The sequence below is a fragment of the Bufo bufo genome, chromosome 6 (assembly GCF_905171765.1).
Source record: "Bufo bufo chromosome 6, aBufBuf1.1, whole genome shotgun sequence".
NCBI classification, from domain to species: domain Eukaryota; kingdom Metazoa; phylum Chordata; class Amphibia; order Anura; family Bufonidae; genus Bufo; species Bufo bufo.
This window is the reverse complement of record NC_053394.1, coordinates 109,251,151-109,511,381: the sequence shown is the minus strand read 5'-3', so window position 1 is coordinate 109,511,381 and position 260,231 is coordinate 109,251,151. Positions and strand designations below refer to the sequence as shown.

General features: G+C 45.4%; 3 protein-coding genes across 5 annotated transcripts; 1 reads left to right on the top strand and 2 right to left on the bottom strand.

Annotated features, from left to right (window-relative positions):
• Positions 1–27,076: 27,076 nt before the first annotated feature.
• On the bottom strand, positions 27,077–29,773 carry LOC121003282 (transcription factor Adf-1-like). 2 transcript variants are annotated; one of them, XM_040434997.1, is made up of 4 exons: positions 28,916–29,773; positions 28,138–28,679; positions 27,570–27,732; positions 27,077–27,489 (listed from the first exon to the last, which is right to left on the bottom strand). In XM_040434997.1, exons 2-4 carry the CDS (start codon positions 28,325–28,327, stop codon positions 27,132–27,134), a joined length of 711 nt encoding a protein of 236 aa, XP_040290931.1. In that variant the 5' UTR covers positions 28,328–28,679; positions 28,916–29,773; the 3' UTR covers positions 27,077–27,131. The 2 variants fall into 2 exon arrangements, with proteins under 2 accessions (XP_040290931.1, XP_040290930.1); XM_040434996.1 differs by having other exon boundaries at positions 28,138–29,773.
• A 136-nt stretch (positions 29,774–29,909) lies between these two features.
• On the top strand, positions 29,910–56,865 carry ADRM1 (ADRM1 26S proteasome ubiquitin receptor). 2 transcript variants are annotated; one of them, XM_040434995.1, is made up of 10 exons: positions 29,910–29,982; positions 41,147–41,357; positions 41,654–41,770; positions 44,368–44,491; positions 47,502–47,588; positions 48,173–48,254; positions 48,348–48,580; positions 49,462–49,619; positions 56,358–56,460; positions 56,670–56,865. In XM_040434995.1, the coding sequence occupies exons 2-10, from the start codon at positions 41,148–41,150 to the stop codon at positions 56,768–56,770; spliced, it is 1,215 nt and encodes a 404-aa protein (XP_040290929.1). In that variant the 5' UTR covers positions 29,910–29,982; position 41,147; the 3' UTR covers positions 56,771–56,865. The 2 variants fall into 2 exon arrangements, with proteins under 2 accessions (XP_040290929.1, XP_040290928.1); XM_040434994.1 differs by having other exon boundaries at positions 49,459–49,619.
• A 1,376-nt stretch (positions 56,866–58,241) lies between these two features.
• Positions 58,242–184,049, bottom strand: LAMA5 (laminin subunit alpha 5). Its single transcript, XM_040438838.1, has 80 exons — positions 183,717–184,049; positions 179,421–179,573; positions 132,866–132,983; positions 129,796–129,914; positions 129,521–129,691; positions 127,083–127,180; positions 125,093–125,208; positions 124,592–124,710; positions 124,397–124,487; positions 123,080–123,214; positions 122,448–122,507; positions 120,654–120,794; positions 120,330–120,467; positions 119,968–120,102; positions 118,882–119,016; positions 116,484–116,621; positions 116,244–116,296; positions 114,011–114,110; positions 113,873–113,922; positions 112,168–112,273; positions 111,681–111,780; positions 109,986–110,142; positions 107,298–107,436; positions 105,586–105,728; positions 105,395–105,501; positions 104,325–104,478; positions 104,089–104,249; positions 103,905–104,013; positions 103,724–103,821; positions 103,473–103,641; positions 103,243–103,369; positions 102,993–103,132; positions 102,792–102,907; positions 102,242–102,450; positions 101,571–101,775; positions 99,424–99,568; positions 98,743–98,883; positions 98,500–98,661; positions 97,447–97,551; positions 97,272–97,355; positions 96,927–97,157; positions 95,469–95,579; positions 95,255–95,382; positions 95,087–95,167; positions 93,908–94,122; positions 93,605–93,705; positions 93,040–93,220; positions 92,715–92,858; positions 91,685–91,836; positions 91,492–91,602; positions 91,212–91,323; positions 90,325–90,498; positions 89,948–90,144; positions 89,730–89,846; positions 89,494–89,648; positions 89,259–89,400; positions 89,000–89,102; positions 88,210–88,323; positions 79,245–79,424; positions 78,849–78,991; positions 78,401–78,586; positions 77,892–78,028; positions 77,336–77,489; positions 76,722–76,855; positions 76,234–76,393; positions 73,974–74,102; positions 73,727–73,881; positions 73,378–73,510; positions 73,146–73,289; positions 72,931–73,061; positions 72,585–72,752; positions 71,828–71,966; positions 71,579–71,730; positions 71,140–71,329; positions 70,687–70,839; positions 70,406–70,562; positions 70,113–70,243; positions 69,939–70,032; positions 69,725–69,844; positions 58,242–58,744 (listed from the first exon to the last, which is right to left on the bottom strand). Exons 1-80 carry the CDS (start codon positions 183,987–183,989, stop codon positions 58,602–58,604), a joined length of 11,022 nt encoding a protein of 3,673 aa, XP_040294772.1. The 5' UTR covers positions 183,990–184,049; the 3' UTR covers positions 58,242–58,601.
• Between the last annotated feature and the right edge of the window lie 76,182 nt (positions 184,050–260,231).

Genomic DNA, 260,231 nt, shown 5'->3' with positions numbered 1-260,231 from the left:
ATACTGCATCTAAAGTTTATGCACCTATACTGGATCGACACAAAATTGATGGGCTGCTCTCTCACTTTAGGCCAAACTTGCTTTGAAAAAGCCCAGGAAGACCGCCAGATGCATTCAGTTCTCCGTCAGGCTTCCCGATGATTATGCTAAGAAACTTTGCAAGGATTGTATTGCCAAGTTGGTGAGAGAAGAACAACCCTCAATTATGCAGGAATTTAGAGCTATGATTCAGGAAGAAGTTAAATCTTCTCTAGCCTCCCTCCATGAGGACACCCTGGGGGCTCGCCCACCCAAACGTCCCAGAATGGCGGACATCTCCTCAGACTCCGAGGATTTGGAGGGCGAGGCCTCATCTTCCAAAAAAGAGGACGACGAGTACCCCCTATCAGAGGGCGAAATCGTCGAGGACTCAAGAAAATTCTTCACTCCTAGCGAAATGAGTGACCTTTTAAAAGCAGTCAGGGATACAGTGGGGGTGGAGGACATCCAGCGACCCCACTCACTTCAGGAAGAAATGTTTGGGGGATTGAAGGTCAAACATTCCCATGTATTCCCCATAAATTAAAATATTAAAGAGATGGTGATGGATGAATGGGCCCATCCAGAAAAGAAACTAGGTATTTCCAAGGAATTCAGGAACCGCCTTGTAGTTGACCCGTCAGACTCTAGGATCTTTGACGAGGTTCCCAGAATTGACATCCAGGTGGCCAAAGTTAATAAAAAAAAAACTCTCTACCATTCGTGGACTCCTGTCAGTTAAAGGACACCATGGAGAGGAAGGCGGACAGTCTATTAAAAAAATCCTGGCAGGCAGCTATGTTCAGTGTTAAGACCAACATAGCCGCTACTTCAGTCGCCAGGTCTATGTACCTGTGGCTGAATGAGTTAGAAAATCATCTAGTCAACAAGATGTCCAGGGAACAAATGCTAGACTCTATTCCCTTGTTAAAATCCGCCACGGGGTTCTTGGCAGATGCCTCCGCTTAGACAATTAGATTCTCGGCCAAGGACGTGGCTTTGTCCAATGCTGCCCGGAGGGCACTTTGGATGAAATCTTGGTCAGGCGACATCACTTCCAAAATGAAGCTGTGCTCTATAGCCTTCTCGGGCGAATACGTGTTCGGTCCTGTATTGGACAAGATCCTCGAGAAGGCTACTGATAAAAAGAAAGGGTTCCCTGAAGAGAAAACCCTAAAGTTAGATCCGGACATTGGAATTATCCAAGAGGGGGGAAAGGTAGAGGGTACCTCCTTAATCCCCAGAACAAGGGCGGCGAGAGACAGTGACACCAGGATAGGGGGAAACTATCCCAATTTTTTGCCCAGTGGCATCAGACTTCTCCCAACCCATGGGCACAAAACCTTATCAAGAACGGCTACAGGATAGAGTTATCTTCCCCCCCCCCCCCCCCCCTCCGAATGTATTTCTGGTATCTCACCACTCTTCCCCATTTCAGCAAAACCAAATTTGGAAGGAGGTCCAGAATCTTCTGGACTTAGGAGTAGTGGTTCCTGTTCCCGAGCTTCAACAGGGGCAGGAATTCTACTCCAACCTTTTCTTAGTAAAAAAGCCGGGGGGTTCCTTTCGCATGATTATAAACCTCAAAAGGTTAAACAGATTCGTAGTTTACAAAAGGTTCAAGATGGAATCCCTAAACTCTACCATTCCTTTAATTCAGAAAGACTCGTTCCTTTGCACCATCAACCTGAAGGATGCATATTATCATGTTCCTATTCATATCCAGTCTCAGAGGCCCCGTACTTGCCCAAGAGGAGCTGGTTCTCGATCCTAACCAACCTCTCCTCACAGGAAGCATTCATTCTCCCAAAGAGGAAAGATATCCTGATCCAGGGGCCGGTTCTCCATCCACATCCGTAAATCTTCAACCTCTCGGCTTGGATCCTGAGTCTGACCTTCTGAGACGCAGAGGTCTCTCAGAGGGAGTGATATCTACCTTGAAGGCCAGCAGAAAGAAAGTGACTAACTCCATCTATTTAAAAATCTGGAGAAGATTCTGCACCTGGTCAGGTGAAGAAGCCCAGACCAGGCTAAACCAAATCTACAGAAGATCCTGGACTTCCTGCAAAAAGGACTAGAGTCGGGGTTAAGTCCATCTACTCTTAGAGTCCAGGTCTCAGCGCTTAGCGCTTTTTTCGATTCTGAATTAGCCAGCCATAGATGGATCCAAATATTCCTGAGGTTTGCAGCCAGACTAAGACCATCTCTCAAATCAAGGGTGCCTACCTGGGACTTAAACATTGTCCTTTAGGGGACTCACAGGTCCGCCTTATGAACCCCTGAACTCGGGTTCCCTAAAGCACCTTTCTCAGAAGGTGGCTTTTCTTGTAGCTATAACATCAGCAAAAAGACTGTGCGAGATCCAGGCATCGTCAATAAGACAACTATACCTCACAATCCAGGAAGATCGAATTACCTTGAGGCTAGACCCGGGATTTTTACCAAAAGTTGTAACAGACTTTCATAGGAACCAGGAGATCGTTCTTCCCTCTTTTTGCGAGAATCCTACAAATTCTGGGGAGGAAAGATTCCATACCCTGGATGTCAAACGAACAGTACTAAAATACCTAGAAGTCACTAAGGACCTAAGAAGGGTGGACAATTTACTAGTACTCTTCAGTGGTAAAAATAAAGGGAAGGCCGCTTCCCAATCTACCATTGCCCGATGGGTAAAACAGGCTATTATAGACTGCTAGAAGATCGAAGGCATCCGTGTCCAGACGTCATTCGGGCTCACTCTACGAGAGCCATATCTGCCTCATTCGCTGAAAAGGCAGGAGCTTCCCTAGATCAGATATGCCGGGCCGCAACCTGGTCCAGTGTAAACACTTTTTCATTAAACATTATAGACTTGACTTATCCAGGTCTTCCGACCTGGCCTTTGGTCGCAAGGTTGCCCCACCCTAAAACGTATATAATCTGTTATGTCTCTCTGGGCCGTCATGGTGGTGAAGTGGAAAGACTGAATTGGACTTACCGGTAATTCATTATCCACGAATCCACCATGACGGCATGATATCCCACCCAATAAATTATTATACGGACTTGGTATGAGTTAATACCAAAAAAAAAAACTTTGAGTTGTTTCACTTCTTAACCGGTGGTTGTGGCACTATAATCTGGAACTTACTGGTGAAAGGTTAAAAGGACCCCTCCCACCACCAATCTCTGTTCCTGCCCCTACAGAGGTCAGTGGTCAATCTCTCTGGGCCGTCATGGTGGATTAGTGAAAAATGAATTACCGGTAAGTCTAATTCCGGCTTTTTTTGCGGACCGCAAAACGCATACGGTCTTGTGCATGCAGCCTTAGGGGAAAATTGGCTTCTACCTCAGTTGTTTTTTTTTTGCCTTTGCCTTTTGCAGATCGCTCATGGCTCCGTTTATTTCTCTGGGTCTGCAAATAAAATAGACAGCTCGTTCGTGTGTCCATCCCGCAGATTATAGAACATGTCCTATTCTTGTCCATTTTTGCAGACAAAGGTGTCTGGATTTTGCGGATATGGCCTAAGACCTTATGCACCATGACAGTGTTAGGACTTTGAATGCAGTCATAATATTGCTTAGGAAGAATAACCCTGTAATTTGGCGCTGTATAGAGCCTTCAGGACTCTGTTGAGCTCTGCCATGTGCATGAGGTCTATTGTCTGAGCTCCCATAATGCACTGCTTCTTGTAACTGCAAACCTGCAACATTCTAAAACCTAGCTTTGGATGTGAGCAGAGAACAACATGTAAATGAAGTATACTTGGTTGCACAAGGTTTTTTGTTTGTTTGTTGTTCAAAGAGGGGGGTGATAATACTTTTTTTTCCTAAACTGATGCACTATATCACAAAATCATCCCTGTCGTGCAGCCCAATAGTTCAATATATTAAAAACAAAAATGTTTTGTAGCTTTTAGATATTAAGGTGTAGATCCTCTGCCCATGTTGTTGTGTTCATTGTACCATTGCATCCTGTCTGACCACCGATCACCAGCTACTGTGAAACACGTCCTCCCTTCGCTCCACTCCAGTTTGAGATCATAATAAACAATGCGTTGTGCATCGATTGTCATTTGCATCTAATTTATTGTGTCTCCTGCCCAAATTGTGCCCAGTTACATTCATACAAAGGCATTGGGAACTGTCAGGCACATTCATCAGATTACTGTACAGTTCCCACTACTCAGATCACTAGGGAAAGCCCTGTGCGGGCACTGAATCATCAAGGAATGCTGGGAGATTTCGGCTCTGAAGCCTCTGAATTGGCTACATCACACTCCCGCTATGCAAAATGTCACTGTGGTGTGCAGAGACTGACTGCTGTAGTAACATGATGTCATTATAGATAGCCTATCATTATGCTGTGTCTTAAACAAGGAATGGCCTCATGCACAAGACCGTGCTGTTTTTTGCGGTCCCATTGAAATTAATGGTTCCGCATTTTGGCGGCTCGGATGTGGACCCAAACAACGGTCATGTGCATGAGGCTTATTGTGTTCTGATCCATCACATAAAATTCAGATTAATAAAACATTGAACTTAAGGCTGTAATGTAACTAAGTACGAAAAAAGTCAAAGGGGTGAATACTTTTGCAAGGCAATGTAGCTCCAACCACAAAAAAAAAATCTATAAATCAGCACAGAATGTTGGGCCTAATAACAAAAATATGGGATGGAGATTCACTTTCAGTTTCTCAAGAAACTCTCTCAGCTGTTTAATAGGGTACAAGACACCCCCAAACAGTTCTAATGACCTTCTTAGACCATAGATGGATACATCTGCCCAATTATTTTTAAGCTTTGCATGTTATCTTCTACACCCCCCTCCCAAATGGAGACATCAAAGCTTTTCTTACGTATCTTGAGAGCTTTGGAGACATTTAAAGATTTCCTGCAATTTTTTGATTATTTCATATTCAGTTCCATAAAAAGTGAAATATGCACTTGATGAATTCAGAGCTCAAGGCTCTATGTAAGAGCTTCTCTTCCAAAATCATTTTCTTGTAATGCTCCTCTAGTTCCATTGTTCCGTTACTTATTCATAAGAAAGGTTCTCTGAAGATTTTAGACCATTCATTGCTTTGTGGGGGAAAACAATTTGGGCAGCATAAAAGGGCATTATTTTCACAGGATTGTCTTCATATTCATACATTGCTTTGCAAAATACAGTCCCACTTATCTGACTGTGATATACATAGAACTAAAAGGGGTAAAGTAAGTGAACCCCAATCTGTGTTAACTCGCTGAACATCTTCCAGAGGCATGTCCCTTGTTGTGACTTTGGATCTCTTTGTACTTGCCTAAGGTGGCCTTCTTATTAGGTTATTGAATTTGGCTATTTGGATTTTTTTTCTATTTACTGACATGGGCCACTGAGGTCAGTTGATAAAACCTAGATTCCCATGGTGGTCCCATTCATCTCACAGTAGAGTTAAGGTCAGGATCCTCTGCCATCAACACCAACTGAGGTAAATTTGGTGAAGAAAAGTTCAAAAAGTTGAAATCTTTACATTGAATAAGTTGATGCTTGGTGATCTCAGGCTTCTATGTGGCTGCTAGGCATCAAATGAACAATTCTTATGTTGATGTTGACTCCAGAAGTACAGTCGTGGCCAAAAGTTTTGAGTGACACAAATATTAGTTTTCACAAAGTTTGCTGCTAAACTGCTTTTAGATCTTTGTTTCAGTTGTTTCTGTGATGTAGTGAAATCTAATTACACGCACTTCATACGATTCAAAGGCTTTTATCGACAATTACATGACATTGATGCAAAGAGTCAGTATTTGCAGTGTTGGCCCTTCTTTTTCAGGACCTCTGCAATTCGAATGGGCATGCTCTCAATCAACTTCTGGGCCAATTCCTGACTGATAGCAACTAGAGTTGAGCGAACACCTGGATGTTCGGGTTCGAGAAGTTCGGCCGAACTTCCCGGAAATGTTCGGGTTCGGGATCCGAACCCGACCCGAACTTCGTCCCGAACCCGAACCCCAACCCCATTGAAGTCAATGGGGACCCGAACTTTTGGGCACTAAAAAGGCTGTAAAACAGCCCAGGAAAGAGCTAGAGGGCTGCAAAAGGCAGCAACATGTAGGTAAATCCCCTGCAAACAAATGTGGATAGGGAAATGAATTAAAATAAAAATTAAAAAAATAAAAATTTACCAATATCAATTGGATTGAGGTCCCATAGCAGAGAATCTGGCTTCACGTCAGCAGAGAATCAGTCTCTTCATGCCATAGCAAAGAATCTGGCTTCATGTCAGCAGAGAATCAGTCTCTTCATGCCATAGCAGAGAATCTGGCTTCATGTCAGCGCAGAATCAGGCTTCACATCACCCACCACTGGAACAGGCCACTGTCACATATTTAGGCCCCGGCACCCAGACAGAGGAGAGAGGTCCCGTAACAGAGAATCTGGCCTTATGTCAGCACAGAATCTGTCTTCATGTCATAGCAGAGAATCAGGCTTCACGTCACCCACCACTGGAACAGGCTACTGTCACACATTTAGGCCCCGGCACCCAGGCAGAGGAGAGAGGTCCCATAACAGAGAATCTGGCCTTATGTCAGCACAGAATCTGTCTTCATGTCATAGCAGAGAATCAGGCTTCACGTCACCCACCACTGGAACAGGCCACTGTCACATATTTAGGCCCAGGCACCCAGGCAGAGGAGAGAGGTCCCGTAACAGAGAATCTGGCCTAATGTCAGCGCAGAATCAGTCTTCATGTCATAGCAGAGAATCAGGCATCACGTCACCCACCACTGGAACAGGCCACTGTCACACATTTAGGCCCCGGCACCCAGACAGAGGAGAGGTTCATTCAACTTTGGGTTGCCCCGCAATATAATGGTAAAATGAAAATAAAAATAGTATTGAATGAGGAAGTGCCCTGGAGTAGAATAATATATTGTTAAGGGGAGGTAGTTAATATCTAATCTGCACAAGGGATGGACAGGTCCTGTGGGATCCATGCCTGGTTCATTTTTATGAACGTCAGCTTGTCCACATTGGCTGTAGACAGGCGGCTGCGTTTGTCTGTAATGACGCCCCCTGCCGTGCTGAATACACGTTCAGACAAAACGCTGGCCGCCGGGCAGGCCAGCACCTCCAAGGCATAAAAGGCTAGCTCTGGCCACGTGGACAACTTAGAGACCCAGAAGTTGAATGGGGCCGAACCATCAGTCAGTACGTGGAGGGGTGTGCACAGGTACTGTTCCACCATGTTAGTGAAATGTTGCCTCCTGCTAACACGTTCCGTATCAGGTGGTGGTGCTTCATCCTCATCCTCCTCCACCTCCTCCTCATCCTCGTCCTCCTCATCCTCCAGTAGTGGGCCCTGTCTGGCCACATTTGTACCTGGCCTCTGGTGTTGCAAAAAACCTCCCTCTGAGTCACTTCGAAGAGACTGGCCTGAAAGTGCTAAAAATGACCCCTCTTCCTCCTGGGCCACCTCCTCTTCCATCATCGCCCTAAGTGTTTTCCTAAGGAGACATAGAAGTGGTATTGTAACGCTGATAACGGCGTCATCGCCACTGGCCATGTTGGTGGAGTACTCGAAACAGCGCAACAGGTCTCGCATGGAGGCCCAGTCATTGGTGGTGAAGTGGTGCTGTTACGCAGTGCGACTGACCCGTGCGTGCAGCAGCTGAAACTCCACTATGGCCTGCTGCTGCTCGCACAGTCTGTCCAGCATGTGCAAGGTGGAGTTCCACCTGGTAGGCACATCGCATATGAGGCGGTGAGCAGGAAGGCCGAAGTTACGCAGTAGCGCAGACAGGCGTGCAGCAGCAGGGTGTGAACGCCGGAAGCGCGAACAGATGGCCCGCACTTTATGCAGCAGCTCTGACATGTTGGGGTAGTTGCGAATGAACTTCTGCACCACCAAATTCAGCACATGCGCCAGGCAAGGGATGTGCGTCAAACCGGCTAGTCCCAGAGCTGCAATGAGATTTCGCCCATTATCGCACACCACCAGGCCGGGCTTGAGGCTCACCGGCAGCAACCACTCGTCGGTCTGTTGTTCTATACCCAGCCACAACTCCTGTGCGGTGTGGGGCCTGTCCCCCAAACATATGAGTTTCAGAACGGCCTGCTGACGTTTACCCCGGGCTGTGCTGAAGTTGGTGGTGAAGGTGTGTGGCTGACTGGATGAGCAGGTGGAAGAAGAGGAGGAGGAAGCTGAGTAGGAGGAGGAGGAGACAGGAGGCAAAGAATGTTGCCCTGCGATCCTTGGCGGCGGAAGGACATGCGCCAAACAGCTCTCCGCCTGGGGCCAAGCCGCCACTACATTTACCCAGTGTGCAGTTAGGGAGATATAGCGTCCCTGGCCGTGCTTACTGGTCCACGTATCTGTGGTTAGGTGGACCTTGCCACAGATGGCGTTGCGCAGTGCACACTTGATTTTATCGGACACTTGGTTGTGCAGGGAAGGCACGGCTCTCTTGGAGAAGTAGTGGCGGCTGGGAACAACATACTGTTGGACAGCAAGCGACATGAGCTGTTTGAAGCTGTGTGTGTCCACCAGCCTAAATGACAGCATTTCATAGGCCAGTAGTTTAGAAATGCTGGCATTCAGGGCCAGGGATCGAGGGTGGCTAGGTGGGAATTTACGCTTTCTCTCAAATGTTTGTGAGATGGAGAGCTGAACGCTGCCGTGTGACATGGTTGAGATGCTTGGTGACGCAGGTGGTGGTGTTGGTGGTACATCCCATGTTTGCTGGGCGGCAGGTGCCAACGTTCCTCCAGAGGCGGAGGAAGAGGCCGAGGCGGCGGCAGCAGCAGAAGAGGCCGAGGCGGCAGCAGCAGAAGAGGTAGCAGGGGAAGCCTGAGTGACTTCCTTGTTTTTAAGGTGTTTACTCCACTGCAGTTCATGCTTTGCATGCAGGTGCCTGGTCATGCAGGTTGTGCTAAGGTTCAGAACGTTAATGCCTCGCTTCAGGCTCTGATGGCACAGCGTGCAAACCACTCGGGTCTTGTCGTCAGCACATTGTTTGAAGAAGTGCCATGCCAGGGAACTCCTTGAAGCTGCCTTTGGGGTGCTCGGTCCCAGATGGCGGCGGTCAGTAGCAGGCGGAGTCTCTTGGCGGCGGGTGTTCTGATTTTGCCCACTGCTCCCTCTTTTGCTACGCTGTTGGCTCGGTCTCACCACTGCCTCTTCCTCCGAACTGTGAAAGTCAGTGGCACGACCTCATCGTCCCCTGCATCGTCTTCCACCCAGTCTTGATCCCTGACCTCCTGTTCAGTCTGCACACTGCAGAAAGACGCAGCAGTTGGCACCTGTGTTTCGTCATCATCAGAGACGTGCTGAGGTGGTATTCCCATGTCCTCATCATCATGAAAAATAAGTGGTTGTGCGTTAGTGCATTCTATCTCTTCCACCCCTGGGGAAGGGCTAGGTGGATGCCCTTGGGAAACCCTGGCAGCAGAGTCTTCAAACAGCATAAGAGACTGCTGCATAACTTGAGGCTCAGACAGTTTCCCTGATATGCATGGGGGTGATGTGACAGACCGATGGGCTTGGTTTTCATGCGCCATCTGTGCGCTTTCTGCAGAAGACTGGGTGGGAGATAATGTGAACGTGCTGGATCCACTGTCGGCCACCCAATTGACTAATGCCTGTACCTGCTCAGGCCTTACCATCCTTAGAACGGCATTGGGCCCCACCAAATATCGCTGTAAATTCTGCTGGCTACTGGGACCTGAGGTAGTTGGTTCACTAGGACGTGTGGCTGTGGCAGAACGGCCACGTCCTCTCCCAGCACCAGAGGGTCCACTAACACCACCACGACCATGTCCACGTCCGCGTCCCTTATTAGATGTTTTCCTCATTGTTCCCGTTCACCACAATTTTGAGAATGGCAAATTTGGGAATAGTTTTTCAACCCAGAACAAAAACTGTGCTTTTACGGTCACTACAAATAACTTGACCAGCTCAAACAGTACAGATTTGGTTGAATAGAAATGTCAGGTCTATTTTTTAGGCGCTGGGTGACAGGCTCAACTTGCCCCTGATGTAGTATATGGCCAAAAATTAACCACACTGTTGATGGTTAAATGCACTTGGGTGACACAGGCTCAGCCTGCACCTGATGTAGTATATGGCCAAAAAATAACCACACTGTTGATGGTTAAATGCACTTGGGTGACACAGGCTCAGCCTGCACCTGATGTAGTATATGGCCAAAAAATAACCAGACTGTTGATGGTTAAATGCACTTCGGTGACACAGGCTCAGCCTGCAGCTGATGTAGGATATAGCAAAAAATAACCACACTATTGATGGTTAAAAGCACTTGGTGGTAGCTTGTGCTGGCGCACCACAAGCCACAAAATGGCCGCCGATCACCCCAGAAAAAAGTGATCTAAAAACGCTCTGGGCAGCCTAAAAAAAGTGAGCAAGTCGATATTAGCACTTCAATGATCCACAGCTGGAGATCGATCACTGAATTAAGTCTTTTGGAGGAGTTAATCTGCCTAATCTCGCCCTAACGTCGCAGCAGCAACATCTCCCTATGCTTGAATCAGCAGAGTGACGTGCAGCGCTACGTGGCCCAAGCTTATATAGAGGCTGGGTCACATGCTGCACTGGCCAATCACAGCCATGCCAATAGTAGGCAAGGCTGTGATGGCCTCTTGGGGCAAGTAGTATGACGCTTGTTGATTGGCTGCTTTGCAGCCTTTCAAAAAGCGCCAAGAAAGCGGCGAACCCCGAACCCGGACTTTTACGAAAATGTTCGGGTCCGTGTCATGGACACCCCAAAATTCGGTACGAACCCGAACTATACAGTTCGGGTTCGCTCATCCCTAATAGCAACCCATTCTTTCATAATCACTTCTTGGAGTTTGTCAGAATTAGTGGGTTTTTGTTTGTCCACCCGCCTCTTGAGGATTGACCACAAGTTCTCAATGGGATTAAGATCTGGGGAGTTTCTAGGCCATGGACCCAAAATGTCAACGTTTTGGTCCCCGAGCCACTTAGTTATCACTTTTGCCTTATGGCACGGTGCTCCATTGTGCTGGAAAATGCATTGTTCTTCACCAAACTGTTGTTGGATTGTTGGAAGAAGTTGCTGTTGGAGGGTGTTTTGGTACCATTCTTTATTCATGGCTGTGTTTTGGGGCAAAATTGTGAGTGAGCCCACTCCCTTGGATGAGAAGCAACCCCACACATGAATGGTCTCAGGATGCTTTACTGTTGGCATGATACAGGATTGATGGTAGCAGTCACCTTTTCTTCTCCGGACAAGCCTTTTTTCCAGATGCCCCAAACAATCGGAAAGAGGCTTCATTGGAGAATATGACTTTGCCCCAGTCCTCAGCAGTCCATTCACCATACTTTCTGCAGAAGATCAGTCTGTCCCTGATGTTTTTTTGGGAGAGAAGTGGCCTCTTTGCTGCCCTTCTTGACACCAGGCCATCTTCCAAAAGTCTTCGCCTCATTGTGCGTGCAGATGCGCTCACACCTGCCTGCTGCCATTCCTGAGCAAGCTCTGCACTGGTGGCACTCCGATCCCGCAGCTGAATCCTCTTTAGGAGACGATCCTGGCGCTTGCTGGACTTTCTTGGACGCCCTGAAGCCTTCTTAACAAGAATTGAACCTCTTTCCTTGAAGTTCTTGATGATCCTATAAATTGTTGATTAAGGTGTAATCTTAGTAGCCACAATATCCTTGCCTGTGAAGCCATTTTTATGCAACGCAATTATGGCTGCACGCGTTTCTTTGCAGGTCACCATGGTTAACAATGGAAGAACAATGATTTCAAGCATTACCCTCCTTTTAACATGTCAAGTCTGCCATTTTAACCCAATCAGCCTGACATAATGATCTCCAGCCTTGTGCTCGTCAACATTCTCACCTGAGTTAACAAGACGATTACTGAAATGATCTCAGCAGGTCCTTTAATGACAGCAATGAAATGCAGTGGAAAGGTTTTTTTGGGATTAAGTTAATTTTCATGGCAAAGAAGGACTATGCAATTCATCTGATCACTCTTCATAACATTCTGGAGTATATGCAAATTGCTATTATAAAAACTTAAGCAGCAACTTTTCCAATATTTATCTAATTCTCAAATCTTTTGGCCACGACTGTACATGCTTGGTAACCACAGGCCTCCAGGCTTGTACTTGGCTATAGCCACCCAATTAGAGAAGCTTTGGATGTTCAGTTCTTGTGCTGCTGTTGCAACCAGAACTTTGTTGTGTTTTGAGAGGGCAGGTAGGTTCTACACAGTACAGAATTTGGTGGTCCGATCCCTAAAGTTGCGATGTTGAGCTGTTGTTTAACCCCTTTAGGACACAGCCTTATTTCACCTTAAGGACCAGGCCATTTTTTGCAAATCTGACCAGTGTCACTTTAAGTGGTGATAACTTTAAAACGCTTTGACTTATCCAGGCCATTCTGAGATTGTTTTTTCGGCACATATTGTACTTCATGACACTGGTAAAATGAAGTCAAAATTATATATTTTTTATTTATAAAAAAAATACCAAATTTACCAAAAATCGGTAAAAAATTGCAAATTTCCAAGTTTCAATTTCTCTACTTCTATAATACATAGTAATACCTCCAAAATAGTTATTACTTTACATTCCCCATATGTCTACTTCATGTTTGGATCAATTTTGGAATATTATATTTTTTGGGGATGTTACAAGGCTTAGAAGTTTAGAAGCAAATCTCAAAAACCCAATTTTAAGGGACCAGTTCAGCTCTGAAGTCACTTTACGAGGCTTAATGTCACGGCTGTATGTGAGCAACAATAGTATACACAGTAAAAGAGCTACTGACCGGACCCAAACTAGGGAGGGTAAAGGGTGACCCCTGTCAGACCCTCAAAGCTCTCCCTATTCTGCTAAAGCACATGCCCGGATCCAAATGGCGGAACGAGGCATGCCCACATGCCTAAGACTGATGACCACTGTAACCCCTACAATAGTGGAAGGGCACGGCCACCGGTGCCCTACTCAGTATATGGAGGGAACCGTGGCCACCTCAGATCTAGTCAGAAAATAATCAGGTACACAACAATGTCTGTACACTTAGCTGAAGGTGTTGCAGCCGCAGAGAAGACGGATACAAGGACAGCTGGCAATATCCGGAGTGCTTGCTGCAGCAGAACACAGGTCCAGTGAACTGATAGCTACAAGTGAAGATACTAAAGCAAGAGCTACAACTGAAATGAGAACTATAATCTACGCCCTACAATAGGAGGAGGGGTGATATAAAGAGAGGGAAATCAAACGCATGAGGAACAGCTGGGAGGAAGGAAACCAAAAGTAAACAGAGCAGTGAGAACTCCTCCCAGCTCTAGTAGTGACATCATCACAGGGGTGGAGAAACAGAGCTGTGAGAACGTCCCAAAGCTCTGGTAGTGAAAGTACCCCCCCCCCCCCTCTATGGGTGGACTCCGGACACCCAGGACCCACCTTCTCAGGATGAGCCCTATGAAATGCCCTGATGAGGCGAGTGGCTTTAATGTCCGACACCGGAACCCACATCCTCTCCTCAGGACCATAACCCTTCCAATGAACGAGGTACTGAAGAGAACCGCGGACAATGCGAGAGTCCACAATTCTGGAAACCTCAAACTCCAGATTGCCATCAACCAAAATCGGAGGAGGAGGCAAAGAGGAGGGTACCGTGGGCTGGACATATGGTTTTAAGAGAGATCTGTGAAATACATTATGTATCTTCCAAACCCGTGGAAGATCAAGACGGAAGGCAACAGGATTGATGACTGACAAGATTTTATAAGGCCCAATAATCTTGGGACCCAATTTTCAGGAGGGAACCTTCAGTTTAATATTTCTTGTAGACAACCACACCAGATCACCCACACTCAGGTCCGGACCAGGCACACGTCTCTTATCAGCCACACGCCTATACCTCTCACTCATCTTTTTAAGATTACTCTGAATCTTTTGCCAAATGGTAGACAAAGACGAGGAAAATCCCTCCTCCTCAGGTAAACCAGAAAGAGCCCCTCCCGAGAATGTCCCAAACTGCGGATGGAACCCATATGCACCAAAGAATGGTGACTTATCAGAAGATTCCTGACGACGGTTGTTCAGAGCAAACTCAGCAAGAGGGAGAAATGAACACCAATCCTCCTGGTTCTCTGCCACAAAACAGCGCAAATATGTCTCCAGATTCTGATTGAGGCGCTCAGTCTGACCATTCGACTGCGGGTGAAAAGCAGAAGAGAAGGACAGCCGAACCCCCAGGCGAGAACAGAAAGCCTTCCAGAACCTGGACACAAACTGCGTGCCTCTATCGGAAACAATATCAGAGGGAATGCCGTGCAATTTAACAATATGGTCGACAAAAGCTTGCGCCAACGTTTTAGCATTGGGTAAACCAGGGAAAGGTACGAAATGAGCCATCTTGCTAAAACGGTCCACCACCACCAGGATCACCGACTTCCCCGAGGAACGAGGAAGATCCGTGATAAAGTCCATGGACAGGTGTGTCCAAGGACGGGAAGGTATGGGTAACGGGAGAAGGGAACCTGAAGGCCATGAACGAGGGACCTTAGCGCGAGCGCACGTCTCACAAGCAGCCACAAAACCCTCCACCGACTTACGAAGAGCCGGCCACCAAAATCTCCGAGCAATGAGATCTACCGTGGCTCTACTCCCGGGGTGACCAGCAAGAACCGTATCATGATGCTCCTTAAAGAGTTTGTGACATAGCTCAGGAGGCACGAACAACTTCCCAGAAGGACAACGGGCAGGTGCCTCAGTCTGGGCAGCCTGGACCTCGGCCTCCAAATCGGAATATAGAGCAGAAACAACTACCCCCTCCGCCAAAATGGGACCCGGGTCCTCGGAGTTTCCTCCTCCCGGAAAACAGCGAGAGAGAGCATCAGCCTTGACATTTTTTATCCCAGGTCGGAATGTAACAACAAAATTGAATCTGGAGAAGAACAGAGACCATCTGGCCTGTCTCGGATTCATACGCCTGGCCGACTCCAAGTATGCCAGATTCGTATGGTTGGTAAAAACGGTGATAGGGTGCCTGGCCCCCTCCAACCAATGGCGCCCTTCCTCGAAAGCCAACTTGATGGCCAACAACTCCCTATCTCCCACATCATAGTTTCTCTCTGCCGGGGAGAGTTTTTTTAGAGAAAAAGGCACAGGGTCGCCATTTGGCAGGAGAAGGGCCCTGGGACAAAACCGCACCCACACCCACCTCGGAAGCATCCACCTCAACAATAAAAGGTAAGGAAACATCGGATGCACCAAGACGGGAGCAGACGCAAAACTCTCTTTAATCTTAGAAAAGGCTGCAAGCGCCTCCTCCGACCAAGAGGAAAAATCCGCCCCCTTTTTTGTCATGTCAGTAAGGGGTTTGACAACAGAGGAATAATTCAAAATGAACTTTCTGTAATAGTTCGCAAAACCCAGAAAGCGCATCAATGCCTTCTGATTCTCAGGAAGCTCCCACTCAAGTACAGCACGGACCTTCTCCGGATCCATGCGAAAACCAGAAGCAGAGAGGAGAAAACCCAGAAATTGAATCTCCGATACCATAAAAAGACATTTCTCCAGCTTGGCGTACAATTTATTTTCCCGCAGAATCTGCAGAACCTGAAAAAGATGATCCTGATGGGTCTGAACATCAGGGGAAAAAATCAAAATATCATCAAGATACACCAATACAAATTTCCCCATTAAATGGTAGAAAATACTATTAACAAAATGCTGAAAGACGGCCGGAGCATTAATCAGGCCGAAAGGCATAACGAGATTCTCGAAATGCCCGTTAGGGGTATTAAAGGCCGTTTTCCATTCATCCCCCTCTCTGACCCTGACCAGGTTGTACGCGCCTCTCAAATCCAATTTGGAAAACACCTTGGCCCCAACAATTTGGTTGAAGAGGTCCGGGATCAGAGGAAGGGGATAGGGATCGCGAATCGTGATACGGTTCAGCTCCCTAAAATCTAGGCAAGGTCTCAGAGAGCCATCTTTTTTTTTAACAAAAAAAAAAAAACGCGGCCACAGGTGACTTTGAGGGACGAATATGCCCCTTCTCGAGACTCTCGGAGATATAAGTTCGCATTGCGATTCTTTCCGGTTGCGAGAGATTGTAGAGGCGTGCTTTTGGCAGCTTGGCGCCGGGAATGAGGTTAATGGGACAGTCAAACTCCCGGTGAGGAGGTAGCTCCTGAACACCGCTCTCGGAAAACACGTCCGAGAAATCAGAGAGAAATGATGGCACAGCTCCAGCAGACACCTCTGCAAAAGTCGCTGTGAGACAATTCTCTCTACAAAAGTCACTCCACTCATTTATTTGCCTTCCTTGCCAATCAATAGTGGGGTTATGTCTAGTGAGCCAGGGTAACCCCAAAACTAGAGGAGAAGGCAATCCATTGAGGACAAAACAAGATATATCCTCCACATGAGTGTCACCTACAGCTAGCCGGATATTGTGAACAATGCCCTTCAGAGATCTCTGTGAGAGTGGAGCAGAGTCAATAGCAAAAACAGGTATATCCTTTTCTAATGTGCAAACCTGAAAACCATGGATGGCTACAAATTGAGTGTCAATAAGATACACGGCCGCTCCACTATCGACAAAAATCTCACAAGAAATGACTTTGCTCTCTAGCGCCACCCTGGCAGACAGGAGAAAACGGGAACTGCAGGTCAGAGAAAAAGCATCAATTCCTACATCAACTTTGCCCAAAGTAGCAGATGAAGCAGAATTTGATGATTTACCTTTTGAGGTTTTTCTCTTATTATCGCTCTTAGTACAGTTCAAGAATCTCCTAGAGGGACAAACATTTGCCAAATGACCTATGCCCCCACAACAAAAACACACCATACTCTGAGGACTAAATCCTCTTTTATCAGGGGCAAGTCGACCTAGCTGCATGGGCTCCTCCTCAGAGGGGAGCGAGACAGGATGAGGCCCCTGCACACTGAATGAGTCCGCACCACTGCCCCTAGACTGACAATGGCTGGACAGAGAGGTCTCGTTTCTTTCTCTTAGACGCCTGTCAAGGCGTACCGCCAATGACATGGCAGACTCTAAGGACGTTGGTCTCTCATGGAAAGCAAACGCATCTTTCAATCTCTCTGAGAGACCATGACAGAACTGACTCCGGAGTGCAGCATCATTCCAACCCGAATCAGCTGCCCATCTCCGAAATTCAGAACAATAAAGCTCCGCAGACAGTTTGTTCTGGCATAAAACACGTAAGTTAGATTCGGCCAGAGCAACACGATCCGGGTCATCATAAATCTGCCCCAGGGCCACAAAAAATCTTTCCACGGATCGAAGGGAGGGATCCCCTGATGGCAGCGAAAAAGCCCAAGTCTGAGCATTACCCCTGAGCAGGGAGATGACAATCCTCACCCTCTGCTCCTCCTTACCAGAGAAGTGGGGACACAAGCAAAAATGGAGTTTGCATGCCTCTCCGAAGCGAACAAAATTCTCACTGCCCCCGGAGAACGTTTCCGGAAGTGAGACCTTTGGCTCGCAACAGACTCCATGAGCCGGAGCAGAGCCCAATGCTTGAAGCTGAGTCATAGATTGACGGAGATCCGCTACTTCCAAAGAAAGACCCTGCATGCGGTCAACCAGGCCAGAAAGCGGATCCATGTCAAAAAAGGACGGTTTTGGTGGATTATAATGTCACGGCTGTATGTGAGCAACAATAGTATACACAGTAAAAGAGCTACTGACCGGACCCAAACTAGGGAGGGTAAAGGGTGACCCCTGTCAGACCCTCAAAGCTCTCCCTATTCTGCTAAAGCACATGCCCGGATCCAAATGGCGGAACGAGGCATGCCCACGTGCCTAAGACTGATGACCACTGTAACCCCTACAATAGTGGAAGGGGCACGGCCACCGGTGCCCTACTCAGTATATGGAGGGAACCGTGGCCACCTCAGATCCAGTCAGAAAATAATCAGGTACACAACAATGTCTGTACACTTAGCTGAAGGTGTTGCAGCCGCAGAGAAGACGGATCCAAGGACAGCTGGCAATATCCGGAGTGCTTGCTGCAGCAGAACACAGGTCCAGTGAACTGATAGCTACAAGTGAAGATACTAAAGCAAGAGCTACAACTGAAATGAGAACTATAATCCACGCCCTACAATAGGAGGAGGGGTGATATAAAGAGAGGGAAATCAAACGCATGAGAAACAGCTGGGAGGAAGGAAACCAAAAGTAAACAGAGCAGTGAGAACTCCTCCCAGCTCTAGTAGTGACATCATCACAGGGGTGGAGAAACAGAGCTGTGAGAACGTCCCAAAGCTCTGGTAGTGACACTTACATAATAGAAACCACCCAAAAATGACCCCACTCTAGAAACTACACCCCTCAAGGTATTCAAAACTGATTTTACAAACGTCGTTAAACCTTTAGGTGTTCCACAAGAATTAATGGAAAATAGAGATATAATTAAAAAATTTTACTTTTTTGGCAGATTTTCCATTTTAATATTTTTTTTCAAGTTACAAAGCAAGGGTTAACAGCCAAACAAAACTCAATATTTATGGCCCTGATTCTGTAGTTTACAGAAACACCCCATATGTGGTTGTAAACTACTGTACGGGCACACAGCAGGGCGCAGAATGAAAGGAATGCCATACGGTTTTTGGAAGGCAGATTTTGCTGGACTGTTTTTTTTTTTACACCATGTCCCATTTGAAGCCGCCCTGATGCACCCCTAGAGTAGAAACTCCAAAAAAGTGACCCCATTTTAGAAACTACGGGATAGGGTGGAAGTTTTGTTGGTACTAGTTTAGGGTACATATGATTTTTGGTTGCTCTATATTACACTTTTTGTGAGGCAAGGTAACAAGAAATAGCTGTTTTGGCACAGTTTTTATTTTTTGTTATTTACAACATTCATCTGACAGGTTAGATCATGTGGTATTTTTATAGACCAGGTTGTCACGGACGCGGCAATATCTAATATGTATACTTTTTTTTTTTTATTTATGTAAGTTTTACACAATGATTTCTTTTTTGAAACAAAAAAAATCATGTTTTAGTGTTTCCATAGTCTGAGAGCCATAATTTTTTCAGTTTTTGGGCAATTACCTTGGGTAGGGTATGATTTTTGCGTGATGAGATGACGGTTTGATTGGCACTATTTTGGGGTGCGTGTGAATTTTTGATCGCTTGCTATTACACTTTTTGTGATATAAGGTGACAAAAAATGGCCTTTTTTTTACACCGTTTTTATTTTTATTTTTTTACAGTATTCACCTAAAGGGTTAGGTCATGTGATATTGTTATAGAGCAAGTTATTACGGACGCTGTGATACCTAATATGTATACTTTTTTTTATTTATGTAAGTTTTACACAACAGCTTTTTTTAAAACAAAAAAAATTATGTTTTAGTGTCTCCATATTCTGAGCAATAGTTTATTTTTTGGGCGATTGTCTCAGGTTGGGACTCATTTTTTGCGGGATGAGGTGGCTGTTAGATTGGTACTATTTTGGTGGGCAAACGCCTTTTTGATCGCTTGCTATTGTACTTTTTGTGATGTAAGGTGACAAAAAAATGGTTTATTTAGCACAGTTTTTATTTTTTACAGTGTTCATCTGAGGAGTTAGGTCTTGGGATATGTTTATAGAGCCGGTCGATACGGACGCGGCGATAACTAATATATGTATACTTTTTTTTCCCCCCTATTTTTCTTTTATTTACTTTATTTGGGGAAAATGAAGTTTTTGTTTATTTTTACTTGAAACTTTTAATTTTTTGGGGGGAAAACTTTATTTTACTTTTTTTCACTTTATTTTTTGTCCCAGTTTGGGACTTTAACTTTTGGGGGTCTAATCCCTTTACAATGCATTCCAATACTTCTGTATTGGAATGCATTGACTGTATGAGTAATACAGTGAGTATTACTCATACAGCTTCTGGCCTGTGAGATCCAGGGGGCTGGATCTCACAGGAAGGCAGCGCAGATGCCTAAGGAAGGCATCGCGCTGCCTTCCATGCCATCGGGTCCCCCCTACAGCCGCATGGGGACCTGATGGCACTGCCTGATCACCGCCACAACCACAGGTAAAAGCCGCAAACCGCAGGTCTGAATTGACCTGCGGTTTGCGCCGATTGCCGACACGGGGGGGGGGGGTCACGGGACCCCTCCGCGCATTTAGCCAAGGTGCCTGCTCAATGATTTCAGCAGGCACCAGGTTCCGATCACTACCCGCCGTACCGGTACGTCATGTGTCCTGAAGAGGTTAAGGGCATCTGTCAGCAGATTTGTAGCTTTGAAACTGGCTGACCTGTTGCATGTGCACTTGGCAGCGGAAGTCAACTGCGTTGGTCCCATATTCATATGTGTCTACATTGCTTAGAAATTACGTTTTAATATTTGCAAATGAGCCTCTATGTGCAAAGGGGGTGTTGCCATTACACTAAGAAGCTGAGCTCTTTCTGCAACTGCCGCCCCCTCTCCACTTTGATTGCAGTTGGCCTCATTGGCAAATCTTAGCACAGGTCCTACTCTTGTTCGTATTTGTGGATGAGAATAGCCCTTTTTGTTGATGAGGGAGGGAGATACACAGAATGCACATGGAAAGTATCTGTTGTGCACGGACTGAAAATCAAATACGGCCACGTTCTGTATGTTCCCATTTCACAGGGTCTTCCAACAATGGGAAAACCCAGTGAAGTTTCGATAAAAATCTTGGAAAAAATTGGACACTGGGTAACAGTAGAATTTTTTTTTATTATTATTAATTCTCTTTATTAATATATCAAAACCGATTACAGTAGACAATAAATTTGAGTAAACACTCCACATAGTTAACTTTTTTTTCCCCCTTATCCCTATTCCCCCAACCCAACCCCCCTGCCCCCCCCCCCCCCCAAGAAAAGGGGGCAGAGACAGGGGGGAGGGGAGAGAAAGAAAGGAGAGGAAAAGGGGGGGGGGAATTTATAAATTATTACAATCAGTCAGATCTTCCAACTGCCCCATATCTTAATCCACTTCTCATCCACATCTCTCTGCCTATACAGAATCTGTTCGTAGTTTTTTTACCTTGTTAACTAGATTTATCCAGGTGTTTAATTCTGGAGTATGCCGAGCAAACCAGGTCCGGCTAACCAAGATTCTAGCTAACAGCAATATCCTACCTAGAAGAATCTTTTGATACTTATGGTTACTTATTGTAGAACACTCATTAAGCAAAAACACTTGAGGTTCAAAGGATATTCGTATTTTAAGTTTGTAAATAAGAAAGTTATTGATATTATTCCAATATTTTCTAAGTTCTGAGCAGGTCCAGATCATATGGAGGTAGTCCGCACCTAAGGTATCGCATCTAGGGCACTTGGATGTATCTCTTAGCCCACATTTATTTAGCCATATAGGGGTAACATATAGTCTATGGCAGATATTAAAGTGTACTAGAACATGGTTAAAGTTCTGGGATAGTGAGCCTAAATTAGCAAAAATATTCCCCCACCCTTCTAATTGTATATTCAGACAATCCAACTCCCAGGCTCTTTGTCCTGGTGACTGTGTGTCACAAAACCGTGCCTTAAGTAGTAGTTTATATATAGTTGAAATCTTGAATCTGAAAGGTGTCCTCCCTATCCAATCATTTAAAAAAAGATGAACTATCTATTTCCAACACTAATTTATCATCCAGACTAGATAATGCTGAACGCAGCTGGAAATACCTAAACCATGAAAGGTTTTCTACATTATGTGATAACTCTGTGAATGACTTAATCTCTCTATCCTTAAAGGGAACCTGTCACCGGTATTTTGGGTATAGAGCTGAGGACATGGGTTGCTAGCACATCCGCAATACCCAGTCCCCATAGCTCTGTGTGCTTTTATTGTGTATAAAAACCGATTTGATACATATGCAAATTAATATAAAAGAGTCATATATTACTTGTGTGACCAGAGAAGTCATATTTTCAAGCTCTTACTCATCTCAGGTTAATTTGCATATGTATCAAAACGGTTTTTATACACAATAAAAGCACATGGGGACTGGGTATTGCGGATGTGCTAGCGGCGATCTAGCAATGCATGTCCTCAGCTCTATACCCAAAATCCCGGTGACAGGTTCCCTTTAACTACTTGTGAAATGTAAAAAATCCTATTCTTTTGCCGAAATGTGTCTGCTGCTATACCATTTAACATCTGTAGGTGCCACATCTGTAGGTGCCACATCTCTTTGTGCCAAAGAGGCGTGAATGTGAGTGAGCCCTTTACTTTCAGCCATGTTCTAGTAGTGGCCCACACTTTCAAAACTGATGTTATAGTCTCTCTATGACCCCACTCTTGACTTAACTTGACTACTCAACAGCCCGGATTCCAAAAGGGTAAATATATTATTATGTGAATATCTCCCTACTACGCTCCCTAGAAATACACTATTTTCCGATTCATAACACATCAGTAGCTGGGCAGCAATAAAGTAGCCTTTAAGATAGGGGAGATTTAAACCCCCCATATTCCAGTGGTTTGTATACATATTCCAATTTTAACCGGACTCCTTTTCTTCCCCACACTAAATCATTAATTATTCTTTCCATGAGTTTAAAATAGTTATCTTCTATCCAGGTAGGTGTATTCCTGAGCACATACAGAAATTGTGGTAGTATCACCATTTTAACCAATGAAACTCGGTCAGCTCTGGATAGAGGAAGTCTCAACCAGATCCCTATTTTTGCTCTAGTTTTCGTTATTAATGGGATCAAATTAAGTTTTTGTGGCAAAATTTTCAACCCTGGGTGATTATAATCAAGTCCAAGTATTGAAAAGTGTCGATGATGTCCAATTGAGTTACAAGAACCTCCTTCTGGAGTAGCGGGTCTATTGGCATCAAACTGGTCTTAAGTGATTTAACCATTTGGATGACTCTGGGGAGAGTTGTTTCCGTGTGGTCTATAAAAAAAAGAACATCATCCGCATATAGCGAAATACGGTCTTGCACTCCTAATATTCCAGAGGCTGCAGAGCTAGGGGCTCAATGTAGATGTCAAATAACAATGGGGATAGTGGGCAACCCTGGCGCGTACCTCTATTTAGATCAAAACTAGTGGTCAAGATCCCGTTAAGACTCAGTTTTGCCGTAGGGGATCTATATAATAATTTAAGGATATTTATAAATCTTTCCCCAAAGCCCATCCTTGTCAAAATCCTCCAGAGGAAGCGCCACTCCACCCTGTCAAAGGCCTTAGAGGCATCCAATGACAGGATGAAGCGGGCAGTCCCCCCAGGGGCCTGTATGTTGGCAAAGAGCCGATGCAGATTGTGATGCGTGCCCTTATTTTGAATAAAGCCATTTTGCATTTTGATCTGGGTGGACAATGGAGGAAATAACCCTAGAGAGTCTTGTGGCCAAAATCCTTGTGAGGAGCTTTACATCTGCATTAAGCAGTGAGATCGGTCTATACGATCCCAAATCTTCGGGGTCCTTATCTTTTTTGGGATTAATGTTATTACGGCTTCCATCATTGAGTCTGGCAGTTTCCCATCCTCCACCGATTCAGCAAAGACCCCTAACAGTCTAGGGAGAATAAACTCCTTATATTTGCTATAAAATTCATATGGGAGTCCGTCTGAACCGGGGTTGGAATTCCCTGAACATTATTTAATTGCCCCCTCAAGTTCCTGAATCGAGAACTCTACCTCAAGAGTTTTCTTTTGGGCCAGAGTAATAGTTGGAAACACAATACCATCGAGGTAAGAATCCATCATTTCATCGGTAATCTTAGTTTCAGCTTTATAGAGATCTGAAAAGTAGTCCAAAAAGGTCTTCTCTACAGAGCCTTGTCCACTAACCATCCTGCCGTTAGCCAGCCGGACATTATCTATATATCTTTTGGATTCTTGACTCAAGATCACTCTAGATAAAGGTTTCCCAGGTCGCCCTGACTCTGTAAAATATTTCTGCCCCTTTAAAGAATAGACTCTGTTGGGCCTTGTCCAGCAGGAAGTTAGAGTATGCTTGTGTGGTCTTTTGCATATTTTCCCTATTCTCCTCCGTCTTATTTGTATAGAAGGATTGCGTAGCAGAGGCTGCTAGTTCTTCTAAGTTTTTCTGTTTTTTTCCGTACTCCTTTCTGAGGTTCGCTATATTACTGACCATTATTCCCCTCATAGGCCTTAAAAGTGTCCCATACCACCTGAATTTTTACTGAGCCATAATTATTATCCCAAAATCGGTCAATTTCATTTTGTATTATTTCATGTCTCTTTATTACTGATAGCCAATACGGGTTTAATCTGAAAGGGGGTCTCACTATGTATTTCTCCTGGGTCAGAGTTCAAGGAGTAGAGGTAGATGGTCCGAGAATGACCTTGTCTCATACTTCATTCGTTTTACGAATCTCACATATTTTCTATTCATCAAGGCAAGGTCTATTCTGGACATAGATTTACCTGATTTGCTAATGCATGAATAAGCCCTTTTCCCATGACCTAAATATCCCCAAAGATCTTCAAACCCGGCTTCAGAACAGAACCATGCCAAGGGGGACCCCTGAGCAGGAGTATCTCCCTTGACCCCCGTAGAAACCCTATCCAATACAGGATTAATAACACAATTGAAATCACCAATAATCAATGTTGGACACTCTGGCCATTTATCCATAAATGATAGCAGAGAGTTGAGAACTGTAAAGGAAAATGGCGGTGGAATATAAAAGGCCAAGATACATATCTTCCCCATCAATCTGCAGTATAGATAAACAAATCTCCCTTTCTGGTCGACCGAGGTAACAGTAGAATTTCAGAGAGAAGTATAAGAGTAGAACAGAATTTCAGAGAGAAGTATATTACAAAGTTGTTTTTTTATTCATCTTCTCGACTATTCCCACTGACGAATACTACAAACAGCCTAAAGTTGTTGAAAGATTTCAAGCAAAGGAGACAAAGGAATCTATTCCAAAGTAAAAAATATACAAACATACAAGTCTCTTCGATTATTTATATAGTGCTTTCATATACCATGGCACAGTACACTTCAGTTCTTGTCCCCAGTGGGGCTCGTATATTGATTTTCCACTGGATGCTTGTACAATGGAGATTTTTAGTGTTTGACTTGCATACAGTTCATCTGATGGTTGGTGTGTTTCTCCAAAAAGGGTCTGCTATCATCCCCTGGGAGACAGTGGCACTCCAACCCCCCTCCTTGCGCTGTATCTGGTATTACAGTGATTTCCATATCTAGGGCTGAGCTGCAATACCAGACAAGAGTTGCACTGTTTTGAACAAGACATTTTTTCCAGCAATAACCACTTTAAAGGGGTTATCCAAGAGTGAATAACCCACACCGGTGGCCTTCCGGATTGCTCCACGCCATCTTCGCATCTCCCCTGCCTGCAGAGACACGTGATGCAAGTGGGCAGCGCAGCAGCCTGCTATTGGCTATAACCCCTCTGTCGACAATTTTTATTTTATTTTATGCACTTATATGCTATATTCCACAGCGCTTTACACACAATAGCATCACACTGTCCCCAATGGGGCTCACAATCTAAGTTCCCTATCACTATATCTTTGGAGTGTGGAAGGAAACCAGAGTACCTGAGGAAACCCACGCAAACACGGGGCGAATATAGAAACTCCATGCAGCTGTTGTCCCTGGTCGGATTCGAACCCAGGACCCCAGTGCTAACCACTGAGCAACCTGCTGCCCACTGTTGATTTCTGCAGGCAGTGGAGATGCTAAGATGTCAACACGTTCTTTTCTTATGTTTTGAGATATTATGGGTCCTCTCATCAATATTTTTCTCTCTAAAGTCAGTTTACAGACCCTTTTAAAATATACTTTTTTATTATTTATACTTAAAACAAATGCCCCTTAGTGGTGGCTTGATGTCATACATAGAGTACAGGCCTCCAACCGGCTACTCTTATTGTATGATAGCATCCGCCACAGTTATGACATACAGACAATACAGACTTAGACAGTGTATAATGTGAATTGGAAGGTAGATGGTTGGTGTAGGAAATCTTTCTCTAGTACACACTCTTTTTAACCTTTGCCCAGGGGTCGCCCCTGATGGTGGGGTTCCCTGTCCGCGTACCTTCCCTCCTTTCCCTATAACACCCTACCAGTGATAGTGTAGTGTAAACAAATAACATATATACGATACTGCCACAACATAGATAATTGTTGTACAAAGCAATAGTTGGAGGCCTGTACTCTATGTATGACATCAAGCCACCACTAAGGGGCATTTATTTTAATTATAAATAATAAAAAGTATATTTTAAAGGGTCTGTAAACTGACTTTAGAGAGAAAAATAGAGATGCTAAGATGGCATGGAGCGATCCGGGAGTTGGGGTCCAGATAAGTATTGTCAATATGGCGGATCTGGGCATTGTGGGTGTGGGGGTATGAAATCGTGGATAACCCAATTAAGGGCAATAAACAGCTCAGACTCTGCTGTGTTAATGGAATTTTTCTGTACGTATATACTCCACCTAAACTTGTCGCAGATAATTGAATAATTCAGACAAGCATTGCAAAAAAAATCATCCATTTTTTTAATGGACTTGAAAAGGTTGGTTCTTCGCAATAATTGGATCACAGTAGTGGATTCTGCCGTTTTCTCTATACAGACAGATGGGCATTTTTCACATGGACAATTCAGAAACTTTTGGGTACACCGACCTGAGTCTGTCAGACTAAATACTTGTGCACCCTGCTGTTGGGTCACTGCTTAGCAAACATGGTTTGTGGGAGACAACACTGGATTTCCACCATCGTCCAGGTTTGCCCTTGTAACTCTTAATGTATTCATTTGACCTTGACTGCCAGGAAGAGGAAGACACCGCTCTGCTGGAGAGTAGACCAGAAGTGAGAATTCAATTAGACAAGGGAGCCGTTCAGGACCGGCAGTAGACATGTCATGATTTTGCCAGTCTGTCTCTTTAAGGTTTAGGATGGGAGTACCTCTTAAAGGGCTTGTTCATATTTGCCTACTTTCAACCACATGGGTAAACTCTAGGGTATGTCCTACAGAAGTATGAAGAGGATATCGCAATGAATCCCACCATAACGATGCCAACCTGTCAGGACATTCATCTCCAGTCTGTAGTGAATTGAGGCAGCTGCCAATAAGTGTGTGAAACAGGTTTATTGTCTACATATTTGCCCGAGGTGAGGACACGGTCTATTCCATCAGGGGTGTTGAAACCGAGGGCTGCATGTAAGTTTTCACGAGCTGCAAAATGTCTATTTGTAAATCAATCTTCTTCTCCTCAGGGACTTTCTTCAAGTAGGGGAGCAGCGACTGGACGAACAAGTAATCTTCATCCTTCTCGTTGTCATTCTTCTTCTTTAGAGAATCAACCATCCCAATAATTTGGCTTTCAAAGTCCCCAAAGCCACTTCCCCCTGACTTACTCCTCTTGGTGCGTGGAGGTTCAGGGATCTGTGACACACGTTCTGGCAATGGACTCTGTGGGGGTTCCGAGTCGCTGCCCTCAGATTTAGGACTTTCCTGAGTGTCCGAAGTTTTTCCAGATGTTCTAAAAAATTTTAAAAAATAATTCAATTACTTCTAGAGTTTTGGAAAGTGGAATTTGGCAAACTGGTGGAGGTTACTCACGATCTCCGCATCAAAGTAGATTCCAAGAAGGTTAGCTGGTCGTAGAACATGTATCGTTTCCGTTTTGAAGGCGATGATCCGTTCCTTGCTTCCTTCTTCTGCAGATGTAGCTCCCTTCGGAAACAGTCCTTCAAGGACCTCCACCGAGTTTGGATTTCTTTAGCTGTTATAATGAAACATATTGACGTGCATTACAGAAACAAAGGCAAAACATTCAGGTACGATAGACAATCCAAGGATCTAGAGTCTACACCCATGTCTTAGAGGACACCACTTTTGTGGTTATGGAGTTGCAAACTAGCAGCAATTTTTAGGACTGGGACCTTTGGAACATTGATACAATGGGGGGGGGGGGGTCATCTTGTTTTACCATGCAGTAGACCAAACAACTTAGTGCAAAGAAGAAGGATTTTCTACACTGGATACAATTGCAACATCCCTTCCCTACAATTATTTATTTTTTGGAAGGGGGGGGGGGGGTTGTATTATCTGAATCTGCCACACATTGCTGTGTATAAATGGAGGTGATGTTTCCAGCTATCAGCCTTCTATTATCCAGATGTTTTACCCTTGCAGCTTTTCTCCAGTTGACTACTCTCCTCCCAGCCTGGTACAAGAATGGCGCAGATCTCATCCCAGCATTGCTGCTTTTTGCTGCGGTCGCTGTAGGTGTCCTCCTGCTGGTCGTACACGGCCGGACGCTTCTTAACCTCGCTGATGAGGAGGTCTGTGTCCACAATGAGCCGAGACGACTTCATTTCTAGGCCGATGCTACAACCAGCAACTCTGTCACTGACGCTTGTGGCTGGGTGTGAAGCTAATATGGGATGTTATGGTCTAGCCAGTGATGCTGTTATCTGATGTCACCTGGGCTATGACACTAATATGGGATACGTCTCACCCGGCTAATGCTCCTATAATGGGATGTTGCAGTATTGTCAATGATGCTCTTATGGGGTGTTTTCTGGCTGGTTACACTATTATGGGATGGTACTGTACAGTCGGTGACGTTATCCGTTTTTTTTTTTTGTCTCAACGGTGACACTATCAATGGATGTTTCTGTCTGGTCACTGATGCTATTATCGGATATTGCAGTCTAGTCAATGACGCTATTACCGGATGTTGTGGTCTGGTCATGGACGCTATTACCGGATGTTGTGGTCTGGTCATGGACGCTATTACCGGATGTTGTGGTCTGGTCATGGACGCTATTACCGGATGTTGTGGTCTGGTCATGGACGCTATTACCGGATGTTGTGGTCTGGTCATGGACGCTATTATCAGATGCCACGGTCTAGTCACTGATGCTATTATGGGATGTTGCAGTCTGGTTAGGCACAGACACCATTATCGGATGTCGCGGTCTGGTCACTGACGCAATTATCGGATGTTGCTGTCTGGTCACTGACGCTATTATCGGATGTTGCGGTCTGGTCACTGACGCAATTATCGGATGTTGCTGTCTGGTCACTGACGCTATTATTAAATGTTGCAGTCTGGTCACTGACACTATTATCGGATGTTGCGGTCTGGTCACTGACGCAATTATCGGATGTTGCGGTCTGGTCACTGACGCAATTATCGGATGTCGCGGTCTGGTCACTGACGCAATTATCGGATGTTGCGGTCTGGTCACTGGCGCAATTATCGGATGTTGCAGTCTGGTCACTGGCGCAATTATCGGATGTCGCGGTCTGGTCACTGAGGCAATTATCGGATGTCGCGGTCTGGTCACTGACGCAATTATCGGATGTCGCGGTCTGGTCACTGACGCAATTATCGGATGTCGCGGTCTGGTCACTGACGCAATTATCGGATGTCGCGGTCTGGTCACTGACGCAATTATCGGATGTCGCGGTCTGGTCACTGACACAATTATCGGATGTCGCGGTCTTAGTCCTACACTACTGTCGTACGTTGATGCTTGCAGTGTGACACTTGTGGCTGGGGGGGCCCTACAGTCACTGTATGAGAGCCTGTGTCTAGTCCTCCCCCTTATTTGCCTTCTATGGCTTACAACTAAGATGATAGAACAGGCCAAGACCCCCACCCAAAAATGTGGCAATAAGAAGGAAACATAATTGTGGAAGAATCCTGCTGGTCATGCATGTATTCTAATCGCTATTTTAAGGTCACACCCGGCCCAGTGTCTGTATCCCCCTGTACAGCCTTCTGTCCATCGCTCTGTCCACCCTGCTTTCAGTGACACAGCAAACACACAGCGCATTTTTCGCCCTATACTAAAATGGCCGCCACTGACTGGCACGGGAATTCACCAATCAGGAGACGAGTTGTAGATGTTGCAGCTATCGAGATAGTTGGCCGACCAATGGAAGGGCGGCAGGAGGCGGTATGAGTGACGTCAGAGCGGCCTTCAGCAGCGTCTGTGGAGAAGGGTGTACGGAGAGTCAGGTAATGGGAAGCCGGGGACATGGGGTTCTCCTGGCCGTGCTCTGCCGGGGGTCCGGGTGTGTGTGGTACATGTATGGTATCTGTGTAGATGATAACAGCCGGTATATAACCTGCTCTGCCGGGGGTCTGTCCTATCATTGGGAAGTGAATCCCACATCTGCTTCCCTGCAGTCTCTGGCTGTGATCCTGAGGTTTGTGTCCTGGAACTTTGCAATGGTGAATACCGGCTGTAGCCCAGGATCCGTATAGGAGGGGGCTCCGCTCACAGGTGTCGGGGGCTCCGCTCACAGGTGTCGGGGGCTCAGTCATAGATTGTGCCCTACACAGAGCGCAGACTGTGGAGCCCTGGTCTTCCGGAAGCGGACCCTGTTCTAGGTCAGGGGGTCACGGTTGGGATCCACTAGATAACAGAAATTGATGTTTTTGTTTTCTGACTCAATAATGGACAGAAGACAACCCAGATGTGACCTTCATGTATGTGCAGTGTTACTGGAGCAGCAGAATAGTGAGTGCAGCTCTAGAGTGTAAGGGCTCTTTCACACTTGTGGTGTTCTTGTCCGGCATAGAGTTCCGTCGTCGGGGCTCTATGCCGGAAGAATCCTGATCAGGATTATCCCAATGCATTCTGAATGGAGAGAAATCCGTTCAGGATGCATCAGGATGCCTTCAGTTCCGGAACGGAACGTTTTTTGGCCGGAGAAAATACCGCTGCATGCTGCGCTTTTTGCTCCGGTCAAAAATCCTGAACACTTGCCGCAAGGCCGGATCCGGAATTAATGCCCATTGAAAGGCATTGATCCGGATCCGGCCTTAAGCTAAACGTCGTTTCGGCGCATTGCCGGATCCGACGTTCAGCTTTTTCTGAATGGTTACCATGGCTGCCGGGACGCTAAAGTCCTGTTTGCCATGGTAAAGTGTAGTGGGGAGCGGGGGAGCAGCATACTTACCGTCCGTGCGGCTCCCCGGGTGCTCCAGAGTGACGTCAGAGCGCCCCACACGCATGGATGACGTGTCGCATGGATCACGTCATCCATGTGCATGGGGCGCTCTGACGTCATTCTGAAGCACCCGGGAGCTGCACGGACAGTAAGTATACTGATCCGTCTTCAAATGCTTTCAGTTCACTTGCGTTTTTCCGGATCCGGCGTGTAATTCCGGCAAATGGAGTACATGCCGGATCCGGACAACGCAAGTGTGAAAGAGGCCTTACGCAGGTTGTAGGAGCAGAACGCCAGAAATGACACATAACTGAGTGGAGCCCAGGGTTAAAGGGTTTGGGCTTCTTGGGGAGTCTGGCATTTTACCAGATGAAAAAAATAAAATATAATATATATATATCTCTTCAATTTTGACCCAGAATGGCTCTGATGTAACCGTAACTTGTCATATACACAGTGACTCCCAGGGCGCACTGTACAGCTACGTGGAAATGTTGTCTCACCCCCTCAATTCTGCAGCCTGTGTGTATGGACACTGTATGTAACTCTGCAGGCGGTGGGAACTGAGGGCTCACCAGGGGGTTCTCCTGTGCGCCAGTTTGAGCCTGGTGACTCAACCAGCAGAATAGTGAGTGCAGCTCTGGAGTATAATACAGGATGTATTTCCAGATCGGTACAAGTTAAGTAATGTATGAACATAGTGACTCCACCAGCAGAATAGTGAGTGCTGCTCCGTATGCATTTAAATACACCCCCTTCTCTGTGTTTAAATCTGAAAATTTGTGATCTACAGTATGGCTTGAGAAAGGCTTGGTATAAGCCAAAAGGGTTGTCTTGTTTCATGTGTGGAACTGGAATAAACTTGCAAAAAGAGAAGACTCTGGTCATGATCTTCTTTATTCCACCAGCAGTATAGTGAGTTCAGCTCTGGAGTATAATACAGGATGTAGTTCAGGATCAGTAATGTATGTACACAGTGACCCCACCAGCAGAATAGCAATGAAAGATGGTAGTCACAGCAGCATATCCAGTGCGTCCTTTATTGGAAGCCTTGAGTGCACACACACAGTACGACGTTTCGGCCGCGCAGTAGCCTTTGTCAAGTATACAAAAGGTAGAAACTGTCCATGTTAAGTACAGATATGTGACCTCTCCCACCACATGTTGGAGCTAATCATTAAAAAGCTCAGTGCAATTAGAAACCGCCTCTTCAGTAATCAGGCCGTCTGATACATATAATGAAATAAATCTGTACCCGAAACACATAAACATCGTCCAATAACGCTAGACATATTCCCATCCATCTCGGCGTCTGGCCAATCGCAGTGCACATGTCCATGACGTTATCGCGCTATCGCCGTGATGCGTAGCCGTCAGTCACGTGCATAATGTGTCATCGCGTCACATGATGATCACTTGTTGGGCGCAAGGTCCTTTGCACACATGAAAGTACAACCAACTGGAAGGTCCTATCAACAGACCTAACTGTTCGGCCTGTGTGTGTCAATGGGGACAAAATCATGTCTCCCACACAGACAACCACACAGGGGCAAAGCAATATATCCACTTTATCTAGATAGATATTCCATGAGGTCGAACAGATATAGAGCATGGCCATTTAAAATTTGATGGATATGGGGGAAAAAAGGGTTTCTGTCACCCCAATAAACCGTTTTTTTTTTTTTTTTTTTTCTTCTTTACTAATATTCCCTATAGTGCGATCTCATGATACATAAGCAAATTAATCATTTTGGTTCAGTAGAATTTGCTAAAAATCGATTTTTAAAATATGCTAATTACCTTGCTACCAGCAAGTAGGGCGGCTACTTGCTGGTAGCAGCCGCATCCTCCGATGGTAATGACGCCCCCTCGGCATGCTGATTGACAGGGCCAGGGAAGGGAATTGTTCTCTGCTGGCTCTGTTAGAATTTGAAATCTCGCGCCTGCGCCGTACCTGTCTTCAATCGGCGCAGGCGCACTGAGAGGCGGCTGCTCTCTCGACCGCTCCATCCTCAATGCGCCTGCGTCGATGACGTCATCAAGTACACCCGGAAGAGATTTATTATTAATAATCGTTGGTGGTATAGTGTTAATAACTGTCATTTTTATAAAATTATTTATTCCCATTTCGTTATTGGTTTTTGTGGCAGCATGCTTATTATGTACATACTTACCTGATTCGAGCATCCAGCGACGTCACCACACTCTCCGCCTCCTTCCAGCGATGCCGGCGTCTTCTCTTCCCGGTGTACTTGATGACGTCATCGGCGCATTGAGGATGGAGCGGTCGAGCGAGCGGCCGCCTCTCAGTGCGCCTGCGCCGATTGAAGACGGGTACGGCGCAGGCGCGAGATTTCAAATTCTAACAGCGCCAGCAGAGAACGATTCCCTTCCCTGGCCCTGTCAATCAGCATGCCGAGGGGGCGTCATTACCATCGGAGGATGCGGCTGCTACCAGCAAGTAGCCGCCCTACTTGCTGGTAGCAAGGTAATTAGCATATTTTAAAAATCGATTTTTAGCAAATTCTACTGAACCAAAATGATTAATTTGCTTATGTATCATGAGATCGCACTATAGGGAATATTAGTAAAGAAAAAAAAAAAAACGGTTTAATGGGGTGACAGAAACCCTTTAAATCCAACGGAACCGGACGAAACAATGTATCAGATACACAACACAGATATATATTGTGAATAGACATGTGAACTTAGTGATCAAAACAAAATGATGTAAATAAGGGCTCTTTCACACTTGTGTTGTTGGGTTCCGGCATAGAGTTCCGTCGTCGGGGCTCTATGCCGGAAGAATCCTGATCAGGATTATCCTAATGCATTCTGAATGGAGTGAAATCCGTTCAGGATGCATCAGGATGTCTTCAGTTCAGGACCGGAACTTTTTTTGGCCGGAGAAAATACCGCAGCATGCTGCGCTTTTTGCTCCGGTCAAAAATCCTGAACACTTGCCGCAAGGCCGGATCCGGAATTAATGCCCATTGAAAGGCATTAATCCGGATCCGGCCTTAAGCTAAACGTAGTTTCGGCGCATTACCGGATCCGACATTTAGCTTTTTCTGAATGGTTACCATGGCTGCCAGGACGCTATAGTCCTGTTTGCCATGGTAAAGTGTAGTGGGGAGCGGGGGAGCAGTATACTTATAGTCCGTGCGGTTCCCGGGGCGCTTCAGAGTGACATCAGGGCGCCCCACGCTCATGGATGACGTGTCGCATGGATCACGTCATCCATGCGCATGGGGCGCTCTGACGTCATTCTGGAGCGCCCCGGGAGCCGCACGGACAGTAAGTATACTGATCCCCCGCTCCCCACTACTACTATGGCAACCAGGACTGTAATAGCGTCCTGGCTGCCATAGTAACACTGAACGCATTTTGAAGACGGATCAGTCTTCAAATGCTTTCAGTTCACTTGCGGTGTTACGGATCCGGCGGGCACTTCCGGCAAATGGAGTACATGACGGATCCGGACAACGCAAGTGTGAAAGAGGCCTAAACCATAATCTACCATTAAAACCATTGTCTATACTGAGTCAGACATGAATAGAACACTACCTATCTACATTGTTTACATTAAATTCAATGTTGAGTCCCTGGGGTTGTAGCGATTGTAATGTAAAGATCCATTTCAGCTCTTTTTGTCCTCTACATGCGCTCCCTATCACCACCCCTCTTGGGGACGTCAACCGAGTCAATGACCCTAAATCTCAATTGGCTGACAGTATCCACAGTCAACAAAATGCTTAGCCACCGGTTTGTCCACCATTTTTTTTCCTAATGGTGCTTTTGTGTTTGTTAATACGCTCCCTAATTTCCATGGTTGTTTCTCCCACATAGCATTTTGTTGACTGGACACTGTCAGCCAATTGAGATTTAGGGTCATTGACTCTGTTGACGTCCACAAGAGGGGTGGTGATAGGGAGCGCATGTAGAGGACAAAAAGAGCTGAAATGGATCTTTACATTACAATCGCTACAACCCCAGGGACTCAACATTGAATTTAATGTAAACAATGTAGATAGATAGGTAGTGTTCTATTCATGTCTGACTCAGTATAGACAATGGTTTTAATGGTAGATTATGGTTTATTTACATCATTTTGTTTTGATCACTAAGTTCACATGTCAATTCACAATATATATCTGTGTTGTGTATCTGATACATTGTTTCGTCCGGTTCCGTTGGATTTAAGCCTTTTTTTCCCATATCCATCAAATTTTAAATGGCCATGCCCTATATCTGTTCGACCTCATGGAATATCCATCTAGATAAAGTGGATATATTGCTTTGCCCCTGTGTGGTTGTCTGTGTGTGAGACATGATCTTGTCCCCATTGACATTGCTATTTATTATCCGCAGATCTTGCTCCTTTATTTTTGCTCAACCCCACTGGACAGCGTTCTGATCTGGGACTACATCTTAAATGTCTTTCCCCCCCCCCCGATACGGGGAATCTCCCCCCTCACCAGCGCAATCGGAGAACCACGATATCCACAAGGCTGTCGGCGTGTCACGGTGACCAGAGAAAATACCCAGCACTGCCGTATTCTAAACTGGTCACTTTATTGGAAGAAAAAACACTCCAGCAATAAGACATAACCTTCTTGACACATTTTGGGCACCCAGGCCATTTGTCAAAAGAATGGCATGATCATGATTTAACTCCAGTTTTTCATGATCATGCCATTCTTTTGACAAAAATGGTCTGGGTGCCCAAAACGCATCAAGAAGGTTGTTGTTTTTCCATTGCTTGATTTTTCTCTTTCAATAAAGTGACCAGTTTGGAATACGGCAATGCTGGTTTTTTGTCACTAGCATCAGGACAGTGCTGCAGAGGAGATGGGTGGTCTCTGCCCCATTGGACCCTGGCTGCCAATTGGCTAACATGGGCCTATATCTGGTGAACAGGGGGCCTACAGGTAAAAGGACATGGCTGGAGTCGGGTAACGTGTGACAATTGCCTCAGGTATACTGGGGAACGAGCCTCGTGTGGACCTGTTAGCTGAACCCTTGTTTAGCCCACATCTCTCCCGATACCCATCCCACATACATATGGGTGAGAGCGCAGAGACTTCCCAGGTGCAGGCTTATGTCCTGAGATATCTACTATCCGGGGAATGTTAGGGAGACCGTATAAAGAATTTAGACATGGGGTCAGAAACCTCCAGCCGTTCTGAAACTACAACTCCCAGAATGCTCCATTCACTTCTATGGGAGTTAGAACAGCAGCCGAGCATGTATACATGCTGGGAGTTGTGGTTTCACAGCAGCTGGAGTGCCGATGGTTGCTGATCCCTGCATTAGATTGTCAGCCAGTCCTGTTTTAATAGTCGCGTTTGGCCAATATACATTTAATGAGTACGGCCATCTTTAGTAAGGAGGATCCACTTTTGCCCCCGACGTGGCCCCCGTTCTCACTTCCATACGTTGCACAGACTCTTTATAAAGGTCCAGGCCTTGGATTCTGATGAAAGCTCCTCATCCATTCATGTGTGGAACCTAGTAAATGAAGCGTGTAATGGAAGGCGCAGTCACTGAAAATAATATCTAGAAAGACCGTTGCAATACCAACAACAAAATCACTGAGGGCAACTTCTTAGAACTTCACTTTTATTAAATATCCAATAAAACAGGTCCCAACAGGACCAATATACTCCCAGTACAACGACCACAGAGCAATCAATTGGGGACGGCCAGAGGCAAATCTGGGTAGCATCAATGAGAGATCAATACTCTCCCTAGGGCAACCCCAATCAAAATCTGCTCAGCCCAGAGATGCACCTTGATGGTAGGAGGACCCTGTCCACACGCAGCCCTATCACTTATCTGATACCTCCCTTCTATGCCGTGCTGTTATCTCCGCTGGGATGGATTTTGTGTTCCACACCTGCTCTGGGTGGAGCGCACGGCCATGTTTGGAGGAGTCCCATTATGTGACCGTGGTGTATTTTTGTTGCGTCCCCCTGGCGTGGTATCGCGGGATCCGTGAGTGTAGGTTCTCTGCTGGTGGAATGCACTGCCATGTCTGGGACGGTTGCGGGGGGATGTCACGTGACCGCTGTGTGTTCCCGCCGCGGTTTTGTGGTTTGTGCTGAGGCTGCGCTGTTGTGTGCGCTGACATTATACTTGGCTATTTAGCCTGGAGCTTTGGACAGATTACCTACATTGGGGAGGAAGAGTGTTTTGAAAAAAGAGGGGGGAGATAAAGGATTCCACCCAAAGGGACGCATACCCGGGTCACCTGACCGGGATGGGCAGTCCCGAAGTATGTGTATGCTGAGTTATATCGGGCATTTCTGTTCATTCTTGGTACTTTATTGTCCCCTGACGAACCTTGTGCATTACAAGGGGAAACGCGTCAGGACTGTGTATGGGATTGTGTCTCTTGTACCAAATTGGGATTCTCGATTTAATGTGCGTTTCAGATAAGTGATAGGCTCAGTTCACACCTGAGCGTTCTGAAAGGAGCGCTCTGTATGCGCGATTGTACGGGCGTTTACAAGCGCGCATACAGAGACAAGTGTGCACACAGTGTCGCGCGTTCCCGAAAGTCTATGTACGGGAACGCGCGACAAGCGCCCAAAAAAACGCTCCTGTACTTGTGTGAGCGTCGGGCGTTTTACAGCGCGATCGTACGCGCTGTTAAACGCCCAGGTGAGAACCATTCCCATAGGGAAGCATTGGTTTCTCCTTGTTGAGCGTTTTACAGCGCGTAGGAACGCGCTGTAAAACGCTCAGGTGTGAACTGAGCCATAGGGCTGCGTGTGGACAGGGTACTCCTACCATCAAGGTGTATCTCTGGGCTGAGCAGATTTTGATTGGGGTTACCCTAGGGAGAGTATTGATCTCTTATTGATGCTACCCAGATTTGCCTCTGGCCGTCCCCAATTGATTGCTCTGTGGTCGTCGTACTGGGAGTATATTGGTCCTGTTGGGACCTGTTTTATTGGATATTTAATAAAAGTGAAGTTCTAAGAAGTTGCCCTCAGTGATTTTGTTGTTGGTATTGCAACTGTCTTTCTAGATATTATTTTCAGTGACTGTTTGTTTGTTTTTCTATGGCGGGATTTCTGTCGGGTACATTGTTTACGGAGGAACTTATTAAGGAAGCACAAGATATTTTTTCAGATAAGGAGTTACCTGGTTTATCAAATTCACTAAATTGTAAACTTGCATTTATTGACCTGTATGAGGAATATAAAAAGAACATAAAATCCTGGTGGGAGATCAGATCTCTAGAAAGTTATTTGGAGCATAAAATGATTCCTAGGGGATTACGTGTACCCATCTTTCCAGCAGAACGTATGCGATCACCAGGACTGCTGGTAAGGCGGGAACAAGAACTCCCGAATAGTTCACTTAGATTAATGAATTTACTGCTTGAAGAGGAAAGTTGTTGTGTTTTTTTTTTTTTTTGTTTAGTTTTTTTAGGTCCTCTGAGAAATTGAGGGGCTTGATTGACTTGGCTGTGACGTTTAAGACTGACCCTGATTTTAATAGGAGGGAATCTTCATTGCTGACTGCAGTAGAGAGATTCCAGGGCCGGATTAAGGAATGAAAGCACAGGCAGTTCCACAAGGACCTCAAGGAATTCAGAGAGAATAGGGCATATCAAGCAGAACGCAAACCATCTCCTCTCTCTGAGACTGACCCTTCTTCCTCTGAACGGAATTCTCAGATCTTGAGTCCAATTCTAGAGGCCGAACGAATTATAGACTGGGTCAAAGGGGAGGACGGTATAATAACAGGAGATGGCCAAGATCAAGCGGCCGGAGGGGGAAAGGGGGCGAGTCTTCATCGCCTTCATTCTTGCCCTCCTCTTCAGCCCCTACTCAAGTACCCGGGGAGATTTTGTAGCCAAAGGCAACTCCTACCAATTACGGGATCGAACCAAGGTGGGAAAGGGTTAGAGGACAAAGATCAACTACAAATAATGAATCTTTCTTCCCGTGTACTTAGCAAGGCTGAATATAATCTGCTTAAAAAGGGACTCGTTTGTACCTATAACAAAGTTTGACCCCTTTATTTGGGTCAAGGAGATTGAAATGGCATAAGTTTATGAAATATAATAACAGGCTTACTTGTGAGCAACTTGGCCTACAGGAGAATGAATTTGCGGATCTGGAGATATTCCTGGGTCTGCTTGATGAAGGCACACATGAACCAGGACGTGGACCATTTACGGATCTATGTCCTAAGAGTACTAAATTACCGCCTCCCATGAACTATGATCATGTAGATATTTTTTTTTTACGGATGGTGATTGAGGATATAAAAAAATTGCCCATGTCCTCAACTCATTTCTGTAATTTATCTGGTTTTGAGATTGAGGCCCTTCTAAGTCTAGAAAGAGATGCATCAATAGTCATCAAACCAGCTAAGGGGGAACCTTGTAGTTATGGGGTGCACCCAATACAGACAGTTGTGTGAACGTTTGTTGAGTGATCAGGAATGTTATCGTATTGTCATCAGATCCCACCGACATCATTCTTGATGACTGCCTTACCAAGGGTGTCATCAGTGAGGTTGAATATCGTTTTCTCAAGCCGAGTACACTCAAACAGCCACGTTTTATGGACTACCAAAAGTCCACAAGGGTTTATCCCCTTTAAAGAGTCGCCCAATTGTGTCTGGTGTAGATTGAACTTCTCAGAATAGTGGTATTTATATTGACCATGTTCTGAAGAGTTTTGAATCAGCCCTTCCATCTTACACCAGAGACACGATGGACTTCCTAAGAAAGACTGAGACTATTAATGTAGAACCAGCATGCTCCCTGGCGAGCATAGGTGTAGAATATTTGTGTAGTTCTATTCCTCACTCTAAGGGTCCATTCACACGTCCGTAAGTGTTTTGCGGATCCGCAAAACACGGACACCTGCAATGTGCGATCCGCAATTTGCGGATCCGCACGTCACAGACACTATAATAGAAAATGCCTTTTCTGGTCCGCAATTGCGGACAAGAATAGGACATGTTCTATTTTTTTCAGGAACGAAATTGCGGATCCCGAAAAAACGGATGCGGATCCAGGAGATGTGGATTTGCATCCGTTCCAGCCCCATCGAAAGTGAATGGGTCCGCAAATTGCGGAACGAATGCGGACCCAAATTACGGACGTGTGAATGGACCCTAAAGGATTGATGGCGGTGGAAGAATTCCTAAAAACAAGGACAGTCTGACTCTTTGTACTGACTCTTCTGGAATTAGTTTTAACACCTTATTTTTTCTTATTTGATTTGTGGTTCTTCCATCCGCTTAGGGGGACCGCAATGGGGAGCCCCTGTGCTCTGACCTATGCTAATCTCCTCCTGGGCTGGTGGGAGGACAAGGTGGTCTTTCCAGACATGCAGGCTTGGTGGTGTGACAAGATTGTCTTCTGGACACGTTATATTGACTATGTATTCTTTAATATGGAATGGTGACTCTCTGACTAATTTAAATTATTTGTGAGGGAACTGAATATAAATGAGCTTGGTCTGGCATTCACTTTTGAGTTCCATCCAGATGCGTTAAAATTTCTGGAAAATCCACATGTACTGTGCCCCGCGTGCATAAACCTGCCGGTGGCCATGTCCTCTCTGCCTTCCATACATTTCAATGGGCGCAGCGCTGAGGATAGTGGAGTGGCAGCTTAAATGGGTTGTCTCATCTCACAATGGGGGCATATCGCTAGGAGAAGGGAGCCTCAAAATCGAATATATCGTGGAGGCCGCAGTGCGCATGAGCAGCCACCTTCCATTCATTTCCTATGGGCTGCCGAAAATAGCCGAGCACTGGTTCGGCTATCTCCGTCGGGCCCATAGAAGTGAATGGGAGCGGAGGCCGGTCATGCGCGGCATGCTCCCCTTTACTTCTATGGGGAGAGAGCTTGGTGGTGGCCGGACCGGAGTTCTCCAGCCACCACTTTGCGGTGCTCCGTTCCCAGTATAAGTGCGGGACCCAGCGGTGGTACCTGCACCTATAAGACAATGAGGGCACATCCTAGTGATATGCCCCTATTGTCTGAGATGAGACTACCCCTTTAAAGCCGTGGCCGCGCTGAGAAAGGATATGTCCCTTCTTGGCGCGGCCACAGTCTCTCCTGCTGCTCCCTATAGTTATTGGCTCTCCACCTTTCTCTTTTCTTGAGGCACATCTGACGCTGCTGTTCAGCTTTGCCCCCTTTGACTGTTTCCACCTGACATTTAGTGACCTTTTTCTTCTTCTTTCAGAATGTCTTCAGGAGCTTTGTTCCCAAGCCTGGTACCCGGCTCCCGGGGCTCCTCCAGCAAATATTTGGTGGAGTTCCGAGCTGGTAAGATGACGCTGAAGGGCAGTACCGTTACTCCAGACAAGAGAAAAGGACAAGTTTACATCCAGCAAACTGACGACTCCCTGATCCACTTCTGCTGGAAGGACAGGACATCTGGAAATGTGGATGATGTGAGTCTTGGCTTGGGAGCGACTCGTGCCGTCTTTTATCTAAACTTTTATTTTTATTGTGTTAAAGGTGTTTTTAGAGATCAGGTGAAGGAGCTTTTATCCTGCGGCAATTAAGGCTGACACTGTAACGGGAAAGGCGATTTTTCTGGAGGAGCCATGCTGCGCCCAGCTGGTGCTTATTTAACCAGACTGCATTGTGTTGTGGCCAATACGTCCTTTCTGCTTCCCTCAACAAGCTGTGATATTGACACTTACAAAGTGCACGACTCACTCCTCCATTCTTGTTTCTTTTGCAGGATCTGATTATATTCCCAGACGATTGCGAGTTTAAGAGGGTGGCCCAGTGCACCACTGGCCGCGTCTACGTGCTGAAGTTCAAAGCTGGCTCGAAGAGACTGTTCTTCTGGATGCAGGTCAGCCACAAATTTGCTTTTGTTTTTTTGTGTGTGAAACCACTTTTCTAACCATTTTCAATATTTCAGCTTGCAAGCACTGAATGGAAATATATTTGGAAGATATTACATCTTTAAGGGTGTTTTCTGAGACTTATACTAAAGACCTAGCCTAGTCTGACACCCAGGACCCCCCGCAGATCAGCTGTTTGAGAAGGCACCAGAGCTTGCAGTAGCACCGCGGCCCTCTCTCGGCTCACCAAGCACAGCACCATCCATTTTATGGCGGCTGTGTTTGCTATCGCAACTCAGCCACATTCACTTCAATGGGGCTGACCTGCGCCTAGGCCATGTGACTAATGAATATGATGTCACATGGCCTAGGCCAAGGGGGAGAAGGCCGCGGCACTACTGTGAGCACTGGTGCCTTTTCAAACAGCTGATCAGCGGGGGTCCTGAGTGTTGGACCCCCACCAATCAGATACTGAGGTCATCATTAAAAAAAACTGAAAAAACCCTTTAAGTTCATGTTCACACAGTTGATTATCCACATGGATCTCAGTGTGTATGGCACAATGAAATTTGTGGGAAAGCTGCATGTATCCGGTCTCCCATTGTTCCTCATTGGGGATTAACACTTGCCGTTCATACGGCTGCGGTCTTGGCGCAATACACAAACTGCAGTAAGTGTATACTGGTGTAGTAGCGGTTAGCTTCCTGCCATGGAAAATATACACGTAGGACCTTTTCACCATGTGGACATACCACAATAGATCTCCTCGCTTGGGGTTTGCCTCAGTTATTTGTGCTGATAGTTTGTCACAATAGAAAAATGTTATTTACCTGACAGAATTAGTTTAGTTGCACTGGAGTGAGATTCACCAAATTTATTAAGGAGCATGTGTTTATGGATTTTGGCACATCTCGGGAGGTCCATGCGCCAGCAACTGAAATCTACGCCAAGTAGGAGCTGGCTTAGATTTCAGGTGTAACTTGCATCAGATTGCGTAAGTAATGTTAAAGGGGTTGTCTGGTTACTGATATTGCTGACATGTCCTTAGGATAGGTGAAAAATATCAGATCGGCAGGGGTCCAACTCCTGGCACCACTCCTGGATCAGCTGTTCGAAGGTTTACCTGCTGTGAGTCAGCATTGCAGTGGAGAGCAGTGTAATTACAGCTCATTCGTCCTGTTCAGGACAGGAGTGTAATTACAAGAACTCCTTATCGTTCACGTGCACTCTCTTCAAACAGCTGATCAGCAGAGGTGAGCGGGAGTTGGACCCCCGCTGATCTGGTATTGCGTTTCCCCCATTCCCTAGACTAGATACAGTTGTAGAAAATGCATGCCTGGGAGAAGTATTGGGGTAGGAAAGTTTTCTGCCTCTGTTTATAAGTAAGAATATTTCCAGTTAGTGACAGCAAGCAGAGATTGTGAAATTGGTGGCAAATTGAATTGTAACATATGGTTGCAGAATTTATAATGTGATTTTTGCTTTTATTTAGGCTCCATTCACACGTCCGCAAATGGGTCCGGATCCATTCCACAATTTTGCGGAACGGGTGCGGACCCATTCATTCTCTATGGGGACAGAATGGATGTCGACAGCACACAGTGTGCTATCTGCATTTGCGGAGCGCGGCCCCGATCTTCTGGTCCTCAGTTCCGCAAAAGATAGAACATGTCCTATACTTGTCCGCAGCTGCGGATAAGAATAGGCATTTCTATAGGGGGTGCCGGCCGGGTCTGTTACAGATCCGCAATTTGCGGGTCTGCAACACACCATGGACGTGTGAATGGACCCTTTATAGAAGTAAAAAAAGCAGAGTAAATCCTGACAGGACTCCTAGGAAAGACGGTGAGAGTCCAGAGTACCCCCACCCACACACAGTTGATGCAGTGTTATCTGTCAATCACTGCACGCGGGTGGGGTTATCAGGACCCTCCCCTAATCGGGGGCATTTATGGTGAACAGAGTTGAACTGACCTTTCAGGAAGTTATCCCCCGTCTTGTAGAAGTACCTATTCTATAATATGGGAATCTCTGAAAATGGGTAGATCTCAGTACACTGTATTATAGCTCCACAAGGCCCTCGATTGATACAAAGAAGATTTTGTCAGGAAGGAGAAATAAAGTCCTCCTTTTACATTGCCCACTCCTTTTGAATCAGCTTCTGACTTTAGCATCAAAAATTTACGAAAGTAAGTTTCACCCTGCTGTTCCAGGCTCTGGCGGACAGTTGAATACCATTGGAGCAATTGAATACCCAAGCATGTAATTTACAGTGTATATACTATAGTCCATATTCCTGCATCCTACTGCTAACCAGTGGAAAGCAATTCAGATTCAAGGTTTACCTATAATAATACACAGTGGTAATAACACGGATATGAATATACTGGAGTACAAAGTGAGGATCTTATTGTGCAGAGAAAATCTATGAATATGTAATGACAACGGTAATAGAGAATTTCACATCCCAGCATCTGAGTAATAAGTCCACAAATGATGGAAAAATATCAGCCTCCCAGGCTGTGCTGTCATCACTTCTGCTCCTGTTCAATGGGTAATAAATGTTCCCATGATATAATTGATTTTCTCATTTGTTTATCATCAGGAACCCAAGACTGACAAAGACGAAGAATACTGCCGCAAAGTCAACGAGTATCTCAACAACCCTCCTATGCCGGGAGCATTAGGCGGCAGTGGCAGTGGTGGACATGAGCTGTCTGCACTGGGAGGTGAATGCTTCTGCTGTCTTATTTTAAAGGACATCTGTCAGCAGATTTGTACGCATCTACGCTCCAGACTAAAAAAATAAAATATCAAGGAGCCATCAGCTCCTAACCTGAAAAATTTAGGAGCCAAATAAAATTTTTAGTCGCCAAATTTAAAATGCATATAATTACGGTATAACTTTAGAAAAAAAAACATGTCTTGCATAGGGTTGTCACGATACAAAGATTTTGATTCGATTTCGATACCATGCGAAAAAGACTCCAAAAAAGCCATTTACATTCCGCATTTTATGGAACCTCCGTCCCATAATAGAACAGTCCCATGCTTTTTTTTTTTTTTTTCTGTTAGGGTGCCACATAGGAGATATTTTTAAATATTTAAATAGTTCGCACTTTTTGGGGCGTGGAGATATGTAATGTTTTTCTTATTTTTTTTTTTACTTACTAACTATTAGCAACCTGGGATCTTTTCATCCCTTGTCCTATTCACCCTGATGGAGCTCTATTAGGGTGAATGACTTCACACTCTCCCTGCTGCTCCCTGTGCATAGTACACACTGCAGCAGGGAGATTACCATGGCAGCCAGGGCTTAGTAGCCTCCTGGCTGCCATGGTAACCGATCGGAGCCCCGCAATTGCACTGCTGGGGCTCCGATCAGAAACTGCCACCAATGAATATAACAATGGGGGAGGGGGGCGCCTATGGCCACTGCGCCACCAGTGATTATACTTTTTAATACTTGGGTTGGGGGCACTGCACCACCAATGAATATAATTACATTAAAGTGAATATAGTTTATGCCTGAATACAAATGCAGGCTGTGGGTGCTGGCCATATCCCATACCCGGCTTCTATGACTGCGTGCGGCGATCCTCTGCAATTAACCCCTCAGGTGCCGCAGTGTAGTCCAGGTCTTAAAAATAAGTTTGCATAATGCCTATGCTTCTTTTTACAATCATAACTGTGAAGGAACATTTGTGTTGGGCTTCCCGTATTATTCCCTCTCAGCTGCATAGCTAGATGCACTACTTTCCACTATGTTTGTTTTATTTTAGGGAGGTCAGAAAGCTGGTAAGGAGGAATAAATCACACTTACAGAAAGGCAGTTTTATCAGGCTCAGGCTCTCGGCTACCTCTGACCCCCCCACTTCCTCTGAGCCATCTTGCCTGACAATAGGCAGTGGATTGCAACTTGGGTGGAAGTGAGACTCTGACTTCACAGTGGCTATTACTTCACAGCTTTTTTTTTTAGGTGGATGCAGGCAGATTTAAATTTTTTTTAAATTAAGGCTACTTTCACACTCGCGTTTGGTGCGGATCCATCATGGTTCTGCACGGACGGATCCGTTCAGTAATAACAATCTACATCCGTTTAGAACGGATCCGTTTGTATTATCTTTAACATAGCCAAGACGGCTCTGTCTTGAACACCATTGAAAGTCAATGGAGGACGGATCCATTTTTATTGTTACAGATTGTCAGTGAAAACGGATCAGTCCTCATTGACTGATCTGTTTGGCTCAGTTTCATCAGACGGACACCAAAACGCTGCGGAATGGAGACCGAACTGATGCATTCTAACCGGATCCTTTTCCATTCAGAATGCATTCGAATGCAAACTGATCCGTTTTGGACCGCTTGTGAGAGCCCTGAACGGATCTCAAACTGAAAGCCAAAACGCGAGTGTGACAGTAGACTGAGATTTAGAAATTTGCTAGTTCCACCATTTTCTATTAAATGAAAGTACAGCGCGACTCTTTAGGGTACTTTCACACTTGCGGCAGAGGATTCCAGCAGGCAGTTCTGCCTGCCGGATCAGTCAATACGGACTCAAACTGATGGCATTTGTCAGACGGATCAGGATCCTGATCCGTATGATAAATGCATTGAAATGCCAGATCCGTTTCTCCGGTGTCATCTGGAAAAACGGATCCAGCATTTATTTTTTTTCTGAGCATGCGCATACCGCAATGCCGGATTCATTTTGCTGGAACACTCGGGGCCGGATACGGCATTGATGCATGTCGATGGGAAAAAATGCTGATTCCGGCAAGTGTTCCGGAATTTTGGACTGAGATAAAACCGCAGCATGCTGCGGTATTATCTCCGTCCTGAAAAGGCAAAGACTGAACTGAAGACATCCTGATGCATCTTGAACGGATTTCTCTCCATTCAGAATGCATTAGGATAAAACTGATCAGTTCTTTTCCAGGATAGAGCCCCTAGGACGGAACTCAATGCCGGAAAAGAATAACGCTAGTGTGAAATACCCTTAGGTGGCCATATCCATAAGATTAAAGCCTGCTGGAATGGCAGATTTCAGCCATTCCGGCCAACTGTTTGAGAAACAGCCGATCACTTGCCATTGTGTTAAACCACCAGGGAGTCTGGTTTTTATCTTAAAAACAAAAACAAAAAACGGACTCCATGGTTGTGCAGTTTAGTTGGTGGGATCGTTCGTACGAATAATCCCAAGGACAACTGATCGATGCGGCCGATCGTTATCTCAAGTGCATGGCCAGCTTTTGAGCCTAGCTCCTCTGCAGGCAAGGCAGGCACATAGGGGCGCCTTTATTAGTGTTGTAAGAACCAGTCTTTACAAAGGATCTTCCTGCTACATTTGGCACAGTACTATACATCGTGTCTGTATTGCTGATAATTCAGAATAAATTTGACATGACCATTGTGAGCACTGTTGTTCTATCAATTGCTTTTATACATGACACAGAACACAATCACAATGTTTCCTTTGATAAATGTGCCCACAGCATCCTGCACATGAATGTGCTTTCTCTCTAAAAATCAGCCAGGGAAATGCTATTTGTATGCTGTGCACCCCCTGCCTAATTTCCATTAGGGCTAGTGGTCTGTGAAAGTGACAGATGATGTTAACAGTTGTAACAACAGTAAAGACAGGAGGTAGAATAGGAAACCTAAAAAAACCTTATTGTGTGCAGGATGGCGGCACTGTCGGCATAAATGTAAAACAGTTTGTGCCTTTACTCCCATTAGGAGAAGGAGGCCTGCAAAGTCTACTCGGAAACATGAGTCACAATCAACTAATGCAGCTGATTGGACCAACTGGACTGGGGGGACTCGGTAAGTTTCCATCACATGATGGTATTCCTGTTATCCATCATTTTAAACAACTTAGTTGACTTCTCAAGTTTTATGCGCAGTGCTATTTAAAAGGGCTTTCCAGGATTTTATAACTGACCTATCCTCTGAATAGGTCATTAGTATCTGATTAGTGGGGGGTCTGACACCCAGGACCCCTGCCGATCATCTTTTGGAGAAGGCACCAGCGCTTCTGTGAGCGCCGCGGCTTTCTCTGTGCTCACAAAGTACAGCTCTGTCCTGGTATCACACTGCCCCATTCACTTCTATGAACCTAAACTGCGCCTAGGCCAATTGACCAATGAACATGTCACTGACCTAGTGAAAGCAGAGAGAAGGCCGTGGCACTACTGCGAGTGCCGCTGCCTTCTCAAACAGCTGATCAGCGGGGGTCCTGGGTGTTTGACTCCCCGCTGATCAGATATTGATGACCTATCCTGAGGCTAGATCATCAGTAGAAAGTCTCGGAAAACCCCTTTAAGCAGAGTGTAATCCACACCTCTTCAGCAGTAAGGTGAGTTAATGTCAGTGAGTAAGGCAATGAATTGATATGTGATACCTTTCAGGTGGTCTTGGTGCTCTGACTGGTCCAGGTCTGGCTAGTTTGTTAGGCAGTGGAGGACCTACAACAAGCAGCTCCTCATCCAGGTAACATTAAAGTTTCAGCCCTCTCCTTCAAGGTTGAGTGTAGTACGTAAGATTGAACTACTCATGGCAGTAATTGTTTTATTTTTTTATTAGCTCCCGGAGCCAATCAGCAGCAGTTACCCCATCCTCCACTTCGTCTTCCACCCGAACCACCACCACAACTTCAGCTGCTCCAGTGTCGGTGCCTGCTGCAACCCCCAGCCCTGCAGTGAGCTCCAGCAATGGGGCCAGTGCGGCCACAAGCCCCACACAACCCATTCAGCTAAGCGACCTGCAGAATATTCTGGCGACTATGAATGTGCCTGCCAGCGCAGAAGGTGGACAAGGTAACTGGGTATTTCCAAAAAGCTAAACTATTCCAGTAAGAACTAGAGCTCCATATCCACTGCTAGGTGTCTATTAGCTTGCAGCCACAAAGCTTTGAGTACAAAGCATGGCAAATGAATTTCCACATAAAGCAAATGACTAATTTAAGCCACAGTTAAAAGCACTTAGTTTTTGTTTTTTTTCACACAGTACAGTCAATTTAGTTTTTTTATTTGCAGTCATGGGATTGCACAAATTGCTGGGAAAGAACAGTTGCATGACTTTGTATGAATAAACCCACTCACACATTCATCAACATGCCACAGTCCATTGGTGGCACCTACCTACACTTCTGTTAGTTGCTTTGCTACAGTACAGCTTCCTTGCAAGGCATCGGTATTCTTCTTGGAGGAGTAGAGCGCATGATATAAAGTAGATGTATAGGTAATTACAGTGGGGTTATGCCAACATACTTCATCATGATCATTTGCCTGAACCTACATGCCAGACTAATCTGTTTTGGCTAGTTTCGCTGCCCAGTACAAGTAATTTTTTAAGCTCCAATTAATGAACAGTAGTACAGATGGTTACGAGATGACATTTGGTGTAGGGGCTGGCAGCCGCTGCCTGCTAATCTTTCTGGAGTTCAGTGACTTTCACTAGGACATGGCAGTTGTGACTTGCCAAGTGTCCTGCAGGCTGACTAGTTACTACTTGCGAGGCTAGCATGCTAGGTAATTATATGTGAAAATGGAGTTTGGATATTCTAGAGCTTACAACACTGTAATCCAGCTATTCATGCACAGTGATTATTGCTCACTGCTGGTATTGGATTTCATTTAAAGAATTTGAGAACAACGGAATATAAATCTGAAACATGACCATGTGTGTCTATCAGCAGTGGATCTGGCCAGCGTCCTCACACCTGAAATCATGGCTCCCATTCTGGCAAATGCTGATGTTCAGGAGCGCTTAATGCCGTATCTGCCATCAGGAGAGTCCTTGCCACAGACTGCAGAGGAAATTCAGAATACACTTACCTCTCCTCAGTTCCAGCAGGTACGTAGACTTACACAGCATTTTATTGTCCATATTACACCTGCAACATCCTGACTGCCCATGGCTCCAGTGAACCAAGCTTATATCACCATAGAACCCCATAAGTTTGGTCACTTCAGCCATAGTTTTCCGGGTTTTGCGGTTCTAATACACATATGCAAGTGTGACTGCGGCCTCACATTGTTTTATCCGCGTATATAGGTCATTTCTAAACAGGCTAAAAGATGAAGCCTGAGCTCTCAACATATTGTAATCCGGTGAAGTTCTCATATCCGGGCGGCATATTATCAGCGGGGTCTGGATACTGAGTCTCCTGCCACTTGCTAAAATGAAGGGGCTTCCACTTGCCAGCTACTAGATTTTCTCTGCTTCATTCAGTAATGGCAATGATAGGCCATAGACTGGAATGCGTTCCAATAGACCATCCTAGTACCTCCAAGGTTCTTGCGGTTAGTTAGATCTTAACGTACAGATTGTAACCTGAGAACTTGTGACATATCACTGAACTACATGTATTTACTGTAGAAATTATAACACTGCTAATCCTTTAAGTACTTGAGCTAACTTTTAAAGGGGTTGTCCAAGTTTTTTTTATTTTTAATTGGCAGAGCAGGAGCCTATATAAAGTAAAGGAAAAAAACATTTTATTCACACTTTAAACGTCTCCTTCCCCCCCCCCCCAATTCCAGCACCTCCACTCTGTTCCCCTGTGGTCTTGCAGTGATCATGTGCCATTCATCATTAGCTTGATCACTGAGGCCAGTATTTTGCAGCAGCGATCATGTGAAAGAAGAATGTAATATTGTCAGTGCCGGACATTTATCCTTTAATTTTATAAATGTTCCTGTTCTTTGCCAATCTTTTTAAAAATCTCAGACCACCCCTTAGAATGAAACAATTCTTTATCTAAGGCTACTTTCACACTCGCGTTTGGTGCGGAACCGTCATGGATCTGCACAGACTGATCTGTTCAGATAATACAACCGTCTGCATCCGTTCAGAACGGATCTGTTTGTATTATCTTTAACATAGCCAAGACGGATCAGTCTTGGACACCATTGAGGACGGATCTGTTTTCTATTGTGCCAGATTGTCATAGAAAACGGATCCGTCCCCATTGACTCCGGATCCGTTTGGCTCAGTTTCGTCAGATGGACACCAACGCTGCAGGGAGCCTTTTGGTGTCCGCCTCTAAAGAGGAATGGAGACAGAACAGAGGCAAACTGATGCATTCTGAGCGGATCCTTTCTCGCCCATATTCCTTGGGGGACACAGGAACCGTGGGTATAGCTATGTCCTCTAGGAGGCGTTGACACTAGTAAAAGCTGTAAGCTCCTCCCCTGGCAGCTATACCCCCTCCAGCCTGGAGAGAGAGCTTCAGTTTTTTCTAGTGTCAATAGGAGGCAAAACCTCTCCTGAAGATTTTTTTTTTTTTCCTTTTTCAGATGGGAAAACAGTGGACGCTTCGCCTCCCTGTTCTCCCGGGGTCGAGTTGCGCCAGTGCCGGTCACCCGCACTGCTGCCTCCCCCACAGAATACAAGGTGGACCAGGGCAGCCTCGCTCCCCTGCATCCCGCCAGCCAAGGGGTCACCCAACCAAGCCCCCCTTTTCTAGCGTACTGCCACTACGGTGCCAGTAGCTGAAGGGGTGACCCTGCTGGACCAGAGGAGTGGTGAAGATGGCGGCAGGATGAGGTGAGTACACGGGAAAAGGCAAGTATCAACCCTCATCCCCCTCCCTCCCTCGTTCATTATCACTCAGGGGCCCGCTCCAAGCACACCTACGATTAAGGCATGCCACCTACCTCCTGGCATCTCTAGCCAGTTTAACCCTTCCAGGGGCAGTCTCTGTTGTGGCGGCTTTCTAGTTCCCCCCTTACTAGGCAAGGGCACAGTCCATCGGGGGTTAATGGCAATGCCTGCGCCATTATACAAAAAGATGGCGTCCGACATAGTCATTGGTCAGCAACCATCTCTGATCTTACCCACCTCCCCTGCGATGTGCCTAAGCTCAACGACTCCAGCGGAGGCCTAGAGCAACAGACGGGCGGCTGCAGGGGTTGCTGAGTGAAGGGAGTTGCCTGCGGCGCAATGCCATGGAGTGAGCAGACTTTTCCCTGGTGGCTGTGGCTGCCGGCGGAGCATGTGGGGACCGAGCGCACCGCTGGTCCGTGACGCTCGGTCACACATACAGAGAGGCCCCAGCTCCCCGACACCTACCACAATTTACACCCCTTGGTGCAGGACGCCGGTGCACCACTCCGGAAGGGGTTAACTGCAGCGCAATTGGCTGTGCACCGCATCTGTTCCGGCCCGCGCTTCTCTCTGCCCTACCCGCCTATCATCTGCGGGGTGAACGCCCCCAGTCAGTGTGGCCGTTCTCTGACACGGCCGGTGCAACATTCGGGGGGGGGGGGGGCACTCTGGCGCGAAATTCTTCCCGTCCCCCTCCCCCAGACACCTGCTGAGCTTCGTCACTGGTCCTCCTGACTGCATTAACCCTTCCTGGCCACCACCATTCTTAGGCTGGCACCTGATGATCTGGGGCTCCTCCCCCTAAGTACAGTGCATGAGTGGAGAATTTTAACCCCTTCCTGCCTGTCATTGAGACCGGCTTCCTAGAAAAAAATGTATAAAATAATAATAAAGGAAATGTGCGTCCATTCGGGTCCCCCTCAGCCGCAGGGCCACCCGTTCAGTGTGGTTCCACACTGGGCCCGTGTCCTATCTCGGGTAAGGGGGACTTCTAATGGTTCCCAATCCGCCCTCCGGGTCCGTTTGGATGATTCTCCACATGCGCAATCCAGTGACGGACCGCTGCAGGATCCCAATCCGTCCTTCGGGGCCAATTGGTTGATGATTCTCCACCTGCGCAATCCAGTGACGGACCGCTGCAGGATCCCTATCCGTCCTTCGGGGCCAATTGGTTGATGATTCTCCACCTGCGCAGTCCAGTGACAGACCACTGCAGGATCCCAATCCGTCCTCCGGGGCCGTTTTCGTTGATAATTCTCCACCTGCTCAATATAGCGGAGAACCTCTGGAATTCCCAATCCACATTCTGGGGTCATTTGGTTGATAATTCTCCACCTTCGTACATCACGTGGAGGACAGCTGAGGCATTCCAACCCCTTCCCCCTCTGGGTCGTTTGGTTGATAATTCTCCACCTGCGCCATACAGTGGAGAACCTCTGGATTCCCAATCCACCCTCCTGGGTCATTTGGTTGATGATTCCCCCACCTGCGCAATTCCAGTGGGAGGCAACTGGAACTTCCCAATCCACCCTCCCGGGTCGTTGGTTGATAATTCTCAGCCAGGTGGTTTGGTTGCTAAGCCTCTCCTACGCAGTCCGCATCTGCCAGGGGTGAGATTCTGAGGGGCAGACCTGCGCGCTAGCGGACCACAGCAGGTGATCTTCTCCTCGAACATCTCCGCACCCACTCCCTTCCTCCCCGGGTCACGCTCAGGCGCACCATCTCTCACAGGAGCGGGTCCGTCTGAGGGGGGGAAATAACAGGCTCAGACCCTGACATGAATCCGAAGCAACCTCCTAAGATTGCGTCTACGGTGGCCAACAGCACTTGTCGTAGGCATTGCCCCCTTCCTTAGGCGGAGTAATTGCACTACTTTGGGATACAGTACTGACCTTATACATTGTCCCCTGTCATAGGTGGACTAAGTACAATAACAATGATTTCAGTGCCGGACGTATACATTCCCCCTTCTGTAGGTGGTGGAATTGCATCTCCACTGTGTTCAGTACCTGCCGTATTCAATAGCTCCTTCCACGGGTGCCGGGATGACATTATCACTGGTTACAAGGTGTGCTGTATGCATTACCCCCTTACTTAGGTGCTAATTGCACTCCCACAGGGTACAGGACTCGCCATATGCACTAGTTCTCGCCGTGGGCATTAACACTCCTTTATAGGTGGGGTATTTTCCCTACCACTGGCTTAAGTACTCCGTACGCATTCCACCTTCCATAGGTGGGGTAATTGCACCACTATTGGATACGATCCGACTGTCGCGCTAAACTCCAATAGCCGGAGTGTTACACATCACTGTGCTTCTTGCCTGCCTTACTCCCTTTTGCAAGTGATCCATTAGCGGGGGAATAACTGAATATCTTCAGATACGGCATTTCAACAGTCGGTACTAAACTGTGCCCGGTACTCTTACTCTAGTGCTATATGAGGCCGCCAGTGGATACGGTGGCTATTCTCATTGTGTTCTTTTTGGTACTGGTTTTGGCCATGATTATAACTCCTCTGTCTTCTCAGGGGGTTTACTAGCATCACTTGTGTCCTAGAGACTCCCATCTCAATGGGTCTTCATTGTTCCAGTCGGTCATGATATTGTCCGCATCAGTAGTAGTGTGTACACCATTGCACATATATGGTGAGTACGTTCCAACGAGTAAAGTGCTCACTGACTGTATTCTCTATCCACCACTCCTTCTCTGGGAAAGTGGTTATGCTGGCGCTCTGGTAGCAGCTACAGCGTGTTTTCCTCCACAGGTGCAGCCTTTCGCTAATGCTTGAGTTCGTGGTCGCTGCAGTGGGACATCCCCTCAGGTAGGGGCCCTACCCTGGCGCCAGCTTGGCAGTTGCTCCTGTTCAGCGCAGTTCCAGGTAGAGTTCTTAAGGTTGCTCTACTTAAACTGGGGCAGTATGGTACATGGCTTCTACGGATAGCGCCTCCCTCTGTTTTTTTGTGCTGACGGGGCGAGCACTGGCTATTACTGTGGGAGCGGTATTGCATACCACTACATACTTGGGGTCTGTCTGTTTAGTTTTTTCGTCAGGTGGAATCTTCTACAACTGAAATCCTTGGCTACTTCTGTATAGCGCCAGTCTCTACGGGAAATGGGCTTGGACCTGGCCTATTCTTCCCCTGTCCCTTTCCTCCTCTGGATCATGATTCATTCATAGTTCCTATGTTACTACCTTCCCTCATCTGCACCTGCACGGGGTATTCTTTTAGTGGCCTTCCATTCCAGGCACGCTTCGGTCCCAACTGGTGGGCTGTGGCGACCTCCACATCCCTCCTTTCTATAGGGACTCCTTCCATTGGTCTGGGTGTGCTACACGAAAGCTCCCCACCTTCTCACCCGAGCAGGAGTTCCGGAAACATACGACATGGATGCCCTGACATCTCCTTGGCGGGAGTTTCTCCCTCCTTACGTGTTTCTTCTCTCCTACTCAGGGTTCTACGGAGAATCAGATGGAGGGCATTCCGACAAATCCTAGTCGCTCCGGATTGACACCGTCGCGCGTGGTACGTTGATCTTGTTCGCCTTCTAGGAGATGTCTCTTGTCACTGCCACTCAGAGACTACCTTCCTTTAGGGTCTTGGTTGACGGTGGGGCCCCCCCTGGTGCCATGGAAACCTCCTTTCAGAGAGTGGCACATACAGTTCCTCCGTACCGTCCTTTACCGCCTTGGCATCTGAATATAGTTCTCGGAGTTCCAGTCTTATCCCCTTGGGGAGACATATCTCTCCGGCTCCTGTCCTAGAAGTTGGTTTTCTTCTTGTGGCTCTCATCCATCAGACGGGTGTTTTGAGTTGGGGGTGCTCTCTTGCAGAGAACCCTTCCTTGGTCTTCACAAGGATAAGGCGGTTCTCTGGCCCATTCCTTTTTTCTCCCGAAGGTGGTCTCTGTCTTCCACTTCAATGTAGAAATTGTCCTTCCTTCACTGTCCCTCTCTTTAACTCCCAGAGGCAGGGAGCTACGTCATTATTGGCAGCCTCCAGTCCCTTCCGGCGTACGGAACCCCCCCTTTTTTTTGTCATCCAGAGGTTCCACGCAAAGAATTGGCGGCCTCCAAGGGGCAATTGCACGATGGATTCGGTCTGCAAATGCCTTACCGTTCCGCCCTTAAGTGTCACGGCTCGCTCCCCTGAGCGGTGTACACTTTTTGTGCTCTGAGGCATCGCGCCTCGGCTGCGCAGTTGTGTGACGTGGCTTCCGGTCCTCCTTACACACATTCAAAAAATTTTCCAGGTGCAATCTTATGCATCTGCGGCCGCTGCTTAGCCCGCAAGGTCTTGCAGTCGGCAGTTTCTTAGCTACCAGCAGGGACGCTTGCTTCCATGGGTCTGTGGTTTTTCCCTCCCCGTGGACTGCTCTTGAACGTCCCACGGTTCTGTGTCCCCCAATGAATATGGGCGAGAAAAGGAGATTTTTGTATAACTTACCAGTTTAATCTTTCTCGCTCTTCATTGGGGGACACAGCACCCACCCAGTATTGTTGTTGGGCCACAGTTGTGGCTGTTGCTGGTTAGAACCTGGTTCGGTTCTTGGCACTGTTGCTGTTACACGTTTTTTTTTTCCGTTGGTTTTCTTGCTTCTCCTACTGCTTCTCACAAACTGAAGCTCTCTCTCCAGGCTGGAGGGGGTATAGCTGCCAGGGGAGGAGCTAACAGCTTTTACTAGTGTCAACGCCTCCTAGAGGACATGGCTATACCCACGGTTCCTGTGTCCCCCAATGAAGAGCGAGAAAGAGATTTTACTGGTAAGTTATACAAAAATCTCCTTTTCCCATTCAGAATGCATTAGGGCAAAACTGATCAGTTTTGGACCACTTGTGAGAGCTCTGAACAGATCTCACAAACAGAAAGCCAAAACACCAGTGCGAGAGTACCCTAAGAAGATGTTTATTCACCATTTCCCAAGTAATATAATGGACGATGTACTGGCATGTACCTTAACAAGTATACCTTTCTTTTCTCAGGCCCTGAGTATGTTCAGTGCAGCTCTAGCCTCCTGCCAACTGGGGCCACTAATGAGTCAGTTTGGGTTGCCAGCAGAGGCGGTGGACGCAGCCAACAAAGGAGGTAGATGTGTTTTGATTTGCTTTACCTATGTTGGTTGCTTTGTGGTCGTGCCTATTTTCCATTAGATTGTATCTGGACTAACGATATAGGAGAAGCAGTTTCCATTTGTGAAGGAGGTGGAACCTTATGGCATTGTGCTGGGCACTCACTCTGACCCCCTGTGGCTTTTTCCTAATTATTTTAATTTTTTTTGTCCTTCACCCTACCAGACATTGAAGCATTTGCCAAGGCGATGCAGAACACGTCTTCTCAGAAAGAGAGGGAGTCAAAGGAGAAGAAAGAGGAGGAGGAAGACATGAGCTTAGATTAATTCCTGCTGCAGATTGGTCCTGAGTGCTTCGGGCTGGCTTTATACCCCCACGTGTATGTCGGTTAAGTGTTCAATAAATGTTCCTTTCCGTTGCAGTTTCTGCTGACAACTTTTGTTTTGCTTTTTCTGTGGGTGAGGAACAGAGGGGGGCGCCATTCAGCTTCAACCCTCCCTTGAAAAATTATACCATATTAATTGCCGTACAGTTTGTTCTAAGACTACAATGGTTTGTGTTCGGTGCTGATTAAAGTGAACATTTAATCCCCCCCCCCCCCCCTTCCCCAGTAGGGTTAACCCTTTCCAACCATTCTGCCCAAATGAAGAATTACGAAAGGAGGAGAGAGAAAAAAGTGGTTTTATTTTTAGAGTACCCAATTTGTACCATGAATTTACATTCCTCCGTTAAAGGGAAGCTACAACGAATACAAGCAGGTTTAGGCACTTTGTTTCCTATAGGCATTACAGTCCTAATATTACCTGTTATGGGTACAGTTAAAGGGCACGCCTCATCTTCTCCCAGCAGAGGCAGCCATTGTCACAGACGAATCACACACATTCACCATGTCAATTTCTTGCTAATCTGTCCGTTTTTTTTAAAGTACTGGCTGCCTCTCCTGGTAATGCATGACTACATGATTGCCCAAGTGTTGTGTATTAAATAGTTCCACACATGCATATATACAGACATTTAATGTGTAAGTGCAGAGGTGAAATCAGTGAAATAGACTTAAATATATATTTATATTTTTCTTTAAAAAATATTCACGCTGCTCTACCACAGGAAGGGACAATATAATAAATATCTGTATAGGGTCGTTTCTACCCAGTGGTTATTTTATTCCTACAGCCTACGGAGTTGCAGGAGATGACATAGACACCTCCTAATCTCCACTTCTATGTCGCTGCTACATAGTAAGTATAGACGTCCTTGTAATAAGGCAGATTATACCTAATCTGAGTATATAGCCACAATTTCAGTGATCTGAAATGGAGAACACTAGGGCAGTGAGATCAGTTTCTATATAGGTGTGGATGCCATCTCCTTGCCCCCCTTCCCTGTTACCCCTCTAGGCAGGAGAAATTACTTCTCACCTGTATCTCTGTACAAGTGTTTGTTTTGTAGACAAGCACCTGCTCCCACCATTATTTCTAAATTTTACCTAAAACCGGCTATTTTACTTTAATTACATAGCAACTTGCATTTTCACATCCTTAGTTTATGCATTAACGGCTCCCTGGCAAAAGCAATGTGAAATTAAGAAGCTTTTAAGTAGCAGATACTGACTCATTTTGCCAGTTCAAGTAAAACCACGTGAACAGGTCATATTATTGGTTCAGAGCTTGTGTGAAATCGCAAGATGTGCCGCAGCAAACATGCAACGAAGGAGATTGGTGCTCGAATATTACCAATTGAGCACAAACCTTTTTTTTTTTTTTCTCCTCTGCCCTGATTTAAACCACTCCACCTGAACATGGCGAACTGCAGGCACAGTGCTCCAGTGTCTATTAGCATATAATGGCAGGAATGCTGTGCTTTTTTAGGTACAAATTCCAGATAGGTTTTTGTATTGTACCAAGGCTGGGCCCTTATAATGGTAATATTCAGCTGGAAAGTCATATTGCAAAGTAAATGGATGTAGTTTGGGTAATGGTGGGGGGGAACAAATGGCAGAAATAGAATGGTAAAGTAACCATGGAAGAAGCACCCTTGTGTCTGGGTTAGTTGTTGGTCGTCACGTAACAGGAGCCAACACTTCCCCACTACTGGCACAGTTTAGTGGTCTCTGCCCTTAAATAACAGCAGTCCCTTGTCAATGTCCATGCTTTGAAATTAAAGAGCTGGACAGATGTTGATCCCGGCTGATCCCGTGAAAACTCCTGACTTGGAGACATCGATGACCTTCCTGTTGATGGTGAGGTTCCTCATGCACCCTTGATAAGGAGAAGGGGGATGCTCTGTGACGGGAGTGTGTGCTGCAGTAAAACAAAGAAAACACAAACGGTTAATAATGACCACAAAGTACGCGTTGGGCCAAGTTCACACTTCAATTATTTGATCAGTTATTTCCATTTCTTATTGGGAGCCAAAACCAGTAGCTTCTTTAACCAACATAAATATCAATGTATTTTTAGCATCCATTACCGTTTGCAGTTAGATCGTGGCAAAGTAAAAACACTTGGCATTTTTGAGGAACATTTTTAGTCAAGTAGGAGTCTGAAATTAGACGCAAGTGGCTGTGTGACGGCATGCTTGTTTGTGGGACAAATTCAATTTTTTGGGTGGTACATAAAGCTTATCAATTAGCTTTTATTAATGTTTTTGGGGTGGTAATGGGGAAGAAAAACTGTTCCACCATTGTTTTTAGCACTAAGTTTATGACATTAACCACCTCCGGACCGCCTAACGCAGGATCGCGTTCCGGAGGTGGCAGCCCTGCGCACAGTCACGCATATACGCGTCATCTCGCGAGACGCGAGACTTCCTGTGAACGCGCGCACACAGGCGCGCGCGCTCACAGGAACGGAAGGTAAGAGAGTTGATCTCCAGCCTGCCAGCGGCGATCGTTCGCTGGCAGGCTGGAGATGTGTTTTTTTTAACCCCTAACAGGTATATTAGACGCTGTTTTGATAACAGCGTCTAATATACCTGCTACCTGGTCCTCTGGTGGTCCCCTTTGTTTGGATCGACCACCAGAGGACACAGGTAGCTCAGTAAAGTAGCACCACTACACTACACTACACCCCCCCCCCCGTCACTTATTAACCCCTTATTAGCCCCTGATCACCCCTGATCACCCCATATAGACTCCCTGATCACCCCCCTGTCATTGATTACCCCCCTGTCATTGATCAACCCCCTGTAAAGCTCCATTCAGACGTCCGCATGATTTTTACGGATCCACTGATAGATGGATCGGATCCGCAAAACGCATCCGGACGTCTGAATGAAGCCTTACAGGGGCGTGATCAATGACTGTGGTGATCACCCCATATAGACTCCCTGATCACCCCCCTGTCATTGATTACCCCCCTGTCATTGATTACCCCCCTGTAAAGCTCCATTCAGACGTCCGCATGATTTTTACGGATCCACTGATAGATGGATCGGATCCGCAAAACGCATCCGGACGTCTGAATGAAGCCTTACAGGGGCATGATCAATGACTGTGGTGATCACCCCATATAGACTCCCTGATCACCCCCCTGTAAAGCTCCATTCAGATGTCCGCATGATTTTTACGGATGCACTGATACATGGATCGGATCCGCAAAACGCATCCGGTCGTCTGAATGAAGCCTTACAGGGGCATGATCAATGACTGTGGTGATCACCCCCCTGTCATTGATTACCCCCCTGTAAAGCTCCATTCAGATGTCCGCATGATTTTTACGGATGCACTGATAGATGGATCGGATCCGCAAAACGCATCCGGACGTCTGAATGAAGCCTTACAGGGGCATGATCAATGACTGTGGTGATCACCCTATATAGACTCCCTGATCACCCCCCTGTCATTGATTACCCCCCTGTCATTGATTACCCCCCTGTAAAGCTCCATTCAGATGTCCGCATGATTTTTACGGATGCACTGATAGATGGATCGGATCCGCAAAACGCATCCGGACGTCTGAATGAAGCCTTACACGGGCGTGATCAATGACTGTGGTTATCACCCCATATAGACTCCCTGATCACCCCCCTGTCATTGATCACCCCCCTGTCATTGATCAACCCCCCTGTCATTGATCAACCCCCCTGTCATTGATCAACCCCCCTGTCATTGATCAACCCCCCTGTCATTGATCACCCCCCCTGTCATTGATCACCCCTCTGTAAGGCTCCATTCAGATATTTTTTTGGCCCAAGTTAGCGGAATTTTTTTTTTTTTTTCTTACAAAGTCTCATATTCCACTAACTTGTGTCAAAAAATAAAATCTCACATGAACTCCCCATACCCCTCACGGAATCCAAATGCGTAAAATTTTTTAGACATTTATATTCCAGACTTCTTCTCACGCTTTAGGGCCCCTAGAATGCCAGGGCAGTATAAATACCCCACATGTGACCCCATTTCGGAAAGAAGACACCCCCAGGTATTCCGTGAGGGGCATATTGAGTCCATGAAAGATTGAAATTTTTGTCCCAAGTTAGCGGAACGGGAGACTTTGTGAGAAAAAAATAAAAAATATCAATTTCCGCTAACTTGTGCCATAAAAAAAAAATTTCTATGAACTCGCCATGCCCCTCATTGAATACCTTGGGGTGTCTTCTTTCCAAAATGGGGTCACATGTGGGGTATTTATACTGCCCTGGCATTCTAGGGGCCCCAAAGCGTGAGAAGAAGTCTGGTATCCAAATGTCTAAAAATGCCCTCCTAAAAGGAATTTGGGCACCTTTGCGCATCTAGGCTGCAAAAAAGTGTCACACATCTGGTATCGCCGTACTCAGGAGAAGTTGGGGAATGTGTTTTGGGGTGTCATTTTACATATACCCATGCTGGGTGAGAGAAATATCTTGGTCAAATGCCAACTTTGTATAAAAAAATGGGAAAAGTTGTCTTTTGCCAAGATATTTCTCTCACCCAGCATGGGTATATGTAAAATGACACCCCAAAACACATTCCCCAACGTCTCCTGAATACGGAGATACCACATGTGTGACACTTTTTTGCAGCCTAGGTGGGCAAAGGGGCCCATATTCCAAAGAGCACCTTTTAGGATTTCACAGGTCATTTACCTACTTACCACACATTAGGGCCCCTGGAAAATGCCAGGGCAGTATAACTACCCCACAAGTGACCCCATTTTGGAAAGAAGACACCCCAAGGTATTCCGTGAGGGGCATGGCGAGTTCCTAGAATTTTTTATTTTTTGTCACAAGTTAGTGGAAAATGCTTATTTTTTTTTTTTTTTTTTTTTCATACAAAGTCTCATATTCCCCTAACTTGTGACAAAAAATAAAAAGTTCCATGAACTCACTATGCCCATCAGCGAATACCTTGGGGTCTCTTCTTTCCAAAATGGGGTCACTTGTGGGGTAGTTATACTGCCCTGGCATTCTAGGGGCCCAAATGTGTGGTAAGGAGTTTGAAATCAAATTCTGTAAAAAATGACCTGTGAAATCCGAAAGGTGCTCTTTTGAATATGGGCCCCTTTGCCCACCTAGGCTGCAAAAAAGTGTCACACATCTGGTATCTCCGTAATCGGGAGAAGTTGGGGAATGTGTTTTGGGGTGTCATTTTACATATACCCATGCTGGGTGAGAGAAATATCTTGGCAAAAGACAACTTTTCCCATTTTTTTATACAAAGTTGGCATTTGACCAAGATATTTATCTCACCCAGCATGGGTATATGTAAAAAGACACCCCAAAACACATTCCTCAACTTCTCCTGAGTACGGAGATACCAGATGTGTGACACTTTTTTGCAGCCTAGGTGGGCAAAGGGGCCCACATTCCAAAGAGCACCTTTCGGATTTCACAGGTCATTTACCTACTTACCACACATTTGGGCCCCTAGAATGCCAGGGCAGTATAACTACCCCACAAGTGACCCCATTTTGGAAAGAAGAGACCCCAAGGTATTCGCTGATGGGCATAGTGAGTTCATGGAAGTTTTTATTTTTTGTCACAAGTTTGTGGATAATGAGACTTTGTATGGAAAAAAAAAATAAAATAAATCATCATTTTCCACTAACTTGTGACAAAAAATAAAAAATTCTAGGAACTCGCCATGCCCCTCACGGAATACCTTGGGGTGTCTTCTTTCCAAAATGGGGTCACTTGTGGGGTAGTTATACTGCCCTGGTATTCTAGGGGCCCAAATGTGTGGTAAGGAGTTTGAAATCAAATTCAGGAAAAAATGAGGAGTGAAATCCGAAAGGTGCTCTTTGGAATATGGGCCCCTTTGCCCACCTAGGCTGCAAAAAAGCGTCACACATCTGGTATCCCCGTACTCAGGAGAAGTTGAGGAATGTGCTTTGGGGTGTCTTTTTACATATACCCATGCTGGGTGAGATAAATATCTTGGTCAAATGACAACTTTGTATAAAAAAATGGGAAAAGTTGTCTTTTGCCAAGATATTTCTCTCACCCAGCATGGGTATATATAAAATGACACCCCAAAACACATTCCCCACCTTCTCCTGAGTACGGAGATACCAGATGTGTGACACTTTTTTGCAGCCTAGGTGGGCAAAGGGGCCCATATTCCAAAGAGCACCTTTCGGATTTCACAGGTCATTTTTTACTGAATTTGATTTCAAACTCCTTACCACACATTTGGGCCCCTAGAATGCCAGGGCAGTATAACTACCCCACAACTGACCCCATTTTGGAAAGAAGAGACCCCAAGGTATTCGCTGATGGGCATAGTGAGTTCATAGAACTTTTTATTTTTTGTCACAAGTTAGTGGAATATGAGACTTTGTAAGAAAAAAAAATCAAAAAAAAAAAATCATCATTTTTCGCTAACTTGTGACAAAAAATAAAAAGTTCTATGAACTCACTATGCCCATCAGCGAATACCTTAGGTTGTGTACTTTCAGAAATGGGGTCATTTGTGGGGTGTTTGTACTGTCTGGGCATTGTAGAACCTCAGGAAACATGACAGGTGCTCAGAAAGTCAGAGCTGCTTCAAAAAGCGGAAATTCACATTTTTGTACCATAGTTTGTAAACGCTATAACTTTTACCCAAACCATTTTTTTTTTTACCCAAACATTTTTTTTTTATCAAAGACATGTAGAACTATAAATTTAGAGCAAAATTTCTATATGGATCTCGTTTTTTTTGCAAAATTTTACAACTGAAAGTGAAAAATGTCATTTTTTTGCAAAAAAATCGTTAAATTTCGATTAATAACAAAAAAAGTAAAAATGTCAGCAGCAATGAAATACCACCAAATAAAAGCTCTATTAGTGAGAAGAAAAGGAGGTAAAATTCATTTGGGTGGTAAGTTGCATGACCGAGCAATAAACGGTGAAAGTAGTGTAGGTCAGAAGTGTAAAAAGTGGCCTGGTCTTTCAGGGTGTTTAAGCACTGGGGGCTGAGGTGGTTAACCATGTGCCATAACGAATAGGTTACTTTTATTCTATGGGTCAGTACGATTACAGCGATACCAAATATGTGTTCCCCCCCCCCTATATTCATGGGGTGGTTTAAGTAAAGTTATCGTATATATCGGTTCAGTCAAACACTGATACACTATATATAGTTTTTTTTTTTTTTTTACTGCTTTTACAAAATAAAACTGCTTTTTATGGGGGGAGGGGGACAGAATTAGGTTACTTTCAAACTTGCGGCAGTGTGATCCGGCAAGCAGTTCCGTCGTCGGAACTGCCCGCCGGATCCGCCGATCTGCATGTGACTGGAAGCATTTGGGAGAACTGATCTGTCTCTCTGCTTGTCATGTGGACAGACGGATCCGTCTTGTATCCCTTTTTCACATTCCGGCAAGTCTTCAGTTTTTTTCCCTGGAGATAAAACCGTAGCATGCTATGGTTTTATCTTTTGCCTGATCAGTCAAAATGACTGAACTGAAGACATCCTGATGCAACCTGAACGGATTACTCTCCACTCAGAATGCATGGGGATATGCCTGATCAGTTCTTTTCCGGTATAGATCCCCTGTGACAGAACTCTATGCCGGAAAGAAAAAATGCTAGTGGGAAAGTACCCTTAAGCAGCCAGGATCCAGTTTGGATGCTACAACGTGAGCCTGGCTTTAGTCAGTACAGCCCATGTTGGTGTATTCAGTGGTGCCAGTTTTAATGGTGTGGGCGGCAGGGACTGAGCAGACTACACAGAGGTTTCGCGGATACACCCCTCCAGACCAATTTTTGACTAAACTTTAAATTGCTTGCACAGGCATCTACGACTGCCACCCCCAAAGAGACTTGCTGGATCCCACAGAATCTGCTGTCGGATGAGTAATTTTCTCTCTTCATTCCTACAAAAGCCTTGATGTCAGATTCATAGGAATAGGGGCATTTTTTTTTTTTCTAGTAGTGTCTCAAAGGCAGCACAGTTTAAGGATATGGTAAACATTCTAAAGGCCTACAGCAATTCTAACATTCATATACGTGAGGATGAGGAGTCTTATATTCCCAGTGCAGATGTTCAGGATAATAAAGAAAATCTCTGCCGTTGAGGGACAAAAATCCAACCTTATCCAAAATCTGTGCAAGAACAGCAAGTGATGTAAAAGCAGTGAAATCAGCCAGGCTGATAAATTCACCTGATGATTTCAGATCAATGCACACTAAGGAAAATCGGTGCAAAATCAGTGCCCTTGATTTCATCAACTCTGGGGATATGTCGTGCAAAATAGTGAAAATCGGTGCAAATGTTTCTCACTTGATTTCAAATCAGTGAAAATGAGCAGACCCAAAATTTCAGGCTGCCAAATTCACGCAACTGGCTTAAAATCAACGCGTATTAATTGAAATCAAGAAAAATCGTTGCAAACTAGTGAATCTGCAAAATCAGTGCACTTGATTTCGTCAACTCTGCAGATACTGTATGTGATTTAAGCCTACATACATATTACCTCATTCCATGCAAAATAGTGAAAATCAGTGCAAATGTTTTTCGCTTGATTTCAAATCGGTGAAAATGAGCAGACCAAATATTCCAGGCTGCCAAATTCATCCTACTGATTTAAAATCAATGCATATTAATAGAAAATAAGGAAAAATTTGCACACTAGTAATAATCTGTGCAAAATCAGTGCAGTTGATTTCATCAACTCTGGAGATATAGGATTTAAGCCTAAATTCAGTTCAAAAGAGTGAAAATGTTTTACACTTGTTTTCAAATAAGTAAAGACAAGCAGACCAATAATTTTATGCTGCTAAATTTACCTAACTGATTTAAAATCAATGCATATTAATTGAAAATGAGGAAAAATTTGCACACTAGTAAAAATCCGTGCACTTGATTTAATTGACATTCAAACCAGTGAAAACCAGAAAAAATTCCAGACTGCTAAATTCACTCTAATGATTTAAAAAATATGTATGTTAATAGAAGTCATAGAAAATCAATGCACTTAATTTGTTATAAAAATTCAGTGCAATTTTATTTTTTTTACTTTGGGGGCAAATTTTTTTTTATAGACTTCTAATTTCATGTTGTGAGATACTGCATGCAGGTGAAATTCTTTATTAGGTCATATAGAGGATTATATGTGGCCTGAGCCTTTTCTTCTGCTTGGTGAAAATTAGTGGACAGTTTTGCTTATGATCAGTTTATTAAATCTGCAAAGATATTTCCAATAGATGAATAAGGAAAGCGATTTCACAGAACTGTTCCTTGCCCCTGTGGGTCTACTTTTTAGAATGCCCCCACACAGTTTTCTTTAAGCCTCCATCACCAACAGGTCAGCTTTTGCTTCAGAGTGGTTTCAGCATTTATTTTTTTATTTTTATTATCATCTTCCCAGATCACCAATTCTACCGTCTAGCATCTCTGCACTCTAGGCCACAGCATTGGAGGTGTGGACAACCAATCCGGAGGCAAAATGCCATTTTCTAACATCTTCATAAATAGAAGATGATGGATAATTCCCCTCTTTATTCAATCTTCACTTTGCGGTAGTTCTCCATTCCACGTGAATACACCATATCAAAGCAGCCTTTTAGCTTGCAACCACTGTAATACAAAACTTCAGTGTGGGACAGCCTGGATCCCTCTGCACCATTTGTCTTTACATGGTGCACACCACTGTCATTGGGCGCTGAACCAAAATAGGTGCACAATTTTTTCTTTAATACTATAGCAAACTTTTCCAGGACTTCCAAGTTCATGCTGGAAATGCTAGGCTGGTAGGTGACACATCCCCGCCTTTCCCCTCCAACTGTGGACAAGCTCCCTTTGGCAGACCTGCTGTATAGTAGAGCCTATAAAAATGCCATATCTACCTGGTTTCACTGCCCTTCTTTCTCCAACCTGATCTACCTCCTCCAGAGGTGCACTGAAATCCCCAAAGGCAAGGATCATTCTGATAGCAAGGGCTCTGAACTGGACAAGGAACAGTCATCTACGCCATACTCTTCAGGGTTCAACATTTTTGTCCCTCCCACTCAGGAGGCCATCCCTAACTGTAGAAATTCCCCTCCTAGATGCTGGACGTCTCCATTTTTAGAGGTTAGGGGGGGGGGGGGGGGGGGTTTGAGGGTCAACTTTCCCAGCAGGAGACCCTCTGGTCTCTTGCCTGGCAAAGCACACAACCCTACTTATGGCAAATCTTTAATGCTTTCTCATTCCAGGATCACTGACTGTAGACTGGAATTTTTAGAACCTCCCACCACAGTCTTGAAGAACTGGCTGAACTTTCTCATCAAACATTCACTCTGTCTCAAGTGCTAGACTCTTAAAATAAAATCCTTAACATTTCACCCTTTCTCAGGTTCTTGTCCGTTTGGCACCTACTTAGATGAGATTATCTCTGAGAGCACAGGTGGAAAGAGCTCATACCTACCTCAAAGCAGGACTTGGACTTCTGCCTCTCTAGAAAAGGGGGAACTTTATTTTGCTTCTTTGGTATTTTGTAAACTAGCGCCTTTTACAGAACGCAAAACCCACAAGACCAAAAATGAGGCCTTCCTTTAAACTGCACCCGTCTTACTGTACCAATCCTCAGGCACCCAAATCTGCCTCCAACAAGTCTAGTTCTACATGATGGGTGGCCACTGCCTGAGTAAGCCTGGGGTGGTTGACTTCTCTTTTGTCTCCCACATTAACAATGCTGGGGTACACAATAAAGTCCACATGGGCTACAAGACAGAAGACAATGTCAACAGATTGCTTGTGCAGATCAGGTCTCCCGAAGCTCTCCCACCAAGGCTTTTTTTTTTTTTTTTTTGAAGAAAGGTGCTCCAAGGTAACATTTTCATGTTTTTTTATTTAAAAGATACACCCATCCTTGTATCTGAAGCACCTCCACCTTTACATCAGGGTACGAAGCTTTCACTTTCATTACATTTTTTTTCGTAGTATTTTTTAGCTAGGTAGGAGTACAAAATAAGATGCTGTGGGCGGTAAATGTACATACAGCAGCCGGGTATAGCCAAATGATGAAGTACAGTCAGGTACACTGTATTAGACTTATGCTGATTTATCCACAGTCCAATGTAGCGTATACAACTCTGTACATTAACCCTTGGCTGTTGAGCATTCAACCAAGTTCTTATTATCCTCCCCCCAGGCCAACATCCACTACTAGCCACCTTTTAGTCTGATCATCATGTCACTGGCAGTAACCAAGAGGCGTATTTACAAGAGGCTGCTTATCCCACCACCTGGGCAGTTAAAGATGGCGCAGATGTGTCCCGCAACCCAATTATCTCACCCTGGGGTGGTGCTGAATGTCCTCTGGTCTGCCTGCCCACCCAAATAGACTAGTCATCTACCAGCTGCAGCCTCCTAAGTAACCAGCTCCTTACTGACCCCCTGCCCATAACTGTTTGTTTATTTTTTGCTGATTTAGCTGTATAACGGCTAGTTTTTTGGGACAAATTGTATTTTTTAGTGACCCTATTTTGGGGTACATATAACTAATGAATTAACTTTTATTTACTCTAGAGGTAGCAATGGAAATGTGTCCAGAACGCAAGCTCCTCTAGTACTCATGGTGTCCGTTGTGGTTTTTTTGCACTTGCAGCCTGTATGTGGAACCATTCACTTCAATAGGGCCGCAAAATGGAAATGACTCCTTGTGCATTCAGTGTCCGTATAGCCGTTCCGCCAAAACATAGAACATGTCCTATTATTGTCCGCATCACAGACAAGGATAGTACTGTTCTATTAGGGGCCGACCGTTCCGCAAAATGCAGCATGCACATGGCCAATATCCTTGTTTTGCAGATGGCAAAGCATCCAATGGTCGTGTGCATGAGCCCTTAGGGTTAACTATTATATTGGTGGGGATCAGACTAAGAACGGAGCAGTATTCGGCTATCTCCAGCAGTCCAATAGACAGTAAATGGAGCGTTGTGCCGCATACTCGACCAGCCACTCCATTCATTTCAGGGTATGGACCCCCATTCTCGCAATCGGGAAGGGGATAATTCCTTATGATCGAAAAACAGCTTTGCGCACATCTTGCCTCCTCTTATATTCAAGAAAGTTAAGGTACGCGGCATCCAATAATTCTCCTTGCACCAGATTAGCCCTTTTGGACTAGGTACACTGACCTGGCTGATGCTCTCTCTCCAAGAACATCTTTCTCTCACACCATCCAGTCTTTCATTAAAATGTAGCTATTTTAATGGCATGGCTGTTGAAGCTGCAGTACTGACAATGTATGTTTTTTTTTTTATGAGCAGGACACCCAAACCATGCTTAAAGCTAGAAACCCATCTTCCTTGCTGGTCTATCATAAAACATGGAAGATGTTCTTTATGGTGCTGAGAGACAATCCTAGCCATTGGAAACCTTTCTTCTTTTGCTTGCTGTCCTTCCGTTAGACTGGTCTGAACATGACAATTTGTTCATTCGGGTGCCAAGTCTCAGCCCTGTTCTTTCTTACCAGCTATGGAACTTGTACAATGTGCATATAAGAACCAAGAAGTGATTTCCCATCCCCTATAGTTTATGCTTGTAGAATGGTTCACCCTCATCTGACAAGCTTTCCATTACACTCTATTACTGATCCCTGGCGGTATTTATGAAAACGTCTGTGAGGTTATTTCTGAAGGACTAGTGTTGTTATGGTGCTGCAGTGTGTAATCCTCCACTAAAATATAGCTAATTTTCATTGCCAGATTTTTATGAGCTTCTACTCCAAAGCCACCACAACTTCCAATTTAGCCAGGGTTGCTTGTTCATATAGTCTTTCCACTCTAATCCTGCACATTACACAGGGACAAATGCAGACTATTGCAAACAAAAACTCGATGTAAGCTACACTGGTACAGACACATAACAAACGCACAAACTGCTGAATACTAACCCGGTACTCCACCCATATAGAGAGATCCCCAGTTCCTGGCATGAGAGGACGGACTGATGCCTACTAAATGGTTTCCTTCTGTGTCCACATCCAGTTGGACCACATTACTTCCTTTGGTGACTGTGATGGAGCAAAAAAAAGAAATGCAATGAAAATAATGTTTGTCAAGACTATAGGAAACAGTATGTATTATGTAACAGAACCAGATACTGACCGGCAATGGTGTGCCACTGTCCATCGCACAGAGGCTGTCTCAGATGAACCGCTGTAGAATGTTTACCCTTTACATCTGTCAGGACTACAGTCACCTGAGGAAGGTCAAAGACAATATGAGTCAAAATCCCTGGAGAAAGAGAACGGCAAGAGGAGGACACAGTGTGAGCTGTACCTTTCTGTCAGCCAAGGACAAAGTGATTGCATAACCCTTTTCTGTGTGTATGTGAAATATAAGTCCAGATGGGTGCATTGGCCGCACTTCTAACTTCAGCTCAAGGTCCTGTCCCACGTCAATCAAGTTCTCTGAGAGAAGCAGGTGAGAAAAAAGTTCTATGAAAGTCAGTTTTTTTTCTTCCTGAAATGGTACTCCACATGGTTGTGTCTGATATTCCCACTCAGTCCCAATTAACTTTTTTTTGTACAATAAAAAAATAAGTTTATTTATCTCTACATTTAAATGCATACCAAATGTTAGGAATCCCCCATCTGAGAAGAAGAGGCCATGTTCTGTAAACCCTTCAAAACATGGGGTGACTCCTGCAGCTTTTGCTGGGTTGTCAAAGGATTTCCCATCCATTTTCAGGTTCCTCACACATCCGTGGAAACCATTTAGAGTGGTGTCCTGAAAAACATAAGACAAATCAGTCTTCTGTATCCCCATCATGAATGGATCCTATGTATTGTTATCCCTTGCTGTAGCCAGAAGAGAATGTGTTATATATAATCAATGTTTTGTCCTCGCTCACCAGGTTGTCTGGACGGTTTCTCAGTTCAGGGATGCCACCAATGTAAACCGGGCTTGCTAAAGATAGGATGGACCCTGGGGGTAGCATCCCACTCTGAGCCTTGAGGCCATCTATAACCAGGCGGAGCTTATTCTTCTCCTTCCCAAAGAAAATCTAAAATTCATAATATTTAACTGTTAATTATAACAGCATCACTATGGTCAGAAATCTTCAATGTCAGCATCATTATGGTCAGCAATCTGCAATGTCATAGCAGTACACATGGAAACATCCACTGTAGGGTCATCATGATATCAATATCCAGCTTGTATAACTGAGAACACCACAACAGCCCCATAAATGGTTAATTTCATGAAGATGAGACCCATGAGAATGATAGTGGGCATGCTGGGAGTATTCACATTACAACTGCTAGAGAACCACAGGCTGGAGAACACTGGCATAAAATCTTACTGTGTGCCATTGTCCATCAGTGAATTTTTCTTTACTTCTCAGCCGATGTGTTTTTCCACGAATGTTCATCATAAGGACAAAACGAGCATTGGAAACATAGAGAGACAAAGAGGAGGTTCCTCGCTCATCAGCCACGAAGAAAAGAAGACCATTGGTAGAGTTCAGACGAACATCCATGGAGAAGTGAAATCTATTTAGGAAGGAAGATATAACATAAGTATAACGAAGCATAAGAGGTCACCTCCCAATGGCACAACCAGTCGTGTAACTCCACCAGCCAAACCCCAATACTGAGGGAGTCAGTATGCCAGCAGTACTATAAATGCTAGGTGATAGAGGACCAGAGGCATGTCTTGGGATGCAACTAAATAATCTACGCCCAGCTAACATGTATCCGATACCCAAACTTGTCTTCTCCCACCTCCGCTACAGTACATACCTCTCTTGGAATGAACCTGGAACATTGGTGAATTCAAGATAACTGGATGAAGATCCTCCAAATCTTAATGCCCCCTTCAGGGGTTTAGGAACATAACAGGATGAGTTCTGCAAATGTCTATGTTCCACCATAGCCAACTTCCTCTGCCGTGCCTGCAAACGTGGAGATATGGACGACAGTTACAGTATGCAGACATTAAAGAAAGGAATGCAGGGGTGATTACTCTCAGAGATCCACAGGATTGTTTACCTTCATTTTAAGTTTATCCTTCCGCCCAACTGCTCTGATCTCTTGGGGTCGTTCCTCAGGGATTTCTTCACATTTCATGGTTACATTTACACTGCGAATGTTCTGCTGCAAATCCAGAACCATCTGAGGTCCAGTTATACTATGGAAATAGTAATATATACAAGTGGTGATGGGTTGGGGATAATTACCATACAGAATATGAGAGGGTTTTACAGGTTAACACAATTATATTGTTAGCATGTCTATTGCTCTTTAAAAGGAACTTGTCATGTTCAAACACGCAGCCCAAAACTGATCTTCTCTTGACACATTCCATCATACAACAGAGGAGGAAGAAACATATGCCCACAAGATCAGCTTGCTTCTCTTTAGAAATACTCTGTGCTCCTGGGAACTCCCTGATCTTGCAATTATCAGTCTTCACCTTCTCACATTATGTGGCCTTGTTCTTACATAAAAGGACAACTCAGTTTTCTGCAAGATGCTCCTGAAACAGTCTGTGCTGCTGGGGGTCTGCTCCTTCTAGTACATTAGCATTAGTTTGTGTGCTCCCATTTCTACATCCCTCTTTTCTCATTATAGTACTGCTCTTATTACATATGGCCTAATTCTCACTAACAGAAAACCATGAGTAGATATGTTCAGTACACTAGTTTCCTGAAATACTCTGTTACTGGAATACCTTGTATCTTCAACTTTATACTCTCCAGGCAAGCACACTGTAGCAGCTGACTTTAAGTCTTTGTCAAAATCTAACCTTTTCACAAAAACATTGCTGATGCAGCCACTAAAGTTGGCTGGGATGGCGCTATCTGGTGCCCCTCCAAGGAGTAAACTGTTGCTGGAAGTATCCTGCCGTCTTCTGCGACCGCCCTGAGATAGTCGTCCGCTGCCTTGTAGTTCATCATCCACATAAAGCCGCAACCTGTGCAATGAAATCTTGTATTAGAAACCCATACATTTGGTAAGTGTGGTTCACAGACCATGTATCATGTCCGTGGGCAGCAGAGCTTACAGTCTTTTTTTCCATTACTATTCCTAAATATTAATGAATTGCTCATCATATACACAGGTCAATAATACTTTATATGGCTCAGTCTTACTCATTCTTGTTGCTGTACAGGGACAGGTAATGTTTGGAACCATCGGAGTATGGCGTTTTGGAGGTAAGCTGAGTGGCCAGAAGCTTCACAGACAAATGACCGTTTTGGACAGCCACCTGGCACAGTCCTTCCTACAGAAAGAAGAGCGCCATTGAACTCAATACAATAAGAGAGTAATGTTCTAATATTTTGTCATAGATGGCAGGACCCCTCACCTCATTAGTATGGTAGTACATCAGCCCATTACTCTGACTGGTCTGGAAGCCAAAGCCGGCATAAAAGTCATCTTGAAACTTGGGCACATTCTTCAGGTTCATGTTCAAAAATCCATGACCATTGAACTGGACTGACCTTGCAATCTGGGTGGAAAGAGAAGATAAAATTGCCCATGAAGGTCTAGTGCTCTAGCCATGTCTGTCAGGGAGCATCAAGTTCTGAAGAACTCACCAGGAGGTCCGAGGTGCAGCCGTAACTCACTCCTGTTGTGTTCATCCTCTTCAAGTCCACGTATTTCCCTAATGCCTTGAGCCCCTTCATGCAACCTCTGATGGAACCTCCACTGGGGAAAATGTCCTTCAGGCTGGGAGCAACAGAGAATATACTAAAACATACAGTATGGTCTAGAGGAAGCACAATGGTGGTTACCATCAAAATTGCAAATTACTTAAAATTGACTTCTGGGAAAGCTGGTTGAAAACCAATATGGCCATTCTGCTGCAACTAATAAGGGTTGCTGTAGTATGGCAGATACAAAACTGCAGAAAGTTCAGGAGGTTTTCTGATCAAATCAACTCACCCCTCAGGAAGCTGCTCAGGTGGGAGACCTCCAAGATAGAAGTATCGTGATGATTCCAGGCTTCCCCCATCATATTCAACACTAAATACATTCAGTCTTTCAAATCGCACAAATATTCTCTTCTTTCCACCGATCACAGCAACGATCACCTGGATCTGAGGGAGAAGAAGAAAAAATAGCAATAAAAAAAAAAGACAAAATCACAGATGAGGCTGCACATGCCATCAGGTAGAGGATTTGCTGTTACCGCTTTGGAGGTGGAGGTGCTGACAAACAGCGGCGAGGATTCAATTGACTTGGCTCTCTCAGTTCCACTTCCAATATTGTAATATAAGGCAAGATGACCTTCCTGCGCTGCCAGGCACATAAACTGGTCCTAGAAGAAGAGAATAGAATATTGATTATTGTCTAATTTACAAGTAATTGTGTATATGTATTAAATGATGTAGCAGAGCTGAACCTGTCATTAAGTACAACTCTTGGCAGTTTACGTAGGCTGCAGATAAACATCCTAAAGGGGGTATTCCAGCACAATACAAAGACTCTTTCACGGCCTGCAAATGTTTAAAAGAAAATCTTACACTCACCTTGCTGGTCTCTGGATGCTACTTTTCCAAAAGTGCCTGGGTTCTCACTGCAACCCAATTCCTGCTCCTGTTCTCGACATGGCAGGAAATGGATAGGAGAATAGGAGCAGAAAGTGGAGAGCAGCGGCACTGTGAATGATGAGGAGGGACTAGTGAGGTGAGTATAAGTTCCTTTATTTGTTTTAACCATTTTCAGGTAATTGGAGAACTTTTGTATAGTGCCGGAACACCGCTTTAAATCAAAAGAATCCGTATAAAGTACATGTTTAACTTTAAATTGCAGCTTCCAGTTTATAGATTGCAATTGCAAGCAGCAGAATCAAACAGTCAAAGCTTGTTGTCATCCTCCCTCGATGCCATGCTGCAATATTATGTCAAATAGTCACCGCCGTTTGGTCCCTACAAAGATAGAGGAGTGTTTTAACACTCACGGTGTGATCGCCCCATCGGGTGGGCTAGCGGGAGAGGCGGGACTGAACTGCGGCTTAGCCGCTCCCCCTGCCTAGTCATTGGCTGGTCTAGGGGCTCTATCCCTAGGAGGGGAGGGACCTCCTCCTTATAACCCATGCACTTTGGCGGCCGCGTATGGCCATTCTAGCGCTGTTGCCGCCGCCTCAGGACGTGAGGCGGTCGGCGTCTATGTTTTTTTGTCTATACCCCGTTTATGTTGCTCTTAAAGAGCCAATGAGATGGCAAAACGCGTAGAGCAGTTACTGGGGGCAAGCTGTATATAGACAATTATATTGTGTAGTTGATTCGTGCTCACACCGCAGTGATTGGGTACATGCGCCCACTGGTTACATGGTGCACGCGTGGTTTGGTTTATTGTCAATCAGCTGCAGGTGTGGGCAGATGTTTATTAACTGCTACATGCTATCCAGGGTAATTATTTTGGCGCACCCTTATTTTGCCAGACTATTTGCCTGGTATTTGCAATAATGGCGCAAAAGTCGTACTCACCACTTTGAGTTTGTGTGATATCATAGGAGCAGGTACTATAGTGGGCGTCCCTGCACACTGCTAGGGGAAATATTAGCCTTGTATCTCACACCTGGCTACCGCACTCCCTGCTCATTAGGCACACTCTCGTGGTGTGCATAGTTGATTCGTGCCCACACGATGGCGACTGTACACACTGATTTACAAGCGCTACAGTGAATCAGTGTGTCATGTTATGATCAGTCGACCAGAACCGTGTGGGCAGATGTTTATCAACTATGAGGCTTTCATTTTTAGGTAGAGTTTTTTCCTCCCGTCTATTATTTTAATATAGTTTTCAATAAAGGTTGATTTTATCTTCTGTCACAACGTTCCTCCAGTCAGTGATTTAGTACATAGTAGTGGAACGTAAACTACATTTTGTTGTTTCGTGAATTTCTTGTCAGACACACCCCTGAAGCTGAGCTGAGCTCCTCTCAATCAGGGAGGGGGCACTTTGTTTCCCCTACATCAGTTTACTGTGCACAGACTAGTGTAAAAAGGAACTTCCCAGAATAGGAATCAAATCTGTGCAGACATTAATCCAGAGCAGAGTAATGGGAAATTTCAGGCCTGCAGAATAATGATTGCAGCTCTGGAGTACAATTAAGGATGAAACTCAGGATAAGTACAGGATAAAAAATATAGTTTATGTGCAAAATTGTGAGTGCAGCTCTGGAGTATAATACATAATGTAAGACGGGATCAGTACAGGATAAGTAAAGTAATGTATGTATACAGTGGCCCCACCAGCAGAATAGTAAATGCAGCTCTGGAGTATAATACAGGATGTAACTCAGGGTCAGTACAGAATAAGTAATGTCTATATACAGAGTGACTCCACCAGCAGTGAGTGCAGCTCTGAAGTATAATACAAAGCTGTAATTCAAGATCAGATAAATTTGTCTTGGAAGACTTTGAATAAAAAGATGAGGCATTTACCTCTCCACCGAGGAAGAAGATGATTCCATTGCGAGAAACTAAGCGGACATCCATCTCAAACCTCTTGACTCCAGGAAGGCTCTCCAACTTAACCTCGGCATAACCTGTCCCATCAAAGTAAGATCCATCAGTCAGCCAAGGATCTCCTGTAGATTTAGACCTAGGAATGAAACATATCACATAAGTAACAGGCAACCAGAGGCCAAAACACAAGGAAATAAAATGTTAAAGGAATTCTGTGCACATCTTATACACTGTGGTGTGCCTAGTTCATGGCCTGGGGGGTGGCACTAGGCATAAAACAATGATTCAGTTTTGCCTTGAGTGTCCATTCAAAATTAAAATAAGGAACAAGATAAACAAAAGTCTTCGACTTATAGTACACGATGTGGTACTGCACCTTAGAAAATAAAAATAAACACTCAAACTGAAAGAAAACCCAACAATGTATAGGTGTGAAGATGGATGTATGGATTATGGCCGTGTACCTGGGACAGGGCTTATCCTTTATTGTGTCCAGTTGAAACGTTCTCTCAAAGTCATACAGGCTGATGGGTTTCTCGTTCAGAGTGTCCAATTCGATGCAGCCCTTGAAGTTGGGATAGTTCAGTGCTGAAGGTGGCTGGAGACAAAGTATAGAATGGGAAATACCTAATTAATAGTGAGTAATAACGAGAAAGTGATAGAACCCCAAGTGGTAACACCCTGTTGGCAATTAATTTATAAACCTCTAGTAGGAATACTAGAGGGATGACACATCATAGAGACACAACAATAGATGCTCCAGAATTGTTATTGCAAGGGAAATTCAAGGAGCTACTAAAGCAGACATGTCAGAAGAGGTGACATGTTCTCTTTAAGCAATTCTTTAGTATTCTCTGCACAAGGATCAGCACGCCACCTGATTTGAAACTACAACTCCCAGCATGTACACTTACTCGGCTATTCTTGTAACTCCCATAGAAGTTAAAGGAGGATGCTGGGAGTTGTGTTTTCATAACAGCTGGAGTGCCAGAGGTTGCTGATCTCTGCTGTAATGTATTTTAAATCTTAAGTCTTCTGCTGTCTTTTATTCAAAGCGTACAATGGTGGTGGGGTTTACCTTGAACTCTGCAGGGTACCCCCCTACATAGAACACCACTCGTCCAGGGTCCAAGTTGATAAGCCCCTGCTCTCCACTGGCTGTGCTGTCTCCTTTGAACTCATGTAAGCTATCCTTTGTAACAAAGATGGACATCTGGCCATACTGCAGGATCCTGTCAGGAAAGAAGGAGGAGATATGAATACCTATTCTCCTTAAAAAAGAGCAGACATGAAACATTCAGGAGCCACAGAGGAGTCTTCTTCCCTCCATGACACCTTATGTAACACACTGCATTCTCTTAGTGTTACAAAGAACCTTCATTTCCAGTTCAGCAGTGAGTGAAACTCACACATTAGAGCCTTCTGCTCTATATACTTTATATACAAAAAAAATCCAATGATCCATCATTCTTACATCTAGCAACTATATTAAATTATGAGATACTTCCATACTAACCATGAGACCCCTGTACATCCAGTCCACAATATGTTTTACCTGCTGCTTGGCAGCAATAGTGTTTCCAATGCCAGATTTTTCTATCAATAGTTAAAGATTCAAAGCGCGCTGTGCTCACCTCTCTATCACAACAGTGACAAACTGCTCCTTGATGTCCTCATTAGCGGAAAGGTACGTTGGTTCCTGATCCCCGAGACGATAGATGCACTGCAGTCTGTTGCCTCTTAAGACCAAGCCAAAGTAGTCACCCTGACCCTGTGCAACAAACTCAAAGTAGTTAGCTTCACTAAAAGGAGAAGATAAAAAATAATCTGCTCCACATAGCCCACACCACCAGTAGACTGTTGAATTCTGTAATGTTTACGGGGCCTCTCATATAACTGTCATGTCGTTAATACTTCCATTGGGTGATGTTGTGACCAGATGTGGTCATATAACCTCTATATCGATAAGCCTTCTAAGTTCCTTCTGTATTATTACAGTACATGTATACCTCATCAACTTTGCCTTTACCTGTTCTACAGTGAGGTCCCAAACTAGTCATAGATAAATCTATGGAACAACTGCCCGATCAGATCCATAAAGTTCTCCAATTGCTAACTGTCATTAACATTGTGTCACACTTACATCCTTGTGTCCGAGGAACATCACAAAACGCGTGGGTTCAGCTTCAGCTTGACGCTTCTTCTTGTTCTGTGGGCTGGGGTTCTGAATGTGCAATTTGAGGTAGGTGTGGGCTGCCAGATCAGGAAGGTTACTTGGGGTACGTAGCTCAATCCCGGAACTACCATTAAATTTCACTGGTACCCTAACCTGGAGATAAAAAAGTGAGTGAGAATAAAAAGACAGTTCACATTCCTGATTAAGAATCATGTCAATTGTTAAATATATACCACAACCAACCAACCAGCACCTCTAATTATAGGAGAACGCCACCCTTTATATTTCGCTGTAACACCTGCGATGTAACAATCAGCAACTGCAAGATTCAGTGGACTGGTCAATGTCCCTTCTTGTGGAATAGTTCATGTATTAGTGAGGGGCCTCAACAACTCTGGTCTTGCAGTTTACTCACCTTGCTGGCAGCATCCCTGGCCTGTGAGATTAGTTGTCGGATTCGTTGGATGCTGTCTGAGATGCTGTTGTTCTGTCCCTGTTGGTCCTCCAGTTTATTCAGTTTGTCCAGAAGCAGTGGAATGGTGTTTTCTAGGTTAGAGACTAAAAAGACAGATAGCCATTTCAGAAAGATACAAAAATTATTTTCAGGTGTACAGGTGTACACATTATGCCAAATGCCCATCACGAGCACTTAATTTAGGTGCAGCACACTTTGCTACATAATGCTTGGCCTGATGTTTTAGTAACTTTACAGAACTTTGTCCACTAAAGCCAGGAGAACCATTTAACTGGTACTGTATACATTCTGATTGGCTGACCTGTGGAGTACTGGGACTCCTATTGTCTGACTCACCAGTAGTTTTGGCTTCATCTACAGCCTTGTTTACATCTTCATTCTTCATGTTTCCGTATTTATCCTTCCACTCATCTAGATTCATCTTGATACCGGTCAGTGTGGTTTGCACCCTGGAAGCCGTGTTGTTGGCCTCTGTGGCTTTGACTTTGGCTTTCTCTATTTGATCAGAAACACTATCTGGAAGACACCAAAACATTAATATACAACTAGGACCTTCAACTCAGGGAACCTACCAACAAAGGCATTCTGAGTATGATGTATACAGTATATTTCTCACCCTGGAGAGTCACTTTCATGGGGCCCTAAAACTAGTGTGGTCACAGAGTCTCTGGTTGGTGGACAGCAATGTACAATGTCCACAATCCACATCACTTCTGGATTTCTTGCCAAGCCTAGATTACCTAATTTAGTATTGGTAAGAAATCTTCACATGGGCCAGCACTCCTTTTTTTTCAGAAACAAAACAATAGCAGATCTTGGGGAGACCAGCTACAAAAAATACTGCAGAGCCTCATTTAAGAGTCTCAACACAGCAATCCAAAGTGCAAAGCTTCCTGGGAAACTGTAAAATAACCCTGGAGCCCCAGTTATGGGTCTTCAACACAGTGAAAGCCAGATATCCTTCCAGGGAAGGAAAACCAAGAGATCACCAAATCACCACCATTTTTTTTTTCAGAAACAGAGCTTCAAATCCCCTGCTTCTTTAAACACAGCCACGGAGTTAAAGGGCTGTCCAGCCATTTTTTTAAGAAAAGAGCCAGAATATCTTTTAAAAAAACAAGATTTTTGTACTTGCCGTAAAATCTGTTTCTCTTCCGTTCATTGGGGGGAAAAGTTTGACCATGGGTATAGCTTTTGCCACTAGAAGGCGGACACTAAGCACACAAAGTGTGAGATCCTCCCTTCAGCTATACCCTTTCTACAGGGACTAAGCTAAATCAGTTAGTACAAAAGCAGTAAGAGAAGCAAGACAAAACAAGCCAAACTATGTACAAACCCAGAACCACACAGGCCAGAAAAGGCCCGTAAACAAGAGAATGGGTGGGAGCTGTGTCCCCCAATGAACGGAAGAGAAACAGATTTTACGGTAAGCACAAAAATCTCATTTTCTCATCCGTATCATTGGGGGACACAGACTTGACCTTGGGATGTTACAGAGCAGTCCCAAGGGTGGGCATAACAAGAAATCCTCCTGCCAATCAGAGAACCCCCGTCTGCAAAACTCTACGCCCCAAAGAAGCGTCAGAAGACGCAAAGGTTTGCACCCTGTAAAACTTGGAAAAAAGTGTGCAAAGACGACCAGGTAGACGCCTTGCATACCTGAAGGGCCGAAGCCCTGTGATGCACTGCCCAAAAGGCCCCCACTGCCCGAGCAGAATGAGCAGTAACCTGGAAGGGTGGGGCCCGGTCACTGACGCGGTACGCTTCCACAATGGCCAAACAAATCCATCGGGAAATGGAAGTTTTAGACGCCGCCAGCCCTCGTCTCGGCCCCTCTGGAATCACGAACAGCCAATCCGTCCGCCGTAAAGAGGACGTCTGGGACAGATAGATGCGAACGACTCGTACCAAATCCAGAGTGTGGGGCGACTGCTCCCGAGGATGAGACGGGTCAGGACAAAATGAAGGGAGAATAATCTCTTAATTTAGATGGAATGCAGACACACCCTTCGGAAGGAAGGATTGAACAGGGCGAAGGACTACCTTGTCCTGATGGAGGATCAGGAAAGGCGACCAACATGAAAGAGCCGCGAGTTCCGACACCCTACGGATGAAAGTTATTGCCACCAAAAAGGCCACCTTGTAGGACAGGAAGCGAAGTGACACCTGCTGCAAAAGCTCAAACGGTGAGGACTGGAGAGCGCTGAGCACTAGATTAAGATCCCAGTGATTCAATGGAGGCCGGAAAGGGGGCGCAGCATGCGCCACCCCCTGCAGAAAAGTCTGAACCGCAGAAAGCGAAGCCAAGTTCCACTGAGAAAGAATGGAGAGAGCAGAAACTTGCCCTTTGAGGGAGCTGAGAGCCAGCCCCAAGTCCATGCCCGACTGCAGGAAAGGCAAGAGTCGCGGCAACGAGAAACAAACGGGAGACAGCAGATGACGCTCGCACCAACTAAAGTAGGACTTCCAGGTCCGGTGGTAGATTCGGGAAGATGACGGCTTTCTGGCACGACTCATGGTCTGGACCACAGCATCCGAGAAACCCCGAGCCCTTAATACAGCAGCTTCAACAGCCATGCCGTTAAATGTAGTGACCCTAAATTTGGGTGAAAGATCGGTCCCTGCGACAAGAGGTCTTCCCGAAGAGGAAGATGCCAGGGTTCATCGGCGAGGAGGGCGACTAGAGATGCGTGCCACACTTGGCATGGCCAATCGGGGCCATGAGAATGATGGGCAGACCTTTGGACCTGATCTTCCAGAGGAGACGCGGAATGAGAGGAAGAGGCGGGAACACGTAAGGAAACGTGAACTGACTCTACGGAATCACTAGAGCATCGCACGCCAGGGCCATGGGATCCCTGGACAGCGTGACGAAGTCCTCGACCTTGTGGTTGAAGTGGGAGGCCATGAGATCCACGTCCGGATGACCCCATCGCTTGCAGATGGCTAGAAAAACCTGCGGGTGAATAGCCCATTCGCCGCAATCCAGATGTCGACGCCGGGGATGTGAACTGCTGACAGCGCCAGAACATGGTTTTCTGACCAGCTGAGAATCAGAGCTGTATCTGCCACGGCTGCCGGGCTACGGGTGTCAACCTGGTAATGTAGGTACGCCACAGCCGTGGAGTTGTCGGACTGAACTCAAACCGGACGTCCCCAGAGATGGTCGATCCAATGCCGCAGAGAGACGAATCGCTCTCAACTCCAGAATGTTGATTGTGAGGGAGCACTCCTCGCGTGACCACACGCCTTGAACGGATAGATTTTTCGCTGTGATGGATAAAGACAGGACTTTCTACCGGTTCAGGATCCCAGGTTCCAGGGTGTCCACTGATGCAGATAGTAACATGAAGATAAGCATCCTTGATGTCTATCGAGGACAGGTACTCCCCCAGTTCCATGGACGCAATGAAAGATCTCAGGGACATCCGGAAGCGGCGGATCTGAAGGAAGCGGTTGACTGCCTTGAGGTCGAGAATGGGATGGACCGTCCCCTCCTTTTTGGGGATCACAAAGAAATTGGAGTAAAACCCTCGAAAACGGTCTTGCGCTGGAACTGGGACAATCACTCCCTGCTGCACAAGTGTGTGAATAGCCTGAAAAAAGGAATTTGCGGCAGAGGGAGAGGTCGGAGGAGACGACCGAAAAAAATCGGGACGGAGGGGAGGACCTGAATTCCAGCTTGTAGCCCCTCTGCGATGACCTCTCTCACCCAAGCATCCGAGACGTGAGCCAGCCAGAATGCCGAAACACAGGGACGCCAGGAAGAGCGAGGCTTGAAGGAAGGCTTGCGCTTCTGATCCAGGGCAGACTTGTCGGCCGGCCTCTTGGGGCTGGAAAACCACAAAAGGGGGGAAAAAGAACCCTGCTCTGTGGTAAATGAGTGCTCTTACCACCTGTAGCATCAGAAATTCTCTCATCCAGGTGCTTACCAAAAAGTCTGCTGCCGGTAAAGGGGAGGGCCGTCAGGAGCTGCTTTGAAGCATTATCTGCCGCCCAACAGGAGAGCCATAGGGTACGGTGAATAGCCACCAACAGTGCTGACGAGCGGGCCATAAGCCTGGCCGCGTCCAGAGGCTTCATAAATATATGCACTGGCATGGGAGAGCTGCAGGGCAATATTGGCCAGTTCCCCAGAGGGGACCCCTGAGGAGAGACCCTGACATAAATGATTTGCCAACTCCCCCATAGCTTTACTCACCCATGTAGAGGCAAACACCGGTTGCAGTGCTGTGCCCACTGCTTCAAAGAAAGATTTTGCAAAAGCTTCCAGTTTCTTATCCCTGATATCAGAGAAAGAAGCCCCATCCGCCATTGGCAAGGAGGTATGCTTAGACAAGCAGGAAACTGGTGGGTCCACTATAGGGGCCATTTCTTAGTCAAATCCTCCAGACATGGATAAAGGACGTTTAAGCGTTTTGGCAAGGCAAAACGTCTACCACTCCTTGGAAAACAACATTGCTTACCGGTAATCATTTTTCTCGATACCCATGACGGCACCCTATGAGACCTCCCATCTGGACAGGAAACCTGAGAAGATAAAAAGAACACACCCCCACCAAGCACCAGTGGAAGAAATAAATTGTTCTCCGGAGAGAGAAGCGGTACCTATGTACTAGAACATTCGACTTATATATCCAGATTTCCTCACATAGACATATATATCTATATTTTATTTTATATTTTATATATTTATTTTTTCGGGAGGGAATTTTGGAGGTCGCCGTCATGGGTATCGAGAAAAACGATTACCGGTAAGCAATGTTGTTTTCCCCTCACCCATGACGGCACCCTATGCGAGATAAACTATAAATCGGAACCTAGGGAGGGACTACAGCCTGAAGAACCCTCTCTCCGAAGGATGCATCAGAATGAAGCTGCAATCTATAATGCCTGAGGAAGGTATGTGGAGAACTCCAGGTGGCTGCCCTACAGATTTGGGCTAGGGAAACATCTGCTCTCTCTGCCCAGGAGGTCGAGACTGCTCTAGTGGGATGGGCCCCGAATCCAGATGGAGGAGGAAGCCCTAAAGAAATATAAGCCTTAACTATGGCCTTTTTAACCCATCTAGCAATGAAATTTCTGTTCTGAACTGTTAGAAGGGTTTGGAAAAAAGAATGGCAGCACAATATCTTGGCTTCTGTGAAAATCAGAGACTACTTTGGGTAAAAAGGTTGGAAGTGGTCTAATGACTACTTGGTTCTCCAGAATAGTGGTGTAAGGAGGATAAGCCGAAAAGGCTTGGATCTCTGATATCCCCCTAGCGGAGGTGATGGCTAAGAGGAAAGCCATTTTTATAGACAGGATGTCTATCGAAACTTCGGACAGAGGTTCAAAGGGCTCCTGTGTAATTGCTGTCAAAACCCTATTTAAATCCCGGGGAGGGGAAAGAGGTCTTAGGGAAGGATGGAGTCTGGCTGCTGCAGATAGAAAACGCTTAACCCAAGGGTGAACAGCTAATTGGAAGTCAAAAAAGTAACTCAAAGGCGCCACCTGCACCTTTAAGGTGGAAGCCTTGAGCCCCTTATCCAGACCAGCTTGTAGGAAATCCAGGATCTTAGGGACTTCTGGAGGGCTAAACGGATCTGGACTGGACCCTAAAAAGGAAGAGAAGGTTTTCCAGACTCTATTATACTTTCTGGCCGTAGTAACCTTCCTGCTGCCTAAAAGGGTGGAAACTACTCTGTCGGAAAGGCCTCTCCCTAACCAGATATCCCTATCAACTTCCATACTGATAACTGCAGAATTTCTGGGTTGGGATGTAGGACCGGGCCCTGGGAGAGAAGATCTTCCCTGGGAGGAATGATCCAAGGGGGATCCCTGGATAGGTTTATCAGGGTTGAATACCCCACTCTCTTGGGCCATCTTGGGGCTACTAATATTATGGAGGCTCTTTCCCTCTGGACTTTTTTCAGAACTTATGGAATTAGGGAAAGGGGAGGGAAGGCTTATCCGTATTCCTGATTCCAATCTTGAGCTAGACCATCTACAGCTGTAGGATTCTCTGAACGATTTAGGGAGAAGAATCTTTCCACTTTCCTGTTCTTCTGGGAGGCAAAGAGGTCTATTGTCGGAGACCCAAATCTGGACACAATCTGAGAGAATACTTCCTCGTTCAGACTCCATTCTGCTTGACTTAGCTTGACTCGACTTAGAAAGTCGGCTAGGATATTCTCTTTCCCCCTTAGATGGACTGCGGATAGAAAGAGGTTCCTGTCTTCTGTTACACAAAGGTTTAAGGTATGAAGCGGATAGGGCCACTTTACATCCTGCACATTCCTTGTGCTTGGTCTTGCTAGAAGACTTTTTTGGCGGCTTTGAGGTCTACAACATCAAATAATATACCATTAGTAAGGAAAAGAACGTTCTCACCCATAGCAAAGAAACTTTTCCTTCCCCACTCCTTAGGACCGGTACCGGGCTTGCGGGCCACAAAGGTTCCAGCGGTTCAGCGCGTCCATCCACAGGTTCCATTACACTGCCAAAGCTGGGAACCTCTTCAACACAAATACTGTGTGCCTTTCACACTGGCTGCCTGCTCCTGCAGCCGCTCTTGTATTTGAAAAAACGCGCCTCGGCTCCTACTTCCGGTATCCTGAGGTCCCTGAAGGCTCCGCCCCCCGACGTCATCAAAATGCGCCCCAGAGCGGCCGCGCGCATGCGCAAAAGCGCTTGATACACGCGGCCGCCATTCTTAGTACTGGAGGCGGCCCTCACCCCGGGGCAAGAGTGGGGAGCTGCCTGAACACGGCCACAGCCACAGAACTACCGCTCCCCAGGGAAAAGGTCTCCGTACAGCAATCGGCCCAGACCCTCCCCCAGCGGCAGATGGTGCTAAGGTATGTCTTCGGCAGCGGACCTCCGCTGCCCCTTTTCAGGATCTCCCATCTGGAGGACAGGAAACCTGAACTGGTGCTTGGTGGGGGTGTGTTCTTTTTATCTTCTCAGGTTTCCTGTCCAGATGGGAGGTCCTGAGTCGCATAGGGTGCCGTCATGGGTGAGGGGAAAGAGAGGAATCAAAATCCTGGTGGTTGGGGAAACACTTGTGCGAGCGACAGGACTTCCTAAAAGAAAAAGCCGTTGAGGGTGCGGGGTCCTCAAGCTGTAACATCTCTACAATCGCTGTAATAAGATTGTCCACCATGGAGGAGAGTTTGGATGACTGACCCTCAGGAGAGAAAATCTTCATCTGAAAACCTCTCCTCAGAACATGCCTCTTCCACGGAGGGCATGTCGTAGTGAGACCCTCTAGGAGGTGGCAGAGAGGCAGAGGAAACGTGAGACACAGATAACCTTTTGGGGGAGGATGGTCTGGCCCGTTTAGCGGGACGGCCGCGATGGGAATGAGTCCCAGGATCCCCAGAGTCGGACTGGTCAGAGGACTGCCTTGCCAACAAACGCCCCAATATTTCCACAATAGCATTGTTGGTATTGGAGACGTCCTGTACCATCCTTGACATGGAACGCGCCCACTCCGGCTCTACCATAGGCTGGGCAGTAGGGGCGATTGGGTCCAGGACAGAGCAACTTGACGGTGAAGCAGCGCACGCAGAGCAGAGGGGATCTGACTGAGCAGATGGAAATTTTGCGCGACACTACACACAAGTAAAATGGCGCACAGAAGTGACCGCCTGCTCTGGGGTCTGGGCTCGGACATAATTAGAACCCTGCAGTGACGGGAAGGAGGATGAGGAGGGTAGGAGGGTAGGTAAAACCCTGTAGGAAGGGGAAACCACGCTTACCCGGCCTGTGTCCCTCCACACAGCATGTCCAGAGGAGCCTTGCCAGCGTCCCGCCGTAGGTGCATTTAAATGCAGGATGTGGGTGGAGGCAGAAAACAGCGCCCAGATTCTCTCCAACTGATGGCGTGGGGGCGGGGAGAACTCATGCCTCACCCGCAAAATGGAGTCGGCCCCTGGCACAACTCTCCTGCTGGCCTCCCCCCTGCTCGCGGGAAACGAGGTAGCGCTAAAGTCCTGGCCGAACGGAGACGCCGGCCGGGGAATAAAAACCCGTGGGGATCCGATGCAGGAGTAGGCCGCAAAGAAGTCGGGGCCTCAATCAATCAATAGCGGCCCCGGCAGCGCCCTGGACCGGATGACGCGCAGAACCAGAAAGGGCCTCTGGAAAATGGTGCCTTGTACCCGAAGCTGCAGCCCCCTCCAGGGAACCAGCTCTGTGGGGGGACAGGTAACCTGAGAAGGGGAGGATGTTGGAAGGAGGGGAGTACTTTGGGGCCAGGAATACTCACCTGTCCAGCATCTCCAGCCAGATTACCACCTTCGATGTGCGGACCCTTGGGGAGGGACGCCACACCGGAAACAAAGGGGACTTGTGGTGGGAGGCCGTGGTGATCCGCAGGCTGGCGGGATACAGAGGCTTTTAGGAACCTCTGGTCCTCATTTGCTTCTGGAAAACGGAAAGGAGCAGCGGGCTTGGGGACCCCCTGGTCTCCCATCTCCTGAGTGAGAGTGCAGGCAGCTGAGACCGCCTGAAACTCCCGCTAGAAGAAAATAAAATAAAATCAGCAGACCTGTAACGCAGGGAGGTCTGCCTCCTACAGACACTAAGCTAAAACTGATTTAGCTTAGTCCCTGTAGGAAGAGTGTAGCTGAAGGGAGGAGCTCACACCTTTGTGCCTAGTGTCCGCCTCCTAGTGGCAACAGCTATACCCATGGTCAAACCTTTCCCCCTCAATGATATGGATGAGAAATAAAGTCATCCCTTACCAACCCTACTGCTCCTGTCCTGGTTCCCCTGCTAGTCCTTCTACCTGGTTCTTCTTGACATGATTCTGTGTCAGTCCCTGGCTGAGAAGAGTCAGTGCTGCAGCCAGTGATTGCTGAGTAGTCACATTTTCTGTGTGGAGAGAGACCAGGAAGTGCTGGACATCGGGGAAATCAGTGAGATATTGCCTTCTTTTTTTTAAAAAAGAATACTGCCCGGAGAACCTCTCCGTGTAGCAAAGCAGGGAAGATGAACAAAAAAGTTGGCTAACTATAGCCACCATTATGGGGGAGCTTGGGTTCAATGTAAGCTCTATAAATCCTATCTTGAAATTTTCCACTGATGATGTTTTCAGGCAAAGGATGGTCCTTTATAATATAATATAATCCAATATCTATCTAATATCTATCCATCTATCATTTATATTGATATTACTAAATAGAAAAAAAGTTTGTTTTTTAAAATGTGGAAGCTCAACAAGATGGCATGCGGACTATTTGCCGTGCTCTTCCCTGTTCCGTCATTCTTGACTAGAGGGATTCGGTTGCGATGGAAACAATTCAGTGATTTGTACCTCGTGTCATGCTGATTTTGTCCATGACAGATCTCAGCTCCGATTGAAGATTTTCCTTCTTTGTTTTGCTGTCCTGAAGCTTCTTCTTTGCTTCCTGCAGCTTCTTCAGGACATCTGTAAAAAGAAAGGGTCAACAAGTCGCTCTAGGCCTCCGAATGACACAATCCACTAAAACAAGTCATTTGAAACCCCCTGGATGTGTGAAATTGGCACTGAACTGACTATAAGCACATTATCGCCAGCTCCGTGATGTGCAGAAAACCGACTTGTTATAAAAGCAGCAGATGTTACCCCATGGATCCCGCCACTCAGTAAAATAACTGTGTGGTGTCCAAGGTAGTGGCAGACAGAAATTCTCATACAATTCTAGTTGTGGTCAAAGAATATCTCTAGTTGGTGCTGTATTGATCTTTGTGCTCTGAGGGTAATATGGGGGGAATGTTCTGAAGGTCCTGTTTGCTGTACATGAGCAGATTATGTAATGTAAAGTAATGCTGGGGGTGCAGAGGTTACAGTCATTCCAAGGCCCTGGTGCCTAAGTTCACACAAAGTCCCATAACTGCACAGGAAAAGAGCAATCAATATGATATCTGCACAAAAGTGTAGGCATAATGGACACAGCCACGTGACTATAGAAATGAATAGTTCAACATAGTACTTAGGGCACAGATTTAGCATTTGGCCCCCGATACTTCAAACTAAACCTCCAGCATATGGAGTGAATACATCATTGCAGTGATTAAAATAAATTGCAAGTCCATGATACCCTTAGAAAGCTTTCTGAACTCACCTCCATTTAATTCTTCCTGGGAAGTTTTGGCATCATGTTCTAACTTTGAACTGTTGTTCTTCAGTTCTTTCCCTCTTTTCCCAAGCTGCTCAGATAGGATGTTCTGTTGAGACATCAGGGTGTCAGCTTTGTTGCATTATTCCTCCACAACAGAGGGGGTGCCATGTTGTATTGTTCCCTTTTAACCCACTAAATATGCAGCTTCTGACCTTTCCTTTATAGCCTGATATCGCCTATAAAGGGATGAGACACCACCCACCTTAAGCGTCTCTCCAGCCACTCGGTTGGCATCTTTTGCAGCTCTATCAGCCTGCTTTATGGCATCAATGATGCTGGAGTAAGCATTGGAGGCATTTATGGCCTTCTGGATAAACTCATCTTGGTTGGAGTCTCCAATGGCACTTAAAAAAGATGGTAGAAATGTAAATAACACAACACAATTTATAATAAGTTGGAATAATCCATAACCGGTCTTAAAAAAAAGTTTGTCTCACTTGAACAAATTCTTTGCCACTTGACTTAGGAGTCTTGCATGTTCCTCTGCCTGTTCTACAACAGACAGCTTACTGCTTGCTGGGGAGAACTGCTTCACCTTATCCATAATTGGGCCTCTGGCCCCATCCAGTCCAGCTGCCAACTTTTCATACTCCTGAAGACAACATAAGCCAATTGCTTGAATACTCTTGGGTGACAAGTGACTGGGTACTGTCCCCTTCAATGTCCTCCTTACCTCTTTCATGTCATCTATCATTTGCCATATGTTCGAGACTTGAGCCAGAGCATCTTCTCCCATCTTAATTGCATCCACTAGTTCTTTGTGTTGTGCCTTCAAGTCATTGATCTTAAGCTACAATAATAAATTGAAGATGTTCTAGCATATGATGGATCACAAGCTCAAAAAAAACCAGTGTGAAATTTCTACTTGTCACTGAGGATCTCATCTAGTACCTTGTTCTCCTCCAGGTTGTTGTAGTTCAGGCTGTTGAGAGCCTCAGTCTCTATGATTTTGTTCACTGCCTCATTCAAGGCATCCCGTAAATCCATTAATTCTGAGCTATACGTTTCAAGTCTCTTCTTAATCTCATTCAGTAGGTCTTGGTTGGCCTTTAGACTGGAGAGCAGCTCAGCTTTTATTCGATCCAGTACTAAGAAGAAAAATCATTCATCACATCAATATACACAGTGGTCACCATCAGCACCAGATCACCATGATAGTTCTCAACTATGAGAAAACCATAAAAAAATGTTTCTCCTAATGGGCAACCCCTACTCATACCAAGTATTGAGTAACCCGTCTTTGAAAGCGTTTTCCAGTGCCTACTTACGTTTTTTGCCTTCTTCATGCTCCTTCCATGTGAGGTCTTTGGCGTGGCTGAAGTCCTTGTCTCTCATCTCCCTTAACATTTTTTCCACATCAGTCATGATCCGTTTAAACTCCTCAGTGGATGTGACATTACTGGTGTTTGAGGAGCCAATCTTGCTCAGCTGATTGATCAGTCCTAACAATATTTTAACAGACATTTTAATTAAGCATCTGAGATGGATACAACAGCGTTTAGGATCATAAATAATCTCTTGGCCACAGTGGTTACAAAGAACATCTCTCACTGTGAAGGACCTGTCCTGCATTATACAGAAAGCCCCTTGATTTGAATGAGCACTGACAAATGTGTTATGTCCTTTGTGGAGGCACCCCAGAGAAACTGAATATTTACTTCCAGGTTTCCTAATGGACTGCAGATAATTGCCGGGGTTCCCAGCAGGAGGGCACATTGCGAACAGATTATTATCAAGGGACTCCTCTAGCAAGTAGAGATTGTCCTAAGTAGAGGGCCCTTAGAACCTAAATGCGGATATATTAACAAGGTACATCAGCCAGCCCCTGAAGAAGAGGGTACCTTCCATGGCCTGGTACCCAAGATTTGTGACCATGAGTCTTGATATTTTATAGCAGTAAAAGAAATGGAACAATGTTATTAGATGGCTTATTTGATCACTAGTGGCATTTTGACCCTGATACTTAAGAACTGTACAGAATAGCCAATTAATTGCACAGTTGTTGGGACACCATACTTAACACTTTTAGTATGGTTATTGCTACACTGTATGACAGCACTTCATACATGGGAAGGAGGTGAGAACACAAGGTGCTCCGAAGGCAATGAAATAACTCAGCACCTGGCAGAAGTAAAAAAAAATAAAAAATTCTCACCCAGAGAATTATTGTATAAAAACTGTACTTGGTTCATCAGGTCTTTTGCTTTCAGATTGGTTCCCCTGGTCACTTTCTGTACATTCACTGCTGTTCTGTTTGTTGAATTCACCTGGAGAAAGTAAAGTTCATATGAGGTTCCATACATCCATCCCGTAAGCTATATCAAGCATTTGCATTAATTAATAGGCCAGCATTTATCTAGGTGTACAATATCGGTATATACTGAACATTATTGGAGCACCACCTTGTGGCAAGAAGAGGAGAATACCCCACTCACCTTCTCCTGCAGTGCATCAAAGTCTTGAGAAAGACTAAAACTATCATCTTCCAAATCATCAGCTTTATCTTTAATACCATTAATGGAGCTTTGATACTGGAGCCATAGATCCTATAAAGAACAATATGGCACAACATAAGTGTTTGATGAAACATCACCCAACCAGACAGAGTAGCATATATTCCCGGCTTACCGTCAAGTTTGCAATGGAGGCATTGAGGCTGCCTAGACGAGTCCATGCAATGGAACTGATACTCAGGTTGGTGAGTTGGTCTCTGATGCTGGGAATAAAGTCTGCCATACGTTGCAGGTCCTCCAGCAGAGTCACCACACAACTATCACAAGCTGCAAGAAGCACAAAAAAATCATCACTTAAAAAGGTCATGCAAAAATCAAGAATCATAGTACTCAACGATCTCTTTCTAACAAAGCTAGAACCAGCCCTGTACCTCACATGAAACCAGAGATCTCCCCAGTCCTTTCTGAGAGGTGTGTCCTATTGCATTTTTAACCCCTTGGTGACCATTCATTTTAGCCTTAATCATCGGGGGGCCACAGCGGACAAGGGGGGGGGGTTTGAAAAAAAAAATACACCCATGGCATAAGTGGGGGCCGCCCTACAAGGTAATACCATAATTAGCCTATGTCAAAACTGATGAAAGGTCCTCTTTAAGGCTAAAATTAATGGTCACCAAGGGGTTAAAAATGCAATAGTGTCCCCTGAGTTGTGCGCCAACAAGATTTACTGCAGACACACATTAAAAATCTACAATTAAAAAGTGACATTTTTGGAAGGGTTTTCCCAATTTTAACGTGACTGTTAAGAGGTTGATCAGAACAAGAAGAGGCAGCTACAGTTTTCTGAGTTCAAACAAAGCAGTTCCATAGTGTACCATTAAACATGTGAACATGCTTTCTAACATCTTTCTTCTATGTTACAATATGATTGATTTAACAGGCCAAAAGCCTGAGGCTGAACTACTAGAGCTTGACAACATTTCCTGTTCCCATTAATGTCAGATCCAGATTTGTAATGAAGACTTTCTCAGATTCTATATCACCAATTACATTCATTTAGAAGTCAGATAGGATGCAGATACTGGAGTATTTTGTGATTTGGCCTCCATGACAACACGGCACAGGACAAGGGATGTGTTGTCATTAGGATATCCTGGGCCTATAACTTGAACATAACTTTAGAATAGGGAGCAGATAATACTCACGTTCACACTTCATCACTTCTGGTCCATGGCTGACTGGTACCTCGTACGGGCGGCTACAGGTGTCACACTGCTTCCCAATGAGCCCGTCACTACATTTACACTCCCCGGTCCGTGGGTCACATGAGCCTCCTTTACAATGACATTCTAAGGAAGGAGAAACAAGGGTATGACATGAATTATATCCTGAAATAAACTAACATAAATAAAAAATACAGCCCCCAGCATGCCCTGACAAATGAAGAATGTCAGGGCATGCTGGGATTTGTAGCTTTGCAACAGCTGGAGAGCTGCAGGTTGGAAGTCAATGATCTAGAAAATCACTTACTTGTGCAGCCACTAGGACCGAACCTCCAATATCCAGGGGCACATTGCTGGCAGCGGGAACCTGTTATACCGGGGAGGCAGTGACATTGACCAGTTTGGGAATCACAACTAGAACTGGTTGAGCCCTCGCCACAGCTACATCTCTGACACCCTGAGCACCCATCAAATCCATAATAGCCTTCCTAGAAGAGAGAAATAAAAATCCAGAGGCATTTTAAGAGAATGTAAGGGATTATAATGTCCACTTTTGACACTCCAGAGCTGCATTCACAATCCTGTAGGCTCCAGAACAAAAAATCTTGCTTGGCATATAACTTGCTTGTTCAGCATCTGCACAGAGCTTGTTCTGGTGTGCCCCACGGAATTGTGGACGTTGAGCTAAGCTCCTAGGCAGTGTCTGATGACAAGCTTGATGACAGTTTACAACAATAGCCAGCAGAGTTGTGATTGCAGCTCTGGAAGTCAAGCTGTAGTTTAGGATCAGTACAGGATAGGTAATGTAATGTACAGTGTTCGACAGCGGACATACAATTGTTGATGGTTGCTACTGATCTCTGGTATATTACCTCACAGCGGTTACAAGTTGGACCAGTCACTCCAGGTTTGCACTGACATCTTCCAGTTCTTGGGTCACACGTGTCCATTCCACAGGGAGAACAATTACAACCTACAGAACATGTTATATTGTAACACATAGGAAGTGAACACCAACTAGTGTACCTGACAACTGACCCAGGCGAATGGCCTGTTACAATGTGTCAGTGATCTATCTCACTAGAACTATGAGATGGTGCCAGTAGGACCTGATGAGAAGGGTTTACTCTACTCTATAGAGGCTTAGGATAAGATGGGCAGTATACTGTACTTACTGGTGCAGTTTTTGGCAGCTATTGCGTCTCCATAGAAGCCCGGCGCACACACCTCGCAGTGCGGCCCAGCGGTGTTGAACATGCAGCCAGAACATGTCCCGAATAGGGGGTCACACTCGCTGAACAGCATGTTGGAGTCTGTGTTCCCGTTACAATTACAGGGCAAGCAGGAACTTCCGATGACCATAGGATTCCCATAATAACCAGGAGCGCAACTAACAAGGGAGTATAAAGATGAACATAGTCATTTCATTTGGACTTGAAACCAATACATAGAAACATAAATTTCCCCTACATCTTAAATTCTTTTCTTAAAAATATATCTTGTTCGAGGAGTTTTCCATTTTCATGATTCTTGCTTGCAATCAGTTAATGGAAATATTGGGGGACATTTATAAAGAGCAATACCTTTTTTGTGACTTTTTTAATGTCCGTGCAACAATACTGGCGTATAAAAAGTCACAAGGGCCTTTTTTTGCGGCTTTTTTTTTAATGCCTGTGCACCAATGTCAAGTGAGTGGCGGGGGCCAGGGCATCGACCCTGACAAATTTACCAACATATACGCCTGGAAACAGGCGTAATTGTTGGCAAAAAACTACTCCAGTCAGGGGCTGGAGTTTTTTTTTACGCCTGGCTCGCCGAATGCCTGAATTATTCGCAATCATACACCAATGGAAAAAGGGAAACAAGGACCGGCGTAAAAAGCCACTCTTTGTAAATGACGTCATGTGAGCCATAGGCAAGAGTAGCCAAGATGGGAGCTACCAGATCAACTATTCTAATGTATAAGACAAAGGGGGGAATTTATGAAGACTGGCGTTTCATACGCCAGTCTTCACAAAAAGTGCACTGAAGCAAGAAGCGGCAGGTCAATTAACAAATTTGCATCATCTTCTGGCAATCCATGTGCCAGAAAATCAAACCTGTATCATCTATGAGCTGGTGTAAATTTGAGCTATAGTTTACTCCAGTTTCTGGCATAAATTTAGTAAATTCGTCGGCCTGCAGGAGGACACGCCCCATCCACTTTTTAAAGTGGTGAGAACAGCGTAAAATGGTAAAAAGTCAATTTTATTTGTGAAAAGTGCAGCTTGCACAGATCTGTCATGAGATAACTGTGATTTTACTCAGCATATTCCATTCAGTTTTCAATCCATATCTGTTGGTTCTTCACTTACCGTTCACATTTTGCCCCCGCGTAGCCTGGTTTACAGAGACACTGAGTGGATGAACCCCTTTGCACACATCCAATGGCAAAACTGTAAGTACCACATATAATGCACGGTTAAAATAACGTGACAGATGAGAGCTGACACACAAAAAAAACTATATCATATGGCACTTACTTGTTGGAGGGCACAGACAGTGGGCAAGGGCAAGCGACACAGTGTAACACTCCACCCACTGTTCCGTTGGGTACAAACCCTTCTTTACAGCGCTCACACTGGTCACCCTCCGTGTTGTGCTGGCATTTCTAGAGATGACGACGTGAGGTGTTAATGGCATAGAGAGTATAACAGAATAGTTACTATGGGGGATGGGAACACAAAAAAAGCTTACCACACAGGTGCCAGTCCCAGGTAAGCACTGGTCCGAATGCCCACCGCAGCTACAGGGCACGCACTTGCCCAAGAAGAGACCCTTGTCTCGGTAAAAGCCAGGGGCACATTCCTGCCAGAGAAATCAGATATCATATGTCCATGGAGAATCCGGTACTGGATGTCTTATATTATTCATGCACCGTCGCCCCTCATTAATTCATTCACAGTTCTCAACCTACTGTAGCTGTACCCTCATACCCACCATAGATTTAAGGGGCATGTGTGGTGTGGTGGTTGGACATGCTTCTGTCACAGGCCTCCACCCTCTTCCACTGCTACATGCAGGCTGGATCTGTTATAGGGGCATTATTGCTGGTAGCTCTGTTATAGGGGCACTGTTGTTGGATGTCACTGTTATAGGGGAACTATTGTAGAATGGCTCTGTTATAGGCAGTGGCGTGCCAAAAAGGGGGGGGGGTGCTTCACCCCAAGTGACAGCTTAGGCGGAGCTGCTGGGCCAGCTGCCACACTGTGGAGGTGGACTACAGTTCACTGCGTGGCATGGGAGCCATATTATAATACACACAGAGGGGGCCATTATATGTTATAAAAATACAGAGGGGGTCATCGACAGGACTATTTTTTCCGTCATGTATAACAGAACCGTTATTTGGGCCCATAGACGTGTATTAGGATGGAGCAAAATGGAATGCCTCTTAAAGACTTCCATTTTGTTTTCCATCCTAAAATTCCATTATAACTCTGTTATAACAGAACCTATAACGGAATTCCAACTCGCGCTGTCCATTTGATAGCGGCTGCGCTTGGATATCGAAGCTGAGTCCCATTCACTTCATTAGGTGGAACTGTTAGGGCTGTTTCACACGAGCGAGTCCATTGCAGGAATCACGCTCAGTGTGTGAGTGTGATCCTCTGCTCTGGACATGCAGGACCGCACGGCATTATCATGATTTATAATGCTATGTGTCTCTGCTTGACCTTATTTCAACAGAATCATACTGACAGCTTTATGTCACTATGATTCTGTGGAAAAAAGGCCATGCAGAGACACATAGCATTATAAATCATGATAATGCCGTGCGCTCCTGCATGTCCAGAGCAGAGGATCACACTCACACACGGAGCGTGATTCCTGCAATGGACTCTGGGAACTCTGTTCTTGAATACCTTTGTTATAGGGGCACCGTTATTTGATGGCTTGTTTATAGGGGCACTGTTGTTGGGTGGCTCTTACACGGGGCTACTACAGTTTGGTGGCACTATTATACAGACACTGTTGTATGATGGTACTGTTATAGGGACACAGTATCATGCATTATATAACCTGAAAATATTATCCCAACAAGACAAATATATCCTTATTTAGAAATAAGCCCTCATATGGTTATTCCATGTGGAGTGAGGAGCCACCTACAACAGCATTGTAGCCTTGGGTTAGTGAGAGCACTTAAGGTACCTGACAGGAGTCGCCGCGGTAGTTGGCAGGGCACATACACAGCTCCACATTGCTGGCCTTCACTCCAACACCAGTCCCTTGACCAATTTCCAGAACAACCTGCCACAGAGACACCATGGAGGAGGACTGGGAATTCAAAGCTCGAATATGCAGTGCTTCCAAATTTGCCAAAACCATCATGATGTCCTCACGGGATACAGGATAATTGGTACCAATGTGAATGAAGTTACTCTGCAAACCAATGGAACAATGGACAATTATGGATTCAGATTATCCTTTCAGCCTGAAAAATTACCAGTGTTCTGTCATTTACCATACTGATATCACCAGGCTTTGCTGACTTACCTCTATAAGCTGGACCTGGCCTCTGTGAATGTCTCCGGGTAGAGGGTATTTTGGCTCCAAAAAGGCAATGCTCATCTGGTTTCCCTGTGGAAGTAGACAAGAAACATTTGAATTAATTTAATTCCAAGTTCTAAGATGTAAATGCTCCAATGTAAGTTGCATTCAGGCATTATACCTTTAGTATGATGTCTGGCCGCCGCTCCACAGGAATGTAGATCTGATCTCCTCTAATGGCTTCAGAATTCAGCTCATACCTCAAGAACCCGCCATAAGAAAAAACCTGTAGTCACAGAATCAGATGCTTAACCTTACTAGAAAGTAAGCCCCATCACATTGTTAAAATTCCACCCAGCACTTTACAGCTGTGGATGCTTAAAATAAAAGTTTGGATGTGCAGAATTCATTCATTACTACATGCAAAAATCATCACAAAACCACCACACTAAAAAGTGTGGCACCAAAATTCCCCATGTTCCAATAAACATCCTATTCACCGAGAGGACAAATCTTTTGGGGGGATGCCATGGACCCCTTCACATATATGGGTTACATCCAGATCAGGTTTTTTGAGCCTCAACTGATATAATTGGATGCTAAAACTGATACAAAAAAACATTTTTATCAGTTTTACACCTTTTTCTACTGCAAAATGAACAGATCAGACTTCATCAGTTGCCTTAATTTTTTTAAACTATCAATGGGATTGGTTCTTTGATCATTTTTCCTCCTTGGTTTCTATGACATGCTGGAGGGAAGAAAAATGGACTGCTGTATATATGTAAAGAGGCGCTAACAGAACGAAACAAAAATACCCCCTATATGTGAGCAGATAGCCTCTCTTGCTGGTAATAGTGTTTTGATATGAAGAAAAATTCCTGACCTCCAACCCCAGGATCACTGGAGGCTGTAACAGGGAAGAGATGAAAATAACAGGCTGTGGTCTTTCTTCCTGCTCTCCCTTGCAGCTCACCCTCCTACCCCTTCTCTATACAGACACAGTGTCAGAAAGCAAAACTTTTCCTATTGCTTCAAATGAGTGTTTCACAGTAAATATTCCACCTAGAATACTGGTCCAGGCATCACTCAAAAGATTCTGGATTTTAACACGATACAAAGGTCTAAGCTCAACTACTTAAATTCTAACCATGGCAAACATTTAAAGACATGACATATTACAACCCTTGTATTGGCAGTGAAAGGGTTAAGGAACTGGTAAGCCTAAACTCACTCGGTCTCCAAGGTAGCTGCGTGGTGCATGCCAGTAGAACTCCTGGTAGACATCAGGAACATCTCTCAGATCAGCCTCAACGAGACCTCTGTGAAGAAGCTGTGTGATCTCCACCTCCTGGCGATCTCCTCCAACCAGAACCCATCCTCTCATGTCACTAAACTGTAAGACATCAACAATGAGGCTAAAGTGTGAGGGAAAGTAGGGGTTGGGGTACGTTACTGTAAGCATTATATTCCTTACCTCAGTACGATACTTTGATCCAGAGTGGCAGCGATCAGTGGCTCCAAAACAGAAGCAACGGGTACAGCCCTTAGGATTGTTGGCATCCAGGAAGAAAGTGCCCAGGCGACACTGGTCACAGTTACGACCTTCAACGTTTTCCTACACACATAGACCATAAACGTAAAGGGGTTGCTTGGGTTCTAGATACTGATTTGATATTGCTGAATGCATTAAACCCTGAGCTGCTCCTAGACCATGTGACCAATGAATGTGATGTCACATGACCTGGACTGCAGTGCTCATGGAGTGCTGTGGCTTCCCCATACACCTGATCAACAGGGGTCCCAGGAGTCGGTCCCCCACTAATGTCATATTGAAGACCTATCCTGATGTTAGGCCATCAGTATGAAAATCCCCTTTAAAAGGGACCCTGCATTCTAATCTTTCATATGAGTACCCATTACCTGTGGGCATCTAGATGTGTTACCTAAGTGCTGGCATATACTGATACATGTCACCAACCCTTCCACTTCAGTGCCAAGGAGTCTACAAAAGGGCCACCGCTCCCCAGCACTGGAACCCAGTCTCAGTAATTTCTCAACTTTCACCATGCACTTGGGACGAGGGGTTTAATGTCGCCAGCAATATCAAACTCCACAAATGTATGATACAATGATTTGTGCAGGCTCCATCCCATACCTTGCAGAGACATCGCCCTGTAACAGGATCGCATATAGTTTGCTCGGTGCCTGCCTGGTTGCATTCACAGAGTCTGCAGTTTGGGTACCCATAGAAACCAGGTGCGCATTTTTCACAGCGACGTCCCATGATGTTTGGTTTACACCTAAAAGAACAAAACGGTCGCAAATGTTAACAGCGGATGGAACTGCTGCATAGTAAAGCAGAAGGCTATTCACGGCCAAAGTGAAGTTCAAAATGTTGATCCTGGAGGACTTAGAAGTGATTTATGGGAAGTCAAAGACAGACAGAGCCAAACTGTCACTTATCGGACCGTGAAGTTCCGCAGTCCAAATAAAACCTGTAGAATTGTGAAAGCATCTTCGGATGTGACTAGATATGATGCAATTAGTATTAAACATGTGAAACAATGTATTTGCTAAGATGTTTGTCATGACAGTGTAAATTTAAAAGAGGGTTATATTCATGTATTTAAGTAAATGAGCCTAAAGGCGGGTTTACATGGCCCGATGGAGCAGGCGATTGTCGGGAAGTGTTCCTTCCCGATAATTACCTGCTCGTCAGTGGAGGTGAAGCGCTGTATTTGCATGCAGCAATCGCCTCCATTGCTTGGGGATGAGCGATGGCTACTGCTATCACTCGTCCCCATACATACTGATTGTTTCTAGGCAATAGATCGCTGTTTACACTGCGCAATCTGCTTCCCAGAAACGATGATTGAGGTGTGCGCAGCAATAACCATATCACCCGATGAACAAGCATTTCACTTGTTCATCTGGTAATCCGTGGCACCTTTTCACCGGCCAATTATCTGGAATGAGCGTTCATACAAATGTTCATGCCAGATAATCAGGTCATGTGAAACCGTCTTAAAAGGGGTTCTCCAGTAATTCATAAAATGACTGAAAATACTTAAAACTTACTTTATTATAAATATATTCCCAAATACCATACATTAGTTATCGTTATAATGGCTCATTTTGTCTAGGAAGCAATCATCAGAGGAAATAAAATGGCCACTGTCCTATTAGTACACACAAAACCTGTCCTAATCACTCAGGAGGACAAGTTACTTCAGAACTCTGAGCTAAATAGCTGCCTCATCCTCCTCTCTGCTCTACTTGTCAGGGATTATGATTATGAATCTCTGTAGGAAAGGCATTCTTGTGGAAATATGAAGTATACAGAAGACGGACAGGACAGACTGTGGTAATGTGAGGCTGTAGTAATGTGAGACTGTGGTTATGGAGACTGCACACAAGTGCTGCTGCTCATTAGTCCCATTCCCACCTCCTCTCTGTACTTCATGTCTCCTCATGAACTCCATTCCCACAGAGCTTCAGCTGAAGATCTTATTATCTGTATGCAGGATCATGATCCCTGACAAGCAGAGCAGAGTAATATCAAATTAATATTTAAGTATTTTCAATATTTTTTTTTTTACGAATTCCCAGAGAACCCCTTTAACACATACAACCTATAATCAGGAGCATTGTTTCTACAAGAAATCAGCCATGTTTTTTGTTTTTTTTCTCAACCCTTAAGCCTGTACAGAGTTGTTCAGTTGGAGGTATGCTGTAAGGATTGAGGAGCGACTATAACTGTGGTTCTGACCCAAGAATACAGAGAACAGATCCAGTGTGGCTTTTTGTACATTTCATGTATAAACACTGAACTCCCAAGAACACCCTTTTAAAGGGTATGTTTTGAACCCAAATTTGAAATGATTACTCCACAATAAAAAAAAAATGAAGCCACTTTGCAAAGACTCTTGATCAAATATAATCCTACCGTGTGGTGTATACAGCTCCTCTGCAGACCTATTTGTCTCTATATTTACTGTGTGCTCTGATACTGCAGCCATGCATTACTCCCACCTGTGCCCTCTTTTTGTTGATATGCAAACAGTAGCATAGGGTGCAAAAGAAGCAGGATAAGACATGACTGCAGGATGAGATGGCACAGAAGGTTATTTTTTTTCTTATCTATAACCATGGAGACACATAGGTCTGCAGAGATGCTGTGAACCATAAAAACAAAAAAAAAGGACAAAATTAAAAAAACATGAAATAAATGTGACCGGAGAAAGATGAACACAAATACTTCCATTCCGTCTTACTCTTCGGCATGATGGCACCATCACTTACGTGCACTGGCCGGTCTGGATATCACATCCTGGTTGGGTAAAGTTCTGCAGTCCAATTTCAGAGCAGTCGCACTCCTCACAGCCCACCAGGGGGTGACAGCCGAATGTTTGGGGCTGGCATACTGTGCACTCTGGTTTCACAGTGCGCGGGGGACATATGCACTGCCCGGTCACTTCATCACACAGGCGCGACCCACAGTCACAGGCTGAAACAGAGGATGGATACATCGTGAGTACAAAGCAAGGATACAGCAATAAAACACAGGAAGAGGCAAAGAGACAAAAAACAGAAACCCCCCTCCCTTAATAGCTGAGGGTTTGTTACAATTGTATCCCGTCTAGACAATCCTTTGTAAGCTCCAGAGCCTGGACTTCAGGATGATACATTATACCTACCAGGAAAAATTACAGCAAATTATGAGGATAGGACAACGAGATTTGTGCTACCTATGTATGTACCTCACAGAGGACAAGTTAGACTGAATACAGTTGTAACAAACCCTCAACTGTGAGAAGTGTTGTGACTATAGTAAAGATTATTGCTATGTCTATGGCCCCCCTCTATGTTGGTACAGAGAAAACATCACAGAGCTTTCCAACCACGAGTGGATATAATGGACCGCACGACTCTGGTATGGAACATCATAGTCCTTGGGGGAATCTGGAACTTACGTCTGCAGTCAGGGAATCCCCAGAATCCTGTGGCACAGCGGGAACAATCTCTTCCTATCACATTAGGCTTGCAGGAGCACTGGCCTCCATATGGCTCACAGGTGGTGCTCAGAGAGCCAGCCTCATGACAATTGCAGGACTGGGCCCCATTGTTATAGAAGAGAGACAGAGAGATTGCAGCATCTCTGCAGAACTTAGAGGTGGCCGGGCTGAAGAAAAATACACAGAAAATATCAACAGGGGGGAAAGATAAGCAGCCGTTTTCAAACTTACTATACAGCTACGATGGACAACCGATTTTCATAAGTCAGGGACCCCTGCTATGAAAGATGTAATGTATGGAGGAAGTTGGAAGTCCTCTAGATTTCTGTGGTCCAACCTATATCTTTCCAGCTTGCATGGAAATACAGCCACAGGCTACCAGGGTATACAGAGGAATTGCAGTTCTGCACCAGCTGGAGTACACTAGGTTACATGTATGCCCATCAATGTCACTACGCACAATGATTAATCTGAGATGACCAAAGAGGAGACTGATAAGGAGACTTACTTGCTCTGGAAGCTGTTGGCTCCACACTGACTGATAAAGTTGTACGATTTGTCCAGTGGTTCCTCCACCAGGTAAGTGGAGCTGTAACTGTCCTCAGGAATGACCAGAATGTACTCCTAACAAAACAGGCCATAGACAGGTCAACCAGTGGGAGAGGTTGGACAACTGACCGGATGACACAAGAAACCTCCCCTCACTTACCAGCCAAATGATCTTGCCATCCGGGGCACGGACGCTGACTGACAGGTCATTATCAACCACATCTAATATGGCTTGATCCTCAGAAAGGACCAAGCTGCGGCAGCCATAACCATGAGGACAGTACGTAGCATTAGCTGAACCTAGCATAAAAATAAGGGAAGGAGGGCTTTACTTCCATATGTTATACACAAAATCATCAATAACAATGGATTCTTGCTTCATGTAGTCACCTAACATCCTAACCCCTCACCTTGCCATATGCGTCCTCCATGCACTCGTACCTCAACAGTAAATGAGGGCTGTGAGGGTTGATAGTAGTGGATAATGAAGGCGTAACGCCCAGGGGTAGGAACATGGCCATTGAAGGTCACCTCCGTCTGGTTGCAAAAGGAGAGAGAAATAAAAAGGTCATCATGAGTGATATTTTATGATACATAAAATTGAGCCCCTTTATATTGTACATATGCACAAATCACAAACCTCTGGGGACTGCAACCGGATCAACTTAGTAGCATCTACAGCTGTTGGAGGCAATGGTGCAGGGTGGAAAGGCACCTTTTGGCCATTGTTGGCATCTGTTCTAGTCTTCCCGTCAGTCAATACCACTGACTGAGAAGGTTTATGGAATCTTGAAGGAGTGCAGGAACCACTGTGGACAGAGATATCAGATGAGAAAGCAGCCATGGATAAAAAGTGAATGTGATACTCAAGATACAATCAGCAGACTGTACCTGCTAGGGTTGAAGGCTCCATGAATGGCAATGCAATGAACTCTTGGCTCAATGTACTCCATGGTGTACTTATCAGCAGGGACCAAGAAGATCTTGCCCTGGAAGAGGAACATATCAAGAATCAGCATAATGCATGGGTTTAGTGTAGTCATTAGTAGAAAGTCTCCCCTTCAAGACTCACCAAGTGCAGTTGTGTCTTATCTGCTGAGAATCGAATGGTCACTTCGGTCGTTAAATCAAAAAAGGCTACCTGCTGCTGGGCATCCAAAGCCACCCCACGGCACAGGAAACTGTAATACACATGTGATCCAAGTCAAATCCTGAATGCTCCCACAAGAAAATGAACATCTTGAATGTAGACTGACCTGAACTTGCAAGGGTAGAAGGTGAAGGTTCCATGCTGTGGAGGGATCTGTGGAGAGTTTACTGCTACATTGGTTGTCTGAAGGTCCTCCTCATTGCCATATTCAACAACAACGGCGTAACGACCGGGGTGGGGGACTGGTAGGTGGAACAAGACCTCAATCTAGAAGACAATATGTAGGTTAAGGGTAATGCTTATGTGGGTCAGCCATTAAATAAGAGGTGGTACCATACTCACATCACTTCCATAGCATCCAATCAGTGGTGGATGTCGTGGAGTTATCTGCTCAGTCTGACAGGGCCGTGGAAGACTATTATCCATGCGACAGACCCCATCACTGCCTTCCAATGATGGAAATTCATCAAGGGAGAGATATTTGTACAGAAGGCAACTGGAACAAATAATGGATGCGCACACTATTAGGGTACGGCCACACGGTGAGGATTCTGCATGCAGTTTTTAAAGCCAAAATCAGGAGTCGATCATAAAAGGAAAGTATAAAGGAAGTATAAAGGACAGATACGACTTCTCCTCTATTTTGAATTCACCCCTGGTTTGGCTTCCAAAACTGCATCCAGAAATGAAGTGTATGTAGCCTGGAGATGCACAAACATATATAAAAATACGACATGATGCAGCAGCTAATCCAGATGGAACATAACTTTCCTATGGTGTCAATATATGTAGATAACTGGTCGGCACTGCGGTGTAGTAGCGTGGCGGTGCACGTTTTCACGTTATGGTTCGTGCTGCTGATTTGATGTTCACTCATGTATTTGTATATATGTTATTCGCTACATTGTTGCACTTGGGGGTGGAGTTATTGTGATGACGTCAGTTCCTTTGTATTCTGGCGGTCTAGTTAAAGAAGTTATTTCTTTACATGTGTGTATAGACTGATGAAAGCACATAGTGCCGAAACGCGTCACTAGCCATTGATATGTGACCAATAAATCTAGCATTCTGAAAGCTACCTTGTGCGAGTGCCGGTCCTTTCTATATTGCTGTTTCTTATGGTGTCATCATACAAATACAGATGTGGAATACTATATAACTCTTGCACTCGGCCATGTAAACTACCAGCTTAATCTCTGCATGGCGGTACATCCCCAACTCTTTCCACACCAAGAATTAGGGTGCATCCAGCAGACTGCCCTGCAGTGTGTTTTTAAAACAAATGACCACAGTTTTCTGATGCAGTTTTTGGCCATGTGGCTATAAACTGCATTGTAAAATGGGCACTTTGTGGTAAAATGTCACATTACTGGTGCCACTCAGATCATATGATAAAATACATATTTTCTTACTTTTGATTGCTCTGCTCCTGGGAGGGTGAGTAAGTGCAGGCCTCAGTCACTTTCACCTGGAGGATCGGAGCCTCGTAGTAAGCACTAGGAAGCAGGACCAGATAATCCTAAGAAAAAAGAACAGGTATCAAGAGGGAAGACTCAACCCAAGGTACGAGCATACGCCGCATGTGAAGAACATGGGGTCTTACCAGAAGCACATCCTCAACCTCAATCACAACAGACCATGTGTTAGGATTCAGGACAAAGGGTTCACCAAAACTTCCATGTGGAATGGTGACAAAGGCTGGGTCTTTGCTTGGAGGAAAGACGATCTGCTTGATCTGTTCAGAACCTACAAAAGGAATAGGGTAAGAATTAGTTCTTTTATCTTGTAACCATGCAGGGGATCCCAACTTCCCAAGCCCAACCGCTCTAAAACTTTCTAAGGTACTTTGTGTTTCACCATTTTCAAGATCACTGCTTGCTAGCTGTGAATGGAAACATTGTCGACATCTAGAGGCTGAAAACATGTAAGAACTTGTGCCAAGATTGAAACTTAACCCCTGACACAGGATAGGGGATAAGCATCTAATCGTTTGGGTCCTACTGCTGGGACCTCCACCGATCATAAGAATGGTTGGGACCACACTGCTGTACTCAACTATCTCCGGCAGTCCCATAGAAAATGAATGGAGTGGCAGCGCATCGCATGACCTGCTACTCCATTCATATGAGGGAACAAGACCCCGTTCTGGTTATCAATGGTGGTCCCAGTGGTCAGATACTGTGGATAGGGGATACGTTTCTCTCCTAGTATAACCCCTTGAACACTTCTCACAGATGAGGGTTTGCTACAAATATATCCGGTCTAGACAAATCTCCGTGAGCCAAACACTTTAGACCTCAGATATGTTTTTCATGGGCTAATGCATTCAGTTTGTGTTTGTGATGTGTTTAGCTCACATAGGACTGTCTACACTGGGATTCATTGTAGCAAACCCTCAGCTGTGAGGGGTATAATCTGTGGATGCAAACAGCACTTTTATTCAGTGACAGCAAGATGACATATCAAAAAAAGAGGATATGGAACGGATCTCTCACTGTCCAAAAAGATAACAGACCACCTCCCTCATGACTGCAGAGAACCTGTCGGGCGATGCTGATGGGTCTGGCCATCTATCCATTATGGCAATCAGCTGTAAGTTAAGGCAAACCTGACACCAAGCATTTCCCTACAGCTCCACCACAGGAGAAATCAGGCATTACACAGTTCCTATTGAAATCAATGGGTTGTTTTGTGTGTGGAAGTGCCTGGTCCTCCAGTTACCTCCATCATTGGAATCGCTCCCTTTATGACCAGTCTGATACCAGAGTGGGTCTGGCGGGACAATGACACCATGAATGGAAGACATCATTCTAACTACCGTCCAGGAGCTACAGTTGTAAAACATCCCATGGCTATAGACTGGCTGACAGACATTTTAGGGAACTCCCAAATCTTACCTGCACTATTATTATAACACTGCTACCTGTAAAGTAATAGATGCCAATGCCAGAGGTATATTATGGAATTGTTATTCATGCAGTTCCGCAATACACAAGTGTCCTGAATGTTTTAGGTTTATCACAAGTAATGACTTTTCACAGTTGTCTTCTGATCTGAATAGTTTCTAAATGTTCTTCTCCCACCCAGCAGAGCTCTGTACAAGGCTGATAGATTTCACTGCCTGTAAGTCACGTTCCAGAACAAATATATCCCACAGGAGATGAGAACGGCTTCGTTTACATGACATTTGTGACTAGAACAAGGGAAAGATCTTATGTCCGCACTCGCGCCCCCTCGCCTAATGATTCTGCAGCGAACAGCCGGACTGTCTGCCCTGTGGAATGCACCGCTTCTCAGTGGCTGCGAGATACTTACAATTGGCACAAGCGTTAAACTTCTTCTCTTCAATGAGTGACACCTTCCCGTAAACGCTGTCGACACCACGATTCACATATCGAAACACAACTCGGAAGAGGTCGGGGGATGTCACATTGATTGTCAAAATGACCTTAGGCTGTGAATAAAGGGGAAAGTAATATAATAAGTAGAATGCTATATATACATCTATACAGTGGTGTAAAGAACTGACTGGGCCCCACAGCAAATTTTTTAAAGGGCCCCCAAACCCCAGCAACCCTCACTCTTGTGGCTAGTCAAGATAGCTCTGTCAGACCAGGCCTGGGAGCCGCTCCACCCGGTTCCTACAGAGATATACTGTATGTCATGTCATTGTACAGTACAGACCAAAAGTTTGGACACACCTTCTCATTCAAAGAGTTTTCTTTATTTTCATGACTATGAAGGCATCAAAACTATGAATTAACACATGTGGAATTATATACATAACAAACAAGTGTGAAACAACTGAAAATATGTCATATTCTAGGTTCTTCAGCCACCTTTTGCTTTGATTACTGCTTTGCACACTCTTGGCATTCTCTTGATGAGCTTCAAGAGGTAGTCACCTGAAATGGTTTTCACTTCACAGGTGTGCCCTGTCAGGTTTAATAAGTGGGATTTCTTGCCTTATAAATGGGGTTGGGACCATCAGTTGCGTTGAGGAGAAGTCAGGTGGATACACAGCTGATAGTTCTACGGAATAGACTGTTAGAATTTGTATTATGGCCTGGCCTCCACAGTCACCGGACCTGAACCCAATCGAGATGGTTTGGGGTGAGCTGGACCGCAGAGTGAAGGCAAAAGGGCCAACAAGTGCTAAGCATCTCTGGGAACTCCTTCAAGACTGTTGGAAGACCATTTCAGGGGACTACCTCTGGAAGCTCATCAAGAGAATGCCAAGAGTGTGCAAAGCAGTAATCAAAGCAAAAGGTGTCTACTTTGAAGAACCTAGAATATGACATATTTTCAGTTGTTTCACTCTTGTTTGTTATGTATATAATTCCACATGTGTTAATTCATAGTTTTGATGCCTTCATAGTCATGAAAATAAAGAAAACTCTTTGAATGAGAAGGTGTGTCCAAACTTTTGGCCTGTACTGTACATTACTTATCCTGTACTGGTTCTAAGTTATATCCTGTATTATACTCCAGAGCTGCACTCACTATTCTGCTGGTGCAGTCCCTGTGCACATACATTACTTATCCCATACTGATACATCCTGTATTATACTCCAGAGCTGCACTCACTATTCTTCTGGTGCAGTCCCTGTGCACATACATTACTTATCCTGTACTGGTTCTGAGTTATATCCTGTATTACACTACAGAGCTGCACTCACTATTCTGCTGGTGCAGTCCCTGTGCACATACATTACTTATCCTGTACTGATCCTGTATTATACTCCAGAGCTGGACTCACTATTCTGCTGGTGCAGTCCCTGTGCACATACATTATTTATCCTGTACTGATCCTGTATTATACTCCAGAGCTGCACTCACTATTCTGCTGGTGGTGTCACTGTGCACATACATTACTTATCCTGTACTGATCCTGTATTATTCTCCAGAGCTGCACTCACTATTCTGCTGGTTGAGTCACTGTGTACTTACATTAGATTACTTATAGTTTACCTACTGATCTTGAGTTACATCCTGTATTATACCACAGAGCTGCACTTACTATTCTGCTGGTATTGTCACCATGTAAATACGCTACTTATCCTATGCTGATCCTGAGTTACATCATGCATTATACTCCAGAGCTGCACTCACTGATCTGCTGGTTGAGTTACTGTGTACATACCTTACTTATCCTGTACTGATCCCGAGTCACATCCTATATTATACTGCAGAGCTGCACTGACTATTCTCCTGGTGGAGTCACTGAGGATCATTTTCTCAATGCGCAAATATGGCAATGAAAAAGTTGCAAACCCCCTTTTTTTACACCCCTGCGATAATCTATAGTCCCATGGGCATTTTTGTGCTGTCTTCGAAACTTGGAAGTGGCGGGAACTGGGCAAGGACATGGATCCTGGCAAATTTACTAACATGAACGCCTGTTTCCAGAGACTGGAGTGTTTTTGCTCTCCAGGCGCATGGATGCACCTAATATATGGAGAGGCACATGCCTCATCATAAATTATGTGAATCTTATGACAGCGCAGGGGGAATCCAAGACCAGCGAAAAAAAGCCGGTCTTAGTAAATGACCCCCACTGTGTACAAATATTATATTACTGATCTGGAGCTATAGAATGTGCAAGAGTTCATTCACACATGGCAGACCTATTGCAGAAATGTGACCATTCCATTCATCTGGATGGAGCTTGTATAATTCCAAAAGCTTGCTGCCAAAACGATGCCATTCAGATGTAATATTTCCAGTAGTTTTCCATCACAGAAATTTCAGCAACAAATCTGCCACGTTTTACTCCAGTGCTGCATTTGCAATTCTAAAGTCTTTCAAGCTGAAATCTCCCAGCATTCCATGCTTTTCACAAAGCTTGATCTAGAGATTTGTATTCTGGAAAGTGTTGTCTTTACCTGTACAGTAACTGTACAGTCATCTGTATGCAAAACTCCCCCCCCCCCCCCCCAATACAGGAGTTCAGTTAAGCTGTAGGGGTTCGGTAACCAGCTTGCTGACTGTTTCCAAAGTTACCTGGTATGGAGACATTTGAGCATATCCTCTCCAGCTGAAGTTTTCAAACTCCAGAGGGTTGTATCCAAAGCGGACTGGTCTTCCGTCGGTTGTTCGCCCATCTTCCACTTCAAATTTCAGGTGATGCAGATCTGGAAAGTAATAGCTGCCAACTGGTCTGAGAAATAAAACCAAGCAGAAGTTATTTCTTGGTCTCTAATAACTGGATTACAATATAGAAGTCACCAAATTACTATAATTTCAATTTCACATGGGGCTTGTAATCTCACATCCAGCGCCCCCTGCACATTTCTCCTTGCCCCTCCCTGGTGCGGTCCTGCACACAGCACTATGATTACCTAATTAAAGGGTTATACCCATCTCAGACATTGATCAATGTCAGATAGCAGCGGGTACCGTCTCTGGGAACCATTCCTATTTCCAGAACGGGCCTCCCTAAATGAAAGCGATCACGCTGCGCATGCGAGGCATGTTCTCCTTTCACTTCTATGCGAGTTCCAAAAGTAGCTGAGCAATCGATCTCAGCTATTTTTTGAAAGCCCATAGCAGTGAATGGAGAGCCCACTGCGCATGGACAGCCACCTCTTCATTTATTGCTATAGGACTGCTGGAAAAATTCGAGCCATCGCTTAGCTATTTTTGGAACTCCCATAGAAGTGAACAGAGGATGGCTGCACTTGCTCGGTGCACTCTCCTTCGATTTGTGGGGCCCGTTCTGGAGATGGCATCTGTCTGACATTGATGGCATATCCTAGCAATATGCCATCAGTGTCTGAGATGGGAATAGCAGACGCCCTTCCACCAAAGACAGAAACATTTATTATTATTAAGTCCTTTTTTGCTGGTCTTTTTCATTCCTTTTACGCTGACATTGCTTCAGGAAGAATTTATGACAGGGCATGTGCATTGTCATAAATTAGGCCCATCTTTGGTAGTCCTTGTGGCTGCTGGAAAATCTACGTTGCTTTTTGGCACCTTTTACACCTTTTTCTTGGCATAAAATTTATAAATTTACAAGTGTTGCAGTACTGCCATGTTGTCGAATGCGGCGTAAAAACGCCCCTGCGACAAATATTGTCACATCGGAGTTTACACCAAAAAGAGATGTAAAACTGATTGTAAATGACTCCCTGTGTCTATACATAAATCCCCCCCTGTGGACATAATTAGTGCTCCTCGTACGGTATTATTATTTTATACCTGGAAGGGATCACTGATCATGGAAACTGTATAAGGAAAACATCTGCAACTTTCTAGTATACAGCAAACTTTAGGTTTCACTTTCTCCCCATTTTCTAGCTATGTGCTTGGTGTCAGTGAATGGAAACATTTACTTGCAGAGACTCATAACTATCATGTCTGCTTTAATAGTCCTTCACTGTTGGAATCAGTGGGTTTACAGCCTTGAGGTGTAGATAAGAAAGTTCCATTCTCTGACAGCAAACACAGATCTTGATATAGGATCATACGATTATTGATACTTGTGGTCTTCACTACTTTTCATCCACGGTGATCACCCGCCATGGCTGCAGCTGACTTTGTACCGGACAGAGGTCGATTTCAGTGTAATTTAATTAGAGGCGGCAGCTGCCACAGCGTGAGTGACAAAACGGGAACCTACACATCCAGCCAGTAATACAGTATATTAAATACATTCAGGCGATACATTAGAAGCTTCCTCTTGCAGACACTCACTGGTTGCACTGGGGACCTTGCACATTCTCACGGCACTGGCATTCACCGGTCCTCGCGTTGCACGCCAAGCCGACAGAGCCTCCGATATCACACTGGCATCCTGCGGGGGGTGAACACCTGGTTAGTTCATTCTGCCGGGCTTAGGAGGCGGCGTGAGGATATTTATAGGGATGTTTGCTCTGGCATGCGGAGGTGGCATCCGCTCCTCTCAAAGGGAATTAAAGAGGAATTTCCAGATATCCAATTAGAGGGGAATTAGCCACCCTGAAAGAAACGGGACAGGAGACCTGCACTCAAAAAGTCAAAAGAGTTTAAAAAAAAAGAAAAAAGTAGAGGGCTTGTGGTGACAACTCCTTTGCTGGGGCTGAAATGTGCTCAGAGCAGTAGTCACTTCCCTTCCCCCACTCCTTTCGGCAGCTTTCTGCCTTGCACAGTAGGGGGCAGCACAGAGTATGGGGTGAAGTTCTTTTTTAGAACAAGAGCATACCCTTGCACCCGAAATAGCTGTCAGGCTTCAGGTTGTAGAATCCATCTTTGCACTTGCTACACGATCCGCTGCATATGTTGGGTTTGCAGAAACACTGGCCAGTCACCTAGTAAAACAGGGAAATGTTACTTACATGGATCCGTCCTCTGTGCTGACGAGCTTCAAAAGACCTAAACACATCTATCCACACGGAGGAAGATAACTAATACTGGGTGAGATTTATAAAAACTGGTGTAAAGCTGAACTGGCTTAGTTGCCCATGGCAACCAATCAGATTCCACCTTTCATTTTCCAAAGGAGCTCTGAAAAATGAAAGGTGGAATCTGATTGGTTGCTATGGGCAACTAAGACAGTTCTACTTTACACCAGTTTGATAAATCTCCCCCACTACATTTTACTCATTTATAGTCGATTCCCACCATAATAAGTGATAGTACATGGCCTTTTCTGGCCCCTTACTTACAAATTAGTGGGTGCCTGACCAATCCTGGGGGCCACTGTACTAGTAAAGTTGTATGGCCACCTGTACAAGTCTCCCTTCACCCCCCTGACACAGCCCATTTATATTAGGGACTTGTGGGACCCCCACTGATCATTTGCCATAAGAAGGTAAAATAACATTTGTACGGTTACTGTTCCTTTAAACCAGAAGCGGCTGGCCAGCCAGACACAATCAATCACTCGCTACAGCCATCAATGTAATGGATAGGAGAAAATCGACAGAATAACTTCCCCCTCGCTGAGTCGACCCAGCAGTTCTCATTAGTTACATCTATCTGAAATTACACACAGGCCCCGGTGGTTTATCCCTCACCTCAAATAATCTCTATTTCTATAGTACATAGTCACGTCCATCGCCCCCTGATAACTCCCCAATACCCCACACAATAGGAAATTAAGCGTCTGACTCATTGGCGAATTCACAGGCGAAAGATTTATTACAACAATTTCTGTGACTCTCCCATTCAGCCCGATGAGGTTTGCAGAAATCCATGTACTTTCTACAGATACAATGTCATTTCTGCGTCAAATCCAACCTGTGCAATGTATACTGACCCTATAATGCGTTGCTGACCCAGGTGCAACGCTCGTGCGTCAAAGCAGCGCAAGCCGCATTGGGTCAGTACAGATTGGAATAAAATGGGGGTCATTTATCAAGGGACTTGTTTTTGATGGTTGGGCGGGACAAGATCCGAGCGGGGACGTGTTGGGGGCCGCGTCGGCCCGGACTCCGGTCACGGCAAATTTACTGGAAACAGGAGTACATGTTAGCTAAAAACTATGCCTGGGGCTGGAGTAGTTTTTTTGCCAGGCACACAGACGGTCTTAGATTAGACTAATTTATGACAAGGCACATGAGCCTCTTTATAAATTTGGCTAATCCTCCACCAGCACAAGGGGAAACAACAACTGGTGTCAAAAAGCCGGTCTTTGTAAATGTGCCCCAATGTTTCCATTCACATTTCTGAGAAATCATACACCAAACCATATTTCAAATCGTTATATGTGGTTCTTCTGAATTTTGTGACCACTAGGTGGCGATGTTCTGTTGCTCTGTGGGTATATTTTTGCATCTGACCCCAGTAAAACCATATATAGGGTTGCAAAGCTCTAAAAAAGGCAATACATTAGACTCCTTGTGTATAATACATGCCCATAGGGCTAGTTTATAAAATGGACAGGGAACATTAAACGGTTTTCCTACCTGCCGACACTCTCCAACTCCATTTATTGTCCCTGAGCCGCAATCACATCCTGCAGGAGGTACAGAGAGAGTTGGTCTGAATATTTAAAAGGTCTATATTAGTGGGGGTTGGGAGGACATTGGGAACGACCTCCTTACGCTTGCAGCCTTCGGGGTGTTCAGATGAGAGGTCCCAGTATAAGGGTTTACACTTGTCACAAGCCGTGCCCTCCACATTCTCCTTGCACTCACAGGAGCCCTGAAGGACAAAGAAGAAGAAGATGAGGCTAAGAAAGATCCATAGGCGGCTCCTCATACTAGTCCATAGAGGAATGAGCATACTAGTATTGTAAGAGAGGAGATGGTCACTCAACCCTCAGACCTGCTTCTCTCCTCCCATGGCACAGTTTTGCCCTCCCCGCACCTTTAAAGGGCCAGGGACTGCCTGATAACCCTTTGGCTGCCTGCAAAGCTCAAATCATCACCATCTCTGCCTGTGTGATCTCCACTCAATGACACATGTCATCCGATGCCAGAGACTGAGTGCATTCCAAATGCTTCCTCCAAGAAAACAGCTGTGACCCTGCTGTGGGACCCTGCTCCGTTCTGCCCCTCGTGTCTTCACCCACACGTCACTGCTACAACTAATGCAAGCTCACCATGGTCTCGAGTTCTCCACAAGTTCAACTAATGAGCCCTTTACTTCCTCTTCCCAATCCTATTATAGCGTCCAGTCTAAGGCCCCTTTCACACGGGCGAGTATTCCGCGCGGATGCGATGCGTGAGTTGAACGCATTGCACCCACACTGAATCCTAACCCATTCATTTCTATCGGGCTGTGCACACGAGCGGTGATTTTCACGCATCACTTATGCGTTGCGTGAAAATCGCAGCATGCTCTATATTGTGCGTTTTCCACGCAACGCAGGCCCCATAGAAGTAAATGGGCCTGCGTGAAAATCGCAAGCATCCGTAAGCAAGTGCGGATATGGTGCGATTTTCCCGCACGGTTGCTAGGTGACGATCGGGATGGGGACCCGATCATTATTATTTCCCCTTACAACATGGTTATAAGGGAAAATAATAGCATTCTGAATACAGAATGCATAGTAAAATAGGGCTGCGCAGCCGGCATCTCTTCTGTCTTTAACTGTGAGCAATAGGACCTTTGATGACGTCACTACGCTCATCACATGATCCATCACCATGGTGATGGATCATGTGATGGACCATGTGATGAACGCAGTGACGTCATCAAAGGTCCTATTGCTCACAGTTAAAGACAGAAGAGATGCCGGCTGAGCGAACAAGTGGATTAAGGTGAGTTAAAAAATATATTTTTTTTTTAACCCCTCCAGCCCTATTGTACTAAGCATTCTGTATTCAGAATGCTATTATTTTCCCTTATAACCATGTTATAAGGGGAAATAATACAATCTACACTACAACTAACCCAAACCTGAACTTCTGTAAAGAAGTTCGGGTCTGGGTACCACAGTCGGTTTTTTATCACGCGCGTGCAAAACACATTGCACCCGCGCGATAAAAACTGAACATTGGAACGCAATCGCAGTCAAAACTGACTGCAATTGCGTTCCTACTCGCGCGGGTTTGCCGCAATGCACCGGGACGCATCCGGACATGCCCGTGTGAAAGAGGCCTAAGAGACAACTTATTAGACGGACAACAGCTACTTAAAGTGCAATAAAATCCCCCACCCAACACAAAACAATTCCGCAGTATATAACATAGTGGAAAACTCAGTGAGGCATCCTAATCATTAATATATGTGTTTCTAGAAAAGCTGTTTTGTCGCAATGCTTGCCCAATCCCATGTGATTTTTCTTCACATTATACACTGCTTGCTCCCGTATAGATCGACACACTTGACACTCAGGACTCTTTGGAAGCCATAACATTGAGTGTCACCCAGCTTTCCCCAAAACAGATAAAAGCAATAAAGGGGCTTTGGGAAAACTTGTGGACCTCTATGAGCAGGCATTTCTGTAGTCACCCAGCTTTGTTTAAGACCTAATGCACACCACCGCATGTGATTTGCAGTCCCCAAACCTACTGATCTGCAAAACACCGCTCCAGAAAGTGTGCATGCCGCCATCTCCCCCCCACAACTATAGACATGTACAATAAGAATAGGACATGTTCTATCTTTTTAGTGGGCGGACATAAGGATGCATTTTTTTAATTAATGGGTCTGCATCCATTGGATGTGGACCAAAAGTAGGGTTTTGTGCAGGAGGCCTAAAACAGATATAACCAATCTTCTCCGAGATCAGTAACCCCCTTACATAGGCCGGTGACTGCACTGCTTGTATCAGCTAAGGGACTATTCTAACTATAAGACACTGTCCAACGAGTTGCCATGTATACTTACCTCTGGAGGATCTATGCTGACAGAGGTAGATCCAGCCGGATTACAGGGTCCCACTGAAAAAGGAAGATAGACATAGAACTGACAAACGACATTTCTTAAAGGCAGCGCAGGCATTACTGAATTCAATGTATGCGGTAAACCCCTTTCACGCCCCCACCCTGAGGTCCTGCACTAGACATAACCCAGTGTATTAGTTCTGCCAGGTACATTCCTTCAAGCCCAGTCCACCTCCTTCTTTACCTTCACAGTTTGGAAATCCATATGTTCCGCTGGCACAGATGTCACATCTCAATCCGGTGACTCCAGGGCGACACCTGCACTGTCCACTCTGTGGGTCACAAATGCTGTTGGGGGATCCTTCTCTGGAGCAATGGCAAGCTGAAGAAAGAAGAGACAGAATTTAGGTTGAAAAGCTGCAGCTATCCCAGAACTACTCACCCCATCATGTCAGAGCATGCCTAAACTCATGGATTATGTCTATGTCTAACACAGGGGTCCCCAGCTCGAGAGACACATGTGGTTCATGAGCCCTTGCTGTGCGGCTGTCTGCTATATCCGAACATTTGCGGTGGGTCTAGCAGACCCGCAATACATTTTCTGTATGGCAGGGTAAAGCTGTGTGACAGGAGGAGCTATAAAAGGCTATAACAACGAATCGCCTGCCTCCTCCTCCAGCGCGTGACATCACTGCAGCCCGAGTCGTCCACGCGGAGGTCCAGTCCATGAGACAGTCCTCGTAGCTGGCATGTCCATTGTCCGACCAGGGCAAAAATGGCCCTCATCTCACCCCAAGCCTGCCCTCCAGTGGCATTGCTGGCAGAATTGCCAGGGAATTGTGCAGTGAACTCGCTACGTGTGGATGTAGTCCTAAGGCTACTTTCACACTAGTGTTAATATTTTTTAGTACTGAGATCCGTCATAGGGACTCAATACCGGAAAAAACACTTTCATTTTGTCCCCATTCATTGTCAATGGGGACAAAACATAAATGAACAGAACGGAATGCTCGAAAATGCATTCCGTTCCGTTCTCATACCGGAGAGCAAACCTCAGCATGCTGCGGTTTTCTTTCCGTCCTGGGATGCGGAGCAAAACCCGCAATGGAAGTCAATGGGGACGGATCCGTTTTCTCTGACACAACAGAAAATTGATCCGTCCCCTATTGACTTTCAATGGAGTTCATGACGAATCCGTCTTGGCTATGTTAAAGATAATACAACCGGATCCGTTCATACCGGACGCAGATGGTTGTATTATCAGTAAGGGAAGCGTTTTTGCTGAATCCTGCCCGATCCAGCAAATACGCTAGTGTGAAAGTAGCCTTAGGCTGAAGACCGCGAGTAAGATGTGAAGCATAAAGTGACATTGATGCAGATTTACAACCCATAAAACATGTCACTTTACGCTGCAGGTTTTCTCTGTAACCTGTGGATGAGATGTCATCACTTCGCTGCCACTGTAAGTGCTGTGGGATTTTCTGCCTGCAATTCCACTGTGGAGAATCCTCAGCATTTAAAGGGAATCATCTGTCACCAGTTTTATTAAGGGCAGCATCTACTAGTGGCAGATCCGCTATACTAGGTCACGTTCTTTAATTGCCCCAGCACTTTTTTCTAAATCTTGTATTGCAGAGCTCCAGCACATGCCGATGAGTCCTCATATTCATAAGCTCCTGGTTCTCCCAGCCCACCTGCCCCTGAATGCAGTAGGAAAAAACTGTCAATCAGTGACGGAGAGCTAGGAGATCAATGATAAAAAAAACTCCAGCAATATGCGATTCAATAAGAGTGATTTTTAATTGACGGTGCGGCAATTTTACACGTGATGTTTCGGCCACAAAAATAGGCCTTCATCAGACTAAAGCCGCTTTTACTACTGCCTGGGCGGTGATGGTCGTCGGGTAATGCGCAGAAGATATCCGCTGCTATGAAAAATCAGCCGCTAGGAGAGGCGGGAGCTAACGGATACAGGGACCCATCGGTATGCACTGGAGCTGTTAGGACAGATTCCCTTTAAAGAGGACCTGTCACCCCCTGTCATGTCTGTTTTAGTAACTACTTACATTCCACATGAATTAACAATTCTGGAGCATGTATTCATAAAACTCTGTGTGGTGCCATTCCTGTATTACTCCTTCTATAAGTTTATAAATAAAGGTACAACTGGGTGTTACCAGTTGGGGGTGTGTCCCTGCACAGTCTGACACTGGTAGCACTGACAGTGGCAGGCTATGCAGGGACAACACTCCCAATGGTAACACCCTGTTGTACCTTTATTCATAAACATCTAGTAGGAATAATAGAGGAATGGCACTACATAAAGTCCTAAAATTGAATGCGCCCGAATGGTCATTTCGTGCGGAATACTAAAACTGAAATGTCAGGAGAGGCGGCAGGTCCCCTTTAAGCCACGTGTGGCCGTGCCCTAACAGTTTCTAAGATTTCCAGCCATTTCCGATTGGTTATATGGCTTCTACGATCTCTTTGTGTTAAATGTGGCTTGTTACTTTCTCTCAGGATTGGATGTGGCTTTCAAGGTCCCCCAAAAAAGTTGGGGACCACTCATTTAATAGAATAGAAGAGAAGTGAAAGATCATGTGCTCCCTCTAGTGGCTGTAGAATTTGCAATGAATACGCACGTGTACAAGAAGGGAACCCATAGTAGCCAGGGGCACACTGGTTGCAGGTGGGTCCAGCATAATTGGGGTGACACTGGCAGTGTCCAGTTGGAGTGCAGTTATTGTCCAATGCTCCCCGACGTTCACATGAACAAACTAAGAAAAAAATGAAATAAAATTAGAAATTGTTCTCAAATTGCTAATTCCCATCAGTAAAATGAGTGGCTGATGAACTGTTAAAGTGTAATTACGCACGCAATTTTACATATGGAAATAATCTTTAGGCTTCCTTCTTACGGGCATATTACAGCTCTAAGGAGGTGCCATATATTCAGCATCAAGAGCGGTTACTGTCCTGAGACTTTGAGCTCACAAACCTCCGCATTCCCTACTGGTTCAGTGCCTGCCAGTCATTCAGGCATTCGATCATCCACAAATTTTGATAATGTGGCACAGGGCTCTGATAATCTTTAATGTATCAGCATTTTATATTGGTCTTCCTACACTTACATTTCATATACTTCACTGTGGCTATCCAATAATCCAGAATATTTGATAATACGCCACCTACCAGTGCACACTGACCCTAGACTAAGTAGCTATTCATAGAACATGTAGACAATTTTTGTTGGGATTAAAGGGGTATTCCCATCTGAGACAATGGGGGCATATCGCTAGGATATATCCCCTTCGGCTGATAGGTGCGGGTCCCGAGAATGGAGCGGGGTAGGTGGTGGCCCAGAGGATCCCGGGCCACCACCAAGTGCTCTCACTATAGTAGTGAATGGGAGCACACCGCGCTTGAGCGGCCATGCTCCCATTCATTTCTATGGGGCTGATTGAAATAGCTGATCCAGCGCTCTACTATTTTCAATGGCCCCATAGAAATGAATAGAGGAAGGCTGCGCATGTGCAGTGCCCCCCACCCCCCCAGAACTTTCGGGGCTCCGTTCTCTGTCTAGGTGCAGGTCACAGAGGTGGGACCTGCACCTATCAGACAATGGGGGCATATCCTAGCGATATGCCCCCATCGTCTGTGATGGGAAAACCCCTTTGATTACATGTTAAGTAGAAATCCGCTGGGTACTGAATAGTGATTTATCATACCTTGGCAGTAGGGGTAGGAGTGATATCCCCCTGAGCACTGCTCACATCTAGGACCATCGTATTCCGGCTTGCAGTAGCAGCGCCCTCTCTGATCGCAGCCTTCGGGTAAGGTGCCTACAGCGCTGCATCCACACACTAGCAAAAGACACAGTAAACCTAAGCATTGCAGTAGCTTGGGAAGCCATTAGGTGGCGACAACACTGCTAGACTATACTATACCAGCACCCACCAAATCCATAAAATCAAGCTTAATAAATGGGAAGAACCAAGCAAAGGCAGGAAGTGCATAGTGTCCCGGCCATTCATTCCAGAAGTGTATAATACATTACAGGTCCCCAAACCACTTCAGAAAAAGGACTCACACTGGCACAGGGGGTAACTGAAATAGCCTGGAGCACATCGGTCACAGAACGTTCCTTCGAAGCCGCCCCGACACACACACTGTCCGGTGTCCTTATCACAGCTCCCATCGTACACGCCAGGTCCGGAGCACTGGCACTCTGCAGGTCACAGGAGCATAGCGTAAGAAAAGGTCGGCAGGAGAAAAATATGAAATTCAATGGAAAAGACAAAGGGACACAAAATAAGGAGGGGGCAGGGAGAGGAGTAGTACAGTGATTTAGTACCCCTCATAGGATTTGTGCCATCTGCACCATTACTCCTCACGGCCATATTGGCAGACTCACCTTGGCAGGTGGCGTTGTAGTAGCCAGGGGCACATATGTCACAAGCCTCTCCCTGGAAGTTGTACTTGCAGATACAGCTGTCGGTAAATGGGTCTCGCCGACAGGCGTTTCCCTCTGTTCCAGCTACGTTACAATCACAGGCTGGGGAGAAAGATAGAGCTCCATCACTGGCTGCGCAGTCTGTACAGTCATCCATTATACAACCTACAGGGCATCGACCCCCACAGGATTTAGATCGAAGCCGGCCTAAAGTAGTGCCAAGGGGCAAATCTGGGTGATGCCTCATTCATTTTAAAAAGGTCGAAAACCAGTCCTATTCTGGCCCTTCTGACAAAATATTACAGAGAGTTTGTTACAGTGTGTCATAGTAGGTAAGAACTATGTCCAGGAAAGGAGAGAGATTTGAACTGCAACTTTGGCCTGTTTCTCACTTCCAATGTTAATTCCGGTATTGAGATCCGGCAGAGGATCCTAATACCGGAATGAAATGGATCCGTTTGGATTTTGCACATCAGTATGCATCCGTTCCATTAGGATGCGGTTGTGTGAAATCAAAACGAAAAAAACGGATCCATCACTAAATACATTGAAGATCAATGGGTGACAGATCTGTCTTTTTAGGCTCCTAAAAAAATGGATCCGTCACCATTGACCTAGGCTACATGCACACGAACGTTGTTTGTTTCCGTGTCCGTTCCGTTTTTTTTGAGGATAGGATGCGGACCCATTCATTTCAATGGGTCCGCTAAAAACGCGGACAGCACACCGCAATGCACAAACACAGTTCGTGGGGCAGCCACAGAGGATCGCAGACCCATTCACTTTAATGGGTCCGCAATCCAGCCATAGGAGATGTTCTATCTTTTTGCGGAATGGAAGTACGGGACGAAACCCCACGGAAGCACTCCGTTGGGTTCCGTTCCGTGCTTCTGTCCCGCACCATTCCGCATCTCCGGATTTGGGGACCCATTGAAGTGAATAGGTCCGCATCCGTGATGCATAATGCCCACGGAACGGCAACCGTGTATTGCGGATACGCAAATGCGGTCCGCAATACGGCAACGAGGAGGCCTTGCATTGTTTTCTGTGACGGATCCGTTTTTTTTTCCCAGTTTTTATTTCCTGTCACAAAACGAAAAGCAGACAGAACGGAAGACATCCTGATGGATCTCTTTCCATTCAGAATCCATGAGGAGATCCTGTGCCGGATCTCAATATCTAAAAACTGGAAAACAACAACGCAAGGCTGAAACAGGCCTTTATTGAGTTTATAGGATTGTACACTGATACACTGCAACAAACCCTCAGCTGCAGGGGCACAATTATGATTTTATAGGATCCCCTTCCCCCAGCAAAGTTTAGGGGTTCCTATAAACTGCGGCAATGTAAACGGTAGCACAACTAACTTTACACGGGCAGAGTAGCATCATATACGAATCCATGGAAAACGATGGCATCAGTTTCCCTCCCACCCAGAGGAAAAATGAACTGGATGGCCGGATATACGTGAGGTCAGCCTTAGCAGCTGCTATGTTTCCTATGGATATAGTTACACTCTTGCTCAGCTTTGTGAGAGGGACTAGGACAGGACAGGTTCTTCAGCCTCTGAATGGAAAGTCTATTATTCATCAACAGCAAGCAGAGATATTGCTGAGACCTCACACAATAACTGGAAAAACATTCCATTTCTTGCCAGCAGACCCTGCGGTGTGACTGGTTGAGGGAAACGGCAAGTCCTTTCTTAGCACAAGACATTAATAACATTTTAGAATGAAAAATGATGATTATTCTTACTTATGATTTCCCCCGCCGGCTGGTTCTGGGCACCAGTGCTGTCAGATGTATCAGGAACAGCTTATAGGACAAAGGGAGAGAGAGGAGTTATTAGAAGACGAAAGGACTCACAGCGCCATCTGGTGTCCGATATCAGGTATTGCATCCTACTTCCTGAGTCACTCGCACAACGCTGTTTGATGCTGGTCCCTGGTTTTATTCATCAGCTGTAATAATTGCTGGATTATATTCTATGCCAATCACATGCCTGCAAATAGGAATGCAAACTACGAGGATGTGGGCTGCTGAACGTCACTAGCCCATCTACACCCCCCTTCCGATCTGATTATATTTTTTTTTTTAACATATTGTAGGATCAAAGTTTGGTTCAGATGTATACTTCCAACATATGTCTTTATACAAAAGTCATATACCCCATGGTGTACTTTTTTCACTCTATAGGAAAGCGAGGTTTGTTGCACTCCCAATAAAAGTATACAAAAAAAGGTAAGTTAGTGCAAAACACCCTGATGGAGAGAAAAAGGACACCAATGGGAGGCTATGGGCACGTTTGCCACTGGATGCCTTCCTGGTGCATATGTCAAACATGTTCACACACTAAGATGTGAACGGAGCCTTAGACGCAGACTTACGATAACACTCTGGGAAATCAGTATATCCTTCCGCGCAGGCTCTGCAGTCCTTGCCTGTATAGTTAGGTTTACAGTAGCATCTTCCCGTAAGGTCCTCACAATTTCCACTCATAAACTCAAAGTCACAGACACAGCCTGGAAGGAAGCACAACAGATTATATATATATATATATATATACACACACAGGGGCGTAGCCATAGGGGGTGCAAAGGTGCAGTCGCCAACGGGAGCCTGTGCCACATAGAAGACACTGGTATTGTAGAAAGTGCATGCTGGGAAGGGGTTAGGTCAAGAATTTAGCTTGGGGAAGGGGGGGTGCTGTTTCAATTTTTGCTTCAAGCAGCACGAATGCTAAGAGTCTCCCTGGGGGGCCCCAAGCTCAACTCTTGCATCAGGGCCCATGAGTCACTAGCTACGCCCCGGTATATATTTATATAAATGGTCAGTGGGGTGGATGTACTGTTCTATCACATAGATTGCAAGCTCTTGCGAGCAGGGCCCTCATTCCTCTTGGTTTAACTGTTACATTGTTTGTTACTATGTTATTTATGACTCCGTTTGTACTTGAGCCCCCTGATTGTAAAGCGCTGCGGAATATGTTGTCGATATAAAGATTATTATTATTATGGTGTACAGTAAAGGGGTTCTTTCATTCTTCTATTACAGCACTGTATTCAGGGAGCACCATGTAATGCTCCAGATTCCAGTAGCCAGGCACCTAGTGATCAGCTTCAGCGAAAATGCTGAACCTAAGGGGGTAGGACCTCATGGTAACTGCCTTTAAAGAGGACCTGTCACCTCTCCTGACTGTGTTAGTAGCTACTTGCATTTCCCTTGTAATAATAATTCTGTAACATCTATTCTTGTGGCTCTATGATGCGCCATTCCTTTATTATTCCTGATAGAAGTTATGAAAGAATTACTACCAGTTTGCAGTGAAGATCCACATGGGTGTTACCAGTTGGGGATGTGTCTGACACTGGGCACACTGATTGGACAATGTCAACTGGTAACACCCATCTGGACCTTTATTGCAAACTGCTAGTAATTCATTTATAATTTCTATCAGGAATAATAATGAATCATGAGCATACATGCTCCAGAATTGTTATTACATGGGGAATGCCGGTAGTTGCTAAAACAGACATGTCAGGAGAGGTGACAGGTCCTCGTTGATATGAATGTGTACAAGTCAATGAAGGGGAAGTCACATGTGGTATGTATAGTGCCAGCAGGGTAAAGAGACGATTGGCTACAGACTTCTCATAGGGCATTATGTTATCAAGTTATACTAGAAGTGATCTAGCTATACTTACGTTGACAAGTGTGCGGAGAGTCAGTGGAATGGTCTGGTGATTTATAGTATCCGGGGCGACATCGTTCACAATTGACGCCGTCAGTATTATGCTAAACAATTCAATAACATGGTTTTATTGGATATCGAGAAGGTATCTAATATGACGGTAACGCTATAATTATTGGAGAGCAGGGACGTATAACATCAGCCTTACCTGGCAGTCTAAGCACACTCCTCCCCCTACGTACTGGCCCTGCAGATTCATACTCGCCCGGACCCTATCAACCTCCGGGTCATGGTAGCAGTCATAGGCATGTCCATTACAATTGCAAGCTGCAAGATAAGAAAAACCTTTTTTTTTTTCTATTAAGAAACACGCTGCAAACCATTTAAAAAGTGATTATTATGGCACATCATTTATGGACACCTGAAAAAGGTATAAAACCTAAACTTCTAGTTTCCCAAGATCTCCAGCTGCTTTTTGGTTGCATCAGTCAACAGTCTCACATCTACGGGTACTGCTGCAATATTCATGTACAAAGTATTCAGAAACAGATGTTGTCCAAACCATAAAAAAAAGGAAAAAATGTGCGTGACCGTATCGCCTCTGGAGACATTTCATCCACATAACTCAGGACTTCTCACTATTCTCAGAAGACCTCCTCAGAAAACACTGACTCAGACTGTTGGATGAAGCAAGGAGATCAGAACTTACGTTCACATTCATTGGGATTATCTATGGTCGCTGGTTTCCACGGTAGCTGGTGGTAGCCAGGACAGCAGGTGTCACATGATGGTCCACAAGTATTATGCTGACAGCCACACTGTAGCCTTGGAGGAGAAAAGAAGAAAAGCCTCAAAAAAACATCTTCTCATGAATGTTAAATGGGTTAATATACCACTATTCACCAAGGAGCATCCAACCCTAAGAATACATTGGGGCCGATTTATTATGACTGACGTGTAGTACCCCTGTGCTGGCATAAGATGTCCCTAGATTTATTAAGAGATGTCTTAGTCTTTAAAACTTTGGCGCATCACGGGATTTCTGTGTACCAGAAACTAACATCTACATCAGCGAGGAGATAGGATAGATTTCAGTTTTCTGGTGTAAGTAATGATAAATCTGTTGGGTTGAGTAGCCCCGGCCCCCTCCCACCCACTTCAAGGTCACAGTCAATGTCAAAAAAGAGGATATCGATTGGGTGAAGGAGAATAAGGAGAGCGAAGAGAAGATGGGTGAAGTTTAGCTGGAGAAAAGGAAGAACAAGGAAAAAAAAACATTGATGAGAAGACAGCCTGAAGATCTTTGGTGAGGAACAAGGGCAAAGAGAAAGACTCTCAGATAACGGTTACTGAAGGGGAAGATAAGCATGAGTAACGTCACTGGAGGAGAGAAGCACAGCAAGATGAAAGATTATGACTTCAGAAGAAGGACAAGTAGATTTTTTATGGCAGGGAAGGACTACAAGATTTTTCGGTGAATTAGAGCGGTAAGGAAAGTTTTGGTGAAAAGGTCAGGTAATGTGACTTTTTTGGGTAAGGAACAAGGGCAGCAAGATATTTGGATAAAGAGGAATAGCAAGGCGATTTTTTTGAGTAGAGAGGAAGAGTGAGGCAATTTGTGGATAAAGTGGAAGAGCAGGGAGATGTATAGGTGACAAGGAAGGGCAAGAAAAGTTTTGAGTGAGAAGGAAGAGCAAAAATGTTGGGGTAAAGAGCAAGGGCAAGGATATATTTTGGTGATGAAGAAGGGCAGGGAGATTTCTGAGTGAAGAGGAAGAGCAAGGATAATAAATCATTTGGTAAAAGGGCAAGACATTAGCGAATGTAGATAATATCATCACTTGTTTAGAGAAGAGATAAAGGTCAAGAAAAGCTCCAGTGGGACAAAATAAGTCAAGGAATTAGGAAGTTTTCAAAGAATGCAGCAAAGTTACAACAAGTGCTTTTTACAATCACATTATAATCTCACTGTCCGGGAAGCATGACAGCCCAGTATAGAACATGTCAGTCATACACAGGCAGATTTATAAGGATCAGGCAACATCTGTCAATGCTATAAATTACTGGTAACGGCTCTTACCACAAGCTTTACAAATCCCTCCTCCCCCCCAGCAGAAATAAGAGACTGAGTTAACCTCACTAGCCTCAGTTTAGAGGAACCTGTCATAGCAATCATAGCAGATTGCTAGTGGGGTCATGTGTGACCCTCAGAGAAAAACAGCACCCCTGATCAGAAGCTTGCCAACATTGTCGGATCATGTCAAGGAAACTGCTAGAGGCAAGAAGAGGCTCCTGACAAGAGGTGCTGATCCACAGATAACCCCAGCCCATCCTTTCAGCCTCCGCTCCTGTCAGCTGTCAAGGTGCACATAATAATTCAATGAACCCACCGCCCTGTAGCTGGAAATATACAAATATCCATAAACTTATAATACATATGTGTTAGGAATGCTTTTCTACAACTCAAAATGCCATAAGCACAACATGTTAAATGCAATGGAACCCAAAAATATTGGTTCTGGGGTGAGAAGACATGGTGAACCTCATATCCAGCCCATGGGCACTGGTCTCTGAGAATGTGCTAGAATGTGCTAGCTTAAATACACAAATAGCAAATGAGATCCATATAGGCTCCTACGTGGATGTGACTATGCAAACAGTGCATCCTGTCCCTCTGTAGCTCTTTTCTACATTTTTACCTGTATGGGTTTGTGGGGTCCTTGGCACTGCAGACTTCAGCATGTCCGTTACAGACACAGCGCCCTCCGATGCTGATATCTTTGATACTGTAGAAGTACTAATAAAAATATTTTATAACATATAATTAAAGTTATTGCCTCATTACTGGGCTCACATTCAACAAGCATTGCAATATCTACTGGGTGAACATTAGGATTGCATTTTTGCATTACACTAGAGGGGAAATTTCAGGGCAATTAAGGACATTCTGACAGTTCTTGGTTATTATCCAAAATATGGTTACGTCTATGACTGCTTAAAGGGATCTCTGACCTAATTGAGACAGTCCTCTTTCTTGGATCTTCACCTCCATGGAACCTTTTATACAAGTGACTGGGAACAAAGGTACTTTTGGTTCGGTTTATCTAAATATCCCAAACAGCCAATAAATGTGCAATTGATAAACTATAATCTGTTTGCATCTTTTATGCAGCCACACAAATCATTAGTAGGTAGCACATATTCCTGTGACACTGTATTTTTCGCTTAATAATATGCATTGTGTCTTATAAAGCGAATATTAGTGAGAGCGTGGTGACCGGACCAGAGTCCTCCAGCCTTCACTTTGCGGGGCTCCGTTTAGGAGATAGGTGCAGGTCGCAGAGGACCTATCAGAAAATGGGGGCATCCCCTAGCAGTTTGCCCCCATTGCTCAGATGGGAATACCCCTTTAATTTATTAATTTTAAGGTCTGATATTAGATCTGATACTTGGGGGGTCTGACATGAGGTCTCATATAGGGGAGGTCTGACATGGAGTTCAGATATGAGGTCTGATGTGTGGTCTGACATGGAGGTTTAAAGGGGGACTGATATGAGGTCTGATATGATATAGGGGTCCCACATGGAGGTATAAAGGTTGGTCTGATATGGGGGGTTGGTCTGACATGAAGTCCTGATCTGAGGTCTGATATGGGGGTCTCATATGGAGGTCTAATGGGGGTCTGATCTGAGGTCTGATATGCGGGTCTCACATTGAGCTCTAAAGGCGGTCTGATTTAAGTTCTGATATTGTGGGGGTTCTGACATGAAGGTCTAATGAGGGTCTGATCTTAGGTCTGAAACTGGAGTCTGATCTGAGTTTTGATATGGGTGTCTGACATGGAGGTCTAAAGGGGGTCTGATATGGGGGAGTCTAACATGAAGGTCTGATGGGGGGTCGGTCTCATCTGAGGTTTAATATGGGGGACTGATCTGAGGATCTGATATGGGACTCTGAGGATCTGATAAGGGAGTCTCATCTGAGGTGTGATATGGGGGTCTGATCTGAAAGGTAAGGGTGTATTTCTTGTACTGGCACATCTTGTAAGGAGGTATTTGCACTGATGCACATTATAAGGGGGTAGCTTTTGTACTGGTGCACATTATAGGGATATATTTTGTGCAGGCTTCCTTTATAAGGGGGTATTTTTATACTGGCACACATTAGGGGGTATTTTTGTACTGGCACACATTATAAAGAGAAGCATTAGTACTGAGGGGCTATGGGGAACATGATTACTAGAAGACATCACTGGATGTAAGAGGTATGTGGCGCTGTATTACCCTGTATTTTTTGTAGCTCTGTATGTAATGTTTTAAAGTCTTCAACAGTAGGACTAGAGAGAAAGGGTTAGGTTGAGAATTTGGCGTGCACCTAGCCTTTTTACCTCAGGCAGCACAAAGGCTAAGTGCACCCCTGCCCATTGCCCATTGCCCATTGCCACAAAGCACTGAGGGAAGGGGTGCCCAAGATCAACTATTGACCCAGGGCCCATGAGCCGTTAGCTAACCCCCTAAGCGTAGATCCGTACTATGATCATTATGGCCCTGCAGTAAGCCATGTAAAAGGATCCCTAACCAGAGTGGGAAGTAGTCACAAAGAACATCTATTGCCCTGAAGGACCTGTTCTGTCCACCATTATTCAGACAACCCATTGACTTGAAAGGGAACTGTGTAATGTTTACTTTCTCCTGTGCAGACACTGCAGGGAAACTGAACACTTATGGGGTCATTTATCAAACTGGTGTAAAGTAGAACTGGCTTAGTTGCCCATAGCAACCAATAAGAATCCACCTTTCATTTTCCAAAGCAGCTGTCAAAAATGAAAGGTGTAATCTGATTGGTTGCTATGGGCAACTAAGCCAGTTCTACTTTACACCAGTTTGATAAATGACTTCATTATTGTCTACAGGTTTCCCTGCAGCTGATCTCTTGGGGTCCCACCAGGAGGATTTTGTAACCAGAAAATTGTCCATGGACCTGTATAACAAGTACTGATTGTTAAAAGTGGAGAACCCCTTTAAATTAACATCTATAAGCTTCTAGGATCGCAAAGTGCAATAGGCCAGTATGTCACCCATGCATGTGGTCCCACTGCCCATTTCTTAAGACATTTAAGATTATTCCTGTTACTCACCCTTCTGGTTACAGTGGGATCTCCCTGTGCTATGCCCATAAGGTGCCCCAGTAAGGTGTTCGTTCTGAGGAACCGTAAACGAATGTTGGTTGCTTTGGTGAAGTTCCTGAGAAGAGGGGAGTAGGAGAAGTTCAAAGCTCCTGGACGCTTTGTCACCAAGGGAACCACAATCTGAAACCACAAGAATAGAAAGCTCAATGATTAAGATGGTGAATATGAAGGATTGGGGGGGGAGGGGGTTCAAAAACTTAAGACAAGGTCAGTAAGGTGGTCACCTCTCCATTCTCCAGTGGCACAATGCGGGAATACTCTGTGACACAGATGACATCATCATCTTTGGTAATCCGGTGTAGAGTGTGTGCTCCAAAGCGCTCAATGCAGTCTCTCTTGGTAGCTAGGAAATATGATCGAGAAAATTTTATTAGTAATACATTAATGTTTCATCTACACAAGGATTGGAATATACTGTTGGCCCACTGGTGCTTAGGGAGGCAAAGCCTATCAGGCTCATAGAAGGGCACTACAATATTAATAGTTTGCATTGAGGCCCAAGGAGAATTGAAGGAAAGGCTGCAATCAAGCACAGGACGGTTGACCATGTCTGCCCTGCATATGGCTGAGAGAAAAAGAAAGACGAAGGAGATATGCGTGAATGGACACTGAGGACCATGAAGAACCGGACACGTGTGATTTCTCTCCTCCAAACTAACAACCTAACAGCTCTCAGTGGACACCACACAGGCTGAAGTAGGACACTGTGTCCAACATCTGTTAAAGGAATATCACTGAACGGATGGCACCACAGATGGAGACATAACATAATAGCTATGCCTCATACATTAGTAAATACAAAAACACCTCACGAGGATGAAAATGAAGGTCATCCACAAGAGATGAAGGTTTTGTGAAGCTCACCATATCTTCTATAGACTGAGTTACACGATTTCTTCTCCAGTAGTGCCTAGAGCTAAAACCAACATTATGCTTGTGTCCAGTTAACAGGAAGCCGTGCATTATGGTAGCTTAGGAGACACAGTGCGTCTCAGAGCTCAACTATCAGGTCACATGTCTGACTACAACTGCTGTCTGTTTCCAAGGGTAACGGCAGAATGTTGGAGAAGTCAATATTTAATTCAAAATTGGTACATAAACAAAAATTTACATTTTTTGGTACCAATTTTTAAGAACATTAATGGAGTGAAATGTTTAATGTGGAATTAACTTGATGTGAAGTATAAATGAGTAGAGAAGACCAGGTGGTCATGAACACAACAGGAGAAGAGTGTGCTGGTTGGAGACAGTGACTTTCCACAAAAAGGACAGGACAATAGTGTAATGATATGAGCAAGGGACTACAGCGGTCACACACAGAGGTACATACTATAGTCGAGTAAGCAGTAATTTTCCCCAGTAGCACAAAGTATTTCAGGAGAGGAGTATGTTGATCATGTGAGATGCAATGACCCTCTGATTTGAGGACATGGCAGCATGTGAATGGGACAGAGTCTTAAAGAGTTGAATGGAGACAAGTGAGAGGTCACAGACAGTTAGCAACATAGTTGCAGGAGCAAGGGCCCCAGCTGCACAGAGTGTTTCAGTGTTCAGTGTCATAATAAGAGAGGTAGAAAGGAGGAAGTTGGAAGGATGTTCCGTCCAACATAAACTATTCGATGAGAGGAGATGAAGGGCCGCGAGATATGGGCTAGCAGACCCAAGGGATTTCAGTTTGAAAGTTGAAATTCCTGGCAAGGAACGATGCTCAGTAAAGATCTCCTCATCTTATTCCAATTAGCGGTCTCCAAACTGTGTTCTCAGAGCTAAATATAACCAGGGAGTAGGATCTGGAGACACAGAGAGATACAGATTGTTCAGGACGAGGACTGCGGTATCTGATGGAAAACCCCAGATAACCGGGTGGGGATGGGATCATATACTTTGCCGTGTATCAAGTCTTTTTTGCACCCCACAAAAGTCCATTTTTTCAGATAACATGTTAGCTGCCTGTGCCTGCCACTAGAGGGCACTTAAGAGCTAACTGTATACTATTGGTACACTAAAAGGGTATTCCCACACCTGGACCTTTACAGCATTTTGAAAGGATAAGCCATAAATGTCCAAGAGGTGCAAGTGCCACCACTGGAACCTACTCTTATTTCAAGGACAGGGCCCTTCATGAATGGAGAGCACAATAAAAGGCTTCTTCTGGGCCCAGAAAAAAAAATGAGGATGGCTAAAAAGTTGTTCACCTGCTCTGGTCGTTCTAGTTCCTGTGGCTCATCACAATCCTTGCTTGGCTGGAAGTTTACAGGCACGGCACATGACCGTTAAGCTCATTGACTGGCCAGCAGCAGTGAAGTGCTGGGAGTCAACGCGTCACACTTCCGTAGAGGCAGGGACCAGAAGCTGCGGGAATGGTGAAACAGCACAGGAACTGGGAGACCTGAAAAGGTGAGTTTTTTTTTTTTTTTCACATACCTTGCATCCCCAATTTGTTTTTGAGGTCCCAGGCAACTACTTCAGAGCAGGCATAATGCCTGGTACAGTTGATCCTGCTGATTAAAGTAACACCTATACTGTGAAAATTGGTTGCGGCATTATCGAGAAAAAAAACTTCTGAGAGCTTCAGTGCACCAAGGAGCAGGTCCACACACACACATACCATATTTTTTGCTTTATAAGACACACTGTTTCCCCTCAAAAGTGGGGGGAAAATGACAGTGAGTCTTATAAAGAGAATACTAGTAAGCACTTCCATTATGGAAACACTCAATAGTATGCAGTAGGTGCGGGGAGTGAAGCGTTCCGTCCTGACTGGGACGTAGTGCATGCACTATGACCTGACGCTGCACGCATTCAAGTGACCAGAGAAGAGAAGGGAGTGCGACTGCTGCAGAGAGCGCCAGACCTTGAGAGGAGCGACAGAGCAGGAGAGGTAAGTAAAGTTATTTATTTTAAGGTCTGATCTGAGGTCTGATGGGGGTCTGAGGTGGAAAGTCTGACAGGGGTCTGATGTGAGGTCCTGATATGGGGGTCTGATGCGAGGGCCTGATATGGGGGTCTGATGCGAGGGCCTGATATGGGGGTCTGATGTGAGGTTCTGATATGGGGGTCTGATGCAAGATCCTTATATGGGGGACTGATGCAAGGTCCTGATATGGGGGACTGATGCAAGGTCCTGATATGGAGGTCTGATGCAAGGTCTTGGTATGGGGGTTTGATGCGAGGTCCTGATATGGGGCTTTGATGCAAGGTCCTGATATGGGGGTCTGATCTGTGGATCTGATATGGGTCTCTGATCGGAGTTCAATGTACTAACATTCACTTTAGGAAAAGAATGAAACTTACATGCAAAATACTGCCAGGGTTGGTAAGTGGCACCAAAATCTGTAGACCGTTCCAATACCCATAGATCGGGTCGGGGAGCGTTTGCAAACTTGATCCAAACATAAGCAACATGAAAAACCTAAGCGAGATGGAAAAGAGCACAATTTGTTAACCAGTCTATCAAATGGATTCATAAAATTTTGTGACATTAATGTGAAATATTTTGCGAAAAAATACTCAAAATTATATCTCATGCCTCAGTTAGGTTACTTTCACACTAGCGGCAAGGGACTCCGGCAGTGCTGCCACCAGTGCACGCGTGCCCCCGGACTACCGCTCCAGCCCCATTGACTATAATGGGGGCGGGCCGGAGTTCCGGCGACAGCACAGCAAACATGCCGAGGGGCAGCCGAAATAAAACTACGACATATAGAAATCACCCAGACTTGGTAGTCTTAAAAGAAGGCTCCAAAACTAATCCACTATATTATGCAGCACCTGAGGGCTGGAGCATGAGACAAGGATTTAGAGAACACCAGGAAGACAACATATCCTTTTTTACCATTACTGGTTACATGATTCAGAACAGTCACAGTTTGATGTGTATGAGGAGTTTCCAACTCTCCCTCGACAAATGATTTCAGGGGAAAGAAGGGTTAGGTGAAATTAATATTTTTATATTCATTTTGCCCACTCCTTTTTACACCAACCAACCATCCTGGACCTGGCTGGAGAGTCCTGGATTTTGATGGCTGTCGCCGAGCCCAGGATGGATGAGGTTTCTCCTAGTTTCAAGTGTCTCTGCATCCTGAGGATGCGTATACAGTTGAATGCAATGGTGAAGCAAGGAGCCACCATTCACTCGGCCAATGCTCTACCCAGCAGGCGTGGGTCATGAGGTGATGTCATCGTGCATGCTGGGCTAAATAAGACAGCGCACAGGCCAGGGAATGATGAACATTCCCCGGACTGTGCACTCTTGTACTCAGTTCAGCAGGTGCAATGACGACACCTCATTGCACCTGCTTCTGGGGAGAGCAGGATGAGTTCCATTCACTAGGGACCAGGGTTACACTGTTGTAAGGTGGGCATTAACTTAGGGGGCTATACTATTGTATGGTGTACACTAACTAAGGGAGGCTACCCTATTGTAAGGTGGACACGAAGGGGGCTGTGGAGCAGCATTATTATGAGGGGGCACTAAGGGTGCATTCTGATGTTTGGGGGGCACTAAAGGGGAATAACTACTGTGTGGGGACACTAGGAGGGTATAACTACCGTGGGGAGACACTAAGGGGGAATAACTACTGTGTGCAGGCCATTGAAGGGGAATAACTATTGTGCGGGGGCTCTAAGGGAAAATAACTACTGTATGGGGGCTGTAAGGGGGAATAACTACTGTGGTGGGGTCTCTAAGGGCAAATAACTACTGTGTGGGGGCTGTAAGGGGGAATAACTACTATGTGGGGTCTCTAAGGGTGCATACTGATGTTTAAGGGGCTCAAAGGGGGAATAACTACTGTAAAGGGGGCACTTAGTGGGTATAACTATTGTGAAGGAGGCACTAAGAGGACAGTGGATGTTGTCCCTCCTTTGGCTTTTTAAAAGTTGGAAGGAATGCATTTTGTTCTCCTGGGATATGAGTTTTTGCCAGAAGTTTGGATGAGCTGAATGTGTGTGTGAGGGTTGGTAGGAATTTGGGAGAGATGGCTGTCAGCCAAACGATCGTTGGGCCAACAGCTACTGAATGTGTATGGCCACCTTACCAAAACCCTTTGAGTTACCACTGATTAGAACAATAGGGTAGATTTTTTTTCCCTGTCCAATCTTTATGCTTTCCTTTAGAGATAAGCAGCTCCAGAGGTTTCTAGTGCCTTTCTATCTCCTCACTGCTCCATTGAAATAACATACATGTTCAATTAAGCCAAACTAATGGGCCCATTTTGTTGAGCAGCTTATGGCTCATAAGCCATTTCTTTCATCAGCTTTTCCCAACCGATTGGATAACTGAAGCATGAAATATCAACCCTCAATACGTTTCCCGACTGAATGGGTGCATTTAGGAGCCAGTTTGCATCTCATTGAAATGAATGGAATTGGTCAAAGGATCTGATTCTTTATATTTTGTTTCAAAAAGGGGGGATCAAAAATGTAAAGAGCAACTCTCATGTGAACCCAGACTTCTATTACTTAAAGGGGTTCCATGGTCTGAGCAAGAACTGTTCATTTGACTTAATACCTAATGCCATACAAGTTTGCGATTGACACTCAGGGGTGTAACAATGCAGGATGCAGAGGTTGCAGTTGTATCCAGGCTCTATGGCTTGAAGGGGCCCCAAAAGCCCCTTTGTCACATAATTAGACATCAGTATTATAAACAGCATGTGGGACCCTGTTATAGATTGTGCATAGGGTCCCAGGAGCATCAAACAGCTCGGGTGCAACAGGAAACTTTTAAATATTGAATCTTCAATATTGAGCTTAGCGAAATCCCCAAATATCTGCTCAGTCCTAAATGGTTAATAACAATTTTTGGATCCACATGATTTTTGTAATGGTGATAATAATACCCTGGCAGAACTAGTACCCAATGTGTCCTCAAAGATTGGTACAGTTTATTTTTGCCTAGTGTAAGCTCTGTTCTATGTACAATCCCTTGTAATGCACGGTCCGTGCTTCCATCATCGCTGCAGTAATTAAATATGTGCACGGCGGAGGAGTTATCCCATACACACACATACGCCAACTTTCCACTAACCCATCTATCAACCTGCCAAGAAAAAGCAGCCCAGGGAGATCATCAGCTCATCTGACAACAGACTGCATCGGGCACAATGCACAGGTATAGGGTGACGGAAGAAGAAGGAAAGCCCTGGACATCAATCAGGAGGTCACTAAGAGAGGATCTATAGGAGTCATACATCCAGTGATTCTTAAAGGGGAAGCACAACAGGTCCCCTATTTGAAATAAAACTGAATCAGTGGGTATGCTGGCATTAAGTAAATTCCCCAAGTCCCTCCTTACCCTTCAGAATTACAATTAGAGGAAAAAAAATAGTGAGTACTATTGCCCAGGACTGGGTACAGCTCTCTTTCTTGAGTGTGAAGGGGGCGTGTCAAGTGCTCTCTCTCTCAGTCCAGCTGATTGGCTGAGAGCAATTAATAAAGGGAAGGCATATTTGGTCATTTTATAGGGACGTTTTTGCTTATTTGTCCCTCAAGAGGCTGTTTAATGGGGCCCGTGATATAATGTCAAGTTAGACCAGAACATTCAATCCCAAATATGGACCACAAGGAAATCAGATGGGGGATTTTCTGGAATAATTTGGATATTTTTGTACATGGACACATAAATATTTGGCTATTTCTCTGGTCTACATTTACAGTGACCGCGCACATTCCTCGCCAGGGCACAAGGGAGTTAAAATGGAGGAGCCTGGAAAATAACCCCAGTCTATTTCTAGACTATCACTATAGAGAGCCATGTTAGGTCTTCATGTAAGAAGCCATAAAAGGAGAGATCATCCAGACAAGGAGCATCTCAAGGAAATCTGCTCCTGGGATTAGCAGACGACACTGTCTCGCGAACTACAGACTAAGAAAATGTGGAAGGACTACAAGTCCCAGCCTAGTCTAATATCTGTCAGAGCCTTCTAGGATGTGATATGCAACCAAAGCTAAGAACCACAAAATGACCACACTGTCCTAGGTGTCACCGCGAAATGGCATAACATACTATTGAGGAGGGGCTGTGGGACTATGTACTCATTAAAATACTGTAATGCCCCATTAAAAACCCTCCTCAGTAGAAATCTCAGGGTCTAGATGAGATTGAGGCCTCTCAGGTCTAGAGATGAGCCAAGGTGTTTGGCACTTCAGAAGATGTTCTTAGTTGAGCACACCCTTTAAAAAGATGACATGTTAAAAATGTCCGCCATTTCAGCTTCTACAGAGGCTGCCACTCAGCTTTCCCAGACTTCTGAATAGCAAATCTCCAATTTACAGCAATATGTAAGTAGATGTGCCATTTAGGGTCAGGGGAAGTGGAGGACAACCAACCTTTCTGCATATTGTCATAAATTCTTGAAATCATGACCTAATATATAGAGTAAATTGTAATATATTATGTAAGGTGTGGGGAAGGGCGCAGCCGGGAGAGTCACACTTTTTACAAATCATTAATTTATTTTTGGCATTGATGTCCAGACTGCAATGTGAACTCTGATCCCAGACTCCAGCATCTCCTAGAAAGACATTCATACCTGACTGACTCACCTCGACCATAGAGCCTGATGGAAGCAAAGATCCTTTACCTTTTACATAACGAGGGGCGATAATGGAGGCAAAGTTGCCAATATTACAAGCGTATCTCCGTCCAGAGTCAGTGTGCTGCTGTCTAAGCTAGTATATGCAAGCCTACTATGTGTGATACAGTCAGCTGAGCTGGTATATCCAAGCCTACTATGTGTGATACAGTCTGCTGAGTTGGTATATCCAAGCCTACGAAGTGTGATACAGTCTGCTGAGCTGGTATATCCAAGCCTACTCTGTGTGATACAGTCAGCTGAGCTGGTATATCCAATCCTACTAGGTGTGATACAGTCTTCTGAGCTGGTACAGCCAACCCTACTATGTGTGATACAGTCTGCTGAGCTGGTATATCCAAGCCTACTATGTGTGATACAGTCTTCTGAGCTGGTATATCCAATCCTACTATGTGTGATACAGTCAGCTGAGCTGGTATATCCAAGCCTACTATGTGTGATACAGTCTTCTGAGCTGGTACAGCCAACCCTACTATGTGTGATACAGTCTGCTGAGCTGGTATATCCAATCCTACTATGTGTGATACAGTCAGCTGAGCTGGTATATCCAAGCCTACTATGTGTGATACAGTCTTCTGGGCTGGTACAGCCAACACTACTATGTGTGATACAGTCTGCTGAGCTGGTATATCCAAGCCTACTATGTGTGATACAGTCTTCTGAGCTGGTATATCCAATCCTACTAGGTGTGATACAGTCTTCTGAGCTGGTACATCCAAGCCTACTAGGTGTGATACAGTCAGCTGAGCTGGTATATCCAAGCCTACTATGTGTGATACAGTCTGCTGAAGGGATGTCATGTGTGATACAGTCTGCTGAGCTGGTATACCCAAGCTTACTATGTGTGATACAGTCTGCTGAGCTGGTATACCCAAGCCTACTATGTGTGATACAGTCAGCTGAGCTGGTATATCCAAGCCTACTATGTGTGATACAGTCAGCTGAGCTGGTATATCCAAGCCTACTATGTGTGATACAGTCTGCTGAGCTGGTATATCCAAGCCTACTATGTGTGATATTCAGAATACATATGACTGGAAGAGCTCAACTCCATACCAAGCAGAGGCGCACGAACTACAGGACTGACTGATAAAATATATAGATTCGTTCAGCACTCCATAAAATCTATAAAGTCTTTATTTGATATTGGGACACATAAGCATTAATATTCAAATTTGCTTACGCGTTTCAGGTTATCATACACCCTCATAGCAAAAAGTGAACAGTAAAATGCTTAAAGAGGTTGTATCATCATTGCTATCATCGCTAGGATATGCCAGCAATGTCTGATTGCAGCAGGTCCCAGAGGCATCCCTGAAAAGGAGCCCGCAAAGTGAAGGACAGCGGAACTCGCATGCGAGGCCGTCTTTGGGAGTGCTGAAAATAGCCAAGCAGCGCACTCTGATTTTTTCAAATCCAACAGAAATTAATTGAAAGTGTACCTCGCAAGGGCACCCACCGCTCCATTCACTCCTATGATGCTGACGGAAATTGTCAAGCCAGCAATCGGCTAGGGCTTAAACGATTACTCGATTAAATCGAGTAATTCGACACAAAAAAATCATTGATGCAAATTTTTTGCATCGAGCATTCGTTTGTGTCATGTGACCACGAAGCGGGAGTGAAGCGCTTGCTATTACTTACCGCTCCGTGGTCACCCGCCGGCCCGTACCACCGCTCTGCACTGTATCCCGACACATCGTCAGGCCATAGTGCACGTAAGCACGCACTATGACCCGATGCTGTGTGACGTCAGGATCAGGTGCAGCATGCGGAGAAGAAGAGGAAGGAGCTGTGGAGCAGCGCCCCTAGAGGAAAGGTAAGTATTTTATTTCACTGGCGCTGGGGACATGGCACTGAAGGGGGACAGCCAGCAATGGATTGCATGGAGGGGCAGATGGGAGTGGGGGACATGAAGGGGCTGATCCGATGGCAATAGGGGACATGGGGGGGCTGACCCGATGGCACTGGGGGACATGGAGGGGCTGACCCGATGGCACTGGGGGACATGGAGGGGCTGACCCGATGACACTGGGGGACATGGAGGGGATGACCCGATGGAACTGGGGGACATGGAGGGGATGACCCGATGGCACTGGGGGACATGGAGGGGATGACCCGATGGCACTGGGGGACATGGAGGGGCTGACCCGATGGCACTGGGGGACAGGGAGGGGATTATCCGATGGCACTACGGGACATGGAGGGGCTGATCCGATGGCACTACGGGACATGGAGGGGCTGATCCGATGGCACTGCGGGACATGAAGGGGCTGATCCGATGGCACTGGGGGACATAGAGGGGCTGATCCGATGGCACTGGGGGACATGGAGGGGCCGATCCGATGGCACTGGGGGACATGGAGGGTCTGATCTGATGGCACTGGGGGAGTGGGGGGACATGGCAATGGATGGCATGGAGGGGCTGTTGGCACTGGGGAAGTGCAGCTGAAGGCACTGGGGGAACGGAGCTGATGGCACCGGGGTGGGGGGGAGCTGATGGCACTGGAGGATAGTGGAGCTGATGGCACTGAGGAAACTGATGCACTTGGGCTGATCGCACAGGGAAGAAGGGTGTTGGAGACTGATGGCAGGGGGTCTGATGAGTTTTTATAAAGGAAAACAGTCTTTTAATTCATTTTTTCTTATTAGATTACTCGATTAATCGTAAAAAGTAATCAATGGAATACTTGATTACTAAAATAATCGTTTACTGCAGCCCTACAATTGGTTATATTCAGCATTTCTATAGAAATGGATGGAAGGTGGCCGCACATGCGAGGTCCACTCTCCTTCTCTTGGAGATAGAGAGGTAGGACCCGCAGCTCAGACATTGGGGGCATATTCTACTGATACGCCACCAATGTTTGAGATGACACAACCCCTTACAATAGGCTAGGCCTGCATCATGGGCAACAGGAAAAAGCTTTGTGTCCGAGAAGCAATCTTCTCCAGTCCCTTTTCCTTCTGGGTCCCTTTCATTCGCCTGGACATATGATTCTATTTTTTTCTGGTGATGGTTCACAATATGCAGTGCCGCTCCAAACAGATTCCTATATTCTGGATTGGCAATACTGGGGTCATGCACATCAAGATCAGTGCGGCTGGTCCACACATTATAGAACATGTCCTATTCTATAGTCCTTTGTATGGATGGGAATGCACATGGAAGGCGGCTGTGTTTTGCGGATCTGTGGTTTGACGACCAAAATATGGACATGTGACAAGCGAGTCACAGTCACACGTGTCTTACATTAAACTCTATACTGGAAAAGTCACATGCGACAAAAGATCCAGCAAGTCTGAACTTTCATGACGCTGGGGTCACAACACGTCATACTGTATGTTATAAGACGAGCACATTCACAAGTGTGACCTCATGAGCTTTGGGTCGCACAAACAGGTCGTGTAGCCTTGTACGTGTAGCCGTCTTTGCTATGCGGCTGAAATCCCCGCGGTTTAACGGTAGATTGCCACATTTCTCAGGGGCTCAACTTTGACAGGTGAAGCATGTCGTTTCAATGTCTGGCTAAAAACCGTGGTAAAACAGTATGCTAAAAGCTGCACACAAAGTGCTTGCTATAGGCAACGCCTCCATTTTTCCTAATAAAGCCCCCACCACCAATTTGTAAGCAGATTAGAAAAAAAGACCTTACAAACTGCGCCAAGACTGCCACACGGGAACAGGGCCTTGAATAAGCAGCAATTTCGGAGTCATCCTCATCTTCTGCTCCCATCAGCCACAGTCACACATTGTCCCATAAATAACAGATACTGAGTTCACGTCATTTTCCAAAGGGAATAAAAGCTGCAATCCGCCCACAATCCTGTGGAACAGAGCTGGGGCTGCTGATTTTTCAGAAATTTCCATACAAGTGGATAAGAGAAGGACACGATGAGTGTGGAATTTATGAAACGTAAGGCAAGGGGAAAGAGTGGAGCAGCTCCTCCTGGCAACCAATCAAATGAATGCCCAAAGGACTGCAGAGAACTGTGTATTCACACAATGCAATTGCGGACAAGAATAGGACATGTTCTATTTTTTTCGGAAATGGAATTGCGGACCCGGAAGTGCGGGTCCGCAATTCCGTATCCGGGCAGCACATCGTGCTGCCCCATAGAAATGAATGGGTTCGCAATGGGAACGAAGTTGCGGACGTGTGAATGGACCTTTATGGTCCACATTACTGACAAGGTTAGGACTGTTCTATTAAGGGTCCATTCACACGTCCATAGTCTATTGCAGATCCGCAATACACTGGGCCGGCACCCCTATAGAAATGCCTATTCTTGTCCGCAATACATGTTCTATTTTTTTGGGGAGTACGGAGCCGCGGACCGGAAATGCGGATGCGGACAGCACAATGTGTGCTGTCCGCATCCTTTCCGTTCCCATTGAGAATGAATGGGTCTGCACCCGTTCCACATAATTGCCGGATCCACTCAACGGACGTGTGAATGGACCCTTAGGGCAAGCTGTTCCGTTCCGCAAAATACGGAATGCACACGGATGTTATCCATATTTTTTGTGGATCCGTTTTTTGCGGACCGCAAAATACATACGGTCGTGTGCATGAGGCCTTACGGAAACCATTGTGCTGTTCCTGCCGCCTCCCCTCTACCGGTGAATACTTGGCCTGCGTCCTGGCACTGCACAGTTAGATTAATCTGTCACCCACAGCTGAATATGTTCAGCACTTCGCAGCCAACAACACTGTGCCCATCAGAACCTCGCAATAACACACGCCCAGAGGGTAGCACAGCTGCAGCGCGCAGACACCCATCTGTTTGCCACACTCCGACAGCATCGGGGACTTGGCAACAAGTGCACCCCGTGCTACATGGGCAAAGAACTCAACAGAAAAAGGAGCACATTTTTGTAGGTTATTAGTATACATTAATAGCATTTTCAGAAGGAGGGTGGCATTAATATGGTGGCATATACTGTGATATAACTGCATAGAACACGTGCAGATTGTGCAGTGTCTGAACCCACCCTTCACTCTGTAGGGTTTTTTTCTCTCTTTTTTTTCACTTGCTGACAGCAAGCAAAGATTTGGAAAATGGTAAGGAATAGACACACAAAGGCTCACATTTAGGTCCAATTCACACAACCGTATGGGCGCCGTGCCCAAAAACAGCAGACCAGCAATACATGTGTAGTGTCCCACTAGATAGGCGTGGGCACTACACAAGGGTCAACTGGTGTGTGCGTTACTCTTCCTCACAAGGGACAGGAAAGTTATATTTAATTGTGCATCATATGTATTTTATACTGTATTTTTGTGTGCAATGTTCCCCTGTATGGTACAATAGCAGGCCTAGTTGGATGCAGTTAGTCATCCCAGACGTTAGAGGGAGTTAGAGAACCCCTGGTATAAAGGTCCAGGCCCAGACAGGGAGAGTGAGTGCAGGGTCAGGAGTCTGCAGAGACAAGTTAGAAGGCACCAGCCAGGGATGAGCTGAGGGCCTTCTCCTGACATGCAGCTAGACAGCCCAGGCTCCTAGTTGTTACCAGGAGGCTAGTAGAGGGATCCTCAGTTTGCCTCCTGGGAGAAAACCTGCAGTTCCCACCAAGTCAAGCAGAGCCAGTGTTTCCAGCTAGTACAAGTAAGCTGAAGGGCAGAAGGAGTAGTAATGTAAAGCAAGGATGAGTACCTGAGGAAGATTGTTACCAAGGATAAAAGCCAGCATTGAGGTATCCGGGCCTTGGGATAAAAAACAGACAGGAGTTCTAAGGAACAGTGTACACGTTCTCCGAGGAGAAGGTACAGCCTGATTCTGAGTGTGTTGTTATTTACCCTCTGAGTATCTTGCAAGGAAACAGTATACATGCCATAATTGTGAAAGCCTGCTTGTGAAGTGTATCTGATATGTGGAACTGAATTGACATCCAACTGTATAAAGTTGAACTGATTACAGTAAAGCAAAGTTTGGTTCACCATACCATCTGTGTACCTCACTTATTAATACTACCAATCGGTGTGCCACCGTTACAGGCACTGGCGTCACGAACCTTAAAGGGACCTTGCCCCAGGCACATAAAACACCTGCAACATCCAGGGCACCTCATCCACCACCAGGCCTGGTCCCTAAATACAGAGCGTGCCCCAGAGGACTCCTGTGCCAGCCTCTCCTTCACTGCTGTACGCCTGCCCAGGGTTTCCCTACAGAACTGTGAGTAACCCTCGCTTGCCGTTAACCGTGACCTCACAATCGCAATACCCTGCAGGTCTGGCGTGCTGCACATGGGTATCTGCCGTGTGAACTCCATGCTGCGGTGCAGACCTATTGATTTGGATACCACAGCGAAATGCCCCAGAAAAAAACTGCGCAAATGTATCCATAAGGCCCCATTCACACGACCGTATGGACACCGTGCCGGTGTAGTGAACTTCGTACTGTGGTGCGGACACATAGACTTGAATGGGTCCGTGATCCGCAAGATATGACAAAAGCTAGGCCATGTCCTATCTTTTGCGGTGCAGAGGCACGGATCGGAAGCCCTTCAAGTCAATGGGTCCGGACTGCAGTACAGAGTTCAAAAAGCCGATGCACGTGCTTTGCAGACCGTATTTGCGGTCCATAACACGGGTACTATTACCATATGGTCGTGTGAATGGGGCCTTATGGATACATGCCTCGCTGCTTGGCCTGGACAGAGGCAACTTATTAAAATTCAAACATACAACAAATTCTGGAAAATCGTGTGAGATTCTTATCATTTCTTCTTCCCACAGTCCATTACAAAGTTTTCACCATACAATACACCATCGACTTTCCTATGGACCATCGACTTTTCCCATAGGGTTATTTTAATGTCAAAACAAAATCCCACACAATTTTATGGTGCATTCTGACTCAGGACTTCTCTGGGGCCTTTTTCTGGAGAGGTAGGGGTGAAGCTCTGATTGGATGGCATTCTGGAGTTGATCCTATAAGTGCTGTGCCCAGGTGGTTACATTATGAATTCTATAGTGAGCTTCGCATCTCTCCCTGCTCTACCCTTCCTCTCTGTGTGCCCACTTCATGCAGCGAGCGGTGCCAGCGCTCTGCCTCCCTCCTCACTTGGCTTTGTCTCTGACTTGTTCCCATAGCCCCCCACCCCTCCTCTCGCCTCCTCCCCCCAGTGCCCTTTCTCCAGTCTGTTAAGCACTTGTTGCTCATGCTAGTCTCTGCTCTGACACTGCCTTACTGTTCTGCTCCCCAGGGCTGGACAACACACCCTGCAGATCGCCCGTACGCCGATGGCCAGATCACATGGAAAGTGTTAATACACTAAATGATAAATGTCCACATTATTCCTATTCCAGGCGCCTTCTGGCTATGGAGAGCCCAGGAGAAAAGCGTGCCTGTTGTGTGTGGGACGGGAGCAGAACGGTTGTGGGGATGAACATCATCAGGGTCAATTTAAGGGTTACTTTAAGGGGAACTCCACTAAACCCCCAAAATGTTCCATTATAATTATTCATTAGGTAGTCTTTCTGAATCCTATGTTGGCTAAGTAGTACCCAAATAAACCACTGGCCAGCACCACAGGTGACTACCCTCCACGCTTCAGTCTAAATAGCTTTTTAATAATTCTGAATGTCCTAATGATCAGCCTCAGGATGCACAATTCTCTATACCGTGGAAAAGGTGCTTTGTGGTGTGCTGGTAGGCCACTGCTAAAAGGGTTAAAAATGTGCGGGAAATGTGATATTGAGCATCTCCTTTTAAGGCCTCTTGCACACGGCCGTGTGTCCCCCGTGGCCGTATTGCGGCCCGCGTACGGCGGGTCGGCAATACAAGGGACACCGGCCGTGTGTATTCCGCATCACGGATGCGGACCCATTTACTTGAATGGGTCTGCAAATCCAGAGATGCGGAACGAAAGCACGGGACGGAACCCTACGGAAAGCACTAAGGAGTGCTTTCGTGGGGTTCCGTTCCGTGCTTCCGTTCTTCAAAAAGATAGAACTTGTCCTTTCTTTTTGTGGAAAGGGCAGATCGCGGACCCCATTCAAGTGAATTGGGTCGCAATCCACATGCTGCTGGCCCACAGTCGGTGCCCGTGCATTGCGGACAACAATTTGCGGTTCGCAGCACGGGCAAGGCCAGCACACGTTCATGTGCAAGAGGCCTAAGGGCTAGGGCAGGGGTGGACTGGGACGCTGACCTCTTCACTGCATGCACCAACATCTGCAATTGCTGCCCTTTCGCGTTTGTCTGCCTCCAACAGGGGACCCTGCCTGGCACACCCACCAAGGGCACCCCGAACAACCACCAAGCAGGAGAACCTCAAAATCACAATGTGCCCTGAGGGAACAAGGGTGCACCCTCCCTTCACTGCATGGCCCAGGGAGCACTAGAGTAAGAAGTGCCACTATAAGTACTACTACCACTATCAGTGCCAAGCACCCATGGAGCATCGCGGCCTCTTTATACAACTGATCAGCTGGGGTTCCGGGAGTCGCAACCCCCGTGATGGGACAGAACGTCAATATGAAAATCCTGGAAAACCCCTTTAAATCCACAGTTGAGAGTCATTACACCTAGGGGATTACTGTTAGATTGGTGAGGATACTACTGCTGGGGCCCCCACCAATCACGCAAACTGAGACCTCCTACTCCTTAGAGCCCCCTGGTACAGGACTCAGCGATTTCATGAACTCCCATAGAGATGAATGGAGAGGCAGTGTGCATGCCCGACCTGCTGCTCCATTCATTTTGGGGGCCTCCAAAGGGTTTGGGGTCTCAGCAGTAGGACACACACTGATCTAACAGTAATTAAAGGGGTATTCCGGTTGTGACAAATTATCCCCTCTCCACAGGATAGGGCATAACTTGTCACAACCAAAATGCCCCTTTAATACTGGCCCCCAGTGAAAGAGGCCACCGGCCTACGGCGTTCTACAAATAGGAGCATTCTGCATATCATCACCTGTCTGTTCTATATGGTGGGAAGGAGGATAGAAATTAAAAAAGTTGTGCAAGTCTCTCCAAGGATCCGATCAACGATGGGGTGGGCAACCTGCGGCGCTCCAGCATACTTCATTTATTTCCATCAGAGTTCTGAGAAAAGCAGAGCAAACATGCATGCTGGGAGTTGTAGTTTCACAACAGCTGGAGTGCCGCAGGGGAAAATGTAACTAGTGTAAAGGACCATGTTATTTTAATTCGGCTGCACGCCATTTCATTATCTTATATCCTAATCTGTTTTCCCCTACAGAGGCTGACTGTATTCTCAGGACCTGGCTCTTGTACAGGATGGAGCTTTATGAGGGTGACTGAGCAGGGCGGTGACGACATAGGGGTCAGGAAACTGCTGAACAAGCAAAAAAAATATATCATTATATTATTAGAAGAAACCTTAAGAAATAAACAAGGCAATGAGCGACCAGCCCAGGAAGCAAGAGACCATATGAACGGTAAACTACGGAAAGATTTTGCGCACAGCAATATTTTTTTGAGTGTATCCCCGCCCCCGATTCTACAGGACACGTCCCGAAACTAGGCATTAAAATCGCACACAGTACATGAGACCGTCTTCATCACACCGCAACAATTAATTAAGACCCCCTAAACAAATAAGACCTCAGAAATATACAGACCGCAACAAGACCCTCTGAACTAAGCCTAGACCCCCTACACCAGACTCCCTTAAACTAATATGGACCCCAGACAAGACCCCCTAAACAAATAAACAGCCAGACCAAAGCCTCTATGCTAATACAGACCCCAAACTAAACCGCCTAAGCATAATAATACAGACCCCTATTGACTGTGACTGGGAGTAAAGAGGACCAACATTTAAAACCCAAAATTGGAATATTTAAGCTCTGCCCTGGGAATAGCACTTTTTGGCCAAATTTGCATAAACCCCCCTCTTTGTGGTCCAGTGCACAAGATTTTTGGCATGTATATGGTTGGGGGGGTTCACTCTTGCATTGTCCGTAGTGAGGGTATATAGTGGCGGGCACTGTAAGTGACGTGTGTAAGGCTACATGCACACGACCGTACGTGTTTTGCGGTCCGGAAAAAAAACCAAACAGATGACATCCGTATGCCATCCGTTTTTTTTTGCGCATCCATTGGAAGATTATCAAAATTAGGGTTATTCACTTTAGAAAAAAGACGACGAGTGGAGATCTAATTACTATGTATAAATATATCAGGGGTCAGTACAGAGATCTCTCCCATCATCTATTTATCCCCAGGACTGTGACGAGGGGACATCCTCTGCGTCTGGAGGAAAGAAGGTTTGTACACAAACATAGAAGAGGATTCTTTACGGTAAGAGCAGTGAGACTATGGAACTCTCTGCCTGAGGAGGTGGTGATGGTGAGTACAATAAAGGAATTCAAGAGGAGCCTGGATGTATTTCTGGAGTGTAATATTACAGGCTATAGCTACTAGAGAGGGGTCGTTGATCCAGGGAGTTATTCTGATTGCCTGATTGGAGTCGGGAAGGAATTTTTTATTCCCCTAAAGTGGGGAAAATTGTCTTCTACCTCACAGGGTTTTTTGCCTTCCTCTGGATCAACTTGCAGGATGACAGGCCGAACTGGATGGACAAATGTCTTTTCGGCCTTGGACATGTTCAATTTTTTTTGCGGGGCTACGGAACGGACATACTGATGCGGACCCTTTGAAATGAATGGGTCCGCATCGTATCCGCAAAAAAAAAAGGAATGGACACGGAAACAAAATACGTTTGTGTCCATGTAGCCTAAAGCAGAGGCAGCAGGTCGATGGCCTAGTCTAAGGGGAGGATATACTGGTACAGCTCTTACCCTGGGGTCTGGATGCTTGAAGCAAAGCTCCTGGGAATCGCAGGTGTTTAGGAATCCCACAGCTTCTTCCTTTTCTCCAAGGACACAACATGAAAGGTTCTGCAGTCAGTCCTCATTAATCAGCCGTGGGCAGATTACAAGGTACAGTATCCAGACAGCGCTAGACATAAGCATGTCTCTTGTCACATTAACCCTGCCCCTTCTGTGGCCTGCTACGTTGGCACTACAACGCATGTTCTTCATCAAACCACTGTGTGGCGCAGGTAAGAAAACGTTGGCCTTGTTGCCCATGGCAACCAGAGTTCAGCTTTCATTTTCAGCACTTGACATAAGCTACATGGACTTTGGTTCGAGGCTACATTTAATTTTCTCCATACATGCCTATTATTCCTGCTGGAAGCCATGAATGAATTGCTAGCAGTTTGTAATAAAGGTCCAGATGGGTGTTACCATCTGGACCTTCATTGAAAACTGCTAGTAATTCATTCAGAACTTTTAGTAGGAATAATAAAGGAATGGCAGAACATAGAGGCATAAGAATGGCTGCTCCAGATGAGAAATGTTATTACATGGGGAATGCAAGTAGTTGCTACAACAGACATGTCAGAAGAAGAGGTGACAGGTCTCTTTAAAGGGATTTCAAAGAATTTTAATTGATGGCAGGACCTAAGTACAGGCCATCAATGTGTGATCTGTTCCCGTTGCCCCTGCCCGATAGACAACGGTCTATCTGTACATTTGGTGCTGCAGCTCATTCCACTTTTTATGTACACTGCTCACAAAAAAAGGGAACACTTAAACAACACAATGTAACTCCAAGTCAATCACACTTCTGTAAAATCAAACTGTCAACTTAGGAAGCAACACTGAGTGACAATCAATTTCACATGCTGTTGTGAAAATGGGATACACAACAGGTGGAAATTATAGGCAATTAGCAAGACACCCCCAATAAAGGAGTGGTTCTGCAGGTGGTAACCACAGACCACTTCTCAGTACCTATGCTTCCTGGCTGATGTTTTGGTCACTTTTGAAGTGGTAGCATGAGACGGAGTCTACAACCCACACAAGTGGCTCAGGTAGTGCAGCTTATCCAGGATGGCACATCAATGCGAGCTGTGGCAAGAAGGTTTGCTGTGTCTGTCAGCGTAGTGTCCAGAGCATGGAGGCGCTACCAGGAGACAGGCCAGTACATCAGGAGACGTGGAGGAGGCTGTAGGAGGGCAACAACCCAGCAGCAGGACCGCTACCTCCGCCTTTGTGCAAGGAGGAACAGGAGGAGCACTGCCAGAGCCCTGCAAAATGACCTCCAGCAGGCCACAAATGTGCATGTGTCTGCTCAAACGGTCAGAAACAGACTCCATGAGGGTGATATGAGGGCCCGACGTCCACAGGTGGGGGTTGTGCTTACAGCCCAACACCGTGCAGGACGTTTGGCATTTGCCAGAGAACACCAATATTGGCAAATTCGCCACTGGCGCCCTGTGCTCTTCACAGATGAAAGCAGGTTCACACTGAGCACATGTGACAGACGTGACAGTCTGGAGACGCCGTGGAGAACGTTCTGCTGCCTGCAACATCCTCCAGCATGACCGGTTTGGCATTGGGTCAGTAATGGTGTGGGGTGGCATTTCTTTGGAGAGCCGCACAGCCCTCCATGTGCTCGCCAGAGGTAGCCTGACTGCCATTAGGTACCGAGATGAGATCCTCAGACCCCTTGTGAGACCATATGCTGGTGCGATTGGCCCTGGGTTCCTCCTAATGCAAGACAATGCTAGACCTCATGTGGCTGAAGTGTGTCAGCAGTTCCTGCAAGACGAAGGCATTGATGCTATGGACTGGCCCGCCCGTTCCCCAGACCAGAATCCAATTGAGCACATCTGGGACATCATGTCTCGCTCTGTCCACCAACCACAGACTGTCCAGGAGTTGGCAGATGCTTTAGTCCAGGTCTGGGAGGAGATCCCTCAGGAAACCGTCTGCCACCTCATCAGGAGCATGCACAGGCGTTGTAGGGAGGTCATACAGGCATGTGGAGGCCACACACACTACTGAGCCTCATTTTGACTTGTTTTAAGGACATTACATCAAAGTTGGATCAGCCTGTAGTGTGTTTTTCCACTTTAATTTTGAGGGTGACTCCAAATCCAGACCTCCATGGGTTGAAAAATTTGATTTCCATTTTTGAATTTTTGTGTGATTTTGTTGTCAGCACATTCAACTATGTAAAGAACAAAGTATTTCAGAAGAATATTTAATTAACTCAGATCTAGGATGTGTTATTTTTGTGTTCCCTTTATTTTTTTGAGCAGTGTAGATTTTAACTTGTATTGCAAAAAAACAAAGCTCCAAGGGGAGAACTGCAACTTTTTAAACGCCATTGCACCTACATCTAGGCACAGGTGGTGTTTCTACATCGTCCTTGGCACTTTCAAAAAAAGGGGGCAGCATGTGGGGGCAGGGCCATCGGCACATTTATCCTCATTTACACCAGTGTTCTGGCGTAAATGAGGAGTGAAATCTATGCCAGCTATGAGTTAGCGTAGATTTGAGTTTAGGTGCATGGGCGGCCAGAAGATGTGCCTTTATGACTAGGTGTGCACATCGTCCTGCGGCACAGGTGATATCAAAAACTACGTGTGCCTCATACCTCAGAGGTGTCAAAAATGAGAAATAATGCAATACATTTGCTGGATTAATAAAATGTCAGCCTTCCAGGTGTGCACTTAAAGTAATAGTTATGTCTGGAGCAATTTAGGCAATTATCACAATTTACCTAGAAGAGATGTAACAGACCAAAATTATCGAATGACTAATGAACTCCAGGGTATTGTGTAATTATGTATAATCAGATCTCTAATTACCCATATACAGAGTCTAGCCTGCAGATCATAACTTATAGGGCGCGGTTTACAAGGTTGTGTTGCAAATGATCAAACAACATGAAAATATTCAGGTTTATGTTTTATTTTTACTAAGATGAGGGCAGATTGTATTAAAGGTGCTTTCTGGTGGGTGAGCTGCAGTAACCCGTCACGGCCACTATGCTGTGTATGGAGCCGTTTATGTGTGGCTCGGTGAACTTTTAGGGCTCAGTCACATGGCTGTTGTTTGGCCATTCCGTGCATTGGGGGCCGCAATTTGCGCTCCCCAATGCACGGCCACATCCCCGTGGCTGGCGCAAACGGATCCCAACCCATTCAACTCGTTCTATTTTTTTTGAGGTGCGGAGGCACGGACAGAAACCCATGGGTTCAGTGCCGCCGCTCCACACCAACTTCCGGATTGTGGACCCATTCAAGTGCAGGGTGCACACGGCCAGTGCCCGATCTTTGCAGGCCGCAATACGGGCACTAGATGCACTTGAATGAGTCCGCAATCCGGAAGTTGGTGTGGAGCGGAGGCACTGAACCCACGGGTTTCTGTCCGTGCCTCCGCACCTCAAAAAAAATAGAACAAGTTGAATGGGTCGTGATCCGTTTGCGCCAGCCACGCGGATGTGACCGTGCATTGGGGAGCGCAAGTTGCGGCCCCCAATGCACGGAATAGCCGAACAACAGCCATGTGAATGAGCCCTAAAAGTTCACAGAGCCGTACATAAACGGCTACATACACAGCATAGTGGCCGTGACGGGTTACTGCAGCTCACCCACCAGAAAGCACCTTTAATACAATCTGCCCTCCTCTTAGTAAAAATAAAACATAAACCTGAATATTTTCATGTTGTTTGATCATTTGCAACACAACTTTGTAAACCGCGCCCTATAAGTTATGCATGAGCCCTTAGTTAGGGTTGCCACAGGTTCTGATGGCAGATGATCGGTGTTGGTGCCAAGTGTCATACCACCACTGAACTGATACTGATGACCTAAATGTTCTGGAAAACCTCTTTAACCACCTATAGAATATATTCAGCCAAACATGAGAACTTGCCTCTGATCCTAATCCTTGTGCAGCATGGCCAGCTGCTTGTGCTTCAAACCTCTGTATTCAGACCAGAAGTAGCCAACAGCCATCACTGTCATCCATGTTTGTTCTCATGAGGCTGCCCTTCTTGTCACTCAGCCACCCAGAAAGTTTTCTCCATCCTTCCCTCCCGCAACTCTCATTGGCAGCCAATCACAGTGAGAGAATGCCTCATCCCTCTTTAAGTGCAGAGAGGGATGGGGCAAAGTTTTTGTAGGGCGTGCCTCCTACGTAAGGCATCAGAATCACAAGTAGTGAATACGACCCCCTTCATCACCCCTAAAATGAATACACAACCCTGACCATAACACATACAGACCCAGACCATACAAACAAATTAAATAAAGGGCTTTTCCAGGATTTTTTAACGGATAACCTATGGGGCTGAGCTGCGATACCAAGCACAGCCGCTATACAATGTACGACACCGGGCTTGGTGAGCTGAGAGAAGGCAGCAGTGCTACAGCAAATTCCTGTGCCTTCTCAAACAGCTGATCGGCGGGGGTCCCAGGTGTTGGACCCCCACCAATCAGATAATGATGAGTCAAAGGATAAGTCATCAGTTAAAAAAAATCTCGAAAAACCCCTTTACGTTAAGGGTACTTTCACATTATCTGCAAGGGGGTCCAGCAGGCTGTTCTGGCGGGTGAACAGCCTGTCTGATCCGTCCTGCCGCTAGTTAACGTGTGCTCCTGGACTGCCGCTCCGTCCCCATTGACTATAATAGGGGCAGGGGCGGAGTTCCAGCGGCAGCACGGCAGCGCACGGCGAGAGACAGCCATTCTAAAACTACGACATGCAGTACTTTTAGTCCGGCTGCCTCTTGCCGTGCTCTGCCGTGCTGCCGCCGGTACTCCGCCCCTGCCCCCATTATAGTCAATGGGGACAGAGCGGCAGTCATGGGGCACACGTGAACTAGCGGCAGGACGGATCAGACAGGCTGTTCACTCGCCGGAACAGCCTGCCTCCTTCCCCTGCCGCTAGTGTGAAACTAGCCTAATACAGACCTCAGACAAGACCCAAAAAACGAATACAGAAGTTTAATGGTGACCTCAGTGAAGGAGGAAGTAGCTACCTTCTCCTCGACTTTGCGTTTTAATAGAAATCAATACAGCTGATCCTAAACTAAGTCTCTCCAGCATGTATGGGGTTAAGTAGACGGGTAAGAGATGGCATCAGGCAGTCTCTGTAGCCTGAGCATGGTGACCTTTTGGGCAGAAGCTAAGCAGTAAAGTGAATAGGAAGGAAGTGGTGAGAGTTCGTTTAACAATTGAGTCACTCGATAGGGCAGAAAGGCAGGCAATGATTCAGATATGCCACCTTCCATATATACCAAGCCAGAGAAAGGACCACCTGTCCTTGTGGTAGGCCCATGACTGTTATGCCAGGGTCTTAAAACAACAGTTTCATCATTGCAAGAATAATACTGGTCAGTTAAAGGGGTTGTCCGGGTTCAGAGCTGATCCCGGACATACCCTTATTTTCACCCAGACAGCCCCCCTGAGGCTAGCATCGGAGCATCTCCTGCTCCGATGCGCTCCCTTGCCCTGCGCTAAATCGCGCAGGGCAAGGGCTGTTTTGTTTTCAATAACACACTGCCGGGCGGAAACTTCGTATTCGGTGACGTCACCGGCTCTGATGGGCGGGCTTTAGCGCTGCCCTAGCTGTTTTACTGGCTAGGGCAGCGCTGAATCCCACCCATCAGTGGGGGTGACGTCACCGGGATTCCTGGCAGCCCCATGGAGAGCCCCGGTACGTCACCGGATCTCCAAAAAATGCCTTTGCCCTGTGCGATTTAGCGTAGGGCAAACAAAGGAGAGCATCGGAGCATGAACTGCTCCGATGCTCAAGTCAGGGGAGATGCCGGAGTGAAAATGGAAGTATGTCCGGGTTCAGCTCTGAACCCAGACAACCCCTTTAGAGGAAGGAGATGAGCATGTGCGACCACCTCAGTAGGAAGGTGTGCACATTTCTATGCAGATCAAACACCAGGGGGCGCCATTACAATTAAGTAAAGAGAATATCTCACAACTGGAGCTCTTTTGCACCAGAAGAAAATTACAAATATAACTAGCTTTTCATGTTGAATTAGGTTAAAGGGATTATCCCATTACTAATGTAAAAAATGAAAACCAGACATCATATGGAACATGGCCATCTCTAACCAGCCGTGTACCTCACATGGATCCGGAGATCTCCCCATTCATTGCTCTGCTAGATTTATATCCAGCTGACAGCTCAGGGGGAGTGTCTTTTCTGCTGCAGCTAAGGGGGTGTGAACATTCTCTGCCTATCACAGCTCAGGAGGCAGTTGAAGGAGGAGCATGTTCGGCCTTCTCAGTGAGCGGGACAAAGAATTAAGAAAAACAGCAGGTGGCGCTATACAGATACATTTTATTGAATAACTCAGTGGCTATGCAAAATTTTTAATTACATGCAATTACAAAAGAATTCAGATCCAGGTGCTAGAATATTTTTCATGGGACAACCCCTTTAAAATAACATTTAATGGTGACTCAACCCCTTTAAGAGATTATCTTTTTTTTCTAAACGCTTAATACATGTTTTAGGGTACTTTCACACTTGCGTTGTTGGATTCCGGCAGGCAGATCCGTCGCCGGAACTGCCTACCGGATCCCGCAATCTGTATGCAAACGGATACCATTTGTAGACGGATCCGGATTCGCATCCGTCTCACAAATGCCTTGAAATACCAGATCTGTCTCTCCGGTTGTCATCCGGAAAAACGGATCCGATATTTATTTTTTTCACATTTTTAAAGGTCTGCGCATGCGCAGACCGCAAAACCGGTTCCGTTTTTCCGGAATACTTGGGGCAGGATCTGGCATTAATGCATTTCAATAGAAAATAATGCTGGATCCGGCATTTTGGCAAGTGTTCCAGAATTTTGTACGGAGAAAATACCGCAGCATACTGCTGTATTTTCTCCATACAAAAACCGTACAGTGACTGAACTGAAGACATCCTGATGCACACTGTGCTCTCCATTCAGAATGCATTAGGATAAAACTGATCAGTTTTTTTCCGGTATTGAGCCCCTAGAACGGAACTCAATACCGGAAAAGTTTAACGCAAGTGTGAAAGTACCCTTAACTTTTGCAGGTATATTTTCTGCTACAGGATGACCTCTCCAGAGAATGTAACCTCCTCGTCTGAAGAATAACCTTCTATGAGGACATTCTAGAGGGTATTGGGCGGGAGTCATGGATTAAAAAGTTTCTTTGGTTAATTAAAGAGTTTTGTAAGTGTATGAGGAATTTGAAATCCGTCTTCAAAGTTTGCACAAGCACCCCCCCCCCCCCCCACCCCCTCCTCCTTCTCCCCACACACCTAACAGAGCCCATATAAAAGGATTCCTTACATCAGGGCATTTTCTTCTCTTCTCCTCTCTTGTTTGACTTGAGTAGAGAGGCTCAGGGAAAATGTTTGCAAAGCTGCAAGGGGAGGCGTCATTAACCCTTTCCTCAACACACGGAGGTTGTGAGTGTCACAGGTATATTATCACCAAAGAGACCAAGAACCAGAATCAGTGTCCAGTCCGGAAATCAAAGTTAATCACTGGCAGCCCCCTGTAAGCGTACATTCACACATCACATTCATTTAGCGGTTTCTGCCGTGTTTCTTCAAATTACCTCGATACATGAATAAATCCCTATGGTGCCATACAAATAAACTGTAAAAACCAACATCCTTCAATATTTTCAGTATGTTGCCAAGTCATATATCTAAGCCAATCATATGTGACGCTGTCCACTGAGCCATATATCTAAGCCTAAAATATATGATACTGTCTACTGAGCCACGTATCTAATCTTATTAATGTGTGACACTTTCCACTGGGCCATGTATACAAGTCTATATGTGTAAGGGCTCATGCACACGACCGTATGTATTTTGCGGTCCTCAAAAAACGGATCCGCAAAAAATACGGATGACATCCTTCATAGAACAGTACTGTCCTTGTCCGTAATGTAATTTTTGGCGGAACGGAAATACCGAAACAGAATGCACACAGAGTAACTTCCGTTTTTTTTGTGGACCCATTGAAGTAAATGGTTCTGTATACGGTCTGCAAAAAAAAAAAAAACGGAACGGACACGGAAAGAAATACGTTTGTGTGCATGAGCCCTAATACTGACTGCTCAGTCAATGTCTCACTGTGCTGGTGTAGCCAAGCCGGTCATATGTGATACGGTCCACTGTGCTGGTGTAGCCAAGCCTGTCATGTGTGATACTGTCCACTGTGCTGGTGTAGCCAAGCCTGTCATGTGTGATACTGTCCACTGTGCTGGTGTAGCCAAGCCTGTCATGTGTGATACTGTCCACTGTGCTGGTGTAGCCAAGCCTGTCATGTCGGATACCATGCTATAGATTTTCTAGCAGCAGTAGATTGTAGATGTTATAAGTTTTCATCCTAGTGAGGCTTGTTGGCAGCCAGGATCTCTCTGTTACCCCCGCACAGCAAGCTGCAGCAGGTAGCGCGACGCCACGTCCTCACCACATCACACACCTCAGGGGTGACACAATCCAACTGTGGAGTCTTAGTCAACTGTTAAATACACAGTGAGGCTCCACTGAAGGTATTAAGATAATAAAATGGAAAAATACATTTAAAAACAACCCCCCTTCTGTCCCTTCCCCCACGCTCATGGATCTAGAAGACGTCTAGACACAACTGTCTGGAGGTGGAGCTTTACCACAATAATGCCAGGCAGGGAGAGAAGAATGGCGCCTTTCACCAGCTGCCAGGTATTATTCCTTCTCACGTGCCCAAGATAAGAGCCAATTTCTCATTTAGCTGCGAGGAGTCATTTTACCTCAATACAAGTAAAGGGCTTTACAACCACTTAGGCCCCTTTCACACAAGCGAGAATTCCACGCGGGTGCAATGCATGAGGTGAACGTATTGCACCCGCACTGAATCCGGACCCATTCACTTCAATGGGGCTGTGCAGATGAGCGGTAATTTTTACGCATCACTTGTGCGTTGCGTGAAAATCGCCGCATGTTCTATATTCTGCGCTGCTATGGCGGGGACCCAATGGGTGAGAAGGCAGCCCGATGCTGGGTCTCCTAGGCAACCTGTTAGTGTATTACTCAGTGTAATACACTAACAGGCAATGCATTACAATACAGATGTATTGTAATGCATTGCAGAGGGAATCAGACCCCAAAAGTAAAGTCCCAGAGTGGGACAGAAATAAAGTTGTAAAAAAAAGATTTAAAAAAAAAGACATTTCAAGTAAAAAAAGAAAAAAACGCCTCTTTCCCTTGATTTTAGATTAAAAAAATTGAGAAAAAAAAAGAATACACACACATTTTTTGTCACCTAACATCATTTAAAGTGCAACACCAAGCGATCAAAAAGGCGTATGCCCCCCAAAATAGAGCAAATCAAACCGTCATCTCATCCCGCAAAAAATTTGCCCCTACCTAAGACAATCATTCAAAAATTAAAAAAAACTATGGCTCTCAGACTATGGAGACACTAAAACATCATTTTTTTGTTTCAAAAATGCTATTATTGTGTAAAACTTAAATAAATAAGAAAAAGTATACATATTAGGTATTGCCACGTCCATAACGACCTGCTCTATAAAAATATCACCTGACCTAGCCCCTCAGGTGAACGCTGTAAAAATAAATAAATAAAAACTGTGCCAAAACAACCAATTTTTTGGGATCACCTTGCCTCATAAAGTGTAATAATGAATGATCAAAAAATCATATGTACCCAAAAATGGTACCAATAAAATGTCAACTCTTCCTGCAAAAAATGAGCCCCTGCACAAGGCGATTGGCAGAAAAATAAAAAAAATATGGCACAAAAACATTTTTTTTTTCAAAAATGCTTTATGTAAAACTGAAACAAAGAAAGTAGACATATTTGATATCACCGCATCCGTAACAACCTGTTCTATAAAAATAGTGCACGATCTAACCTGTCAGATGAACGTTGTAAAAAATAAAAACATTGCCAAAACAGTCATACTTTGGTTACCTTGCCTCACAAAAAACGTAATATAGATAAAAAATCATATGTACCCCAAAATAGTACCAATAAAACTGTCACCTTATCCCCTAGTTTCCAAAATGGGGTCACTTTTGGGAGTTTCTACTGTAGGGGTGCATCAGGGGGGCTTCAAATGGGACATGGTGTCTAAAAACCAGTCCAGCAAAATCTGCCTTCCAAAAACCATGCGGCAGTCCTTTCCTTCTGCACCTTGCCATGCGCCCTTACATCAGTTTACGACCACATGTGGGGTGTTTCTATAAACCTCACAATCAGGGTAAAAAATGTTGAGTTTTGGTTGGCTGTTGTTAACCCTCGATGTGTTAAAGAAAAAAATGGATTAAAATGGAAAATCTGCCAAAAAAGTGAAATTTAGAAATTTAATCTTCATTTTCCTCTAATTCTTGTGGAACACCTAAAGGGTTAACAACGTTTGTAATATCAGTTTTGATTAACTTGAGGGGTGTAGTTTCTACAATGGGGTCATTTATGGGGGGTTTCTATTATGTAAGCCCCACAAAGTGACTTCAGACCTGGACTGGTCCTTTAAAAAGTGGGTTTTGGAAATTTTGAAATTGCTTCTAAGGCTTCTAACGTCCTAAAAAAAAAAGAAATTTACAAAAAGATGCAAACATAAAGTAGACATATGGGGAATGTTAAGTAATAAATATTTTATGAGGTATCTGTTTTAAAGGCAGAGAAATAGAAATTTTAAAAATTGGGAATTTTTCAAAATTTTGGGTCAATTTGGGATTTTTTTTATAAATAAAGGTGAAATATATTGACTCAAATTTATGACTGTCATGAAGTACAATGTGTCACGAGAAAACAATCTCAGAATGGCTTGGATAAGTAAAAGCGTTCCAAAGTTATTACCACATAAAGTGACACATGTCAGATTTGCAAAAAATGGCCTGGGCAGGAAGGTGAAAACTGGCCCGGCGTAGAAGGGGGGTAAGGATACATATCTAAATTACCGCTGCAGGCTATGGCTTTAAAGGGGCTCACAGGGACTTTGATATTATTGGCCTATCCTGAGGATAGGTCATCAATTCCAGATCAGTGGGGGTCCGACTCCTGATCAGCTGTATAAAAAGAGGCCGCAGCGCTCTGTAAGCACTTAGGCCTAGTGAATGGGGCTGAGCTGCGATACCAAGCATGGCCGCTATCCAATGGACGGCGCTGTGCTTGGTAAGCGGTGAGGAGCCTGTGGCGCTGACCAAAGGTCTGGTGAGCTTCCTCAATCAGCTGATCAGCGGGTGTCCCGGGAGTCAGACCCCCGCCTAATCATATTTACGACCTATCCTGACGATAGGCCATCAATATCAAAATCCTGGAGAAGCCCTTTAAGGAGTGAAGATAGGGCATAAAAGTGTAAAAACTGTAATTGCGATCCAAGCAAGCTAATATGTAATATTCATGATAAGATCTGGCAATGCCATGGACCCCCAAGACGCATGACTAGGTGGCATAATGATAAGTCGATGACTGCTCGTTATGAAACAATATGCAGTGAACAAGTTTCCCAGAGTGACGTGTACTGGGCTGTATAATGGTCGGCTACTGGACGTGAGCGGCACAGAACAGCACATCATAAATGTAAAATAAGGGTCATACTACACAAGGCTTGTACTCTATTCAGGCCAAAATTCCTGCCTTTGCTGGGCACCTGTTACCAGAGCGCATCTTGGGAGCTCTGGTACACAGTGAACTGTTAGGTCACATGACCACGCACGACTCAAAGTAGGAGTCAGCAGGATATGTACATTCACTTTGGGAATGCAGGTGAAGAAATCTTGAGATAGATAAAAATCCGAACAAGTTAAGTAACAGAAAGGAATTTTTCAAAGGTGGAGCTGACCTTTAAGGCCTCATGCACACGAACGTATTTTCTATCCGTCTCCGTTCCGTTTTTTTTTTTGCAGAAGTTACTCCCAAGTGCATTCCGTTTCCGTATCTCCGTATTTCCATTCCGCAAAAAAGTAGAACATGTCCCATTACTGTCCGCATTACAGACAAGGATAGTACTATTCTTTTAGGGGCCAGCTGTTCCGTTCCGCAAAATACGGAATGCACACGGACGGCATCCGTATGTTTTGCGGATCCGTTTTTTGCGGAACCGCAAAATACATACGGTCGTCTGCATGAGCCCTAATTCTGTATTGGTCATTTCTCTGCAAAACGTGCTGCTAGAGGTCCAAAATTATTGGCATTTTTCACATCCTTCTAGAACCGCAGCTTAAATTTCCTGTTTACTGAGCCAGTCCCATTGGAATAAAACAGAGGATTTCCTTCTGTCAAGAGACTCCCAACACGTGAAGTCCGCAGCACTGTCACCACCGCTGTACAGGGGACAGGGACTATGTAGCGTGCGTGAGGTCTTGTTTTTCTTGACATGACAAGATGCAATTATGTCTACTTGGATAGTGTGTATCTAAGCTTCCCAGGTGTGTTACGGTCTGCTGAGACACTGCAGCCTGTATAACCGTGTATTTTAGCCTAAGCTTATCCTGTGTGATACTGTACTGTTGATTGAGCCTGTGCATCTAGGCCTAACAAGCATTAAACTGTAGTGGTACCGTAGTATCTGACTCTATCCTATGTGACACTACACAGATGAGAAGGTGTATCATGAGTGATACTGCACTGCTGAGCTAAGCATTCGGATAAGACAACTCAGGGTGCATTCACATCACCGTTTAGCTTTCCGTCAGAAGAAGAGAGAGAAAAAAATAAAATAAAAATCTTGATCCTGTAAAAAAAATGGATCCTGTTGCATCAGTTGTCTTCCGTTTGAGACCTTTCCGTCTGAGATCAGTTTTTTTAGAAGGGAACTTTTGTTTCCATCTTAGGGTACTTTCACACTTGCATTGTGAGGATCCGGCAGGCAGTTCCGGCAATCGGATCGGGAAATCCGTGCGCAAACGGATAGAATTTGTAGACTGATCCAGATGCGGACCCGTCTCACAAATGCATTGCAATACCGGATCCGTCTCTCTGGTGTCATCTGGAAAAACGGATCCGGTATTTATTTGTTTCACACTTTTAAAGGTCTGCGCATGCGCAGACCAGGAGACCGGATCCGTTTTGCCGGAAAACTTGGTGCTGGATCCGGCTTTAATGTATTTCAATGGAAATTAATGCCGTCAAGTGTTCCAAAATTTTGGCCGGAGAAAATATCGCAGCCCATAAGAGTGACTGAACTGAAGACATCCTGATGCATCCTGAACGGATTGCTCTCCATTCAGAATGCATTAGGATAAAACTGAAGCGTTTTTTACCGGTATTGAGCCCCTAGGATGGAACTCAATACCGGAAAACTTTAACGCAAGTGTGAAAGTACCCTAAAAAAACCGGATCTCAGACAGAAATGGCTCAAACTGATGCAACTGGATCCGTTTTTTTTTTTTTTTTTTACTGTATCCTGTAAAAAATTAATCCTATGCAATTCTATGCATAAGGGTACTTTCACACTTGTGGCAGAGGATTCCGGCAGGCAGTTCTGTCGCCGGAACTGCCCACCGGATCCGGCAATACGGACACAAACATGGCATTTGTTAGACGGATCAGGATCCTGATCCGTATGACAAATGCATTGAAATACCGGATCCGTCTCTCTGGTGTCATCTGGAAAAACGGATCCGTCATTTATTTTTTTCACTTTTTTTTCGGTCTGAACAAGTGTCCCTGCGGTATTATCTCTATCCTGAAAAGTCAAAAAGACTGAACTGAAGACATCCTGATGCATCCTGAACGGATTACTCTCCACTCAGAATGCATTAGGATAAAACTGATCAGTTCTTTTCCAGTATTGAGCCCCTAGGACGGAACTCTATGCCGGAAAAGAATAACGCTAGTGTGAAAGTACCCTAACTAATGCAATAGGATCAGGTTTTTTTTTACAGGATCAGGTTTTTTTTTATCTCTCTCTCTTCTGATAGAACAGAAGAATGGAAAGCTAAACGGTGATGTGAATGCACCCTTACTCCTTTTAGAATGTCCTCTCTATTATGGGGTTCATTGTGTGAGCCCAGGACCCATCTACTACCACCTGATGTACGGTATAATATAATAATATAATCTACAAAGTTCTGTCTGTGGAGCCCAATGCATGTCTGGTGTGGACAACCTTGATCACAGTCCAACAGAAACCAGTGTCAGTGAATTCCTAACATTTTCCTGCATTCTTCAGAATTACGATATGTTGCCGCTTCCTTGTAAACGGTAAGATTTATACTTACCTCGGCTACTGCTGTGGTTTTTCTCACATCAGGAGGGTCAGGGCGGCCATAAATATGTAGGTTAAAGGTGCAGCTTTATTATTACATAGGTCTTGTATTTCCTCTCGCCCGACTGACAAAATATAACAGATCATTGATCTTTAAGGCACAATCTTAATCTCTCTACAAAGCTCAACACGCTCACCTAAACACTGGATTGTACAAACAGTACCGATGGCCATTAGGCTATGTCTACCTTCTTGTATCTAAAGTAAAGCAACTTTGCAAACAGTTTTGACTAAAACAAAACAAAACAAACAAACAAAAAAAACGGGCATTTTGTCTGCAAGGCTACTATGCTTACCTATGCATCTCCATGGTTACAGACTACAAACAAACCCTCCCCAATTTGTATCGGGGCCTTTATTATGTTGGATTCCAGATATCTTTCAGATGCCAATTCACATGCTGCAGTCATTGTGGCAGATCAATTCTTGTTTCAATCAGATCAAATGGCCATGCTTTTACATGTACAGATATCTGACCATTTTCTGTCCATTCAGACCAATTTATTTCCAAATTGGTGTGTAAACGCCCCTCTACAGTGGCTGAGCAGCAGGACAATGGTCTAGGACAAACAGTCATATGAGCGATTGTTCCTGGTCACTGTGCCGCGTAAATGTGCTGCCGATCACTCGACGAATACTTTCACACTGGCGTTTTGGCTTTCCGTTTGCGAGATCCATCACTCCTCAGGAGATCGGATCTTTAATGCAGCACCTAAAATCATTGTTTGTATGCAGCACAACCACCCAGGGATTTGCTGCCCACAAATAATAATTCTGAAAGGGGAGGAATGATCGCATTAGCGACCATTCAACCCCATGTAGATAGGATGATGTAAATGCGGCTCTACTGCACCTGTACGAATGGGCTATGATCAGGAGAAAAAGGTTTGTTGCCCTGTGCATCGGGCAGCGTAAAAAGGACCAAAATTAACCAATTGATATGATTGAAATCAGTTTCTGCCAGAAAATTCATCGGTCACATGTAAAAACATGTTTAGCCACTACTATGGGTTAATGTGTAAGCGTGAAGGATTCTCTACATATAAGTGACTCAATGTTGGTACTAAGGGGGTTGGGACTGCACTTTTTGAATGAGCAGCAATCTCAAGGATCCCTCCAGAGATTTGTGACCTTCTCAGTCTCCTGTTATACACTTTGTACTACCCCAAGGAAGCAGGTACAGATTCTAGGGATGACACCTTTAACCCCCGAATCACCACGTTTATATAAGGACTATGAATGGTCTTGATGTTTTCCTTTCCATCCTCTCTACTTGCGAGCTGTGTGTTTATCACATGAGAAAGGCAGATTTCAGTCGTGGGGTGTTATACGTGGAGATGAGAGTCTGATCATGGTGTGTGGACAGGGCAAGGAATTCACAATGAATGAGAAAGATAAAAGACAATAGAGAACGAGTAGACAGGGCCCCAAGACATTTCAAAGAACGCTTTCCCATAAGTCTGGCTTTCTCAGTCAATTACCCCACAACCTTGTCACCCCCCCGCACACCCGTCTCCCATCCGTGGCGATCAGATTCACAGTCTGAGGCGTAGGGTTAGAGAGCGAGACAAAACACTGGCATCAAAGAGATGGAAATTACCTTACAAGATTTGAGAAAAAAAAACAGAGAGAGCCCTGCATGGAAGGTGCGTACGAACAATCCAACACTGTCAGGTGAAACAAAGATGCCGTAACATGCAGACCTGATAGCGTGACAGACAGTAAGACGTAGGGGACCTTAAAAGAAAATTTCTTAGAATAAAGCTTTAGGCCTCATGCACACGACCGTTGTTGTGTCCCGTGTCCGTTGTTCCGTTTTCCGTGATTTTCTGCGGACCCATTGACTTTCAAAGGGTCCGTTGAAAACTCGGATAATGCACCGTTTGTTATCCGCGTCCGTGATCCGTGTTTCCAGTCCGTCAAAAAAATATGACCTGTCCTATTTTTTTCACGGACAACGGTTTGCAGACCCATTCAAGTCAAAACACGGAGGCACACAAGATTGTCATCTGCGTCTGCGTTTTTTTCCTATCATTTGCAAGCTTTTTTTTTCACTTTTCATGTCTGGTGATCCTCCAAAAATCAAGGAAGACACACGGAAACAAAAACGGAAACGGATCACGGAACAACGGAACAGCTTTTTGCGGACCACAAAAAAATACTGTCATGTGCATGAGGCCATATGCACACGACTGTGCCGTTTTTGCGGTCCGCAAACCGGAACGGGCAGCCCATTGTAGAAATGCCTATTCTTGTCCGCAAAGCACAGACAAGAATAGGACATGTTATATTTTTTTTGCGGGGCCATGGAACAGAGCAACTTTTGCGGCCCCATTCGAGTGAATGGGTCCGCATCCGAGCCGCAAAAACTGCGGCTCGGATGCGGACCAGAACTACGGTTGTGTGCATGTAGCCTTACGCATTTCGGTTTTGGCGGCTCGGATGCGGACCCATTTACTTCAATGGGCCCGCAAAAGATGCGGACAGCACTCCGTGTGCTGTCCGCATCCGTTGCTTCATTCCGTGGCCCCGCTAAAAAAAATATAACATGTCCTATTCTTGTCCGCGCTTTGCGGACAAGAATAGGCATTTATATTGAAAGCTGTCCGTGCCGTTCCGAAAATTGCGGAACGCGCACGGACGCCATCCGTGTTTTGCGGATCCGTGATTTGCGGACTTCAAAACACACCACGGTCGTGTGCATGCGGCCTTATTCTAAATAAAACCTCCGTTGTTGAATTTTGTGTTCTCGCACCCAAACCTGGTTTCAAAATTCGGTTGGTTGCCCTTGGAAACATAGGATTAGATCAGTTCTAATGGGGTAACTGTCATCTGAGATCCCACAATTATGGCCGCCACATCATGCTCTCTCACCGTGCCCGGCTCTTATACTGCGGCATAACCAGGAAGATTTGTCAGTCACAAATCTGAGAAAGCTTGGGGATGATCACTGTGATATTTGTTATAGTAGTCATATTGGGGAGAAATGTCCCCTAGAAATCTAATGTCTATGGAGATTAAGTAGCTTATATTTACAGGCAGCCCTTACACTGTAGACAATATTAACTAATTGACGGTCACCCGAGATAAGGGGACTGTTAAAGGAGCCTCTTGATGTTAAATAAATAAATAAAAAGTCAAGAAAACACAATTACAGAGGAAAGAAGCACGGGTCTGTAATTTTGCAAGGTATGTGCCAATCTCTAATGAAAGACAAGATGTCTTGGTTCATCATGAAGATCAGAGACTGGGAGAGGAGTCTACGCCCATAACAAGTTCACAGTAAAACTCCGTCAGTTTACATGACAGACATTACACATTGGGAGACCAGCTGCAATGACAAATGTTGACACCAAATTATTTGTCAGCAAAGTGACCAATTACAGGTCAGGTCTGTTTGAAGAACCTTTAATATAATAGCTCTTGAAGGGAAATGGTCAGCAGCTCCCCTCTTAATTCCAGTTGCCATCAATACAGAGTAAAAGAATATACTAATTTGCACTTTTTAACAGGTTTCTAAGACCAATTTTAAAAACTGGATCATCACCACTGGATCTACAGCAGAGCCAGTGGGGGCTATCCAGCGTTTGTAGACTATACGTCCCACCACCACAGCTGGAGAACTATCATCGGCCTGACCTTCTTGCAATAGAAAAAGAGACCCTATAAGGTTTCATTCCTAAAAGAATTCAGAAGCAGAAAAATCCCCCTGCAGTCTTCAGCCAAGTTCTCAACAAAAGCCTCTGCAATTTAATTATCCAGATCCGCATCCGCCTCTGGAACACCACGGTATCCACCTGCTGTGAACCTGCTTATTCATTGCTATGGGAGACCACTATAGAATAATCCCCGACACTTTCATAGTTATCATTGAAAAATACACTGGAATCCGATAGCCTTCCAAGCATAACAGAGCTAAACTCACAGGTCACTGACTGAGGGTACCCCTTAAATTAACCTGTTCTTTGCCCGCCACAGTTCCGTCTAAAGCTTTGAGAAGAAGAAGCCATACCTCGGAAAGTGTTAACTGCCTTGCCCGGAGTCAGATTACCATTAAGTAAGGGTAATGGATGACCAGCTAACCGTGTATAATTAATATCCAGGCTTTAGACAATCACTACCTGCCCAAATGAATTCAGTCTTATTAATAGCTAGTGGGGTGAAATCTATTTCTACTAAAAGTAAAAAGTAAATGGTGTCATGTAAAATGACCAAGAACAGGAGAATCACTCAAATGAGACAATTTCATAAACCATATAGGAACTTTTTGGATATTAACCCCTTATGGGTCAAACAACGATATCAGTCCATCAACTTGCAATCCCAATGATGTGGTACAGTAACATGGTAGACAATGGTCACCCATTGGGTATTTTCTTAAAGGATATTGTCATAAATTTTTAAAAAACGTTTCTAAGAATGGGAGATCCTACTTCCTGTACTCTGTGGACACATGAATACCCTCATTACCAAATGATCAACCCCTCACCGATAATATTTTTATGACATGTTAGGCCTCGTTCATATCTCCGTTTAGGACATCCGGTTGCCTGACCTGGAGAAAATGCCAGCTGTTGGCCAGACAAAAAAACATTGCACACAAGGGTTTTTGTCTGGCTGAAAACTGACATTTATGCCAGAAAGCGTCCAGGTTACCGCTGGACCTCATTGCAGTCAATGGGGATCCAGCGTTGAAGTAGAGGATTATTGTATTATTATTATTATTTATTATTAAAGCGCTATTCATTCCATGGCGCTGTACATATGATAAGAAGTATACATACATATATAATGGAGACAATTGCAATAAGGATGAAAAAGATGAAAGGGCCCTGCTCGCAAGGACTTACAATCTAGAAGGTATGAAGGAAGAACACAGTAGGTGCGGGTGAAGCTGGTCATGGTGGTATAGCATCTGCAGGGTAACTGGTTGTAGGCTTGTCTGAAGAGGTGGGTTTTCAGGTTTCTTTTGAAGGATTCCACTGTAGGTGAGAGTCTGATATGTTGGGGAAGAGAATTCCAGAGTATGGGGGATGCACGGGAGAAATCTTAGAGGCAGTTGTGGCAAGAGGTGATAAGAGGAGAGAAAAAGGTCTTGTAAGATTGGAAATTACGTGTGGGGATGTGTCAAGAAAGTAGCTCAGAGATGTATGGAGGGGACAGGTTATGGACAGCCTCATATGTATTTGTTAGTATTTTAAACGTAATTCACAGGGCAATGGGGAGCCAGTGAAGGGATTGGCATAGGGGAGAGGCGCAGAGGACAGGTCAAGGAGGAGGAGGAGGACAGAGTAATGTTGTTTGGTTTTGGCAGTTAGCAGCTCGATGGTGACTTTGGTGAGGGCAGTTTCAGTCAAGTGGTGAGGTCGGAAGCCAGATTGTAGCCAGTCAAAGAGGGAGCAGGAAGATAGGTGACAGAACAGCTCAAAGTAGACATGTTGTTCAAGTAGCTTTGAAGCATATGGGAGAAGTGATATGGGGCTATAACTAGACAAAGTAGATGGGTCAAGGGAAAGTTTTTTTTAAGGATGGGTGTAATAATAGCATGTTTAAAACTAGAGGGGAAGACACGGTGGATATTGAAGACATAGGTTAGGGATGGGATAAACACTGTGGTGAGGTTGGGGGTGAGATGGGATGGGATTGGGTCAAGTACACAGGTGGTGAGATGTGATCTGGAGGGTAGGGTGGAAAGTTTTCTTCTGTAATGGTGGAGAAGCAGGTTTTGGGAGAAGAGGACTGAGTAGTTGTGTAGAGGGGCTGTGGGGACTGTGCACAGAAGCTTTCTCTGATGTTGTCAATCTTTTGTTTAAAGTATGTGGCAAAGTCCTCAGCTGATATGAGAGAAGAGGGTGGGGGCGCTGGGCGACGGAGAAGAGAGTTAAAAGTGTTAAAGTTGTTTAGGGTTGTGAGACAGGGAAGTTATGGGTGGTGAAAAGTAGGCCTGTTTTGCGGCAGCAAGTGAGGATTTGAAAATGAGGACTCTGCGGGGTGGCAGCATCTGCATCCTAGAAGGAACATGTAAAGAGTGGCAGAAGAGAGTCAGAAAGCATGCGAAAGTCAAGACGTTTAAGCTTCCTGCGGGGGGTGTGATCGGATAGGGGGAAAGGTGAGTTAGAAAGGTTAGATAGGGAGCAGAGACAGGTGAAGATAAGATCCAGAGTGTGACGATCTCTGTGGATGGAGTGGAGGACCACTGCAAGAGGCCGAAGGAGTAAGAAAGTGTTAGCCGCTTGGAGCTGAGTGGCAAGTGTTAATGGGGATGTTGAAGTCACCTATGATGATAGTGGGAATGTCAGCAGGAAGAAAGTGTAGGAGCCACGTGTTGAAGTGGTCAAGAAAGATGGTACCTGGGCCTGGAGGGTGGTAAATGACAGCTACTTGGAGGTTGGAGGGAGAGTAGATGCAAACAGAGTGTACTTCCAATGAAGGAAGCATAATGGAGGATGGCAGTGTCCTGTAGGAGCAGTTGTCCTCCACCATGTTTGCAGCCGGGGCGGCAGGTGTAAGAGACATGAAATCCGCTATAAGAGAGTGCAGCAGGGCAGGCAGTGTCAAAGGGTGTCAGCCATGTTTCTGTTAGACCCAGAAAGGAAAGTTTGCGAGATATGAAGAGGTCATAAATGTAGGAGAGTTTGTTGAGGATCTGCAATGCTAGATCCTGCAAAATAGGACTGACTGCTCTGTGCAAGAATAGCCTGCCGGATCTCCTAACGGAGATGGGAATGAGGCCTTAATCACTGGAAACTTCTTCAGCTTCAATGCCTGTCCCCTCCTACTGTTCCACAAGCCTAGACAGGAGGGAAGACTAACCAAAGTAAGTAAAGAAGATTCAGTTAAAAAAAAATGAAACCATCATGGTCTAAAATTCATTAGTGGAGGTGAAAGAGAACTTGTCTCCAAGAAACATTTTGAACAGGATCTACCCATTTTCCAATATTATATGGTTGTCTTCCCTTGAAAATTCACTCTTGACAAGATGAAATCAACCATATACTGACAATCATCAGGTCAAATATAGATATGTCATGACCAGGTTAATGTACTATAAAAGACCTCTCCAATGGACAGACACTGTACAGAAGGTCTATCTACTCTTTCTAATAGCAGCCCAACGTGTTACTTGCCCACTTTCAACCTAGTCGTTTTAAGTAGGCTATAAGATCCTAGCATAGTCTCCTCCACTTTTGCCCAAGGTGAGTTTAAGAAGACACCATTCAATGACACATTGTTACCCACTATATAGCACAGTGGGACATGTAGAAATAATGTTTCTTGCTTAAATTTCTCAAGGTTGGAGGACAGCCAAGGTTATTCTCAATGCCCTTGGTCACTCAAAGAGGCCAATGTTGTATTATCAGGTTTTACTTTGTGCTCTAAAGATAAATTACTTTGGTAAATAACAAGACCAATAATCTCTGTTTTGATAAGTCCACTGAGAGTGCAAACTGACTCATAATTCTTACAGGGTTCTTTCATAGGAGTCTTGAAAGGATTTCCTTAAGATCTGTTCATAAGCTGATAGAACTGTTATGACACGTCATGTCCTTAGATCACCTTTGCATCAATCACCTCATACTGGGAACGAGCACCATGGAGGTAGCCAATTGATCCATTCGGGGGCAGAAGCTCCCACCTGTATAAGCACTATGAACCTTACCAAAAGCTCCTTTTTATAGGCACTACATTAGCAAACAACTGAGTCATGTCCTCCTTTACTCCTATAATGATCAGGAGTCAATGGAGTAGAGAAGTGCCAGGATCTCTTGTCTTAGGGAGAAATGTTGTGGTAACGGTATGATCCATCTCCAGTAAGGGGCCTCTTTGGTAATAACTTTGCTCTGAAGAACAGGTTAGACTAGTTTATTAAAACTTTCTTCGACCTCGATTTTGCCATTTTTTCAGCACAAATATTCCAGAGTTTGTAAGAGCAATTCCTGCTGGCTTGGACTGTCCACTTCCCAGTGGCTCCCAAGGGACAGGATAAATCTGGAGATTTCATGACATGAGCACAAATAAGAAAAACAGAGCCCTGCTCTTTATCTTTGTCCTTTCAGTCATCTCTTTGGGTCATTCCTCTGTAATTGACCCTGATCTACAAGGAGCTGAGGAATGACAGCTGATCTTATTGTTAAGGAGTGACCATTAAAACACTGGCCACTTAACTCTTTATGCTCTTCTTTCCTTAGAAGAAACCCTACTGTAAAGTCAATGCCCATATTGCAGGGCTAGCTGGGTGGCCTGTGGAGCTTAATTGGCTTGTTAAAAACTGTAATAAATAAACTGCAATAAACAGCAAGCTATTATACTAATCCAGGGGGTTGTAGCCCATAAATCTGCACAGGCTGCCCCTGCCCTCCTCCACCTGCTTTTATTTGTCCTCACCTTCTTGTCTGAAAATCTTTTAGTGCCCAAGTGCTCCCCACACACACCCAATGACCTTGTCCTGTTACTTCATCAAGCTCTGGTGTACACAGTGTAGGGCAGCCCGGGGTAAAAAGTCCTTTACCTTACTAGGAGACGTCTGAGATATCAGACCAACCCTACATGAGATTTTCTATGAAGCCTGGTCTTGATGATAGAGAAGAAGCAATAAAATTTTACCAGGAATCAATTGTGAAATATGATATGTGAGATTTTATCCACCGCAAATTACTGCAGATATGGCCAGATGTTAGGCATAAATGGGTTGTTGAGGATTAGAAAATATTGTTATTTTTTCGTAAAACAGTGAGCGCCACCGTTTTGCATCCCAGCTTTATTCATGCTGATGGAACTAACCTACATTACCAAATACAGCCCAAGGACAGGAAAGGTGCAGCTTTGAAAGAAAGCAGCCCTGTTTTTCTAATTCTGGATAAGCCCTTTAATGGGGTCTTAAGGCTGTACTAGACAGCCCAATTCTGCGGGCGATTGTTGGGAGGGAAGCGTTCTTTCCTGGCAATCGCCTGCTCGCTAGCGTTGGAGAGCGCTGTTATTACATGCAGCGATTTCCTCCTCGGTATAGGGAGGAGCGATCGTTATACCATCACTCTCCCCTATACTGAATCATTGTTTGCTGCAAATAATAATTTTTAAACCTGTCAAAAGATTTGGATTGCCCGATGAATGAGCGTTTGCTTGTTCATTAGGTAATCGGCGGCAGTATTACACTGCCAGATGATGGTTAGTGATCATTTGGTAGAAAATCTGCCCGTCTAATACAGGCTTTACACCTTGGTCACATCTGCTCAACACCAGGTTGTACAAGTAGGTCCTACCAAAACAGGCCCAAAACCGACAACCTGTGAACCTAACTGATGGCACTCAGCCTCAGATACATACCTATCAAGGACCTGGTCCTCATTTGTTTTTGGGACGATGGGCAGGTAGCTTTTCAGGATCTGGGATCTGTTAGTTGTGTACCACTAGTTGATTGACTATGACTAAAGCCTGTTTTAGAGTACTTTCACGCTAGCGTTAAAGTTAAAGGGGCTTTTCAGTTTTATCCCAATGCATTCTGAATGGAAAGCAGTCCGTTCAGTATGCATCAGGATGTCTTCAGTTCAGTCCCTTTTACGGTATTGGGCCGTAGAAAATATAGCAGCATGCTGTTTCCCGGTCTGCGCATGTGCAGACCTTTAAATCTGTGAAAAATATAAATACCGGATCCGTTTTTCCAGATGACACCGAAGAGACGGATCCGGTATTGCAATGCATTTGTTAGACAGATCCGCATCCGGAAAGAAATGATATCCGTTTGCATACGAATTTCCGGATCCGGCAGGCAGTTCCAGCAACGGAACTGCCTGCCGGATTCTTCTAATGCTAGTGTAAAAGTACCCTTAGACAGGCAGATTTTCTGCCAGATGATTGCTAATAAGCGTTCGTAGTAATGCGACGCCGACTACCCCATGAACGAGCGAACACTACAAATCTTTTGACAGGTTTAAAAATTATCGTTTGCAGATGACAATCACAGTCTGCTGCCGGCAAACAGTGATTCAGTATAGGGAAGAGCGATGGTATAACAATCACTCCTCCCTATACCGATGCGGAGATCGCATGTAATAGCAGCAGTCTCCTCCACTAGGGAGGAAGTCGATTGCTGGCAGAATAGGGCTGTCTAATACAGTCTTAAAGGGGTTGTCTGGGTTCAGAGCTGAACCTGGACATTCCTCCATTTTCACCCAGGCCGCCCCCCTGACTTAAGCATCGGAGCAGTTCATGCTCCGATGCTCTCCTTTGCCCTGCGTGATTTATTTTTTGGAGATCCGGTGATGTACCAGGCTCTCCGTGGGGCTGCCAGGAAGCCCGGTGACGTCAGCCGGTGACGTCAGCCGGTGACGTCACCGAACACACTGCCGTTCGGAAGCTTCCGCCCAGCAGTGTGTTATGATAAACAAAAGAGCCCGTGCCCTGCGCGATTTAGTGCAGGGCAAGGGAGCGCATCAGAGCATGAGATGCTCCGATGCTAGCCTCAGGGGGGCTGCCTGGGTGAAAATAAGGGTATGTCCGGGTTCAGCTCTGAACCCGGACAACCCCTTTAAACTATTTGGGATATTTCATTTGTGTGAAAGTATCCCTACTGTAAGTGAGAAGGACGTTGGACGACACGCCAAAGGAACGGTGTGGTGTTTGGGGTAGTGGGTGGATGGGCATAACAATATTAGAGTAAAACTCCTATATACAGTACCCAAGACAGTTGTAGAGACAGAGGGGTGTTTAATGCAAATTATGAATGTCCTCAGGGTAATAGGATGTCATAAAGAAACAATCTGTCTCCTTACAGACTTTAGTTGATGAAGGGCAAGCCGAGACCTGTGTTGGCCTACCCTCGAGAAAGGGAGGCAGTATGGTCCCATCCTCCATGACTGGGACACATCCTGAAGTTTGGGAACAAAGCGAGGAGGAGACAGGAGAATGAGATTCTCAAATGAATAAGCGCAGACATCCTGGTGGCTGATTATATTTTTCTTCCTCCTAACTTATGAAAACAGAGGAACCAGAGAAAGGTTATAATATTCAAGATTAAATCACACCCCCAATCCCATGACTTTCCTGTGTTCTGACGGCCAATAAACCTTCAGATTTATTCATAGTGCTAAATCAGGCCCTTTGGCTGCTTTAAAGCATATTGGCGGCTAATTAAGGACAAAGGAAATGTAGGCAGACAAGGAGATACAGTTATAGAACATCACTTGGGTCATAAATGTGTGAACTGTTGATGTTCTATCATTGGGGCTCCCACCAATTCTAAGAGGTAAGGGTGTAAGGGTGTCCCAGTGGACAAAACATTCATGAGCTGTTTATGTACTGGACAAAGTGTTTGGGTAGGGACGGTCTGGTTGAACATTAAGTGCAGAAGATTGGCAGGTAAAGGGTTAAACCAAGAGCCACACAAGAACAATCAAGAAATGTCAAGAGAACTTGTTGGAAGAAATAAGTGTGTAAGCTCTCCGGATGTACGGGAGACTGCACAGGTACAGACTGATCCCAGGATAACTGGAATTCCATACATATCCGCAGGACAAGAAACAAAGACATTCCTTATCCTCATCTACATGACACTGTACAGCACGAGGGGAGGCAGAACGCAAAACTCTTGATAACTACTAACCTTATTATCCCATCTGAACAAGGTTTTATATAAAGGTGGATTTACGCGGTGCAGTAATAGGCAGATTATTGGAGACTAATGTTCCTTGCGAACGCTTGTTCCCTCCAATCTGCCCACGTAAAGGTGCAGCAGATCACCGGATGAACGAGCGAAACGCTCATTTATTGGGTGAAACTGTCGTTCATGCAGGTACCTAAATTATCATTTCTGGGAACCAAATCGTGCGATCTGCTACCCAGAAATAATACAGCTGTATGAGTGATCCCTCGTCCTTGTACTATGGAGGTATATAAATGCAGCGCTTCACCCCCACTGAACGAGCAGCCAACTGTCGGAAAGGAATGCTTCCTTCCTGACAATCTGCTGCCGATCAGTAGGTGTAAATGTACCTTAACACTCAGTTCACACCTGAGCGTTTTACAGCGCGTTCCTACGCGCTGTAAAACGCACAACAAGGAGAAACCAATGCTTCCCTATGGGAATGGTTCTCACCTGGGCGTTTTACAGAGCGTACGATCGCGCTGTAAAACGCCCGACGCTCAATCAAGTACTTGAGCGTTTTTTTGGGCGTTTGTCACGCGTTCCCGTACATAGACTTTCGGGAACGCGCGACAATGTGTGTTCGCTTGTCTCTGTATGCGCACTTGTAAACGCCAGTACAATCGCGCATACAGAGCGCTCCTTTCAGAACGCTCTGGTGTGAACCCAGCGTAAGACTCAGGGGCACCTGTCAGCAGATTTATACCTATGACACTGGCTGACCTGTTACATGTGCACTTGGCAGCTGAAGGCATCTGTGTTGGTCCCATGTTCATATGTGCCCGCATTGCTGAGAAAAATGATGTTTTATTCTATGCAAATGAGCCTCTAGGAGCAACGGGGGCGTTTCCATTACACCTAGAGGCACTGCTCTCTCTGCAACTGCTGAGTCCTCTGCACTTTGACAGGGCCATGCAGTGAAAATGTCATCACACCTGCCTGGCCCTGTCAATCAAAATGGAGAGGATGCGTTAGCTGCAGAGAGAGCAGAGCCTCTAGGTGTAATGGAAACGCCCCCGTTGCTCCTAGAGACTCATTTGTATATATTAAAACTTCATTTTCAACGCAGGCACATACGAACATGGGACCAACACAGATGCCTTCATCATACAACAGGACAAGTGTCATAGGTACAAATCTGCTGACAGAAGCCCTTTAAAGGAACAATAAATCTAAAGTCTATTTTATCTGTATTGGATTGAATTCAAGTTATTGTTTATCAGTATCAGCCATTTTCTACTGTAGTGTTCCTCAATAAGTCCCAGGGCCGAGAACCCCCAGAAACAATTACTGTACATCCATAGCTGCTGGTCTTTTAATGTTGCTGTGCTTATATACACTGCGTGCAGAATTATTAGGCAAATGAGTATTTTGACCACATCATCCTCTTTATGCATGTTGTCTTACTCCAAGCTCTATAGGCTCGAAAGCCTACTACCAATTAAGCATATTAGGTGATGTTCATCTCTGTAATGAGAAGGGGTGTGGTCTAATGACATCAACACCATATATTAGGTGTGCATAATTATTAGGCAACTTCCTTTCCTTTGGCAAAATGGGTCAAAAGAAGGACTTGACAGGCTCAGAAAAGTCAAAAATAGTGAGATATCTTGCAGAGGGATGCAGCACTCTTAAAATTGCAAAGCTTCTGAAGCGTGATCATCGAACAATCAAGCGTTTCATTCAAAATAGTCAACAGGGTCGCAAGAAGCGTGTGGAAAAACCAAGGCGCAAAATAACTGCCCATGAACTGAGAAAAGTCAAGCGTGCAGCTGCCAAGATGCCACTTGCCACCAGTTTGGCCATATTTCAGAGCTGCAACATCACTGGAGTGCCCAAAAGCACAAGGTGTGCAATACTCAGAGACATGGCCAAGGTAAGAAAGGCTGAAAGACGACCACCACTGAACAAGACACACAAGCTGAAACGTCAAGACTGGGCCAAGAAATATCTCAAGACTAATTTTTCTAAGGTTTTATGGACTGATGAAATGAGAGTGAGTCTTGATGGGCCAGATGGATGGGCCCGTGGCTGGATTGGTAAAGGGCAGAGAGCTCCAGTCCGACTCAGACGCCAGCAAGGTGGAGGTGGAGTACTGGTTTGGGCTGGTATCATCAAAGATGAGCTTGTGGGGCCTTTTCGGGTTGAGGATGGAGTCAAGCTCAACTCCCAGTCCCACTGCCAGTTTCTGGAAGACACCTTCTTCAAGCAGTGGTACAGGAAGAAGTCTGCATCCTTCAAGAAAAACATGATTTTCATGCAGGACAATGCTCCATCACACGCGTCCAAGTACTCCACAGCGTGGCTGGCAAGAAAGGGTATAAAAGAAGAAAATCTAATGACATGGCCTCCTTGTTCACCTGATCAGAACCCCATTGAGAACCTGTGGTCCATCATCAAATGTGAGATTTACAAGGAGGGAAAACAGTACACCTCTCTGAACAGTGTCTGGGAGGCTGTGGTTGCTGCTGCACGCAATGTTGATGGTGAACAGATCAAAACACTGACAGAATCCATGGATGGCAGGCTTTTGAGTGTCCTTGCAAAGAAAGGTGGCTATATTGGTCACTGATTTGTTTTTGTTTTGTTTTTGAATGTCAGAAATGTATATTTGTGAATGTTGAGATGTTATATTGGTTTCACTGGTAAAAATAAATAATTGAAATGGGTATATATTTGTTTTTTGTTAAGTTGCCTAATAATTATGCACAGTAATAGTCACCTGCACACACAGATATCCCCCTAAAATAGCTAAAACTAAAAACAAACTAAAAACTACTTCCAAAAATATTCAGCTTTGATATTAATGAGTTTTTTGGGTTCATTGAGAACATGGTTGTTGTTCAATAATAAAATTAATCCTCAAAAATACAACTTGCCTAATAATTCTGCACTCCCTGTACTGCTGATATCACTTAAGTGACAGTCCCTTCAGAATTTATCTACAAGTGTATTTCAGATAAGGGCTGTATTACACCAACAGATTATCTGACCAATATCTGTCCAATCAGACAATAGTTGGTGAGTACAACAAAAGATCTCTTTGTGTAAATGGCCATCTGACCAATGATTGGTCAGAAAATCTGTCAGATAATCTGTTGGTTTAATACAGCCCTTAAAAGGTAGACTGCACAATTTTCTGCCCGATAAACACTAATGAGCGTTCCTATGAACACTTGTTAGCGATCATCTGGCAGTCTAATACTTCCTCTAAATACCCGATAAATGAGTGTTTGCATGCTAAAAGATCTGGATTTGGTGGAGGCAGATCGGCTGGGTTCACACCTGAGTGTATTCGATAAGCGTTTTTTACAGGCGTTTTTGAGGCGTATTTTGGGGCGTTTTTGTATTTTGGAAACGAGCGTAGTACGCCCCAAAGAAGCTCCTGTACTTCTTGGGGCGTAGGGCATTTTACAGCGCGTTCGTACGCGCTGTAAAACGCTCAGATGAGAACCATGCCCATAGAGAAACATTGGTTTTTGCCTGTTGAGCGTTTTACAGCGCGTAGGAACGCGCTGTAAAACGCTCAGGTGTGGACCTAGCCTTATAGTGATCTGCCGTCAGCACACCGTTGTCCTGCATGGGGATGAGCGATGTCACCGCATGTAATTGCAGCGGTGTCATCAGCTAGCTATCTGCGATTGCCGTGAGGGAACACTTCCCTTCCGACAATCGCTTGCAGCATCGGGGTGTCTAATACACCCTTAACTCACTGTTTCCAGCAAGATTCAAATATATCTGACACCATATCCCTATTTGTGGGACGTTATTAAGCCACACCCCATTTTATGCCCAAGACTGTAATAATCTGCATAAGGCCCATCCCTTTTAGGTTTGTTCCATAGGACAATGTCATGTAAAATGGGACATTTGGGAGGTATTATGGGTTTCATTTATCAAAAACCAAAAATTCTGACACAAAACCAGGACATGTTGCCCATAGCAACCAATCACAGCACAGCTCTCATTTTTCCACAGCGCTTTAAGAGATGAAAGCTGAGCTCTGATTGGTTGCCATGGGTGACCAGGCCTGGAGTTTCTCAGACAGTTAACACCATCACAATTTCACTACATCCATTTTGTATTACACCAGCCAGCGTACTAATGACATTTACTACAGAACCCATCCTATTCTCCACTTAGCCATCTTGAAAGCCACTCAAGTTCCATCCTTTAAAAGGGAATGTCTCATGAAGACAACCCCTGTCCATATGCTCTATTAGGATATATGTATATCATTGAGGGCGGGTCCTGCGGCAAAATCTGTTCTGAAAAGAAAACCCCCTTAAGCTCATATTGTATATACATGATACAAGGAGAATGAAAAGTAGAATGAAAGCTAACAGCAAGCTCACAGAAGCAAGCAAGCAAACAGGTCTAAATGCCAAGTCTCTGTACCTCAGTATATCTGGTATAACCTCTGCAGCACAGGGCAGAGATTTAACTCAGTGCTCCATAGGACGTTAATTGATTGAGTCACCAAAAGTGACCCCCAACCAATGCATGCCAATGGTCTGGGAATCTGAGGCCTGTTGCTGCTCATCTACAAGCATCTCAGGCCCCGGACACCACAGCCTGATCTATCTACACAATGACACTGTCCTGGGGGATGGGACCTGAGCACACAATAAAATACAATTAAATGCACCGTCCCCTCCTCCTCCAGTCCTTTCCAGCTGGGGGAGTGAGCTCACAATCAATGAGACGAGATTCCAGCAAGACCACCAGCAAGTGAACTCCGTCCTCTTGGTCGATATTTGGAGGGAAGGGGGATTTAGTTTAATTCATTAGTACTGTATGGGAAGCAGAGTACACTGAACAAAAATGCAGAGCCAACCAATAGCGAACGATTAACAAGGGAAATTATGAATGAACATTCTTCTATGTAATAAGCACATTTTTGGTTGCTAACGAGTTGCAAAAATATAATCATTACCTGCAAGACATCAGTTGGTCTAAGGGTACTTTCACACTTGCGTTAAACTTTTCCGGTATTGAGTTCAGTCCTAGGGGCTCAAAACCGGAAAAAAACTGATCAGTTTTATCCTAATGCATTCTAAATAGAGAGCAATCCATTCATGATCCATCAGGATGTCTTCAGTTCAGTCACTGTACGGCTTTTGGAAGAAGAAAATACCGCAGCATGCTGCGGTATTTTCTATGTCCAAAATTCCGGAACACTTGCCGGAATGTTGGATCCGGCATTATTTTCCATTGAAATGCATTAATGCCGGATCCGGCCCCATGTGTTCCGGAAAAACGGATCCGGTTTTGCGGTCCGTGCATGCGCAGACCTTTAGAAAATGTGAAAAAGATAAATATCGGATCCGTTTTTTCCGGATAACAACCGGAGAGACGGATCAGGTATTGCAATGCATTTGTGAGACGGATCCGCATCCGGATCCGTCTACAAATAGTATCCATTTGCATACAGATTGCCTGATCCGGCAGGCATTTCCGGCGACGGAGCTGCCTGCCGGAATCCAACAACGCAAGTGTGAAAGTACCCTAAATACAAGCTTTACAGACAGTAGCATATCTCATACAGACCTGCCCCATATCCAAGGTAACGTTGACTTCATTGTACTCCAGTCCCCGGGAAAGCGGAGGGCTCTGCCACCATCGTTCAGTTCCATCAATGGCGTTGGTGATGGGGTGAGACTTATCTCCACTGCTGCCTAAGCAGATGTCGCAGTACTGGCCCTGGGAACAAAGTCAAGACATTCATAAGATGATTCCAGGTGTCAAGATGACCACAGAAAGGCAAGAATGACACAGTTTTATTAAGCCTCATTCACACGTCACGTTCCACGGACATGTTCTCCGCAGACAGCACACGTCCCCATTCATTTTAATGTGTGTATTCACTCATCAGTGTTTTAGGACAGTCAGTGGATCCTTGTTTTTAGCACAGATGCATGCACTATTTTGTCCGTGTTCACAGATCCATCATGTCCATTATAGTCTGTGGGTCCGTGGATATCATCCGTGTTTCACGGATCATTAGGAAGAGATGCTTTGGAAATTATTGCAGGGTCAGTGAAACACAGATGGCACACGGACAGCAAGGAACAGACACAACACAGATCCTTCATGGACAGCTTCGCGGATGCATCACTGACCACCTTCTCACGGATTTGAGCACGGACACGGATGTGTGAATGAGACTTTATAGGCATGGAGATCAGCGGTGCCTTCTAAGGACTTCATTATATTGTATGACAGTCCTACAGGTCTTGGCAATGCATTATTGAAATGCAATGAAATGATTTACCCATATTAGGGGTATAGCAGAAAACCTATAGCAAATAAAAGCCCTTGAGTCTTACCCACTTCTGTGTACAACCATTACACCGCCCTCATGGGCTGTCATCTAGCTTTCTAGCCTCCTGAATGGCTTAGTCAACTGTGTGATTCAGTGAATTATGAAAGGTTGGGTGACAATCCCTGTTATACATTGATATGGGGGGGAAGGGTGTATATTGATATTTGGCAAATGATTGGTAGATGTACCATTCGGGAATCTGGAAAGCTGAGTGACAGCCACCTAGAGATCTGGAACAGCAACCTTCCTAGACTCAAGGATGCCTAGCTACACATTGATATGGGCCTAGCTGATAAATCACTGTTTAGTAAGGGCTCATGCACACAACCGTCTTTTCTTTCCGTGTCCTTTCCATTTTCTTGCAGCCCATATGCGGAACCCTTCACTTCAATGAGTCCGCAAAAAAAAAAAAATGACTCCGCGATCATTCCGTTTCCGTATGTCTGCAAGTCCGTTCCGCAAAAAAATACGCCCTATTCTTGTCTGTTTTGCGGACAAGGACAGGCAGTGTAACAATGGATCCACAAAAAAACAAATGCAACACGGACGTCACCCGTTTTTTTTGTGGATCCGTGTTCTGCTGACCGCAAAATACATACGGTCGTGTGCAAGAGGCCTTAGGCCTCATGCACACGACCACTGTTTTGGTCCGCATCCGAGCCGCAGTTTTTGCGGCTTGGATGCAGACCCATTCATTTCGTAGCCCCGTTCATTTCGTTGCACCGTTACGTAGCCCCGCAAAAAAAATATAAGGCTGCATTCACACGTCCGTGTGTGTTTTGCGGATCCGCGGATCCGCAAAACACGGACATCGGCGATGTGCATTCCGCATTTTGCGGTCCGCACATTGCCGGCACTTAATAGAAAATGCCTTTTCTTGTCCGAAATTGCGGACAAGAAAAGGACATGTTCTATAATTTTCGGTAACGGAATTGCGGACCCGGAAGTGCGGATCCGCAATTCCGGATCCTGGCAGCACAAAGTGCTGCCCCATAGAAATGAATGGGTCCGCAATTCCGTTCCGCAAAATGCGGAACGAAATTGCGGACGTGTGAATGGAGCCTAACATGTCCTATTCTTGTCCTCAAATTACGGAAGGCACACGGGCGGCTTCCGTGTTTTGCGGATCCGCAATTTGCGGACCGCAAAAAACGGAACGGTCGTGTGCATGAGGCCTTAGGCAGATATTTCAGAGTCTGGAAAGCTGGGTAAAAACCAGTAGTTAAAATGGCTTCCGCTGATATACAGGTTCTAATCCAGCTTTTCCAGAAACATATACAACTATCAGTTGACTGACATGACCATAGAGGACGTCACAATGACTTATATTCGTTGGTGTTTTTTTATTTAATGGGAAACACAGAAATATGGGCCCACTTTACATAATGGACTTCTAGAGGCTATGCATATAGGCTTTGTACAGCTGGCACAGCAGGGTCTGACTGGCTCATTGTGGTGCAGTCACTCCTGCTGTGTCACAGAACTAGGTGGCATGTCAATGAGGGGAAGGTCAGTCATTTCACAGTTCAAAGAGGCCGCCAGCCTTTCAGATAAGGAAGCCAAGGAACAATTAGCAAGATCTAAGGCCTTTCTTTGGAAGGGGTAGGATGGTGACATACTCAGCTCAGGTCTGGAAAGGAGAGGAGGGGGCGTCACCAGTAATAATGGCCACATTCTCACCTGTAAACAGAGAGGCTGGAATTCCAATAATTGAGGCTGAAAAGATCAATCCATTTGAAAGTAAGGACGGGGGAAGACTAATTTTCTTATAGCCACAAGGCAAGAAAATAACTGAGACCAGTCACCCATGAAAACACTTTCTCCTCTACAGGTGAAACTCGAAAAATTAGAGTATCGTGCAAAAGTCCAAATCATTCCAGTAATGCAAATTAAAAGGAATTGCATTAATGCAGCTTAAATTTAGAATTTTGTGAAAAGGTTCAATATTCTAGGCTCAAAGTGTCACAGTCTAGTCAGCTAATTAATCCATACCCCCTGAGCAAAGGGGACCTGAGATTGTGACTTTGGGGTTTCATAAGCTGTAAGTCATAATCATCCAAATTATAACAAGTGAAGGATTGAAATATCTCGCTTTGCATGTAATGAGTCTATCTCATATATTAGTGTCACCTTTTAAGTTGCATTACTGAAATAAATGAACTTTGCACGATATTCAAATTTTTAGAGTTTCACCTGTAAGTTATGGTTGTCAAATAATAATCCAACAATGTAAACCAGCATGACCATGATCAGACTACAGTGAACGGCCCATACTAATAATCTACATGTTAAGAGGACAAGACTATTACATTCAACCAATAGAAATCGGTTTCATCACTCTATATATATTAGCATGAGTCATTTGAGTCACCATATATATATATATATATGGTGCGTTTCAAAAGTTTTTATCGATATTGATAATTTTTTTCAAAATCAGATTTCCACTGCTGCAAAATTACTATCCATGCACTTTGTTCCTATGGGGAAAAAAAAAAAGCTGGAGGAGCGCAGTGACCAAAATTAGGCCTCTTTCACACATCAGTGAATCACCAAGGTGTGCTGTCATCTCCACGGAGCCCTCATGCGTCCATTGTGTATTCACACATCAGTAGTTTTCCACGGACCGTGGATCCATGCTAATAACATGGATGCATGCCCTATTCTGTGATTACGGATCCCATGTGTACAGGATGGATGACCTCTGTATTTGGTACGTGGTTTTCACAGACCATGTGCAGGAGATGCTCTGCTAACTAATTTTCAGCCTAGCAGCGGTCCGTGGAAAACTGATGACACAGAAGCCAAAAAACAGACACATGGACCAAACACGGATCCTTCACGGATGTCATCACAGACACGTAAATGAGGCCTAACACTTAAAAAGTTCCAAAACTTTAAACTGCAACATACAGATTACATGAAGTTGCACACAAAAAAACACAATGTAAGACCACAAGACCATTTCCTATATTGTGCAGGTATGACCCCACTGATGGATTGCAGGGTGGTCGTAACCCCTGGATAAAAGCAGTGTCGAATGTGATGGAAAAATGAATCAAGCCAGCAAAGGAAGCAATATGGACAGTCACAATACATTAGTAAGTGCCTTGTATTAACTTTCTCCACATGATAAATGCCATCTGTTGAAGTGAAACAACCCCTTTAAGGTGACCTCATTTTTAAGGTGCCATCATATCTTCTCCTGCAAGCAGCAAGCTAGGAAACCTTCCTGAGGAGGCACCAGTAACAAGTGCAGCTCCTGCTTTAGTCCTCCATAGCTGCAGCCCAGTGATTCCCAGCCCTCCAGCAGAAGATTATGGAATTGTTTTGCCCCCGTTGCTAAGCAAATCATCAAAGAGTTAATTTCCCTAACTACAGAAAGTGTCTGGGGGTGAGGGGCCGGGAGTATAAGGGGGCACTGCCCCGTTACACTTATGGTGGAAGTGACTGATACAAAGTAGCAAATAAATAAACAGAGGGGGGATTAACGCTGTAAGTGCCGGACAAGCGCTCAGTACCTGGATGGTCTGGCTGGGATCCCCAGACACTGGTCCCCCCACCAGTTTGCAGTACAGATCCTCCAGCGGTCTGCCATCCTCTCCCTCCCCGCAGGTGGCAGTGGCGGAGATCTTGGTGCCCTCTGCCAGGTTGAAGTATGGTGGGTGCAGGCTGTAGCCATTGACTCCGTTATTGGGAAGCTCCTGGGCACAGATCGATCTCCAGACCAGGCAGCAGAACAGCGGCAGTAGGTGCAGCAGCGGCGGGCAGGGGTGTCTCCTGGGCACTGCCATCTCCCGGGACTGTCTGTGCTCCTGCTCTCCCCCTAGCTCCAAACTAACACAACTGAGGATGAGGATGATGCTGCTGGGCTAGAGGTTGACACAGGAGCAGAGGGGCGGGGGCAGCACTCAGACCTGCCCTGGGGAGAGGGGCTGCCTGCTCCACACTGGGGGCACACACCCTGCACCAGCATCAATGGGCAGACCTAGCCAAATAATACCCTCCTGGCAAATCTAGGGGGGAAAACTATACTGATGACTATTAGTTATTGTCATCCCTACAAACCAGTTATCAGGAGTTGGAGTTTGGTCACAGAGGGCACCCACTATGGCATAACCCCACTGTGTGATAACAGAGAAGGTCCCTGAAATAAAGCAAAACATTAAGCTAGTATTATCTGCTTCTAGGAAAGCTGGGTGACAACCAATATGATTGCAGTTACAGAGTGCTGAGCTTCAGCTCTGATATGTGCCAATGGTGGAGCAGACTGGGTCATTCAGGAGGCTGAGTGATCATCAATAGAGGTCATCACCCAGCTTTCCCAGAAACAGATATAACTAAGTGACAAGTGAGAAGCAGCCAGGTCACCACATTTTATTTAGAGAGGAATTTTTATTTGGGGTGGGGGTGAAAATGACCTAAGAGTTAAATATAAATGTCCTATATATTTAGGAAAGACCTGTACCACTTTTAATTTTACATCAAAGTGGTGTGGTTAATAGGGTTAATAAGGTTTTACTGACGTGCGCCCATCTTTCAGGTGCAAAATTTTGGGATACATGAGGTGATGTAAGGGGTCTATCTTGTACGTCATAAACTGTGTCCCATCTGTTATGTGAAGAGTCCCATTCACACTATGGCTCAGATTTACTAATGTATCTGTTCCAAAAATCTGCCTAAAAAGTGGCGCCCTTTTGCACATATAAGGTTTTTAGACCAATTTTTAGCTGACACATTAGTAAATATCACAGTGTGATATCTGCAATTTGCCTTATGCTTTAGCGTGATTTGATATTTCGAGCAGTCTAACTACCCAGTTCTAGTGAGTAATCAGCAAGGACCCAACAGCTCCCCATATCTCAGTTTCCTTCACGCCTGTGGGTGATACGTGGAAACTAAGGTAACTGCAGTCCCCTCTGAATTTTCAGGAATGTGAACTGCTGTTCTATTCGTTTTTTATGGAAGTTCTCCCACCTCTTCAGACAAGCCTACAACCAGTGACCCTGCTGCCTCTATACCGCACCTACTGTGTCCTTCTCCCATACCTTGTAGATTGTAAGCCCTCGCGGGCAGGGCCCTCTCTCCTTCGTTACCAGTTTGTAACTAGTCTTGTTCATGCTTAGTGCTATTGTCTGTATTATGTATGTATACCCCTTATCATATGTACAGCGCTATGGAATGAATGGCGCTTTAATAATTAATAATAATAATAATAATATTAATAAAGTTCTGGAGAGAACAGAGTACAGGACTTCTCTTTTTTCGGAAATCCACTTCATTTATTTCGGGGCGCTCTGAGGTGTATGGGGTACCAGTTCTCGTGATCGGTGGGGAACCTCATCAATGTAAGTTATCCTCTAACCTCACACAAGGTTAAAGGGGTTCTCTCACTTCAGCAAATGGCATTTATCATGTAGAGAAAGTTAATACAAGGCACTTACTAATGTATTGGGATTGTCCATATTGTCTCCTTTGCTGGCTAGATTTATTTTTCCATCACATTATACACTGTTCATATTCAGGGGTTATGATGACCACCCTGCAATCCATCATTGGTGGTCATGTTTGCATAATATAGGAAAAAGTGTCGGCCTCTCTGGTGGCCGGGACCATGGGTGCGCAGCAGCGGTGGCTGTATCCCCTGGAAACGAGCAGTGTATAATGTGATGGAAAAATGAGCAGCAAAGGAGGTAATATGGATAATAACAATACATTAGTTAGTGTCTTGTATGAACTCTGTCTACATGATAAACCAATTTTGCTACTCTCAGTAGGGCTGGTTGGGGGCATGTAGGGGTTGACTGGCCATAAACCCTACAGGGAAATTTCCTGGTGGGCTGATGGCCAGGGGGCTGCCCACGCCCTACTCATGGCCGCCAGTTGGGTACATAGCAGTCTGATGTTCTTAGCATTAATTAATGCTGGGAACATCTGGTACTTATACACTTGGCTGGCAGAAGAATGTGCCTCCTGAAATTGAACTGTATTGCCTTCCTCAGGATGGCTCCTCAGGATGGTGATAGAGTTAAATGATGAGACACTGTGTATTTGGTTCTGCCGGGGCAGTATTTTGTGCTGCACTACAGTATTGTTGGCCCCACTTACTTATATCGCCAACAACATGGGGCCACTTAAATCTTTTATTTTTCCAGAGCCACTTTAAGTTCCCACTTTGCCCATGGGAGCTTGGAGCCGAAATGGGGATTGGCAATAGTAATGTTAGTGATAATGTTGGTCTTGGTATACTGTGCTATGTGGTTCTATAAAAAAGTGGGTTGTCCACAGATTAGGAGGTGCAATACTTGGCTAGACCCGGGTGCTGGCAACACACACTACACCACTTGGACTGATGAAGATAGCCAAGCGCTGCACTCAGCTATTTTTGTCAGTCCCATAGGCTATAAATGAACCAGCAATGATGGGCTCAGTCTATTGATCGGTGGAGGTCCAGCCATTATTATATTTTTATCACCTATTCTAAGTCCTAAGGAGCTGCGGACTAGCACTGAACGTGGATGAATTAAAAAGACGGACTGAAGACATTGGGTGGAGGACAGGAAGGGAGTTTTTGTAGTAGAAAGTTAACAGTTATTCTTCCTGCTTTAACAATGGAGAACTAAATGTCCACATAGGACATAATCAGTACTGGAGGAGCAGTAGCAGCACTAGGAGGCTAACTCCCCACATCTTGTATACTGCAACTCAAACATTCCATAGAAGTAATGATATTGAACAGAAAAAACTAATCTATATTTACTGTGGATGCATGTAAAAGAACGCATATAAATGTTTCTACTTTACCATAGGGGGCAATCTTTTGCTTATTGCTTCCTCCATAGGAATGTTACCACTATAATACTGCCTCCTATGTACAAAAAAATAACTACTATAATACTGCCTCCTATACATAGGAATATAATACCGCCTCCTGTGTACAAAAATATATTAATAAAGCTGCAAACTCTGTACAAGGATATAATGACCACTCGTAATACTGACCCGGGTACAAGAATATACTGTGACTACTATGATACTGCCTTCTTTGTACAAGAATATAAGTTCTATAATGCTGCCTCCTAAATACAAAACTATAACTACTATAATACTGCCCCATATGTACAATAATATTACTATTATAAATTCTATAATACTGCCTCCTATGTACAAGAATATAACTGTAATGTCTGTAGGTAGGGACAGACACGGACAGTGAGCCCTAACCTAGAATCCAGCTTGCTTTCCCTACCTACTTGCAGTGCAAGCCTTAGGTAGCAAGACCGCAACTGGTTGACAGTCCCTACGCTACTAAATTGCAGAGAAAGACAAACACCTAGTGACAAATGACACAAAGACAGAGTCATACGTAAATTGGTCAGAATCAGGAGGACAACGCAGTACAAAAATGAGAGACTGAGAGTGGTCAAAAGACGAGTCAAGGTCAGAACCAGAAGTGATGCACAGTACAAATCACAAAAGACAGAGAGTGATCAAAGGATGAACCGAGGTCAAAAACACAAGCAATCCAAATCAGCACAGGAGCAAGAACCAGAAACCTAGCTAGTTAGCCCAAACAAGACTATGGCTGACACTGGAGTAAGGCCAGGAAGGGGTTTAGAAAGGCACTCCATTAGTGAGAAACACTAGCACACAGGAATAGAACAGCTCAGCAATCAGCCCACTACTAATCTCCTCCAGCACACGCCCGCTGCAGGGAGAAACAGAGCATTGCATCCTGTTAAGGATGCTGTCACATCACCAGGGGTCACGGCTCAGCAGTGCATCTTTCCCGGCGCAGCCGTGCCGAGGTTGAGGGTCATGCTGCTGGAGCTCAGACAAGTAAGGTTATGACAATATCTACTATAATACTGCTCTCTATGTACAAGAATATACCATAATACTGCCCCCTATGTACAAGAATATAACTGCTAAAATACTGCCTCCTATGTACAAGGCTATAACTACCTTTGAGTATAGACATTTAAAGTGGTTATCCGATATCTAAAGTATCCCCCCCAATGCCCAGGCCCCTTGTATGGATTATACTTACCTGCTCCCCAGCACCCTCATCTCTCCGGAACCCTGCACGGCCACCGGCGATGGGGTGGGAAGCAACCAATAGCAGGCCACGACAGGGACAGGGGCCTTGAGGCTGGTCACTGTCGTGGCCTGCTATTGGCTGCTCCCCCCATCTCAGGGTTGTTTTGATCCGAGCGATGGGGAGATGCAGCGGCGGCAGTGCAGGGATCCGGAGCGACAAGGGTGCTGTGGAGCAGGTAAGTATAATCCATACAAGGGGCCCGAGTATTGGGGGAGATAGTTTAGATATCGGATAACCCCTTTAAGTACTATTTTTTTTTTTAATTTGCTTATATAGCAAATGTTCTGCTGCTCTTTACAAACAGTATGATCACTCTCTGTTCCCAGTGGGGCTCACAATCTAAATTTCCTATCATTATGTCTTTGGAGTGTGGGAAGAAATCAGAGTACCCGGAGGAAACCCACACAAACACAGGGAGAACATACAAAGTCCATGCAGATTGTGAACCTAGGATCCCAGGGCTGCAAGGCACCAGTGCTAAACACTGAGCCACCATGCTGTCCAAGAATACTACTACAGGGTTGCCCACAAAAAGTAGCCCACCTCCAGCGTTAGTATGACAAGATGAACGAGCGAGTGGATTTCTTTTTTTTTTTCAATTACCTTCAAGTCACAAAAGATGCTGAAAGTGGTCCCCATTCACGTCTGTGCATCTTCGGGCACGTCAGATTATGTTTGCTGATACTGCTTAAAGTATCAAAAAATGTCCTGCTTTTCCCAACAAGATGGGGCAACATGCCACGCCTCAGGGAACTCACTGGTACGAGCTTATGAACTGTTTACGGAGGAGTGAACTGTGAACAAAGGGGTTCCACATTCCCCAGACTTGTCCACATGCGATTCTTATCTGTGGAGAAATTTAAAACAGAAAGTGTCCACTACCAATCCACATCCCCTGGATGCACTCAAGGAAAACTGTTGAAGAGCAGAAAGCGGTATCAGCCAACATAATGTGACATGCCCAAAGATGCATAGATGTGAACAGGGACTTTCAGCATCTTTTGTGACTTGTGGATAATAAAAAATAAAAAAATTCACTTGCTCATTCATCTTGTCATACTATCGTTGGAAGGGGGCTACTACTTTTTTGTGGGCCGCCCTGTATTATGCTGCCTTCCTATGTACCAGAATATAAGTACTATAAACTGCAGTTCTATTTAGAAGAATATAACTACTATAACATTGATCCTATGTACAAGAATATAACTACTATAATACTGTCCCTATGTACAAGAATATAACTACTATAATACTGCCTCCTATTTACAATAATATAACTACTATAATACTGCCTCCTATTTACAATAATATAACTACTATAATACTGTCCCTATGTACAAGAATATAACTACTATAATACTGCCTCCTATTTACAATAATATAACTACTATAATACTGCCTCCTATTTACAATAATATAACTACTATAATACTGCCTCCTATGTACAAGAATATAAATAGTATAATACTGCTTCCAATGTACAAGAATATAACTTTTATAATACTACCGCCTATTTATAATAATATAACTACTATAATACTGTCCCTCTGTACAAGAATATAAATAGTATAATACTGCCTCAATGTACAAGAATATAACTACTATAATACTGCCTCCTATTTACAAGAATATAACTACTATAATACTGCCTCCTATTTACAATAATATAACTACTATAATACTGTCCCTCTGTACAAGAATATAACTACTATAATACTGCCTCCTATTTACAATACTATAACTACTATAATACTGTCTCCTATTTACAATAATATAACTACTATAATACTGCCCCCATGTACAGGAATATATTGTAACTACTATAATACTGCCTCTTTGTACAAGCATATAACTACTAGTGTAAATACATTAGATTCTCACTCTACTGTATGAAGACAAGTGAATAGTGTAATCCGCTCACAGCCGGATCCTCTACCATTGTTAATAATCTCACTCTGGAGATCAGGTTACAGAATGGGCTCTACCAGCTGGAAAACAGCTGCCCAGTTGGCACTGATATTACTAGCATGCTATAGCACTGACATCATCCATACGCCGCTACAGAAGGCAGGGCCCTGCTCTATCACTGGGTAGGATTGGCATCACCCAGGTGGAGTGAATGATGCTGCAAGACTCTGATATCTTTTGCTGATATGTCTGCTAAAATAAGGCCAACAATCCCACTTTTATTGTGGCACTGCATGGCATCGATGGGGCAGCTGACCTTCTATAGCTTCATCTTAAAGGGTACCTGTAATAAAAAAAAAAAAAAGATCTTTTGACATGTCTAGAAGTTTTGATTGCTGGGCATCTGGATGCTGAGACCCCTGGCAACTATGGAAGAGCCCGGCGTCTCTTTGTTTCTGAAGGTCTCTGCTCAGCTTTCCTTGAAGAGCGGACAAAGAGGTGAATTGACTCAGGCACACTGGCCCAGGCCTCGTCATATATTAGGCGCATCATCTGGAATGCCGTGCGCCAGAACGAAGTCTAACAGCTCAGAGCTGCCATAGATACCTGTCTTCATTTGAGCCTGAATGCAGGCGCAAATGAAGATAAATATGCTGTGCTCGCTGGTCCCGTCCACGCCGCCTTTTTAGAAAGTGGCGAGGGCGATGCCAAAACGGCACTTGCAACAAAATTTGTTGCAAGTGGCATTCAAAAAGTCACAAACATGGATCTTGTGAACTTTTATGCCACAAAAGTGGCGCAGGGTGATAATAAATCTCCCCGTTTTTCTTTTACACAACTTTCTATGAGCCGGCCAGCTCTGAGGAGAGAAAAACAGAGCCAATCAGAAACGAATAGGCAAAGCACTGAGATGAGCACTTCTGCCCCTTCTTTTTAGCGATCGGCGGGGTCCTAACACCTGGATTCCATGCATCACTGTGGTGGTTCAGCATTATGTAACACTGGCACATTCACCAAGTGGTGAACGGAAGACATTGCATGGGTCAGTACTGGTGGTGGGCAGAAAGACCCTACAAGAAAAATTTTCGGTTTGCCAATGCATAGCCAACGGCAGCCTCCTCAGTTCATTGCTGTTATTAATACTTCCTGGCGGTGTGCCTGGAGCATAAGGACCTGATGCTGCCAGTATCGTGACAGGACAATGCTGAAGAGCAGGGGTACTCATGTACTTTTTGTAAAGGTCCACATACCTGAGTCTGCTGAAGGATGAAGGTCCGAGCTGCAAAACCAAAAAATATATAAGGAGGGACAACACCATTGGCGTGTAGCGCTATCTTATTTTTTTTTACAATAATCCACACCTCCAAGCCCACCTAATCTCCTTTCTGCCGACCAAACAGTAAGAATGTTCTTTCTGTGTCCTAACAATAATGATGCCCCTCAGACAGTATGATATCCCTTTAGTGCTCCACAGAGTATGATGATACCCCTAAGTGCACCCTCACAGCAGGGTGATCCCTTGGTACCCCCACACATTATGATACTCAGTAGTGCCCCTGACACATTGCGATGCCTCCTTAGTTCCTCCCCACAGAGTATGAATACCCTAAGTGCCCCCTCACAGTAGTAATGCCCTCTCTGTGCCCCTTTCATAGTAGTAATGCCCTATCTGTGCCCCTTCACAGTTGTAATGCCCTCTTTGTGCCCTCTTCACAGTAATAATCCCCATTGTGCCCCTTAACAGTAATAATCCCCATTGTGCCCCCTTCACAGTAATAATCCCCATTGTGCCCCTTCATAGTAATAATCCCCATTGTGCCCCTTCATAGTAATAATCCCCATTGTGCCCCCTTCACAGTAATCATCCCCATTGTGCCCCTTTATAGTAATAATCCCCATTGTGCCCCCTTAATAGTAATACTCCCCAGTAATAATGCCTCTTAATAGTAGTAATTCCCATTGTACCCCCTTCAAAGTAATAATTCCCATTGTGCCCCCTTAATAGTAATAATGCCCATTGTTCCCCCTTAATAATAGTAATGCCCATTGTGCCCCTTCACAATAATAATGACCATTATGACCCCTTCACAGTAATAATGCCCTCTGTGCCCCCTCCATAGTAGAAATCCACAATGTGCTCCCTTAACAGTAGTAGTGCCCTTTGTTCTAGTAATGCCCATTGTGCCCTCTTCATAGTAGTAATGCTCTCTGTGCACTGTGCCCCCTTCAGAGTAGTAATGAGCTCTGTGCACTGTGCCCCCTCCATAGTAAAAATGCCCATTGTTCCCCCTTCATAGTAATAATCCCCATAGTGCCCCCATCATAGTAATAATCCCCACCGTGATCCCTTCTTAGTAATAATCCCCAGTAATAATGCCCCTTAATAGTAGTAATGACCATTGTACCCCCTTCAAAGTAATAATGCCCATTGTGCCCCGTTAATAGTAATAATTCCCACATTGCCCCCTTAATAGTAGTAATGCCCATTGTGCCCCATTCACAATAATAATGCCCATTGTGACCCCTTCACAGTAATAATGACTGGATTCAGTATTGTGGCCTGCATGGCTATTAACCCCTTTACATGCCAATCATTTACAGTGCAGTTTCTCAACACAATGTGGTTAGCATCAATCAGTGCGGTTTCACACACGTTTGCAGTGCCCATCAACATCTTTTCTGAGAGTATATAGCTCAGTTGGGCATTATTCCCATCACACAAGCCATCTGTGGCATCATCACTCACAAAATACATAGTAAACATGGTATGACTACTCAGGATGTTAAATCCACAGTGGTACATACATTACTAAGTATCACACTGGCATCTCTAAGCGCCTTTAGACACTTTAAATAACATATCATATACAGGGAGTGCCGAATTATTAGGCAAGTTGTATTTTTGAGGATTAATTTTATTATTGAACAACAACCATGTTCTCAATGAACCCAAAAAACTCATTAATATCAAAGCTGAATATTTTTGGAAGTAGTTTTTAGTTTGTTTTTAGTTTTAGCTATTTTAGGGGGATATCTGTGTGTGCAGGTGACTATTACTGTGCATAATTATTAGGCAACTTAACAAAAAACAAATATATACCCATTTCAATTATTTATTTTTACCAGTGAAACCAATATAACATCTCAACATTCACAAATATACATTTCTGACATTCAACAACAAAACAAAAACAAATCAGTGACCAATATAGCCACCTTTCTTTGCAAGGACACTCAAAAGCCTGCCATCCATGGATTCTGTCAGTGTTTTGATCTGTTCACCATCAACATTGCGTGCAGCAGCAACCACAGCCTCCCAGACACTGTTCAGAGAGGTGTACTGTTTTCCCTCCTTGTAAATCTCACATTTGATGATGGACCACAGGTTCTCAATGGGGTTCAGATCAGGTGAACAAGGAGGCCATGTCATTAGATTTTTTTCTTTTATACCCTTTCTTGCCAGCCACGCTGTGGAGTACTTGGACGCGTGTGATGGAGCATTGTCCTGCATAAAAATCATGTTTTTCTTGAAGGATGCAGACTTCTTCCTGTACCACTGCTTGAAGAAGGTGTCTTCCAGAAACTGGCAGTAGGACTGGGAGTTGAGCTTGACTCCATCCTCAACCCGAAAAGGCCCCACAAGCTCATCTTTGATGATACCAGCAAAAAACCAATACTCCACCTCCACCTTGCTGGCGTCTGAGTCGGACTGGAGCTCTCTGCCCTTTACCAATCCAGCCACGGGCACATCCATCTGGCCCATCAAGACTCACTCTCATTTCATCAGTCCATAAAACCTTAGAAAAATCAGTCTTGAGATATTTCTTGGCCCAGTCTTGACGTTTCAGCTTGTGTGTCTTGTTCAGTGGTGGTCGTCTTTCAGCCTTTCTTACCTTGGCCATGTCTCTGAGTATTGCACACCTTGTGCTTTTGGGCACTCCAGTGATGTTGCAGCTCTGAAATATGGCCAAACTGGTGGCAAGTGGCATCTTGGCAGCTGCACGCTTGACTTTTCTCAGTTCATGGGCAGTTATTTTGCGCCTTGGTTTTTCCACACGCTTCTTGCGACCCTGTTGACTATTTTGAATGAAACGCTTGATTGTTCGATGATCACGCTTCAGAAGCTTTGCAATTTTAAGAGTGCTGCATCCGTCTGCAAGATATCTCACTATTTTTGACTTTTCTGAGCCTGTCAAGTCCTTCTTTTGACCCATTTTGCCAAAGGAAAGGAAGTTGCCTAATAATTATGCACACCTAATATAGGGTGTTGATGTCATTAGACCACACCCCTTCTCATTACAGAGATGCACATCACCTAATATGCTTAATTGGTAGTAGGCTTTCGAGCCTATACAGCTTGGAGTAAGACAACATGCATAAAGAGGATGATGTGGTCAAAATACTCATTTGCCTAATAATTCTGCACGCAGTGTATAGCATATCACACATGCTTCACATATACAGTGAGGAACAGAAGTATTTGAACACCCTGCGATTTTGCAAGTTCTCCCACTTAGTATTCATGGAGGGGTCTGAAATTCACATTGTAGATGCATTCCCACTCTGAGACAGAATAAAAATAAATAAATCAGGAAATCACATTGTATGATTTTTAAAGAATGTATTTGTCTTGCACTGCTGAACATAAGTATTTGAACACCTGAGAAAATCAGTGTTAATATTTGGTACAGAAGCCTTTGTTTGCAATTACAGAGGTCAAACGTTTCCTGTAGTTCTTGATCAGGTTTGCACAGACTGCAGCAGGGATTTTGGCCAACTCCTCCACACAGATCTCCTCTAGATCTGTCAGGTTTCGGGGCTATCGCTGAGCAACACGGAGTTTCAGCTCCCTCCAAAGATGTTCTATTGGATTTAGGTCGGGAGACTGGCTAGGCCACTCCAGAACCTTAATATGCTTCTTACGGAGCCACTCCTTGGTTATCCTGGCTTTGTACTTCGGGTTGTTGTCATGTTGGAAGACCCAGCCACGACCCATCTTCAATACTCTGAATGAGGGAAGGAGGTTGTTGCTCAAAAATCTCACAATAAATGGCCCCAGTCATCCTCTCCTTAATACAGTGCAGTCGTCCTGTCCCCTTCACAGAAAAGCACCCCCAAAGCCTGATGTTACCACCCCCATGCTTCACAGTAGGGATGGTGTTCTTGGGATGCAACTCATCCCTCATCCTTCTTTTTCCTCCAAACACAGGAGCGGACATACCGCCAGTGCATCCCAGTGCCAGCAGAGGTGTTTATTTTTCATTCCCTACCTCTGCCAACAGGGTAACCTGGGCACCTTGGGGTGGAGGTCGGGAGAGAGCGGAGTTGGGGGGGGGGGGGGGGTGATTAGCACTTACTGTGAATCTGCTGCTCATTTGTGTCTACACTCCATAGCTCAAGGACCTTCGATGACATCATAGTCATGTGATCTTTTCAGCAGTGGAGGTAGGACCTGTGATGAGGTCACCGTCATGTGATCAGTGCAGAAAGAGGCAGCGCTCAGCAGTGGAGACCTGTGATGCCATGGAATGAATGTGAGTGCCAGAGAAATGCTGGGAGATGTGATTCTCCACTTTATACCTCCTCCCTGCTTAGTGGGAGGGAAATATGTTATTTAACTGGGACTGTATGTTAGAGGGGCTGAAGGGAGGGGTGTCAGTTACATAGGACTGTATGTTATAGAAGACTATAAGAAAGATATGTTTTTTTTTTACAAGGGACTGTATGTTATAGAAGATTGGAGGGAGATGACTGGTGTTATGTACATGGGACTGGATATTTTAGAAGACTGGCGGGTAAGGAGGGATGTTATTTATATGGGACTGTCTGTTGGAGGGGGGTGAAGGAGGGGATTTAAGTTATTTACATGGGACTGTATGTTATAGAGAACTGTAAGAAAGAGAAGTTATTTACATGGGACTGAAGGGAGAGGACTGGTGTTATTAACATGGGACTGCATGGTAAAGAAGAATGAAGGGAGAGGATTGAAGTTATTTACTTGGGACTGCATGGTATAGAAGACTGGAGGGAGAGGACAGGCATTATAATTTATGGGGGCACTACAGAGATGATTATAACTCCGGGGAGTATGGCAGGAGGTATTATAATTACAGGGGGCACTGCAGGGAATAATATAAATACTGTGGGCAGTGGTGGAGGGCATTACTACTACTGAGGTCTCTATAGAAGTGCCTTATAGATTATAAGAGGTGCCCTATAGGGAGGCCTTATTAGTACTGAGGGCACTATAGGGAGCCTTATTACTGGGGATACTATTTAGGGGTGGCTTCCACCTGGCAGTGAACCCGGTGATGTCACTGGCACTAATGCACATGCTTTAGTGCTGCCTTAGCCTGTAAAATGGCTAGGGCAGCGCTAAAGCCACCCATCAGTGCCGGTCTGTGTTGGGCCCATGTTCATATATGCCTGCATTACTGAGAGAGAAAAATAATATTTGAATATATGCAAATGATCCTCTAGGAGCAACGGGGGTGTTACCATTACACCTAGAGGCTCTGCTGTCTCTGTAACTGCCTCTCCCTGTCTACTTTGAAAGGGCCTGGCAGTGAAAATGTCATCCCACCGGGCCATGTTAAAGTGCAGAGGGCGTGGCAGTTACAGAGAGAGCGGAGCCTCTAGGTGTAATGGTAACGCCCCCGTTTGTATATAATAAAACATAATTATTCTCAGCAATGCAGGCACATATGAACATGGTACCAACATGGATGCCTTCAGCTGCCAAGCGTACACGTAACAGGTCAGTCCATTAATTGTCCAAGTGTATGAGGAAGTCCTGAGGGATAGCTGAAGGCCTAGGGAGCATTTTACCATCATCTATGGACTTCATTGGGGGGAGGAAGCTGGCACTAAAGTGCCTAGGGCAGCATCAAATCTAAATATGGACCTGGCTCCACAGCAGCAGCAGAATGTAGTGTCACACATCACACTGCTGGTCTGTGTATGAGGAGGAGCGGTGCAGCCGGGAATCTGCTGTGCTCCTCCTCCTACACAGACCAGCAGAGCAATGTGTGACACTACATCCTGCTACTGCTGTGGAGCGCAGGCGGCTGAACTGTGATCATGAGGAACTAGGTGAGTATATTTTTTTTAACTTCCTGTGAAGGGGGCACATATCTTACCATTCTACTGTGAGAGGGCACATATCTGACCATTACTATGAGGCGGCACATATCAGGGCATTACTACTATGAGGGGGCACATATCAGGGCATATCTACTATGTACTGGCACAAAGGGGGAATAATTACTATGTGGGGGCATTAAGGGAACTGGGTGTGTATAGTTATGCTTTGGGCAGAGTTAGAGGCGTAACCTAGTATGAAAAGAATATATATACATATTGTAAACATATTCACAAGATGTTTTTTATTTGCACATATATGTTTATATTTGTATGTGTGGTTTGGGAGGGGGGCAGGTACATCCTTTGCACAGGGGCCCTTTGCTGCCTGTGTCCGCCCCTGACGAGTGAAGTTCTACTTTGGTCTCATCTGACCACATGACTTTCTCCCATGCCTCCTCTGGATCATCCAGATGGTCATTGGCAAACTTCGGATGGGCCTGGACATGTGATGACTTGAGCAGGGGAACCTTCCGTGCAATGCATGATTTGAAACCATGACGGCGTAGTGTTCTACTGACAGTGACCTTTAAAAATGTGGTTCCAGCTCTCTTCATGTCATTGACCAGCTCCTCCCTTGTATTTCTGGGCTGATTCCTCACCTTTCTTATCATCAGTGATACCCCATGAGGTGAGATCTTGCATGGAGCCCCAGTCCGAGGGAGACTGACAGTCGTCTTTAGCCTCTATCATTTTCTAACGATTGCTCCAACAGTTGATCTATTTTCACCAAGCTGCTTGGCAATTGCCCCGTAGCCCTTTCTACCCTTGTGGAAATCCACAATTCTGTCTCTGATGTCTTCTGACAGCTCTTTGGTCTTGCCCATGGTAGTAGTTGGCGTCTGACTGACTGTGGGGTGGACAGGGGTCTTTAAAGAGCTCAGACAGGTGCTACTGAGTTAGATTAATGAGTGGAGTAGAGGTGGACTTTTTAAAGGCACAGTAACAGGTCTTTGAGATCCAGAATTCTTGCTGTTTCTCAGGTGTTCAAATAATTATATTCAGCAGTGCAAGACAAATAAATTCTTTAAAAATTATACAACGTGATTTCCTGACTTTTTTTTATTCTGTCTCTCAGAGTGGGAATGCACCTACAATGTGAATTTCAGACCCCTCCATGATTTCTAAGTGGGAGAACTTGCAAAATGGCAGAGTGTTCAAATACTTCTGTTCCTCACTGTACATACTGTATTATGTCCCATAATGGGCACAGTACTGGCATTGTCCGCAGTAAATAGGCACAGTCCAAAATGAGTGGTATTGCCAACGTAACAGGTTCAACGGTAACTGAACTGAACAGTATCGGAGCATAGGGGTAAAAGGATACAAACTTCCTCTACAGGATGTGAGCATTTTTACGCCATAACTCATTCATGTTGTGTCCAAATTAGATAAAGTTTCAATTCGCTCATTTGCACTTTATGTGCAAGTTTGGGTTGTGATTGGTCCCCTTTTACTTGATGTCTAGAGGATTCTCAAATGTCTTTCAAAGAGCCAAGAAGTCTTCTTTCCTTCTTCATTGGCCACAGAATATCTCAAGTCTGGTGTTTGGGTCATCCATCCTTTCTTGGCTTTTGGATCCTTTCTTGTCAATTGTTCCAAGGTGGTAAAAGTTTCTATCCTGACATGTAACTTGATGTTCATGGGCCCAGTACAAAAGCTATACCAGAGCCTCCACCTGCCATGCGCCACTTATAATAATGATTTCTTCTTATGTGTCAGAGGGGCTTTGTATAAACTCAGGCACCAGGGCCTGTGAGCAACTGCTACCTCTGCACCCCGTATAGCTATGCCTATGTTTCTACCACTCTATTATATCTTGAGCACCAAAGTTACATGTCCCATTTCTGCTTGTAGAAGTCTCAAGGATATTTCCCCCCCAAATGAATAGGAAATTGAGCTACCAGTACATACACGGCTGATCTGATCAGGCTTCTTTTGAGTCTTCTCCAGTTTGTGGCTTCTAATCCCCTTGTTTATATGTGAATGTGACGGGAAGATCTGAGACCTCAGCCGCAAGCCTCCAGGCCATGTATTCTGTGGAAAACACCAAGATTTTAGTTCTGTTCGAGAAATGGAAAAAAAAAAACTTTGCAACACGGTTTGGCATGTTCACAAGTCATATGTTGTTTAGGAGAAGAGCTAAACATGATTGGAGGACCCCCCACAGTAAACACACAAACAGATACAACATGGGCATGCGGGGTCACAGGTTATAGAGCTGTAAACTGTTACATTTGGAAAAAACAAACCTGAAGATATAAACAGAGAATAGAAGCCAAATCTGTAAAACTCTACGTGCACCATCTTACTGCTAAGGCTACATACGACTGGAAACTTAACCGCTTAGTGACCAGCCTGTTTTTGGGCCTTAGTGACCAAGCAATTTTAGGGTACACATAACTCAATGATTTACTTTTATTAGCTCTTTTTCTGGGGAGTGGGGGCAGCAATACTGCTGCTGAGTTTGTACATTATGAATTTTGTGGCATTCATTTTTCGGCATAAATAACGTGATAACTTTACACTCTGGGGCAGTTTGATTGCAGCGATACCAAATACATATAGTTTTTTTTACAGTTTGCTACTTTTGCACAATAAAAACAATAAAAAAAAGAAAATGTTTTTGCATCATGGCATCCCAAGACACATAACTTTTTTTATTTTATTTTTTCTACAGAGCCGTGTGAGGGCTTGAATTTTTCAAGGATGACTTGTAGTTTTCATTCTTATTAATTTGGGGTGCATAACACTTTTTGTCTCTATTTTAATTTTTATTGTGGCAAAAAAAAAAGAAGCTTCTTTTTACACCGTTCACCACACGGGATAAATTACATGCTAATTGTGTAGTGTGATTTGTTTCGGACGAATGGCAATATTAAATATGTGGAGATTTTATTTTTGCAATTTTGCAAGGGGACTTTAGGAGGCGATGTTTTGATTTGATTTGATTTTGATTTTTTGATTTGCTTCTATAATATACTGTACTACTTATGCAGTACTGTGTATTATATTGTCAGTGCTATTCTGGGTGTGCCAGAGAGGTGCAGCCTGATGGGCATAAACTGCAGGCAGGTCTACAGCCTTCATTAGGCCCTGAGCGGCCATGTAAAGATGTCGGCACCCTTCGATCTCATTTGCAGAGATGTCGATGGGAGACAGAGGGATGTGGTTGCTATTGATTGCAGCATCTAAGGGATTACATTTCCCAGATCAGCACTTCTGCTAATCTGTGCTGTTAGAGCAGGAGCCCAGCGTTTATCTGAGAATTGAGCCCACGCTCTCTACTGCATGGGAGATCTGTGCAGCGTTTAGACTAGGCCACTATAAATGGCGTCAGACTAGCCTAAGGCCTGTAAGTGACCACCATAAAAATTTATATTGGTGGTCACTAATAGGTTGAAGTGGTTGTCCAAGATTTTTTTTAAAGTGCTAGAGAGCAGGGGCTGTATAAATGAAGAAAAAAGGCTACACTTACTTTAAATGTCCCACCACTGCTGCAGTGGTCATTGGTCGTTCATCGTTCATACAGCTGCTGCAGGCAATCATAGCCTCATTGGTCGCATACCATTCATAAACTCATAAACAGGAGGCGCTTTCAGGAAGGATTTCAGGGTGGAATATGCCCCAAAATTCATGTGAACATTCCGTTGTGTGAACATACCCTTACATTTTCGTCAGGCACCTGGCTAAAATGGGCTAAATCTCCTTAAAGGTGTGGCTTATCAAGTCTATGATGTCCTACTGCAGATAGTTGTGAAGGAGGGCTCCTGCTGCTGCTAGTTACCTTGCAGACAGAAAGAGATCTTATCTGAGGTTGTGAGAAGTAGGGAATTCATGATCTCTTCAGATGAAAGTGGAGGACATTATTGATTTAGAGACTTTTAGAATAAAAGCTGTAGTCATTCTGACCACATGTAATGTTGCTGTGACAAGTCTATGCAGCAAGCCCACGTGGGAGCTGGTGTAGAGGATGGGAGTAGTAGTGGCCCTGATGTAGTGTAGTTGTTGTATCACGGTATCCTACCTCAGGCCGTCGCTCCCTGAAGCCCATTGCAGTGAAAGTTTTAGCCCCTAAGAATGAGGCCAGGCATGAATGTAACAAAGTCCTTTTACTAAGTGCACGGTAGAACTTGAGAATATAATCTGTAACAGCAAGGTTGTAGTGCAATTCTCTTCTGGCAACAGCAGAGGAGATATGGTGGCAGGTTGGTTGGTGATGATTATTGGATAATACTGGCCTATGATTTGGTGATGAGGGTTTCTTTGGCCTGTTTTCCCTCACTTCACAGCGGGGCTGGCAGCAGCTGGATGTAACAGTTCACTCTTTTGTCTTGGTCCTTACTTCAACTCTGGAAAGTGGGTGCTCTAGGAGCTGCTTTCTCACTCCCTCTGGCAGGAGAGGGTCAGCACACACCTCCTCTTTGCCTCACTCTCCTCTAGACCCCCTTTTCACTACCTCAGCCCCACCCTTGGCAGGAAGTTGGCCTAGCCCACTGCTACCAAAAGGAGAGGAATGTTATGGTAAGTTCCATTCCTGTTATAGAACATTGCCAACCATACTCCATCTGCTGGTGACCAAGGTTCATAACATGTCATTACATTCACATTACATCAGAGATATGCAAAATACAGTAACCTAGTGCAAAATAGTAATACCCCCACTCTCTGTCTCAGAAATCACTGATGTTCACATTTCACACTACCTCGGAGTGGGGACGGTCCTTAAATGTACTGCTAGACACCTTTACAATACCTTCATGTGTGCAGCCTGTAATTATGACAGACAGCGCGGCCTCTGTGGACAGATGTTTCTTCATATTCTAGCATAAACCACATGTTATTTGAGACAATGACAATGAACCTGTGGCTCCGTCCTGGGAACAGCTGTATATGGCATATATAGAGACAGAGAGGCCTATGTAGTAATTTGACTGGAGTAATGCAATGTTCTAGTTGTTGGTTTAAATTATATACAGCATTACAAGTGTTGAGTCATTTTTTATTTTTTATTTTAGCTCTGGTCCAATGGGGTACAGCTAGTGACTCCACTTTAGCTGCATAGTCTATTGGAATATGAGGTAGTCCCAAATCTGCCCCTTGTACATGTTCCCCAATGTTACAAAAATATCTGAAGGGTCCCAAGTTCTACACAAGGTGTAATGAACACTGGGAGAGTCCCGATTAATAACAGTAAAGACCCTTTTAAAGGGCATCTGTCAGCAGATTTGTACCTATAAAACTAGCTGACCTGTTACATGTGCACTTGGCAGTTGAAGGCATCTGTGTTGGTCCCATTTTCATATTTGCTGAGAAAAATAATGTTTTAATACATGTAAATGAGCCTTTAGGAGCAATGGGGGCATTGCCCTTATAGCTAGAGCCTCTGCTCTCTCTGCAACTGCCACGCCCTCTGGACCAGGCAGTGTGTGTAAATGTCATCAGGTGTGGCCCTGTCAATCAAAGGGGAGAGGGCACAACAGTTGCAGAGAAAGAGGAGCCTCTAAGAGTAATGGCAACACCCCCGTTGCTCCTAGAGGCTCATTTTCATATATTAAAACATCATTTTTCTCAGCAATGCGGGCACCGATGAACATGGGACCAACACAGATGCCTTTAGCTGCCAAGTGCACATGTAACAGGTCAGCCAGTGTTATAGGTACAAATCTGCTGACAGTATGAATATTAAATATGGATTATAGACCTATTACTTTAAAGCTGTTCTCTTCAATTTGTAGCAAAACACAAACAGAACATACTAGGAGTTGTGGTTTTGCAATGGCTGGATAGCCACAGGAGGTTGTCAGGACATGCTGGGACTTTTGTAAATGTTGGAGACCACAGCGTTACTGGTAGATGACAGCACTGAATCATTTCTCTGAATGAACCTCTTTAGTTTCACATTTCCACATTCCTGGGACAATGTTTTATCTGACTGATGAAACAGGTGAAATGAGCCCGGCCTGGGAACTGAGCGGCCAGCAGCCCTGACAGCAGCCAAAGTAAAGTGGAGGGGGTGTGGGCGAACTGCATCCCATAGACGCTTCAGAGGAATGAGGGAAGGGGGGGGGGGGGGGGGGGGTTGAAATATGTTGATATTTGCAAAGTTCTTGGGAGAGTGATGTTCATTGTACAGTAGGTTTTGTAACAGATGGTAGATATATTTCCACATGGAATAACCATGTCCTGCTTAATGTACTCTGATCGCTGCTCTCCTCCGGGACCTCAAGCTGCCAAATGCACGAAGCACGGAATCTTGGGGCCTTGAACAGCAGCGTGGTTAGACATTAGACTGACATAATGGTTGTCCTGAAGTAATATGTTCTCGGGCAAGCGGGATTTAAGAAGTTAATCTTAGGCATGGGACTAATGCTTCCAACAATATTTCCCATTAGGGGTGCTACTCCTTGAAAGCCTTCTGTTTTCAAATTCTTTCATTTTTGTGTTTTAATTGTTTGACATATTTTCTTCAAAGGTATTTTTGGTTTTACATAACTAAAGATTAATCATTGCATAATTCAGCAACTTTCCAATATACAGTCGTGGCCAAAAGTTTTGAGAATTACATAAATATTGGAAATTGGAAAAGTTGCTGCTTAAGTTTTTATAATAGCAATTTGCATATACTCCAGAATGTTATGAAGAGTGATCAGATGAATTGCATAGTCCTTCTTTGCCATGAAAATTAACTTAATCCCCAAAAAACCTTTCCACTGCATTTCATTGCTGTCATTAAAGGACCTGCTGAGCTCATTTCAGTAATCGTCTTGTTAACTCAGGTGAGAATGTTGACGAGCACAAGGCTGGAGATCATTATGTCAGGCTGATTGGGTTAAAATGGCAGACTTGACATGTTAAAAGGAGGGTGATGCTTGAAATCATTGTTCTTCCATTGTTAACCATAGTGACCTGCAAAGAAACGTGTGCAGCCATCATTGCGTTGCAAAAAAATGGCTTCACAGGCAAGGATATTGTGGCTACCAAGATTGCACCTCAATCAACAATTTATAGGATCATCAAGAACTTCAAGGAAAGAGGTTCAATTCTTGTTAAGAAGGCTTCAGGGCGTCCAAGAAAGTCCAGCAAGCGCCAGGATCGTCTCCTAAAGAGGATTCAGCTGCGGGATCGGAGTGCCACCAGTGCAGAGCTTGCTCAGGAATGGCAGCAGGCAGGTGTGAGCGCATCTGCACGCACAGTGAGGCGAAGACTTTTGGAAGATGGCCTGGAGTCAAGAAGGCCAGCAAAGAAGCCACTTCTCTCCAAAAAAAACATCAGGGACAGATTGATCTTCTGCAGAAAATATGGTGAATGGACTGCTGAGGACTGGGGCAAAGTCATATTCTCTGATACAGCCTCTTTCCGATTGTTTGGGGCATCTGGAAAAAGGCTTGTCCGGAGAAGAAAAGGTGAGCGCTACCATCAGTCCTGCCAACAGTAAAGCATCCTGAGACCATTCATGTGTGGGGTTGCTTCTCATCCAAGGGAGTGGGCTCAATCACAATTTTGCCCAAAAACACAGCCATGAATAAAGAATGGTACCAAAACACCCTCCAACAGCAACTTCTTCCAACAATCCAACAACAGTTTGGTGAAGAACAATGCATTTTCCAGCACGATGGAGCACCGTGCCATAAGGCAAAAGTGATAACTAAGTGGCTCGGGGACCAAAACGTTGACATTTTGGGTCCATGGCCTGGAAACTCCCCAGATCTTAATCCCATTGAGAACTTGTGGTCAATCCTCAAGAGGCGGGTGGACAAACAAAAACCCACTAATTCTGAAAAACTCCAAGAAGGGATTATGAAAGAATGGGTTGCTATCAGTCAGGAATTGGCCCAGAAGTTGATTGAGAGCATGCCCAGTCGAATTGCAGAGGTCCTGAAAAAGAAGGGCCAACACTGCAAATACTGACTCTTTGCATAAATGTCATGTAATTGTCGATAAAAGCCTTTGAAACGTATGAAGTGCGTGTAATTATATTTCACTACATCACAGAAACAACTGAAACAAAGATCTAAAAGCATTTTAGCAGAAAACTTTGTGAAAACTAATATTTGTGTCATTCTCAAAACTTTTGGCCACGACTGTACACTGTTTATTCCACTTATGTACTTGTTCAAAATCTCTGCTTGCTGCTAGTGAATGGAGTTATGCTTGCTTACATTTAGAGGTTGAAATCATAATACTCCTCACGGCGTCGGACTGGTCATCAGGCCCTATTGTAATTACTTATGCTTGAGGCTGTATTACACCTGCCGAATTTTCAGCAGATGATCGCTAACAAGCATTCATATGAATGCTCCTTAGCAATCATCTTACAGTGCAATACTGCCCAAATTGCCCGATGAAAGAGCAAAGCCGTTCATAGGGCAATTGTCATTTTTAAGCACGCCAAAAAATGTTCGTTTGGCGGCGGCAGATTGTGCTGTGTAATTACAAACCACATGGCATAGGGATCACTCCTCTCCATGCTGCGGAGGAGATCGCTGCATGTAAAAGCAGCAGTCTCCTCCGCTAGCTAGCACGCGATTGCTGGGGGGGACGGACACTTCCCTCTCAACAATCGCTTGCACAATCGGCATGTGTAATTCAGGCTTTAGAAATAGAAGCCTCAAGCACCAGCCCTGTGACTATGCAGAACTGTCTGGCTACATATTAATACAGAAAGAAACAGCTCCTTCTACTTTCCCAGTGCAAAGATCAAACCCTGACAGCAAATAAATCCCCCTCTCCTCAGTCTTATTGAGATCCTGCATCCCCCTCCCTCTCCTGCGTTGCAATAAGTCCCAACAGCACTTGGTACAGCAAGCTTAGAATTGTGGCCACACAGGAGAGGGAGGGGAAGAAAGGCTGCAGATAGCAGGACTGGAGAATTTCAGATGCTCAGTCCTGGCCAGTACTTAAAGGGTTTATCTGAAATCTAAAAGATCCCCTCCAATGTCCGAACAAACAAGATGTGCTTTAACTGCAGACTGTCAGCTTTAATTTGATGGTATTTACATCCAAATCAGGTGAACGGTGTAGGAATTACAACAGTTTGCATATGTGCAGGAGTATATGGTAGTGGCACTGCAAGGGTTAATACAATGCAGGCCAGGGATACCAATGTAGGGCAGTGGTATAGTATTGATTGCAAGGATTGGTGGCAGTGGGAATAATATTGCAGGGGTAGATATTCAGGAGTAAATATTGAGGGTAGCAGGGATTGGTGGCAGTGGGAATGTATGGGTTAATATTGATGGATGGCAGTGGGAATAATGCAGGGGTATAAGGAAAGGGTTAAGGATCGTTGGTGGTATAGGGTAGTGAAGGTAATGCAGGGGTTAATGCGATGGTGGTATAGGGTAGTAGGGTTACTCAGCCATCTCTAGGGGATGATCCTCGCTTGGATGCCCGTTCCCCAGGGGTTAATTCCCGCTTGTAGATGCTCGTCTTGCTGGAGATGCTTCTCGTTTGGGGCTGCTTGGCTGAACTGATGAGCGCTACGCCGCCAGACTATTTAAATCCGGCAGCGCTTTGTCCCGAGCAGCCCGCACTGCAGGTGTGCGCGCACGCCTGCAGGCAAGTCCACGTGGGCTGGCGTGGTGATATGGCTTTGATCCTCCTGACTGTGAAGTGACCGCGCACCCCCGGCGCTGCAATTACAGCGCCGGAGGTACGCGGCATACAGGGGCTGGGGAGCTCATTGTTCCCCTGTACCTGTTATGCAAAACATCTCCGGCCCTGCCGGAGGTGTTTTAGCAAAAGGCAGAGGATCTCTTTGATACTCTGTCTTTTGATGTGGCCGCAACTGGACATATTTGTCCAGTTATCTGGGCGGCATCTCCCACCTGCAGGCACGCAAGCATGCGTCTACAGGAGGATACATGGGGGGAAGGGGGGAAGCACCCGTGATTGGGGGGTACACAACCTGGGGGCATATAGCCCATACAATTTAGCCATTCAGGGCCAATATATATATAACCTGGGGGACCTGGCACTTCCCTCTACAGGAGGCATATTATATATATGTTGGTAAGGCTGAAGTTCAGCCTGCATTTGTGGGAGGGGCTTGAGCCTTTATAAACCCCTCTTCCCTCACCTTAGTAGGCGTTCCGGTTCATGGATTTTGCACTTGTGTTTGCTACGTGTGTCTCCTTGTTCCTCCAGCCGCCTCGCGCAGAGTTCTTCTCTTCTAGTGGGTAAGTATGAGGCACTTTCGCGGAGCAGAGGACAGCGGCAGTCCGGCTCCTTACCGCCGCTTCATTCAGCGGGTGCGTTCCAACGCACGCGCTTCCTGGTTCTGGTCACCGCCCGTCTCCCTGCCTTTCTGGCGGCTCGACGGCGGGGAGCGCACCTAGGAGCCAGCACGGCTCTCTTCATACTCGGGGGGGGGGGGGGGGGGGTTCGTGGGGGAGCCTGGTTGGCCGGCTCGCTCCTTCGGCCGAGGACGGCGCACGGAGGCGTGCGTTCCAGGGTGGAACACACGCGCTTCCTGGTTCCGGTCACCGCCCGTTCCGCACTCGCCTTCCGGCACAGGCATTTCTGTCACTCACCCCCTGGCCGGGCTCCTTGTCTGCTATGTCGGCTTGCGTTCCACATGGAGCGCAGGCTCACAGGCAGCCAGGCCTGATAGGGAAAGGGGGGAGAATAACTGGTACTTGTCGGGCTTCTCCCCGCATGCTGGCCCTCATGTTATCATTCCACATAGGTCTTCATACCACCCATGGGTCCCTGTACAGTCCTTCGCTCGGACCACACAAGCTGGTAGTCAGTCTGCTAGCAAACACCCAGGCATGAGGGTTTAGGATCTCCAGGTCGCTGCGCGGTCCTGGCCCCGCTAGGGTTGGGCCCCTTGGCATGAGTCTCCCAGTCCAACCATCCCTGTCATGGTAAAAAAAAAACAGGGGCACCGCATTGGGGTGCACCATCTGTAACTTAGCAGGGTGGGTATCCTGCGCAGGACTCGCTCGGCTTCCCTCGCGCTTTCTGGCACCTGGTCACGCCCAGGATTGTCTCGTCTTCCTGGTTCGCCCAGGCCACTGTTGTCGTCATGTCATAGCCGCTTATTTTGTCTCCAGGGCACTGTCGGTGGTCTTGTCACAGTTCTGGTTTTGTCACATTGTCTCCCCTGGTTCGCCCAGGGAACGGTACATTCCTGGTACGCCCAGGTCTTCATGTTTCCTCTCTAACACATGGGTTTCACGCACCTGTCCTTTGTTTTATCCGAGTCTTTCTAAGGGGCCATCCTTCAGCGGCTCCCCCGGTCGTTCTTTGCTTTCCATGGCTCCAAGGTTACCATGTCAGTCTGCCGCCCTCCGCGGGCCGCTGCTACGCGCAGCTTCTATCTCATGGCTACGCGCCTTCTCTTCTGTCAACCGCCTGGTACGCTCAGGCGGCTCTCTCCGGTCAAGTATCCAGTCCGATGCGCTCAGATGGTTACTTGACCTAGGGGCACCCCATCCTGGCCAGTTCGCCTGGTTCCAACAGGTTTGAGGTCACCCGTTTCCTCTGCACTTTCAAATTTTCGCCTGTTACTTTATTTACAGGGGTTTTTCCTATTTTTCCGTTCCAATCGGTCCTATTCAGGTAAGTTCGAACTGACTCCGCCGGGGTCCCGATCAGATCATGTTCACGCTTTTAATTGTCCCTTCATCCGTCCGGCTAGGTCAGGTTCTACTGAGCCATCCTACGGGTTCTTATTCCGGTACGTGTTTCTCTATCGTGCACCAATTCAAATACCATTCCGTCATCACCCTCTCGGTTTTTTTTCCCCCTCTTTATTTGTCATGCCTTTTGTTTTCTAGCAGCACTGCCATGTCTTGTACTTCAGATATGGAGGACGGCCTGTCCGTCTCCAGCTCGATCATATCAGGCCAGGCGGGTCCATCATCCCTTCGGAGCTGGACTATACCAAAGCTATTGGCTGAGCTGAACCGAAGAGGCATTCCGCACCCGGCCACCGCAAGGAAGGCAGAGCTGTACAAGCTGCTCATGACCAGCCCCAGCACTTCGGCAGTGCAGCAGGAGGCGTCATCCATCCAGTTGTCACCGGTGCAGCTACAGTCGACCCTAAACTCCTTGGTCGACTCGGTAGCAGACGTTCGGGCAAGGGTTTCAGAGCTGGAATCCCGGCCACCCATGGCACCCCCGGCACCCGTCCCGCTGATGGCACCATCTACATCGGGTTGGCTGGCTACAGGTACGCCAAGGCCCATTCCCCAGGTGTCTCCCTCTCACTTCATTCCCGACAACCTCAAAAGAGACATTCTGGCAGGGAAAGATGTCAACCTGGCGTCAATCCTCATTGCCGCTCAAGACGTACCCGAGAACAGGGTCATCAACTGTGGCGATGTGTCGGTGGTCCTCCGGGGCAAGGACTCGCGGCTTAACCGCAAGTTGACAATCCCTGAGTTTGTCTTGGCTTTCAGCCTCTTCAGAGACATCATCTGCACCGCACAGCCGGAGAGGAGAGAAGAGCTGGACAGCTACTTGTACCTGGTCACTGACCTGGGGCACAAGTATGGTGGGTCGGCCTTCTACGACTACCATTGTTCCTTTTCGGCTAAGGCGGCGGCAGCGTTGGCGCAATTCCAGTATGTCACCAGCTGGTCTTTGATTGACACGGAGCTCTTCTGTCGTCACTTCGCTGGCCTCAGGGCACCCAACTGTGCGACGTGTCAATCAATCTTCCATTCTTCTGAATGGTGGCCAAATAGCGCCCACCCGTATCAGGACAGGGCCCTCCCGGGCACCTCCGGGTCTTTTCCGTCTAATCCCTCCACTGACAAACTGGGCAGACCCATTGTCTACTTGGGAAAAAGCCAGGTCTGCAACAATTTCAACTCAGGGGGGTGCTCTTATGCCAGCTGCAGATCCCTCCACGTCTGCTCCCTGTGCTTCAGGGCCCATCCACGGTCCGCCTGCCCCAAAAAGTCTGCTAAAGGGTCCTGACTAGCCGACATTAACGTGGACCTCTTGGCGGCGCTCCTTCAGGATCACCATGATCAGGACTTTGTGGTGTTCCTGTTGGCGGGCTTCCGCCAGGGGTTCCACACAGGGCTCATCACGCTGCCACAGGTTCCCTGGGAAGGCAGGAATCTGCTGTCGGCCACCCTGGACCCTCCAGCAACTAGCGAGTTGCTCCAGTCGGAAGTGGCTAAAGGGTTTCTCATAGGCCCTTTCCCGCTCATCCTGTTTTCTTCATGGCGAATCAACCCCATCGGCTTAGTATCGAAGAAAAATACCAATAAAAAGGTTGATTTATGACCTGTCCGCCCCTCATGTTTCCGGAATCCCTAGCCTTAATTCCCTGATTCCCTCTGAGGAATTTGCCATGCGTTACTCCTCAGTGGACGACGCAATTCAGGCCATTCTGTTGCATGGTAAGGGCGCTTGGTTGGCAAAGGTGGACATCGCCGATGCGTTTAAGCTCCTTCCCATCCAACCTCAGTTGTGGCAGTTCTACGGCATTGATTGGGCCGGGCAGTATTTTTTTCGCCAACAGACTCACGTTTGGATCCAAGAGTAGCCCCTGGTTATTCGACCAACTGGCCAAGGCTCTACATTGGATCTTGGTCCATCACGGGGGCCTCCGGTCAGTCATCCACTACCTCGATGACTTTCTAGTCGTGGAGTACCCGCAGGACGGGTCTGGCATTCTCGCCGTCCTCCAGGAGATGTTCGCCAGTCTGGCTGTTCCGGTCGTGGAGTCAAAGACTCAGGGTCCCGCCACGAGGGTCTCGTTCCTGGGCATCGTCCTGGATTTGGTTCTATTGCAGGCCAGCCTCCCGGAAGAGAAACTCGCTCAGTGTCGGGAGGTCATTTCCCAGGCAGCTTCCACGGGGTGCCTCACTAGAGTCGAGTTGCAATCTCTTCTGGGGCGGCTCAATTTTGCCTCTAGGATCATGCCCCAGGGGAGGACTTTCGTGTCGAGGCTGCTCCAGCTTCTTCCCTCAGCACCCGAGCAGGACAGCGTCATCCGGTTGGACGGCCAGGCCATGGCAGACCTGGCCATGTGGGAATTGTTCCTGTCCCGATGGAACGGCGTCTCCTTTTTTGTGTCTCCTTGGTCTCCCTCCTGCCCGACAATTTTTTCGGACGCTCCTGCATCCTGCGGCTAAGCGGCTATTTGGGGTCCTCGTTGGCTAGCGGACCGTTGGCCCACTTCTATCCTAGAGGAGGCCGAGTCCATCCGCACCTCCTCCCTGTTGGAGTTGTACCCCATCGTTGCAGCAGCCCAAGGGCAGGGCCAAGTCCCCCAAAATCATGGCACTATTGCGCCAGGTGGTTTGGCTGGCCCTGTAACACCACTTTCATGTGCATTGTAGCCACATTCCGGGTCAGCAAAATGTGGCAGCTGACGCACTATCCCGGTTTAATTTCACACTCTTTTTTCAGGTCATGCCAGAGGCCGAGCCGCTCAGATATCCCACCCCGGCTTTCAGTTCCCTGACAATGGACTAGGCATGCTCGTCTCTTCGGCAAGAGACCTGGCGCAGCAGTCCCTCGCCCCCAGTACGGCCAGGAACTATCTTTCAGGCCTGAGAACCTTCCAGGAGTTTTCGCGTCTGCACCCGCAGGGTGGCCTTTCGGACATTCCTTTCATCATGGCCTTCATTGCCCATTGTCACCACCTGTTACACCTCTCCTACAATACCATTAAGTTGTACCTGGCGGGCGTCCAACACCACACCATGCTCCGCAACCCAGGGGGCAGGTCCATTTTTTCTGCGCACGTGATTAAGGCCACCTTGCAAGGGGTCCAGAAGGGTAGGCCCAATCCCCTGTCCCGCAGACAGGGAGTCACTGGGGAGATGTTCCGGAGATTGTCTTCAGCCCTGGATGGTGCTCCTTTTGGGCCCTTCTCCAGCTTGGTCTTTAAGCTGCCATGTATTTGGGCTTTTACGGCTTCCTTAGGCCAGGCGAGTTCACTTGCAGTACGGCAGGGCGGTGCAGTCTGCACAGAGAACAGCTGGTGCGGAATCTAGACCATTACACGCTGAAGTTAATTTCCACCAAGACTAGTCAAACAGGCCCCCCGGTGGAGGTTCAGTTTTTCCCGACTGGTAATAAATAGTGCCCGGTACAGGTGTTTGGCCAGCTCATGCTCGCCCTCCAGGATGCTCCACCTCACAGCCCTCTACTACCACATCTTGATGGCACTCTCACCTCGGCGCAGTTCATCAGCCGCATCCGCACGGTTGCTGCTGGCTTGGGGTTTGACCCCGGCGCTATATCCGGCCATTCCTTCCGCATTGGAGCGGCTTCCTCGGCTTCCCGGCATGGGGTCCCCGCCCATGTCATCCGAAAGATGGGAAGGTGGTGTTCGTCTTGCTTCACCAGATACATACCTAACCCACAGGTGGAGATTTCGCAGGCGTTTCGGTCATTGGTATTATAAGGTAATAAAGTCTTGTACCTTAACTATGTTGATTTCCTTTTTGCCCCCTTTTAGGCTGCTCTCGTACCCGGCTCCAGGCACACACCAGCCGGTTTAGGTTCTAGGCAGGCCCGCTGCCCAAGTTTGTATTTTAGCCACGACCACAAGTTAGTAAGGCTGAAGTTCAGCCTGCATTTGTGGGAGGGGCTTGAGCCTTTATAAACCCCTCTTCCCTCACCTTAGTAGGCGTTCCGGTTCATGGACCCACCCACCCATTCCCTTCATTCCAAGGGTCCTCCTTAGGGCAGCCCCCTTTTAGGCTTGTCTCTTACCCTGCTCCAGGCACACACCAGCCGGTTTAGGTTCTAGGCAGGCGTGCTGCCCAAGTTCGTATTTTAGCCACGACCACAAAAATATATACAGGGAGTGCAGAATTATTAGGCAATTTGTATTTTTGAGGATTAATTTTATTATTGAACAACAACCATGTTCTCAATGAACCCAAAAAACTCATTAATATCAAAGCTGAATATTTTTGGAAGTAGTTTTTAGTTTGTTTTTAGTTTTAGCTATTTTAGGGGGATATCTGTGTGTGCAGGTGACTATTACTGTGCATAATTATTAGGCAACTTAACAAAAAACAAATATATACACATTTCAATTATTTATTTTTACCAGTGAAACCAATATAACATCTCAACATTCACAAATATACATTTCTGACATTCAAAAACAAAACAAAAACAAATCAGTGACCAATATAGCCACCTTTCTTTGCAAGGACACTCAAAAGCCTGCCATCCATGGATTCTGTCAGTGTTTTGATCTGTTCACCATCAACATTGCGTGCAGCAGCAACCACAGCCTCCCAGACACTGTTCAGAGAGGTGTACTGTTTTCCCTCCTTGTAAATCTCACATTTGATGATGGACCACAGGTTCTCAATGGGGTTCAGATCAGGTGAACAAGGAGGCCATGTCATTAGATTTTCTTCTTTTATACCCTTTCTTGCCAGCCACGCTGTGGAGTACTTGGACGCGTGTGATGGAGCATTGTCCTGCATGAAAATCATGTTTTTCTTGAAGGATGCAGACTTCTTCCTGTACCACTGCTTGAAGAAGGTGTCTTCCAGAAACTGGCAGTAGGACTGGGAGTTGAGCTTGACTCCATCCTCAACCCGAAAAGGCCCCACAAGCTCATCTTTGATGATACCAGCCCAAACCAGTACTCCACCTCCACCTTGCTGGCGTCTGAGTCGGACTGGAGCTCTCTGCCCTTTACCAATCCAGCCACGGGCCCATCCATCTGGCCCATCAAGACTCACTCTCATTTCATCAGTCCATAAAACCTTAGAAAAATCAGTCTTGAGATATTTCTTGGCCCAGTCTTGACGTTTCAGCTTGTGTGTCTTGTTCAGTGGTGGTCGTTTTTCAGCCTTTCTTACCTTGGCCATGTCTCTGAGTATTGCACACCTTGTGCTTTTGGGCACTCCAGTGATGTTGCAGCTCTGAAATATGGCCTAACTGGTGGCAAGTGGCATCTTGGCAGCTGCACGCTTGACTTTTCTCAGTTCATGGGCAGTTATTTTGCGCCTTGGTTTTTCCACACGCTTCTTGCGACCCTGTTGACTATTTTGAATGAAACGCTTGATTGTTCGATGATCACGCTTCAGAAGCTTTGCAATTTTAAGAGTGCTGCATCCCTCTGCAAGATATCTCACTATTTTTGACTTTTCTGAGCCTGTCAAGTCCTTCTTTTGACCCATTTTGCCAAAGGAAATATATGTCCTTATATTAAACCTCAAGGTGAAAAAGAAAAAAAAAAGGTTATAACTAATGGGTCCAGTTCTCTTACTCTTGGCAGTGTGTGTGGGGGGAGTCGGAGAAGGTATTTTTGTCTTTTACCGGTAATACCCGATTTCTCCTGCCTGCCATGGTGGCGCTAGACTCCACAAATATTGAATTGGAAGTATTTGTTGACAGTGGGGCAGGGGTTAACCTTGTGGATTATCAGTTCAGAGTAATGGTTTTAAAACAAGCGCATTAAACAAGGGGATATCTGTGTTTGCTATTGATTCCGCCCCTCTCTAATAATTATGCACACCTAATATAGGGTGTTGATGTCATTAGACCACACCCCTTCTCATTACAGAGATGCACATCACCTAATATGCTTAATTGGTAGTAGGCTTTCGAGCCTATACAGCTTGGAGTAAGACATGCATAAAGAGGATGATGTGGTCAAAATACTCATTTGCCTAATAATTCTGCACTCCCTGTATATATATATATATATATATATATATATATATATATACATATATATACACACAACCTGGGAGCACTTTTTCTTAATTTGCTTCTTCAACACCCATGTTATGTCTGCGGAGTCAGTCGGCAGAAAAAAGGCGCAGGCTCACAGGTAGCAGCCCTATCAGATGCAAAGGAGTAGCAGAGAGAAGTACAAGTCGCAGAGTAGGCCAGGAAATTCAGTGAGAGCCTCATAAGTAGACAAGGGGTTAATCCATAGACAAGCCAAAGTCAGTTCACCAGGCAATCTAATGCACAGAAGCTAGACACATGCATCACATGCACTGACAAGCAGCAAATGCCATTGTTAAATCTCCCACCTAGTTTTGGGACTGGCCAGGAACCTGACTGGCCTGGTGTCAGGGCTCACTTGATAGGTCGACCAGCCAGGGCTTGGTTGGTTGGTTGGCATGGTATTGTCACTGCCTCCCCTGTGAGAGATCTGAGAAGATCGGATAGACTTGCGGCACGTGAGTCTATCTGACAGGTCTTTCTGTGTTTCCTTTCTGTTTGTTGTTGCTGGCAGGATCGCACCTCTCCACAGGTTCTGGTCGTTATCTGTGAAGAGGCTCTATTTAAGTCCGCCTTTTACTGCTGACTTTGCGTTTGATATTTTCCTTCTGGTGTTCTATGCTGGTTGTTTGTGGATCATCTGCTTCCCCCTCGTCTCAAGCTAAGTTCTCCTATTTCTTCTTGGTGTGTGTGTTGTTTCTAGGTCTCAGAGAGACGCTGGTCCCTTCACGGTGGAAGGTATTGGCTCTCTCATTCCCCGCTCCCTAAGTTAGGGTTTGCGACAGTTTCAGCAGGTCATTGGTTCCAGCATATGAGTTTGTTCACTATCAGGACTTCCCCATACTGTCAGCAGTCAGGGAGAGGCTCAGGGATTGTTAGGAGGTTACCATTCCCTCTTCCCTAGCTTTGAGGCCTAGTCTGTTTTCCTGTCGCTGTTTGTTTATTTGGTGTTCCTCTTAACCCCACTTACCGCGACATTATAAACCACCGTACTGTTATTATTTTCCTTGCTCTGTGCAGATATAGATAGGTTTTCTGGGGGGAGTGATAATTTTGTTTGGTTCAGATAATTTTGTAAACTGTATTTTCGACTGCGTCCGCTCTCCTCTGGGGATGAGAATCAAAGAGTGGGGATTATTATTTCTCTGCTGAAAGGTGATGCTCAGTCCTCTGCCTTTTTCAGAGCCCTGGGCCTTATTTATGATGACCCGGACCAGGTTTCCCTGGCCAAATCTAAGCTGCGTAGTTTGCGTCAGGCAGAACGTTCTGCAGAGTCATATTGCTCTGAATTTAGGACATGGACGACTGATTCGGAATGGAATGACCCAGCACTCCGTAGTCAATTCTGTCAAGGGCTGTCTGAGAAACTAAAAGACGCCCTGGCATTCGACGAAAACACAGATTTTTTGGAGGCAGCCATGTCCGTAGCCGTACGGATTGATAGACTCCTGAGAGATAGGTGCAAGGTTCCCCTCACTCGGGACGCACTTCCATATGGGGAAGCAGTCTCTTCTGTCCCTCTGGGTACAGAGACACTTGTGTCTGTTGATGAGCCTATGCAATTGGGACAGGTCTCTTCAGACCCTGGTAATAGGAACTTCAGGGTTCAGAGAAGACTTTGTTTCTTCTGTGGTAAAGAAGGACATTTTATTAATATATGTCCTTATATTAAACCTCAAGGTGAAAAAGAAAAAAAAAAGGTTATAACTAATGGGTCCAGTTCTCTTACTCTTGGCAGTGTGTGGGGGGGGAGTCGGAGAAGGTATTTTTGTCTTTTACCGGTAATACCCGATTTCTCCTGCCTGCCATGGTGGCGCTAGACTCCACAAATATTGAATTGGAAGTATTTGTTGACAGTGGGGCAGGGGTTAACCTTGTGGATTATCAGTTCAGAGTAATGGTTTTAAAACAAGCGCATTAAAAAAGGGGATATCTGTGTTTGCTATTGATTCCGCCCCTCTCTCTCAAAAGTGTCTGACTCATATGGTGCATCATATTCATTTGAGGGTGGGTTATTCCAATGTTGAGTCCATTTCTTGTTTTGTACTGAGGGGTTTGCCTGCTCCTCTACTGCTAGGTTTACCATGGTTGACCAGACATAAGCCTACCATAGATTGGCAAGCAAGACAGATCAGTAATTGGAGTGATTTCTGTATAGACAACTCTGCACGTCACTTTCTGTGGTATCCACAAGATGTTACCCCCGTTTCTTTCAGATTTTTCTGATGTAATCTCTGAGAGTGGAAATCAGGACTTACCCTCTCACTAAGAGTATGATTGTCCGGTCAACCTTATTTCTGGAGCTAAATTGCCAAAGTCTCGGTTGTATAATCTTTCTGAACCCGAAAGAGTAGCTATGCAAAAGTATATTACCGAGAGTTTGGCAAACAGACATATTAGACCATCCAAGTCACCTGTGGCTGCCGTTTGTTTTTTTGTTAAAAAGAAGGATGGAATCCTTAGACGGTGTTTAGACTTCCGGGAGCTAAATCTTATCACTGTCTGTGATCAATATCCCCTTCCCTTGATTCCAGATTTATTCGATCAGATTGTCGGAGCCAAGGTGTTTTCCAAGTTGGATTTAAAAGGCTTATAATCTGATAAGAATCAGGGAAGGGGACGAATGGAAGACGGCATTTAATACCCCTGAGGGCCACTTTGAGAACTTGGTCATGCCCTTTTGGTTGACTAATGCTCCGGCGGTCTTTCAGCACTTTATCATCATTTGGTGGGGAGGTTTGTTGTTATATAACTCGATGACATACTAATTTACTCGCCCGATATGGAGACTCATCAGGATAATTTAAGACAAGTATTACTGATCCTCCGGGAGAATAAGTTGTATGCTAAGTTGGAAAAATGTGTGTTTGCTGTTCAGGAGGTGCAGTTCCTGGGTTACCTGCTTTCTTCCTCAGGTTTTCGTATGGATCCCGAAAAGGTCAGTGCAGTATTGGACTGGGATCGACCTGAGAATCAGAAAGCGCTAATGCGGTTTTTGGGGGTTTACTAATTACTACAGAAAATGTATCCTGAATTATTATACTGTTGTCAAGCCTTTGACCGATTTGACTAAGTCTGGTCTAAAGAGGCATTAAATGCTTTTTCTGCAATAAAGAAATGTTTTGCTTCTGCTCCCATTCTGGTGCAACCCGATGTGTCTCAACCTTTCATTGTGAAGGTTGACGAGTCAAAAGTGGGAGTCGGAGCAGTTTTGTCGCAGGGTCCTTCTCCTAGCAAATGGCGCGCTTGTGCTTTTTTTTTTCAAAAAAACTCTCTTCTGCCGAAAGAGATGATGTTGGTAATAGAGAGTTGCTGGCCATTAAATCGGCCTTTGAAGGATGGCGTCATTGGTTAGAAGGAGTGATTCATCCCATTACGGTAATTACTGATCATAAGAATCTGGCTTACCTGCAATCGGCGAAACATCTGAAACCAAGGCAGGCCAGATGGTCGTTGTTTATTACCAGATTTAATTTTGTGGTCACTTATCGCCCTGGGGTCAAAAAAGTCAAGGCGGATGCTTTGTCGCGTAGCTTTCCTGGGGGGGAGATTCAGAGGATCCTGCTCCGATTTTGGCTGATGGGGTGGTTGTATCCACCCTTTATCCCAAACTTGTGGCAGAGGTGTTTGAAGCTCAAGGAGAGGAACCTGAATCCTGTCCTCCAGGGAGGTTGTTTGTTCCTCCTGAACTTCGGGACAAGGTGTTCAAGGAACATCATGATACTGTCCTTGCGGGACACCCTGGGAGCAGATCCACTGTGGATCATATTTTGTGGAGATTCTGGTGGCCAGGTTTACATAAAGGTGTGGAGGGCTAAGTGGCAGCCTGTGAGACCTGTGCACATGCCAAGGTGACTCATACTCAGCCTTCAGGATCTCTTCTTCCTTTGTCCATCCCATCCCTGGACGCATTAGTCCATGGACTTCATCACTGATTTGCCTAGTTTCTCTGGGAAGACGGCGATTTTGGTGGTGGTGGACCGCTTCAGTAAGATGGCGCACTTTATACCATTATCAGGTTTGCCCAATGCCAAAACCCTCGCTCAAGTGTTTATTGATAACATCGTGAAATTACACGGCATTCCCTCTGATGTGGTGTCTGATAGGGGGGCGCAATTTGTTTCCAGGTTCTGGAGGGGATTCTGTACTCGCCTGGGGGTTCAGTTGTCCTTCTCTTCGGCTTTCCACCCTCAGTCGAACGGACAAACTGAGCGCACTAACCAGAATCTGGAAACTTATTTGAGGTGTTTGGTGGTCTTCATTTTTGTCTTTGTCTGAGCTTGCCTTGAATAACCGTAGACAGGAGTCCACTGATAAGTCACCATTTTTTTGGTGCATATGGGTTTCACCCTCAGTTTGGTACTTTTTCTGGGACTGAGTCCGCTGGTTTACCTGAAGAGGAAAGATTATTTTCTTCATTGTCATCTATCTGGCGGAAGATTCAAATCAATTTGGAAAAAATTGGCGAAAGATATAAACGTATGGCTGACAAGAAACTTATGACTGGTCCGGACCTGTGTGTGGGTGATTTGGTGTGGTTGTCCACTAAGAACAATAAGTTGAAGGTACCCTCTTGGAAGTTGGGCCCAAGATTTATTGGTCCTCACAAGATCTCTGCCATTATTAATCCGGTTGCGTTTCGTCTCAAACTTCCGCAGGCTTGGAAGATCCATAATGAGTTTCATAGGTCTTTGTTGAAAAACTATGTGGAATCTGCTGAACCACCTCCCTTGCCACCTCCTCCTGTCATGGTAGATGGTAATCTTGAGTTTCAGATCTCCAGAATAATTAACTTGCATATTCTTCGTGGTTCCCTTTAGTATCTCGTACACTGGAAGGGTTACGGTCCAGAAGAAAGAATGTGGGTTCTGGCGACTGATGTCAGTGCTAGTCGCCTTCTGAAGGCCTTTCACAGGGCGCACCCTGATAAGGTCGGTCCTGGGTGCCCGGAGGTCACCCGTAGAAGGGGGGGGGGGGTGTACTGTCACTACCTCCCCTGTGAGAGATCTGAGAAGATCGGATAGACTTGCGGCACGTGAATCTATCTGACAGGTCTTTCTATGCTGTTTTTTTGTAGATCATCCGCTTCCCCCTCGTCTCAAGCTAAGTTCTCCTGTTTCTCCTTGGTGTGTGTGTTGTTTCTAGGTTTCGGGGAGAGGCTGGTCCCTTCACGCTGGAAGGTAGCGGCTGTCTCATTCCCCGCTCCCTAAGTTAGGGTTTGCGACAGTATCAGCAGGGCATTGGTTCCAGCGTATGAATTTGTTCACCATCAGGATTTGCTCATACTGTCAGCAGTCAGGGACAGGCTCAGGGATTGTTAGGAGGTTACCATTCCCTCTTCCCTAGCTTTGAGGCCTAGTCTGTTTTTCTGTCGTTTCCTGTTTGTTTATTTGGTGTTCCTCTTATCCCCACTTACCGTGACAGGTATATCATCTTTTGGGATTCGCATCCCCACCTATCCCTTGGTTGAACTTGATGGACGTATGTCTTTTTTCAACTGTATTAACTATGTAACCTATAAAGAAAGTGCGCTGGATCGTGGCTGGGTAAATTCCTGACGGTAGGTTATTGCCATCATTTATATGTACAGTATATTATGACTTTATTTCCATTTATATCCATGTATTTCCAGAATTGTGGTTTTAAAATGTTGCAAAATAGCGCTTTTTGAGCCTTAAAAAAAAAGTTGCAAAAATCGGTGATGGGCCTTCTCAGACAGAAGGTGACCCGGGTGTCAGACTTCAACTGATCAGATACTGATGACCTATCCCGAGGGCAGGTCATCAGTAGTAAAATCCTGGAAAACCCATTTAAAAAGCAATACCAATGTAGAGTCAAGCAACTGACTTTAAATAATACCCCCATGATAAATTCCCCCTTGAATGCTTTTGCCTACATGGAGTGGAACATTGAGGACAGAACATTAACACTTCAGTAGTAATAGAGTAATGAGCGAGCACTCATACACTTGGCAACCAAATTGACATGTGCAGAAAATATTTATTAAATCCCCATAAAATACAAGTAATAAAATTTATAAGAACAATGTAGCAATAATATACAACATTACAGTCACATATTGTGGTAGATATGATCAACACTATATTCATATGACTCAATAGTGTCGATAAATTCAATAATATATATCACACCAAGAAACTTCAAGTATATGCTGTTATTTGGGAAGAGGGAGTATTATCTTCTAGCGCTCTATCCCAATTTGGGAAACTGAATGTCACTGAAAATGTTGTAGGTGTATTCACTGGGAGCGCAATATGTTCATAAAGTGTCCACAGGAATCCTGATAATGTGAAAAGTCTCTTATAGCTGATCCTTTTAAGCTCGATATGAGCTTTGGATTGGAAAAAACTTTAAATCGATGTTTGGCTTACCGTCTAGCGTCTGCTGTCTCCCTATTGCTTCAATGGAGCTTTAAATATTTGCCGGCTTATTCAGTCGCTCCATACAGCAAGCTGGTTTAAATTTCGCAGGAGTTCCAAAGATCGCAGGAGTTGCCACTCTGTTCCGCAATTTCCTTTGGTGCAGCTTTCGACGATAAGAATAGTTAATCCTTTACTGTAGAGATTTTCTTCTGTATGGCCATACAGTATTATCGGAGGCTTTTCAATGCAGGTACATCACTTGTTTCACCATACGCGTTACGGGTAGATTCACTCTCCCTTCCTCAGTGGTCAAGTGTCCTCAGTGGTCAAGTGAGGAAGGGAGAGTGAATCTACCCGTAACGCGTATGGTGAAACAAGTGATGTACCTGCATTGAAAAGCCTCCGATAATACTGTATGGCCATACAGAAGAAAATCTCTACAGTAAAGGATTAACTATTCTTATCGTCGAAAGCTGCACCAAAGGAAATTGCGGAACAGAGTGGCAACTCCTGCGATCTTTGGAACTCCTGCGAAATTTAAACCAGCTTGCTGTATGGAGCGACTGAATAAGCCGGCAAATATTTAAAGCTCCATTGAAGCAATAGGGAGACAGCAGACGCTAGACGGTAAGCCAAACATCGATTTAAAGTTTTTTCCAATCCAAAGCTCATATCGAGCTTAAAAGGATCAGCTATAAGAGACTTTTCACATTATCAGGATTCCTGTGGACACTTTATGAACATATTGCGCTCCCAGTGAATACACCTACAACATTTTCAGTGACATTCAGTTTCCCAAATTGGGATAGAGCGCTAGAAGATAATACTCCCTCTTCCCAAATAACAGCATATACTTGAAGTTTCTTGGTGTGATATATATTATTGAATTTATCGACACTATTGAGTCATATGAATATAGTGTTGATCATATCTACCACAATATGTGACTGTAATGTTGTATATTATTGCTACATTGTTCTTATAAATTTTATTACTTGTATTTTATGGGGATTTAATAAATATTTTCTGCACATGTCAATTTGGTTGCCAAGTGTATGAGTGCTCGCTCATTACTCTATTACTACATTTGCCTTTAAGAGAGGGTGGGGTGATTCCCTCTATATGAGCTTGCAGCACCATACCTTAACTACTTGCTAGTGAGCCACCACAACCTACCACTATTTTTTATTAACACTTCAGTGCCTGGAATAAACTGTACTAAAAACTGCATCACTATTACACACTGCTTATACTATTGTTGCTGTAAAGGCCTTAAATAGATGGCCCCACCTCACAACCCTGTTTGTGGACATGATGGTCCAGCACTTGTTCACCATCCCATCATCAGAAGGCGACCTCCGGCACTCCAGCTACACACTTGGTCTACTGTTCTTGGAAATCCCATGGAAGTGAATGAAGTGTCGTGGGAGACAGTTATCATTGCCTCAGGTGGAGTGCCGCAGGTTGCTGTATAGATGTATGTACAGTAGGGTGTTATGAATCTCGGGCCAGTCCCCTTCTACTTTATTAGCAAATCCTGTAAAAAGGGGAGCCCTTATTCACATCTCCCATGAGGAAGAGTATGAGCTAAACCTAAGTGTTGGCCCCAGGACCCCAAATCAGTGACAGATACTAAGTCTATAGTACAACCTCCCTTGAATTTATAGCTGGAGGACTTTGAAGAAGTCCTTAAAGGGTTTCTGTCACCTGAAAAATGGGTATTACGCTGGCTGACAGCAGCGATGTGCTAATGTCAGCTGAACATAACTATATTAGTGCCATCTCACTGCTTAAAGCCTTTATTGGGAAAAACAAACTTTTATAATATGCTAATTAGCCTCTAGGAGCAGGGGGGGGGGGGGGGGGGGCGTTGCACCTGCTTCTAGAGGCTCCGTTTGCCCACCTCTTTTCACGATAGATAGGGCCAGGGCTGCTCTCCTCCCGCTGGCCATGTCTGCAGTGTAAATCTCGCGCCGTTCAGTATTCGGCGCAGGTGCAGTGAGGAAGCCAGCATCCTTCCCTCACTGCACCTGCGAGATTTACACTGCAGACACAGCCGGCGGGAGGAGAGCAGCGCTGCCTGGCCCTGTCAATCAAGAGAAGAAGGGCGTGAAAAGAGGTGGGCAAACGGAGCCTCTAGGAGCAGGTGCAATGCCCCCCCCCCTGCTCCTAGAGGTTAATTAGCATATTATAAAAGTTTGTTTTTCTCAATAAAGGCTTCAGGCAGTGAGATGGCACTAATGTAGTTATGTTCAGCTGACATTAGCACATCGCTAATGTCAGCCAGCTTAATACCCATTTTTTAGGTGACAGAAACCCTTTAACTCTTATAGTTCCAACTGAATTTTTCTCTTGATTTGTCTACTTTTTACAGTCCCTATACTAGTCCTTAGGTTCCATCTTAATTTGTCGACTGACTTGTCCCCTCTTTGCAGTCCCTTTACTACTCCTCAAACAAAATTTATCCAAAGATGTCTTGCTGCTGGACCCCCCAGCAATCAGCTGTAATCTAGGGAGGAACCCAGCAGAAAGTGCTCATTTTCTCTGCAGTGCCCCCATGGGAGACACATAGCATTACACACTTCCTATTAAAAACTATAGTCTGTGTTGGATTGACATGACTGGTCCTCATGGATGACTAACACCCATATATTTACCCAGCATAGTCTATTAGGTAGGGTGTTTGATAGTGATAAAGTAAACCGGACAGCCCTTCAGGGATTCTCCCAACACTGTGGGGAGAGAGTTCTCCCAGACAGTATAGTGGTCCATCCAGTTCCAGATATTTTTGAATTAACTGCTTTGCCAAACAGCATCACAGCTCAGATTCTGAACCACATGGTAAAACTAACCCCGTTATTAATAGGAAGCCACCAGCATTCATATGTGTTGCTGAATATGTATGCTCTCAGAGACGGATTAAAAAAAACTAAAAGTTTCTGAAGGGGCATGGGCCCCATGCCAAGATAGGCAGTGCTACCATTCAGGGGCATAAAGAAAAGGATGGGGTGATACCAATCAGAACTGCCCTCATCAAAGTAAGTCATCGCAGTATTGTCAAAAGCTCATATGGTAGGTATATTGTATACGGTAAACGGTATACGGTATCTGTACTGAGAACGTTAAAAGATTTTTTGGAATAGCTCATGGTGGCAGGAGAATGAAGAAAATCCCACGTTCAGCAAAGTAGTGCAGGGAGGAGACATTCCTGACATTCTGAGCTGGTGTGGGGGGCATACATGAACCAGGTGGTTTACTGACAGACGCCACCGCTCTGGGTTCTCACACTATATGGAAAGGGCGGGGAGTTACCTACAGCCTGCATGGAACAGCTGGAATTCTTAGTACCATGCTGTGCCCTAACCCAGAGATAGTCTACTCCAATATTCTGCAGCTCAAGGCAACCCTACATATGACCCCATAATCCAGCTAATAACCATCATTATCCTAATAGAGGCCATATCCACCCGAAAGGAAACATGAGGCTTCGGATGTAAATGGACCATAAAATAACCAGATTCTCCTCATTTCCGCTGAATGCCCTGACATAAATATCATTTAGCTTCTTTTTTTTTTGCAATGTTCTATGTTATTTCTTAAAGGGGTTTTCCAAGATTTTTATACTGATGATGGTGCGGGAGGTCCGACACCCCCACCAATATACTGTTTGAGGAGGTTGCGGCGCTCACTGCAGGCGTCTGTGCTTGGTATTGCAGTTTAGCCCCATTCACTTGAATGAGACAGATCTGCGCCTAGACCACAGACGAGTTACCAGGGTGCCACAGCCTCTTCAAACAGCTGGGTGCTGGGAGTCGGACCTTCACTGAGCAGATATTGATGATCTATCCTGAGGATAGGCCATCCATATAAAAATCTTGGACAACTACTTTAATATATTTTCATAGCAGTCAGGGCTGTTTTTCTGATAAAGAGCTCCAAAGGCTCATAACATAAAATTATGAAATTGTGGTTTCCTGCAGCCAGCACTAGAAAGAGTAGGAGCTTACTGCATACTGTTTTTGCTCTGAAATTAATGATAAAGCAGTGTACAGTAAGCTCCCCCTAGTGGTGGCTGAAGACAGCCAGGATGTTATCATTTAGCTCTACTTATGCTTAGTTTTGGGTAGATCAGACCACTAAAAATTTATACTAAGAAATTAATGTGAACTGAACATTAATACTGTATCGGCTAACAGATTGGGGGAGATTTATCAAAACGGGTGCACAGGAAAACAAGCTTAGTTGCCTATAACAACCAATCAGATTCCACCTTTAATTTTTCCTGTGGTTGGTTGCTATGGGCAACTAAGCCAGTTTTGATAAATCTTCTCTCTGTAGTATCAGCTGCAAAGTTTAGAATCTGCTTAAAGGGACATTAGACCTAAAGTCTGTCATACTTTTCTGAGATAAATAGATCAGTAGCATACGTTTGTCTCCTGACTTGATAGTTTGCAACAATGTGTCAGGGCAGGTGTCTTTACTGGATACAATTGTAGCAAAACCTCTGTAAAGTTTTTTTTTTGCTTCTGGAAACAATGTGTTACCATTTACTGATCGAAAGCAATTAGAAAGTGTAGAATTGTTCACTGTACAATAATTAAACTTCATTTAGGCTACTTTCACACTAGCGTTCGGAGCGGGTCCGTCTGATGTTTCATCAGACGGATCCGCTCCTATAATGCAGACGTTTGTATCCGTTCAGAACGGATCCGTCTGCATTATAACTTAGAAAAATTTCTAAGTGTGAAAGTAGCCTGAACGGATCCGTCCAGACTTTACATTGAAAGTCAATGGGGGACGGATCCGTTTGAAGATTGAGCCATATAGTGTCATCTTCAAAAGGATCCGTCCCCATTGACTTACATTGTAAGTCTGGACAGATCCGCTTGCCTCCGCACGGCCAAGCGGACACCCGAACGGTGCAAGCAGCGTTCAGGTGTCCGCTCACTGAGCGGAGCGGAGGCTGAACGCTGGCAGGCGGATGCATTCTCAGCGGATCCGCCTCCACTGAGAATGCATTAGGGCTGGACGGATGCGTTCGGGGCCACTTGTGAGCCCCTTCAAACGGAGCTCACGAGCGGACACCCGAACGCAGGTGTGAAAGTAGCCTTAGATAAATAAAATAAATAAAACACCCTGGAAAGGCCTTATAACATTTCTATGTATTGTGGGGATTCGCTCTGGTAGTTAGGACTAGCGGATGCAGTATAGAGGCAAAGTACACAGTTCTTGAATCAAACAGCGATGTTTATTCACATATTGGTTTATAACAAAATGCATATAAGGTGTATCACAAAACGTAGGTGGCTTGGTGTTTGTTCACATACAATGAAAGTCCATAAACAATGAAAGTCCATAAGCAGCCTGTTCGCCTTTAGAGGGGCCTGAGTCCTCCAGCCCGGCTCAAACCTCAAAACCCAGCACAGCCCTCAGTTCACAGCACACAGACTCCTGAGCTCCACCATCAGAGGGAGGTAAATTCACCACACCTGGCAGTGCTGGCTGGTTTTTATGCCTGGCAAAACTTGGCCTGGAACATGGGGAATAGTCACCCACCCAGCACTTTGACTACTCCCAGTAAGAGCATTCCCGGATCAGCTATGACAGCCATGCTAAATGTCAAGGTGTCAGTTAGCAATAGCTGCTGCTGACACATAAAATACCGGCTCTTACTTCACCGAGGCCAGGAACCTCGGTGACACATACCTTCCATCCACAATGATTCCAGGTACCTTCTTACAGTATGTATCCATTAAGGGGACAGTGCTGTAGTGTCAATTCCATTCATGTGTTCTACTCCCCTTTAAGACAGACTCCAAAATATCAATGGAGCAGGTGTGCAATTGTCACCTTCAGTGAAGTTCAACCAGGTGACCCCACAGAACAAAGCTAGGCAGACACAATGCAGGATGCCTGCACGGCCCCCCTTGCACCTATTAGGACCTTACATTAGGGACCTTTGATCCTAGATAAAGCAGGGGGCAGAGGTGGTCTGTTTGAAGTCGCACAAAAAGCACCTGCGTTCTGTAATGTGCTCCTTTCTGATCTCTATGCTGGGCTCTGTAATAGGGGTGCACATGATGCCTACACTGATACTATCCAAATATTGACACGGTTATGCTATTGTCTTGTGGTGGAACATTCAAAGGTCCTAGACGTTTCTTTGGCAGTTTTTTAAAGGGATTACTTTAACAACTGTCAATCAGATTATTAAAGGTTTATAAAGATAATTTAGAGGTTCCCAAATTCTGAGATCCTGAACAACACCCAGAACAATAGTCTTTCTTCATAGACTTGGGAGGCCAAATGAGAGCGATGAGCTATTTCTGATGCCCCCTTTGAAGTCTATGAAGAGGGGCATGGCAAGGGACAGGAGAATGGCACTGAGCTGCAATACCAGGCTTAGCCAAATGTATGGCGCTGTCTCTCTCGTGCCTAATGAAGGGGATGCAATGCTTGCTGGGGCCACTTCAGCCACCTGTGGTGCAGGGAGTTGGACCAATCTTAGATTAACCCTTAGGCCTCTTTCACACGAGCGTGTCCGGATAAGGTCCGGATGCGCTGCGGCAAACCAGCACGAGTAGTTACGCAATTGCAGTCAGTTTTGACTGCGATTGCGTTCCGTTGTTCAGTTTTTATCGCGCGGATGCAATGCGTTTTGCACGCGCGTGATAAAAAACTGAATGTGGTACCCAGACCCGAACTTCTTCACAGAAGTTCAGGTTTAGGTTCAAGGTTGTGTAGATTGTATTATTTTCCCTTATAACATGGTTATAAGGGAAAATAATAGCATTCTGAATACAGAATGCTTAGTACAATAGGGCTGGAGGGGTTAAAAAAATAAAAATAAAATTTAACTCACCTTAATCCGGAAGCCGGAAGTAAAAAAATAAATAAAAATTGTAATGCAAAAACAACTAAGGAGAGGCAATCAATATTGCAGTTTAAAAAAAAAACCTTTACAGAGAACCTGTCAGGTGGTTTATTCTACCCTATTCGGGAGAGAAACTGAGCTCTGTGATATATAGGTTTATATGATTTGAAGTAGGATTTCTCACACAGGAGGGGCAAGGAGGTTTCACTCTTCTCCTCAGGATAGTTCATCAATATCAGATCAGTGGGGATCCGACCCGTGGCATCCCCACTGATCAGCTGTTTCGGGTAGCAGATGCTACACAGTGTACAGTGTGGAAGCAGAAGACTCCATTCCACCCCTGTATACTGAATAGTTATAGGTGCTGCGGCTGCCCTTAAAAAGCTGGGGGTGCTGGGTGTCTGAGGATAGGTCATCAATATCTGTAGCTGGGAAAATGGCCTTATTCACACATCCGTGTCTTGCAACAGTGATTGTGAGCCAAAACAAGCAGTGTAGTCAACACAGAGATAAGGTATAATGGAAAGGTTTGTACCTGTGCTGTGTTTTTGACCTGCCTCTGGTTTTGGCTCACAATCACTGATGGAAATCACTGACCAAACATTGAACAAAACACTATGAATAAGGGCAGCCATACACATGGAATATCTGTTGGCCGAATTATCGTCAGTTATGTGTTCAGGAATGGCATGTGACCATTGAGGCACAACAGTCACAGAGACCAGAAGTGGTGGGGAGGTGAGCCCAATTTCTGTTTTTTGTCAGTCTATGAAAACCCCTTAATGATAAAATTCTCACTGGCTGGAGCCACCACTAGAGGGAGCTTAGTAATTTACTGTATACTATTTTATTATTGAGTTCAATGTATAAACGCTTAGCTCCTAAGCTCCCTCTACTGGTGGCTGCAGGTTGCTAGAATGATATAATTTACCTCTGTGTCTACAGTACGCAGGGGATTTGGACTTGTTAAGGCTTTCACTGAAACATTGTAGCAAACTGTCAGGACAGGAGAGAGATTTGTGCTGCTGATGTAAATAGCTCGCTGAGGACTGTCTGGACAGGAAGCTTTTCATTTGGGTGGAATGATACATTAGCATACAGATATCAGCCTCTTGTCATCACTGCAGATCTTATACAGTTTGTCCGTGAATGGGCCAAAGGCAAGGAATGTTTTAACATAAAAAAAAAAATCTATAATCACAGATTAAATTCTCTTCCAGCATCTTTGGCTCTCCTCATTGAGTTTTTCTTATGGCTGCAGTGGTAACATGCCCATATACCCCACATGGCCGTCACAGTCAATCAAAGTTCTCAGCAGCTTTATCTCATACACCACTGATAGGTCATCAGGTCATCAGGGTCGTACAGTACTGGCGGTTCTGATGTTTGGGCCTGAATTAAATTTAAAAAGAAAGAGGGCCAGTTGCTGGTACAGGCCTCTCACCTAGTGCCCGTGCAGTACCACAGTCACTGGGGGTATCAGCGCATGTTTTGCTTGTAATGTTATTTAAAGAGGACCTTTCATGGGTCCAGACTTTATAAACTAAGTATCAAGGTATGTAGGGCATACAGCGGGGATCTAATAGAGCTTACTATTTTTTATGGGCACCGCTCCGTTCGCCCGCTGTGGCCACCGTTAAATTCTCCCGCCCTGTGTGCTAATTTTTGCATTGGAACAGGGAGGAGGAGACGCCAGGGTTTCTCAATTGGCGCCTCCTTCTCCCTGGCTGTGCCGCGATTCAATCACAGTGGAGAGTGTCACAGCCAGGGAGAAGGTGAGGGTTTTTTTTCTCCACTGTGATTGGACAGCGCTACAGCCGGGAAGAAGGAGACGCCCCCGGAGAAAGACTCAGTCTCCTCCTCATGGCTCCAATGCGAAAAATGAGCATACCAGGCGGGAGAATTTAACGTGGGCCACAGCGGGCAAAAGGAGCGTCGCCCAGAAAAAATAGTGAGCGCTATTAGATCCCCGCTGTATGCCCTATATAGAAAATAGGAAAATCCAGCTCATCCGCTTTGAAATCCAGATAATCCACCCTTGGTGCACGGAAGTGTAGGTAAGACCTCAGTGATTATAAAGATGAAAGAATTCCAGCACCTGTAATCTTTGAGTGACGATTTCCTTATTCCAGCAGTGGATAATAAAACATTGATGGCAAAATCTTCACACATCCAGTTACAGTCAGTTACAGTCAACGCGTTTCGAACAAGTAAATGTTCTTACTCATGACTGGCCTGCTATCTGCAATGCTCCACTTCTTTATGAGCTTTGTGATTCACCATCCCCCCTTTGCTGGCCGGGTGGTCAAGTTCAGGTGTGGACAATGGAGTGGGTAATTGCAGGTAGAGAGGCCGTCTGTTTTAACCTCTAATACAAGGAAACGTGTAATACATGTTAAAAGAAACATACAATATGGTTTTGCTAGGATTAAGTACATATTCCAGCTGACACTGTGTCGACAAAGTGTACTTTTCTATGTTCAGTAAAAAACCGCAGTGTCTGAACTATCATCTACACTGCGTGCAGAATTATTAGGCAAATGAGTATTTTGACCACATCATCCTCTTTATGCATGTTGTCTTACTCCAAGCTGTATAGGCTCGAAAGCCTACTACCAATTAAGCATATTAGGTGATGTTCATCTCTGTAATGAGAAGGGGTGTGGTCTAATGACATCAACACCCTATATTAGGTGTGCATAATTTCCTTTGGCAAAATGGGTCAAAAGAAGGACTTGACAGGCTCAGAAAAGTCAAAAATAGTGAGATATCTTGCAGAGGGATGCAGCACTCTTAAAATTGCAAAGCTTCTGAAGCGTGATCATCGAACAATCAAGCGTTTCATTCAAAATAGTCAACAGGGTCGCAAGAAGCGTGTGGAAAAACCAAGGCGCAAAATAACTGCCCATGAACAGAAAAGTCAAGCGTGCAGCTGCCAAGATGCCACTTGCCCCCAGTTTGGCCATATTTCAGAGCTGCAACATCACTGGAGTGCCCAAAAGCACAAGGTGTGCAATACTCAGAGACATGGCCAAGGTAAGAAAGGCTGAAAGACGACCACCACTGAACAAGACACACAAGCTGAAACGTCAAGACTGGGCCAAGAAATATCTCAAGACTGATTTTTCTAAGGTTTTATGGACTGATGAAATGAGAGTGAGTCTTGATGGGCCAGATGGATGGGCCCGTGGCTGGATTGGTAAAGGGCAGAGAGCTCCAGTCCGACTCAGACGCCAGCAAGGTGGAGGTGGAGTACTGGTTTGGGCTGGTATCATCAAAGATGAGCTTGTGGGGCCTTTTCGGGTTGAGGATGGAGTCAAGCTCAACTCCCAGTTCTACTGCCAGTTTCTGGAAGACACCTTCTTCAAGCAGTGGTACAGGAAGAAGTCTGCATCCTTCAAGAAAAACATGATTTTCATGCAGGACAATGCTCCATCACACGCGTCCAAGTACTCCACAGCGTGGCTGGCAAGAAAGGGTATAAAAGAAGAAAATCTAATGACATGGCCTCCTTGTTCACCTGATCTGAACCCCATTGAGAACCTGTGGTCCATCATCAAATGTGAGATTTACAAGGAGGGAAAACAGTACACCTCTCTGAACAGTGTCTGGGAGGCTGTGGTTGCTGCTGCACGCAATGTTGATGGTGAACAGATCAAAACACTGACAGAATCCATGGATGGCAGGCTTTTGAGTGTCCTTGCAAAGAAAGGTGGCTATATTGGTCACTGATTTGTTTTTGTTTTGTTTTTGAATGTCAGAAATGTATATTTGTGAATGTTGAGATGTTATATTGGTTTCACTGGTAAAAATAAATAATTTAAATGGGTATATATTTGTTTTTTGTTAAGTTGCCTAATAATTATGCACAGTAATAGTCACCTGCACACACAGATATCCCCCTAAAATAGCTAAAACTAAAAACAAACTAAAAACTACTTCCAAAAATATTCAGCTTTGATATTAATGAGTTTTTTGGGTTCATTGAGAACATGGTTGTTGTTCAATAATAAAATTAATCCTCAAAAATACAACTTGCCTAATAATTCTGCACTCCCTGTATAGCAAATCAACCTCATGTAAAATACAGTTAAAAACAAACATAAAGATACATGGCCATGGCTTATGTAGGTTAGTGCTTCCTTCTCAGTAAATATACATTAAATCTTTCCTTAGGTTTAATCCCATGGGGTATCTTGTATTTAGTTTCAAGATCCAAAAGGCTTCTCTTTGAAGGGTTAATTTTTTCAGATCCCCTCCCCTTTGTGGGAGAAAAATATGTTCAATTGCATATGCAGAAAAAGTATCCAGGCTTCTGTTGTGGGAAGTGACAAAATGTTTTGCAGCATTCGATATATTCACATAAGCGCTGTTTGTGATATAATTTAAAGGGATTCTGTCACCTGCTTTTAGCATTTTAAGCTGGCACCATCGCTATGTTGACTAAAGTAGCTTATTTCCAGGACTCTTCTTTTTACTTTATTTCGTTTTGTAGTTTTGAAATAAAAGCGCTTTTTCTGTTATGCTAATTAGGGTCCAAGGTGCCCAGAGGGGCGTTTTTTTCACTCTCCGGAGCCCAGTGACGCCCCCCTGCAGTGCCCAACAACGCCTCCTGATCATCAAATAACCTCCCACAGCCCCTGCAAATGGTTCCGCCCCCTCCCTACGTCATAGTCTACCTTATAGAAATGCCCCATCCTTCTTCCTGTCTGCGGCCAGAAAACTCGCGCAGGCGCAGTACTGCCAGCGGCCTGCGCGATCATCAACCTCCTGAGGGCAACAGCGCTCAGGTCACATCACTGGGCTCGGCGCATGCCCAGTGAGACTTTTGAGGCTGTTGCCCTCAGGATGTTGATGATCGCGCAGGCCGCTGGCAGTACTGCGCCTGCGCGAGTTTTCTGGCCGCAGACAGGAAGAAGGATGGGGCATATCTATAAGGTAGACTATGACGTGGGGAGGGGGCGGAACCGTTTGCCGGGGCTGTGGGAGGTTATTTGATTATCAGGAGGCTGTCTTGGGCACTGCAGGGGGGCGTCACTGGGCTCCGGAGAGTGAAAAAAACGCCCCTCTGGGCACCTTGGACCCTAATTAGCATAACAGAAAAAGAGCTTTTATATCAAAACTACAAAACGAAATAAAGTAAAAAGAAGACTGCTGGAAATAAGGTACTTTAGTCAACATAGCGATGGTGCCAGCTTAAAATGCTAAAAGCAGGTGACAGAATCCCTTTAAATGTTCCAATAATCTCGATTTAAATTTTCGAGTTGTACAACCCGCATACAGAAGTCTGCATTCCACACATTCGATCACATAAACCACGCCGATGGAGTTGCAGTTAATTAGGGGCGGGCTGGGCCGGGGGGCAGGGAGACAATTGCCCCCCAGTTCGCCCTAAAAAAAACGGCCGCTGGGTCTTTAACAAATTTTTTATTTATTTTTTTATTCCTCAGGGCCACACCGCCGATCACCACAGGCGGTGCGGCCCTGGATGTAATTGCGGCAGGCAGTAGGAGATGAGCGCTTCCATTGTGGAAGCGCTCATCTACATATTCATCTGTATCGCTGTCCTCAGGGGGGGCTTGCACTATAGGGGGAGCTGGCACTATAGGGGGGGCTGGCACTATGGGGGAGCTGGCACTATGGGAGGGGGCTGGCACTATGGGGGGGGGGCTGGTACTATGGGGGGGCTGGTACTATGGGGGGGTCTGGCACTATGGGGGGAGCTGGCACTATGGGGGGGGCTTGCACTATAGGGGGAGCTGGCACTATAGGGGGGGCTGGCACTATGGGGGGGGCTGGCACTATGGGGGGCTGGCACTATGGGGGGGCTGGCACTATAAGGGGGAGCTGGTACTATGGGGGGGTCTGGCACTATGGGGGGAGCTGGCACTATGGGGGGGGCTTGCACTATAGGGGGAGCTGGCACTATAGGGGGGGCTGGCACTATGGGGGGGGCTGGCACTATGGGGGGCTGGCACTATAAGGGGGCTGGCACTATAAGGGGGCTGACACTATGGGGGGGCTGACACTATGGGGGGCTGGCACTATGGGGGGGAGCTGGCACTATGGGGGCGAGCTGGCACTATGGGGGGAGCTGGCACTATGGGGGGCTGGCACTATGGGGGGGAGCTTGCACTATGAGGGGAGCTGGCACTATGAGGGGAGCTGGCACTATGGGGGTATTTCTTACTGGCACATTATGGGGGGCACCATGGGGGAGAGGAGCACTATGGGGGTATTTGGGGGCTCTAAAGGGGCTTTTTTTTAATTATTGGCACATTATGGGGGGCACTATAGGGGAGAGCGGCACTATGGGGCATCTGGTGTTACTATAGGAGCATTATTTGGGGGCACTATGGGGAAGTGGGGGCTCTAAAGGGGCCTTTTGTATTGGCACATTATGGGGGGCACTATGGCATTTGGTGGCACTAAGGGGGCATTTTTTACTGGCACATTATGGGAGGCACTATAGGGGAGAGCGGCACTATGGGGCATTATTTGGGGGCACTATGGGGGAGTGGAGCACTATTGGGGCATATGGTGGCACTAAGAAGGGGCATTTTATACTGGCATACATTATGGGGACATTAGCTCAACTGCGGGCACTAAGCGGGGGTATTTCATGTACTGTCATATTATAGGGAGAATTAGTACTACTAGGGGGTATTTTGGGGAGCTTTACTACTACTGGGGGGCTATGAGGAACATGATTACTAGGGCACTATGGGGCATTATTACTACTAAGTGTGCTCTGGCAGAGAATTATTTCTATTGATAGGATTTTGGGGAGCACTGTTACTTTGGGAGCACCCTGGCATAGTATCAGCTTAGCACAATTATTTTTGGGGGACATTATCTTTATACTATTAGTGTCTGGGCGCAGTTATTTTTTAGAGCACTGTGTGCCAATAATTGTTTAAGGGGGCACTATCTGTGTGGTAGTAGTATTTTCAGGGGGACTGTTTCTGCAGTATAGTATTGGGGGCATAGCGGGCACAGTATTGGGGAACTATCTGTATGGTAGCAGTATTTCCAGGGGGACTGTTTCTGCAGTATAGTATTGGGGGTGGCATGAAAGTTTTTTTCAGAAGATGTGAAGATGATGGAAATGTGGGAAACTAATGTCTGTTTCTCAATCTCTGCAGAGACGGGAGATGGCAGAAAAATCATCATGGCGGTCTGGTCTGAATGGAGAAGATAAAGAAAGAGAACATCTACAACAAAGGTGACATCACTGGATGTAAGATGTATGTGGTGCTATGTAGGAGAGGAGATGCTCCGGCTCCTCCTCCTGCCATTTGCAGAAGGAGGATTCAGAGCTGGATGAGGACGGCGAAAGGGGGTAGCAGGCCACGGGCGGGTGGCAGATGGTGGGGGGGAACCACAAGCCTTGAGCAGGATCTGGGCAGGGAGGAGCTTCCTGGCTGTAGCTTGTTGTATAAGCAGGCAGTGCAGCCAGGACAGGTCTCCCCTCTCCGTATGATGTGTAGAGACAGGCCTCAACAATAGAATTTCAGCTGTACAGTGTTTGTTGGGAGTGGCCTATTATATGTAGGAGGTGCTTTTAATAATGGGCGGGGCTAAAATGGGCCACTTGACTGGATTTGCCCCCCAGGACTAAGGCTGCCAGCCCTCCCCTCCAGTTAATGTACGATTTAATGGGAAAACTGTTATTGTCCGAGGATTCTCAAAAAGTTTTTTAAGGAAGGACATAACCGCAGGCTCTACAAGGATGACTATGGCATCGTATAAATCCGATGTATTTCAACCAAGTCTGTTTAATCTTCTAGATCTAACTTTGACAGGCAATAAAGGGGAGATGGTCCAAACCAAAACATACCGTAAACCAACAACAGGTAACACTATTCTTAGGGCGTTACCATTGTCCACACCTGAACTTGACCACCCACCCAGCAAATGGGGGATGGTGAATAACAAAGCTCATAATGAAGTGGAGCATTGCAGATAGCAGGCCAGTCATGAGTAAGAACATTTACTTGCTCGAAACGCGTTGACTGTAACTGGATGTGTGAAGATTTTGCCATCGATGTTTTATTATCCACTGCTGGAATAAACAAATCGTCACTCAAAGATTACAGGTGCTGGAATTCTTTCATCTTTGTATGCCCTATATAGCCTGATACTTAGTTTATAAAGTCTAGACCCATGAAAGATCCTCTTTAATGTTTGCTAACCACCCCATTCCTCCCCTCTTGGTAGGACTGGACTGGTCATACTTCCTGTCAGGAGATGGGAGTGTTAGCTAGGACTGTGAGGAGTAAAGAAGCACTTCCTACTTCTCCTGCTCCAAGGGTCATAGCGACCAGAGAACCAACTCACCTGTGAAACCACTACTCCGGAGAGACAAAACTACAGTATATGGATATTCTGCAAAGCTACAGCGTTACAGTCAGCAGAGAAACCATCAATCATAGCTATCAATTGTATAAATGGTAAAAAGCATAAATCTGAAGGTGTGATGAGGGGGGAGTTGCAAAGAGCGATGAGGAGGAAGCAAAGCTATTAAATATTTTTTCTCCACTATATTTACTGAGGAAAATAAACTGTCAGATGAAATGCAGAATATAAAAATTAATTTCCAATTAAAAGTGGTCTGTCTGACCCAGGAAGAAGTACAGCGGCGTCTTAAAAAGAGTAAAATAGACAAATTGCCAGGACCAGATGGCATATACTCTCGTATCCTAAGAGAATTAAATAAGGTAATAGGCAGACCCTTATTTCTGATATTTAAGGACTCTATACTGACAGGGAGTGTTCCACAGGATTGGTGCTTAGCAAATGTGGTCCCACTCCCAATATTCAAAAAGGATTCAAAAACAGAGCCCGGAAACTATAGGCCGGTAAGTTTGACATCTGTTGTGGGTAAACTGTTTGAATGTTTTCTAAGAGATGCTATCTGTGAGTACCTCTATGAAAATAAGCAAATAACGCCATATCAGCATGGCTTCATGAGGGATCGGTCATGTCAAACTAATTTAATCAGTTTCTGTGAGGAGGAAGCGAGTCAATGGATGTTGTATATCTTGACTTCTCCAAAGCAATTGACCCTGTACCACATAAAAGAATAGTATATAAAAATCAGAATGCTTGGACTGGGAGAAAATGTCTGCATGTGGGTAAGTAACTGACTTAGTAATAGAAAACAGAGGGTGGTTATTAACGGTACACACTCAGATTGTGTAACTGTCACTAGTGGGGTACCTCAGGGGTCAGTATTGGGCCCTATTCTCTTCAATATAATATTAATAATAATATTTATTTATATAACGCCATCATATTCTGCTGCGCTTTACAAATTCAGAGGGTTCATGTACAAAACAAAAGACATCACAATGTAACTAGGTAATATACAACTGAAATACTAGGAGTGAGAGGCCTGCTTGCAATCTATGAGGTATTTATTAAAGATCTTGTACAGTAAAATTTTAATTTTTGCAGATGACACTAAACTGTGTAAAGTAATTAACACGGAAGAGGACAGTATACTACTACAGATGGATCTGGATAGATTGAAAGATTGGGCAGAAAAGTGGCAGATGAGGTTTTACACTGACAAAGGTAAGGTTATGCACATGGGAAGGAATAATGTCACCAGTACATACTAAATGGTAAAACACTGGGTAACACTGACATGGAAAAAAAATAAAATAAACTGTAGAAACCAGTGTCAGGCAGCTGCTGCCAAGGCCAATAAGATAATGGGTTGCATCAAAAGGGGCACAGATGCCCGTGGTGGGAACATAGTTCTACCACTCTACAAATCAGTAGTCAGACCACAGAGGGAGTACTGTGTACAGTTCTGGGCTCCTGTGAGCAAGACAGACATGGCAGAGCTGGAGAGGGTTCAGAGGAGAGCAACTAAAGTAATAACTGGAATGGGTGGACTACAGTATCCTGAAAGATGATCAAAATTAGGGTTATTACGTTTAGAAAAAAGACAACCAGGGGAGATCTAATAACTATGTATAAATATATCAGGGGTCAGTACAGAGATCTATCCCATCATCTATTTATACCCAGGACTGTGACTGTGACGAGGGGACATCCTCTGCGTCTGGAGGAAAGAAGGTTTGTACACAAACATAGAAAAGGATTCTTTACGGTAAGAGCAGTGAGACTATGGAACTCTCTGCCTGAGGAGGTGGTGATGGTGAGTTCAATAAAGGAATTCAAGAGGAGCCTGGATGTATTTCTGGAGTGTAATAATATTACAGGCTATAGTTATTAGATTTCTGACGAAGGGTCGTTGATCCAGGGAGTATTCTGACTGCCTGATTGGAGTTAGGAATTTTTCTTGGCTTCTACCTCACAGGGTTTTTTGCCTTCCTCTGGATCAACTTGTAAGGTAACAGACTGAACTGGATGGACAGATGTCTTTTTTCAGCCTTACAAACTATGTTACCATGTTACTATCCAGACTTTTTTGGTGAGGGACTACTGCTCAGGCACCCATCACCTTAGCACACATCCAGGCAAGGCCAACTGAAAAAAGCCTGCATTACACAGTGGCCTCATGATCTGGGAACAGAAATTTCACTCTGCATAAACTACTGCTGGATGTAATACAACTTTTATATACGTTTACTTCTGGACTGATTCCTTAAACCACCTATCCACTGCACTGGACCCCAGGGAGCAACGGCCTGAGGGAGTACGCTGTGACACATCATCTCATCAGGGTCACTATCACTCCCATCCTCTGCACAGTTCCTCAGGGGCTCTCTGCACCTGCATAATGCCATTATTGTTACCCCATTTATCCACTATAGGACTCTGCATGCTTGGGATAAGGTCCCCTGATTTTACCAAAGACCACCTGCCATTACTTTCTTATTTACTTACATAAAACATTTCTGCCCTGACCTGCCACTACCCATCTACTCTTCTAGTCTCCTCCAATCCTCTTCCATCTCATGCAGCACAGCCTATATTGGCAGGGGAGGAGATGGGGCGGATTCAGCAGGAATTCTAAAGTGGTGGCAGGAGTTAAGCCCGTCAATTTCCCTGGGCGGCTGGCAGCTACTAAGTGGAGGGGAGCTAGCGGCAGCTGTAATTGGCTGCAGTGGTCACCAGGGGGAGCATGTCACGCCTGCACCTACAAAGGCTGTCTGGGAGGACTGGAGCAGGACCGTTCCAAGCAGAGGGGGACCAGTGAGTGCATGATATTTTCTTAATTTAACATATTCTCAGTTTTTGGCTCATTTTTTTTACTGTGTTGGACAACCCCTTAAAGGGGTTGTTCGGGTTCAGAGCTGAACCCGGACATAACTCCATTTTTATCCAGGCAGCCCCCCTGACTTGAGCATCGGAGCATGAACTGCTCCGATACTCTCCTTTGCCCTGCGCTAAATCGCGTTTTTTGGAGTTCCGGTGACGTATCGGGGCTCTCCATGGGGCTGCCAGGAAGCCCGTTGATGTCACTGGCACTGATGGGCGGGCTTTAGCGCTGCCCTAGCCAGTAAAACAGCTAGGGCAGCGCTAAAGCCCATCCATCAGAGCCGGTGACATCACCGAAGACACTGCCGGGCGGAAGCTTCTGCCCGGCAGTGTGTTATGATAAACAAAAGAGCCCGTGCCCGGAACGATCTAGCCCAGGGCAAGGGAGCGCATCGGAGCAGGAGATGCTCCGATGCTAGCCTCAGGGGGGCTGCCTGGGTGAAAATAAGGGTATGTCCGCGTTCAGCTCTGAACCCGGACAACCCCTTTAAAGGGGATATACACTTAGTCCTACTGACCAATTTTTGATTGATTTTGATTGTACAGAACTATAGAGTAGGACTCTGCGATTTTAGTTAAATCATTCCAAAATGGCGGCATCCTAGAGAAAATAGCTCATTTGTAATGGCCCCACTTCTGCTACAGGGAGATGATAGTATCAGTAGTAATATAGAGAAGTGAGTTTATAGTTTTCTCTCAGGGTATGGGCTTAAATCAAGGCCAACACACTCACAAGCTGCCATTCACAAAATGAACACTGCAGGAATGTGACTGTGGAGGAATTTATACAGTGATGTGAGGAATCTGTTCCTGCCTGCTCCACGTGTAATGAAACCACTGTATGATCCTCAGGTTTGAGCACTACACACTGGTTACTCATCGGATTAGACTGCGACATCGCTGTTCCATCCTGTCATCAGAATTCAAGGGCAGCTCCAACACCATGCTTTAAATGTTACTAAATAACATGTTAAGAGATTTTAACAAATAGGTTTTTCTTCACATCTTATTTTTTATTATGAAAGCTCATGCCACAGGACTTAGGCTACTTTCACACTAGCGTTTTGGCTTTCCGTTTCTGAGATACGTCCTGGGCTCTCACAAGCGGTCCAAAATGGATCAGTTTTGCCCTAATGCATTCTGAATGGAAAATGATCCGCTCAGAATGCATCAGTTTGCCTCCGTTCAGTCTCCATTCCGCTCTGGAGGCCTGCAGCGTTTTTTTTTCTGTTCGTCATGTGGTGTGGAGCAGGACTGATCCGTCCTGGCACACAATGTAAGTCAATGGGGACATATCCGTTTTTTCTGACACAATAGAAAAGGGATCCGTCCCCCATTGACTTTCAATGGTGTTAAAGACGGATCCGTCATGGCTATAGAAGACATAATACAACCGGATCCGTTCATGACGGATGCATGCGGTTGTATTGCCATGTAATCATTCTTGCCACCTGCTGGGTAATGCACCTATTCTTTGAAATGGTCACTAAATACTAGTGCATCATATTAAATTTGAATATCATGATTATGGCTTACAGCTAATGAAAACCCAAAAGTCAGTATCTCAGAAAATTAGAATATTATGAAAAAGTTCAACATTGTAGATTCATGATGTCGCACTCTAATCAGATAATCGACACAAGACACCTGCAAAGGTTTCCTAAGCCTTTAAAGGACCTTTAAAGGCTTAGGAATCCTTTGCAGGTGTCCTGTGTCGATTATCTGATTGGAGTGCGACATCATGAATGGTTCAGTAGGCTACACAATCATGAGGAAGACTGCTGACTTGACAGTTGTCCAGAAGACAGTCAATGACACTCTCCACAAGGAGGGTAAGCCACAAAAGGTCATTGCTACAGAAGCTGGCTGATCACAGAGTGCTGTATGCAAGCATATTAATGGAATGTTGAGGAAGGAAAAAGTGTGGTAGAAAAAGGTGCACAACCAAAAGGGATAACCGTAGCCTTGAATGGATTGTCAAGAAAAGGCCATTAAAGAATTTAGGGGAATTTCATAAGAAGAGGACTGCGACTGGCGTCAGTGCTTCAAGAGCCACTACAAACAGACGTATCCTGGACGTGGGCTACAACTGCTGCATTCCTTGTGTCAAGCCACTTATGACCCAGAGGCAACGTCAGAAGCGTCTTACCTGGACTAAGGACTAAAAGCACTGGACTGTTGCTCAGTGGTCCAAATTCCTGTTAGCATTTTATATGGAAGTTAAGGTCCCGGAGTCTGGAGGAAGAGTGGAGAGGCACACAATCCAAGTTGCTTGAGGTTCAATATGAAGTTTCCACAGTCAGTGATGGTTTGGGGAGCCATGTCATCTGCTGGTGTTGGTCCACTGAGTTATATCAAGTCCATAGTCAGCGCAGACGTCTACCAGGAAATTTAATAGCACTTCATGCTTCCCTCTGCTGACAAGCTTTATGGAGATGCTAATTTCATTTTCTGGCACCTGCCCATACTGCCAAAGTACCAATACCTTGTTTAATAACCACGGTATCACTGTGCTTGTTTGGCCAACAAATGAGCTCCATAGAGAATCTATGGAGTATTGTCAAGAGGAAGATAAAAGACACCAGAGCCAACAATGCAGACGAGCTGAAGGCCCCTATCATAGCAACCTGGGCTTCCATAAGACCTCAGCAGTGCCACAGACTGATCGCCTCCATGCCATGCCGCATTGATGCAGTGATTAATGCAAAAGGAGCCCCAGTCAAATACTGAGTGCATATACTGCACATACTTTTCAGTAGGTCAACATTTCTGTATTAAATATCATTTTTTAATTGGTCTTATATAATGTTCTAAATAATTGTCTGAGATACTGACTTTTGGGTTTCCATTAGCTGTAAGCCATAATCATCAGCATTACAAGAAACAAACTCTTTAAGTGTGTATTGAATCTATAGAATATACAATGCTCAAAAAAATAAAGGGAACACTTAAACAACACAATGTAACTCCAAGTCAATCACACTTCTGTGAAATCAAACTGTCCACTTAGGAAGCAACACTGAGTGACAATCAATTTCACATGCTGTTGTGCAAATGGGATAGACAACAGGTGGAAATTATAGGCAATTAGCAGGACACCCCCAATAAAGGAGTGGTTCTGCAGGTGGTGACCACAGACCACTTCTCAGTTCCTATGCTTCCTGGCTGATGTTTTGGTCACTTTTGAATGCTGGCGGTGCTTTCACTCTAGTGGTAGCATGAGACGGAGTCTACAACCCACACAAGTGGCTCAGGTAGTGCAGCTTATCCAGGATGGCACATCAATGCGAGCTGTGGCAAGAAGGTTTGCTGTGTCTGTCAGCGTAGTGTCCAGAGCATGGAGGCGCTACCAGGAGACTGGCCAGTACATAAGGAGACGTGGAGGAGGCCGTAGGAGGGCAACAACCTAGCAGCAGGACCGCTACCTCCGCCTTTGTGCAAGGAGGAACAGGAGGAGCACTGCCAGAGCCCTGCAAAATGACCTCCAGCAGGCCACAAATGTGCATGTGTCTGCTCAAACGGTCAGAAACAGACTCCATGAGGATGATATGAGGGCCCGACGTCCACAGGTGGGGGTTGTGCTTACAACCCAACACGGTGCAGGACGTTTGGCATTTGCCAGAGAACACCAAGATTGGCAAATTCGCCACTGGCGCCCTGTGCTCTTCACAGATGAAAGCAGGTTCACACTGAGCATATGTGACAGACGTGACAGAGTCTTGAGACGCCGTGGAGAATGTTCTGCTGCCTGCAACATCCTCCAGCATGACCGGTTTGGCATTGGGTCAGTAATGGTGTGGGGTGGCGTTTCTTTGGAGGGCCGCACAGCCCTCCATGTGCTCGCCAGAGGTAGCCTGACTGCCATTAGGTACCGAGATGAGATCCTCAGACCCCTTGTGAGACCATATGCTGGTGCGGTTGGCCCTGGGTTCCTCCTAATGCAAGACAATGCTAGACCTCATGTGGCTGGAGTGTGTCAGCAGTTCCTGCAAGAAGAAGGCATTGATGCTATGGACTGGCCCGCCCGTTTCCCAGACCTGAATCCAATTGAGCACATCTGGGACATCATGTCTCACTCTATCCACCAATGTCACGTTGCACCACAGACTGTCCAAGAGTTGGCAGATGCTTTAGTCCAGGTCTGGGAGGAGATCCCTCAGGAGACCGTCCGCCACCTCATCAGGAGCATGCACAGGCATTGTAGGGAGGTCATACAGGCACGTGGAGGCCACACACACTACTGAGCCTCATTTTGACTTGTTTTAAGGACATTACATCAAAGTTGGATCAGCCTGTAGTGTGTTTTTCCACTTTAATTTTGAGTGTGACTCCAAATCCAGACCTCCATGGGTTGAAAAATTTGATTTCCATTTTTTTATTTTTGTGTGATTTTGTTGTCAGCACATTCAACTATGTAAAGAACAAATTATTTCAGAAGAATATTTAATTAATTCAGATCTAGGATGTGTTATTTTTGTGTTCCCTTTGTTTTTTTCAGCAGTGTAGATGGAAAGGTAACAGTTGCACCCGCTTCCTGGTGCCTATGAGAGCAGATACATAAGGAGACACAGTATTATGAATGGCACATGTTGGGGGTAGATGTTTCAGATTTTTCTTTGGGACCCTGCAGTTTCCTTCAAGTTACAACACTGAAACACTGATACCTGGGGCACAGTACCAGTTCTCCATGTCTGTATTCTGGTCATATTAGTCAGTCTTTCTACCAATATAGACAACTACACAACATTCTCTGTAGAGATAAGTGCACAGTACCACTGATCATTATATACAGCCAAATAAAGGTATAGGAGGTGTACTGTGCCAATGCTGCATTCTCTACAACATGGCTGCGTAAACAGGCAGCTTTGTGTCCAGGGCTGACAACCTCTTTGTTTAGCTGTAAATGTGGCCAATGTTTGTTGTCACCCAGCTTTCCCAGAAGCAAATAATTAACAAATCCTTTATTTATTTCAGGAAATGTATAGACATTGGCTTCTTCATTGCTATAAAGAGACCCCCTTTACAGGCAGCGGACTGGCATTCTCCCTACACATATACTGTATGTGAACTGCTCTAAAACTGTGCTCCACTTCTCTGTCTCTAATGAGATCTCCTGCCCTGGGGCCTCCTATGAAGTCTGCAGCTTCAGGCTAGGTGTATAGATAAAGCTTATGCCCTCCCACTCCCCCAATACCTGATATCACTGGGTTGGAATGCGGGGAACCCTGGGGCGTGGTTTTTTCAATAATGGAGACATTCTGTAAGGGCAGAGATCAGATCTCAAGCGCTCACCTGCTCCACTCACTATCAAAGCAGAGTAGAAAGAGCGGGAGGAGAAGTGAGGGTAAATATTTGTTTATTCTCAGAACATTCCAAATCCAAAGATGAAATATGTGGTGCACACAGTTACCTCTTCTGAAACTTTAAGATCTGGGGCCCCGCTGCTCTATCTTTATCTGGGCCAGTACTAAGTAGAAGGTGACAACTTTTACTTGTGATCATGCACACGACTGTATGTATTTTGTGGTCCACAAAATGTGGCTCTGCAAAATACAGATGAAATCTGTCTTGCAGGGGCGGACATACTGCCTGTGCAGCTGGTTTAGCTGCACAGGGGCCCAGAGAGGGAGGGGGGCCCTTCCCAGTGCCAGCTGAGGTGTTTTTTATTTTTTATTTATGGGGCGTTGGGGGTGGGGGCCTGATTAGGACTTACTGTGAATTATCTGCTGCCGGTTTTGTCTATGCTCCATAACTGAAGGACCTGCGATGACATCATAGTCATGTGATCTTTTCAACACTGGAAGTGGTGGCAGGACCTGTGATGAGGTCACCATCATGTAACCAGTGCAGAAAGAGGCAGCTCTCAGCAGTGGAGAGAAGTAAGAAAAGATCGTCATGCCATGGAATGAATGTAAGTGCCAGAGAAATGCTGGGAGATGTGGTTCTCCCCTATTACACCTCCTCCCTGCTTAGTCGGAGGGAAATATGTTATTTAACTGAGACTGTATGTTAGAGGGGCTGAAGGGAGGGAATGGGTGTTAGTTACATGGGACTGCATGTTACAGAAGATTGGGTGAGATGACTGTTGTTATTTACATGGGAATGGATATTATAGAAGACTGGAGGATGAGGATTGATGTTATTTACATGGGACTATGTGTTGGAGGGGCTGAATGAGGGGATTTAAAGAGAACCTTTCATCTGTACTCGCGCGGTACCCCCCACTGATGCTGCTACCCAGTTTTTTTTTTAAACATCGCTCCTACGCCCCGCTGCGCCCTCCTGAAGTTCTCGCACTCCGTATGTAAATACTGAGCATCAGTACAGGGAGGAGGAGACGCCAGGGTTTCTCAATAGGTGTCTCCTACTCCCTCGCTGTGCCGCGATCCAATCACATCGGAGAGCGTCACAGCCAGGGAGAAGGAGACACCTATTGAGAAACCCTGGCGTCTCCTCCTCCCTGTTCCGATGCTCAGTATTTACATACTGAGTGCGAGAACTTCAAGAGGGCACAGCTGGGCAATGTTTTTATTTAGCTCCTATAAGTAAAACAGATAAAAGGTCCTCTTTAAGTTATTTACATGGGACTGTATGTTAAAGAAGACGGAAGAGAGGTTATTTACATAGTACTGGTGGAAGAGGACTGATGTTATTTACATGGGACTGTATGTTATAGAAGACTGAAGGGTGAGGACAGGCATTATAATGTATGGGGGCACTACAGAGAAGATTATAACTGCAGGGGGTACGGCAGGAGGTATTATAATTACTAGCGGCACTGCAGGGAACATTATAAATACTGTGGGCAGTGGTGGCGGGTATTACTACTGAGGGCTCCATAGGAGTGCCTTAACGGTTGGCCTTATTTATATTAGGGGTGCCTTATTAGTACTGAGGGCATTGTAGGGGTACTATGTAAGGGGGGCTTACGCTTAGCAGTGATCCCAGTGACGTCACCGGCACTAATGGACGAGCTTTAGCGCTGCCTTAGCCTGTAAAGCCACCCATCACTGGGAACACTGCTAGGGCTGTAAACAAAACAGCCCTTGCCCTACGCTTTACAGTGCAGGCCAAGGGAAAGCATCAGAGTATGAAATGTCAGAGGGGCTGGGTGGGGGGAGAAGGGGATATGTCCGGGTTCAGCTCTGAACCCAAACAACTGCTTTAAAGGGCATCTGTCAGCAGTTTTGAACCTATAAAACTGGCTGACCTGTTACATGTGCACTTGGCAGCTGAAGGCATCTGTGTTAGTCCCATGTTCATAAGTGCCTGCATTGCTGAGAAAAAATTATGTTTTAATTTACGCAAATGAGCTTCTAAGAGCAACGGGGGCGTTGCCGTTACACCTAGAAGCTCCGGTTTCTCTGCAACTGCCGCTCCCTGTCTACTTTGACAGGGCCTGGCAGTGAAAATGTCATCACAACTGGCCATGTCAAAGTGCAGAGGGCACGGCAGTTACAGAGAGAGCGGAGCCTCTAGGTGTAATCATAACGCCCCTTTTTGCATATAATAAAACATCATTTTTCTTAGGCTACTTTCACACTGGCGTTTCTGGGTCCGCTTGTGAGATCCGTTTCAGAGCTCTCACAAGTGGCCCAAAACGGATCAGTTCAGCCCCAATGCATTCTGGGGCTGAACTGATTCTGAATGGATAAGGATCCGTTCAGAATGCATCAGTTTGCCTCCGTTCAGCCTCCATTCCTCTCTGGAGGCGAACACCAAAACGCTGCTTGCAGCGTTTTGATGTCCGCCTGACGATGCGGAGCCAAACGGATCCATCCTGACTTACAATGTAAGTCAATAGGGACGGATCCGTTTTCACTGACACAATATAGTACAATTGAAAACTTATCCGCCTCCCATTGACTTTCAATGTAAGTCAAAACGGATCCGTTTGCATTATCATGAAAATGCAAACGGATCCGTTATGAACAATCGTTTGCATTATAGGTGCAGATCCGTCTGAGCAGATACCAGATGGATCCTCACCTAAACGCAGGTGTGAAAGTAGCCTTAACAATGCAGGCACATATGAACATGGTACCAACGCAGATGCATCAGCTGCAAAGTGCACATGTAACAGGTCAGCCCTTTAATTGTGAAGCGTATGAGGGAGTCCTGAGGGATAGCTTAAAAGGAACCTGTCACCTCCAACAAACATCCCAAGCCGCCAGCAGTACCTTAGAGTAGCCAGCAGCATGTTTGTAACGAACATTTTCTTCCTGCAGGCAGATGAAGCAAAAGCTGTAAAAACGTTCTTTTATCCTCTGCCGGCGCGCTTCTCTAAGTCAGGCTTGAAGTCACGGAGGCAGCGGCCTCCTTGCTTCAAGTCACGGTAACCACGCCCCCTTCCCTGCCCCTTCGCTGTGACTGACAGCGCTTATGCACGACGGTTCGGCTGGCTTTGCCGAACTGCCGGCTGTTAGTCACATGGAAGGGGGCGTGGTTACCGTGACTTGAAGCAAGAAGGCCGCTGCCTCCGTGACTTCAAGCCTGACTAGAGAAGCGTGCCGGCAGGGGATGCGCAATTTTTCCGTGTGAGTGCAAAACATGCGTTTTGCACGCGCGTAAGAAAAATCGACATGTTTGGTACACAAACCCGAACTTCTTCACAGAATATAATTTAACTCATCTTAATCCACTTGTTCGCGCAGCCCAGCTTCTCTTCTTTCTTCTTCTTTGAGGAAAAGGACCTGTGGTGATGTCACTGCGCTCATCACATGGTCCGTAACATGATCCATCGCCATGGTGATGGATCATGTGACAAACCATGTGATGAGTGCAGTGACGTCACCACGGGTCCTTTTCCTCCTGGACAGCAAAGAAGACAGAAGAGAAGCCGAGCTGCATGAACAAGTGGATGAGGTGAGTTAAATTATTTTTCTTTTTTTTTTTAACCCCTCCAGCCCTATTTTACTAAGCATTCTGTATTAAGAATGCTATTATTTTCCCTTATAACCATGTTATAAGGGAAAATAATAATGATCGGGTCCCCATCCCGATCATCTCCTAGCAACCATGTGTGAAAACCGCACCGCATCCGCACTTGCTTGTGGATGCTTGCGATTTTCACGCAGCCCCATTCACTTCTATGGAGCCTGCGTTGCGTGAAAAACACACATGTTGCGATTTTGTCGCAACGCACAAGTGATGCGTGAAAATCACCGCTCATGTGCACAGCCCTATAGAAATGAATGGGTCCGGATTCAGTGCGGGTGCAATGCGTTCCCCTCACGCATTGCATCCGCGCGGAAATCTCGCCCGTGTAAAAGAGGCCTAAGATATATGTTTAGGGGCGGACATACCGCCTGTGCAGCTGGTTAAGCTGCATGGGGGCCCAGAGAGGGAGAGGGACCCTTCCTAGTGGCAGCTGAGGTTTTTTATTTATTTACTTATTTTTTACCTCCCTTCCTCTTGGGGTGGAGGAGGGACGTTTGGGGAGGGCTTGATTAGCACTTATGCAGCGTCCCACTCAGGACACGTGGGAACTGCAAAATTACTGTGAAACTGCATTACCGTATTGCATGTAATTTTGCATTACAACACCTGTTGTATTCCTGTTCATAGGCTGGTTAAGGCCCCTTTCACACGGGCGTTGCGGGAAAATGTGCGGGTGCGTTACGGGAACACTCACGTTTTTTCCGCACGAGTGCAAAACATTGTAATGCGTTTTGCACTCGCGTGAGAAAAATCGCGCGTGTTTGGTACCCAAACCCGAACTTCTTCACTGAAGTTCGGGCTTGATATCGGTGTTCTGTAAATAGTATTATTTTCCCTTATAACATGGTTATAAGGGAAAATAATAGCATTCTGAATACAGAATAAATAGTAAAACAGCGCTGGAGGGGTTAAAAAATAATAATTTTTTTTTAACTCACCTTAGTCCACTTGTTCGCGTAGCCCAGCATCTCCTTCTGGCTTCATCTGATCTCTGTGCAGCAACAGGACCTTTGGTGATGTCATTCCGGTCATCACATGATCCATCACATGATCTTTTACCATGGTGATGGATCATGTGATGACCGGAATGACGTCACCAAAGGTCCTGTTGCTGCACAGAGATCAGATGAAGCCAGAAGGAGATGGGTTAAATTTTTTTTCATTTTTTTTTAACCCCTCCAGCGATGTTTTACTATGCATTCTGTATTCAGAATGCTATTATTTTCCCTTATAACCATGTTATAACGGAAAATAATAGTGATCGGGTCCCCATCCCGATCGTCTCCTAGCAACCGTGCTTGAAAATCGCACCGCATCCGCACTTGCTTGCGGATGCTTGCGATTTTCATGCAACCCCATTCATTTCTATGGGGCCTGCGTTACGTGAAAAACGCACAAAGAGGAGCATGCTGCGATTTTCACGCAACGCGCAAGTGATGCGTGAAAATCACCGCTCATGTGAACAGCCCCATAGAAATGAATGGGTCGGTATTCAGTGCGGGTGCAATGCGTTCACCTCCCGCATCGCATCCGCGCTGAATACTCGCTCGTGTGAAAGGGGCCTAAGTGTAATTTATACATCCCACCACTAGATGGGGATAGCACTTAGTCTATATAAATACTTTAGTCAGGCCTAGTGTGAGGGGAGAAGGTAGAGGGTGAGGAAGGTAAAGAGAGGAGTAGAACCTGTTGTTAAGCTGAGGCTACACACCACAGAGTAGTGGGTGAATGCTGAAGCAGCAATGAGGTAGAGCCAAGGTAGGAGGCGCAGGAGAGCGTTTTCCTCCTGTCATCTTCTTAGTTCCTACATCCTACAACCAGAGGATAGTGTTGCGTCCCTGGAAGCAAACCAAGCTAAAGAGAGACATCGGTGATAACAGCCACTACCTAAGGCTTAATGGGCACCTTTGCACATGGTGGAGGACAATCTAGCTACAGGCAGCCTCACCATACATTATAGAAGAATACAGATTAGCTACCTGTTCAAAGGGCTTGGAAGATACTGAAATAATAGGACTAAGCATACCAGTGAGACCTCTACAGAACCACAGCCTGAGTCAAAACCCAGCCAAACCTATTAACAGTGGATCAACAGAATTCCTCTAAAGAACAAAAGACTGTATTCTGTTTGGATGTATATGCCGCAACTAAAACCAGCCACAGTAAAAGTTGTGAGTTGTATCCTACCACTGTCTACTTTATTCTTCAATATTACTAAAACTGGTTGTACCACCACAAGCACCCTAAGCACCACTGCCATCAAGGGAACCTCAACCTCCATCTAGGCTGGTACTTCTCTACCACAGAGTGTGCCCCGGAGGATTTCGTGCTGTCTTCCTCATCACTGTGCTGCTGGCCCAGGGAGGCTTTCTGCTAACCGTGAGTAAACTGATGAACTGTATTATTATTGGCCCCTCATCGGCCCACCGTGCACCTCACGTGTAGCCCCTGTGGTTCTGGCACGCCACACTTACTGTGAATCTGCTGCCCATTCTGCCTATACTCCATAGCTGAAGGACCTGCGATGACATCATAGTCATGTGACCTTTTCAACACTGGAAGTGGTGGTAGGACCTGTGATGAGGTCACCATCATGTGACCAGTTGAGAAAAAGGCAGCGCTCAGCAGTGGAGACCTGTGATGCCATGGAATGAATGTGAGTGCAGGAGAAATGCTGGGAGATGTGGTTCTCCCCTAATAAACCTCCTCCCTGCTTAGTGGGAGGAAAATATGTTATTTAACTGGGACTGTATGTTAGAAGGGCGGAGAGGAGGGGTGCTATTTGCATGGGACTGTATGTTAGAAGGGCTGAAGGGAGAGGAGGGGTGTTATTTACATGGGACTGTATGTTATAGAAAATTGCAGGGAGATGACTGGTGTTATTTACATGGGACTGGATAGTATAGAGGACTGGAGGGAAAGGAGTAATGTTATTTACATGGGACTGGAGGGTAAGGAGTGATGTTATTTACATGGGACTATGTGTTGGAGGGGCTGAAGGAGGGGATTTAAGTTATTTACATGGGACTGTATGTTATAGAAGACTGTAAGGAAGAGATGTTATTTACATGGGACTGTATCATATAGAAGACTGGTGGGAGAGGACTGGTGTTATTTACATGGGACTGCATGGTATAGAAGACTGGAGGAAGAGGAATGATGCTATTTACATGGGACTATATTGGATAGAAGACTGTAGGGTGAGGACAGGCATTTCAATTTATGGGGGCACTGCAGCGAACATTATTAATTCTGTGGGCAGTGGTGGCTGGCATTACTACTGAGGGCTCCATAGCCTTATTTCTATTAGGGGTGCCTTATTAGTACTGAGGGCACTGTAGGGGTACTATCGTGGGGAAGGGGGGGGGCTTCCGCCTAGCAGTGAGCCCGGTGACGTCACCGGCACTAATGGACAGGCTTTAGCGCTGCCTTAGCCTGTGACGTCACCGGAAACACTGCTATGGCTGTAAACAAAACAGCCCTTGCCCTCCGCTTAACAGCGCAGGCCGAGGGAGCGCATCAGAGTATAATATGTCATAGGGGCTGAGTGGGGGGAGAGCTGCAAGACCTGAAGGTGATATGTGCGGGGCCTGCAGTGCTACTCTCACCCTCAGTCAGTCACATGTTGGCTGGCTCGAGTGACTGGCTGGGGATGAGAGAAAATCTCAGTCAGTTAGGCTACTTTCACACCAGCGTTTCGGTGTCCGTCTGTGAGTTCCGTTTCAAGGCTCTCACAAGCGGCCCCAAACAGATCAGTTCAGCCCCAATGCATTCTGAATGGATGCGTATCCGTTCAGAATGCATCAGTCTGGCTCCGTTCCGCCTCCATTCTGCTCTGGAGGCGGACTGCAGCGTTTTGGTGTCCGCCTGGCCATGCGGAGCCAAACGGATCCGTCCTGACTTACAATGTAAGTCAATGGGGACGGATCCGTTTGACGTTGACACAATATGGTGCAATTGCAAACTGATCCGTCCCCCATTGACTTTCAATGTAAAGTCAGGACGGATCCGTCTGACTAACAATTAGACTTAGACTTTTTTTTACATAGAACGCAGACGGATCCGTTCTGAACGGATACCATCGTTTGCATTTATACCAGACGGATCCGCACCTAACGCAGGAGTGAAAGTAGCCTTATTCTAGCTATAGCGCACTTTCAGACAGTGCAATGTCTGAGCATGGAGCCACTGAAAAGGACGACACCCAAGCATCCGTTCAGGTATTGCGGAGGACAGGGTGACAGGAAATCAGACTCTCCGGCCTAAAGTCAGACATCTGGCCACCCTAATGTACAGCCCATTTAAATAGACCCCAGACCTCATATCTATACAAATCTCATACCAGATGTACAGGTACTCACATCTCCCCATTTCTGCACTCCTCTTCAATACGGGGTGCCAGCACAGGCAACGCCCTGACGCCAGGACCATCATCAGGACGTTGTGTGAGGAGATGCCTAACAATACTGCCGGAGTGAGGAGAGGCGAGTATAATAAAGATATATGGCACCCGGGAGATTTGCCTTCTTTAGCTGTATAACCATCGTCCCAGTGTCTTGTCATATAAAGGTCAGTGTGGCGAGCCGGCAGTAATGGCTTTCGTTGGCTCATCTGACATTTAATACTATAAATATGCTGCATAATTAACCGGGAAATTGCATCATTTCTATTTATAAGATCCCCAAAACAGAAACTTCCGCTGTCGTTTATCAGCCGAGGGACAATGAACTGCGCGGAGTCCGGCACTGACGCTGCACAATCCTGCATTCTTTCCTAGACCGCGAATCTACGCAAAAAGAAAAAAAAATATTATGGCTGCACCGCTCTCAGCTGTGAGGCTGACTCATTTACAAGGACTTTATACTGAGCGTGAGACACAACAAGACGGCACAGCCATCACTCCAGTTCCTTCCTGCTCCATGAAGAAAACGAATCCGAGCCATTCCTTCATTATATGCTCTCCTGGGAAAGCAGGAGGACAACTAATTTAGCCATTGTATCTCCTCGAGAGGTTGTCAACCTAGCTTTCCTGAATCCTGAATGACACAGCTGCCTAGTTAAGAGCAGATACATCCCCATTCACTTCTTTGATGACCCTATTGGCTGGAACACAGCTTTCCAAGGAGCAGATCTGCAACAGGCGCCTCCCCCCTCTATGTTGCATCCCAGGTGTAGGAATGCCGAGTGGTATAGTGCGGCCTAAAATGTCTCTCTATGTGTGTCACGGCGCTCCTACCTGGATACGGCTGGACCCCAGGCTTTGGCTCCGAAGCAATAAATAGGGGAAATAATTGAGGGATTTGAAAGCAAAAATGAAGCCAGACCTTGTATGTAGTTGAACAGCAGCTTTACTTGAATAAACGTTCATCAGAAACAGTCTTCAAACTTTATCTTGGTCCCAGCAGGCTTTAGCATGAAACTGGCAGGCAAACTCGTCGCTGCTACATCTGTTTCTCTCACTCTGGCTCTGCTGTACCGACAGGCTGACTGTATAAGGGTACTTTCACACTAGCGTTATTCTTTTCCGGTATTGAAATCTGGTAAAGGGTCTCAATACCGGAAAAAAAAGAATCAGTTTTGTCCTAATGCATTCTGAATAGAAAGCAATCCGTTCAGTATGCATCAGGATGTCTTCCGTTCCGTCCCTTGTACGGTATTTGACCGGACAAAATTCTGGAACAATACCGCACTTGCCGGATCCGGCATTAATTTCCATAGAGATGTATTAATGCCAGATCCGGTACCAAGTGTTCTGGAAATTGCTGAGTCGCTGGATCCGGTTTTCCGGTCTGCGCCTGCGCCAGGATATAGGAGGAGCTAGTTTCGCTTTTGATCTTTGAATATTTTTTTTAATTCCAGATCCGTTATTCTGTTTGAAACCAGATGATAACGAATGAGACGGAACCGGTATATCACCGTGTAACGGATGCGGAAAAAAAAAGATATCCGTTTGCATACGGAATTGCCTGCCGGATTCTAACAACGCTAATGTGAAAGTAGTCTAACTTAGATTCTGCTGCACCAGGGAACTATGCTCCAACGGCTTTAAAGGGATTCTGTCACCTCTTTTTACCCTATAGAGATGCAGACATGCACGGCTAGATCGCTGCTAGCATGTCCGCAATATACCTGTCTCATATCTCTGAGTGGTTTTATTGAGTGTAAAAAATTATTTTATATATATGTAAATCAGCCTGGTAAGGAGCCCAACGGGCTGCACTAACCGTTCTGGAGCCCAGCCACGCCCCCTTGTGAAGGAGCCCAGCAGCGTCTGTATCCACGAATCTCCTCCTTGCTCACAAAGTCAGATTGCCGTAATATCGCGGTGCGCGAGCTCGTGCATGCGCTGTTCCTTTCCTGAGGCTGATACCAGCACAAGGAAGGAACACTGTGTCGGCACTGCGCATGCGCGTGCTCGCGCATCGCGAGATTACGGCGATCCGACTTCGTGAGCAAGGAGGAGATTCCTGGTTACAGGCGGTGCTGGGCTCCTTCACAGGGGGGCGTGGCTGGGCTCCAGAACGGTTAGTGCAGCCCCTTGGGCTCCTTACCAGGCTGATTTACATATATATTAAATCATTTTTTACACTCAATGAAACCACCCAGAGATATGGGGCAGGTATATTGCGGACATGCTAGCGGCGATCTAGCCGTGCATGTCCGCATCTCTATAGGGTAAAAGAGGTGACAGAATCCCTTTTAAGCTTTGGCCTCCATGGCCAGCAGAGCTGAGAGTGCTCTGGCTGGCTTGGGCTCGTCTAGCAGAGACCTTCTCCAAGCAGGGGGTAAGCTAGAACTGACTAGAAACTGGTCCCCACCCTTCCTGCAGGAAGTAGGACTCGCCCACTCCTCTCCGGGGGGGGGGGTTAGAATGCAGCTCTGCCATGTTTGCTGCCACCTGCTGGTGAACCAGGCACACTACACTAAATAAACAGTTGCATACAATATTAGGAATGCACAGTGTGATGAACCTGGAATAAATACATAAGATGAGGTTAGACCATAAAAGATAGTAGCACGGTGCAGAAGTGGTAACACCACTCTGGGGTGTTACTGATCTAAGAAAAGAGCTACTGTATAATCTCTTTCTTAACCACTGGACAGCAGAAGACGACTCAAAGAATAATTTTTATTAGGGCTTTTTATTTTATGGAGGAATTCTCTTTGACATCAAAGCCTGATGGGTAGCAGAGGCGTGTTCGCTAGTACTTCTTAATGCCATGAAGGGGACATGTCCTGTGATATTTTTTCTGTCTTGGACAATATCTTTTTTCTTAAAAAGGGTCCCTTAAAGAGGACCTGTCCCAACTCTTGATATGTTTGTTTTAGGCCTCTTTCACACTTGCGTTGTCCGGATCCGGCGTGTACTCCACTTGCCGGAATTACACTCCGGATCCGGAAAAAACGCAAGTGTACTGAAAGCATTTGAAGACGGAACCGTCTTCCAAATGCGTTCAGTGTTACTATGGCACCCAGGACGCTATTAAAGTCCTGGTTGCCATAGTAGTAGTGGGGAGCGGGGGAGCGGTATACTTACAGTCCGTGCGGCTCCCCGGGCGCTCCAGAATGACGTCAGAGCGCCCCATGCGCATGGATGACGTGATCCATGTGATCACATGATCCATGTGATCACATGATCCATGCGCTTGGGGCGCCCTGACGTCACTCTGGAGCGCCCGGGGAGCCGCACGGACGGTAAGTACACTGCTCCCCGCTCCCCACTACACTTTACCATGGCTGCCAGGACTTTAGCGTCCCGGCAGCCATGGTAACCACTCTGAAAAAGCTAAATGTCGGATGCGGCAATGCGCCGAAACGACGTTTAGCTTAAGGCCGGATCCGGATCAATGCCTTTCAATGGGCATTAATTCCGGATCCGGCCTTGCGGCAAGTGTTCCGGATTTTTGGCCGGAGCAAAAAGCGCAGCATGCTGCGGTATTTTCTCCGGCCAAAAAACGTTCCGTTCCGGAACTGAAGACATCCTGATGCATCCTGAACGGATTTCTCTCCATTCAGAATGCATTAGGATAATCCTGATCAGGATTCTTCCGGCATAGAGCCCCGACGACGGAACTCTATGCCGGAAGACAACAACGCAGGTGTGAAAGAGCCCTTAGTAGGCACTTACACCCCCCATGAGGGAATAACAATTGTGGAGCATCTTTCATTACACCGCTCAACAATGATTTTGCTACTGGGAGAAAAACATGTGATTTATACTAAAATGAGCGTGCTGATTCCAAATATGAACTCGGAATTTGCCTGACACTTCTAGATTTTAACCCCTTAAGGACCCTGGGATTTTCCATTTTAGCGTTTTCGTTTTTCACTCCCCGCTTTCCCATAGTCGTAACTTTTTTATTTTTCCATTCACATAGCCTTATGAGGGCTTATTTTTTGCGGGACAAGTTGTACTTTTTAATGGCACTATTTACGGTTGCATAACATATAGTAGGAAGCGGGAAAAAAATTCCAAATGGGGAAGAATTGGGAAAAAACACAATTCTGATAAAGGTTTTTTTTTTTTTTTACACTGTACACTATGTGGTAAAATTGACCTGTTATCTTCATTCTCCAGATCAGCAAGGTTACAACGATACTACACTTGTATAATTTTTCTTGCGTTTTAATACTGATTTTTTTTTTTTTAAACCTTTGAGGGAAAATAAATTTGTTTTTATAACCATATTCTGACCCCTATAACTTTTTTGGAGTTATGTGTACGGGGCTGTGTGAGGGCTCATTTTTTTCGGGACGATCTGTTCTTTGCAGTGATACCAATTTGAAGTGTGTGCAACTTTTTGATCACTTTTTATAAAAAAATTATTGGGTAGTTGAAGTGACAAAAAATCGCAAATTGGCAGGTTTTTTTTTCTTCCCGTTAAGCCATTTGCCGTATGCCATTAATATTATTATCTTTTAATAGTATGGTCATTTTCACATGCGGCGATACCATGATGTTTATTTTTTTAAGTATTTTTATTTTAAAGAGGACCTTTCACCGATTATTACACTATGAACTAACTATACAGACATGTAGAGCGGCGCCCTTACTATTATCCCTGGGCGCCGCTCCGTTCTCCTGCTATGCCCTCCGGTATCTCCGTTCCCTAAGTGCGGCACCTGAGGGGTTAATTGTGCGGATCACAGCCCCCTGTAAGAGATCAGGTGCTGCCAGGCAGCAGGGGGCAGTCATGTACACAGTTCTTAGTATATTCTAACTTGAAGCGTCCCCATCACTATGGGAACGCCTCTGTGTTAGAATATACTGTCGGATATGAGTTTCACGATCTAACTCAAATCCGATGGTATATTCTAACATAGAGGCGTTCCCATGGTGATGGGGACGCTTCAAGTTAAAATATACCATCGGATTGGAGAAAACTCTGATCCTATGGTATATTAACTCCTGACTTTACATTGAAAGTCAATGGGGGACGGATCTGTTTGCAATTGCACCATATTGTGTCAACGTCAAACGGATCCGTCCCCATTGACTTGCATTGTAAGTCAGGACGGATCCGTTTGGCTCCGCACGGCCAGGCGGACACCAAAACGACTTTTTTTTCATGTCCGTGGATCCTCCAAAAATCAAGGCAGACCCACGGAACAAAAAACGGTCACGGATCACGGACCAACGGAACCCCGTTTTGCGGACCGTGAAAAAATACTGTTGTGTGCATGAGGCCTTAATCTGCGGGGAACCCTGCACTGACTGTTCAATTTCCCTACGGCGCCTTGGCAGGAGAAACAAATCATTACACAATTCTCATTAAAATCAATTTTTGCGGCTCGGATGCGGAGCCATTCACTTTTACTCCGTGTGCTGTCCGCATCCTTTGCTCCGTTCCGAGACCCTGCAAAAAAAATAGCATGTCCTATTCTTGTCCGTTTGGCGGACAAGAATAGGCATGTCTACAATGGGCCGCCCGTTCCGTTCCGCAAATTGCGGAAGGCACACGGGCGGCTTATGTTTTTAGTGGATCCGCGGTTTGTGGACCGCAAAAAACGGCGGGGTCGTGTGCATGTAGCCTAATGTGCACATTAGTTATAGACGCCATGGGTCCTGAATGGCGGATCCCCTCTAGAATCCCCTAATAGGATACTTGAAAAAAAAAAAAATATATATATATATATATATATATATTTTTTTTTATGTGGGTGAGCCTTTACAGTGGCAGGAAAAAATGGCTGTAAAGGGTTAAGTGGAGCGATTACGTTAGGAATTACGGTGTGTGGCGTCCCCGGCGCTGGGATGGATGACTGTGAGAACAGACAAGATGATGTTTAATTACAGGAGAGAGAAATCTTGGTTGTAAGCCCTGGACATGCTGGTTCTTGTTTCTGACACCTACAAGAAATCCATCTGTGCACCCCTTCACTGCCGGTACTCCATCCCAGCCGTGAGTCACCAAGTCACCTACCTCCTGCAGGGCTGGGGTCACAGGAAAAGGTGAAAGGTGAGAGGAAGCTGCAGGAATCTGGAGGCTCCCATTCTGCTCAAGGGCTGCAGGGTATGAGGGTAAGGCCTCCTGCACACGACCGTATGGCTTTTTTCAGTGTTTTGCAGTCCGTTTTTTACGGATCCGTTGTTCCTTTTTTGTTTCCGTTTTTCCGTATGGCATATAAAGTATACAGTAGTTACATAGAAGAAATTGGGCTGGGCATAAAATTTTCAATAGATGTTTCCGGAACGGATACGGAAGACATACGGAGTACATTCCGTATGTGTTCCGTTTTTGTGGCGGACCCATTGACTTTAATGGAGCCACGGAACGTAATTTGCGGGCAATAATAGGACATGTTCTATCTTTTAACGGAACGGAAAAACTGAAATACGGAAACGGAATGCATACAGAGTACATTCCGTTTTTTTTTTTGCGGAACCATTGAAATGAATGGTTTCATATATGGAACGCAAAAAAAGGCCCGTAAACGGGGAAAAAAAAAACGTTTGTGTGCAGGAGGCCTAAAACTGCGCTCTGTATAGCAAGGGGTAAATGCACAGGTGTGGCGGGCAGATCATGCCACTACAGGGAGTGCAGAATTATTAGGCAAGTTGTATTTTTGAGGATTAATTTCATTATTGAACAACAACCATGTTCTCAATGAACCCAAACAACTCATTAATATCAAAGCTGAATATTTTTGGAAGTAGTTTTTAGTTTGTTTTTAGTTTTAGCTATTTTAGGGGTATATCTGTGTGTGCAGGTGACTATTACTGTGCATAATTATTAGGCAACTTAACAAAAAACAAATATATACCCATTTCAATTATTTATTTTTACCAGTGAAACCAATATAACATCTCAACATTCACAAATATACATTTCTGACATTCAAAAACAAAACAAAAACAAATCAGTGACCAATATAGCCACCTTTCTTTGCAAGGACACTCAAAAGCCTGCCATCCATGGATTCTGTCAGTGTTTTGATCTGTTCACCATCAACATTGCGTGCAGCAGCAACCACAGCCTCCCAGACACTGTTCAGAGAGGTGTACTGTTTTCCCTCCTTCTAAATCTCACATTTGATGATGGACCACAGGTTCTCAATGGGGTTCAGATCAGGTGAACAAGGAGGCCATGTCATTAGATTTTCTTCTTTTATACCCTTTCTTGCCAGCCACGCTGTGGAGTACTTGGACGCGTGTGATGGAGCATTGTCCTGCATGAAAATCATGTTTTTCTTGAAGGATGCAGACTTCTTCCTGTACCACTGCTTGAAGAAGGTGTCTTCCAGAAACTGGCAGTAGGACTGGGAGTTG

Excerpts from the sequence above, each read along its gene's own strand:
- LAMA5 (XM_040438838.1), bottom strand. The coding sequence starts at position 183,989 with ATGGCAGTGCCCAGGAGACACCCCTGCCCGCCGCTGCTGCACCTACTG. Across the intron at positions 112,274-113,872 it reads GAGTTGGAGAGTGTCGGCAG|GTGACTGGCCAGTGTTTCTG; the intron begins GTAGGAAAACCG and ends CTGTTTTACTAG. Across the intron at positions 91,837-92,714 it reads AGAAGTGATGAAGTGTGAAC|CTTGTGATAGTTGTGTGGTG; the intron begins GTGAGTATTATC and ends TGCTTCTTGCAG.
- ADRM1 (XM_040434994.1), top strand. The coding sequence starts at position 41,148 with ATGTCTTCAGGAGCTTTGTTCCCAAGCCTGGTACCCGGCTCCCGGGGC. Across the intron at positions 41,771-44,367 it reads GACTGTTCTTCTGGATGCAG|GAACCCAAGACTGACAAAGA; the intron begins GTCAGCCACAAA and ends GTTTATCATCAG. Across the intron at positions 48,581-49,458 it reads CAGCGCAGAAGGTGGACAAG|CAGTGGATCTGGCCAGCGTC; the intron begins GTAACTGGGTAT and ends TGTGTCTATCAG.
- LOC121003282 (XM_040434996.1), bottom strand. The coding sequence starts at position 28,327 with ATGAAGTCGTCTCGGCTCATTGTGGACACAGACCTCCTCATCAGCGAG. Across the intron at positions 27,733-28,137 it reads ACTGGAGAAAAGCTGCAAGG|CTAAAGAAATCCAAACTCGG; the intron begins GTAAAACATCTG and ends TCATTATAACAG. Across the intron at positions 27,490-27,569 it reads TCTACTTTGATGCGGAGATC|AACATCTGGAAAAACTTCGG; the intron begins GTGAGTAACCTC and ends AAAATTTTTTAG.